The sequence below is a fragment of the Rhipicephalus microplus genome, chromosome 6 (assembly GCF_043290135.1).
Source record: "Rhipicephalus microplus isolate Deutch F79 chromosome 6, USDA_Rmic, whole genome shotgun sequence".
In the NCBI taxonomy this organism is placed as follows: Eukaryota; Metazoa; Arthropoda; class Arachnida; order Ixodida; family Ixodidae; genus Rhipicephalus; species Rhipicephalus microplus.
In genome coordinates this window covers 87,002,273-87,234,412 of record NC_134705.1, presented here as the reverse complement: position 1 = coordinate 87,234,412, position 232,140 = coordinate 87,002,273, and the positions used below count along the sequence as shown (strand labels likewise).

Sequence of the window (232,140 nt, the reverse complement as noted above, 5' to 3'; positions counted from 1 at the left end):
AGATTACACCGGTTTCAACAGACCACGTCGACGCGTACGCTTGCCCCTATCGTCATGTGGCCAGTACCAGTGTCCGTTCGAGATAGCCTCTGCGGTGTAGGATTTCTTTTGTTTTGTCAACAGGAAAGGTGTTATCGCCGTCTAGGCAGCCACGCGCACTCAAAGAAGCCTCGAAGACAAGCGAATAGTGCGATGCCCGCCCGCTACGTTATCGGAGATCGACGGACGCTCGCTGCGCAGAAAGACCACGCAAAACAACAATCCTTTACGCGTCCCTTGCGTTTCACCTCTGTCGCTGTCACCAAAGTCACGTAACCTGCATCAGCGCATAGAGAGGCACTGCATGCACAAGACGTCGTAATGTAGGTCATAAAAATGGGTTTTCACGGGGGATTCGTATATATTACTTACCGTCAAAGGCATGGCCAGGGGGTGGCACACCGCGCCAGTGCCCCCTCCTCTCCGACTTTTTTTTTCACCATGATAGAGAGCAATAACTTACCACTTTAAGAGGATACCCTCACCAAAACTAATGCGGTGCCGCTCCACCAGAAACTTTTCTGGCTACGCGCCTGGCTGCTTGTCGTTACAGAATTATCTAAGAACAGCTCCACGAAAACTACGTGCACCACTTTTGTTTGTTTTCTTTTTTTTCGTTCGTGTTTATGTGCTCGTCCACCGGCGTCAAGTGAAAACGTGTGTGTTAGGGGAGGGGGCATCATTATTTTTGACATCAGCCTGACTATACGCCAACTGCAGGACAAAGGTCTATCCCCGTTCCGCCAGTCAACTCGGTCCTGTGCTTGCTGCTTCCACTTTATACCTGTAAACCTCTTAATCTGATCTGCCCACCTAACTTTCAGTCTTCTCTTCACCCGCTTGTCTTCTCTTGTAATTCAGTCTGTAATGCATAATGACCAGCGGTTATCTTACCTTCGCGCTACGTGACCTGCCCATGACCATTTCTTCTTCTTGATTTTGACTATGATGTCCGTAACACCCGTTCGTTCCCTGATACACTCTGCTCTGTTCTTGAATTGAGAATTATTGCCGAATGTGCTTCACCCCGTTCTTATTCTTGTAGTTACTTCGGTCTCGTGGGTCGGCTCCGCGGTTACTGCCTGCCCTAAGTTGACGTACTCTTTTACAACCTCATGTGTCTTGCTAGCCATCTCGAAGCACTGTTCTGTTCCAAAGTTGTATAAATTAGTTTCGTTTTCTGCAGATTAGTTTTAAGACCTACATTTCTGCTCTCATTGTCTAACTCAGTAATCATGAATTACGATTCGTCCCCAGAGTTGCTCAGCAATGCAATGTTATCGGCGAAGCGCAGGTTACTAAGGTACTCTCTATCAGCTCTTATCCCTATCTCTTCCCATTCTAGGCTCCTGAAAACCTCCTGTAAGCACGCGGTAAATAGCACTGGGAATATCGCATCCCCTTGTTTTACACCGTTCTTTATTGGTGTACTGTCGCTTTCTTTATGGAGCACTATGGTGACAGTTGATCTGCTGTATATTTATTCTAGGATGTTTTTATATGCTTGGTCGATGCCCTGATTCCGCGGGGTCTGCATGACTACTGATATCTCTACTTAATCAAATGCCATCTCGTAATCTGGTTTGGTATATCTGAGTATTTCGTTACCACCTGATTGATAGTATGAGTGTGGTCGATTGTTGAATAGCCTATATGAAATCCTGCATAATCACTTGGTTGATTCAATTCTAATGTTTTTTTTTTTAATCTGTTAGCAATAACCTTTGTAAATAGCTTGTATACGATCGAGAGCAAGGTGATTGGCCTGTACTTGTTCAAGTTCTTGTCATCCCCTTTCTTATGAATTAAGATGATGTTAGCATTCTTCCAAGATTCTGCTACCCTTCCCGTCAGAAGACAATTCGTACTCAGGGCGGCCAGTTTCTCTAACACAGTCATCCGTCTTTCAGCAGATCTGATGTTACCTGATCCGCTCCAGCACCTTTGCCTCTTTGCATTCCCTCCAAGGTTTTACTGATCTCTTAGGTCATTACTGATGGGATGTCACAAGCGCCACTGCTAGTTCTTACATTATGCTCCTGGTTGTCCAGGCTACTGTACATATCTCTGTAAAACTTATCCGCTAATTAAGCTATTCTATCCATATTAGTAGTTACTTTGCCTTCCCTGTCACTTAGTGCATGCATCTGCTTTTGGCCCATCGCAAGTTTCCTCTTCATCACTTCGACGCTTCCTCCATTCTTTAAAGCATGTTCAATTTTCTCCGTGTTATACCTTTTTAAATCAGATACCGTTCGCTTATTAATCAACTTGGAAAGCTCTGCGAGAGCTATTTTGTCTATTGTGTTTGAGACTTTCATGTTTGACGTTTCTTAATGAGGTTCTTCGTCTCCTGGGACAGCTATCTTTCTATTGTCTTGCCTAAATACCGTACTTCCAACTTCCACTACACACTCCGTAACGATACCCGTCAGATTATCATTCATTGCGTCAACGCTAAGGTCGGTTTCCTCGACAAGAACCAAGTACCTGTTTTGAAGCGAGACTCTGAATTCCTGTACTTTCTCTCTCAGTGCTAGCTCATTGATTGTATTCTCGCGTATCAGTTTCTCTCGTTCCTCCTTCAAGTCTAAGTGAATTCGAGACCTTACAATTTTATAGTCAGTGCAACGTACCTTGTCAAGCCCTTGCACACCCTGCACGATGCCTGGGTGTGCACTCAGTATAAAGTCAATTTTGTTCTTATCGCCATTAGGGCTCATCCATGTCCCTTTATGGTTCCCTCGTTTTCGCTAGAAGGTGTTCAAGGTCCGTAAATTATTGCGTTGTGTAATTTATACTAATAACGCCTCCCACCCCAACCGCCAACCCCGGCATTTCTAGCGCCAATGCTGGGAGGGGGAGTAGTGAATATTAAAAATGAAAAGTGGGCCCCGCAAGGCCGCAACTGTCTGTATCAGAGCGCGACACCTCCGCAGTAGCTCACAAGGGGAGGGATAAGGAGAAATTAATGGAGATAGAGCGAGAGAAGTAAAGTTTGAGAGGAAAGTAAGACATTGGGAGACACTTAGACAAGTCCATGAACGGGGCCCCGATCATCGAGCGGTCGTCGAAGAGAGGACATCACGGGCGAGACAACCATCAGCCCCGAAACCCGCCGAGCGTCTCCTGTGAACGTGCGTATGCGAACGTACGTCTAATGCACCGGTGTCAAGTGTGAACGTGTGTCTATCCTGTCTTTAAAAAAATGGTGCCGTGAGACCACGTGCGTCACTTTCTATGGGTGATAGCGGTAGAGAGCCCCGACATCGCTGCTTCGTAACACAACTGGACTTAAGAACTCGTAGCCTTAGTCTGGTATTGAACGGCTCGCCGGTGAACGTGACTTCCAGCAGTGTCTGAACCACAGGACACTGCATACGAGTCACGTGAGAGATGATGTGTCTATGTGACTGGTGTTTTGTGTGAGTTGATTGCTAGCTATAGTGAAGGGGACCGCCGGTGAAATGCGAGCCACGATAGCAACCAGCGCAGCATGCATCGAGACGATACAGGAAGCGATAACCGACGCCAATGTAAGGGTATAGAAATGGCCCTCTTCTGTAATTCTACAGTCTCCTCCGGAGAAAAAACCCATGCCGAGGAACGCAACTCCTGGGATGCAAGGCAGCGAACAACACGTCCGGTAACACAAGACCACCAGACGTCCTGCAGCCGGCGCCAACACGTCTCTCAAGTTTCCAGGGGAAATGCATCCGTGCTGAAGGACTGTCGCTATGCGCGGTTACATATGTCATTCGCCTGAATATAAAGGACTGTGCGCTGTAGTTATTAGTTCATCAATTGCTATTTGGTCATCCAGCCAATATCTATGCTCCTTATTATTTCTACATATCTGCATTTTCGTGCATACTGTACCGATTCGCAATAATTGTGGAATATATATGTCATACCTACGCTATTGTAACGCTATTGTAGGCGAGGGGTGACTTCTCAATGCGTTCGGGAGGAAAAATACTTATTTTGATATTCGAATGCAACGCGAGGGTCGTTTCTATAGGCACAAGAATCTGGTGGGAAAACTCGCGTTACATATTCGAGTAAATACAATACCTAGACTCTCCTTTGCTTTGAATAGTACTTTTTAATCGTGTTATATGTCGTTTTGCTTAACCATATAATAAACCTTTTGTTCCTTGTTCAAAAAAGGCCCTTGACTCCTTTATGCCGGTGAATGGCGCAAGCCGTACACCTGAGTTTTGCACACGTCTTCTGCCTCTGACAATATTCGTGGCAACTTGGACATAAATGAGCAAATAATCTCTTTTACGGTGAATCTGTATGTTTGTCGCTGGTGCTAGGGTTCCGTCTATTTTTGGGGTCCGTGCGGTAATAGCCACAGCCAGTGGCGCAGCCAGGGGGTGGCACACCGCCCACCCCCCCAGAAATTTCTTTTAGCCCTGGTTGTTATACATTAATATTGTTTTCTGCAGATTAATTTTAGGGCCTACCATTTTGCTCTCCTTGTCCAATTCCGTAATGATGAGTTGCAATTCGTCCCCTGCGTTACTAAGCAATGCCATGACATCAGCGAAGCGCAGGTTATTAAGGTCCTCTCAATTAACTCTTATTCCTAACTCTTCCTATTCGGGGTCTCTGAAAACGTCCTGTAAGCACGTGGTAAATAGCATTGGCGAGACAGTATACCCCCGCCATACACCCTTCTTGGTTGGTATTCTGTTGCTTTCTTTATGGAACACTATGTGGTAGTTGATCCGCAGTAGATTTCTTCCAGGATGTTTATATATACTTCATCGACGCCCTGATTCCACAGTGTCTGCATGACGACTGATATCTCTACTGAATCAAACGCCTTCTCGTAATCTATGAAGGCTTTATATAGTGGTTGGTTATATTCTGAGCATTTCTCTCTTACCTGATTGCTAATGTGAATGTGGTCGATTGTTGAGTAGCCTGTTCGAAATCCTGCTTGTTCCTTTGGTTGATTGAATTCTACAGAAAATTGACCTGCAGAAAACGAAAATATTGTACAACAACCTTGGAACAGAACAGCACTTCTGAATAGGTAATGGTGCACTTGTAAAAGAATATGTCTACTTAGGACAGGGAACAACCACGGAGCCGAACCACAAGGTGGAAGTAACTAGAAAAATAAGAATGGCATGGAACACATTTGGCAAGCACGCTCAAAGCATGGCTGGTTGATTACCACTATCCCTCAAGAGGAAGGTATATAACAGCTTCATCCTGCCGGTATAGCTATGGAGCAGAAACATGGAGACTTACAAAGAAGGTTCAGCTTAAATTGAGGACTACGCAGCGAGCGATGGAAAGGAAAATGATAGGTGTAACACTGAGAGACAACAAGAGAGCAGAGCGGTCAGGGAACAAACCGTGGTTAAGGATATCATAGTATAAATCAAGAAGAGGAAACGGACATGGGCCGGGCGTGCAGCGCGTAGGCAGGATAACCGCTGGTCATTAAGGGTAACTGACTGGATTCCCAGAGAAGACAAGCGGGTTAGGGGGAGACAGAAAGTTAGGTGGGCAGATGACATTAAGAAATTTGTGGGTATGAAGTGGCAGCAGCAAGCACAGGACCGAGTTGACTGGCGGAACATGGGAGAGGCCCTTGTCCTGCAGAGGACGTAGTCAGGATGATGATGATGATGATGATGATGATGATGATGATGATGATGATGATGGTGATGATGATGATGATGATGATGATGATGATGATGATGATGATGATGATGATGATGATGATGATGATGATGATGATGATGATGATGATGATGATGATGATGATGATGATTGCCATGGCATATACAGCAAAAAGTGACAGTCGAGCACATCTGCCCGCCCGGCCTTCTTCAATTCAAAGTAGTGCCCCCCCCCACCCCCAAAAAAATTTCTGCCTACGCCCCCGCTAACAAAAGGCGACCTTAATTTGACCCATTAGCATCGATAGTTTGTGCAAATTCAGGCACCCGCCCCAGTTGCTCGCCCCGCCGAGGTGGTCTAGCGGCTAAGGTACTCGGCTGCTGACCCGAAGGTCGCGGGATCGAATCCCGGCCGCGGCGGCTGCATTTCCGATGGAGGCGGAAACGGTGTAGGCCCACGTGCACAGATTTGGGTGCACGTTAAAGAACCCCAGGTGGTCGAAATTTCCGGAGCCCTCCACTACGCCGTCTCTCATAATCATATGGTGGTTTGGGTCCTTTAACCCCACATATCACCCCAGTTGCTCGACGCCATTTTTCCTCGAAGAGTGCCCGCGTCCCTCTCGCTTGCCAAACGAGCACACTCCGATGAGACCCCGCTAACGGACTACGCAAACTCCTTCGACTCGGCACGCAACAAACTTCGCTGGGAGTTAACGCAAGAGCATACTGACGCTCGGGTGGCCGCCAAACGCTATCTATCTATCTATCTATCTATCTATCTATCTATCTATCTATCTATCTATCTATCCATTTATCTATCTATCATCTATCTATCAAGCCGCCTACGACTTCTAGCTCTCCTGGCCATTTCGATGATTGTATCAATACCAAAATCGGTATGGTAAAACATTACTGTATGACAAGCATAAGGGGCTAGTGATAACACGTCAATCATGACATGTATGTTATTAATGTTATCTCATGCTTTACGTTTCTTGGTCTTGCTGCTGTTGCGGTGGTTTCGTTCAGATGACATATTACAAAACTGGTATGGTATGACGTGAGTACATGGCGAACATAAGTGACAGGCCCTAACGTGGAAATCATGACATGCATGTCATGTAAGTCATGCTACACGTCACGCTCATTGTGCGCTCGCGGTCGTTTCGCTAGCTACACATGCATGTACCGGATTTGGTATTACGTGAAGTGAATGGATGACGAAGGTATATGACTGGTGAAATCATGATAATCTCGGTATGTGTGTCATGTATAGGAACATGACTACATGTCACGCTTATGATGCGCTCACGGCCGTTTCACTAGCTTCAAATATAAAAAACTGGTATTACGTGACGTGAACGGACGACGAGGTAAATGGCACGTCCAAACATGATGATCATGACATGCGTGCCATGTAAAACATGATTGCATGCTGCGCTTTTATCGCATTCATGGTTGTTTCGCTAGCTTCACATATACCAAATTTGGTGTCAAGTCACGCCAATAGATGACGAAGGTATGTGGTGACTGGGGCAAACATGATAACAATGACATGCATGTCATGTAAGAACATGACAACATACATACATGACAACGTGATGCGCTCGCAGCCGTTTCGTTAGCTTCAGTCACCAATTATTATGCGCTGTCAGAAATGTGTCAAATTCGCGTAGCAGAATTCCAAGGTCCTCAGTATAACATTCCAAGTAACAAAATGAGTGGTATAACTGTCAGCTCAAGCGCACGAATAAACAGAAAGGAAGAGAGAACGAGCGCTTTCTCGCAACTAAACTGTTTATTAGAAAGGGAAGAATATATAAACAGGCAATCAAAAAACAACACATGCGTGTGCAGGCAAAAAGTACACCCGTGGCACATCGAGAACACAGGGTAAAAGAAGAAAGATTATCTCGGAACATGATCTAGAAAAGCAAACTCTTTATCGTGCAGCAAAACCGAAGGCTGGCTGACACATTGTTCCCCTCTTTTTCTTATGTGAAAAGCTTCTGTCAACTCACGAGTTAATTGATTGTTAGATCGAAAAACCACTTCAGTATACTGAAAAAGAAGATAACAACCACTATCTCTGCAATGAGTCGCGAGATGCGATGCACCCAAAGATTTCAAAGAAGAATCGTGCTCTCTGAGACGAACATTGACGCACCTTCCCGACTGACTGATGTACACTTTACCACAGCTAAAAGGAGTCATGTAAACAACGCCCATTGCGCAGTCTACGAACTTTTTGCTGTGTTTCATGCGACATTGCCGAAACTCTCTGCGCATGCGTGAACAAATAGACTGCAGTTTGCTTTTGACTGAGAAAAGCACATCGACTTTATATCTGTTAGCGAGTTGCTGAAGTTCATGCGATGTCTTATGAGGGTAAGGAATCACTGCTATCCTCCTACCTTTTCTACTCTCATCACGAAGCCCTGAGTGGTTCCCTTCAAATTTAAGTTTCTTAATCCTGTTACACACGGACGTGATGACATCATTAGGATACCCTGCTTGTACTAGTTTCCTTACTTGACTATCAAAGCTCATTTTCATTCGGTGTTGACAGGACTTTTTCAGAGCAAAACCCAAACTCATAGTAACGATACTTTTCTTCACTAGCTTAGAGTGGCTCGACCTGTAATTGAGTATAGACTTTACGGATCTAGGACAATAATACCAGCAAACATGCTGGGGTTCGAAGACCAAGTTAAAATCTAGAAATTGCAGTTGCTTTAGACGCGGCAATTCAAAAGAAAAGTTCAGTTTCTTGCCTGTTTGTTTAAAAACTTTGAAAATATTCACATCTCGCGTTAAACCCGAGGACGTAGTGAACACAAGAAAATCATCGACGTATCTGAATACGCGATCCGGGAGTCCTGACAAATGATTTTGAAGTGCTACATCAATCTTTCCGAGAAAAATTTCGCTTAAAATCGGAGCTACTAAAGTGCCTATGCATATCCCTGATCTGTGGACATGAATATTATCACGCCAAGCTACAAAGGTTAACTCCGGGTAGAAGCTAAGTAATTCTAGAAAACTAGACACAGAAGTTCTACACTTCAGGGTAAAAGACAATTCATCATTATCCTGCGCGATGGAGCTTTGAACGCTTGCCATCAGCTCATCTTGAGATATCGAATAGTACAAGTCCTCAATGTCTATACTGAAAGCGCTACATTTGCTAGAGCTATCGGTGCTCATAAACTGTACCACCTCTTCGGAATCACTGACACGAAAAGGATCCGGGATAGCAAGAGTTTCTAAATTGCTTTGCAGGTATCTCGAAACAATGTTTTGCCACGTGTCTCTGTCGAACACAATCGCTCTGAAAGGCATTTATGGCTTGTGTGTTTTGACCGAAAAAAAATATATCAAGTTCAGATCACTTAGCAGATTTGACCGAACCGCTCAAATATCATGTCAGAAAGCAAAAAACAAGCATTTTTCTTTACTTTTTACCTCTTGCAATTTGCAGGTACAAAGTTCTTGTCGAGTGCTTTCACGGCCCTCTTCGAAAAGGTGCCCTCATCCATAACAACAAAAAAACCTTCCTTGTCAACTCCAAGAAGTTATAGTTTGTTATCTGCCAAAAATTTACAAATTGGGCGAACTCTGTCCCTACCCTTTGCGTTCGTCTCAGTCTTTGCAATGGCATCCACACACTCCAAAATGCACCTGGGTCGCTCCTCTTCCACCACTTGCCTGGAAATGGACCGTGCTAACACTAACTTGTCCACCCGCTTGAGTGACGGCTCGAAACGAAACTTGGGATCAAGACCAAGAACATCAAGGTGTTTGTTAAGAAGTGCTGTGGCGCTGAGGTTCAACACTTTTCCAGCTTGCGCATGCGACTTCTTTCTCTTTGGAAGTAGTGGACGAACTTGTAGCCAGAGACACTCGAACGTGTCATTGCCAGTGCGGCACCAGTCCCTGTAGAACGGCTGCCAGCTAGTACCATGCATCAAGCTGCACGACACCTTCAACCAGTCCTTGTAGCTCCTTACTTGCCAGTGCGATTCGGACCGCAGAATTCGGCACATTCTTCTTGAATGCCTCACGGAGGGTTTTTTCTAAATTTTTTATGCTAAATTTCAAGCCAGTTGATCGAACACGCGGTGCGTGACGTGCCATTAAAGTTGGCGTCTCCATTTGTACACACCGTCACTGAGAGTGATATATACCGAATTCGGTACTACGGGACGTGCCACTAGCATGCGAATATGCGTCACAGGTGATTGACAGTTTATATGTATACCCAGGAACGGCGGGAACAGACATTCGTTGTTTAAATGCGGGAGCGTTGGGACAAATTGATATCGGCAGTGTTGAGCAATGAACACCGGATATTCCCAGCAGGAATCGAACCCAAGCATTCTGCGGGTAATCAAGTATTCTACCACAGAGCCAGCCCCACGTCTCGGTACTGCTTTGGAAAAATATAGTATTCAGGTGCGATGTTGATGAAATGTCGATTGTGCTACATTAACGCACAGCCAGGTTAGTCCTGCTTTTTATGGACCGGTCAAATCATTTTCTGCTTCAGGAAAATCATTTTCTTTCATCAAAAAGGATTACCATCACCGCTGCTCTGTCGAAGCTGCTGTGAGCACATGATCGCGACTAATCTCCCTAAAGTTTTTAGTTTTGCTGTACTGGAAGCCACAAGAAAGGTTTACGCTATAATCTCTGATAAATCTGATCAGCCTTGCTTTTGGCAACTGGGAGCAATGGAGGCAGATTGCAAAGCGGTGGCGAATAAAGCAGTGCACTCGAGCTCAGTGGGAAGCTAAAATAGGTAGTAAAAACGGAAGCGAGAAAGCACGACTTACGAGGAAACACTTTTATTAATCACATACGTTTCCATACATAATACATAATACATACATACATACATACATACATACATACATACATACATACATACATACATACATACATACATACATACATACATACATACATACATACATACATACATACATACATACATACATACATACATACATACATACATACATACATACATAATTCACATACGTTCATACGGTAGGCCAGCCTTCGTCAGTGTGGTCACACTGACGAAGGCTGGCCCACCAGCCGAAACGTATGTGATTAATAAAAGTGTTTCCTCGTAAGTCGTGCTTTCTCGCTTCCGATATATATATATATATATATATATATATATATATATATATATATATATATATATATATATATATATATATATATATATATATATATATATATATATATATATATATATATATATATATATATATATATATATATATATATATATATATATATATATATATATATATATATATATATATATATATATATATATATATAATGAAGTCTTGGTAGTCTTGGTTGCGACAGCGTTTAATTGAGGAAAGACCTCGCGTACACAGACGATGACGATGATGATGACCCAGAGTGGCAATGAGGACAAAGAGACAAGCGGTTGTTGGTAATTGTGATCATGCAGGGATGAGGACGATGTAAGTAAAAAATGCCCACACTAATTCCCCCCACTTGGAAGCGGACACCCTGGCCGCCGTAAGTCAAAGTGACGGGGAACGTCGCGTGAAAGGTTTCATGCGACAAACGTGGACAATCTCTGTGCTGCGGTAGCGGCGGTCTGTTGGGGCGACGAGTGGTGTTACACGATAATTGACCGGCGAAGCCTGTTCTAAAACAATGTATGGCCCGATGAAGCGTGGTTGGAATTTGTCACAGAGACCAGGAGTGCGAATAGGTGTCAAAAGCAGCACCTCGTCACCAGGTTGGAAAGACACAACGCGGTGGGATTCGTCATAGATGATCTTCCGCTCGTGCTGTCTCGCTTCAGTATTGATGCGAGCCTGATGGCGAGACTGGGCCAGGTGGGAAATGTATTCTTCGCTAGAAGACTGCCATGAATGCCCATGGCTGCTAAAGAAGGAGACGTCGAGAAAGGTAGTCGGGGTGCGTCCGTACACGAGGTAAAGCGGTGAGTAGCAAGTTGTTCTCTGAACGGCGGTGTTGAAAGCGAATGTCAAGAATGGTAAAAGAGTATCCCAGTTTTTGTGGTCGGGTTGGACGTAAACGGCTATCATGTCCACAAGGGTTCCGTGAAATCTTTCTGTGAGACCATTTGTCTGAGGGTGGTAGCTTGAAGCTGCCTTGTGAGTAGTTCCAGAAGCGCGCAGTACTTCATTTACCATTTGTGACAAGAACACTTTGCCGCGATCACTAAGCAGTACGCGAGGAGCCCCATGACGCAGGATTATGGTGTGAAGAATAAAGTCTGCAGCTTCCACAGCTGAGCCTGTAATAACAGAGGAAGTCTTAGCGTAGCGTGTCAGGTGGTCAACGGCGGTCACTATCCATCGTTTGCCAGCAGATGTGACGGGGAGAGGCCCGTAAAGGTCAACACCCACAACCTCGAAAGGCATTGAAGGGCACGGAAGTGGCTGTAGAGGTCCAGCAGGTGCAGACATAGGGAGTTTACGACGCTGGCATGGGTAGCAGGAACCGACGTACCGAGCTACACTAGAAGAAAGGCCAGGCCAGTAATAATGACATCGAATGCGGTCAAGAGTTTCTTTAAAACCAAGATGACCAGCAGTCAAGTCGTCGTGGAAGGCTTCGAGCACCTGAAGTCGAAGAGAACGTGGCAGTACAGGAACCCAGCGCTGACCATCAGGGTGGTAGACGTGGCGGTAGAGAACCCCATTGTCCAGCTTAAAGTGCAGGAGTTGACGAAGTCGCGCGTTTGGTGGATGAGAAACTCCCGAAAGGTGGTCCATCATGCGTCTGCAGTATGAATCGGACCGCTGGCGGGAGATAAATGTCGGCTCGTCGTCCGAAAAGGGTTGCGTTATTGATGCGAGCGTATGAACTTTGGTAGATGTGGCGGTTGAGTTCTCACCAACGCTCATATGGGTAGTTGGAAGTGGGCAACGAGATAAAGCATCGGCGTCTTATGTCAAAGTCGTACTCCTGCAAGCGTAGTATCTACCGACCCAAGCGTCCGGGCAAGTTCTTCAGTGTAGAAATCCAGCATAAGGCATGGTGGTCCGTAACGATTGTGAAGTGACGGCCGTGGAGATAGGGACGGAACTTCTGGACCGACCAAACTACAGCCAAACACTCTTGCTCAGTTATAGTGTAGTTCTTTTCAGCAGGGGTGAGTACGCGACTGGCATATGCAACAACTTTCTCTAGGGAAGACTTGCCGCGTTGTAGAAGAACGGCTCCTATACCAAGACCGCTAGCGTCGGTATGAAGGATAGTCGGTGCGGCTTCGTCAAAGTGGCAGAGCAGAGGTTCAGGCGTGAGTGCCCGCTTCAACAGCTCGAATGCCGTTTGACATTCTTGAGACCACAGAAAGAGGACGTTCGAAGCGAGTAGTTGGTTTAACGGAGCAGCAATAGAAGCGAAGTTCTGGATAAACCGGCGAAAATAGGAGGCGAGGCCAAGGAAATTGCGAAGCTCTTTTGGTTTTTCGGGCCGCGGAAAGTGAAGGACTGCAGAAATCTTGTCAGGGTCGGGCCGGATGCCATCTTTGCTAACGACATGTCCTAAGACCTTGATAGATTTGCTAGCGAAAGAGCATTTCTTAGTGTTTATTTGAAGCCCGGCGCCGGCAAAGCAGGTCAGAACTTGATCCAGTCATTCTAGGTGCTCAGGAAACGTTGACGAAAAGATAATAATGTCGTCCAGGTAGCAAAGGCAACTTTTCCATTTCAGGCCACGCAGCACGGTATCTATCATGCACTCAAAAGTCGCGGGTGCGTTGCAGAGCCCGAAAGGCATCACGTTGAATTCATATAGCCCGTCGGGTGTTGCAAACGCCGTTTTCTCCTTATCGTCTTCATGCATGGGGATCTGCCAGTACGCAGAACGCAAGTCGATGCTTGAAAAAATTCCGCGCCTTGTAGGGAATCAAGGGCGCCGTCAATGCGTGGCATAGGGTACACGTCCTTGCATGTGATCTTATTGAGCGCCCGGTAGTCCACGCAAAAACACACAGAGCCATCCTTTTTGTGGACCAAAACAATAGGAGACAACCAAGGGCTAGATGAAGGACGGATGACTTCCCGTTTAAGCATGTCCGCAACGTTTTCTTCTATAATTTTTCTTTCAGCTAGGGACACGCGGTAGGGTCGGCGGTGTACGATAGATGTCCCAACAGTTTGAATTCGATGTGCTGTAGTATTAGTGCGGCCCAGCTTAGACGAGCAAAAATCGAAAGAATTTGCATGTTTCTGTAACAATGCGAGCAGCTGCTGCCTCTGTGAATATGTCAATTCGCTGCTGAGAGCGGTGGTAAAGGCGGAGGAAGAAACATGCTCACCGAGGGAAGGTTCTTTGGATGCGATGGCCTGAAGTGGCGTGACAAATACAGGCTTGAAGTCGGCAACACGGGCCATAGTAGTGCCCTGTGGCAGTAAGATCTTCTCCGGTGTAGAGTTGACAGCGGTGACAAGTGCAGAGTCATTGCAAAAACGAACGACACCGGACGGAAGAACTATACCTTTACGAACGCAAAGTGGTGACGTTGAGACCAATACATCACCGTGATAGATGTCATTGGACGTAATGCTGACAATTTGCTCTTGTAGTGGAGGCAGTTCGATGTCTTTCGCAGCGACCAGACGAAGTGGCTTGTGATTGTCGTCGTCAAGCATGTAGTCGGTGTCAGCGAGGTGAACGACACGTTGTCCACAACAAATCGCCGCGGAAGCGGATGATAGAAAATCCCACCCTAAAATTAGTTGGTGAGAGCAGCGGGACAGGACAGCAAACTGGACATGATGGCGGATGCCGTCGATGAACACACGCACAGTACAAAACGTGGAAGGGCGAATGACGTTCCCCTGGGCAGCAACTAACGTGGGGCCATCGTAAGGCGTCATTACTTTCCTTAAATGTTCACACAAATCAGCACGTATCACAGACAATGTCGCACCTGTGTCCACCAAAGCATCGACTCGCACTCCTTCCCCTTCCACAGAAAGCGTGTTACACGGGCCTGATGGAGGAATTTCAGTTCTAATTCCGAATGCAGTTTTTCCTCCACAAACTGCATCACCTAGTTTCCCGAATGAATATCAGATGAGAATGAGGCGGGCCGAAGTGGAGAAGTGGAACGGCGGAAGGGTGAAGGCGAGCGGCGTCTCGTGTTTCGGCTGTTTCGTGGTGCAGTCGATGCTGGAGGAAATGGAGACCGGTGCGAGGGAGACGAATTACGCCGACCTTTATAAGACGCCCCAGTGTACGAATCCCGTTCGCGCACGTCGTTCCGACGCTCATCTTGCTGGCGCTTTCGGCAGAAACGAGATATGTGGCCGTGATAGCCACAGTAATAGCATGCAGGGCGAGACGAGCGCCACTGTGGGGAATAGAAGGCATTCGGGGCACCTGAAGATAGTGTGGTCAGGTGGGCCGGAGGGTCAGGGAGCACGGAATGGTAGTTTACCGGGGTAGTGGCAGCAACTGATGCGTAGGATGGACGCAGCAATGTCGCGTGGGCGTCGCTGGGAGGCACGGCAGCAACTTCAGGGTAGAACTGTCGCTCCTACTTCTAAATTCACAGATAAACCCAAAAAAGTGGATGGAGGGAGTGCCGCTGTAATAGCTCAGTGGTTAGAGCATCGAACGCGTAATTCGAAGGTCGTAGGTTCAATTCCTGCTTACAGTTGGTAATTTTTTCATCCACTTTTCTTTCTTCTTATTTTTTCATCCACTTTTCTTTCTTCTTATTTACATTCCATTAATGTTAATAACTTCCCCTGTACATTCCTTGGCATTACTGTCTGCTATATCTCATTATTATATATATATATATATATATATATATATATATATATATATATATATATATATATATATATATATATATATATATATATATATGGTGGTAGTGATTAGAATGAAGAGGAAAAAGGCACCTAATTTCTGTCTGCCTTCAGGCGACACGGCGCAGTGCCTTATAGGGGTGGGGGGAAGGAGGGATAAAAAGAATAGAAGGAAAGTAGAAGCAGAAGAAGACAGCCAACGAGAGGAAAAAGAAGGAGATAGGAAAGTGGGGATCCGGTCGAAGCAGTCCAAGGGCGGGGTGCCACAATGCGAGAGCTACACGGCGTCAGGAGACCGCGGAGGGCGAACCAGTCGGCGGGAGCTACGCTGAAGTCGGAGATCGCGAGGGCACAACCGTCCAGCTTGAAATCCTGCGAGCGAATCTATATATATATATATATATATATTTACAAGTGCGGTAGGTTAACTCCCCCCCTCTCACTCGCGAAAGAGTTGGTACGCCACTGGTGCTACGCTCATATTACTAAGGGAACATGTTAACAGCTTCTGACGGTTTGCGGTTGCCAGCTCATAGTAACCAGTGTCACTGGCAGCCAATGGCAAAGGCAGCTTTATTGTTCGACCATGGTGTCAAATGCCCTTTAACAACAATATCTCGCTTAATCGTTGTTCTTATTGGCGCCAATTGATAAAGTACCTTAAAATACGATTTATTAGTGGTCGAAAACGACTAAGGACATTTTTCTGCAAGGAGCTAGGTGACAATTAACATATGACATATTTATCCAGATCGTTCCTGTAAGACTTGGTTGTGAGGGGGGGGGGGGAGAGGTCAAGGCACTCCCCTACGCAATTCACACTTCTGATAAATATATGTTATGTATGAATGATACCTTTTTTGAAAACGTGTGAGTAGACGTAAGTATAATCGCGAATCCAGGTAAGGCTAATAGTTACGCTAAAGACGAGCAAAGATGAGAATGTGGGGTGTGCCATCTATAGTTCAAATATCTTACAGAAAAGTTTTCTCTTTCACTTTCTTTAGGACCCCGGAGGCAATCAAACAAGTATGTCTCTCCGCAGAAAGAGGCATCAGCATATGCTATGAGCTACAGTATCCAAACTGGTATAACTAGCGAAGACCAATGTTTGAAATTGCGGTTTCTTTGTGGCAACCACCTGGCGGTGGTGCTTGTCCGTAAGTGCTGTTACTGGCGTTATTGTGTATTTATCTGCTCACAAATAATTTGAGTGTCGTTAAAAACAATTTTTTTTGTTTTGGAGTGTCCGAAATAAATGTCACAAAAAACAACTAACGACGAGTGTTTTTTTTTTTTTTTTTAACTCCACGTAACGGTTTGTAACGACTGCTACTTGTAAAGCAGTCTGCTAACCATGAACAAAAAGCGGAAGTGTCGTTTGGGAAGTAGTGAGTCAAACTTGGCTTTACGTTTTGCGGTTTCGGTTGCAAGTGGGGTGTAAGCTGTCGGCTTTCGCGTAGGATGACCGTCAGCCTGGCTGTGTTCCTGTCGTAGTTTCCCCCGGCATTCTAGTGGACCGACAGCGGCGTTGAGAATGACTTCCCCCATCTATAATCCGGTAAGCTTGATCCTAACATGCCGACATTTACGATGCTTCCTACTTGTGGAATGTCGCACGCGCGATTGCTTGAGTGGGCATTGGGAACGGCTTCTACACGCACCGGCATTATGCGGAGCTCTTCAAAAACCCTGAGTGCAGTGTCTCACCTTGCTCATTGGACAAAGCGTCGAGCGAAACAATCTGCGTGTCACGTCACAACAAACTTCGTCGTCAAGGAACATTGCCAATGTGTATCAAGCGCAATGTGATCCGTACAGCATCTGTTCTACGAAGTGTACTCAGGCACCGCAGTAGTCTTGCGCGCTTATCAGTGTAGAAACTACTTGGTCATCTTTTATAGTTCATTAGTCACTAAGCGTGCGTTGACCCTGTTCTTGTGATGAACTCTAACATGTCGAATAACCAAGGTGCTAAGCATCTTCTTGGGGCAATTGCGAATCCGAAAGTGATGTAATGTGATGAAACGAATTTTCGGGCGTGTTCCTGTTGTGTAGTAACCTCTGCGTTTGTGTGGTACTGCGATAATCACGTGCGTGCTTGTTTTTTGTGTTTTTTTTAGTTCTCGGTTGCAGTGTTTGTTTACCTTGAGGTTCTTGCTAAACTCAGCTTCAGAATACCAAAGAAAGAAAAAGACGTGACATACTGAATTAGAATGACCAGTGCATATATGTTTTGTATCTGTCAGTCGCATCTAATGAAAAGTGACACTATGAACACGTTTTTTAGCTTTCAGTACATGATCACAAACGTTAGTTGGACAGCTGCAGGACAAGTCTTCGTTTGATTACTTATAAGCCACCAGCAACACCTCGCGTTCAGAAATTGTTTACTTTTCAATCGTTGTTATATGTGCAGTGCATGGTAATCATTGCTCGCTCGCGTCTGGTCTAGAGGTGTAGCTGTCATTTGCTAGAATGACTACTAATCCACGACATATGTGACTTGCATGCTTACAGCCCCTTCCGTACGTTGGACCCATTCCAGGCGGTGTGCTCTCTGTCGGCACACTCATTCGCATCCAAGGCACTCCGCACCACTCTGCGAGATGGTATACACATCATTCTGTTCTTCTGTGGTTAACATTTGTGACTGCCGTGTTTACCCAGTTCGCTGAAGACATTGTGCTCACAAGTTTCCAAATAGCTTCCAGGGCCACGCTTCTTCTAAATGAACCGTGCCTGTAGAACTAATTTGGTTGAAGTATAACATATCTTTGCTTAAACAATGTGCGAAGTACTGATGTGGTTGTAGCATGGGGGAAAAAAAATTAAACATAACAATACACATGAAACTTTATGCATTTTATCAGTTTTCACACCTTTGTCCAGTCTGTATCGACATAGTATGTTGTTGCCACCAGCGCTGTAAGCAATATCTCTTGTCAAGGTGAACTACACAGTCTCTCACATGACGTGTTGTCAAAATGTCTTGGTATAGCGTGGCTATATGCGACAATCCTTGTCTGTCAACAACTTCTTATTACCCTCCAGTAAATTTATTTTGACAGTTGATAAGATTATGATTGCACTTGTTTTTGCTGTTCCATAAGAGATCTCATCTCTCAGCTTGTCCAAATTATTTACGATGATCAGTGTAAAATATCTAATGCAATGATTTTAAGACGAAATGTTTCTGGTCGGTATCAGCTTGCAATGAAACCATGCCTACCTTATGCATTGTGAAAACTTGCAATGAACTGCCACTTCAATCATTCAGTCTCAGGTGTTCTTCATTAAAAACAACTATGCCATCCTACTGCAGAAACAACACCCTCAAGCCATTCATGCCACTGCTGTACTGTAAAAGATGTTGAGCCATTATAGGCATACTCCTGCCACCACTAGAGCACATTACATGGCTTGCATCTTTTTTCCTATTAGTCGTCGCTTATTGCTTTCCTTTCAAGATTGCCATGTCCCACTTAGCGAGCACACCATTTGTGATTCGAAAGCAAATAAAGGCATGCTGGGTAGATGAAGATTGTTGTATGGCAGAGATAGGCTAGCTTCCAAAGTGAAGCTTATTGCATTTTCATTTAAAACAAAAAACATACAGATAAATATACAGGAGTTCTGATGGCAGCATGGTGTAGCGTGACCTCCTGTTAAAGATTATCGACAAAAATGAGTATGCTGGTTAGCAAGAAATAATATAACAGAAAATAATTATTACCAAGAAAAGTAGGTAGGTAAGCAAAAGCATCAAGTTAACAGAAAAAGACTGAAGCCTTAATAGAGTGGCGTTTTAATAGAGTGATACACAGCTTACCTAAATAAGGCACTGTAAACTTACTAATCTAATACGTGTGAAAAACTGCTTTTCAAGTGTGCCGATTCACAAAAAGTGATATAAGGTGGTCGCACATTTCAAATAGATGAGGCAAAAACAAGTGTTTTGACATCGATAACTACGTTGCACAAAAGGTAGTGAAAAATTTCCACTTGACTCGTACCTGGTGGGGTTAGTGTTACAGAGATGATCGGGTGAGAACAGTCTTGTCAGATGGATCGGAAACTTAAATAGCCGAATGTCAAGATTGTGTTTCTCGAAGCCACACTCACTTCTTTATGAAGCAGTTGCACCTTTTAGCACAACTGTTCCTGGAGTGTCTTGATTTGTATTCATGCTGTTACCCACGTCTTCTAGCATGCACAAACCAGTCCAAGATAACACTTTAGTGCACTGGCAGAGCACTTTAGCCTTGCGCACCAAATTCCTCGCAGTTTCGCCATCAACCTCCAATGCGGACCGAACGTGCATCCGCGCGACGACATCGCGCTTCACCTGAGTCCCGTCTTCTCGCCACCGCCGCGCATTGTGCGCAACTCGATCCAGGCCCAGCAGTGGGGGCCCGAGGAGTCGCATGGTGACCCGTTTCCGCTCATCGCGGGCCAGAGCTTCGAGATCTTGATTCTCGTTGAGCATGAGTACAAGGTAATTCAAGAACAGTGAACAGTTCTTAACTGCACTTAAAAGTGCACCAGAAACACTGCGTGATGATTCTTTTTTTTTTTTTTTTTCGCCTACTGATGTATGAAACTACACCTGTCTGCTCATTATATCTTGTCCATCTCTTGTTTTGTTATTGCTTTTTTAGCCATACTTTAAGTGCCGGTGTTTGTATGTTTTACTTCACGATGTAGCTAGGGCGAGATCAGGAATATCCTGATCTTGCCCTAGCTACTCGTCCGAGCGTCTTTCTTCAATCATGACTATATATATATATATATTGTGGGCATTTACTATGCCAATCCTCTTCATCTGTACATTATCATCATTATCATGTGTTGCTCATGCATCCTCATAGTAATAAGGGCTGCAGCGCGAGCACGAATGTGCTAGAAGAAACAGACAAAGTCGAGGTACGGAAGGCTAAAGAGGACAACACGAGCGCTGTCTCGTGTTGTCCTCTTTTGCCTTCCGTACCTCGACTTTGTCTGTTTCTTCTAGCACATTCGTGCTCGCGCTGCAGCCCTTATTACTATGAATTCAAACCAACTAGCCCAAATCGCCATTCTTCTTCATGCATCCTCATCGTTGTCACGTAGCATCATCATCTTGGTTCGTTCATCTCAGCTGTCGGCTGCCGGTTCCTTGGGCCTAATAAAGGTCTTCCAAACCAAGACTTCATACGTGGTGGAGCGTGCTGTTAGATCCCCCGTCATCCTCTCGACCACTCTACCCCCTGGAGCTGCGTTAAGGTCGTCGCTTGGGCCAGGTGTCCGGAAATATGTCGCACCATGAAGAGGTTGGTGCTACAGCCGTTCTCACTCCGCCATCGCGTGCCGCGCCTTTTCACGTCATTAACAGCCTCCAGCGTGAGCCCCATCCCTTTGCTGGTATGCGCGGGGAAGATTTGGAAGAATGGCTGGACGATTTCGAACGTGTCGGCGCTGCTAACCGGTGGGATAACACCTACAAACTCGCTTACGTGTCATTCTACCTCACGGGTGTCGCGAAGACGTGGTTCCTCAACCACTTCATCGACATCCCCGACTGGTCAGCCTTCAAAGATCAGCTTCGCCATGTCTTTGGCACACCGGCTGTTCATTCAGCTCTCGCCAAGAAACCTCTCGCGACTCGGAAACAGCACATCGGGGAGTCGTATACATCCTACATCGAGGATGTCCTTTCACTTTGCTGCCGGGTTGACACCCCAATGACAGATTCAGACAAGGTACGCCACCTTCTTAAGGGGATTGTACCCGTCGCATTCAATGCCCTTGCAATCCAGAATCCAGCTACCGTTGCTGACGTTGCGACAACCTGTCAGCGCCTCGAAAAACTTGAGTCTATGCGACTACAACCGGACAATGACGCGGCTTGTATTACGGCAGATCCATACCTACGAGACGCAATAAGGGTGATTAAACGCGAAAAATAAGAATCAATGGGATTCACACTACCTTCAGTGTATCCCATTTAGTCTTCTTCAACGTTATTGCGGGTTGTCATCAGGGAGGAGCTCACGTCCATGACCCACATGGCCCACCTGCAGCCCACTGTCGCTCGTACTCTCCCATCGTTCTCGCATGCCATCGCCGCACCATCAGGCACCGTCAGCTCGACGTCGCCGCCACGAACGTACGCGTTGGTTACTGCCGCACCTCCCAGAAGCTTTCCATCACCACCGCCTGAGCCATCATCTGTCCCTCTCACTGCTCTCTCTCCCGGTGCATCTAACACAAGCTACTACCCTCCTTATCGATCGACTCGCCCTACGTGCTATTATTGCGGCTATCGTGGTCACATTTCACGCTTTTGCCGCAAGCGCCAGCAAGATGAGCGCCGAGGGTACGACATACGCGAACGAGACTATACCGCAGGAGCCTCGTACCAGGGCCGTCGTTATTCGTCACCGCCGCGTCGGTCTCCATCTCCGCCAGCATCAGGTGAACTGCGCAGTAGTCATCAATCAACCCGACGTCGTTCACCATCGCCCCACCGTCACTCCTCTTCAGCCTGCTTCCCTCGCTTCTGATCGGCGTCCAAAAAACTAAGCGATGCAGCTTTTGCAGGCCAAACTGCATTCCAACACAGTACTCCAATTCCTCCAGCGCGCCCTTACAATATGATTGCAGTCACAGTTGAGGGAGTGGACGTTAATGCTTTGGTGGACACTGGGGCTGGGTTTTCTATTATTCGTGCTGATTTGTGTACCCGTCTTCGAAAAGTCACGACGCCTTATGATGGACCAACACTAATTACAGCCCAGGGAACAATGATTTGCCCTTCCGCTCTCTGTACTGCCCTTGTGCTAATCGACGACATTCTTCATCATATACAATATACAGACATCGAGTTACCCCCAAACGAACATCAATTAGTCACAGTTTTGTCCAACGACGTCGACTCTGGTGACATTTTGGTCACTCCATCGCCCCGTTGCCTTAATAAAGGCATAGCTTTCGCATCAGGTGTGGCTCGCTTCAACAATGGATCAGCTGTCCTCGCTGCTACGAACACCACACCAGATAAAATTTTACTGCCGCGGGGCACTACTGTCGCCTGCGTTGCCGATCTGGAGCCTGTGTGCGTCGTGCCTCTTACCCCTGTCTCCTCTAAAGGCCATCCTGGAGATCATGCTGCTTCCTCGGCCTTTTACAGCAGCCATCAACAAGGACTTGACAGACTCGCAGAAGCAGCAGCTGCTTGATTTGTTGCAAAAGCATGCAAACTCTTTTGACGTTCATTCATCCAGCCTGGGTCAGACAACTGCCAAAGCACATCGTATTCAGACCGACGGAACATCCATTGTGCATCGTCGTCCGTACCGCGTCTCCCTAGCCAAATGAAAAATCATTGAGGAAAACGTAGAGGGTATGCTGCAACGGGAGATAATCCGACCCTCAACCAGTCCTTGGTCATCTCCAGTGGTTCTGGTGCGTAAAAAATACGGTTCCGTACGATTTTGCGTCGATTACCAAGCACTCAATAAAATCACTAGGAAGGACGTATACCCCATGCCACGTATCGACGACGCCCTCAATTCCTTACAAGGTGCTGAATTCTTTTCAAGCCTCGACTTGCGTTCCGGCTATTGGCAAATCCCCATGCACGAAGATGACAAACAAAAAACTGCGTTTTCAAGCCCGGACGGCCTATACGAATTCAATGTTATGCCGTTTGGTCTATGCAATGCGGCCGCAACTTTTGAGCGCTTGACTGACACCGTGCTGCGTGGCCTGAAATGGAAGACTTGCCTATGTTACCTCGATGACATTGTTGTCTTTTCGTCGACGTTTCCTCAACATCTGCAACGCTTGGACGAGGTCCTGACTTGCCTTGCGGGCGCTGGTCTTCAAATTAACACCAAGAAGTGCCATTTCGCCAGCAGATCTATCAAGGTGTTGTGAGCAAAGACGGAATTCGTCCAGACCCTGAGAAAACGGCAGCGGTGCTTCGCTTCTCTCGCCCTGACAAGCCGAAAGATTTGCGAAGTTTCCTTGGTCTCGCCTCTTACTTTCGGCGATTCATACAAAACTTTGCCTTCATAGCCGCACCATTCCATAAGCTACTTGCTTCTGGTACGCCCTTTCAGTGGTCTCTGGAATGCGAATTGGCTTTCGACAGGTTGAAGAGTGCCCTCACGACCGATCCTGTACTTTCTCATTTTCACGATGGTGCACCGACCTTCCTCCATACAGATGCTAGCGGCCACGGTTTAGGAGCCGTGCTCCTCCAGCGCGACAACTCTTCGCGAGAGCGAGTCGTTGCGCACGCCAGCCGCGTCCTCTCTGCAACCGAGAGGAACTACACGATCACCGAGAAGGAGTGCCTCGCCATCGTTTGGTCAGTGCAGAAATTTCGTCCCTATCTTCACGGCCGCCATTTCACCATTGTGACCGACCATCATGCTTTATGTTGGCTTTCGACATTCAAGAACTTGTCGGGATGCCTCGGCCGCTGGATTCTACGCCTACAAGAGTATGATTTTGACATCGTATACAAGTGTGGCAGAAAGCATAGCGACGCCGATGCTCTTTCTCGCTGCCCACTACCAGCGGCTCCCCTCAGCATTTCCGCAATTACTTTGCACAACACACCCTCGGAGTCCACGTCTACGGCGGTTTCCTCTCTCGCCTCTATGGACCAGCTGCCTTCGGACGACCTACACGATTTTTCTTCTCGACAGCTGGCTGACCCATACTGTCGACGCATTATAGGCTACCTCACTGGCAGTTCCCGTCCACCTAATGCGAGGCTCCGTCGCCAACTCTCGCAGTTTAAGCTGGACAACTCGGTGCTGTACCGCAAAATTTACCATCCTGACGGTCAGCGCTGGGTTCCCGTTCTACCCCGATTGCTTCGGTCCGAAGTCCTCAGAGCACTTCATGACCATCCGACGGCTGGTCACCTTGGTTACCACAAAACCTACGATCGCCTTTGAAGTCGGTTTTATTGGCCAGGTATTACCACTAGTGCAGCTCGGTACGTTAGGTCCTGCACTACCTGCCAATGTAGAAAACTACCCACATCTGCTCCAACCGGTACACTACAGCCTCTTCCGTGCCCAGCCACACCATTCGAAGTTGTAGGCATCGATCTTTATGGCCCCCTTCTAGTCAGTGCTGCTGGAAACTGATGGATAGTAACAGCCATTGACCATTTGATGCGCTACGCCGAGACAGCATCCATCACTACCGGTTCAGCTTCTGAAATTGCCGATTTCATCCTCCGAGCCATTATACTGTGTCATGGTGCTCCACGTGTATTGCTCAGTGACCGTGGAAGGGCCTTCCTTTCACAACTAGTGAACGAACTTCTTCGCGCCTCTGGCACAACTCACAAGTCTGCCTCTAGTTATCATCCCCAAACTAATGGCCTCACTGAGCGATTCCACCGCACTCTTGCTGACATGATCGCCGTCTACATTCAACCAGACCACAAGAACTGGGATGTAGTTCTACCATTCGTCACTTTCGCCTACAATACGGCTATTCAGCGGACAACCGGCTACTCACCATCTTATCTAGTTTATGGACGCTCCCCTACTTCTTTCCTGGACGTCTCTTTCTTTACCTGCCGTGCGGATTCATCTCCATCTTCTTCAGAGGAATACGTTTTACTGTTCGCAGAGAGCCGCCAACGTGCTCCTATAAACACTGAAGCCCGACAGCAAGACAGAAAGCTGGTTTATGATGAATCGCATCGTGCTGTATCCTTTCAACCTGGAGACGAAGTGCTCCTTTTGACGCCTATTCGCACACCTGGTTTGTGCGACAAATTTCAGCCACGGTTTATCGGGCCGTACACGGTTCTCAAAGAAACTTCACCAGTGAATTATCACGTGACGCCACTTGTAGCCCCAGCAGATCGCCGTTATCGAACTACTGAGGTCGTCCATGTCTCCCGTATGAAGCCCTTCATGCGACGTTCTTTGTCCCCTTGACTTGCCGCGGCCAGGCTGGCCACTTTCACGTGGGGGGAGTTAGTGTGGGCATTTAGTATACCAATCCTCTTCATCTGTACATTATCATCATTATCATGTGTTGCTCATGCATCCTCATCGTTGTCACGTAGCATCATCATCTTGATTCGTTCATCTCAGCTGTCGGCTGCCGGTTCGTCGGGCCTAATAAAGGTCTTCCAATCCAAGACTTCACAATATATATATATATATATTCGCAGTTCGCAGTTTGCAGGTTTGGTTCCGGCTCACGGCAAGTATATTCCCACCCAATTTTCTTTCTTCACATTCACATGTCAGGCGTCCCACTGATTGTTAACCACAACTCATAGACACACAGCACACCTTTGCATTGCACAGCGCAAAGCACTTCGCCCAACAAGCGCATTTCAGCGTCGTCACAATCCACCACACACCCTCAAACCTTGGAATGGCAACCACACTCAGCGCACAACACACACTTGGTCACAGCATGGGACTGTCCACAGCCGCAGAGTCGTGGTCACCATTGCCTGGTTCCCCCTTAACAGGACGTGTTCCATGGCGCTGAATGAAGGTCGCTGTCCTCAGAGGCTGGTTATTCCTGGGCCAGTAGCTGCGTGACTTTAGTGGGGGTGTGGCAGCTTGGGCTAGTTGGTATGGCATGACGATAGTTATAGCGCGAGTACAAAACGACGACACAGAGTTTCTTTCTTGTCTCTGTGTCGTCGTTTTGTTCTCGCGCTATGACTATCGTTTAGTAGGGGAGGGCGCACACAAACAGGACACACACTGCGAGCGCTCGGCCCTCCTAAGATTCGCCAGGTGCAAGTTACGGCAAAACTCCTTTCACAGTTCATTGCCGAACAGAAGACTACACTGAGACAGTGACCAGCCGAACTGGAAAGACACACACGCGCACAAGACTAATCCCTCGTAGCATGCTCAGAAACTCGAAGTACTGTTCTGTGTTTATCCCACTAGTTTGCTAAGTGGCACCTGCGCTTAGGGCGTCGCCGTTTCCGTAGTCTCGACTTCAGCTTAGTCACTAGCACACAGAGACTTCCGAAGCTAAGACCCAATTCTCTTAACAGAAAGTTGGACTTGTTTTAAAAGAGGTAATAATACTGCTTCGGCAAACTTTGAGACACTCTCACCTCGGTCTCTAGCACCCCAAGCGGTCCCTCAAACTTTACCTTTGCGATAGGCAGGCAAACGCTGTTCTCTTGTGCCACCTGTTTTATGAATGCAAACTTGCCCATCGAAATTTCTGTTTCTATGTAATCGGGGTGGATAATGTCGATTGTTGCAGCGGTGTCCCGAAGTACTCTGCAATCCTTTCCGTTTACCCTTAAGTCACGTACATAAGGCTTTAAGAAATGCATATTCTCGTTGCGACCGCCAGAAAATGAAAATACTAGCTTCAGCTTCCGGCAGCCAGCCGCGATGTGTTCTGGCTCTTGGCACTGGAAACACAGCAGTGGCTTTTTCAACTCAAAACACTTTTCTTTGCCCGAATTTGCCTTTGTTTCACTCTCAGGGGCATCCTTTACAGCACTACCGCCTTTACGTACCATAGAATCTTTGAACGGCTGTTTGCTAAAAGGACAAATGCATGCTCTCAGACTGGCAACGGTGGTGTACTCATCGGCCAACTCAGCTGTGCATTCAATGTTGCTCTTGCCTGGTCTATCTTGGATCCATAAACGCATTTCCTCATCTAAACACCCATAAAATTGCTCAAGGAATATCAAATCCACCACCTTGTCTTGATTCTCGTAGGCACCTTCTTCTTTTAGCCACTCCATCAAGTCAGCCATCATGCTGAATGCAAACTCCTGAAATGTTTCGTCCGCTTTCTTTTGAGCGTCCTTAAGGTGGCAGCGAAACGCCTCTGCTGAAAGCCGGAATTTCTTTAGGAGCGCAGCCTTCACTTTGTCATAATCCTCCACGTTTGTTGCTGGCAAACGCGCAAGCGTGTCCGCTTCTTCGCAAGGCAAAATCATTAGCAGTTTTTGCAGCCATGTTACACGATTGTAGCACATCCTCAGACAAGTCCTTTCAAAATTTACAAGAAACAATGACTGCATGAATTTCTGTATTTCCTGTTCTCTGACCTATCGCGAGTTTTGCCTCGGCAATATGCCGCTCAAGCCTTAATTTTTCAAGCTCCTTCTCTTGTCTTTGCACTTCTTCTTTACGCCTGACACTCTCTCTTTCCTCCTCTTATCGTGCCCATTGCATCTTTTCCTGAATTACCTCCCAGCACTCGGAAAGCTCCTCCTCATTCACGCCGGACTTCTTAACTGCCTTTATCAAGTGTGGCTTCCTATGTATCGTTGCCACCTCGATCCCCAGCCCCTCGCTTAAAAGCACTAAATCTGGTTTTCTTAATTTGTTCAACTCCTTGGTCCTCCCCTGTGCGGACTTCCGTTCAAAATGCCGTCAAGGTACCGCTAAAATACCCGAGCTTTCATGAAACAGCAACCAATCTATGCCCCTTCGGATAAACCTCAGCATATATCCAAAGCACCTGGCAGATCTCTACAGAAGGTGAGCGCTCACCAGCTTCAGCGCCATGAAGGAACACGAACTGAATCTCGCCGCTGCCAACCAGTTGATGTGACCGAGAAGCGGGGCTACAGGCAGTCACCAAGGCGCTGGGGAAGGAAGAACCCTTGCGAGGCTTCTTGTCGACACAAACACATAATTTATTTACAGGGGTGAAGAACACTAGGCGTGTAGAAGCGCCTTTACATCAGACGCGACCAGCCGTAACAAAGGCCAGAGAGAGAGAGCTCCGACTGCACACGTGACACACTTTTTATACCTCTCGTCCGTGCATGCGCATCTTCTCATACGCGGGCTGTGTGTCTCAGCAACGCCGATGCACATTTCCTGCAGCGCACACAGACACCTTTTGCGTTCCTGCAGGACGCGGACAGAGTTTGACCGTTACGCCGATAAGCGTCCCTTGGAATCCATCTCCTTGCTGTGCCAGTCATAACAATATATAGTTTCATAAGAATATTCCTGGCTAACTGGTTTAAATATATGACAGCAGGTCACAGTGAAAAACATGAACAATATTTATTCTGAGCTTTCGGCCAAAGGCCGGCCTTTATCAAAGATGCGATTGGTACATTAAGTTCGAGTTTAAGTACAGATTCCTGCCGTGCATATACAGGTACACATATCATCGTGACTCGTTGGAACGGGACGAGGGGAGGGACCAGAAGTACAACAGTGAGACAGTTAAGGGCGAGAAGGACTCACGTGCGTGAATATTTGTTGAAACATAAGAGCCTGGGCCAGTACAAGAAAACAAAGAATCAATAAATGACAAACAATGGAAAGTATGAACGAGACGTGGTTACATGTGCACTTGAAATAAAACAAAAAAGAAAGGGAAAAGCACAACACAGGAATTAACAAGTGTCAATGGTTGAGGACGCGATAATTATGCTGCTAAAAGGGGAATATTCATTTGCAAAAGTGAATGGATATTCCTTTTTGCTATGCTATGGCAAAGAGCCATGTGATAGATATGCTATGGCAAAAAGCCACGTGACAATTTTCTGGCAAATGTAGACAGTGAGCTCTTTTTAGATTTTAGTAACCACCGTTTGCTGTTTAAAAGCAATTTTAACCCAGTTTGAGTTTAATTACAATATTTGGTTTTTTTCATCATGATTGTAGAGAATGTAGATTTGTGAAAGCAGATAAAAAAAAAAACTATGCGATTTTGGAATACACTTGTGCTTTTCGACTCGCATGTCCCAATAATGCTGTGTGGTAGTTTGGTATGGTATGTTGAGACTGTGCAATGGATCTTTGTAAGCTAGTGGTACTTAATACAGACTTTCTGAGTTGCTTCTGTCACCCCTGGTGACATTGCAGTTTTAAGTCAAATTGATATCATTTCTCTAGGAAGCAAGACATAACCTTAAAATTACATAATTCAGTGCATTGAGGGCACAAAAACGGTGAGGAGGGCAAGCAGTAACTATAGGGTTTGCTTATAATAATTAATTTGTTTATAAAGCACACCATGGGCACATAAGCGGTAAGGCAAACAAAACTACGGTATTTACTCACATAATCCTCGCACTTTTTTGGCAAAAAACCACTGCATAGTTGGGGGGGGGGGGGGGTGCGAGGATGATGCGAAAAACTTCCGGCAGAATTGTACTGAGCGAAAAAGAAAACGAAGTGGCCGCAAATCGGGATTATCAAGTCAGCAACTAACTGCAAGCTTTCAGAAGTACTAATTAAGACTTACCTCAATAATAAAAGCACAGGTTCGGCGCGAGATTTATTTGAGACACAAAAGGCGCAAGCAAATAGTCGAAAGTTAGAATACCGTACGCAAAGCTTGTGGGCGTTGCGGGCGTAGGAATAGCGTTCGTCACTAAACAGGAGCCTGCAAAAGGTTAGCGTTCGACGGCAGTATTGAGATGATGGCCATTTAAGTGAATCGTCCGCACTTGTCTTCTGACGAAATAAAGTTTACCATCCATCCCAGTCTTAAGCACATGAACGGCCCAATGCATCTTGGTGGCTTTCAGCTGCCGTCACTAGTAGTGAACACAAAACTCTTAGACTTCGAAGAGCCTACCGGCCACCATGTTGCCATTTTTTAGTGCATGATCAATCACTTTCAAATTGAAAGCAGCCGTGTAGCTTCTGTAACACCCCATAACATAACATTACACAACCTACAAAACACGCCGCAACGCGCACTTGCCACTTTGGCTCGGCTTGGGTTGGATTGAATCTCAGTGCAATAATAGTACACTTTATGATTAGGAGAGGGTGCCACATGGTGTGCACTATCATAGAGTCTCCTGAATATAAACTAGAGGGAGCTCTGGCACTAGTGGCTATGGGAGCTGCAACGCACGGCGCTTCAGCAAATGGGAATGATGGGTAGTACACAGATTTGTCTAATCTTCATACTTCTGGCGTGCTTCTGGCTCTGTGAGTGTTTGTGTGACTTGGAGCTGTTTTCTCATGACACGAAAATCAGCAAATGTTCAGTGGTTGCGCTTCACCACCTTATTCTTCTAGGCTTACCATGTCAAATCGGGTGACAAAATTGAAAAGAATCATTCTTTCTTTCAAAATGACAAAAGGGAGAAGGTTTGGGCCTGTTGGTTATTCATAGTTCTTCATAACACAGAGCGCACAAAACACGGGACAGAAGAGCTCTTTCTGTCTCTTGTTTTGTGCGCTCTGTTTTATGAAGAACTTTCAAAACGAAACCGAAACCAGCAATAAACAAAGCCGTAAGTGCGATTCGCTACCCGCAAGTATGAGGACCAGGCAAATCTGTGTACTACCCATCATTCCCTTAATCGCTGAATGATCACAGCACCAGAGTCCATTCTAGTTAATTTTTTGGAAACTCTATGCGCGCTATCATGATCAGTGAGTGGAACGAGCAGACGACATTATTTCAGCAATTTTCGGCAGTGCGATAATTACTCGCGGTAAAAAAAATCATATTTTGTTGGCTGATGTGGGAGGTGCAAGAATTATGGGAGTGCGAGGATTACGCGAGTAGATACGGTAACCGTAATGTTACTTAGCAAATACGACACCTGTTTTTGGTGCTGAGTTACGACTTCACTAGCTTCTCACATCGCCTTTTTTTTTTTTAATTGCAGATGTTAGAAACTATTGGTAACATTTCGATGCCCTAGCTCAAAATTCTTCTGCCTACCCAGCGTACGTTGATATAATTGGAGTATTTTTGCATTTTACGAGCATTTGAAAATTGGTACATAATATTATGAAAATAATATCTTGAAATCAATCATTATTCACTCGTGTATAAAATATGCCAGTGAAGCAGGTCACATGCAGAGGAAACGGAAAAGTGAAAGAAATGGCACTGCCCAAGGCATTCTGGATTCTCACGTGGCTGAACTGTTGCTATGCAGATCGCCATTAACGGCAAGCACTACACCGAGTTCCGGCACCGCATTCCGATTCAGCGGGTCACCCACTTGACCATGGACGGTGATACGACAATCAGCTTGGTTCAGTTTGAAGGAGTGCCATCGGTAAGAAGTTCCGATGTCATAAATTAAAAACTATCTTGTAGAAAATCGCTGCTGAAGCAATGATATGCTGTTAATACAAAACCACCTGTAGCTGCATAAAAATACTCCTGCGGTTGGCTGACTCGTGCCTCTTTGTTATGTCGGAACACTTTTGCATTGGATTGTGGCGATGTAGCGATTTGCCTCCATAACCACTAAAGAAAACGTTTCGAGTAGCGCGAGATGTGCCGCACATTGTTATGCTTGATCAGAGTGGCTATGCCTACCCGCCGCTCTCGCAAACAAATGTCGAGTATGGTTCATACTGTCTCCCACAACCTTTTTTTTTTTCCTCACTTCTGGTCTGTTCAGTTGTGTCTTTTGTTGAGCTTATTTTTCTACATATGCATTTGACAATCTCAAAATGAGGCTTTGGTATTTGCACTAAGGACATTTCATTAGCATAATTAACCGTCTTAACAGATGTCGTTGGCAAGTGCGATGGAGTCGTCGTTAACTCCTGGTGGTTTGACGAGTATGTGAGTGCCGGTAAAATGGGATCTTATCGTTGCTAGATGTTTAAATAAGTTTACCAAAACATTTTTTGGGGTTCTGAAGAATGGCGCTTTTGCACAACTGTGCTCGAGCGTTCGATTTCCAGCCATAAGGGCCGCATTTCGATGGAGGTGAATTGTGTCCCTGTCGTTATTTGTGCTGTGTGTTTTACTAAGCTCTACTCTCGGCTAGTTAAACTTCTCCCCTTTTTCTTTTATTAGGGAAGAACACCATGTAACCACTGCACACATGCGTGGCCCATTGAAAATGTTTTGCACATTTTTTTAACTATCTTTAGTAATGAGCTTGTTTTTTATTCACTTTGTTCAGGGCTAAGAAATAAAGACTTATAGCTGAAATTACCTTGGGACACTTTTGTTACACCTTGCTAACATTGTTAGTTTTCCCATTTGCAGCACAGAATCAACTGTGATTTCAAAAGAATGCTGTAAGCATTGGTGTTATCTACCTTAATAATAACATTGTCCTTTCTTTTACCTCCTCAGGCTCCAATGGTAAGGATTGTGTTTTGACGTATCAAGTAGTGCCTGCAGTGTCGAAATTTGTGCGTGGAGAAAAAGCTTACCTGTACATTAAACATGTCGAGCTTTAACTTTGCAAACTGTAACCATTATTCCTCCAGAAGGGATGATGAAAACTTCGTGTTTATATTTACCCTTAATCATATATGAAATTCATGAGAAACAAGAAAAGGTTAGAGTACATAGAGACTAAGTACTATAATGAATTAACAGACTAATTCATTGTTTTACTATTACATACTACTGAGACTTCGATTTTGCAAATGATACAGCACTTAGGTGTAGACCTGTAAATGCAAAACAGTTGCCTACCACACTCGTGGTGGCGTAGCCTTTTGATGTCTCTTGTGCCCTTTGATGGCACAGTGGCCAAGTTGTCAATTGTTTGAAAGCTAACAAAATGGCTGTGGGTCTTCATTTCATGATGTCGATGTCACTGCTGGAGAAAGAATTAGAGGCAGCGCTTTTAGATTGAGCTTTCCCTGTTTAGATGTACTTTTAGAATAAATATTTTGTGTATGTGTGTGTGTAATTAGCCGCTTGGGGCCTACTGCTCTGAATTACAAGGATACACTGAGATTAGTGATGTGGCCATGTCATGGATCCTTTAAGAGACAATGACACTTTGTTAAAATCGCAAGCCGCAGTCATTATGGGGTTTGCTGCTGGCTCGAAGTCAAAATTTTATTTCCTCCAGACGACAGCCACATTTCATTATCAATCAATGAGATTTTCTGTGGCTACATAAATAATTTACGAATGTAACTCTTGTTGTCTATAGTACTGGCTCTGGTTTTACGTTTAATATTATGCGGTGATCATTTTCAATCAATCTATTAATTAATCGGTCAATTAACCTGCTCATCAATTGAAATACTAGTACAAGATGCTAGTACCAACAAGATAAAGGTCTATTTCTGACTTGATGAGACGCCTGAGTTGTCCTGATAACTGAAGTCTTCACTAATGCTCAGTAATGCCTCCGACTGGCACCAACCATATGACCAAGTTGGTCGCATGCTGACTGGTCACAAATAGTCGCAAAGCGACTGATTTGGCTCGGTAGCTCGCTGCTCAATTTTTCAGCCATGCAACTGCAGTTACAAACTTCTGATTCAATCAGATCTGCAGGAACAGCACGCCAGCATGTTTTTCCGGCCAGTGGCGATGCGAGAACCCCGTGAATTCTGTGTTTGGCGATGGGTACAGGTCACGCACAGGCCTGAATATTGGTTGCTTCGATTCTTTTTTTTGTTGTTGCCTGTAGCAAACAGTTGCCTGATCGGTCCTAGTCTCAGATGGGAATGAGCCATAGGCCCGTATTCACAAACCGACCTCAACCTTTCCTCGAGTTTTCCTTATCGGTTTTAAACTTTTATTGCACATGATAAATGAATCAGACCAGTATTCATAAACCAGTCTTGTCTTTATCTTTCGCCCTGTTACCATTTTCGTGCCTTTATAACATGTAGAGAGCACAGGAAGCTGAGGAAAATGTGAGGTAAGGCCGAGGTTGGTTTGTGAATACGGGCCACAGTCTGGTGCGTTATCCCTCGCGCGATCTCATCACCTGGAAACGACAAACTGCTTCCCGTGACAGATGCCACTGGGACCGGACATGCACATGCCAATGCCAGTGGCCCCTCCCTCTGGTAGGGTGTCACCGTATGGCGACGCAAGGTTTGGCGCACCGTACCCTCCGCAGGCAGGTTACCCTCCTCCACCGGCTGGTGGTTACTACCCACCTCCGGCTGGTGTTCAGCCCGCATATCCTGGAGCTGGTTACCCCGCAGCAGGTTACCCTGGACACGCCTCCGGAGTGCAGTATTACGTGAGTGCAGTCTTACAGCTTCGCTGTGAATGCCGCTATATAACATAACGGTGACATTTATCCCATTTTGATTTATATGATGGCATTGGTTATATTTGACACATGGTAACTTATTAGGAACTCAATGCACTGTTTTCTTATATAGTATGGTAGGCAGTGTTCTTGACTATGAACTGCGAGAGAGAGATTTCTTTTAAATTAATAATAGCTTTTGCGAAAACTATTTTCAGCCTTCGGCATTCTTTTTAGTCCTGCTATGTTTTAGCTCAATTGCGAAGTATAACCACGTGCACAAGAACCATGAAAATCTTTTTAAAGAAGGCCAGATATCAAAATCACTATGTATTGAGTTTTATAATCCTCTGTACAACTTGCCCGCAACAATAAATTCCCGAATGCTGTTATTTTAGGCTGTTCATTTTATTTGCGATTTATTGTGATATTATTGTGTCAAAGTTGCTTCGACACCAGAGGAAAGTAATTGCATAAAATTGCATTTGACTTGTTTCTTGATGGGAATGAATGTTGTGAGTGAGATATGCAGTGTTTCCTGTTAATATATTCAAATTTCAAATTGCAAAGCTGACAGCAAATTATTGTTTTATTTATTTATCTATTTTGGCCAAAATTTGTCATTTATTTGACGAATAGAAAATTGTTTTTGTAAAGCTAACTAAATTTGTAAAACTAAATCGTTGTTCTGGGTCTGAAACCTGCCCTTAGAGTCAATTTCATCGATATCGCACAAAGATGACCGGGACTTCATGCTCATACTTATCTGGACAAACGCAGCAAGAATATCCACCAACTACAGCCCCCTTTGTAGTACTACTACATAAAGTGCTCTTCCATACTACTTGAGCTCTGCCAATGTTACACGGCATACTATCTGCTCTGACACTTTGTGGGCATGCTTATGAATGCTTTCAAGTCGAGCGCATCTACAAATTCATGGAGAAGCACCACCACCACAACATCCCATCACTTTTTTTTATATTTGTCAATGTTGATCAGCTCTTCTTACATTTTCATCATCTTGTATCGTTTTCTGTGTGCTGTCTATGTGTGGCCCGTTTCCTGTGTGTTTCCTTTTTTTACTGTTGCTGCCATGCTTGCTTGAACATCAGCGAAGGACCGATACAGGGTGACCATTACCGTAGTTATTGTAAGGTTGTTAAGACAAAGCCAGGTCATTTTTCCCTTAAAAAAATACAACTTAGCAATTAGTGCTTCATTACTCCCGACACCTATGTTGACTGGTTGCCAACGTTCTTTACTAAAAGAAATACTCGAGTCTTCCGATATTCAAGCAAGGGTGGTGTGCCTGGCTTGTGTTGCGTTTTCCCATTTCCTGTGTGTGCTCAATCGGCCCTGTAGCCACATCCTACGGACCAGAAGCACAACTCCGGCTTGGGCGGCCTGGGAGCCGGATTAGCAGCAGGTGCTGCTGCTCTTGCAGGCTCATCGCTTCTCAAGCACGGGATGGTAGATACATTCTTGACACTTTTCCTCATATTGCATGTCAACACCTCCTTAGTGATGCTGTCCATGTGTTATTGTTATATGTAGCCAGTGATAGTACTCGTTTGCAACTTAAAGATAATGTCAGACCCACCCACAACCACCCCTTCACCTCCCAAGAGGAATTTGCGTAAATGCTCGATTCGATTGCGCATACCCGTTTTTAAGATGTCAAGTGGTTCTAGAGGGTTTCAAGTAGTTGACTTTACCGTACAGGCATGCATTTGTGGCACTGGTTTTAGGTCGAAAACTTGAACATCTCGGCGAGTTTCTTCGAGGATTCCGACTTTGCTGCTCAGCCAAACTCAAGGTCTTAGTAAAAATGATGGACCTTCAACTCCTAACATGCATATTGCTTATATTAACTTAAGTGAAGGTACTAGGGTTTCAAGTGAAAACCAGCTACCACAGTCGTCTCACAGGCGTAGGGCAGGGGGGCTGCAGATCTTTAGGTATAGTCCAGGGCTTAGGAGGAGCTCTTAATTAACCGACTTGATCATCTGTCAGTTCCGTAGGATTCTGCAGTGTTTGTGAGGTTGCTTGAACAGCACCAAACAAGGTAAGAGTGAGGGCAAAAAAATAACAAAAATAACTTGTGCAGCATGCCCCTTTTTCCCCCCGCCTCATTTTACATTTCCTAGCTCATGACGATCAAAACAAGTCCAAATTCTAACCTCGTCGAGGAGCTCCTCCAACGAAAGCTCAAAATTAGGCTGAATCGGCTGCTGTGCTCTTGTCTCTTCACTGACTGCATTTCAGGGCTGCCAGCTCGAGGAAACTTTTCATATTAAAGTCATTTTGAGCAGTATGTGCGACGAGAGAAACTTTGGTAGTCTTATGAAAATTTTGGGCTCAGTCTGCGGCTTTTATTTTATACGACAATTATAGTATTGTTGCTTTTTCTGAGTACCATTAGATCTTGTGAGCTTTGACTGAATTTCGCTTGTGCCCCACAGCCATTTCGCATTTTGTTGGATCATCATGTGACATCACTGGAGCACTTTAACATCTTTACTAAAGCACATGTTTTATGATTTCGCATCAAAGCAGATTTAGCGCGCTTTGCCAGTGATAAGTTCATTCGTGGAGGATAGACTTACTTCAATTTCGGAGCCTCATCGATGAACTTGGTGCTGTTAAATATATGTGAGGTGTAATCTGTATCAGTTTAAATATATAAGTTATGAAAGGAAAGAATGAATAAACACGTTAATTGCATGCCTATCTGTGCCAAAGAGAGACATTACGGCATGAATAGAGAAATTTCGGGTGTCTTATCGCGAAACTTCCAACTTTCGGGGTTGGGAGGCCTGCAATAAGTGGTTGCTACGTGTGTCAGCTTTGCACTGTTTGCTGTTTCCTCTGTAGACTGTCTTTTTGTGCTGTGAATTTTTTTTTGCTGCTTGTATAGATATTGCACCATCCACACAGCATGAAACACGGGCATGCTGGGAATACTGTGTCTTTTTTTTTTTTACACACCATGTTTCTCATATCCCCGATGCTTAAAGATCACATATCTTTGCTCAGTGAACAGCTGACTGTTATGGATTCATTACATTCTTGGGTGTAAATGAAAAGGCTGTGTGGATAAAGTAGCATGTTTGTAGTAAATATGTCTGTGCAGATTTTGTTGTCTATGCTGACTGTGATCTTGGTTTTTGCTGCTTCAACAGGCCAAACACCCATACCTAGTTAATGCAAATTTAGTGAAAGTGGGGTAGGTTCTTGTGCCGTACTTTACTTAAAGAGCATATTTAAAAAAAAAAAAAAGAAATTAGTGGAGGTGTGCAAGACCGCAAGTCATCAGTTTTAGAGGGTTGCATACAGGAGCAGCAATCATTTTGCTTTTCAGGCGAGTGCTCCTAATTGGGTCGATCATAACGTTGCACAATGCAATAACACATGTTGACCTGGACAGCATCGTGCAATCTAAGTGAACAAAAGTATGGATAAAGTCATTGTTTCCTTTTGTGCATTTCTGTCAGTGCTGACCAGAGCCAAATAAGTGTTGTTTTTTTTTGTGCATTTCTGTCAGTGCTGTAACTTATGCAGAGGCATAGCACTTGTAGCATTGATGACAATGTTGCGAAGCCATCGGGTATGGCAAGCTGAAACACTACTTGCTAGTGTTCTATTATGTAGTTTTTCTGACTTTCCAGTAACTTCCAAATTCTGCATACCTTTTCACTGCAGTTTATTCCTTAATTCTACCACATCACCATCCCTTTTCGAATTGTAAAGCTAGATTTTCTGCTATGCATTTTACCCCTCCAATGGCGGCTCGTCGCTCACTACAAACTTTGTGTTCAAGCGCAGCTTGCTGGCGCTACGAGCTGGAGAATGTAGATTCGGCTGACATAAATGAGCACAATACAAAAGTCCCAACGCATGCAATTAGGACCTCGTCTCTTGTTGACGCAAGACAGCGACCCCCGTTAGTTGGGTGAATATGCAGCACAGGGAAGCGCACTTGCAGGTTACAAATAGGGTCTATACGTTGTCATGAATGCTCGTGTCTAACGGAAAAGAAGGAAACGCTCCTCAACTTGCCTGGCATGCATTTATTTCTTTCCACAGGATGCGCTCTCTTCTTTCACAAAAGACATGGTCGAAGTAAGGATTTTGCGTGGAAATATTTCTTGCATTTCGTTTACACTTGACAGGGTTTGCATGCCGTAGCATTTCTCGGTGCTAAGTGGACTGTGTAAGCATGTCCAGTTAAACGTATCTGTGTTTTGCAGCAACGTGTCGGCGATTTTGTGACCCTTTGTCACATCTTACGCTTGAGCGATTGTTGGTACACAATGCCTGCTCAATAAAGCAAAAAATAAAAATTAAATCGTTCTTCAGGAGGAGCATTCCAAATTTAAAGGGGCTCTGAAACATCATTGTAAGTAACAAAGTGGTCTCATTGTTGGGCTGGATTAAGCCGCAATTCTCCTGCTGCGAAATTTTCTAGGCTTTCAAGTGCAAACAACAGAAAAGGAAGTCCGGCTGGTTGTACTCGGTTCATAACATATCGAGGGCAGAGTGCAGTATAAAGTGCAGAGTGCAGGACGAAAGATGAAGAAGCACGCATAAAGAGTCAGTGCTGCCCGTGTGTGCTTCTCCGACTTTCGTCCTGTATTCTGCACTGCGCATTTCCATACATTATAGATGTTTCAAGTGTAAACATAGTTATAGATGATTACCGTAAAATCCCAGTGGCTTTTTCTCTCTTCTTTCATCCTTGAAAGCACACTTTATGGAAGGGGATGGCAAGGGGACAAGTCACTCTCCAAGAATTCACATCATGTTCCTTAACAAGGCACTGTAGTACAGTAGTTAGGGTTGCCACCTGTGTGGTTTTAGACAGGCTCGGCCGTCTTCTTAAATACCTGGCAGGTTGCCAGTCCGCACCTAAGACTGGCCGCCATACGCGAGTTGATTTGTAAAAATATCACAACTATATTTATATTCTGGGATGTTTTGTACGTGCCATTTGAATATCTACAACTGCAAGTATTCATCGTCAATCAGCAAAACTCTTATGCTATCAGTCAACCTTTGTTAAAGAACCCTTCAAGTGTAGCGATCATATTAACAATACTTTGGCACGTATATGTATTCATAAACACCCGATGTTATGGTTACATATGTACTGTGCATATTTTAACATTCACTTGCGCCTATACTGTAACTGACATGGTGGATTCAAACACAAAGAGCTTTTTACGGATGGAGCATGTGCGGTTCCTTTGCAGTGCAGCAAATTTAGAGCCATAAACAAAGCCTCCCTTAGCTAGGTATTTTTATGCCAGCACTTGGTTCGTCCTGTGTCGTGTTTTTGTGGACATGTATAGAAACGTCCACTGTTAAAGGGACTGTGCTTTTGGAAGAGAGTGAAATACAAATGTGCGGCATTGGCAAGTGTTCTCTTTAACAGTGGACCCGACTGTCCACGGGCCGGGCATGTAGCTTGTTGACAGGGTTACTGCTGGTCATTTAGCGTAACTGGCTGGATTCCAAGAGAATGCATAGAAGTGAGAAGGAGACAGAAAATTAGGTAGGCAGATGATATTAAGAAGTCAGCAGGTATATCATGGCAGCAGAAAGCACAAGATCGGGTGGACTGGTGGAACACGGGAGAAGCCTTTGAACTGCAGTGGACAAAGTCAGACTGATATCAGATGATCACATTAAGTTTGTTTCACTCAAGAAAGCAATGTTACATTATGTGGCACTTCATTCCAATGACTCTTGTGGCATCTATAGTTAAACACATGGAGGAATACAAAGAAAGAAAGGAGCTTGACGTCGCACTGCCTGCGCTTGCAAGCCAACCCGTTTCATAGCCAGCAAATCTTTTACATCAAGATCACGCAAACGACGAGACTTTAGAGTATGGCGCCCGGTAGCTTTTACGCGAAATGGTCTTGTTCGGCGCAGACCGGCCGTCTCACGCAGGAGGTTAAAAAAACGGACCACCACTGTCAGTACTAAACTCTACCGCACGCTGTGAGGTTTCGGTCACGTGTTGGGACGACATGGTGGACTTCTCTTGTGTGACAAAATGCTCATTATTTTGTTATTTTTTTCCTCCATGGTTCAACATTAACCTAATTTTCTGTACCCTCCCCTCGGAGGGCCGGTTATCTTTTTTTTATTCTTGGGAAAAGGTGGCAGCCCAAACGATAGTTCAAACCATTTCTGCCACAATTTCTAATTTATGGAAGCACCGAGCTCTTTAGAAACACTCGTTGTAGCTCATCCAGCAGGATTTCATTTTGTCGTGTGCTAGGAAGTGTGTCATCCACGGGGATCAGCCAGAGCATGTCATGACAGCCGCAGTACCTGCACTGTGCAGCTGAAGCACTGATGCACAACCGAGCCTTCACTAACTGCATCACAGTGCTGATGTGGAATTTCAAACTTTTACAATTTAATTTAGTCTTGTCGAATTATGTGAGGGCCTGGGCATGGACTAATATCAAACTTGTGCCACCTTCAGGAACGGGTTGTAGCTGAATTCATGTCATGGATACTGAATTGTTATAGAGTAGCTCAATACGATAGAGTAGCTCAATACGAAGTGGTGTCTGTTGCAATGTCCTGTTCACAGGGCATGTGGAATAGCACCAGAGTGCTGGCAAGCATACTCACAATTTTTAAAACAAATGTGTGCATGCTCAACATTCTCTTCAATTTGACAGCACCTTGCCTAATAATATGTTCTAAAAGTGTTTCAGGGCATCTTTCAGTCTGCTGTAAAAGATATCAAGTGAGTTGTAGTTTTCTCTGTGGGAGCCTTGTACGGTATGAAGTCTATGAAACCTATTTACAGCGTATATTTCATAGATCTGTGAGAATGTAGCTTGCCCGTCGTTGGGAATCTAGTGTCATATTTAAGAAGTGGGCTTCTTTTGCATTATATAACTGGGCGGACATCTAAGCTGGAAGTGCGTGCACCATTTCATTTTAAAACAGGCAAGTAAATTGCGGATTGCAGGTGTTGGAAGCTGATACAGTTTCGATTTATTTTTATGGCTTTGACCATCACACGTACCCATAGCCTCAGATTAGTGTTTTTCTAGTGTTCCTTTCATAGGATCGGCATGGACGATGGTTTTTGGTTATCTGTGTTTTGTGTGACCATTGTGTTGTTGTGCCAGGGTCACAAGGCAGGATTGGTGCCAGCTGTGGCGGGAGCTGCCCTCTCTTCGGGCCTGCATCACAAGGTGGATTACGTGCGCATTTGCAGATTGCACTGCACCGGTGGCGACTTGAATGCTGCCCCGATCTACGACTGACATTACTAACATCGCACGATGACCAGTCGCCACGAAGCATGACTTGTTCTAACATTATCTGTCCTTGATGACCAGTCGGCACTGAGCATGACTTGTTCTAACCTGATCTATCTGTTGCCTCTACCATTGCTGGCATGCCCTTCTCATTCTGTGTCTCTTGCGTGAAGCTGCACATTTTCATCAACTCGTCTGTCTTCATTCTTCTGTGCAACACTTATAGGCCATTTGTTACAAAGCTTTAGAGCGTACAAAAGAATGTAGTGGATCACTAGTGCAAAGCACACATTCAAACATACAAAATATTACATTTGAAACAAGAGGAGCAGCTTGTAAAAACAGCTGCCTTTAAAAGAAATGTCACTATTGCTGTTTCTAGAAATGAAGTGTGAAGCAAGTGCGACATGGAACATGTGGCCCCTTAGCGTGACCTCAGATATCTCGGAGGTGGCATGTCCGGACCAGGGTCATAGCAACAACCGTTAGGTGCACGCACCAGATGGTTACCTACTGCTTGGAGGTGGCTAACATGAAAATTATGCAAGTTCTTGTCCTGTGTCTTTACTGACAATGCATAAGTTGTATATGACTACTCACTCATTATGAGGTTAGTTGAAGTGAAGCCTAGTTGCACTTGGTCTTTGAATCTGACTCTATTGTTTTTAGGCTCACTAACAGCTGTTGACATGAGCCATATCGGTCATTAGTTGCATGAATTGTCTGTTGTGAGCACTAATTCCGCAGTGTCCTTGTTATGGGCAAACTTATAGGCCACTGTCTTGTATAGGTAATACATTTTTATGTGTGTAAATTAGTGTTAGGCAAATGTAGTGCTTTGAAAAAATCTATTTCATAATGTACATTGTTAAGTGTGTTTTGTATTTGTTGGTCTTGTATTGTTTGAGAACATTGGTGCATGGTATTAATGAGAAACACCGTCGTGCATTAACATAATAGGAGGAATCACTGTGGTGCTCTGTTGCACGTCAGTGCTTATTATGCCATGCGTCACTATCATTCGGACAATTAATTTCAAAAATGCTCGTGGTCAGTTCAAGTGCCAACAAAGCTTTTGCACTGTGCTGCTTCTACTAGCCTGGGTCTGCTGACATGCAGTTTTCATGTTTTTTCCCCCCAAATTTTAACATTGCGCAGCAATCCCAGTACATTTACAAAGTCAGAGAGGTGCAAACAGTTATTTCAGTGCAAATTTGCTCTAATTTCTGGTCACTTTAAGTGCAGTTGAACCCCTTTATAAGGATACTGATGTAAGACACAAGTGGGTATAAGAGATACCAGTGGGCCTACATAGAAATTGGGTTTGATAAGAAAATGTAAACGTAACCTACTTATAACAGGCACCTCATATAGAAGACAGGAATTGCTCCCTGGTGTGTGTCTCTTATTATGGGGTTCAACTGTATAATTAAAAAAAGTTAGTGAGTCACACACTCGACTGTTTTTCAGCAATACTGTGTAGAAAGCGCAGGCTTCTGCGTTTTCTACGTATCCACATTTCTCGTTCTTTTGCGTACGCAGTCTCACGGACACAAGCCCAAGTCCAGCATGCCACTTCCCATCGGTGCCGGCACCCTTGGAACAGGACTGGCCGTCGGTGCTACGGCGCTTGCCGGTGCAGCTTTGGCGAAGAAGGCATGTATCATGAGAACTTAATGTAATCTGCGGTACTAATTCATGCAACGAAGTGTTGACCTCACTAAGAGTGCATTCCTGGCTTGTATGGTTGTCTTTCTATTAATGAGACCTGTTCATAATTGTCATTGATCACTGCTAAAAGCTAATGACTTCACTGCTGACATCGAAGCCACTTGTTCTATTGCTGCTTGTAGCTGCTATTGTGCATTTATTTTTTATAATCAATACAGTGTGTGGGCTTAAATTTTGTCAATTAGGGAGATTGCTGGAAAAAAAGTGTCAAAATTTATTTGGCTTTGTACTTTTTGTTAATTATGGATTGATTTTTATTCAAAACCTCATGGCTATTACTGATAATTAAGCTTGTGAGAATATTTGAGCACTTCAAATATTTGAATAAATGTTGTAGTATTGAATTTTACTTCGATTCAAATTTAAGTTTTTCAAAATTTCAAAGTATTTGAAATAAAGAAATAGGTCAAATATAACACAATTGTGAAGGTGGTTCTAGTGCAGTGGAGGGGTGCTCTGCCATAGAGACGTCTACATTAGGGAAATGTAAATTGCTGTGAAGCCCCACTTCAAGGTTAAATAAACATAATACTTTCACATATATTCATCATTTTATAAGTTTATAAGCTTATTATATTGGCTTATGTGCTCTGAGTAAATGTTAAAATGTAATATACTTCCTAGGTTATCGCTTGCGATCTACCGAAAGTCAAATTGTGATACTATTCAAAGTTGGTTGCACAGTCTTTGAGCCAAAAAGAATGACATTGGTGCATGTTTTGTTCCAACTGAAAAAAAAAAAGTACTGTTCAGGTTAGTTGGATCGTGACAAATGTGCTAAGTTTTTTTTAATATCTGATATATACTATTCAAATTCGCTTCAAAATAGTTAGACTAAATCACTATTCGCTTCGAACCTAAAATTTACTGTTCACACATGCCTACCAGTAATGGCATGTCTCTTGACGAACCACCCTGTATTGGAAAACATTGGGTAGTATTTTTGTAGAAGATCCCTGTGCATCTAGTTTGCATGCACATAATCTGTCAGTGACGATATTTCACTGTGCATAGCGCTGCTGTTAAAGGGACACTCAAGTCGAATAACAATTTACGTCAGAGTGAAAGCTCAAAGTATGACATCTAAAATGACAATATTATCAACAACAGTGCCCTACTTACCGAGAAATTAACGTAAAAGCCCAAGAACACATGCGCCGCAGTAGAACATTCTCAGAATCATCATGATGGCATCAAACGGACCGCCTACAATTAAACACAAGTAATTGATCTAGATGCACTAAATAAAGAACCTTCCGTGCATCGAGAGACGCAATAGAATGCTGCTTGTTCGTTCGGTTTGATTCATGCAAAAAAGAACTGCCAAACGTTACTATGGGGAATTGCACGAGTAGTCCAAAAATTCAATTTTCGCGTAGTTACACTGGACAGATGGTGCCATCTAGCGGGGCTCAGTTGAACAAAAAAATGTCTGTTGTCTCGGAGCCAATGGCGGGAAATTGATGAATGGCCAGTGTTGGTGCTGTGACTCTCACTGCTTTCGATTTGCAGCTAGTAGCACAGTAAAGCCGGGCAACGTTGAGCACAGCAACAGTGATGCGGGCCGGTCTGGTTGGTCCGCTTCTTGAGGCGGGTAATTTGAAGTGCGATAACCTAATGCGGATTACTAAAACGTGATTTTATTTCAAAATAGGCCCTTCCTTGGCACAAAAGTAACACTACAATCTTTCGGGACTGCTATTACAACAATAAACGTAGACCTAATAGTTACCTTTAGTGTCCCTTTAAACAAGTTTTTTTTTTCTTTTTCTGGTGATCGGATTGTAGCTCAAGCCCAAGAAGATGTTCAAGCATAAGCACAAGCATGGCTGGAAAGGGTGGAGCAGCAGCAGTAGTTCAAGCTCAAGCGAAGAAGAATGAGCAGCACCTTCGGCATTTCTCAAGAAGCAGCAACGGGCATCGTCAAGGCGGGTTTCGCAGTACTTCCACAATGTCCTCCACGTGTATGGCTGCGGACTGTGTTGTTTTGCAACGTCTTGCAATTTGAAAAAAACTTCTGCAATTGGAGTTTTTCATTTCATTCACTCCATCATACTTGAAGAGTGCATTCTAGGATATTAATTGGCAACGCTGTGGTTCTGAGGAACCGCCGACTCAAAAGAAACGTCCAGTTACAAGACACCGGAGGCCGCTATTGTAGCACTGTACCAGCATACTACTGAACATCTCGCAGGGTTTACATGCCAAGCTGCCTTAGCTTGTCTGCAGGCTTGCACAGTGAGGATATGTACAAGCTTAGTGTTCCAGAGTCCATCTGACACGATTAATGGCAAGTCGTCTCTTGTACAGTGTACTCTTTTCTTCAGGCATGGCCGCTGCAAACTCACACCGTGTCTAACAAGAATGTAGATTCTGTTTAGTGTAGAAGTGCTGTGCCTAACCACCTGTCTTCTTGAATGTGCCTCTACAACTTCCATAAATGCTTCTTCAATATCTGTGAAATGATTGCTCGCTTAAAACAAGGGCCCTGCAGTTTGTTGTTGCCTTTAATAAGAAGCTGAAAGCATGAAATAAGAGCGGCTTTAGATTTTTTAGGAAGCGTAATTATGATCATGTTTGAGTACCTTTGCAGCACTGGCATCCAGTTGTGTTGATCAAAATGATGCCTTGTGGAAAACGGGGTTTGAGGACTATAAACTGCTATTCAACGACATTGCTATCACAATGCTTGCCATTGCTCACTCTGGCAGTATTGATTGCAACAGTGTCAACATTGCACTGGTGCAAGCTGGCAAACTTTGCAGTTATTTTCACTAGTGTGCCATTGTTGCTAATCGATCTGCATGATGCCAAAGATGGTGTTCTTTTAAGTTTTCTTCCTAAGTGCCGCACCGATGCTTAAAAAAGTTGCTTTTGTTGCTCATATGTTAACACTTTGTTGCCATGTTGCAGCCAAAAGGTCATGCAGTCTTGACATATTGTTCCTAATCATTCTTCTGTGCAGTAACAGCCGTGATAGCATAGTGGCTATTGCGTTGTGCTTTAAAGCCCAACGTCACATGATTAAATCACCACAACTGCATCCAACTGCATCCACAACTGTGCGTGTTACTACTTCCATGCTCTAATGTTACCTTTTATGTCACGACCTATTGCCAAGCCTTCTGAATGTCAATGTCATGTGATTTAATTCTAAATTTGGAGTGCTCACTCCACTTTGCAAATGAGGGAACCGGAGCGATTTATTTTGAAGTGTACGGTAAGGTGTTCTGAAATGCTTTTTAATGCCCATTATGTATACAGTCAATCGATGTGTTCATGTTTGATGGAGGTACGTCACCTTTTCAACGTTTACTTGTCAATCTAGCAAGTGGCGCTGTACAGTGAGCACATTTCGATGTGTAGCTGGCATAGAGTTTCTCTAGAAATTTGCAGTAACCTCAGTGCGTCTTCTCTTTTTTACATGAAGTAGCAAAGCGGGCAGATTGAGTGTTTTCAGCAATGATAAAGACATTTAGCATGTCCATAATTGTGTTGAACTTCAAGAAACATCGGTTTACTGAAAACATAATCGTCTGGTTCGATGGTGCACCCTTTAACCAGAGCGGATGCTGCATGATTATTACAATTTACAATAACTAACATGCCGTGCTGCCATTCATGCTGGTAATATCATGGTATTCTGTGATAGGTTATAGATTTATAAAAACCTTGTAGTGCAAAGCTGCAGTGTCCCAAATAGCCTTGACTGAAACTATATTTGCATGTAACCTCTTAAAGGGCCTATACACCACCTCCAATATTTTTTTCAGACATTCTGCACGCGTGAATCGTGTGCAGAATGCCGTCGCGATCAACAATTCTACACTTGGCAGCTCTTCAAGTCGCCAGCAAGCCACAAATTCTGAGAAACAATCTCTCCTTCTTTCCGGGCCTTTCGGGCCTCTGCGCGACGTGCCGTACGAATATCTCTGAAGCGCCGTTCAAATATCCATGCTAGCCACAAATGTGCTGTGATTGGTCGAGCAAGAGCCTACGACTTCCGGTTAGCCTGCAAGCAGCTGTCCACGCTGCTTCTTGTTCGTCGTACGTACGAGTCCATAGTGGTGGTCACCCTTTGAAGGCATGGATGCAATGCACCGTCCATACTGGCACAATTCATATAAGCACGGGCCGGCACGGCAGGCGCGGTTCGCCAACAAGCGCCGAGTTGAAGGAGTCTGGGCAATCGGAAGTAGATAATGTTTCAAGCAGCGCGTCAGCGATAAGATATGCTACGCGACATTGGGAAAGGCACTCGGCGAGAGGGCAAAGCTGCTTTGGGAGAGGATACCATGGGGGTAGCGCAGGAGAGAGTGAAAGAAGGAATCGTGGTGCTTTCGATAATTAAACAAGTCTAACTCTGCTATTACGGCTCTTTTTCATAAAATTCTCGCGGCTCTGTGTTTGTCGTAGACTCGCGCACAATTTCTTCACCACAACTGAATTTCGACCTCCGGATGATTTACGGGTCCTTTAAACCTTCTTGCAGTCATCGTTGTTTTTGTTCAAAAACATCTTTTTGCTGGAAGACACCCGATATGACTACATCTTCAATTATCAGTAATTGCAATTTTTTTAGCACTTGTAAGGTCTCCGCATTTAATTCTGAGCACTGTCATCTGTAAGTGAATATTGCTTTCCCTAATACGAGTCTGAGGAAATTTTAAAGTTCGTCATTCTTAAAATGTGTGTTAAGTTTCAAAATTTACACTTTAGGGCCATATGCCGTCTTCCACAGTTGCTTTTACATTTGAAAAATCATTGTACAATCATTTACTAGCTACAAGAAAACCCAAATGGTAATTTTCGAGGTGTATGTTTTGTAACATGCGGTCTTGAATTCTGGTACCTTTGTTTGCACTTAGTATTTCTCTATTGAAATATATATTTCAAAGAAAGTTTATTTAGCTTTGACCCCATATATATTGCTGTTTCCCATTTTTTTTTTCTTTTATTCTGGCTGATCATTGCTGTTAACACAAGCCACATGCACAAAATCGAAATACATATCTCACTTGGTGCAACAAAGGTGGGACGAGTGTTACCTACTTACTGGCTTCACTTTTTAACATAATGAATGTGTGGAAGATGTGATTGCAATAATAAAGGTATTTGCTTTTGTTTTCTTGTGTTATCTGTACAATGCCTCGAGGTTCTACTCTAGTACAGACTTTGCCACTCTGCAGCCAGTCGCGGCCTCACAGGTTTGGTTGTCATTTGTTCTCTCATGAGGTGATAGCACAGAACTACGAGTCCGCAGAGGTGACATAGGGTGAAGTACCAGGCAATAAGAAGTGACCTCTGCCACTCCTTCAGCTAAGATACAACTTTGAACTTACTTCGGCAGAAATACACGCTTTCATACACACATCATCTCGTCGTACGAAAGTTATGTGGGCTTCTGATAGATAACAGCGAGCTATGTACATGCACCTTTTACCACTGGCAATGAGCTTGATATAAACATTCTTGAACAAAACATGCACTTTTTTTTTGGACAAGCCATACATGCTTTTCCGTGCCCAATGGCTTGATCAGTGGAGGGGCCCCATCATTCAGATCCCATCAAAATGCACACCATCGCTTTCATTTTAGACCAACAAGCTCAACTCGCTGCCCCAGATGAGTTCTGGTGACGCATGCGCCGTTAAAACATCGTACGGCTTCGTTGTCGCAACAGTGAACTTTGCGGACTGCCGTCGTAAACGTCTTGCTGCACAACTTCCGTGCAGGATACGCTGGTGATATTCACTGGAGACTTCAAAGTTAATGTCATTCGACGTGAAAACCAGTGGCTTATCGAGTTTCTCTATGCTGAATTGGACTTCGCCTTCTGTCGGATGTCGCAGTCAACTATTCACAGCACCTGTTTAGATATTGCGGTAACTGCATTTTTGTCAAGTCTAGCCCAATGGACCGTGTTTACTACATTTCGTACGGTTTCTCAACCTCCTAACCTTACTTTGTATAACAACCCGATGTGTAGCTATCACATTCGTTGCTTCTGCCCTGAGCCGAAACTGTGAGTTTTTTCCAATAGCCATGGTGGGGTCTTCCGCGAAGCAAGCATAAGAACATGGTATAGTAAAGTAGCAGTTCTGGGACCGTAAAGGGTACTTGAAGCTAATGCATGGCACCTTTTGGAGTAATTGCTGCAATAGGACACACGAAAGGTTCCAACAAAGAATGTGCCGTACCAGCCGAACGTTGCCGAGTATGCCAATTCCTTCGGCACCAGGTCAGGTGATGCTTCAGAAACCCCATTTTCATATACAGATGTGCGCAATATGGTAGGTCGATCTATAGTGACAACAAAAAGTAATTAAGTCAACAAGCAAGTAGAAGGAACCGAGGCAATCAAACTCACATACGGCATGCAGCAAGAATAGAGTAAAGTGGAACCTTGAACAGAGACACGCACCTTTGCTGGGGTATTGGCCAACAACCGGTTAGCCATAATGACCTCATGGGTGTGTTTTCTTTGTAGACTTGGTGTGCGTCCAAATTCGCGGTGAAATTTGCATTTTAGGTTCTAGTCATCAAATATATCACAGCTTTTAGGTGAAGTTCTTCGTGTTTCTGGTACTACACACAAGGCGGCGTCTAGCTACCATCCTGAAACTAACTGTCTGACCGAGAGATTTCATCGAACCCTTGCCGACATGATCGCCCTTGTACATTCAACCGGATCACAGAAACTGGGATAAACTTCTACCGTTCCTCATTTTCGCCTACAACACTGCTGTTCAGCGCACAACCGGCTACTCACCGTTTTATCTTGTTTACGGACGTTCACCTACTTTCTTTATCGACGTTTCTTTCTTCACCAGCAATGTCCCTCCATCACCGTCTTTTTGCGAAGAATATGTTTCTCGCCTTTCTCAGTGCTGCCAGCGTGCTCATATGAACACTGAAGCTATGCAAAAAGCAAGGAAAGTCGTCTATTACACCTCTCATCGTGTGGTATCATTCCGACCGGGTGACGAGGTGCTGCTATTGACACCAATTCGCACACCTGGTCTGTGCGACAAGTTCTAGCCTCAATTCATCGGCCCATATGTAGTTTTAGAGCAGACTTTACCTGTTAACTATCGTGTGATGCCTCTTGCCGTGCCAACTGATTGCCGTTACCGCAGCACCGAAATTGCACACGTTTCCCGCATAAAGCTTTTCACACGACGTTTCTCGTCATCTTGACTACCCGCCCGCAGCGGCCAGGCTGGCCGCTTCCACGTGACGGGAATTAGTGTAGGCACCTATTATACGCTTCATCCTCATCTGGACAGCAGTCAATCATCATCACTTGTTCTGGCTGACAATCATCATCGTCTTTGAACGTGGGCTCCATCTTTGGGTCCGTTGCGCTTGTTCGTTCCCGAGTTCACGGCCAATAAACCTCGTTAAAACCAAGTCGTTATAATATGTAGGTTATTTTATTTTGGAAAAAATTACTGCTCAATTATACGTTTACCTGCAGGCACGATAAAACAATGGCTAAGCATTTACTTAAGAGGACCGATAGCCAAATCTCCTTTTGCTGCATGCTGAAGGACTAAAAAGCCTCACCAAATTATTGCCAAAGGTTAGAACACTGTCTCCAATATCAAAAGATGTTGCGCGACTGAGGAGGACACATTCGCCGTTACTACACGTGCACATTCGAGGGAATCCTAAAACAGTGCACCACCTGTATTTTGATGAATAACTAACTTGTCGCGTTGCTAGCATGCATTCTCTATCGAACACTTTAACAGTCACACTACTGCCAGAGAAAAAAAAATGAAAGTGATCTTTGTAGAAATAATAAATCCCTCCTCTGCATTAAAAAAAAACAAATATTTTCTCTGAGAAAAAGCTTTCAAAAGGCAAAACATCAAAGGAAAGCAAAAATGACTTTATAACCACCATTAACCGCTATCACTGTATTGCCGTTTTGAAGAGTTCGTGAAATCTGGTGAAATTTTGTTTGAGAGTTGGTGTCGGGGCCTTCTTTGAATTTTTCAACACTGCTTTGTAGTCGCAGTGATCGTTTTGATGCGACCAGGTCTGTCTTGGGTTACATGAAAAAGCACAGAAAACACATTAGTAACCTCAGTTTTGATCCCTCGCCATGATCGCTTCTAACCTTACATGTGCCCAATCACAGGCCCGTGCCATGCGTCGTCATTTCGGCCAGCAATAGTTCTGGCGAGCACCACTACGTGCTCATGCAGTCAGCAGCAATGCATTGATTTCATTGCATGGTTAATATACTAAATCGTTTGATATCGAGGCATACTAAAATTATCTCCAGCCATCACAATATGCAAAACGCACGTAAAATTGGGTGTTCTGTCTTTTTGCGCTAGTAAATCCATCTCTCGTCCTCATAGTTTCCAAGCATCCCTAACCTCTATTACTCTAAATCTCCATGATATTTTATAAGACCACTTAATTCTTGGCCAATCCCCCACAGCGGATACGAGCCACAAGAGAAGAGTTGAGCCGTTCCTCCAGGAACCAACAAAACCATTCTTGTATTCGTATTGCTGCATTTATATTTTGGTTTTTATATTCAAGACTCTGGCACATACCTACTAAGTGGGATTGGCGAAGACTGCGTGTTGCAACTTTTCGACGGCAACTTCGAGAACGCCTAATAAAAATATTAGACAAAAAATATTAGGAAGAGGCAACAAATGGACTTGACAGCTAACATGTCGGCAAAACGAACAGATCGGGCAGTTGTATCCGCCTGACCAGACAAATATAGAATGACTACATTAGATCTTTAATTAAACACAGTTATAGCGCTGTTTCTCCGTTCCTTGCACGGTTTGCCCGCCAGTGCGACGGTGTCGATCTTGGCGAAGACGACCCGCAAGGTTCACAAACCACTGCACGTGGGTAAACACACACTTCGTCTTGACACACACGTGACACTTCTACGAGTTCTCGGTCTCCTGGAAGAGGCACTCGGGACACGAGTAGAATATCGTCTGGCCTTCGTCGGCCGACCTCGTCTGCAGCGTGGCGTACGTCATCCCTTCGTGGCCGCACCTGGAACACTTGCGGTCCACCAGCGGTCCGGCGGGCTTGGCCGTCGACGTTGGCGCCGCCTTCTTGAGGGCCGCCTTGCGGTCGTTGAACACCACGCGCGAGAAGGTCTCCAGGCCGTGGAAGTTGCGCACGTCGATCCTGGCGCCGCACAGCTTGCACTCCACGTAGTCCTCGTGGCTGGGCAGAGGCAGCACGGAGCCGCAGCGCTGGCAGAAGTCCGGGTCCGAGGCGAACAGCTCCGTCGGTGACTCCGTCATCGTGGTCTGCGGAATTTTAGGAAACTCTTTGGTCTGTGGGGCTTAGCTGAACCGGCTGAACAACGCACGGCGTGTACGACTACAATGGCACGACTTGTTTAGCGATGTAAGTTGCCATGTTGATTCTCTACGTCATCCAAAACGTCAATAAAACGACGTACAAGGCGACTTTTTTTTTAAATAACGCAAACAGCGCTAACAGTATTTATTAGTAGTTCAATTTTTTTGCACGTGAAGTGCAAATAAATGTTACCAAACAAGTAAATAAGTTTACGTCACGCTGACGTCATGTTTTAGATTTATTGTTGAGGAAGCATATTTCTCAAATTTTGTCACTGGATGTAATGCTTTGCACCATGTTCTGCTAATGACATTTTAAGAGTTGAGCTGCTGTGCTGGTTTTAAGCTTGAGAACGCAGCTCGGAAAAGTTTCAATAGTGACTCATCGCTGTAGTGAAGATAGCGTCATAATGACGACACCAATGCGCACGTTACGTCACACAAAAAGCGTTTCAAAAAATAACGTAATACGTGTCACACACAACAAATAATATATTGCAGTCAAAATTTATTGGACATAAAATTGCGCACTTTGCAATCCCAAGTTGTTTTTGATTCGCGTATCAAAATTTGCTTCGTGGGCCAATCAGAGCGCTATTCGGCATTCGTTTGTGACGCATCATGACCGAAGACACAGCCGATCATGAAAACTCCAACGAATCAACGGTAAAACGGGCTTCTACCTCCTCGCGTTTATTTTTAACGCGTTCATAAAGCTCCAAGGGTTCTGAAAACGTGCTACACTTGTCTGAAAATTGCGCCACCGATTTAGCGCGAGCTTATTTAGCTCTGGGTTTGGCTGAGCAAAAGTCGGCCATTTTGGTTTTGCCAGCGCCGCGTAGGGGCGCTAGCGATTTTGTTGACATTTGCATCTCCCGCACGTGCACTGTGCTTACTCGGCGAGCCGCTTTGGCCGCTTGTTTTGCTTTCGCGCCCCATGACAAGCGTCTAATGTCGATATACCTCTAGCATATTCGATAGTAGAAGAGTTCCCTTACTGATTGCGCATTCGTTTTGCTTGCCCTTCAGCCCCAAGTCACTGAGGGATGTCGGATGCCAGTTCGTATGCGCAACAGTAATGACTGGCGTAAGTATGAATGACGTTTTCAACCTGTGACTATTAGAGGACGCTTTTTGACTGATCTGCAACAGTTCGTTGAAACACGAAGCCCGTCGTTTACATCTTGTCTGAATAAAGTACTTCATCAACGTCCAAAACGAACCGGTACTTTCTGGTGTCTCATGTGGACTTGACACCTTACGGGGTTTTTTATGGCACTAGTTGCCGTTTTGAAATGCCGCATGTGGCAGTATAAAGTAAGCAGTTGTTGTTTTCGTGAAGGTTGAGATAAAAGGCGGCGCTGCAACGCAGCACGTGTCGTCTGCTAGATTTCATGCGGATGTAGCAGACGACGCTGCGTGTGCCGTGAATACCGGGCGCTCGTCGGAAGCTTTTGCGGCGATCACTTTAATCCCACCGTAATAAGCATGATAACACTGCATGAGCCGCTCAAAGTCGTCCGGCGGGTCATTTGGACCAGCCTCGTGTCCAGATTGCAGCCGTGGCAGCTTAACGACTTAAGGTGTAGCTCTGCTGAGCAAAGGGGCGTGGGTTCGGCACACGGTGGCCTCGTTCAGATTGGAGCAGATTGCGAAAACATTCATGTGCATAGATATAGCGACAGTTTATCCAGCATATAGCATAATACGGTTTTGGTTCGTAAGACCGCCAATGTATTCTTTATTGTAGGCCCGTGTGCTCAGATCTCGGTGCATGTTAAAGAACACCAGGTGGTCAAAATTTGCGAAGCCCTCCACTACGGCGTGTCTCATAATCATATGAAGTTGCTAGGACGTTAAGCGTCACATATCTATCTATCTAATGTATTCTGTCGTTTGAAATGGTTAGAGCTGTGCAGCACGTAGGTTTAAAGCCAAAGAAATAACTACAGTGAAATTTATGTTGTGTCACATGCCAAAAACATGATTGTGAGGAATGCCGTAATAGGGAGCCCCTTAACACTTTTGTTCATTGAACTTTCTCCTGTTTGAAAATTTCTCTTTTTTTTATATTGAATGTTTTGCTTTTTGAAAAACATGTTTGGATTGACTATAAAAATTGAGTGGTATATCAAGTCAAATTAGCCTAACAAGCTTTACTGCCCCATGGCCTGATAGTGTTTCATGTTTTGTGAAATTGTGTCTTTGTCGAGAAATTGGTGAATATAACACGTGAAGTCATCAAAGTAAACTGCAGTGTTTTTGTAGTTAGCTTTTGAGGACCTGCACGATGACCAAAGGCTTGTTCTCTTCAATAATGCACAAGCTACACACGTGTTGCCTTCACTGAACAACATCTCCTAAACACATATAAAGCTAAAATTCCCAAGCTAGTGCTGCCATCTGTAAAGTGACATACGAACTAGTTCAGAAACAAGCGAGTCTCATTCGAAATGCATATGAGGAGATATTATCCCTAGGGAGTGAACCAGACTCATCCCGAACGGGTTGGGCACAGTTTGACAAATGTGAGCTCTTCTCATCCATGGTTAAGGGCTTAATGTGCACATAAACCTAAATACAGGGTCTGTCTCAATACTTACCTTTTTGTAGTGGGCTGCCTGACGATGCTTCAGGCAAAGATATTAGTGGAGAATGTAAGCTTCAAAATCAGCCTGGTCTCAGTTGCCTGCGGACATCGTTTTGGCATGTCGTGCACCATGTTGTGGTATCTACTGCACCCTCATTAAAGAAAAAGTGGGGGGGGGGGGGGGGGAGCAGTTTATGAAGCAGCATTATGCAATAAAGTTTGGTGTGAAACTGGGTATAAATGAGTGGCAGAGGTGCTCGAAATGCTTCAGAAAGCCCACAATGGTGATGAGACAAAACCAAGCCAAACTTTCACATGGCGCAAGAGGTTCTAAGATTGTTGGGAGTCCGTCACTGCTCAGGGCAGCTGTTGATATCGCAGGCTGCTTGGTGTAAAAAGTGCATCAGTTTTTTGACAAGGAACAACGATAAAGTGTCCGCATGATTGCAGAGGAGTGTAGATTACCCGAAACACTCATTAATCTTTTCTGGAGAATCCTCAAATGAGGAAAGTCTGTACGAAAGTGGTGCCAAAGGTCCTCATGGGTGAAATGACACCCTTGTTGAGGTGTCAGAAATTTCACGGATGCAATGAAAATGGACCTAGAATTTTCGGACAGAGTGATGACAGGGGACGAGGCTTGGATTTTGAGTCTGATTTAAAATAATTGATATTCGTGTTAAATTTAATGTTAAATAAAATAGTTTGCAATGGCCAAGTTGCCACGCTCGTTCTGTAATTGTATTGTTCAAATTTTAATGTTCCATATTTTACAGTGTGGTGAGCTGTAACAGTCTTTTGTTTTCCTTTCTCTCTATGATGGACATCATCTAGTATAATGTTCACTATGTTCCTGCATACATCGATGTAACATTTGTTTTTTGTTCCCACTCTTTTATGCATTTAATCTGTCTTTCAAATTACTGTGCACTTAAAGGGGCTATCATGTTGTCGCCAAACAATTTGTAGTTTTCAGCAAAAACTAAAAGGAGAGAGTCTATATGCCTCTACAGGTATGAAATATGAGTTGTAAAAGAACATTTCAGTGCAAAACAGGCCCTAGAAGTTTCTAGCTCTAAATTCTGCCCACCGCTGGGGATTGCCATTTTGCCAAGGCAGCTGTGACGTCATGTGCATATTCTACCTCAGTTTTACTCGCTGCAAGTTGTTTACTTTCAGTGCCAAGCAGAAGAAATCTCAAATATCTTGATTTCGCGTGCAACTGACAATGGAACAATATTGTTTGCCGAACGCAGATGCTCACATGGCCGGCTGTTTGTTATTTTTTTTATATTATTACCCACAGCACCAATTGGCATTACAGTGGGGGAGCGTTTACAAAAAAGTAGAATACAAAAAAAGATTGTCAGCCAAACAAATACTCAAAGTCACCTTAATCACAATCCGCAACACCAATATCTATATCAATGAAAAATACAACACACTCATTCTAACAGAGAATAAAACAAATCATTTGACATGGTAGAGGCAATGCTAGAACGCAGTAGGTTCCATGTCATGACTTCCGAGTGCACCAGTGTTGCCTGCCTCTCAGGCCGCTTGCGTATTTGTAAATATATTCAATAATGAATTGTGGGCTCAACTAAATGCGCCTAAATATTGTCAGCTTATTTGTGGGTGATGAAAGATTTACCCACATTACACAAATTATGATCGAAAATTGGGTGTCATGGTTCCTTTGAGCATTTTCTTGCATTACCCCCCCCCCCCCTATTACAATACCTCCCCTTTTACTGCAATGAGTCTATGGACCTGTAAGTTAGTAAAATATGCAAAATTGTCAGAGCAGCGAGTGGCATTCCAGAAAGTCCTGAAAAAAGAAAGAACGAACAAATTGCAAATAAAAATAATGCTTATTGTGTCTTTTAACAGAAAATCTGCGGCTCATAGTGAATTTCTGCCACAGGTACAGTCAACAAGGAGTTTTCTTTCGAGGGCTCAAAACAGTGCCAAATCCACACCATGGTTTTATTGTTACAACCTTTCACCATTCACTCTCACTAGACGTATTTCACGTCACTCATGATTTTCATACTTCTATGTTTTTACCCACATTAGCTCAAGGAATTTTAAGGCCCTTATACAGCCAGCTATCATAATCATTGTTTGCATCTCTTGTCCCCTGACTTGATGCTCCTTGGCCATCAAATAGACCTTGTTCCATAAAACACCACACATCTTCATCATTGCATTCAAAAAGAAATTCGAGGCAATTGAACCTTGGACCATGACAACGCACCAAGCCACACTGAGCCCATTGTCGCATAGTAGCTGGCCAAAATGGATGTGACAGCACTTAAAGCTCCTATCTGGCACCAGTGGACGTCTTCTTGCTCCTAAACATCAGAAGAACTTTGAAAGAAACACGGCATGGGACTCTGTTAATGGAAAAAGCAGCAGCAATGTAAAAAAAACCTCGTTCCCATTGATGACTCAATGTGCCTTCAGTGATGGGATGAAGCATGAAGTGATTGCATGATGCTGAATCGAAGCAGGGGGAAAATACCCAGAAAAGTTATAAAGTTACAAGCTGATATTGAATCAATGCATTATATAAAAAAAAAAACGTACCGAGAACTTTTAGGAAACATACAGAGAGCTTTCGGGACAGACCCTGTACACAGGTGTTCTTGCGTTTCACCCCTATAACCAATTTTATTCATCTAGTTTGTTCAATCAAAACTAGGTGGCATCACTGTACTGTGGCCTTCCCTGTTTCATGGCCTTTGACAGTGCTGCTTATTATGTCTCCATCATTGCTGCGTCCTCTGTGCACACGCGTTGGGCAAGTAAAAGCAAGCAGACAGCAGTACCAAAATAAAGTCAACTTGATGGCACTTGTGGAAGTGGTTTGCTTCCACCTTGAATTTATCGGGTTGTCGTGCACTTTGTGACCCATAAGTTTGAAACCTGTGCTTTTATTTGCCTTATATTTGTGTTCTGAAGCTTTGAAAGCACTGTATTTATTGGCAATTGGCAGTGTTTCCAAGAATATTTCTCGAATTCTTGGAGAGAAGGCTTGGCAGGCATGGCATAGCTAAATAAACCCTGATGATCCCATTAGTAAAGACACTTTGTCCTGGTGCTTTGTGCTCAGTTTGAGATAATATAAAGTGATAGCCAATTCTGTTTATCAGCAAGGGTCAGTTCGGATCGTAGGAGGTGGTTGCATCTGCATCGTTGCTGCTATGTTGGCTTCTAACTCCAGCTACCTATGCCGGACATATGCCAGAAATGCAAAGTATAATAAACATATTGCATATTTCTGCTGTGTAGTACCCACCAAAGAAACACAAATGTCTCAACATCATCTATTTTCGGGCAATTACATGCACAACTATGTCTTGCTGTGCAAGGTTGTGACTTGCTTACATTCCGCTGCAACCAGCCTGTGTGATACAGCCATGGTCAGCTTCTATGGCAACGGCCACTTTTCTGGCCCAAAGCGTTGGCCTGGGGAAGGCCATTTATGATCAGATTATCTCAAACGTGGCTGCACCCAGGTGCCGCTGCAGAAAATCGTATACAGAAATTCAGCAATGAAGCCCAGGAAACTAGCCCATGTTCTTCAGCTTAGCAGCGTAACACACATACCTGCTAGATAAGCATGGCGGGTAAATTCAGGGAAAAAGCACAACAGTGGTCATCATTGAAAAAAATTGTGCTTCATGGTTGCTCCCTACCAGGGAATTGATGCTGACCAGCCACGTTATCACTGACCTATGCTCGTTCTTTCTACTTCCAGCACTTGCGGAGATCCTCAGCATCAAGGAGCTACCCGACAATCAGTGCCTGTACTACGTTCACTTTATTGATTGTGAGTACAGCCACACGTTTGCTTCATCATTTGAACTAGACGATGCTTCTAATTTCTTCCTTCTCTTCAGAATGCCTCAACAGTAAGGGTGGAGGAGAGGTCGCAGATTTTTTTGTTAGAGATAGGAGTGCGGAAAACAGTAATAGCGCAGCAAAGATGGTACATTGAATTTGGCTGAAATGCAGAGCACGGAAAAATGCAATGTAAACCTTTTGGGGCATTCACATTTCAATGGTTATCCCAGACAAAGTAAGCCAAGCTCAAACTAACGATCGACCGCGGTTTGTATATGTCCATTATTTGGCCTGTTGTGCTAATGCGTATCATGTTCAACAATGACTTTAGTTTTGTTAACCATGGTTAAGGTTGTTTGTTTGACACGATTATTAGTTTGGAGTGGCTCACGGCTGTTGCTCTTGTCCCCAGACAACAAGCGCCTGGACGAGTGGGTGACAGTCGAGCGCTTGGACCTGAAGAAGTTGCAGTTACCACGAAAGGAGAATAAGACTCCCTTGAAAGACGTTAAGAATGGATCTCGACCATGCTCACCCGACTTGCTGGCACCAGCATCTGTCGTGAGTGCTTTTTTTTTCTTCTTTTTATAGTGAAGATGTTGATCGAAAACCTTCTCGATTTGAGGTGGGCGTTCACTGACAGACCCCATAACCTTCTTTGTGGAAATGGTGACATCATGTGCATCGTGTGAGTTCACTGGAACGCCATAAGATGCCAAAACTTGCGACGTCATCCTGACATCACACGATGGCTTCATTAAGTGACATAATCAATTGAGATCATGGATTGGTTGAAGGTGATCCCAGATGCTGTGCGTTATATGTAAGAGTAATGTGTCTTTGTACGTGTTCTGTCGTGTCAATCAAGTGTACTACGTGCTGCTCTAACGCAGTCGTGCGGGACAAGTGTGGGTCTAGCACTCACAGTGGTAACAGCAGTGAAGAAGCACGCTTATGAAGAATGCCGACGACAGCACGAACAGGAGTTTCTTCCTCAGCTATCCTGGTCATCCACGTTGACAAGTGCAATGGCTTCAATCTTTTGTCGCTTCATCGATTCTCTCTGAAGGGGGGTTCACGTAAACAGCAATTCATTATTTGCCATTTGTGGACCACTGCAGCGAACGACGTTTGTTTGCTGTACAGAAGAATTGGCCCAAGGCCCGCTTCTGTCAGTGGCAGTCGCCTCACGACGAGACCAGTCAGCCATGCAAGTAATGGTCTAGTTTTGCTGGCAGCTGCCAAGTGTTGCCGGGCTGAGCGCATTTTTCATCTCTAGTGCTTCAACGCTGTAGTTAAAGCTGCTCCAATGCTAACTGCTGACATTCACAAACCATCGTGTTTTGTTACGATCATGGTGTAAGAAAAATAGCTTAGGTGTTGGCACTCTCTGCCCTCTGCAACAGTTAGCGCATTCAGATGTTTGGCTTTAGTGCATGCACTGGCCACAGTTTCGTGCGGGGTGCAGCGACTGGGCACGAAGAGGCAGACACAAGTTTTTTTTATCTTCGTATTTTTTTCTTAAACTGTCGTGCACGCTAGTACCTAGAGCTAGCAATTCATGCTGCATTTTTCACGACTAAAAACACTACAACTGCCCCCACGGTGTAAGAAAAATATCTTTTTTACACAGTGGTTCTTACCCTGTATTCTCATCTACGCAATACCCTTATGGTTACCACATACACAGCATGTATTCTATAGCAAACACGCTGGCAGCATTTGCTTGGGTGGTACCGTGACATTGGGGCCTAGAGGGACAGAAAGTGCCCAACACAATCTGGACCCGCTGTGGGGCGAAGTGTCAACACCTCAATTATTTTTCTTACACCATGGTTGCAATATATGGTGCTCGATCCTTTCCTCGCAATAATTTCACGCACAAAAACGTGCCAGCATGTCTAGGTGACGTGCAGGCTCACATTTCAAGGGTCACAGTGGGTAAAGCCCTGTCATGACGTCCTTGCGGTCAGCATGACGCTGTTTTCGGATGTTCAGTTATGTGTGTTAGCAAGAGCTCACATGCGGACTTTGCTGCTCTTTGAGGGCGATGTCTCCATAAAAAACTTGAGCAGAGGTACGACAGTTCACAATATGTCACTTCCGAATCCTCCACCAGCAGTAATCACTAGTACAGTGGTTAGTGTTCATGCTGTTGAAAAGTGCTTGACTTGCTTCTTTCTTTTATAACATACAGGAACGACCTACTCCAGCTGTAAGTATATACATGCAAGAGCATGTCACCAATAAGTGAAGCCAAAAAATTACAAATTACATTTATGTGACAATTTACAATTGTCATGCTCCCATTGCGAAAAACAAAAACTAATTGCAGTGGAAATTCACCAACATTACGTTTGTATCGCATGCTCCGTAGCGTGTGTTGTCGGTGCCCTGAAGGTGGGAATTGCTAGTGTGTGAAGAATTTGGCATGTCCTAAATGCCATCTAGCCTCCCACATTTCTTTTCCCATAGGATCGTCCAGGTCCCATCGTAAGTAAATGCCGACGTTTTTGAATTTCACATTTGCAGCATGTATGTGATAAATCTTCTCACTTAATGCTGAGTTTTTGATATTCAAAAAAGGGCAATGGCCACCGTCACATGTATGCTATTTTGGAAACAGAGTTAGTTTGGGACAATGAAAAAAAAAAAAAAAGCATAGAAGAAAGCTTGTTCAACCTACTAGCTTGCTAAAAAAGGAGATAAATAAATAAATACCATATATCTCTTCCTTGTCATTTCTGTATTCATTTCGTATGAGTTATAGATTTTACTGTGACTCAGTGGCACGGTGGTAGAATAGGAGAGGCAGCCGATGCGCTGCGTGTTGCTTGAAATCGCTAGAGTTGCCACCACTTTGTGCAAGGGGGCAGCAAGAGTACTGTGCGCCGATTTCTTCATTTCAGCGTGTTTGTAAGCACGTAGCTGGTGGGCGCTGCAAGCATGCAAACCGCATTTTTACATCTCTGGCTCTCGAGAAAGAGCTTTGCGGTGTATTTCTCAACAGCGGAGAGGTCATGAATGACACTGAATTGTTAGTGAAATTTTAAGGGCTCATTTTTTCTTGTTAGACACTTCATTAATGAGAGCTAACAGACAGTAATGCCAGGTAAAGTATAGGGGACATTATTAGAAGTAACTGTAATGTAAATGAGAAGTAAGAAAAGTGGACAAAGAGATAACTTGCCACCGGCAGGATCTGAACCTGCGACCTTCGAATAATGCGTCCGATGCTGTACCACTGAGCTATGTACTATGGAATGCCAAACAGGCAAAAGTGCTCCACACCCGCCGCAATGGTAACAGCTGGCGCTGACTGACGTTCTCGGTTAAATGAAAATGTGTACCCTATAAAGTAAAGGGAGAATGACGGCCACCGTAGTTCAGTGGTAGAGCATTAGACGTGCTATTTGAAGGTCACATGTTCGAATCTTGCTTGTGGCAAGTTATCTTTTCGTCCACTTTTTTTTCTTGTCCATTTACATTACAGTTACTTTTGATAACATCCCCTATACTTTCCCTGGCATTACAGTCTGTTAGTTCTCATCAATGCAGCATAACTGTCACTTGAAATGGGCAGATAGGGACTGGTTCTATAAAGTATAAGGGACTATCGTATCATTACCTAGTGAATCATCTGTTTTGTTTTATTACAAAATAATAAGGAAGTCATGATTAGCATGCACGACTATAACTGTACAGAAACAATATTTACTGTTTTCTTAGTAAGTGCTGGCACGACGCACACACACATTAAACGAATGTGCACGCGCTTTTGTGTATTCTCGTTACAGTTATTACTGACGAAAAGTTATGGGTCAAGAAATGATTTGTTTGTGCATGTTACTAAAATATTAGCTCACTAGAAGGACAGGCTTAAACAAAAACAGTTTATTGGCGCTTTGTTGCAACACCAGGATATTCCTTGTTGATCGGCTTCACTGTGCGTGAACGGTCTGCAGTGTGAGGTTCTCTCTTTCTTTTTTTTACTGCGTACAAATGTTGATAGGAATTCTAATGCTTCGAAAGGGCAAATAAAATATGCACGTGCGTCTCTCCGTGATCGGCACTATATTTCATTTTTGTCAAGATTACCCGCGTTGATTAAAATCTTTAAGCTTTATAGAGCCTGGTGTGCTTAATTTTGTGGGTAAATATTGTAGACAACCTTTACAAGATATTGAAAATTCAAACTGCATTTTAAAGCCAGGAAAATGCCTGTGGTATTCAGCCTTTACAGCTCGGCAAAAGTTTAACAGGCGTGTCTTTTGATTCCCAAACTTATTGCCAACCTAGCTACAGTCGCGAGCAACTCGAGAATTTCGGCAACACCCTGATTCGGCCACCACTCCTATCCTGCCACAGTGCTCAGTGGTTTCCTTTTGGTGTTATCGTTTTATTGGGATTGTCCCAAGAACAACTCGGCTATTCAGCATTTGTATGAAGGGCAAGTTCGCAGACAGTTGAAAGCAGTCGTGCAATGTACAGATGGTTTTCAAGTCAGCTGTTCCCCAGTGTCATTCGACAAATATCAGATTTCTGTAGAACTATGTGGCTTAACTTGACCAAACCAGAATGCAGTGGCAGGCAAAGTTCGAGTGGGGGAAGCGTTAAAAAGAAAAGAAAAGGTGATGCTTGCTCACATTGCAGAGCCGTGACGCTGTTTTGAAGTTGTGCATTTCAGATAATTTTGTTTTTTTCTATACTTTTTTTTATCCTCATAGACACGTTCGGCTCGCGTAAGTAGAATGGTATGGTCTTTTTTAATTATTGTATGCATTCACAATCTGACTATCATATTAGATCAGCAGCTACGACATTGCTCTGTTAAACGTGGTGGTAGCACCGGCCACGGTAATGTAACGGTTACGATGCTCAGCTGCTGACTCGAAAGTTGTATATTAGGTCCCGGCTGCGGCAGTCGCAGTTCAATGGAGCTGTAACGCTCAAGGCCTGTGCAGTGCGTGTTAAAAAACACCAAATTGTCAAAAGTTTTTGAGCCCTCAACTAAGCCCCATAATCGTATCGGTGTTGGCATGCAAAACTACACATTAACATGGTCCCAGGATTTTGGCGCGGACAAAATGTAAAAAGACCCGTGCACTTAAATTTTTCACGTGAATTTTATAACAACCCCAGGTGTCCACAATTAGCCCAGGCCCACCTCCGTGGCATGCCTCACAATTGTATTTCAGGTCTTGCTTGGTTCGTAAAATTTTAAAACTGAATTTTTTACATGGTGTGATATGCGCCGTAGGCCTTGACCAAATGTGTGCACACATTGGCGCTTGTGAGTCGTGACAAAGCACGCACCCTTGCGAGGGAAGTTACTATGGATAACATATGCAAAATTTTGTCAATGAGCATTCCGAAGTAAAAGGCCGCGTTGTAGGGTGTGTTTACTTATAAGGCAATGCTTATTCGCAAGCAGGAGCTCTACAATATTGTGGCACATCTTTTCCATTTTGTTCCATAGTGTAAATTCCAGTTGTGCCACGCAGGTTGACGTGTGGCCCCAAAAATCGCCAGCGGAGGCCAAGGTTCCAGTCAAGGAGGTAAGACCATCGTGGTTTGCCGTAGGTGGACATGATGGCACGTACACTGGCACTTCTATAGTACGTCATTTGAGACGTGCAATTTTTGTCTCCTAAAGAGAATTTGTTGCTGGGCTGGCTGGCTCATAATGACCAACTGCTGAGTGAAAATTTAGTAGAAATAGAAGAGCTGTCCTGTGCAGTGTGCTCTGATGTTTCCAATATTGAATTCATGCTGTGCAGTTGAGCTTTTGTCCTGTAGCTTGGCCATCTTTGACCCCTTACGGGCTGGACATGGTCTCAGCTTGTTTGTACGTATCTAGTAAAGATGGCCGAGGACGAGCTCAGCTTGTTCACCATTGCTTATATTTAACGACAGTGCAGTGGTAGAGCAGCCTTCGTCTATATCGCATAGCTTGCTGTTGCGCTAGTTGGCAAGTTTTTTTGATGAAGTACTTAAGTGAAAATTAGCACTCTGTCATCTAAGTTCAAGTCCATGTACAAATATATACCGCATTTACTTGTGTATGTAATGAACGCACTCGCATGGTAAAAGCAGTCCCAACTTCGGTCGTCAAAATCTGGATTTTTTTTTTTCTTCCGCGTAATAAACCCACCCCCTACATTCATCCACTGCAGTCCAGCTAACCAACACCTGGCGTCTTCTTGCCCGTTATATCTCTTTCACTTTTCATTATTATGCTAACCGACCTCGGCTCGCTTCCTCTCCCCCCCCCCCCCCCCACCTTTACGCGCTGCATTGCTCTATCTATCTGTGCACAGCACGTCCCCTGCCCTGCCTTTTTTTTATTAAGTGTGCGCCACAGCGGAGTTCACAAATGGTGCCCAGTGTAGAGGCATTGCAGCTGATAAGCACGCAGCAAGCGACGGTCATAAAACTACTCGTGCCAAACGACGGTCGTTTTCTGAAAATACGAAACATTTAGACATAACCACATGCTCGCAATTTTGTAGCGACGACCACAGGATTTGCTGTCGCGAAAGGCCATTCGTTGCCATTTCATCGCAGGTTTCTGGAAAACCAGAAAAAATCGCTTGTCGCCCAGAAAAGATTGTGACGATTTCCGCAACGTGGTAACACCCCCGATTCTTGGTTGGGTTGCAATTTTCATGCTTTTTATTCGTGCATACTTCATGGAATGCAAGATATAGGCTACCTTTTCTACAGTAACTTCTCATGTGGACTGCAAGAGACTGCGGCCGTATTTTGTCGTTAATCTTTTTTTTTGACAGTGTGTTTTGATGATTCGCCGGTAGCTTGCTGAAATGTCAATGGCGTCGTCATGATCGTCATGCGAGATTACCACGAAGTCATCAAAGTGCGTCGTAGCACACTTAGTGCACGCCAGAATTAGCATGAACCACAGCAGTAATTAGGTAATCAAAATATAGAATCTGGCAACATTCAAGGAGGTGTCCACAGAGCACAATGGAAGGCGCCACTTTGATTTCAAAATTTTCTTGTTTTCTCATTTGCAAACGCTCTGTTCTCGTTGGGAAGGCTCAACTGCTTATTACAGAAGTCTAATTCTTCAATCTAGCTCAACTTAACAGTTCCCTTTTGTGTCCCTTTAAAGCATACGTATGACGCAATTGATATGAGCATACTATTAGGCGGCGGCACATTCCTGAGCTTTATCCTGCTAGACCTCTTCTTTTTGTTCACCCAACCAATCCTTAGTTCCCACTCCCTCCCTTTCCTATGCCTGGGTGTTGCTTGATGCTTACTTTGCCACATCCCCGTTCTGTTCTGTTTTCATTATTGGTCCTTTTCTGTGTCTCTGGTAAAGGCCCTCCCACCGGCCAGTGCCGCAGAAACGTGGGCGGAGAAATCGCCCGGTGAGCCGGCCGCCCCGCCCGCGGCTGTCAGAGATACGAAGGAGGTACGGCGGCCACTGTTACGACCTGTCGCTTTTTGTTGAGGTTCTTCACAGGCCTCCGCTGTTGCATTTGTTTTTGTGGTTTTGCATTCTCTTTGCTGAATATGACTTCTCATCTTCTTTTGTGAATATGACTTCATAAGCAAATTATGCGACTGCTAACTGCTCAGTGTCATCAAAAACCTCATGCCTTGTCGCCCAACTTCAAGAGTGAACAGAAGTCAAAATCAGTAGCTGGTTTGCAAACTACAGTGGGAAGATAACACAGCACGGCTTTTTAATTCCAACTGTTTAAACGTTAGCAATTATTTTTTTTTACATACAAAGTAATGTGAACAAAGGTTACGCTGTTGGTTTTTGGGAATCACATGGAAAATATTGATCTGCACCAGTTGCTAAATAATATAAATATTGAAATATGTTCTATTAGTCTTCTTTATATGCTGTGTATTTTATTTTGCATTCTGTTTTGCATTTGTGTCTAATTTGGAGGCTTTTTAGCTGTGGCTCGTGGCTGTGTGTTGCATTGTTCTTATTTTTCTTTGTAAGTTAAGTAACTTCAATTACCACATCAAGTTGTATCCTACCAGTGCTTTATTGCACCGGCTGACATTTGTCCATATTGATTGCTCATGTTTTGGCTAATGACGACTCAATGATGGTTGAGATTGTCTTAGTCTCAGCTCAACGATTGAATTTTCTACCCCTTTTTTTAGAGGAGCATTGGAATATGAGTAGTCCAGAGAGGCACATAAGAATAAGCTCTATGCTTTGGCCTTTTGATGCTGCGTACTTGCTGGCTTGCCATCGTTTCGCATCCTGGCACTCCTACCCTTCTGCTGCCTGCCTATTCGTATCACCTGTTTTACCGCCTGCCTCGCTTTTTTTCCTGTTCACAGAACTCTGAGGTTTGGAGCAAAAAAGCCAGGACGTCCGAAGTGAGCAAGGCTGTTAAGGAGGTGAGCACGGAGGGTCCTGTTCATATACTGCTGCGGTGATGGCCGTGTGCCAACGCAACCTGAGACGCTTTTCACAGAGAGGTATAGTGGTGGACTATAGCAACAATTATGTGCGAAATTGGAAAGACATGGTTTACAGTTCAAAGGCACGCTACGGATTGCATGGGTGGCCACTTCACTTGAGCAGATTTCTCCAGTGTACTGTACAAGTACACATAGGCTTGTTTGCTTGCTTGCTGAAAGCCCTTGTCCGTGATTTATTGTTCTCAGCAATGTGCATAGCGTGCACAGGGTTTGCAATAAGGTAGGGGGGGAGGGCGGCAAGTTTCAGTCAGCGCTCTGCCTCTCGCACCCTCCCTGAATCCAGAGACAGTGGAATGTAGATTAAAGAATAGGTGCAGGAGCGAATTTTTCTGTCCTTGGTTGTCATTACCATTGGAGATTTGTACTGCCTTAACCGTGGCCATAACACAGTTGAATCTCGATAATTCAAACTCGAAGGGGCCCGAAAATATATTCGAATTAAAAGAAATTCGAATTAATGAAAGGTAAATAAGTGGAGGGATCTTCATGCAGTTGCACATGTGCATTGAGCTAACACATGAGGAGGAAGTTTAGGAAAGCTTACATTCATTCACAAATCACAGGACATTCGTTATTAATTGAAGCAATCGGTGATGCGCGTCTGCACACATTTGCCTTGCAGCGAGTCAATCAATTTCGCACGCAGCTTGCAAAGCATTTCTACTTTGCGGCTTCAGCATTCTCCTGGCAAGACAAGTTGCGCGCGGAAATGTCCAGCACCGACACTTTCTAAAGACGACGACAACAACGACGACAACAACGACTGCTGCGTAGCGGAGCGTCTCCATGCGGAGAGAAGCAGATCGGTATTTGAGAGATAACCAATCCTCCACAGCAGCTTTCTTTTTTTTTTTTTTTTTTTGCTCTCTTCGCTTGTGTCGTTTTGAAAGAAGGGTTACGTGGCAGGGAAGGAAAAGGGGGAAGCGTGTAACAGGCACATAATAGACCCCCTCCCCCCCCCCTCAAGGCGCAGGGCCGTGCTCCCGCAAGGGGCAAGGGCTGCAGAAGATAGCGCCTTTTTCCTTTCCTTCAACCACACATTCATTCAACCCAGGGACAGCTTTCTTTTTTTTCCTCTCTCTCTTCGCATTCCGCGTTGGAAAGAGGAGGATCTTTACGTGGCAGGGACGGAAAAGGGAGAATCCTGACATGGGCGCGTCGCAGATCGGCATTTGAGAGAGAGCAAGCATTCCACCGCAGCCTTTTCTTTCCTTTTCCTTTCCTTCGCGGGCAGCATTGAGGTGTCGCAAGTGCCGCTGTGGGATTGGGCAGGGTGCTGAGAGCATTTTCGGAGCGCGGTATGTTCGAATTAACCGTCGGAAGTGCTTGGTCGTTTGAATTACCGGGCGTTTTCGCCCATCAGAATACACTTAGCTGTGACGGTACCTCATCGTGAGTTCGAATTAACCAGAAGTTCGAATTAAGCGTATTCGAAATAATGAGATTCGACTGTAGCAACGAGAAAAGACTAACAGATTAAAGGTAATGGGGCTTGGCACGTCCTGAGACGATTAGTGGAGTATGTCAACTGGCCCCCTCCTACCGTGCTCATGCCCATGGTAGTGCATCGATTTAGGCTGCACTTTGCGGCTGGGAAGGATGTCATAGATTTGATTCCCAGTTGTGAAAGCGGCTCTACAGTAGTGATGCCAGAATTTTTTAATGGGTGAATGGGACAGCTCCTTCCATGGTGCAGCCTCTATAACACTGTGAGGGGTTCAAAATGCAGGAACATCTCAGGTGCAGCCCACTTGGGGTACAAATAAAACCCCGGATGGTTACGACTAACCATGCCTTTCACAACTACAACATCTACGAGTGCTGTATTCTGTGAATAGTTCAGAAAATGCTAAAATTGCTGAGGCCTCGATACAGATTTAATGATGTGTCTACTACTTCGGAAGTTTTATGCCACTTGGTTTGCTGCGAGAAAATTTATTTAGGGCCGAAGCTTCACAGGGTCGAACCATGTTTACCATCGTCCCTGAATGACAGTGATGATGATGAAGAACAAGCGCGTTCCAGACCACACATTTTCTTTCTGCCATCACGGCACAGCTCATGCAAGGTACCCACTACATGTCATGACAATGCCTCTGATAATGATGAAGAGGATTATGGAGAACGACAGGCTTGTGCAATATATGACGTCTCGATATGCTCTACGATGGATTTCGTATGACTGGAAACAACCACCAAGGCGCACAAACCTTGTTCTTGCCAACTTCAGACTAGATCCAATACTTCAAAGCAGTAATAATGAAAGAAAAACTAAATTCATAACACAACATACTATTTATGACCAATAAATATTGATATATTACTTTACACTGCTTTGTTACTCATTTACATGGATTACGTTTATCAGAAAAAGTTGAAGGGCTAACACTCTAAGGGTGCTATCACACCCTGTAAAGTTCTTTATGCCTCGTGGTGCACACGTGTCTCGCAGTTAGACCACATATAGGTTTTACGCTAGAAGTGCTACGATGGCGAGGCTTGGTGGGCACCCTGGAGAAAGATTCGAGAGTCTCTTTGGTGTGTGGTGGCTGGTGCAAAACAGTCGTCTCTCGTGATGGGTTTATGGGGGCGGCACCGCGAGTCGTCTCCCGTGGGCCCCTTGTGGTGAGTCGAACATCGGCGACGCCACCTTTGCGTTGCCTTGTGTTTGTTGTTATTTTGTTTGAGTGTCGTATAGAGAATATTCTATAAGGTTGTTTCTTAGCATGTCACCGGTGACAGTTCTGATTCTTTTCACTTTTTTCCCTTAAAGACTCCACATGGGAGCATTACAAAAGGGGTGGGGTACAAGAAGAATTCATGACACTTGACCAATCAGGATAAGAAATGAGCACATACAGCTTCAATGAATGATTCTGGATTGGTGATGGCAACGATGGCGTAGGGAAGGCTGTTCCAATCTACAATGGTGCGTAGGAAAAGGAAGACGAGAACGTGAGAGTGTAGGTATGGGGCCGAGCAACATTTCTGGAATTGCTTGTACGAGGTGACATACATACAAGATGGTGGTGAGAAATAAGGTGTCTGATTTAGTGAACTGTGGTACATTTTTAGTAGTAAAGATAGGTTGGCAATGCGACGGCGACTGGAAAGGGTGGACAGGCCTGTTTCCGTCTTCAGTGAGGAAACACTTACATTGTATGAATATGATGAGTGAATGAACCTGATGGCGCGGTTCTGCGCCATCTCTAGAGCATCTGTGAGGGAGCTTTGGTGAGGGTTCCAGATGACAGATGTAAATTCAAGTTTTGGGCGAATTAGGGACTTGTAGGCAATGAGTTTAACATCAGAAGGAGCGTTTTGTAGTTGACCTCTTACAACGCCTAAAGTTTTCTTACTGGATGAAGTGATGTTGGGTGCATAGTAAAACCAGTTAAGATCTTTACTGATAGTGACACCAAGATATTTGTAATAACTAACAGTTTCAATCCGAGTGTTAGAAATTTCATACTCATAGAGGAGAGGGCTACGTGACCGGGTAAAAGACATAACTTTACATTTACTGGGGTTAAGAACCGTGAGCCAGCAATCGCACCAGTTTAGGGTATTAGTTACACTGCTCTGCAGCACAACCTGGTCGGTGGTATTAGTTACTGTTTGATATAGGACGCAGTCGAACATGCGAATAGAACAAGAAACTTCCAATGGCAGATCATTTATATACTATATAATAAATAATAGAGGACCGAGTACGGAGCCCTGGGTGATGCCGGAGGTTATGGAAACAGGGCTAAAAGACGTGTCATTTATGCGCACACGCTGAGACCGGTTACTAACGAATGCGTTGATCCATTGTATGACATCAGGGTGCAAGCCTAGACAAGACAGCTTTAATAGCAGCTGTCGATAACGTACCTTGTCGAATGAATGCCTTAGCATAATCGAGAAATATTGCATCTACATGGGTGTTAGTATCTAAGTTTGAGTGCAGGTCGTGAAGAAAAAAAGTGAGCTGAGTTTCACAAGAAGACCCATGCTAAAACCATGATGAAACCAGAGATAGAAGGAACTGTTGAAATCGAGGAAGTCCGTGATATTTGTGTATACGATATGCTCCATGATTTTGCATGGTATACTGGTTATGGAGATGGGTCAATAGTTTAATGGTGAAACTCTGTTACCAGACTTGTAAACAGGAATGACCTCGCCGACTATCCATTCAGTTGGTAAAGTGCCTGAACACAAAGACTGTGTGAAAAAGAGGGTGTGCACTGCGGCAGAAACATTTTTAGTGTTTTTTAACAGTTTAGAGGTGATGTCCTGCGGAAGACGAAACCTTTATTTTATCAATCAGTGATGCGATGCCTTCGGCTGAAAAGTTTTTTATAGCCGACATTGTTGACATGGTAGAGGTAGAACATTCGGGCAGTTGGGCATGTGATTCACTTGTGAAAACGTATGAAAAGGCGGCATTGAATGCGTTAGCAGACTCAGAATCTGAAAGAATATCACCCTGATCATTGTAAATGTGGATAGGGGGGTCGGGCTGATAGTTAATGGTCTTCCAGAATTTAGATAGTCTGCCAATGGCTTGCCAGAGGGTTATTGGTTATCATGCGGGGAAGGCCGGAGCTAAAAGGGGAATGTTTGCATTGACGAGCAGCCGTAAGATATTCGCGTTCAGCTTGATAGTATTTTATTTGTCTCATGAGACTGCATCCCGTTTACACTTTGCAGAACGAAAGACCATTTTTCTTTATTCTCAAGTGTTTTCAAAGTTCTTGTGAACCATGGTTTATGGCAGTTTGAAAGAATAGAGACGACAGGGATATGCTTATCGGCCAAACCATTCATCTTGCCCTGAAATAATGACCAGTTTTGTGCACAGAGTGATTTTCAACTACTGATCTGTGACTGGAAAAATTGATGCAGTTCGTTGTTTATGGCTGAGTAGTTATCTTTATCATAGAGGTGAATTCGTTTCACGGGTGAATGGCAAAGGGGTGGTTTAAGTGAAAATGTAGCTTCAATTACTTTATAATCACTTCATTTTTTAAGGAAACTAATTAATGACAAGTATTTAGGGTGTTTTGTTAGGATGAGATTAAGAGTGCTAGCACAGTCTTGCGCTACACGAGTTGGTTCGTTTATCAATCGGGTCAGGTTATGGTTAAGGCAGAAGTCCATAAACTGACCAGCCTCTGAGTTATCGGCTGGTGATATCTTTGTTTGCAAAAGTAGTTGAATGAATGTACAAAGTGTATGGGTTGCCCGACCGTGTGGCTGCATTCGTGTGTCCTGAGAGCGGGGTTCCAAGACCCGGCAATTTTTTAAAGCCTGTTCTTTTTCTCTTGTACCTGGCCTTGCAGCACCGCCATGTCTCTTCTATCCAAAACTGTGCACACCAAAAGCACGTCCTGCATCCCTCGATAAAACAAAGAATTGGAATAGAAACATCATGCATGCGTTAGAAAATGAAATACCTAATTGCAAATAAAATTCATTTAATTGAGGCTGCCCTCAAATTTCTGTCTTTTTTTTTTTCTTTTTTCTAAATGCTATGCGTTTTGTTCGTGCAGAATGGGGCCCCACCAAAGAAAGCAGCAGGACGGAAGAGGAAATGCCTTCCCACTGAAAACGAGGTGAGTCTCTGCCGTACTGTGATGGGACACGGCAACAGATCCTAAAATACTCCTCGATGGCCGTTGAAGGGTGTATTTGTCTGCAAGTACAGCTGTCATTGATTGAGTTGTCAGTAATCTCTGCCAGTTGAAATAACATTGCACACGCGTGCACATTTCCCACTCCCTATTGCTCTGATTTCCTGCAGCTCTCACTTGCACTGCATGCATACCTTCTCACAACCAGTCGCCTATATAATCTTGTGAATCATTATTCATTGTTTTTTCAGTGCTCTATCACCTTGTTTGGCGATTACAGACTGCCCAGATACTGTATGAAAAGCTGCATACTATTGCACTGCCTGTATCATTGTGTGGGCATCTGGCATATTTGGGCACTCCTGAGCAATCTGATATGACAAACTATAAAGATGTGCTACTTGGCCTGTTCCGACTCTCCTTTTTGCAATTAAAACCTATGCTGATGTACAAGCTACTATGCCTTTGCTTTACTTTTTAATTATAACTGTGCAGTCAAATCTTGCTACAACTAAATTGGTTGGATGATGTTGGTTAAAGAGTGTCTTGGACTGAAATTTCATACACAGTCGAAACCCTTAATAAGAGACATGCACCAGGGAGCAGTTCTCGTCTTTCATATGAAGTGTCTCTTATTAGCAAGGTACCACGTATGCATTTTCTTAACCCCTGTTTTGCTGTAAGCACACTGGCCTCTCCTATACTCATTTGTCTGTTACATCAGTGTCTCTCATAAATGGGCGCGACTGTATACAGTCGCCTCATTAAGCGGAACCCAGAGGGCCCGCGAAACACGTTCTGTTTAACAGGAGTCCCATTCACCGAGTGATGAACAGGGGTGCAGAATTCAAGCACATGAAACCTGTCATATTAGGGGTGGTTGTTCCATTTCAATTCGGTAGTTTGTTATAGTTCTGGTTAGTACAGTCGAACCTGTTTTTAATGAACTTGAAAGTGCTGCAATAAGTGGTCGTCATATTTGTAGTTTGTTGTATATGGACTCGCCCGTAAAAACATGCACATGACTGACCAAACCTTGACAAGCTTGTTTTTTAGCTTGTCACTGGTGACATTTTTTATTCGGCTGGCCATATCTACTTCGTATGCGCCATATTTTTACCGCTATTGTGTCGGAAGTGTTTCTTTATAGAAGAAGCTTTGAAAAATGTTCGCTGTATGTGGACTCAGCTTCAAAGGGTAGCATAGCAAAATTGTAAGTGCATCAAAATATGGTCGTTATAATGGATAGATCGTTATATCTGGGAAGTGTACCACAAATGTGCAACACAAAGGCAGCATTAGCAGCCGATCGAAGGAATTCACATCCACACAGTATTTGTCAATGGGAATTGTATGCAAGTGACTAGGAAACAGAGCCACCATCGTAACAGAAGTCAGTCATGCTTATTCGCATTGCTGTAGCTTTTATCCTTGCAGCCACCACCGTTTGTGACAGTGGATGGCTTCAGCTTGCCTTCATTTCCAAAACTGAACATTACCGTATTTACTCGATTCTACCGCGCCCTCGATTGTAACGCACACCCGATTTTCACCGCGAAAAAAAAAAAAAAAACGTAAGACACCGATATCAACGTGCACCCATTTTTCTCGCTGGCCTGCACGATCACACCACTCGAAAAAACGACTCCTTTCGGGAGCGTCTTCCATTTAAATATGAGGTATGGGCGAAGCTTGTGCCCATCTGACGTGTAACAGAGCATTGCCGTCACTGTAGTTTTACCGTGGACCGATGTCAGCACGCGAACTTGCTTCGCCCTTTTCTTCTCGATGGTTGTGGTGCCAGGCATGTCGAAGTAAAGAGGCGTCTGATCGGCATTCCCGATTTGCCCAAGCAGGTAGCCGTTGTTGCGCCGCAAGTTTAGGACGAACCTCTGAAAACTGTGAAGCTTTTCATTGTACTCCTCCGCAAAACTTTTCGCATATGCATGTTCCTCTTCGGAGGGAAAAGCCTTTCCTCTTCATAAAGTTAGTTAGCCAGCACCTGTTCGCTTTAAACTGGCTCCGCATTAGACCTTTTTCTAAGACTAATTGCATAGCCCGCACTTGAAGCAGTTCTGTCGTCACGGGCCGCTGTGCCGCTCGCTGCTCAAGCACATACTCGCGGAGCAGCTCTTTAATTTGCGGAAACCGACCCTGCTGTGGTCCACTGAAGCCTTTGCGTGAAGCTTTGCTGTCGACAATCTGCTTTTGTTTCCGCCGGTCCCGCACACACGTTTCGGGAACTCCAAACGACCGCGATGCAGCCCGATTTCCGCCCGTTTCTGCACACGCGATGACTTTTCTTTTAAAAGCGGCATCGTTGTGCACTCGAGTTTTTGGAGTCGGCCTTCCACGCCGTCGATGCTAATGCACTACTAGATGACGAACTCCTCAGCACACGTACGAAGTGCCGCACATGGGAAACACATAGGCAGAAATGGCCGACGCGCCATGTCGATAATGCCAACGCACGTAGGGGGCGGCCATTTTGATTTGCCGATGGCAATAGATTGACCGTAATTTTTTTGTTCGTACTCGATTCTAACGCACATGCGATTTATGAACTCGCTTAACCGGAAAAAAGGTGCGCGTTAGATTCGAGTAATTATGGTACTTTCTTGGCGACTATTCTCATGTGAGAACACATCATTCAGTTGTCTAAATGAGGGCTAGTGAAAGTCTTGGGTTATCTTTGTCATCATGAGGCCACACGCTTCCCTGTTGTGCAAATCATATTTATCGCAACTGTACATTAATTAAAAAGGGAGGGGTGGGGGGAGCGACAAAGGCTCTTGCATCATTTTGGGGATGCTGTTGGAGTTCCCCAAGGCCACAAAGTCTGGAATAGCCCGCCTTAAAACAGAGATACAGGTGTTATCTGTAGCTGTACTGTGGTAGATGTCACCGAGCCTTTCTAGAATTGTCATCCTGGGGTGCAATGCAGGATGGCCCGAGCTTCTCGGGCACCCCGAGCTTGCTCCGAGCTTACTTCCAGTGGCCTTGGCATGAAGACAGTGAGGAGTGCGTGACAGCAGTGTTGATGAAAATGGCTACACGAATGCGCATGGCATTGTAAACGCATGTGGAACATTTTTGGCAGTTGTCAAAGAAACACCACGTGTGAGCACATCAGCGCCGGCACTCTCTCAACAATTTTAGCAGTGCAGCGACGTCAGCGCAATTGTCGTGCTGTATTTTTGCCAACTCAACACGCACCTCGCACAGGCGTGTTCGTGGGCGTATTTTTTCTTTCGCGCAGGTTGTTTCGCTCCACTTGCAGCATGGAAATTTCCACTTTCGAAGGCAGCAAGGATGCACTCACAGCACTATCCTGCTCCCCCTTTCGCTTATATCAAATATTGCGGATAAATGTAAGGAAAGGGGGTCACCAGGGGCACTCGCATCTTGTCAGCAATGTGGCTGTGATTGGATATGTCGTGAGCGCGGGAAAATTGAGAAAATTGAAGCTGGTAGATCAACTGTGCGCTCGCTGGTGTTGCGGCGTGAGCACTGCTCCTCGGGAAGAGCGAAAGTGGTGGGCGGACTCGATATTCGCCACAGGCATCTGTCAATCAAACTGATGGACGCCTGAACTGGGATACAAACTGGATTCTGAGAAGGTCGGAGTTCAACTCGTGACTGCGATGGCGCCGGTGTGACTCTCAGGCATTTGATGCGGTGAACATTACGAAGCAGCTTCTTTGCATGTAAAACATGCGACGCACTTTTTATCACCCTCTGTCTGTGCACGCACTTCTGAAACGCCGTCTGCGTGTCACAGTGTTCGTGTGCGACGCCGACCATGTGTCACTGGCACGCCTTGCAATGCACTTGGGAGTGTTTCCCACTTGGGAGTTTTTTGTAGTGCACTTGGGAGTGTTTACGCACTCTTGTGGGACGCAGACAGCATTCTCGTTGACGAGCACTGCTTGAGAGAGCTCAGCTGATGAAAGTCTCTTGCACAGCCATTCCCCAGTTATGACATGGCACACTTCTGCACTCAGCGGAACGACAAACGTATAAAAGAAGATGCCTCTGGTTTGAAAACACCACCCAACTTAGTAGACTGTCCTTGACGCGATGACTGGTTCCATCGTAAGCAATGAAACGCTGCGCGCTGAGGGGTGGATTTGACTTTTTCAAACTGTTGGTTCGTTCATAAGGGGGTGTCACCAGAGCTCGGGAAGATCCCGAATTTCACGAACTCGGGTGGAACTCGGGTGAAACTCGGCCTATCCTGCATAGCACCCCTGATGTATTAGAATTTTTGGGCAATATTAAGAAAGCACCCCTTCCTTATTGAGTTGTTTTCACGAAAAGTTAGTTGGAATGGAAATACTTCTAGAAAAGTAATTTGTTCTGAGGAGGCTTTTTCTATGATTTCCTTTGTAGCCTATGAGAATATTGCCATCGTCTTTCTTGAGCAAGCACGCCATGCCAACTACGATGCAAGTACTACTGGCCAAAGTTACCTGCTGCTGTTAACCATCGCGTGCGAACTTGCACCGACTGCCAAAGACGCAAAGCGCCTCCCAGCAAGCCAGCCGGTCTTTTACATCCAGTCGAAGCACCAGAAAAGCCATTCACCCAGATTGGAATAGATTTTCTGGGTCCCTTTCCAACTTCCACAGCAGGGAACAGATGGATTATTGTGGTCACTGATTACCTGTCCCGTTATGCGGAGACTAATGCTATGCAGCGTGGCACACCAGCAGAAGTCGCTCAGTTCTTCATCGAAAACATCGTCCTTTGGCATGGCGCTCCGACTACAGTGATCACAGACAGAGGACCTGCCTTCACCGCGGAGCTTTTGGAGTCGGTTCTCAGACTCAGCGGTACAGCTCACCGGAGAACAACTGCATACCATCCGCAGACAAACGGACTGAAGGAGCGCTTCAATAGGGCCTGCACAGACATGATCAGCATGTACGTTGACACGGAACATAAAAACTGGGATCAGATATTGCCGTACGTGACCTTTGCTTATAACACCGCTCGACAAGAAACCACTGAAATGACACCGTTCAGTCTGATCTATGGTTGCGAAGTCACGACAACATTGGATGCGATGTTGCCGCATGAGTGTCACGACATCCATGTAGATGCCGAGGAAGCCAGACAGCTCGTGAGCGTGCGCATCTGTCATCAGCAGCATCAAGATGCACAACGCTACGACACCCGACACAAGTTTATTATCTATACACCAGGCGACAAAGTGTGGGTCTGGATTCCGATACGTCGACGTGGACTGTCTGAGAAACTACTAAGACGGTACTTTGGTCCATACAGCGTCACGCGACGCTTGAACAACGTGAATTACAAAGTTGTTCCCGACACTGATTGTAGTTCTAAGCACCAAAAGCATTTGCCCGAAGTCGTGCACGTCATGCGTATGAAACCGTATTTGTCGAGTTAATTAGCTCCCGGTTACCGTTTTCGTACGACCACTTCATACGCCTGGTAGAGCACCTAAGTTGCACATCGGGACGATGCTTCTTTCGGAGGGAGGCAAATGTCACGTGCTTGCTCAAGAAAGACGATGGCAGTCGTGCATGTGCCACGAAGGACTACGAAATGGACGAAAAAGAACTCGCTCGCGCGTTCTAATTAAAAAAGATCGACCTGCTTTTGGTGTTTCAATCTCTGTGGCAAGACTTCTGTTTTGACGTCGTGACAATATTTTGTGGCTGAAATTTCGTTGTAGTTTTGTTTGACTGTGTGCCATGCATACATAGTGTGCCTGGAAGGGTGGCAGTTGCTTGACCCATGCACCTCTGTGCCCAGCAGCACGTGCACCACATTCTCATTCTTGCTGCGGTGGTGGTTGGAGGTAGATGCACCGTGTCTTGCTTGTTCTCACAATGTTGGGAAAGTAGCCTGCTTGTAGGCAGTCAAGTATGTGCTGGACTGGACATGGTTGGTTTATGCTTCGAAGGCTCTGCCTTCGGCGGTAGCCACGCAGGACTCCCAGGATTCGTCCACGCCCTGTCCGCGCTCCACGGGCAGCATGGTGGCCCACCACGATGACATCGTGACGCGCATGAAGAACATCGAGATGATCGAGCTGGGACGGAACCGGATCAGGCCCTGGTACTTCTCGCCATATCCTCAGGTAGGTGGGCTTGCGTCATCCATGTCGAGAGAATGGTACCATTGCTCTGAAACACAGTGCTGCAGTACAGTAGAGTTGAAAGAAAGCTTAGGCAAGTCGGTTATTCATCATTCGTAGTGAAATTTCAGCACGTGTGCAAAAGACGAGGACGCAGTTTAGGGTACAAATGAGTGCACAACCCTGTACAGTTCAAAATCTCTTCCCACCTTCTATCTATCCTAATGCTTAACCACCATAAAATCCTGAGCAAGTGCCTTTTCCCTTTTCGAGAGGTTTGAAATATGCAACAATAACGGAGCAAGTCTCTCTTTTTTCCTTTATTCTTTTTTTGTGTGACCGAGCTGTTCTCTTTTAAAGCATACTGCTTCTTAGGAACCCAAGTTATGAGAGATTGGTACTTTTACAGTGTGCCACCTCAGGGCTGCATTCTGAGCTGTCACTAATAGTCAGTTCCTTGTCATAACACAGGAACCCCTCCAGTTTCTTAAAAGCAGGCGTAGGTGTAGAAGCAAGTGTTTAAGAAAAGTTATTTGGAACATTTGTGAGTGAAATCTCTGCTTGAAATTGACTTACTCAAAAGTGATCAACATACCATAACCCTTATTCAAATTATGTTTAAAACATCCAGTTTTGTTGCAGTGCAACAAAACTATGATTCTATATTACTGTGATATGCCGATTTACTCTGTAAACTCCCTCAGTTTGTAAAAGAGTATTATTGCTCCCATTAAGGCAGATGAAATATTTTGTATTTTAGAAACTACACATTATACAAGAAAAATAATTGCATATTTGCAATCAGCACACGTATATACATAAACTCGCCTAGTTTTATCAATTCAATTAAGAAATGAACGTTTTAAGTGCATTAGCACAGCCATGATCACGCCAACATTCATGTACTGGTGTTTTGGTGTGGAATTGATAGAAGTGCTGTGGACATTCATTTTCTCTTTTAGTAAAGAATTAGTTATTGAAATTGGGGACTGTTGCATTGTCAATGCCAGTGTTAACCTGGGATTTCGCTCAGAAATGTCTGACATACGGTAGCTTTTGTTCAAATGGGTTTTGAACATCCGTTTCTGTTTTACTGCTTACATTTCTGACTCCAGATTTATTGTGAATTCTCTCAGTCTAGAAAAAATATTGCTCTCCGAATGGCACAGGCGACATTTTATACTATTTAAAAATCTGCATATTGTGCTAGTAAAATATTTGCATATTTCAAGTCAGCACGCAAGTATACAAAATCTTGGTAACTGTCATCAAAGTCAGTCAAGTTGCATTTATTTTTTTAAAATTCAGCTGTACTCCCCCCTTAGACATGCTTCTTAAGCATTCCTGTGATTGGGTTTTTTTTTTTTTTTTTTTGGAAAAGCCGTCATCACTGAAGTGCACTGCTCACTACTTAAGAACTTGACATCGGAATCCAATGTGATTTGTTTTTCTTTTTTCTTTATCGCTTATTTCAGGAACTAGTCAACTCGTGCATTTACCTCTGTGAGTTCTGTCTGAAGTACACAAAGTCCCGAACCTGCCTCAAGCGACATCTGGTCAGTAAAATTGCCACATTTTTTGTCTTTTTCTGGTGCAAACAAATAGTGTGGATTATGCAGACTGGAAAAAAACTTGGATTGAGATGACCCACCTACTCCATGCATAGGCTGCACCTTGTCAATATGGAAAGGGGGGTTGAGGGTGATCCTTACATTAACGAAGTTGCTAACCTATTTCATTAAGGTAGAAAAAAGAGCCACACAGTCCGCTTGTTTTCATGGCTCGTGTGGCTGTTACAAATTAGAAAGTAATTGAAGACACGCACAGGTGCGTGCACAGACAGACTGTTAACTAAATTATACTTAGAAAACAAGTAGGAAGAAACCAGGTTGCAATGAACAACATAGGAAGGCCTCCAGAACTTGCTCACTTTCAGACATAAAAATGTATGCACTATGCATCGTCCGTGTTCATCACACAACACCGTACATACAAAATAAGGCAAAGGGTCTGAAAGTCTCGTTTTCTGTATTATGCGCAACTAATAAAAACAACAGGCACATATTGGGGACGTGTTTTGTGGCTTCTTGGCTGTAACAGAATGATTCTCGCTTACAATAGAAGGAATGATTGGGGACAAAAAAAATTATGTGCATATGTATTTTCTTCTTCTCCCCTTCCCCCCCCCCCCCCCCCACTCAGGCCAAATGCACACTCAAGCATCCACCGGGGAATGAAATATACCGTAAGGGAAACTACTCCTTCTTCGAAATAGATGGCCGGAAGAACAAGGTATGTGTCCATTTTCCAATTTTTTATTGTTTCGCTTGACTTTGCCAAGGTATCGCTGTCAGAGCCGTTGTTTTGTGTCAGTTTGTGCAAGATTGAAAATCCACGCAAGGCAGCACCAATGAGCAGCATATAGTTGCTGGACAGTTTTCTGTTATCGCAGAGCTGTGATGGTGCACGTAATTTGCCATACAGTGTAGAGATGTCTGTGAGAGATGTTCTGTAATGAGCATTGTCTCCTTTCCATCTTCCCTTTTTGTTTTTCTGCATGGCACATTTCCAGTGGCAGCATCGAACACTCCGCATTGGATGATGAACCGAATTTGTGTGCTGTGGTCGGTGACATTCCAAGAAATGCTTGTATGTGTAACTTAAGCTTGAAGTGCTGCTTACTCAAGCAAAAAGGGCGTGTGCTTTTTCACTTGAAATTTTTGTCGTATTCACACCACAAAGCTGTTTTGGACTTTGCAGATAGTAGTTTTCCATGGCATGGTTTACATGCCATGCTTGTTTGCTTGCAATCTGCTCTCCTGGAAGTCGCGGGATGGAATAATGGCCACAGCGGTCGCATTTTGGTGGAGCTGAAATGCTAGAGGCGCATACACTTCCAGTCTAAGTGCATGTTAATGAGGCCCCAGGTGTCCAAATTTCTTGAGCCCTCCATGCCTACTGCATGTATCGTACTGATATCAAACTTCTGAATTGGGAAATCCCCAACAGTTGTTATTATTGTATCTGTTTACAATGCCCAGACATTGTGATGGGGTTATTTTTCTGGAAGAGGGAAAAGGTATTGCGAACGAATTAGCACGGTGTGTAAATTGACCGGCAGCAATCATGTCTGCAAGGTGCTACACGACTACGTGATGTGAAAAATGGTTGAAATTGTATATGGAGGGGCGTATGCATTCGAAGCTCGTTGCGCCTGGAGTTGATCCCTGTATCTGTGCTGTGTTTGTTGCAGATGTATGCACAGAACCTCTGCCTGCTGGCCAAGTGCTTCCTCGATCACAAGACTCTGTACTACGACACGGACCCATTCCTCTTTTACGTCATGACAGAGGTCGACAGCCGGGGTTACCATCTTGTCGGCTACTTCTCCAAGGTGTGTTCCTCTGGCTTGCTTGCTGCTTCTTTTCTTTGAGAAGGAGGGGGGGGGGGGGGGGCAGAATTTGTTGACTACTGCATTGAGGCCTCTCTGACAGATGTACAGCAGAATCTAGTTAATGTATCTCTTGGGATGCTGGGAAAACGTGTTTCATTTAACTGGCATTGTTCACTTGGAAAGACGTTTGGTAGCGCAGCGCACAAATACAAAACCAACAAGGTTAGTGACAGTTTTTCTATGTAAGTGTAAACTACAATTAAGCAATTTTCATTAGGCCCAGCTACTGTAGAACACCTGTGTTTTTTGTAAGCATTGCACCTTTTTGCTATATACTTTTTAATCATTCATAACGTTAGAGCTCGTATCAGTGCCTTCGCGTTCTAGCCCTTGTAGATGTACAAAAATTTTTTAGTATGATTTGGTTCTTGCACCTTGGTCTGTTGTGCCTTGCTGCACAGTGACTTTTTGAAAAGCACTAAATAACCAGGAAAAAACAAAAGAAGATTGACAGGACAGGAGAATGAATGTTAGTTTGAAGTCGGTGTCTGTTTGGTGCACCATGGTTTTCTTTGGTCCTAGTTATCTTGTGCTCTTCAGTTAGTCACGATTGAGCTTTACCAACTGGCCTGATTCTCCAAACTTGTCAGTCTACTACTGTGTCTCCACTGCATTCTTGAGAAGTAAAAAAAATTGTGACAAGGCCTGTGCAAATGCCTTATTTTTTTCTTTAAAGGGCCAGTAAACAGGCTCTGACTTTTTTTTTACACCGCCCGTACAAGCTCAACAATTCATAGAGACCGCAGTGATCACGTTTTCTGAATATTAGAACGCTGCACGCCACGCAGAGCCTCTATTTCAAAAAACAATACCCGCGCATCTTTCCTATGCCTGACCAACCCCCTTGCAAGCGCAGTGGCGTCAACTCAGCGATCGGCGACGTGACGTAGCATGCAGCTCGGCGAAGCAGCTCGCCGTTTGGTCTAAATCAGGTGTGAAAAAAGATCAGTGAAGTCAACATCAGTTCCTGTTCTCACCCACAGCGATGAAACTGCCCCTTGTATTTTGGCACAGCCATGAAAGAACCAGCCTCGAAGTTGTCGCGTGCACATGTACACTCCTCGCTCAACTACAGCGTCTATGCGCGCGCACGAACGTACTTCGCCCTTGACATGAGCAACACAGGTAAAAAGCGTTGCTCTGTCGTCGGCTGCAAATTGAGTGACTGGGCAGCAGAGAAGCATCAGCACCGGGTGCCTCACATAGGGCCCTGCGCGCTGCATGGCTGAAGCAAATAGGCAATCCAGCGACGTACGTTGGGGACCTGATCGTTTGTGGTCGACACTTCGCACCTGACGCTTAAACGGTTGGCCCGCGGCTGGTGCTGCAAACGGTAAACAAACAACCACGCTTCGTCGCAAGCGAAAGTGCGTTGTGACTGATCGAGTTCGCCGATGATATCAATCGCTGACGTGGTGTCACGTTGTGGAAGTGGGCGTAGTCACCACGATCGATGAGCTACGCCTTTCCCTTCATGGAAGGGAGAAGGGGGAGCGAGGCCGCGCGAAAATTTGAAATCAGCTTAGACCGATGTTCTGACCCCTGTAACTTCCTTAATATAGCACATATTCGCAAAATTCTTGCGGCAGCATGTTCGGAAAGAAAAACTGCACATATATCTCTTTTTAAAACTTTTTGGACCTCAGGGCTGTTTACTGGCCCTTTAATAAAGCAGCAACAACTTTGAATAGTAGAAGAACTTGACTTTCAGTTAAACGCAAGCGAGAGCCTGTAAAGTATGTTACTTCTTAAAATTTTCTATACTTGGGGCATGTATGTCGGCATAACAAGCTTTTAAACTTAAAAAATGAACCGATGTGAGGATAATACCCTCACTTAACGTTGAAGTGGGGCTTCACGGCAGTGCAGATTTCTCCTGGATAGGTGTTTTCGCAGCTTAGTACCGCTTCACTGCAGTGATACCACCCTTACGGGAGTCTCACACGGATTAGTATGTAAATGAAAATTTTCAATACTTTAAATTCGATTGGAAGCGAATTGGAATACTGTATTATTTGTTCAAATATCTGAAGCATTTTAATATTCGCATAGGCCTAGTTTCTCCCACTTCCTTCTCTTGCTCCTTGTAATCTCCTGAATTTCAAGATAACTATATGTTGGCAGGTATGATGTTCAAAGTGTTGATGCTATAGGGCCAACATCTGATCAAAGTAGTACCAACATTGCACGTTCGTCGCAGCTTATAGCTCCTCAGTTGTACGATGTGCCGTGCAGTCAAATACTATGTTGCGAAATTCTGTCCCACTGTTGTGCAGGAGAAGGAGTCAACGGAGGACTACAACGTAGCCTGTATCCTGACACTACCGCCCTACCAGAGGAAAGGCTTTGGCAAATTGCTCATCGAGTTCAGTGAGTCCCCCATCTTTGCAGTCTATTCCCATCGGCTGTACAGTCGATCGCGGATATATCGAACTCGAAAGCGAACGCGAAATAGTTTGATATATCAGTATTCTAAATATAAAATATACATATTTAAGGTCTAAATTAAAGAATTTCGGGCCTCAGAAATCATTACAAGAGCTAACATATCGATTCGCTCAAAAACAAGGTGGGAACTGCAGGTTACCCAACTTTATTTAGTCCGTAAACTTGCCTTGCTTCTTGCACGCCGTCTAGTTCCATTCACCCTTAATATCATTGAAACTTTTCAAGTAAGCGAAGTTAGCTCCTTTGGCCACAACGTTCATTGACGCAGAACGTTGATGCAAGCTTTGTAGCGCGGCAAAAACTTGGTTAGCGGCGGAAGCGAAGGCATTGGCACATTCATAACTGCATGGCTACACTCCGCGGCACCGGCAACGGCAGCCAAAACCTCAGCACTGATGCAGTCAGAAACGTCGTCATCTGTACGGATAAAGTCGCTGCTGTCCGAGATGGTGCCCGGAAACGCTGATAAGTCACAGAATTCACTGAGGCATCGTACGCCGTTGAGACATGCAAAACGTAGCCTCTGAGACATGCATTCTGAAATCAAAAACACTTAAAAAATACGTCACAAGATCGCACATCTCGAAGGCCATGCTTTTCAGGCTCGCATGCGATTGTGCGCTAACAAACAAGGAAGAGAACGCAAACCAAATGCTAACATTGCACTGAGATCACCGAGTCGCTTCGCATTATTTTTTAGTGCCCTCGGCAATCGGTGTTTTGGAAAACACTATGCCCACGCGGTAAGACCTGCAGATCGCGCATCAAACGTACCGATGTACACGCAAGTGCCGTGCAATGAACCAAATCAGCGCGATGAAATGACACAATTTTTGTCTCGCCTGCGCGCGAAAGAGGATCAGCATTTGTTAGAACGTGGCCTAAAATTGATTTATACTTGCTAGGAAAAATGCACTTTCTGGGCTGCGGCGCGGCGTTCGACATAGCGAATGTGCCGCTGTGCGGAAGTTCGATATATGGGTTCACCAGTCTCATACTTTTGCATGGGAAATTCAATGGAATTTTTCAACTGTTCAATATAGCCAATAATTCAATATATCTGAGTTTTATATATCCAGGATCGACTGTATTATTGCATTCTTCGAAGCATATACTAGGAAGACGCGATTTTACCACAGAGATGGCAGTTACGAAGCATTTACATAAGTTATCCATGTACTGGTACATGCGAATTATGGATTGACTGAACGTTGCTTCAGCATATCGGGGTGCAATCTTGATTGAACAGTATGCAGTGTTATGAAATAAGGAGAGGCGCAGCAAATAGTTTATAAACCAAGGGGAAGTGCCCCGAAATAATGCGTCACATTTCAGTCGTCTGCTGGGGGATTGTTTAATGAATTCAGGAATGTTTTTAACACATATGAAAGTGTAGAATTATTACAACTGAATGTCAATAGTTGGGGGAATTGTTTTTCAAAGCTCGAAATTGGTAAGCGTGATGGCTTCACCGATTTACCTGTTTTAAGGTCTTGATAAGCTGCTAGAAGACGTTCGGGGAGGGGGGGGGGGGGGAATGAAAGTGGCCACATTAACACTATGTCAGCGCGGGATGGAATTTAACCCGACTCAAACCAGTTTCATTCACTTCTCCGACCTGATTTGTTTTGTTTCGATCTAATCCAAGTCACCTGGAGACCGTTTTATGCCCATTCTGTATGACAAAAGGGTGTCTTCATTCATTCTTAGCCTTGCAGATGACAGAATGATTGACAGCACTAGCTCTTATGGTTGCTGTCCTCATGTCTGACCATCGGACGTATACCGTAATTACTCGAATCTAACGCGAGCCTTTTTTCCGGTTAAGCGAGTTCATAAATCGCATGTGCGTTAGAATCGAGTGCGAACAAAAAAATTACGGTCAATCTATTGCCATCGGCAAATCCAAAATGGCCGCCCCCTACGTGCGTCGGCATGGCGCGTCGGCCATTTCTGCCTATGTGTTTCCCATGTGCGGCACTTCGTACGTGTGCTGAGGAGTTCGTCATCTAGTAGTGCATTAGCATCGACGGCGTGGAAGGGCCGACTCCAAAAACTTGAGGGCACCACCCACGATGCCACTTTTAAAAGAAAAGTCATCGCGTGTGCAGAAACGGACGGAAATCGGGCCGCATCGCGGTCGTTCGGAGTTCCCGAAACGTGCGTGCGGGACCGGCGGAAACAAAAGCAGAAGATTGTCGACAGCAAAGCTTCACGCAAAGGCTTCAGTGGACCACAGCAGGGTCGGTTTCCGCAAATTAAAGAGCTGCTCGGCGAGTATGTGCTTGAGCAGCGAGCGGCACAGCAGCCTGTGACGACAGAACTGCTCCAAGTGCGGGCTATGCAATTAGTCTTAGAAAACGGTCTAATGCGGAGCCAGTTTAAAGCGAGCAGGTGCTGGCTAACTAACTTTATGAAGAGGAAAGGCTTTTCCCTCCGAAGGGGAACATGCATATGCGAAAAGTTTTGTGGAGGAGTACGATGAAAAGCTTCAGTTTTCAGAGGTTCGTCCTAAACTTGCGGCGCAACAACGGCTACCTGCTTGGGCAAATCGGGAATGCCGATCAGACGCCTCTTTACTTCGACATGCCTGGCACCACAACCGTCGAGAAGAAGGGGGCGAAGCAAGTTCGCGTGTTGACATCGGTCCACGGTAAAACTACAGTGATGGCAATGCTCTGTTACACGTCAGATGGGCACAAGCTTCGCCCGTACCTGATATTTAAATGGAAGACGCTCCCGAAAGGAGTCGTTTTTTCGAGTGGTGTGATCGTGCGGGCCAGCGAGAAAAATGGGTGCGCGTTGCAATCAATGTCTTAACGGGTTTTTTTTTTTTTTTTTTTTTTTTTTCCGCGGTGGATCTAGGGTGCGCGTTACAATCGAGGGCGCGGTAGAATCAAGTAAATACGGTACGTGCGAGCCTTGACCAGTCTTGTGTGGCATGTTAGAACGTTCTGTCATAGAATGTTAATAAAATTGCACCGGTGGTCTGGTGCAGCGAACAGTTACAGTGTTTTGCTTGCAGTAGGTGAGCATCACGCATCCTTAACAAGCTTTAGGCTTTATTCCGGTAAATGTTTCAGTTACTGCCATCGCTGCTTTACTGGCTGTTGAGTGATTTTGAAAAGCACTGCTGCACAAGGTATGTGAACTTGTTGAAAAAAAGCTTTGAACAATTTAAAGCATATATTTATTCTATGCTATCTCTGTGTTGACATCCCCCGTATCCCAAAAGTGCTTTCATGAGACGTGTAAAGGAGAGGTGCGTAAAAACGTGCTATCGGAGTAGGAGTCTGTCGTTGCGCTACTAGCGAGTGGTCGCAATCAGTGGGCTTTGCTGGCATGTCTCATGCAGGCTACGAGCTGTCAAAGTTTGAGGGCAAGACAGGCTCCCCCGAAAAGCCACTCTCGGACCTGGGGCTGCTTTCGTACCGCTCCTACTGGTCCGAGACCATCCTCGAGATCATGATCAACATGGCTCCCAACGAGGCAGGCGAGAAGCCGCAGATCACAATTCAGTGAGTCGCCTGCTCGCATTCTGCTGCCATCGTTTGACGGCCACTGTGGATCACCTCTTGGCATGCATTGTAGTCATCCATATTGACAGGTTTGAGTGATACCTGCCAATGTGCCACACGATGGTCGCCTGTGTGTCAGTACGGCTGCATGGAAACTTGCTGTGGCAATGAAGGGCTTAGTATGAATGCAAAACATCGTTTGCATAATAGTCGTCATGAAAGCAGTGCCATATTCTAAAGCAGCATTGGCTTAAGCTCAATAAGAAAACATTGTTTTGCCTACAAAAGCAAACTGAAGACAGTTGTAACAAAATAATATTATGAATGATCAGAAAATACCTTGTGGCCTTGGAAACTGGACCAGACTTCACTGAAAGGATACTAGAGGAGCCAGCACGGGCCATTTCTGTTACTGTGGTTGTACTCTACAGTGGCCTTTCTCATTGTCTTTTCGTAGACTTATTGTCAAGTGTGATGCCTAGCTAAGTGTTGGTGCTAGATGTGGTGTAGAGATATGTTAATGAGAAGTGTGCATCATTGTGTGCATGTGTGTTTACATGCTTGTTTGCTGGCTAACTCACCCGACTTGATGGCAAATGTGAGCAATTGGAGATGCAATGCTTTTTCTGGTTCCAGCTCAACTCAGTGACACATTTTAATCACTTTCGCTCTCTTTCCCCCTCGTCTGTGTGCAGTGAAATGAGTGAGCTGACAAGTATCAAGAAGGAAGATGTGATATCGACGCTGCAGTACCTGAACCTCATCAACTACTACAAGGGCCAGTACATCATCACCCTGACGAGAGAAGTGATCGACGCGTACGAGCGGGCGGCCCTCAAGCGGCCCCTGCGAATCGACCCCAAGTGCCTGCACTGGACGCCCAAGGACTGGTCCAAACGCGGCAAGTGACCGCCGCCAACATCGGCCGTACGCCCCACTCCTCAGGAGGTGAGCGTGTTTGTTGAGCCTTTTGCGAGGATGAACACTCGGTTATGGCATGCAGCTGAAGTGCCTACTGTATGTATTATGTTGTTTGTTCATGGCTCGTGGCAATGGATGGTGTCAATGAAACAGTAATGATTTACAGTTAAACCTGCTTATAACAAACCTCTATATAACGAATTTCTCAATATAACGAAGTTTTTCAATTCCCGCTGTTGCTCCATAGAAGCAGATGTATTTGCTACCCCTATGTAGTGAAGTAACAGTGGGAGACAATTTTGATATGATGAATTTTTCCCACAGAGAATGTAGGAATTTCACTCCGCATTTTGGTACGAGCATGCATCTTCCGCGGCTGTCCCGCCGCTGCCAAAGCTCGAAGCGGCGGCGGTGCGCACGGCTCACTAGGCTAGAGCGAGAACTCGTTATTGCGCGGGGGTGAGCACAAAGCAGGCAGACGGGTCTGCACTCCACGAGCCGGCATTGCCGCCGTTTTCGCTGCCGCGGTCGCATGCGCGGGTGTGCCGCTCCCCCTCCAAACAAAAAAAAATTGGCCCCGTATCTGCATGTTTCACTGCAAATGTGATTGAAAGACGATAGTCTTCTTGCATCTAGAGAGAGTGAACAAAACGTTTAATTGATGTTCTATGCGAGAAAATCGGTGAATGGTATATTGGAGGTGCCGCGTTAGAGTGCCTCGATGTGTGCAGTGGAGGTGAACGAGTGCATCGAGGCACTTCACACGTGAGACATTAGCGCTATCTAGCAGATATCTTAGAAAACGAAGTGCGCGGCATGTGTGGCCATCTCAGAGGCGATAAGGTTTGAAATGCAAGGCGATGGGTAGGTGCCACCACCGTGTCGTCTTAGCAAAGCGTTGGAAACACTTGCCGGCCTGTTCAAAGCTCCTGTTCGTGCCTCGTTTGTTTAAACAGCACGTTAAGTGTCAAGTGGTAAACATTGTTAGTTCGCTCTTGTCCTGCGTATGTTATTGTCGTGCGTTATTTGTGCGTGAGCAGGGCTGCACGTTTCGATCTGCTTGCTGTTCTTAGCGTTACATTCCATGTTGTTATTTTGCATTGATTGCTTCGTCCTTGTGGCGAAACTGACTTTTCTTAATTTCAGACAACCGTGTCGTCGCCACCGACGGAATGACAAATTAGGCGCTGATGGAAACTCTCCGAGACCACAGTGACGACGAATCTTAAGAGGTCGACTAGTCATGCGCTTCCATATTGCGCCGCACCGGGAGTTCGCAGGCTGGTAGCTTTCGCGATTAGCCGATTAGTTCTGGCAACACGACGGTATGTTGAATGCAATACAATGAATGCGATAGTAAAAAAGTGTAACGTTATAAGAAGTAAGGCTGACAGCCAATTCTTTTGGATCCGATATTGTGGAACTCCTACAAAACGCTGATGTGAGCGAATGCGGCTGCTCCAGGGAGAAGTGCTTTTTTCACACAGTCCTTTCACGTTGAAACAGCTCTTATACTCGCAGAGATAGCAAGCGTGCCAGCGATCGCGTCTGCTCTTCCGAGTTCATCATTACTACTCAAGCGTTCCCACCCTCTTTCCTCCCCACGTTGTTTCATGCTCATTCAAGACAAGTAGTTTACTTAGTGTTTGAGCATTCGACGGCAGTTCTAACACACGGAAGATATTATCTCCTGCACTTTCCAGGCGATAAGAAGGATTCGACTCATTTGATCTCTGCTTCAGCAACGCTCGCACGCTTTTACTCGCTCGTGAAAGTTACGATGCGCGGGTGCATGTTATCAATTTGAACTTGTTACGGAATATGGCGGCGATGGTGGAAAGCCGCCGAAAATGTTCAGCAATAATAACGCAGTTTTTTACTGTAATATGAGTGTTTTGGTTTAGCTCTGGCTTCAGTCCCCCATTTGTTAAAATTTTTTGTTTTTTTTTAATTTTTGTACCGAACCTGCATATAATGAAATCCTCTTTATAACAAATTTTTTCGAAAATTTATGAATTTCATTTTATCCAGGTTTAACTGTATTTCATTTTCATGTAAGTGCTGTATTACTAGAGCACACTTCAACAGGGCAAGCATTCTCGAAAATGACGTGTGCTGATGATCCCGAATATATCGAAACCAATTATGAACTAGTTTTATACTGTATATACTTGAGTGTAACGCAAGCTTTTTTTCCAGACTTTCGCAGACTGAAGTTGACCATCACATTACAATCGTATACTTAAATTCATTTTTTCTGGAAAGTGGAATCATGCACACAATTTTTATTATTATTTTTTCCTTTCTGGATGCAGTGAAAAGTCGGCTCTTACTTCATAATTGTGTCCTCGCAGTCGAGAAAGTGCGGTATGTCGATAATACAAACTACAAAGTATGTGTAATTAAGGCTCTTATTAATGCATTGCTGATCTCAAAACTCTCCGAAAATTGTAACAAGCACCAATGTGTCAATTTGCTAACAATAAGCTAAAAGGTGACAGCTTCTTTTACTACTGTTAAACCTGAATATAGTGAAATTGACTAATTCCAGAAAAAGTTATAAAGAGGATTGTGTTATGTGCAGGTTCGGTACAGCAATTCAAAAAATAAACACTCAAGTTAAACAAAAGGGGCTCTGAAGGCAGAGCGCACCCAAACCACTTATTTAGTGGTAAAATACTGAGTTATTAGGGGCTTTTAGCTGGTATGTGTACTTCTTTACGTTAACATGTTACCGGATACCGGTTTGCCTTGACCGTATTGCTAGAACAGATGTTTTTCAACAATCTAGCTGCTCATATGTAAACGTTTATGTTTATACGGAAACCTATATTTTTACGTTTTCTCAAATCTTAAGTGGTGATGCTAACTGCATTTGAACTATGTTTAACTTAAATAGGATTGATTCATCACTGCGGCAAAATCATGAGACGTTGTTTTTATCGTGTGCAGTATCCTCGTATGCGCAAAAAAGTAAAAAATACGAGGTTACTGCAACAATGGTGTTGACATCTTGCGACACTTCGTGGAACCACAGTCATGAGTACGTTGGCTTACATGTAATATTTTTGACGTGAAAAATAAAAAGGCGACTCGTAATAACGCTGCTGACAGGCTTGTAATCTGTTTGCCATCTTTTCTAATTTTCGGTGTGCTTGCTTTTTTTTTTCTTTGCAGTGACAGTGCATTTGTCCATCGTCTTGCACCAGAGCGTTTTCCGCATGCCGTTGATGCCAAAGCCAAAGCCTTTCTGTTGACCCATTTCCTTTACCACCTGGAGGCAAAAAAGAATGGCCACGTGTTTGCACCTGCTGTCAGTGCATCGATCATCTCTCCGACTTCTGGCGACACAAGCTCTGTCATTTGTATGCATGTGTACTTGCGTGTATCTCATCTTTCCATTGTTATTTCCGACGTACCCAGGACACTTCGTGTTGCCACCAAATACCCTGGGTGCCATCTTGAAAAGCTCGGCTTGTGTAAGGGGTTCACCTTAGTACTCGCATGAAGCCGACGGCATCTTTACCAGTGTTTGTGTGACCAAGTTGTGTTGAGTTGATGTTGGTTCACGAATTGTACAGTAAACACACAAGCTGGCAGTTGGCTTATGGCTGTTCCAGCATGTGCACATTTGCACAAACAAGGAAGGCCTTGGCAGGCTGCACGTGACTGCTCTGTCATTACTGATGTAGTTTGTGTTAATTTTTGGTTGACTGCTGGATCACCTAACAATCTTGGGGGTTATAATTAGCAGCCAAGCATGGTCGATAATTGGCCAGTGCCTTAACTGTCATCTCAGCATTTTTTTTTCTTTCGTTTAGACCAGCATCAACTGTCAGTATACTCTGTTTCAGAAGTTCCGTGCAAAACTGTGGAAGCTACAGTCCTTCTCAAGCAATCGGGAGGGCGAGCACATCTAAGTGTATCCTTACGAGTCCTGTTGTCTGCTAGCAACGTGCGCTGCAGCGAAAGCGGCAAGAGCGTCTCGGGACACTGTGCAACTGCGCAGTGAGATGAGCTGTAATTGTGAAAGCGGTTAAATATTCTCCTCAGCACCATAAAAGTGCGCGTCTTCGAGATACTTGCACGTATACATTTGAGAGATAGGGTTCAGTGGCTCATGTCTCGGTGGAAAGCGCCGCACTAGCCAAATTGAATATGAAAGCACCACACTTCGTCAGATTTCGTATACACATGCCTATAGGCATATGCGAGATGCTGCTCGCGTTCGATACGAAATGATGCTCTATTCCTGGTGCCTCGCCGTGCTTATCGTGCTTCGCTACCCACTTGTACAGCGCACGCTCGCTGACATTGGTGAATGCAACCATTCTCTTAATGAGAGAGCTCATGCTTGCATTCCTGCCGCCCTCCTTGCGCAGTGTACCGAACACATTTAGAGCCAACTGCTTCGCTCTCTTGTCATAAAAGCTGATCTGGGAGCGATATTGCACAGGTAAACCAGGTGCTGCCATCTTGACAGTAGTGAACACATCTGCCACCACGGACTAATCACAACACAAGACTGGGTCCTCCGCGGCGCTGTGGACGCTCGGGCTGTGCGGACTACTCATGAAAGTTTAGACAGTGTTGTACCATTCCTTCGTACTTTTATAAGTAAAAACATAACACATACAAGCCACAACGGCGTTATTTTTTTTTCGTCGTTTGCATGTTATGACACGTACAAGCAAGAACTCTTTCTTCAGTATCATGGAGCCACAAAAATTGTTTTCTACAGAAAATGCGACAATATTGTCATACAAATCACAGCTACAACATGCAAAGAAGCCTTCAAGTAAAAATTTTCCAACGAGACCGCTTGCAAAAGTCACGAGGACAAACAACGGGCTACGTATACGGGGCACTATATCCCGCTTTGCAACAACCTGCGTTCAAGGGTCGTGTAGCTTTGGCTCTGCTGCACGGCACTTCTGGAACAGAGTATAGGTACGAGGATCTCACTGAATCAGGCAATCGATTCACTTCATCTCTGTAGAATTGATTGGCATTCGGAGGCACAGGAGCTCTTGAGTTGTCCACTCACAAAATCTGGTGCCAATGCATGCTCTTGTTTCTAGTACCCCACCGATGACTTGTCTGTTTTCTCTTGGGGATGGGGTTGGGGGGGGGGGGGGGGGGGGTGAGTGTTTGCTCTGGAAATGGTGCCTTCGGTTTTCATTGAGAGTTGTTTTGTTTTGCAAGCCCAGCTCCGCCACTTCACTCAGCTAGTCTGAGAGTTGCTGTTCATCGTCTAGGCCGCATTGTCTTTCATCATCATTAGAATGCTATTTAATATCACTCAAAAATCCTCACCACCATTATGCGAAAAGCGGCAAAGATGAAACTTTGCTGATCCCCTTTTTGCTCCTTGGTTCTTGTTGAGTGCCACTTGGTGCGTGGCTATTTATATGCGATGGTTGTTACTTCAAACCTCTTATCAAGAACGATGGGTGACCTAATGGATCTGATTACTCCAGACCCGAGTGAGGTTGAAATGTAGAATCATTTGAGGTCAATATGTGTGTGTGTTTTCAGTCTAGAGAATAAGATTAACATTAGTTTCTGACATTTTGTGTGCATGTACGTGTTTTAAAGGGTAAAAGCTGATCGTGTTGTCAATGGTGTCCCCTTTCCCGTTGAAGTGTGATACAGTTTTTTCATCAATGCGTGCGACTAATATGTGCTTGCTATGCTGCCATCTTTGTTCGCAGTGTTTAACGCCCTGTGTTTCCGAGTCATTAGGTGGTGATGCAGCTGTGTCTAGAAGTCGAACACCTTTCTGCCACGGTACCTGGTGTAAAAAAAAATGATAAGAAACAGCTCCAAGCTTGTTTTCAGTGTGTGGTAGTATTGTGGTGTGTGTACAGTGTATGTGTCATCCTTTCTTCAGAGTCAAGATCACTAAGGGAGAAAAAGCCAAAAAATATTCACCACACATTATTTTATTGTATAATACCTTCCATTTATGTACATACGTTACACTCTGCATTGCCTTCCTGTCTTGGTCGGTACTTATTGCAAAATGTTGTATATATGTTGCTTCTTTCCACTTTTTTTTTTTTTTCTATTGCGGCGCAGCGCGACCCTTAGGTTAATAAATTTCTGTAAATACAAGCGTGGCTGCCTGTCTGACTTCTTAAAACGCGTGTTGTTTTTTGTGGCCTGTCCCAATGTGTTGTTTCCAAAATAGCTTGACGTCACTGGACTTTTAAAGGGTGTACTTGTGTCTCATCAGGTGTTCATAGTGACGCACCTTTTTAGTAAAGAAAGCTAGCTACAACGTGCACAAAACTAACGCTTCAGCGACAAAGCAGTGAAGAGCGCGCTAATTTCAGGGGCAACGTCACTATATCGACGCACAGATGTCACTACGGGTGTTTTCTAAAACCAACGGGCACTGTGAAACGTAAACGGGCTGTACTGCAGCTCGTTGCAAGAAAAATAAAGTTCGGCAACAAATAAAATTCTATAAACTTAACGACTCTGGCTTGACTACGATTGTCTCTTCATGGCTCGCTCTAAGCCGGAAGCAAACTGGAATTGACCGGAAGTTTACGTCGCCATTTTGGGAAATCTGCTTTTCCTTTCTTTTTTTTCAATCAAACTTTTATGATTCCTCAATGGCGAACGGGTAACCACCCGATATCGCGTCTAAAGTCAAGCCCCTTTTATGATCGGCTGCGATTCTGACTCGTTAAACGAGTATCTCTGCCTGATGGAGCCCACTTCGACGTACGCTGACCTGGGAAGGAACGCGGCACCCGTCAAGTTTGATCCACCGCGCCGGAAGCGTCGAGACTTGGTTGACTCACAGCAGCAGGTGTGTTGTGCGGTGTGTGCGTGTCTGCGAAGCAGCGGGGTGCAACCAATCGCTCGCGCTGTGGTTTCGCATCGGTGGATAACCGGCGTCCCATTGTTCTCGCGATAAGGAAACTATCGTCAGGATCGAGGCTTGTTCCGCCCCGGGTTCGTTTTCCTCTTTCCGTGCGTCGTTCGCATCGTCAGCGGCTTCATCGCTCGTTCATGATTGCGGGATTGTAGGAGCCATGGAGGCTGTAGACGAGCACCGTTTAATTGAGGTAAATAGATCGAAACGTGGCTCAAAACGTGTGCTGTGAAAGTCCGAGGCGTGGTATTTACACAGCGTAGTATCTTTTAAAATCACGCTCCGGGGTCGGGGGGCCCGCGAAAGATTTAGAAGTAAACACAGCCGGGAGGTGCGTGCTTTTTGGATGGCGTTTAGTCAGAATGACAACTGGCTTTCACGCATTCTAGCCGTTTCAGTTTGCACTTTGCTTGGTCTAGGCTGTGTCCGTTAGTTAAAGCTTTCGCCTCCGCCGTGTAACCCAGTGATGTCCTTTAATTTCTGCCTATGTGAGAGAAACCGTCAGATATGGGGTGTCTGTATCGCATCGCATCCACTCGTGATCCCTTGGCGGCCAGCTTGAAACCTCGCCCTCGAAAGATGGCTCATATTAACGTCTCGGAAGATGCGCGACATGCCTTTTGACTTGATCGGTGCCGTAGTGCACGGCGTATCGATGCCAGCGGAGTTATTCGCGCATGGAATGATACTGTCGCTTCAATTTCTAGCACGTATTAGGTTAGGTTCTAGTGTGAATGATGTGAAGATCGACGGAAATGTGACCGTACATTTGTATTTTTTTCCCCTGATTTATGTTCTATCGCTGTTGCTCGACAGGTTAGGTGTCACGCTGCTAAACCCGCTAGTGCTGCTTTGATTCCTGGCCATAGCGAAGACATACTTGATAAGTGCAAAACTCCAAAAATTGCGTGTGTGTTCACGTTTAGATGCAGGCTAAACCCCCAGCAAGTCAACCACATCATGGTTTTGGCCTGTCAAACCTTGGATATTGCCACCTGCATGTAAAGGGTTGGGAGCAAGAGTGGCTCTCACCCTGAAAAAGAAAAGATCGCGTGCGTCGACTTCGCTTGAGGTCCAGCCGCGACAGATGCGCTTTTCAAGAGCTGGCTACATCTTGGCTAATTAAAAGCCTCTTGCACATCTGAAGTCTCGTGACAAACTGGTAGAGCTGCTGGGTAGCCCTCACGGGTGTTGCAGGCCCCTCCAGGGAGTCGCCTAACGTGTCCAATCCCAGTTAACACCCCAGTGCATCAGACCAGCCACCGAATCAGGGGATTGCCTCCGGAAGTCAATGACACGAACCCCACCACTTCAACAGGTATGACGAGTGCTTTGGTTCAAACAGCTTCAACCGACACAGGAACTGCGATTCCAAACCGATATATGTTGGAGAACCCCCGGGTCCTGACGACGTTCCAGGGCACGGAGCATAAAGACGTCAAAAATTGTTTGGCCGATTTCGAGCGCGTAGCCGCCTTAAATCAATGGGATGACGCGGCCAAACTGGGAAGTGTATACTTCTACTTGGAGCATGGAGCGCGTACATAGTACCAGAATCGCGAGGAGCACCTGACGTCGTGGCACGAGTTCCGTCGTAGGCTTCTGGAGACCAACACAAGCGCCGATCGTCAAGAACGAGCAATTCAGGTCCGAGTGCCATTGCAAAATGAAACAGTTACCACTTACGTGGAAGACATGACACGTCTCTTCTGACCAGCTGACTCACGAATGGCGGAGGATGAGACGTTGCGCCATCTGATGCGTGGTGTTAAAGATGAGCTCTTTGCCGGCCTCGTGTGGAGCCCTCCTATGACCGTCGCGCAGTTCTTGACGGAGGCTAAGACCATGGAGAATATGCTGCAGCAACATTTCAGCATGTATGACCAACAAATAAATGGCATGTGCACTGCAAACATTCTCGCCACAACTGGAACGAACGACATGCTACGAGAACTTATTAGTTCCGTGGTCACGAAGAGCTGCAGAAAGCCGGCGGGACACCTCATCTCTCATCTGGCTCACTTGCAGCGGTTATCAGATAGGGGCTGCACCAGGCACTACGGGCCCCCTCGCCTCCTGAAAACTCCGTGCCAGCCCTCACTGAATACCACTGTGAGACGACCACCTATATGGAAGCCTTAAAGCTGCCTGCGACCGTTTGCGCTCCTCCCACCGTGTCACTCCAGTCGCCGCAGCCAACACAGTACTACGACGATAGGTATGCGTCGCCAACATTTGTCCGGCCCGCCCAGCCAGCCATTATTAAAAGCAGCCAGTTCACTACGTAGATGATAGGCGCACGTCTCCTCGGAAGTCAGATATTTGGCGTACACCCGACCGCCGGCCTCTGTGCTTTCACTGCAGTGAAGCAGATCACTTGTACCGCCAGTGCCCATACCGCGCCGCCTTGGGCTTCGCGGCTTCTCTGCGTACTCACCGCGAATCCCGGTACGGCCAGTGACCCTGTGACATCGGAAACTACCTCGCCCAGCGCCCTACACTACCGTCCGCTGGGTGCCAGTCGCGTTCACCGTCACCGAAGTTATTTTCATCGCTGCCCCAGCGGTATTCTACTGCAAGATCTCGCAAGTCCCCGCTGGGAAAACTAACTGGAGCAAGTTCTGGGGGCGGAGTCGCTGAAAATCGAAGTGCTGGAGACCTTTGACCGACTTAGATACGTAATGATACTGCAGAATACGACTGGCTTTCACTTCATATATCAGTGACGATTGATGGTTACGTGGATGACGTGTTAGTGGACACTGGCGCTGACTACTCAATATTAAATGGGAAACTGGCCTCGCAGCTAAAAAAAAGTAATCACGCCGTGGCAAAACTCGTAGATTAGGACGGCTGGCGGCCATGTTGTTACTACGCTGAGCGCCTGTGCTACTATAGTTCAGGTCCAAGGATATACGTTTGGCGCTAGCTGCCTTGTCCTACGCGCTTGCTCCCGTGACGTTATTCTTGGAGTTGACTTTCTTCAGGAGTATGGTGCTATTATTGACCTGCAAGAGCGTCGTGTCATGTTTTCAGCCGACCGAGCAATTGATGTACAGGATGACGAACAGCATTTTGACGTACTTCGAGTTTCTGCAGACAGCGTCACGCTTCCTCCTCGAGCAAGCATCATGGTCGACGTCACATGCTGCAATTTTGGCGATAGCATAGCAGTGGCAAAAACGAACTTTGACCACCTTCTGAGACAAGACATTTGTGTAGCCAGAAGTGTCATACAGCTTCGTGGGGGCCGATTGCAGTTGCTTGTTGCCAACTTTAGCAACGAGCACCGACACCTCTTTCGCAGCACTTCGATCGCTTTTGCCAACAAAATAGAAGAAACTGGCAACTGTTTCGCGGGGTTGTCAAAGGCCACCTACGCCACAGACACGGCATTCGCTAATATTGACATAAATCCTGGGCTGTCGACCAGTAGCCAGGCTGTACTGCGCATGCTCTTGTTTGTTTTAACCAGACTGCACTGCGCATGCTCTTGTTTGGATTCCCGTCCTGCTTCGCAAGTTTCTCTAAGGTGCGCCAGACGTCCATCACACAGCACAGAATAGTCACGTACGACGACGCACGCCCGATCAACCAGCATCCTTACAGCGTGTCGATAAAAGAACGCAAAGCGATACAAACGCAAGTCCGAAAGATGCTGGAAGATGGTGTCATCGAACCATCCAACTGCCCATGGTCATCTCCAGTGGTCTTGGTCAAAAAGAAAGACGGGACACTACGCTTTTGCGTCGACTACCGGAAGCTTAACAACGTGACCAAGAAAGACGTGTCCCCCTGCCGCATATCAACGACTCGTAAGATAGACTTCGTCATGCCCAGTATTTCTCTTCTCTGGATCTAAAAAGAGGGTATTGGCAAATTGAGGTAGATGAGCGAGACCATGAGAAAACAGCCTTCGTGACTCCAGACAGCCTCTACCAATTTCGAGTGTTTCCTTTTGGCTTGTGTTCAGCGCCGGCTAGCTTTACAGTGAATGATGGACACTGTCCTCACGGGGCTGAAGTGGCAGACTTGTCTTGTCTACCTTGACGATGTGGTGGTCTTTTCTGCCTTGTTTGAGCAGCATCTTCACCGATTGCACAGTGTGCCGAAGGCTATTTGAACGGCGAACCTCACACTGAAGCCACAGAAGTGCCACTTCTGTTATGAGGAACTCAAATTTCTTGGACATGTAGTTAGCGCCGAAGGAGTCTGTCCTAATCCAGACAAACTTGCCACTGTTGCTGAATTTCCAGCTCCTGTCTATAAGAAGGCCCTCCGGCCCTTTCTTGGTTTGTGTGCCTACTACCGCAGGTTCATTGACGACTTTTCACGGATAGTGGAACCCCTGACTCGCCTCACAAGGGACGACACACCATTTGTGTTGGAAAACGAGCAACGTTTGCTGGACTGCGATAGCGCATGCAATCAGCGCCCGTTCTCGTTCATTTCGACCATGATGCTGACACGAAGTTGCACACTGACGCCAGCAACGTTGGTCTTGGTGCAGTGCTCGTTCAGCGTCAAGGTGGCATCGAAAGAGTCATAACTTACACCAGCCACTCCCTATCCTATGCCCAGGCGAATTATTCCACTACGAAGAAAGAGTGTCTTGCAGTAGTGTTGGCAATCTGCAAGTTTCGCCCGTACCTTTCTGGTCGTCCCTTCAAGATAGGGACAGACCACCATATGCCCTCTGTTTGCTGGCAAACATGCGAGACCCTTCGGGACGACTAGCATGGTGGAGCTTGCAGCTGCAGGAATTTGACGTCACGATCATTTATAAGTCCAGCCGTAAGCATGAAGACGCTGACACACTGTCGCGCGCACCGCTTCGTCTCGTCAGTCAGGAAGCAGAGGATGACTAAGGCTTCCTGGGAGCCATTAGCTCGTCGCACCTGAGCATACGACAGCATGATGACGAAGAAATTCTACCAATTATTGATCACTTGGAAGGCCACGACACAACCATACCACATCATCTCTCCCGCTCGTTGACCTCGTTTTGCCTGCGAGACTGCGTGCTATACAAGAAAAACGTTCGCTCGAACGACCGTGCCTACCTCCTGGTGGTTCCTCGGGACATGCGAGACGATGTCCTTTTCGCTTGCCATGACGAACTCACGTCTAGCCACCTAGGCTACTCACGTACACTTGCCAGGGTGAGCGAGAAGTACTATTGGCCTGGACTTTCGACATGCGTCAAACAGTACGCCAAAGGCTGTTGGGAATGCCAGCGCCAAAAGCAACCACCTGTTAAGCCGGCTGGCTTACTTAAGCCAGTTGAAGCACCCTGTACACCGTTCATACAAGTTAGCATGGACATCCTCGGCTAATTTCGCCTGCCTTCTGATGACAACAAATAGGTGATCGTAGCGACTGATTGTTTAACACGCTACGCTGAGACACAGGCGATTCCACGAGCCACGTCTTTTGAGGTAGCGCAATTTTTCAAGCGTCACGGTGCACCTTCTAGCATCATAAGAGACAGAGGCAGAGCATTCACGGCACAGCTTATTGAAAAAGCTTTTGAATTAAGCAACACTAGGCACCAAAAGACTACCGCGTACCATCCGCAAACGAATGGGCTTACTGAGCAGCTGAATAAGATGCTTGCAGACATGATCGCAATGTGCATCAACGTACAGCTCAAAAAATGGGACTGGATCTTGCCTTACGTGACCTTTGCGTATAACACCGCCGTGCAAGAGACCACGCGATTCACGCCACTTCGGCTTCTCTACGGCTGCGAAGGGCAGACCACGCTAGACTCTGTGCTACCATGTCAAGACAACGATGAGTTGGCAATTGACGCCGAGGAATTCGCAGAGCGTGCTGAGGAAGCACAACTGCACATCAGCCAGCAGCAGCAAGCAGATGCACAACGCTATAATACCCGCCACAGGGACGTGGTCTACAACCCCGGAGACCAAGTTTGGGTGTGGACGCCCATTCGCCCCTGAGGCCTCAGTGAAAACCTATTTAGCCGTTGTTTCGGCCCATACAAAGTGCTACGCCGCGTCAGTGACATTAACTACGAAGTGGTCCCGGTCTCAAGACCTCAGGCACGGACCAGCTCACGACCGAGCCCAGACATTGTTCATAATCTGCGCATGAAACCGTTCATTGCTCGTTAGTAACTTTTTTATTTATGATTCATTGGTTTTTGTGTTCTTCATTCATTTTCGCAAACTTTTTGCTCGCTCATTGACTTTTGTCTTATTGTCACGATCTTTATTTTCTACTCTCCGTTTATCTAGGATTTCTGTTTCTTTTTTTTTCTTTTTTTCACGCATGTATGTTATAGCATTGGGGCAATGCTATGTCTTTTCTTTTTCTCTCTTTTATCTTTCTTTTTTGTTTTTTGGAAGGGAGGATAATGCCACCTGCACGTAATGGGTTGGGAGCAAGAGCGGCTCTCACCTTGAAAAAGTAAAGAAGATCGCGTGTGTATTCTTTGCTCGAGATCCAGCCGCGACAGATGCGCATTTCAAGAGCCGGCTACATCTTGGCTATTGAGAAGCCCCTCGCACATCTGAAGTCTCGTGACAATATTATCTTCATAAATGTGTGGCAACTTGCAGAAGCGCTTCAATATATGCATTTTTAACTGATTCTTATCCAACAATTTAGGACTGCTTTCATTTAAACTGATTTTATTTCGTGTCATAGTAGCGAAATCGAAACTTGAACACGAAAGCGAATAGATGGCTCTCTTTTATGTCACCGAAACCGCCGTGTTGAGCACCAGGTTGCGGGAATGCCTTGTTTGTGATGTCACAATAATGTTGTCAAAACATCAAATGTAGGTTATTTCGCTATTCAAAGACGTGTTGCTGCCACGGCATTATCAAACTGAAGTAGGTTAACCGCAGTTTCTCAACAAAGCTGTCATTGTGCAGTGTGAGTGCATTTAGAAGCTACGTACATGACGTCTCATGCAAGGGATCTAATTTCATGGCCAAATGTGTTGACACATATCCCAGTGGCTTTGAGCACTTGCGCAGACCAGACACAGTAGTAAAAGTTTTTATGCTGCATGTTAATTCACCCACCGTACCTATAATTAGCGAAGACAATGGCGTCGGCAGGAAGTTGCGAAAGGTGCACTTCAGCCTTCAAGCCACACCACCCCTTGCCCCGAGCCGAATTGCACTCGCTTATTCAGCAATATTCACCACAAAAGCCCGAAAAAAAAGGAGCAACTTTCAGAAAAAGCTCGAAAAAAGCAAACATTTACATTATATTTTGTATCCATGAGAACATTTTTATTCATAATAATTAATGCAAGCACGAAGAAGAGTTAAAAAAATCATTTTAATAATTTTGTAGTGTGAAAGTATATGCACAACTGTGAATGAAATCACATATTTACTTTAAAAGATTGTCTCCCGGGTAGTCTCCATTCCGTTAAATGCACGTGTGCCAGTGCATGGTTAAAATTACTTGTTATTTCCTCAACCTATGTTTGATTTCAACTCTTGACTCCTGAGAATCATTGACGAGCATGATGATCATTAAAATAACTTATTTGCTGGAAAAATGCAGATGTGCCAAAAAAAAAGCAACAAGCATTTGAAAAATTCTTCAGGCAGTCAGACATAAAAAGAAGTCCAGATCACCTTATTGTAAATGAAAGTAGCAACTCTCGTCCGAACACACTTCTTGCAATCTGTGCAGCCGACGGGCGATGAAGAAGTGGAAGTGGCATTCTCCGGGGGGCCAGTCGGCCGCGAGGGTCGGGACTCGGGTGGGGCCGCGGTGGCGAGTGGCCGTGGCCGGGCCCCGTCTTGGGGTGGCGAGGGCGGTGAAGAAGAGGAGGAGGAGGAGCTCAAGTATGGTGCCAAGCACGTCATCAAGCTGTTTGTGCCTGTGTCGCTGTGCATGCTCGTTGTGGTGGCCACCATCAGCTCCATCAACTTCTACCGGCACACCAACACCTACCTGTAAGTGCTTTATTTGACTTTTCACTGAGTCTTCTTCTTTTCTTTCTTTAAGTCGTTGTTGTAGTGACCTGAAGCTAATAGTGCAACATTTTTATTTCGATAGCCAATGGACATTGCCTCTTTAAGACGTGGGGAACCTTGTTGGTGTGCGTAAACTTGAAACGAAGATTATTGGACGGTGTCACATTCATTTCTAGGCACTTTTGTTTTTTACTTTCCAAAAAAATCAGTTTTGTCTTTCCTTAGCTGAAAATTATTACCAAGTATTTTATACAAAGTATTACCCTGCCACAATAGTCTCATATTGTCTTAAACCCCCCCCCCCCCCCCCCAACAAAAAAAAAAAACTTTTCAATTTTGCTTGCTTACGTATGCACACACTTGTATGTACATAAAATATGGTCGGACCCTCCCCTCCAAAAAAAAAGAAAGTTTTAAAAATGACTGAATGATGTAGAGTGTAGCGAAGCTGGGTCGGCATGCTGCTGTTCTGCCACTTCGGCCTCCCGCTTTTGTATTCCGGGATCTTGTCGGCACAGCCATGCAGCTTCACAGCACGCTTCTGCCTCGCGCACTTGCACATTGGGGTTCAGTCTTCGAGCGCAAGCCACTCTGCAGCCTTGTTTATCCACCAACATTCTGAACGCACGCGCGCGCGCGCCAGAACAACTTTTATTTTAATACACAGCGCCCCCTAGCGTATGGCACACACGCGATCGCCAACGTTTTCGTGTGACGGCGTTCCTGTTTTCTCACGTACTTGCACATCAAGGTTCCGTCTTCAAGCGCGAGCCGCCGCCACCTTGTGCGTATCATACTTTCTATCGGCAAACTATGAATCATCCACTCGCCGTGTCCGCCCGTTGTCTGTCTGTCTGTCAGTTTGATGGACGAACGCAAGGACAGACGGACGGATGCACGAGAAGGAGGACGCATCAACGGACGCACGGACTTATGGACGAATGCAGGGACAGACGGATACACGAATGGACGGACACACGGATGGACAGGGACGGAGGGATGGATGCACGGATGGACAGAAGTAAGAACTAACGAACGGCTGGAAGCATGGACAGAATGACGGACGCTGCGCCCCACTCATCATCATTCACTTCATGGATATGCTGTGATTTTTATTATTTATCATACCACAAGTAACATTCTCTAGTATTGTACCATCTGCATTTTTCAGCTTGTAGGCATTTCGTTATACGTATGTACAAGTACTGCCCTCTACGGCCGGTTCAAGAACTAACGAGAGGTGGCTACATACGATTATGACGGGACGCTCAGCCCACCCCTTAAGGAACTTCGCTTTTAAAATTAAAAATTCTGGCTATGCTCTTGCCAGGCAGGCATAGCGAGGAAACTCTTCACTCTCAATTTGTTACTACAGCTGCTCACACAAAGCAATGCCTTTTCCAATGCTGTACTTTTCACACTTGCTCATTGGTCAGAGCAATGGTGTGCCCATTAATTCGGTCGAAGATGGAAAAACTATGGAATTGGAAAACAACAGAAAGTATAGGAAAGCTATAGAAAACAGTAATCTGAAAAAGGGGCATCACTCCATGACAGCATTCCAGAAAGCGCATGCTGCGCATCAAATACTTTTTGAATAGCTTGTGGCTATGTCATCGTAAAGGACCCCTGACAGCGAAAGTCTCTTTTGCGAGTTTTTTACAGTAATTCATAGCTTTGCATCTGGTAAGGCCGAAATTATATCAGAAATGCTTTAATGCATTGTGTAGTTAATGTTAGCAGCATTAGTTCAGAATGATTTTGCATCAGTTTGAAACGCCTACCTAAATACCATAAGAAACTAGCGCCCCACAGCGGAACAGCGCCTTAGACTTTTTTCAAATAGGGGGACCCGCTTTCGGTAAAGGATGAAACGATGTAGGTTCTTTGAGCGTGTTCCCCTCAGGAAAAAGAAAAGCATTCCTGCATAAGCAGCCAAAACCAACTTGAGAGCAGCCCAACAACATAGCGGGAGTGGTGACGAACAATAACTCTGCTGGGTGGCAGTTGGGGTATTGTGCGCGCCCCACAACTGTTTACCCTGCAGCGTCACAAGTGGTGTCCCAGTCTACGTGAAACCACAAAAAATGTCAATTGCACCTGAATACTTAAAAGGGTATGCACTCTTACTTTAAAACAAAAATTAAGTATCTTCTAGGCTACGCTTGCCACTAATAATTGGGCAGAGGTGGCTCCGCATGCAGGACTATCAAACAACTCAAGCACCGCGAGTTTCCAAATTTGGTGTCGGGGGTCCTTTAATCACACAGGGTGAGTGTACATGTTTACAGTGTTTGATGAGTGATCTTGTTAGCGAAACACTTTATTTTGTGCCTTTCAATATCTCATGCTTACCTGAAACACTGATGTGTGCACATATATATTAGAGTGCAAACACATGACAAATTCACACACCCAGGCATTTTTTTAAATGTTGTACCAACTAGCGCAACAAGTTCTTTCATGCATGTATACTATAGATCGACTTGCAAAACACTATTGACTTGTGTGGTCATTGTTGTCGTAACTGCAAGCAGAAACCGAAACGGTCTCCCACAGCATTTCCTTGAAGGGAAAATGAGTGTTGCAAAATAGGACATAGACAGTGTTCCCAATGGTCCTCCCATTCAGGCTTGCTATTAACCGTGTTATTTTATTATGTTGGTGTGTTTTATCGGTGTCATTCCGTGCACTGCTTATCGTGATTAAGACAGATCAGTTTCAAATTTCTCAATAGTGGTAGGCTCCTTCCTGAAGCTTTCTTAAGGGAGCCAAACACAATCACGATATTGGATCCGTATTGAGCTCGATCGTCATCAAAAGTGATTGGGTGACACAGCTGCTAGAGTACTACTGTACTCTGCTGTCTCATTGCTTTCTGGTTAGGAGAGTTGAACTTGTTCTCTTGCCCCTTGTATTGCGTTTTCCACTTTCTTCAATTGCGAACAATTGATGTTTGGTGGCCTTGTGCTTTGTCCCACACGTGCATGACTGTCCTTTCCAGGGTGTACACGCCATTCACCGACCAGACGGTGGACACCGGCACCAAGGTGTGGCAGTCCTTCGCCAATGCCTTCATCCTCATGGGTGTCATTGTGGTCATGACCATTCTGCTCATTGTCCTGTACAAGTTCCGCTGCTACAAGGTTTGTCCTGCATGCAACTACAGAGCCTTACGTGGAGGCACAGCAGTGCTCGGCCTATAGCTTTAGTTTCAGTCTGTGTTCGTGTGTACTGTTTTTTTTCCGTGCCTAATTTTTATCTTCATTTCCTCTCTGTTTTCCCTCCTCGAAGGAGTAGGCAGCCATTGTGCCCCTTTATATGGTAATTGTTTCTATTTCCTTGTGTCATTGTGCATCCAAATGAAGTAATAATAACAATTATGAAATGCGGGGAGCTCTTCCGTATTGATGACAGTGGTGCCATCGTGAAAGATGGGACAGATAGTGAATGTTACCTTGCCATATGTGCCAAGGCTGCAGTGTTGCTGTTGCTGTTGGGCAAGCCAGCAAAAGTGGCTACTTCAAAGAGTGCTCAGTGTTGAATGCTGAATTATCTACCTGGACAACAGTTACAGCTAGTGCAGCTCGATTGAATCATTGAAGCAAGAAGCACGCATGTTTTACACTCGTGGTGTTTCTTACTGTGGAAACATTGGGCTGGCTAGTGCTTGCAGTCATCAAGTGACTTATGTTGTTATGACTTTTGGCCGTTTGCATGCCGCTTTAATGATGATACGGTGTAATCACGATGGTACGAATATGAAGGGAGCACGCAAGGTATTCAGATCATCCCGATTTTGCTTCAACCAAAAACAATTTAAGCTGATCATGAAGATGAATAAGAAGATTATTGGGATTAACTACTTCTTGTTGGAGAAAGTTCATTATGTTCTTTTGGACTTTCCTTCACCGTCTCTCAAAAAGTGCCGCGGTTTCCTCGCTCATGCGGCCGGTGTTCCCACAGACAAGCCGCGTTGCGTCGCTTGTGTGCAGCGGTCAATCGTACGTTCTTATCATCTACTGTGGCTGGGCAAACTATTCATATAACACCAAATCATGGCAAAATTGATATACAGTAGTTCATTCGAAACAACCTTAAAATTCGTATCGTCGCAAAATTCACATCAACCATAATCATATCATCGAGATTCTACTGTATTAAACTCAAACCTCAATGTAAGGAACTCAGATATAACGAATTATTGGTTATAATGAAGTAAATGAAGAATAGTGCTGTCATGAATAGAGTGCAAAAGATAACCGTTTATAACCAGTTTTCAGATATAACAAAGTTATTCTTGTGGCAAGTGTGACTTTGTTTTGATGAGGTTTTAGTGTATATGGCTTTTTAATGGCGCAAGGGCCAGGTGCAGCTAAAGACTGCCGGGACAGAGTGGGACGCTTTTGTTCACAAGCTGATGTTTTCCACAAGTACGTGTTTCAATTCCAGGAATACAGAAAAAATCAAATTTGCCTTCATCAGCCCTAAAACAATTGAGCTTGAACCATCTGCACGAAATGTACAACAACCACGTGCACATATACACCGATGGTTCAACCACAGCGTCTGGTTGTGGTGGTGCGATGGTGATTCCAGCTAGAGGAATCACTCTGCGAATCAAACTGTCACATGTCACTACGTCCACAGCGGCAGAACTTGCGGCTTTGCGTGGCGCCATAGAGTACATCAAATCCCAAAGACCGAGTAAATGGGCTGTGTTTTCCGACTCAAAACCAGCCCTACAGAGCACGCAGTCAGTCCTTCGACGAGGTTGCCATGAACAATTAACTTACGAAGTTGTCAAGCTCGATCACCACGTCACAGAAACAGGCCACGAGGTCAAGTTTCAGTGGCTTCCTGGCCATTGTGGGATCAGTGCCAATGATTCCGCAGACAACGCGGCTCGCACATCGCACCAAGAAGAACACACCCTTCGGATTCCTTTGTCAAGGACTGACGCTGCAAAGCAACTTCGTCACCTGGCACGTAGTCTGAGTCTGCAGGAGTGGAACACCCCAAGCATAAGACATACGAGACTATACCAAATAAACCCTCGACTGGAACTTCGTTGACGTGAAGCTTCACTTCTTTGTCGCCTTTGGTTGGGGGTTGCCTTCACAAAAGCATATAGAACCCTCATCGGATTGACCGACAATGCAGAATGCGACGTCTGCTGCACCAAAGAAGACATCGACCATCTGATATGCTATTGCCCTCGATTTGCCTCTGAAAGACAGAAGCTTTCGGACGCATTGCGACAATTGGACGATCGGCCACTGTCTGTGCAGATGCTACTGGAACACCGTCTTCGCCTTTTGTCGGCTCAAAAAGCAGTCAAAGCTGTCTTGTGCTTTTTGAGGACTACAGGCCTTTGTGACCACCTTTAACTTTTGTGTAGTGCCACCGCTGCATACGCGCCAGCCGATTGACTGACAATCCTCCTTTTTTTTTCTTTTTTTTCTCTCTCTCTTTTCTTTTTCCTCTCTCTCTCTCATCTTTATTCCCCCTTTCTATTCCCCCAGCGTAGGGTAGCAAACCGGGCATGTGCCTGGTTAACCTCCCTGCCTTCCCTCTTGTTGTTCACCCCCCCCCCCCCCCCTGACGTTTTCTGATATTCGCACTGTTCATAAAACTATACACCTTACTTTTTACATTACAAGTTAACTTTTTGTGTATCTCTATCAATCCTATGCCTCTCATACAAAACTGCTGTGCAGTTTACCAACTTACATGTTCCAAAATGTGCGGTATGCCTCTTGGCAGTCCAGTAAGAGCTTGCTATATTCGGAAAGTTTGGACATGTTATTCAGTTCCAGCCTGCATATAAATTCTTTAATGGTATCCAACTCTCAATTATTTAGTGTTAATTGGCCACAACACGGTTAGTTAAGGCAGTCCTGTGAACGCAGTGGGTGCAAATCTTCGCGAATGTGTGGGGCAAAAGAAGGAAAATTACTGTTGCAGACGTTTGAAACGAGGCGGTGCCGTCTACACCGCCATGGTCATCACTGCAAACCACATGGTAACAACCTGAAAACAGAGTGCTTCGTGCTTATATTTAAGTTTAGCACTACGTGCAACGCCTCGTTTATTGGCAGGTATTCGCACTAGTCTTATAGTGAATTTTAGATTCGAACTAACCTGTACAATATCTTTTAAAAGTGAAATAAGGCCCCCTTAAAAAGGCCCCCCCCCCCCCCCTTTTTTTTTTCAAAGGAAGTCGAAATAACTTGGAGTAGTAGCAGGATTTGACTTCGGTATAATGCGAGTGATAACCTGTAAAATACATAACATTTTAAAATTTATTATGCTTAGAGTCATTAAGTCAATATAATGAGCTTTTAAGCTTAAAAATGATTAATCAATTTGAGGGTACTATTTTCATTTAAATGAGTCCTGCAAACTTCTTCAAGTAGCCATAGGGTGGATTCACTAAAGAAGCTTGTTTTCTCATGAATCCACCGCTGCGAAAATATTTAGAATCCATCGAGTACGAGCGGAGTCACAAAGATTTGTCACATGCATTTTCTTTTCTCGTCCCAACGAAAGCGCTAAAAGCTAAGCAGGGCAAGTGGCACAAGGAAAGAGAATATGTCACGCATGCCTTGTGACCGTGAGCACTTTTTCTCTCTTTTTTTTTTTCTTCGAATACGCGGCTTTTGGCTGCAATCGGGCTCTTACGCGTGGGCAAGTGGCGGCCTCCCGCCCTAGTAACGACTGAGCGAGCCGTGCTCAAATGAGCCAATGGCCGATGCAAATGGTTGTGACGAGCAATTTTTGAGGTTGTGGCAGCATTTTCCCAAAGAGGAGAGCAATCTCTAGCTGACTGAGAATTTATTATGAATCGCAGGCTGGTGTGCTGCACTATAATGTTTGGCTCACGTTTTCTCGATAGCCTCGACCACCAACCAGCAGCGGTTTCTGACCATGCTCAAAAAATGTTGCAGCGCCCCTTTAAATCTGAAAGGGAGCTTTGCTGCAGAGAACCTAAACTGATAACTCATATGTACTATTGGTCAATGGCCCTGTAGTCAGATCAGGACTGGTGAAAATTTTATCTCACAAACTAATGTAGCGTTTAGTGCTTTTGTGATGAATTTTCTTTGGAAAGGTGTTTTCACTGTTTATCACGCCTATAGTCCAGTGAAACCACCTTTACAGGGGCGATACGTGCAGACTAATAAACATTTATTCGTTCATTGCAAATGCTTTGAAATTTTCTATAATTTAAACTCGAAGTCATTTCAAATACTCTGCTATTCGTTCTAATATTCGAAGCATTAAAATATTTGCACAAGCCTAGGGGTACAATATACAATTTCGTTGCTGGTGACCAAGGCTTCAGCGGCTATGGCAAATTTCTTTCGTTTACCGTTCAACAAGAGTATGCTCTCATGTGCTTGGTGGTTTTGGCGGCAGTAGTAATCGAAGAGGGGTGCAGAGCACTTATTCAGCTAGTTTTAGGACATGCGGATCTTACATCGTGGTTGCATTGTGGAAGAAGCCGCAGGATGGCAAGAATTGCTGCTTTTATGCTGCGCTTGCGGAAAGTAAGCGCAGCACTTATGTATTTATCAAAAAGCTGAAAGTTAGTTTACGTTCAAAGCATGCCCTTGACATTTTTGATAATTTGATTACTTCACACAATTTTTGTTGTTGTGGAAGTCATAATTAACTAGCTTTTGCTGTAATACAGTTTAATGGTTATATTACAGGGCAGGTCTACTTTTGTGAGTTATAGACATTATGTAAAAAAGGAAGGCAATGGTTCGGTAGCTCTGTTTTTCGTTTCAGACACTATCTAATAAAGCCAACTAACAGTGAAGCTAAGGATAGCAGAGGTGACATTCTTTGTAATCTTCAACTGTTGCAGTCAATGAAAACAAGCTAAAGTGGTAACTCGAAGATTGTGGGTGTGAGCTCCAACAGGGCCGAAGGATATTTTTTTAGTTTTATATACATTTGTGAAATAATTACTGGGCTGCAGTTTAAACCTACAAATAATGGCCCCTCTGCTTTACTTGGCTTCATTGCTCACTGTATTCATTCAATATTATCTATGTTATCGAATGCATAATGTGTGCAAGTTGGGGCGAATTTAATTGGATTGCACTTTATTAAACAAAATATGGTAAAAAAAAGCATGTTAGAAACTTATGGATTCTTAGCAGAATGCTTGTATGGATTTATGCAATTGCAACATACAGGCAGGGATGGAGTTATTTGCAGTCGTTTACCAACATGTTATATACAGTCATCTACTGACATGTTTGCTTAGCGTACAGAACAGACTGAAAACTTTTAACTTGTAATCAACAGTCTAACAGTTTTGGGTTTGCATACTAAACACAAATAAAACATCGAATATTTTTATAGTCAAACACTTTTATTAGAGGCACTATGTAAGAGGCAAATGGGTATCAAAGAAAGAACGCTAGTTTTTCTGCATTGAAATATGGACTTATAAGAAAATGTATACATTGTACACATCTTATATAAAAGACAAGAATTGTTTCTTGGTGCATGTATATTTTAAAGGTGGTCAATAGTCATTATCAGTTAGTATGCAAAACGTAAAGTAGTCCAATATCGTGTCATGATATAATACAAAACATACAAATCACTAAACAAAGTTCCTTATAGTGACATTTAGGCATCAAAAGGAACTTTTTTTTTTCTGGCAGGCTATTCCCCAGTGTCGTGCCAACCATGTAAAGACATCATCAGACTCCAGCTTTTTACACACGGTGTATAGTTGGTGACTTAAGCAACACTGCATATCATTTTGACCCATCTGCCCTTCATGGTTTTATCATCTGTGTAAACTTTGAAACATGTACTACATGACTATGCTTTTTCCGGTGCAGGTAATTCATGGATGGCTCATTCTTTCCTCACTCCTCCTGGTCTTTCTCTTCGCTTACATATTTCTGGGGTGAGTGACCAAACTTGAAACAACTTGAGTGTTTGAACTAGCTTTCACTTATTGTTCTTCGGTTTCATTGTCACTGTCTTGCATTAAAGATTCCTGTAGTGCTGGGCACACAGTCGACTGCAGAACCATATAGGCAATTGTCTCTGGAAATTTTCTGGTGCACCTGCTGCCATTGAGATCAGTTGTACACCTAAGAAGCATCGTCAACTTGATCTGCAGCCTATCTAGTTTCTTGCCCTGCTTGAATCTTTTGTTTATTTCCTTCTTTAACGTGACTGGCCTTTAAGCAACAATGGCTGTGGGCTTCTAACTTGAAAGCAGTGTCAATATAAACAATTTTTTGCATCCCCTTTGGCTGGTACAGGTTTGAGCGCTACTGCTATCTAGGCCCAAGCCTTTTTTCAGGTCCGTTGCCAAGAATTTTTTTCAAAAGTAGCCTACTTGCCGAAGACCTTCAATTAAAAAAATTTGTTTTTAATTGCTGAAGTTGAGTGATCTGTAAACCCGCTGGGTGTTGAAAGGGTTAACAAAGGAAAAATAGGCAGCCACCTGTTTGTAGCACGACGCTACAAGGAAATCCGCACGGATTGCTCTGGATGATTTTTTTTTGGCACTATAAATCATTTCTTTCTGAGAAATCTGCATGGATTTCTTTGTAGCGTTATGCTACAAACAGGTGGTCATCTATTTTTCCTGTTATTTTGATTTTTATTACTATTTTTGGTTGAACACCCCCACCCCCTTCATTAGAACTTCGTGTTGTTGAGGGGTTTTCTTAAGGTAACCCCCCCTTTCCCTGGCTACAGGCCTGCCTCTCGCACCTAGGCCACAGCTCCCTGTGCATAGGCTATTGCTTTTGTGGTTATAGAAAGGTAACTTACTACTGATAGTGAAACTCATTTCCGCTCTTCAGTGTCTCTCCCTTTATCGTTTCTCTCAAATACGACAATGTGTGCAGAGAGGTGCTGCGGGCTTACAATGTGCCTATGGACTACCCGACGGTGGTTTTTGCCATGTGGAACTTTGGCGTGGTCGGCATGATCTCCATCCACTGGAAGGGACCCCTGCTCTTGCAGCAGGCCTACCTCATCCTCGTCTCGGCGCTCATGGCGCTCGTCTTCATCAAGTACCTCCCCGACTGGACCGCCTGGGTCGTCCTCGGGGTCATCTCCGTGTGGGGTGAGCTGGCGACAGTGCTACGTCTGCTCTTCGCATTGATGCCGAAAAGGGCCTTGCAACACGTTTCTAAGCTTCAGTGGAATAGTCTCACGAGTAGCGCATGACGCTTCACAAATCACATGCTGCAAGAATTTTTAGAATTCGTCGAGTACAGGCAGAGCTACAGAACTTCATCACACCCATGAAGCATTTTCTCCTTTTGCACCAGCAGGCATGCTTAAAGTTGCACAGGGAAGTGGGGTGGGGGGGGGGGGGGGGGGGAAGGGGGTATCTTTGTTGACGAGCGTCATGACCTTGAGTAGTTTCTTTTTATTTATTTCTTGAACGCACAGCTTACTTTCAGAGCAACTGCGAGCGAGCTTCCGGGCAGGTGGTGACATCTCGCAGTGGTTACAGTTACTACCAAGCTCGTGATACTCAAATCAGCCAACCGCCATGCACTGGGGTATATAGTGCAGTAATTTAGGTATGTGGCGTCATTTGTAGAGAGAAGAGGGGAGAGTGATCTTTGGCTTACTTTGAGAAGTAATTGCAAATTCCAGGCAGGGTGCTGTGCTGGCAGGGTGCTGTGCTATTAGATCGAAAGCCTTCGATCTCGTCCCTCACCAACGACTAATCAACAAACATTCTTCACTTTCCCTCGATCCCCTGACCTTATCATGGATTAAGTGCTTCCTAACCCACCGTTCGCAATTCACTGTTATCGGTGGTGCCCATTCTGATACTACTCCAGTAATCTTCGGCGTCCCTTAGGGCTCGGTTCTCGGCCCGCTCCTCTTTTTAATCTACGTAAATGACCTTCCTTCCGGCATTTCATCAACGATTCGGCTTTTTGCTGACGATTGCGTCATCTACCGTCGTATATCAACTCCCGAAGATCAGCTAATACTACAGCAAGATTTACACATCATTGATAACTGGTGCGCCCAGTGGATGATAAGGCCGAATACTTCCAAATGTAAGTTCATGCCTGTCTCACGAAAACACACTAACGTCATCCACCCGTATTCATTAAACTCAACAGTGTTATCCCAAGTGGATTCTTACCGATACCTGGGCGTTGTAATTACAAGCAGACTAACCTGGACCGAGCATATTACCAAACTAGCTGCCGATGCCTCAAAAACCCTTGGCTATCTTAGGAGATCATTGTCATTATCACCTGCAAGCCTTCGCAAATTGGCCTTTGAAACTTTTGTTCGTACTAAAATGGAATACGCATCTGCAATTTGGAGCCCTCATCAGATATAGCTAATTAACATTCTTGAATCCGTCCAAAATCGCGCCGCCAGATTCATCTCCGCAAATTACGACAAACGAGCAAGCATCAGTCAAATCAAACCATCCCTCGGTCTCCCTGTTTTGTCAGCTCGACGCAAAATTTCACGTCTCTGTCTCTTTCACAAACTTTACTACAGCTTTCCTCACCTACATGGCTCACTTTTACTTCCGCCTGTCCGAACATCTCGTCGCCTATTTAATTCCCTGAGTATCCAACGTCTGTTTGGTTCTACTAACGCTTTTAATAAATCATTTCTTTCTACGGCTATCGATGAGTGGAACGGTTTGACGGATGCTATTGTCAGCGAAAAAGTTGCTTTTAAATTTAGAGATTTATTACTAGCTACCCTTGACTCTTAATCGCTGTTTGTCTTTCTTTGTTGTTTGTTCTCTGCCGCCTGTATATTTTGGACCGCGAATTGACTGTTGAATATTTCGTTTGACATGCTTTGTTTTCTTTTTGTTTTTTGTTGCTACCTGTATGTTTTAGTAATTCAAAAACTGTAACCATGAACTGCATTTTCATTGAAATTTGTACTTGGATTGTTCCCCCCCTTATGTAATGCCCCGAGAGAAGCCCTTAAGGGTAAAATAAATGATGATGATGATTATGTTTGGCTTGCGTGTTCTCAGTAGCCAATTGAAATCATTTTCTCATCGTGCTCAGAAAAGTGTCACAGGTACCCTTGACGTGATGACCCTGCAAACTGTAGTGTTGACGTTGGAGTTTGACAGCGCAACGTATCTCCTGTGGTAAAGTAGGATTTCATTAAGCGTAACCCAAAGGAGATAGGAAAGTGTGTTCCATTTTAAAGGAGTTCCATTTATCGAGAAAATTTGAGCATAGTGGGGCAGCAGTCAAACGCAAAACTAATTGTATTTGAGCCAGTTGGGCTGTTCAAGTATTTTTTTGTTTAGCTTAGTCTGTCATGCTAGCCTGTTTTTGGAAATCAAAGGACTTGACCTCTGCATAAAGCTCTAAATCAGCTAAGCCGCTAAATTATCGCAGCTAGCACTAAGTCACACAAGGCTGGGTCACAGCAGAGCTGGTGGAGAACTATAGCGTGTGCTGGCTAAGCTGGGCTTTTACTCCCTTGCCTCTAGAGCTCTTTACCATTCCTTGCTGTTCTGTACTGCGCATGGCTATGCTTGCCCTCTTTTTCATTTACTCAATGTTTATTTCTATTTCTTTCTCTCCCTCTCTCTATTAGTATTTTCTTGCTCTTTTAAACCCCTTTCTTTCTTTCTCGTTTCCTCTTTCTGTCGTTTTCTCTCTTTCTCTTTTCTGACTCTCTCTTCCCTTTCTTTCTTTCTATGCTTTACTCTTTCTACTCTTTCATTCTTACCCTCACCCCAGTCCCCTTCTCCATCACCTGTACTATGCCATGCTTCGCTAGCACGCCTTGATAGCCGAGTGGGTAGTACGCTTGCCTTCAGATTGTGAGTACACGGTGTCAAATCTCTGCCGTGCCAAGAAGTCCTCTGCTACGAATTTCCATCTTTCTCTTTCTATCTCTTTCTCTCTGCGCTTGCTGTCTCACACATCAGGGTCATCACATCCCAAGTCGGACAAATGGGCGCCCATGCTCTGGGAACAAACCATAAGAAGAGAGCATGTGCCAGTTCATGATTGTGATAATTTTCTATCGACAACACACCATGAATTTCAGCCACGCAGCCCTTCCGCAAAAAGAACTTTGACCATGAGCAAGGTATCAGAGGAGTGGTCCTAGCTATGAAACACCGCTAATGCACTAGTGTGATCTCTGACGTGTACCGGGTTCAGCGACCATCTGCAATATCAGCAGTGGACTTGCTCTTGTTAGCTCAAACTTTTCCTCGCCTTACTTTTTCCCCGGTGCACATCAGCCAACTGGCTTCAGTTGGGGTTAACCTGCCAGCCTTTCTTTGGGAGCAGGCTAAAAGAGGCACGAAGGCAAGGGCATTTCCTCTCAGCTGGGCATCGCGCACCATTGGAAGGAATTGTATTCTTGTGAAAATAAATGCAATTATTGTAATAACTCTGACAAACAGTGTAATGCCAAGAAATGAAGACGTGTTACAAATGATTTGCTTTGTTTGGGCCCTTATCAACATTGTAGGCCAAGCATTGCCGCGTCGTATGAAATAATACCATCATACTGGCAGTGGCGCGACGTCCTTTACAAAACTCAACAGCAGCAGCATCATGGTTCCTCCTAGGCGTTATATTAGGAATATCTGCGCCTTGTTTAACCACATCAGCCTACTGACGTGGATTGCCTTTCTGACTCTGTGTGTCTGACTCTGTGAATCTACAGCAGACTCTCGGAGAAGGGAAATCTCTTGAATTGAGCTGCCTCTAACATGACTGTTTTATTACTTCAATTCTCCAACGCTGTTCTCCTCTCAGTAAATGGAACTCCTGTTCAACAGGACGTAATACTTTTCTAGTCCCTTGAGGCTCTATTTAATGAGAGTCATTTGTACAGTACTTGCCTGCCTTTGCCTTGGTTTGTGACTGGTGAACTGTAGGATAAACTGTGACCTCCTCTCCCTGCAGACTTGATTGCTGTGCTGTGCCCCAAGGGGCCCCTGCGGATCCTCGTTGAGACGGCTCAGGAGCGCAACGAGCCCATCTTCCCCGCACTCATCTACTCCTGTGAGTGGCTGTCAGTAAAAGCAGTCACTGTTTTTTGTACTAGTACTATGTACACTATTGTGTAAACCACTTGTTTTGCTAGTTGTATGAACTCAAACCTCGATATAATGAACCCGGATATAATGAATTATCGGTTATAACAAAATAAAAACTAGTTTTACAATAGATGTAGTGTTAGAAATGTACCTTTGTAACGAACCTATTTTCATGCAAGATGCGAGTTTGTTATTATGAGGTCTGAGTGTAGTGGCTAACGAAGAGCAAGGTATGTTGATTTTTAGATAAATTGAATATCTCTCATAATAATTCCAAAATTTGTCTTCATTTCACTTCATTTTACAATGTACTGTCCCCTACGATCGCTTTGAAGGAGACACTAACATGTTTGACCAGTCGTTTGACACGCTGCTCCCCCAAGCCCTGTCAAAGGCGCAATTTTTCTTTGCTCAACGAGGACATAACCGAACATTGGCCGACCCTTAAGCTTCACCTTTAGGATTTGAACGCGATAGCAATATCCTCTCCCTAGTGCGTACTTCAAACACTTTGTGCACGAAATCTTTTTGAACTAGCTATGCACCCACTACTCAAAGGAATAGGCACAGTAACAAGTGGGTGTTTTGTTGTGGGTGACCGGCTTTAAACCATGTAGTCGGTGTGATAATCACATGTTCTGATGCCCTACGGCAATGTACACCTGTACCATGCATTATTACTGTAATACAGTGGAACCTCATTATACGACTTTCAGGGGACCACCAAAACCGTTGTGTGATCCGGGCGTCGTATAATTGAGAAACTAAGAATATAGCAATGACACTCAGCCTTGCCCCAGAAAAATGGGTATAGACCACCTGAATAAGCCCACGGCACGACCTTGTGCCTCTGATAGAAAGGTAAATTAAATTATTCTTGCCGGTGACAGTTAATGGTAGCGTAACTTAGTTGAAAGAGGTGTGAGCGAATTTCTCTTCTGAAGTTTAAAAAGAATTGAATCCAATGCACATCTTTAAATAGAGTCCAAAAATTGCCTGCGCGTGAAAACGAAAACGAAACCGCCTTGCCAATAGCCTCCCGTCAGAAGAGTCACACACAGAGTCATCACTATCATATAATGGCGACCGACCACGAGTGTGCGTAGAATGCCTTCTTGTGCGACAGAGCTATGCACGTTGTAATTTGTAGACTTGTAAAGTGCAACTAGGGATGTCCCGCTGGTAGTATGAACGCCGACGTCAAAAAGTAAACTTGCACTGCGAAAACAGCTGTGTCGTGCCCTCATGCGTCCGCAAGCCTGTGACTGCGAGTGTGACCAAGGCAGGAGATCACCCTATGTCGACCAGAAAATGTTTCCATGGACCGAAAACGTGAAAACAAACTTTTCGGCCGGCTGGAGCTACATTGTGTGGATAGAGCTTGACCCCAGATACGCACACACGCGATTGCGGCGTTGTGTAGAAGTGCATGAACTTACAGGAGAACAATTTTTCCATTCTACGAAGACATCTGTCTCGCTCTCTACTTTTCTAATCGTCAACCTAGGACAACGCAAGTTTATATTTTGCACTCCTGAATATTTGGTCCACACTTGATTCGAGTAAAGGCGTTCTTCTTCTTTGGACCAAATCTGAATGTCGTCAAACATGCGAGGTCGGCGTAAAACTGCATTGTATAACCAAGGTTTTTAATACATTAATCTTATGGGGATTTTGCCGGGACCTAACCGATTCATCGCGGAACCGGGGGACATATAATCGAAGTTCCGCTAAATTTCATGTATTGTGAAGCATGGATATGGGACGCACGTGTTTGTCAAGCATGAGTGTTACTTTCACTGCATTTCCAAGCAGAGGAAGTTATTTTCACTGTATTCACAAGCAAACTGGGGCTGTGTGGTAGAACACACGCATGTCACGCAAACGACCGATTCTCACTCAGACCCAGAATTTTTATTATCTTGTTTTGCATCTTGATTTTTCGGTCACACAGAAGATGATGATTTTCCACTCGCTCACAATCAACGACGCTGATGCCATAATTTCTGTGAAACGAGCTCTTTAATGCTATCACGTTAAAAACTAATTTGCCCCGTGTTTCTCGCCTGGGAGTTGATTCTGTTTATGCAAGAGTGGAGCGTAGATGACTTCGGAATACAGTCGAACCCTGTACAACGAAACTGACGAGGCATAGAAAAAATTTCGTTGAAGCGAAAATTTCGTTGTAGTGAAATAAAAATAAAATTGCTGATCTGAGCTAGCAAAACAAAGGAACGTTTATTTTCAAAATTCAAGAAATGTCCGCTGCTTCCTATTCTTTCCCAGCAATGTCGTGACGTGATTGTCACCTATGCGTAGCGACACTATGGTGAAAATCACGCTGAAACAATGCCTAGAACCACCTTCGTTAACAAACCAAACAGTTGCGTTAACACGTTAACACCAGCAGCTGTCCTCCGTCAAAAGTACTTGACAACGCCGAGATGGAGGCAAGGTATCGTGGAGCGGCGACTTTTGCATTATTCTGTGCCATTCTTATCAACCACCACACGTGGTTAGCTGATTTTGTTGATAATGTGAACAAACAGATGCTCTAATTAGTTACCACACTGGCCAAGTGTGAACATAATGATAAGCAAGATTGACCTTGATGATAAGCATCGGAATCGGAAAAGGCATCATTTTGCAATTCCACCCAGCAGCTGCGTGACGGAAACCATGAATTGAGCGACTGAGCTTTAGCTTCAGACCGTCTGCAACTCAAAGCAAGCCAGTGGCAAAAGCAGGGCAGCCTCACTACCGTCGCTATCGAGCAATGGTGGCACCCATGCTTGCTGAACAGCGGCGGTTTCTGGTGGTTCCAACCCGTGTTTTAGACTTCGTTGACACATTTTCAGGCTCTGAAAATGCATCAAAATGTTAAAGATTGGGACTATTGCATAAAGATAAATGTCTGAGCCTGGAATTGCATGGTAAAATTTCGTTGAAGCGGGACGATCGAAGAAAAAGCGTCATTGTGGTGACAATATTTATGCATCGACTCCTATAGACTGCTGACGGGGAATCGAGAATTCTTCGTTGTAGTGGAAATTTCGATGAAGCAGCGTTTGCTGTTGCGGAGTTTGACTGTAATTATATATTGAATTAAGATTCATTACTATGGTACATAAATTTACATATTTTTTCATTATTTTTGTTGTAGTCGTATGTCAAGTGTCTCGAAATAACGTACTGGTTTGATGCAGTTAGGGGCAGTTTTTCCTAGGTTATGTTTGTAAGGACTAATTGTAAGAAAGGACGTGCCAAATGTTTGTTCCTGATGAGCAACAGCGAAGCTAAGTCAGTGTTGATCCCGAGAGCCTGTGCTAACATTTAATAGCACACCTTATACCTATATGATACAGAAGTGGGCGACACCGTCTTTCGGCTTTCTTCTTTTGACACAGCGGCCATGGCATGGTGTGTGGTGACAATGGCTGACCGGGACCCCTTCTACACCAACCAGAACCAGCTGGGTGCGCAAAGTGACACCTCATCAGGTAGGCTGCACTCCTCCTGCTAAAATGTTTTCGTGGCCATTGTAGTTACAATTCTAAAGCAAGAAAAAGACCCATCTTCCGTTACAAGTTACAGGCCGATTGCATTGACAAGTTGTCTATGTAAACTTTTCGAAAAGATGATATGTCGGCTGTTACATTTTCTAGATACAATGTACTGGACCCATCTCAGTGCAGATTTCGCGATGGTAGATCCACTACTGACCATTTGTTACGAATCAGAACACAGATCCGTGATGCTTTTGTCCATAATTCTTTTTTTCACTGTTTCTCGATATGGAAAAAGCTTAGGATACCACCTGGCACTTCGGCATACTGCAAGACCTTTCACAACTACCTAGGTGTCCGAGGTAACATGCTGACCATAATCGAAAGTTATTTGCGCAACTGCACTTTTCGTGTCCCTGTGGGGAATGTCTTGTCACCAACTTTTGTCCAGGAGGCCGGAGTGCCGCAAGGGTGTTTGTTGAGCTGCACACTTTTTATTATACAAAATGAATATCCTCCATTCCTGCATTCCACGCAATATGTTCTATTGCACATACGTCGATGATGTGCAGATAAGTTACGAATCATGCAACCTCGCGATGTGCAAGCGGCAACTTCAACTTGGTTTGAATAAGGTTACCAAATGGGCAGATGAGAATGGATTCATCCTTAACCCACAAAAAAGCACGTCTGTTTTATTTATTAGGAAGAGAGGTCTTCAACCCAATTCGATCATTGACTTCCACGGGCGGCAATTAGCTGTGAAAAGTGAACACAAATTTCTAGGCTAAGTTCTAGACAAGAAATTAACATTTGTCCCTGACCTGAAAAACCTCGAGAACAAGTGCCTGAAAGCTACAGTCAAATCTCGATAATCTGAACTCTAAGGGGCCCGAAAATTTGTTCGAAGTAAAAGAAGTTCGAATCAACGAAATCCAAATAAACGGAGGGCTCTACATGCAGTGGCGCATGTGCGTTGAGCTAATACACAAGGGGGAAGTTTAGGAAAACTTACATTTATTCACAAATCACAGGACATCCGTTATTAATTGATGTAATCGGTGATGCACGTCTGCACACGTTTGCCTTGCAGCGAGCCGATCAATTTCCCATGCAGCTTGCAAAGCATTTCTACTTCACGGCTTCAGCATTCTTCTGTCAATAGAAGTTGCGCGCGGAAATGTACAGCATCGACACTTTCTAAAGACGACGATGACGACTGCACAGCAGAGCCTCTCCTCTACGTAGCCGCAGCGTGGCAAGCACGTGACGAGGAAGGGGCGTCTTCACGTGGAGAGAAGCAGATCGGCAATTGAGAGAAAACCAACACTCCATGGCAGCCTTCCTTTTTTTTTTTTTTTTGCTCTCTTCGTGCGTGTTGTTGACAGGAGAAGGGTTACGTGGCAGGGACGGGAAAGGGGGAAACGTGGCACCGGCGGGCGCGTAATAGACACCCCCCCCCCCCCCCCTCAAGGCACAGAGTCATGCTCCCGCAAGGGGCAACAGCTGCAGATAATGCCTTCTCCGTTTCCTTTAACCACACATTCATTCAACCCTGCGACAGCTTTTTTTTTTTTTTCCTCTCTCTCTTTGCACATGGCGTTTGAAGGAGGAAGGTCATTACGTGGCAGGGACGGAAAAGGAAGAAACGTGACACAGGCGCATCACAGATCGGCATTTGAGAGAGAGCAAGCATTCCACCGCAACCTTTTCTTTCCTTTTCATTTCCTTCGCGGGCAGCGTTGAGGTGTCGCAAGTGGCGCTGCGGGACTGGGCGGGGGGCAGAGAGCACTTTCGGAGCGCGGCATGTTCGAATTAACTGTCGGAAGTGCTTGGGGGTTCGAATTACCGGTCGTTTTCGCCTATTGGAATACACATAGCTTTGACGGGACCTCATCGTGAGTTCGAATTAACTGGAAGTTTGAATTAAGCGTGTTCGAAATAATGAGGTTCGACTGTGTAAATATACTCAAGGTTTTGTCGCGGACATCGCGGGGCAGTTATAGAAAATTCCTTATGAATCTTTATAAAAGCCTCATACGCAGGCGCTTAGATTACGGAGCGATTGTCTATCAGTCTGCCACACCAAGCTCTCTTAAAAATGCTTGACCCAGTCCATCAATTAGGCATTCGCCTTTCTGCGAGTGCTTTTCGCACTAGTTTCGTAGAAAGCCTGTACATCGAGTTGAATGAGTGGTCGTTGCAACTCCAGAGGACTTGCATGTCTTTTGTGTATTACCTCAAAGAAAACGCCGAGAATAAGCAGCCCTCATATTCTGTAATCAATGACTTGTCCAGTTTGACACTGCATGATAACTGCCCTTCGTTTCGACAGGCCTACTCGGTTCGAGTGAAAGGCCTCGTTGAGGAAACAAGAGTGCCACCTCTTGATCATTGTCTGATGGATCCTGCCGCGCAACTGCCACCGTGGCAATGGCAGCTCATAGAATGTGACATATCCTTCAAAGAAGTTACGAAACACACACCTGTGGCGCATATTTGCATGTACTTCCTAGAGCTTCAATACAAATACAATTGTCCTGACTTCTTCACAGATGCCTCCAAGTCTCACACTTATGTGTCGTATGCAGCAGTCGGCCCATCTTTTTCAAAGGCCGGACCGCTGCATTTTGGTACGACCATCTTCACTGCTGAAGCCTACGCGATACTTGGGGCCGTCAAACACATCAAACAACCAAAACTACAAAAGCCAGTAATTTACACAAATTCCCTAAGCGTCGTGAAGGCTCTGAAAACTCTTAAAAAACGCAAAAACCCTGTTTTTGTCTCGCTTTATTCTCTACTATGCACAGTGTACAAGTCTAAACAGTATGTAATAGTGTGCTGGGTACCAGGACACTGCGAAATCTAAGGTAACGTGATGGCAGATCAGCTAGCCGCATTTGTCCATGACAGTGCTGTTAATACGTCCCTGCTCTGGCATAAAACCATATCTTAAACGAAAGCTCAGAGCTTATTGGCAAAGCACATGGGATAGCCGCATAGAAAATGAATTACACGTCATCAAGCCGTTCCTTAGTCATTGGCCACTGGTACAGTAAAAGCTTGTTTATCTGGACATCGTTAACTCAGAAATTCGGTTAACTCGGACTCGCGGCACGGTCCCGGCAAAACTATGAGGTCAGATGCTCATTAATTCGGAGGGATTTAGCTGCGCACCTGTTATTTCGAACAACTCCGAAGAGGGCTATCGGGACTCCAGAGTCGTGCGATCTCGGCGGCTTGGAGGCTCAAGCACCGCTTGCCGTAACCGACGGCAGAACCGGAGTTTTGGAGAAACCGGAACCGAGCGAACTGCAGCAGAATATGACGATGATGATAGTGAATGAGGGGGCAGTGGCTAGGTGGCGCTAGTCACTACCCGGCGGAAGCGCTTGGGCCACCGGCACCATAGAGTTTCCCAATGTACACTAGAAGGAACTCTGGCGCTAGTGTCTACGGGAGCTGCAACGCATGGCGCTTCAGTGAGCATGGGAATGATGGGTAGTACACACATTTGTCTAATCTTCGTACTTCTGGCCTGCTTCTAGCTACGTGTGTATACGTGTGGCTTGGAGCTGTTTTTCCACGAAACAAAAAATCAGCAAATGTTGCGCTGTAGTGCTTCACCACATTCTATTTTTAAAGCTTACCTTTTCAAATCAAGTCACGAAATTCAAAAGGGTTTTCTTTTCTTTAAAACGAAACCATAACCAGCAATAAACGAAGCCGCAAGTACAATTTGCTGCCCGCAAGTACGAAGACTAGGCAAATGTGTGTACTACCCGTCATTCCCATGGTCGCTGAACGATCGCAGTGCCAGAGTCCCCTTCAGTTAATTTTAGGAAACTCTATGACCGGGACAGCTGCTCGCTACGCCCATGCTACGCCTACTGGTGTACTATCCTGTCTTGGTTCTTTGTGTTGTGACTTCGCGTGTTGCGGCTGTGTTTGTGTGCATTGTCGCCGCCGACGCGCTTCATGGCGACCGTCACAGGAGTTAAGCGGCCACAGCAGCCAGCAAATGATCTTGAAAGAAAGGTTATGATATTGAAAGACGTGATGAGCCAACGCGACGTCGCCGTACCGTGCAGGAGGCCGCCGAAGCCCTCGCTGTCCTCGAGGGGTTCTGAGTTTGTTCTCACGACAGTGAACGCGTGCACCACCACCTGATGGGATTAAATAAGATCGATCTGTCAGAAATTTCGACAGCGAGGCAGGCAAAAATAACGCACTTTTTAAAAACTAAAGGTTTGTCTGTGCCGTGTACGTTTTTCTTTTGTTTTCATGGTCCCTTCGATGATTCGGAATTTGGTAAACTCGGACATTTTCTCCGGTCTTGTGAGATCCGAGTTAACGAGCTTTTACTGTATCAAAATCACGCCACACAGAAGTTACTTACAAGGCTACGAACAATACACACAGCACACACTCATACCTTTTGTGCAGTGCAATCCACCTTTGTGTGATAGATGTGGTGAATCACTCACCGTCAACCACATCCTCATCCAATGTAGTGAATTAGACTCAATTAGAAAAAAGCTTTTTTGTTACCTTACGGTGAACACATTCCACTTCATCCTGCGATACTCATTGTCAAAGAACCACTTTTTAAATATCAGTCATAATTTGGGTTTTTAAATGAAATCCAAAGTTCAGCATCATATACAAGGGAAATCCGTAGAATAACCTCTCCGCAGAAGTTGTTGGTGCTGTAGCTACTCTGAGAAGCTCCTGCCTCTCACGCTTTGGTTTCAAAGGGGTTGCGGAGGCATACGGGCTATTTTATAATCGCTCACTTGTAGATACCATGGTCACTTGCAATTTATTCCACACCTATGCATCAAATCGCGTATCACTGTCATAATTTTATACTTTGTACACACATTTTACGCTTTTATACAGCACGTGATTTTAGGCCTTTATACAGCCATATTACACCGTGCCATCGCAATCATTGGTCATTGCTTACATCGCATCAAAGACATGGCGCTCTTTGGCCACCCATGGCCCTTGCACCGCAAAACTCCACTAATCATCATCTTTCCTATCGTTCGGCAGCGTCAACTGACAGCCCCGGCCAGCGTGCAGAAGGCGGAGATGCCGATCCCTCTGTGGAGGTCGAGCAGCCACGGATGCGTGGAGAGAGGACGCGGCGGCGCTCTCAGCGTGGCAGCACTGTCGCCAACAGTGGCACGCTGGCAGGTGCCACCGACAACGCTAGCGACCTCCCCCACCAGGAAGAAGAAGAGAGTGAGTCGGCAATTTCTGGTGCTGGTAGTGAGTCCCAAAACACGGTGCCCTTTCACTTATCTTGCTACTACTCAAACCTCTATATAACGAACCCAAACATAATAAAATATTGGTTATAATGAAGTGAATGAAGAATACCGTATAGTGCGGAATATAGGTAGAGATTTTTTTCAAAAAAATGTCACTAAAAAGTCACCCCTCGACCTATATACCGGCCCTAGGCATAAACCAAGTGATCGTCTGGCAACAGGGAGTGTCGCATGCTTTTTGGGCATCAGCATCGACATTGCCTCTTTGGGCTGACGCGTTCTCTGCCGACGCCATTTTTCTATTCTTGTTCATTCAGTGTTTGTAGCGAGTGGCGACCTTACTCTGCGACCAGCCATGAATAGCGGGACACGGCGCCAGTTCACCGCCACGTTTAAAAAAAAAGTTATTGAATTCGCGCAAGCGAGTGGCAACATAGCGGCACAGCGGCAGTTTGGAGTGTTCGAGAAAAGCGTCAGGTACCTGCGCAACCAAAAACCCAAACTGTCGGTGTGTAACGCGAGCAAGACGTCGTGTCGCAATCGCCGAGCTGTGCACCTGGAACTCGAGGGCAAAGTGGTGGATTTCGTCCGCGAGTACCGTGCCAGATCCCTGCCAGTGAACGCGGAGCTCATTCGCTCAAGAGCTGTTGAGTTGAGCCGGTCTGTCAAAGAAGGACTTCAAGGGTTCCATTTATTGGATCCGTCACTTCAAGTGACACAAGAGATTTGCCCTTCGACGGCGCACGTCGATATGCCAGAAGCTGCCAGAGATGTACGAGGACAAATTGATAGAGTTTCAACTTTATGTGAACAGCCTCCGGCGGCAGCATGGCTCCATGCGAGGTCAGATTGGCAACACCAACGAAACGCCGGTGTGGTTGGACATGCCATCGTCGATGACTGTTAGTGAACGCGGGCCAAGATAGGTGAAGCTTTTGTCGACTAGAAGCGAGCATTCGCGTTTCACCGTTATGCTTTCCTGCACGGCTGATGGCAGAAAGTTGCACCCCTTCATAATCTTCAAGTGGAAGACGATGCTGAAGGAGGCCTTCCCACAGGATGTCGTCATCTGCGTCAACGAGAAGGGGTATATAGACGAGGCCCTAATGCGCGAGTGGATCCGCACAGTGTGGAACCAGCGGCCTGGAGCCCTCTTGCAGCACCGAAACATGCTCGTGTTGGATGCATTTCGCGGGCATTTGACGGCATCAGTGAAGGTGAACCTTTGCGACGGAAAGACGGATCCTGTCGTCATTTCGAGAGGGATGAGGTCAACTCTGCAACCGCTGGACGTCGTTCCTAATAAGCATTTCAATGATCGTGTGCGTGCATTGTACACCGAATGGATGGCTGGCGACAACCCGCTGACCCCGACAGGCCGGCTGCACAGGCCACCTCTCACGACAGTTTCCGGTTGGGTCTCTGAGGCATGGAGGTCTCTGTCTGAAGAGGTGGTGGTGCGCGCATTCAAGAAGTGCTGCATCAGCAACGCTCTCGACGGCACTGAGGACGACATGCTATGGGAGGCGGCTAGTGATAAGCAGTCGTTGTCGGAGGAGAGCTCCGACAGCTCGGAGGACTGAATAAAGTCACTGAATCCGTGAACAATTCTGCGTTTTTCTTTTTTACTTTTTGTTGCTAGTCAAGGTAAGGGGGTTGACCTATATTGCGCCTCGACTTATATTTCACATTATATGGTAGTCTTGCAATTGCTGTAGCATTAGGAATATACCTTTATAACAAATTTTCGGATATAACAACGTTATTTTCATCTATGATGCAACTTTGTTATAGTGAACTTTGTTATAGTGAAGTTGCCATGATCAACACTTGCATCAACTGTTGTAGAGGCTCAGTCATTACAATGATCTGATGCCAGACTTACTGGTTCAAGTAATTAGCCAGCATGAGGCCAGCTCGTAGTCATGTACAGTATGGTAAATGCCCGTCAACAAATTTCAGATGATGGAAATTGTTCTAAAGCTTACCACTGCACACTTTCCTATTAACCATTAGGGCATTCTCACGATTTTACGAGTGCCGCTTATTTTCAATTGCCAAAGCATATTACCGTAAAAGCCCGTATATAGCTCAGACCCTCATATAGTCCCGGTTGTAATTTGCGGATAGCAGACACAAGAAAAATGTTTTCACTCAATTATAGCTCGAGTAAAATGAAAAAATGCTATTTTTGACACACTTCATTAATCGTCGTTGTCGGACGCACTATCTTCTGAAGCTCTCTTGTCAGAAATGGTCTCCCACAGCACATCATCCTCAGTGCCATCAAGCACATTCAAGGGGGAGCACGTTTTGAACGCGCGGCAAACGAGCACCTCGAAAATGCAGACCCAAGCCTCGACTATCTACGAGCACAGCATTGGTGGCGAGGCTCGTTTCAGCCGTCAGGCAGGGGTCACTTCTGGGTCTCCGGACCTCATGCACTCTGCATACAGGCGCTTGGCATGATCTTTAAATGGCTTATTAAGGCACATATCAAACAGCTGCAGCTGTGATATCATCCGAGCTCGGTGCAAGAGTCGTGCAGCAGTCGCTTTACGGAGTCGGTCAGGTGACACCAATACCCGTCTAGCACAAGCATCAAAGGGAGCCCCAGCAGTGCTCCGGGCCGTCAAAACCACGCGGACTTTATCCACTCAAGCACTAGCGATTCGTTCATCCACCCCTTGTCCTGGCAGCGGATGGCGACATTTTTTGGGGAACTTGTTCCCCTTCAGCAGCATCTTTCGTTTGAACACCACATAGGGTGGTAGATTGTGACCGTCTGCAGTGCAGGGCAACATTACAGTCACCCGCGTTTTTTTTTGTTTTCAGTCGATCGCACGATAACTTTCCTGGAGCCTTTCTGATGCAACGTCAGGGCCGAGGGCATATTCAGGTAGACTGGCATTTGATCTCCGTTGCCGATTTGGCCCACCTGAAACAGGACAGCCTTTTGCAATGCAATTACATACTTTCGAAACCTCACAAGGACCTCTTCATAGCTCTTTGGTAGATTTTGCGAGATCAACGAACGCCAACGTAGAAAGAACCCAGCACGGTGCATCAAGAATGAAACCCAATTCTTGCTCGCTTTGAAATCCTCCGGCTGCATGCCTTTGTTCTGGGCGATCTCCCTTGCCTTCGCTTGTAGCAGCTGGATGTTAACAGCGAGATGTGCCACTCGCCGCTCCCACACAAAGTCTAAGAGTTCTCATTCCACGTCAAGAAGCGCTTCATTTTTTTGGTTCACGGAAACTTTTTTGCCGACTGCTGCAAGCAAAGAGGGGGTCCTTCTGCTTCCACCAACCGTGAATACTCTGCTCGTTGACTCTGAACTGCTGCTCCGCGACACAGTTGTCAATGGTTTCGGCAGCAGCAATAACTTTCCTTTTAAAAGCAGCCTAGTGCAGCCTGCGCAGTGCTGACATGGCGTAAAATCACAGGAGCAAAATCTTGGCCGTCGTTATGGGCGTCAAGTTGAGGCAAAGGCCATTCAGCACTGTTGCATGCGTGAGTCTGTAAGACTAGCGCCTGCTAACGCTACCTAACACCTAGGGCAGAAGCATGCAAACACCTGATGATGAGGATAGCACCGCGATATGCCGAAATTAAAACTGAATTTTGGGCGAAAATTCTGGGGACCCACATATAGTATGGGGCCGAAATTTTGTACCCTAAAGTCTAGCGAAATATCCCGGGCTATACGCGGGTTTTTACACTATGTTCTATCTCAACTAGATCTCTTATATTTGGTGAGCTAGTCAGCTTAATCATTACTTTAGACAGACTCGCCCCGTTATCTGGCCTCTTCATTCAAGGGTGTTTCCAGTTTGGTTTGTTGACTGTTTGTGGTTATCCATAAAAGTAGAGGGAAGGGACAGGAATCGCCCCCACTGAAGCGCTGAAATAGATATGCTCATCTGGGATGTAGTCCTATGGTAGGGAATGCCAGGTCGGCAAAAACTGTTAATACTGCATTGTCCCCCGCTTTGGCATGCCTTCTAATCACGTAACAGTTCTGGCATAATATCAAACTGTAGAAATTGATTTTCATGCTCTCCACCGCCTTCTTTTAACAGGAGGAGTCAAACTCGGCCTGGGCGACTTCATCTTTTACAGCGTCTTGGTGGGGAAGGCATCCTCTTACGGTGACTGGAACACAACTGTCGCCTGCTTTGTGGCCATCCTCATTGTGAGTGGCGTGCGCAGTGTGGTACTGTAGTGCCCATTTGGTTATTCGCTTGCTGATAATTCGTACATGGTTAGTTAATGGGCACTTAGACCGCTGCACCGTATCTCTGTAATCTCTGTAAACAGAACCTCAAGGAGTGGGGAAGCGTGTTCCCATTGACGAAGGATCCGTTCATCGAAAATGACGGCGTCGCTCTACACCATTAACCACACTCTAAAAACAGTTGCACCCATCAGGCCTTACCTTTGTCACTCTCTAAACGTCACCTATAATAAATATAGCTGCAATCGCGTCTTGACACAATGCTTGTTGATATCATCTGTGTAACAAGTGTGTCCTTCCTTGCGTCAATGCTGTGAGTGCTATGCACCTGGTGCTTTCACATCACAAACATTGTGTATGCATGCATATGTTGGCAAAGTCACTCAAGAGTTCACTAGATCGTGCTCAGATCTAGCCATGAGTCTAAGTCTGAACGAGTCTGAATGCGACGGGGGGCTTTGGTTCTTTGAGTGAGTTGAAGTTAGTCCGATTGAATAAAATATGGATGAGTTCAGGTGAGCCCTTAGCTCAAAATATGCTTGTTGAGCAAGTCTGAGCAAGCTCCTCCTTTTAATGCCGACCAATGCTCCTATCTACTCGGCTTTAGCATTGCAAACACCTTTACATCACGTCACGTTTTATACAAGTCTATGCATACATGTTTCGACGCAGTAGCACTCACGCACCAGCTCTGTATTTACTGATCAGTGGTTTGGGTTAAGGAGGAGGATGCCTTGATCCCCCCTTACAAACTGTTTCGCTAGAAGCTTTCGATAAAAATATATTGTGTGACTTGCATATTTAATGAAAATGTTCTTAGTAGATGAAAACCACCGACAAATTGTATTTGAAAGTACAAAATTAAAAGGCATATCACAGAGTACAGATTTTCTTAGATATTGGCTTTGAAGAACATTGTCATCGTAAATTTTATGCTAATACAGTCGAACTCCGCTACAACGAACGCCGCTTCAACGATATTTCCGCTATAACAAAAAATTCACGATTCCCCGTCAGCAGTCCATAGGAGTCAATGCATAAATATTCGCCACAACGAACACTTTTCCTCTGATCGTCCCACTTCACCGAAATTTTACGGTGTGATTCCAGGCTCAGATACTTATTGCTATGCAGTAAACCCAAACTTTAACATTTTGAAATACATTTTCAGAACCTGAAAATGCATCAACGAAGTCTGAAACACCCGTTGGCACCACCAGAAACCGCCGCTGTTGAGCAAGCACTGGGCGCCGCCATTGCTCGATAGTGATGGCAATGAAACTGCCCTGCTTTTGTTTTTCCGCTGGCTTGCTTTTGAGTCGCAAACGATTCGAAGTTTAAGCTCAGTCGCTCAGTTCATGGTTTTCTTTTCACAGCTGCTGGGTGCAACTTCGGCACGATGCCTTTTCCGATGCTTATCATTATGTTCGCGCCTGGCCAGTGTGGTACCTAATCGGAGGGGCTGTTCGTCCGCATTATCAACAAAATCAGCTAGCCGCGAGCATGGATGATAAGAATGGCATAGAATAATGCAAAAGTTGCCACTCCATGATATCCTGCCTCCAACCCAGCGTTGTCGGGTACTTTTGACGGCGGACAGCTGCTGGTGTTAACGTGTTAATGCAACTGTTTGGTTCTTTCAGGAAAGCGGTTTTAGGCATTGTTTCAGCGTGCTTTTCACCGTGGCCTCGCTATGCATGGTAGAGAATCACGTCATGACGCTGCTGGGAAAGAAGAGGAAGCAGCAGACATTTTTTGAATTTGAGAATAAACGTTCCTTTGTTTTGCTAACTCAGATCATCGATATTTTTTTCTGTTTTACTACAACGAAATTTTTTACACGCCCCGTCAGTTTCGTTCGTTGTAGCGGGGTTCGACTGTAGACTCGCATGTCGATTTGCTCAGGCCCACTCAAACTCGGGTCAAGCTGTGAGTTTGACTGAGTAATACGTTGCTGAGTTTTAGTCCTAGTGAGTCCTGTTGAGGAAAGTTTTGTAATTCCTAATCCAAGTGAGCACTCGGAGCAAAATGTATATCTCGAGTAAGTCTGAGTGATCTCCAATTTATTTTTTTACCTATGCATGCATGTCATACAACAATTATTGCATGATGTAGCAATCTTGACACAAAACTAGTGAGTGGAGAGTCTTTAGTAAAGGAAAGAAGAACAGTAAAATCTCTCGCACAACTATCATTGTTGTCTGACAGAAGTCGTCATATGAAGCTCTGAAGTAACTCCAGTTGCAGCTGTGTGAAGCAGTGACTTCAGTGCTTCCATGACTAGTAAGCAGCGTTCGGGGTATTGAATCATTCTACACAACTTGCACCCTCGCAGGGTCTGTGCCTAACCCTCCTCCTGCTGGCCATATTCAAGAAGGCACTTCCGGCTCTGCCGATCTCGATCACGTTTGGCCTCATCTTCTACTTCGCCACGTCGTCGCTCGTCCAGCCGTTCGCCGACAGCCTAGCGAGCGAACAAGTCTTCATATGAACGTGTCTCTGCCACGAAAGCGACGTTGCACAAGGAAGTTGCGGCAATGGCGAATCACCTTCGCACTGCGAATGACCTTCCGTTTGAAAGTGTGTTGTTTTTGCGTCGTATGAAAACACTATCAAGTCATGTGCTGTGCAACATCATCGGTAGTCTTATATTTATAGAACGCCGCACAATTTTTCGGACGGTCGAGTTGACAGCTTGCTGTGATGCGGTGTGCCGCACGAGAGGCCACCGTGCTCCGGGAAGGTATACAGACTGGACTGTCAACTGTACCTTTGTTGTTTCTGGACTTCCAGTGTACTTTTTTTTATTCGTTCCATGTTCTCCCATTGCCTCCCTTCTAAAATGATGCTTTTAATGAAGTGACACTTATTTATACAATTCTACACAGTTCACTTTTTTCTACTTGTTTGATTAGCCTGCACTTCTTACAGCAAAGCTTTCTTGTTCTCCCAAATTCAAAGCGCTTTTTCATTGGTACGTGGCCTCAAACACTGTATCTGAAAGAACGGTCATTTCTTACAATTGTAAATGGTGCAGCAAAGTGCCACTAGTTCACCAGTGCAAATATGTGTGCAAAGCGGTGCTACTGCTTCGAGTATGTGAGCGGTGCTCAAACTGGTGGCTTGAGAATGATGCAGCGAATGAGTGCTGTAGTTTACAAGCTCAAAAAAGGACTAACACAATGTGGCGCTCCCATTTTGAGTGTGAAAACTAGAACAAGCGCCGTCAGGTGCACATTGCTGACGTCAACTTCAGCATTGAAGTGCAGTGTTTGCCTAAACTGGTGTCCCTGAAGTGCAGGCATATGGAACGGAATATTTAATGCATCACCAGCTCGATGCAGCGAATGTTACTTATTATGTCTCGTCACCAAAGACGCCCAGAAATAAATTGTCTATTTCATTGGTCATGTTTCACGAAGTTTTCTTCTTTCATTCCCTGTCCACATAAAGTTTTTTTATCCTTTTGCTTTTGTTGACATGTACAGTCGTTTTAAATTTTGTACCAAAATTGCCAGTGACGACTATACTTGTCATCAACCAAAATTGTTCCCACATGGAACCAATGGTGACTACACTCGTCATAGTAGCTAAGTAAGTAGGTGGTCCTAATCCCTTTTGGCACAGGGCAGGCGCACCCAGCGCCACAGGACAAAATGTTGTGTGCTCACCCATACACACATCACTAGGCAGGCGCTCGCAGCGCCACCAGCCAAAACTTCGTGCTCCACACGCACTTCACACGAGCACACACACACGTTTTCAACTTCACTGTTCAGAAAGAAAAAAAAAAGAAAAAAAAAGTTGTGTTTCTTGACACCAGATGGCCACACTTGTCCATTTTGTGTCATTTGTGTGTATGCTTTCTTGCATTGCCGTGCAGTGAAGTTATCTTTTTTTTTTTGCACAGTTAGTGAAATAAGAGCCTTATTGAATTGATACAAAAGTGTGGTTCTATTTAAAAAAATGATCTCTGCAAATTAAGCAGTGAGTGAGTCAAAAAACTTTATTTGGTCCACAATAGACTCAAGGAAACTCAATGTCACCTGATAGGGCCACACTCTGGGCTGTAGTGCGAGAGCAGTCAGGTGCAAATCATGGAAATATTTTTTTCGGTAAATGTGGTACAACCTTTTTTTTTAATGCGATAGCACTCTCGGCTAGATTTTGCTGCCGGCGTCGGCGTCACTCACCGTATATGTTGCCATCACATTCATTGCTTCGCCTTTGCAGCAAAGCTGTGACTTTTTTCGGTAATGAAAGATGTGATAATAGTTCACTGGAGGGAAGTGTTGTGCTCTTGTTTATAAGAGCTGCAATGCATGACATTTGAGTCAGCATGGGGATGATGGGTAGTTTGCCAAAGTTTCTTTCACCAGAAGTTCAGCAAACCAACTTCACCAACTGATCCCTTTTTGGCTCACCAATTAGAATAGGCTTGAGGTTTGCGACGAGTTGTTTCTTAGAAAACAGGAGGCAAAATAACAATAAGGAAAGGCACAAGCATGAGGACTAGGCAAATCCACGTACTACTGATGATTCCTATGGTGGCCAAATGACCACAGTGCCACACTAGCCTCTAGTAAATACTGCAAGAAACATAATTCCTGTACAGGCCTACAAATGAATGAATTGTGCTGCACTGCACCGCAACCTAGTTAAATAACCAATTCACCTTAATAAATACAATAAGTCGGCTTCCTGGCAGAGCTCAGTTGCATGATGGTGTAGCATAACAGAAAAACGGTCGTTTAGTTTGTGTGTGGCCTGTGTGTTTAAAATAGAGTGACGAAAGAGCTTGTGCTGTTTACGGTCAATTGATATTCTGTAACGTAAGGTTAATTGACTGGCATTGGTCGGGGGCCACATTTGGGACGCCGGATCAATTCGGACAAACCCGGTATCATTTATCTCGCATCGAGACCTTGGCTTCTCTACTTCACTGTCTATCTTATGTTTGCTCGTTCGCGAACCACAACTTCTGTGCAGTTGAGTTTATACATGCCGAGTGTAGGACGTGTGATTGATTCTGCTCAAATATGGTTCAGGAAATCGGTACGTGCGCGTGACTTTTTTTTTTCTTTTGCTCGGAGGTTTTAATTGTAAGGCAAGACACGCACATGCCAGCGGTAGTTTGGATTCCCTTCAAAGCCTGAAGGTGTACAATGTACCGTTTTGAAGATTTAAGACAAGTTCACGCGACAAAAGTAAAGCACAGTATATAAAGGAGTAGAGATAAAAGGGTGGCGGAAGTAAGAAAGATCCCAGAGATACAGCAGGATAGAAATAGAAATGAATAAACTGGGAAGTGAGAGAGAGGAAGCAAAGAGAAGCAAAGTATACCACCCGGCTCCACACTTACTTCAGACTTGACACCGGTATATTGTGCGAAGCTAGCTTAATTAGCTTTTTTCCCCGATATAGCGAACTAGGTATGCACCGAGTTATTTTTCCCGCAGTAGACCGTAGCGACACGTGTGCTTTTCGGTAACCGCTGGTACGGTGCGCTTTCACCGACTTTCGGTATTAGAGGCACCCATTTAATGAAAAGAGGAAAGGAAAGACTGAATTGATTGGTGAATTTTCGCTTCGGCCGCAGCGCAACAGATGGCGACAGCTACTTGCAGCCGGCTTTGATCACGTGACCGCGCTTTCTCGGGAAGAGTCCGCGATTGGCCGGGAGCGATGTTGTTTAGGTTTTGCACCTTTTTGTTTGTAAACGGTCGCCGCCGCTAGGTCAGCTGCTAGCTTCCTTTCAACCGCTACTTTCGCTTCTCGGTGTTTTCTGCAGGCGTGCGCGTTCTCTTGTGCGTGCGTCTGGTCGTGTGTGATCGTCTCGTAAAAATGCGGACATCGGCCCGGGAATAAGGCGCCGCCACCGCGATTCGGGCCCGCCTTGCAAGCCCGAAGCGACGGCCGCCCGTGGGGCACTGTGTGCTAGCTTCACTGCACCACCGCGCGATTACGGCGGCCGTAGCAAAAATGCCTCGCGGGAGCATCGCCGGTGTTCATCCTCGGCGGCGACGATCGGCGCCGAATCTCCCGTGGCTTCTGCAGGCCTGCGTGCGTCGTCGCCTACGGTGCGAGCCCGACGATCAGCAGCAGCAGCGGCGGCTCCGAGCCTGAAGAGCGCGATGGGGAGCGAACGTTAGGCCTAAGGAGGTCCTCGCGCGAGCGCTCGATCCGATGCAAGGCGGCTCACCAAGCCTCACCCGCGACCAACGAAATAACGGGGCGGCGTGGTGTTGCCCGCTTCCCGCGTGAGTGCGAAGACGGTGATAAGTGACTCGGCCAGCGTCGTAAGCTCCGCCGGGAAGTGCCAACGCAGGTGCGGCATTCCCTCCCCTTCCCGCCGGCGTGTGCTGCTGCGTTGGTACGTGACGAGAGCGGTTCCTTCTGGGAGAAGAAGAGCGGGCGGGCGGGTCATATCGTGGTTTTTAAACTTGATAGCTCGCGGTGTGGTACGACGACCCTGAGTGTGTGTGTACTGGATCGGCGGCCGCAGGCGTCGCGCTGGTGGCTGGCGCGCGGCCCGCGAGCTTGCTGCTCGTCCCGCTGGAATGGTGGCACCACGGCGCCGAGGCTAGAGCACGGTGGCCGCAGCGTGGCACCGCGCCTGGCCATGGCGTACCGTCGCAAGACGGACACCGGAGGAGGCGGCGGAGGCAGCCAAGCCAGCGGCTCGGCGGCATCGTCGGCCGCCGCCACGGGCAACGAGGAGAACCCGAACCAGATCGTCTGCCGTAAGGTGAGCTTCGCCGCTGAGCTCCCGTGCATTGCGCGATTCGATCGACGACGGTTCGATGATCGCGCTCCCCTCTTCCTGCTTCGTCGATATATATTGCGACGTGAATCGAAGTCGGGTCAAGATATTGCTAGCGTGCACGCTTTATCATGCCGTGCCGTTCGTCGCTGAAGCTTACCGCAAGCGCCTATTCATAACTCCCGAGCGCTGTCCTCCAGAGTTCATGTCGTTCGGTAGCGTAGCAAGATATATAGATATATATATGTATTTTCCAGGTGGGGAAGAGTTCATTCATACTTTATGTAGTCTGAAATGTGAAATTGAAAGTTTTGGGGGGAGGGGGGTTATACTTTCGGAGGGGGGCAGCGTGCCCCGGTTATGTCAATTACGTGCTTATAAATGATCTAAGGTTCTCGAAAAAAAAAGCAATTACGAATTGCAAGTCCCAATACCCAGCCTATTAAAGCTGCTAAATATGTTTCTCCTGAGAGCCCCGCCATGGTGGTCTAGTGGCTAAGGTACCCGGCTGCTGACCCGCAGGTCGCGGGATCAAATCCCGGCTGTGGCGACTGCACCTCCGATGGAGGTGGAAATGTCGTAGGCCCGTGTACTCAGATTTGGGTGCACGTTAAAGAACCCCAGGTGGTCGAAATTTCCGGAGCCCTCCACGACGGCGTCCCTCATAATCAAATCGCAGTTATTTCTAGACGGAAAACCCCGGGTATTATTACTACCGTTTTATTAGTTCTCTTTGTACGATTCTTTTTTAACAACACACGTTATCACTTGCTGCTCAGTACGGTGCGCTGATGGATTCGTTGTGTCCTCTTTATTATTATCGATATCATTATAATTAATTTCTTGTTGTAAAGTAGTGGCTGAGAATGCTCGTGGCACCACGTACGTCAAGTGATTATTCTTATTAGTGGGTAGCCGTAGCAGTTACCTGCAGTAACGCGGCGCGGTGCTTTCCGCCATTCCTGCTGTCGGTGTATTTCCACGCGTGCATTCTTTCGAACACAAAAGCCCGCTGCGCTCAATAACACTGGCTGCGTTGCAACGCTTTAAACTCCTCAGGTTCGTGCACGAAAATATACATAGTGGATATATTGTTCCAAAGAATCTGTCATTTGTGCGCAGGCCCTCATGTGGGAAAGAAAACAATTAAGCCATTGTTTTGTCGTTTCCGCGCACACATCACGCGTTTCAAACGCGCTATATCCGAGGTTATTTCTTACGTCGTTATTTCACGATGTAGTCATCTTTAACGTATTACTTATTATGCGTGTGCTGTATAATATGTGGTTCGGGGGTTACATTGTAGTGAAAATGTTTTACTAAACTACGATGTATTGTTAGCAGCGTTGTCTAATATGCGCAATAGGGATTTAGAACGCGGGACAATTCGTACTATCCGGGAAAACGTTCTATGCAAGTTCACCAGAACATCGTGCAGTCTCGCTTGATATCGCGAACGTTGGCGCCGGGAAACGTAAGCTAACGGACATGTATCAATGTGCGTGTGTGTGTGTGCCGCAGTATGTACCGCAACTGATGTGATTTAGGAGCTTTTCAACTTCACTCGATCATTTAATATTCGATTCTCTTTTGTGTACTTGCGGGTATTCCGCTTAATTCGGTTTATATCGAGCATTAAAAATTACCACTCAGCTGCCAATCACAGGCTTTTTCTTTCATTGTACTTGTGCAATATATATTTTTTTAAATTACACCGTAGTTGGAACCCTCCGCGGTGGCTCAGAATTGGGCACGGTGTCGCCCTGCGAAACTTGAAGGCGTGCATGGGTTCCATTGCCGCGGCCACAGCGTCTGAATTTCGATGAGAACTATGTCCTCCGCTACGCCTTGTTTACTAATGATATCGTGGTGTCGGCTCTTTAATCACAGGAATTATTGCTACATACCCGTCACCTAAGCGCCTAGCTTACCGAAACAAAGTGGCGTGGTCTACGTCTTGTGTACGTTGTACCGGTATGGGCAATCGGCAGCGGGGCAGCTATAGAGTTACTGTATATGTGTCAGTTGAAGCGCATACAGTAGTGTAACTTTGGAAGTATATAGAGGGGCGCCCAGTAAACTGTATATGCTACCACAGTAAGTGTGTATGCTACCTACAATAACTGTATGTTATACCTATGTAGCAGTTACAGCTCAATTCTGTATGTGCTATAGCTTTAGGAATAGACTATACTGGTAAGTAGCAAGACTGTATATGCTACCTAAAGCATGTACAGTTAGAGCTCCCTTAAGCACATGCTACCTTTGGGTAGCATATACAGTTAACGAGCTGAAAAGAGCCATATATAGAGTAACTCGAGGCTTCCTGTGCTGGATGCTCCGCTGCAGATGCCTTCCTTACTCCCTGTAGAACGTTCCATGGACGCCCCCTTTGTATGTGGTTCAGGAACTATAATAATTCCTCGCGGAGACATAGATCGATGTTGCGTGAGGGATCATCATTTGGTAACCTCTCCTCCGCGTCTTGGGCTGAAAAAAAAAAAAACGAAAGAAAGAGGAGACAACCGATGCGGAAACGTTGGCTCACTTACGCACGTCACCGGTGTATTGATAACATTTTGCTCGATCGCTTTCTACTGCGCACGTACTTTGACGTATATGACTGCTACCGTATTATGGCGGGCTTCGGCGAACATTAATTATGCTAATGAGGAATAGTCGAACGCGCTATCGCTGACTGGCCGCTTTGTGCTCATGCTTCTGTGGCCCTCTCTGCAGGAATTGAATTTCTAGCAAACCTAGGTGCCGGTCAGCCAGCACAGCTTAGTTTAGGCTATAAGTGAGCTCGTGAATTTTTGAGAAGTCCTCCATTCACGAAGCAAAGGGCAGCAAACGAAGCTTGAATTGTGACTGCGCCAGAGCTATTACATTCAATTTATTCATTTATTTTATCGCATTGTGCAATGCTACCTGCTAACTGATTCCTTCCAGGCCCGTGTGTTTAAATTTAGGTGGGCTGTGTGGGCGAATTGGTTTGTCACACTTGCCTCCCCGCCCCCTCCGCCCCACCAGTAAAGCTGAAGGTGTTGAGGGTCGTGAGGTTGTTTACAGGACAACCGGTGGGGGAGGGGGGGGGGCAGTCAGGTGCATTGGTGATCAGGTCGCACTGCGCACCATGATGTAGTAGCGAACTAAGATAAACGCAAGGAGGAGAGGTTCAGGATGGGAAAAGGGAAGCTATTTCTGCGGCCCTAGTAAAAATAAAAGCTAACACGATACAGGAATATAAACAAATGAGGTTACAACTATCAACTCAATCTTGCACGCTGTTGATTGGTGGCAAGGGGGGAGGGGTAGTTACTCGTGATGAAACGGCAGTATGTGTGTCAGGTGGGCGCGCGTGTGCACAAAACTAAAGGGATACGTAAGAACGAACCGTAAGTAAGGCTAGAATAGTAAACAAAAGTTCCTTAGAACCCCCAGACAACCGGGTACTCTTTCTTTTTTCTTGTTTTTCTTTACTTGCACTCCTCGTTGTATACTTACGTAAGCCGCTTTTATGTGTATGCAAATCAGTATGTCGTATAGCTCACTCGCGATCGAGTTTGCAGCGATCGCTATACGCAGTTCCTTATATGGATCTCGACAAGGCAATCAAATCAGAAAACGTTCGATATAATGAAATAAAAAAAGGGGGGGGGGGGGAGGTCCCGTAACCGCGAACTTGTGGGTTGTCTGGTTTTTGTTCACACGCGATTATTTGGGATATATCTCTTCACGAATTTAATTTTCTCCAAACGCACATTCACTGAACTGGTATGAGCAGCCGGTAACTATTCAGGTGAAGCCGCCGATCGGCACCCGTTCATTCGTGGCAAAGCCGCGGTTAGCCACTTTACACGTGCAGTCTATGGCAAGGTGGGTTCAACTGGTCGCTGACGCGTTCGTCGTTTTAATGTCGTGAAGTTTTTTGCAGCTTTTCAGGTCGACGCCTCGGTTCTAGTTGTATTCACGAAGAGAGCTATTGGCGACTATCACAAAGCAAATAACCAAATAAATAAATGGGATAAGCTCTTTCGCACCGACGGCACCATTTATTTCTAGTTACATGTGTTTTGAACCTTAGATATCGTACTGCAATTACAGTACGATACAGAGGCCCCGCCGCGGTGGTCTAGTGGCTAAGGTACTCGGCTGCTGACCCGCAAGTCGCGGGATCTAATCCCGGCTGCGGCGGCTGCATTTCCGATGGAGGCGGAAATGTTGTAGGCCCGTGTACTCAGATTTGGGTGCACGTTAAAGAACCCCAGGTGGTCAAAATTTCCGGAGCCCTCCACTACGGCGTCTCTCATAATCAAATGGTGGTTTTGGGACGTTAAACCCCACAAATCAATCAGTACGATACCGAGGAACTCTATAACATACATCCAATGGCTTTCCGAAGCTCGTATATATAACGCGTTTCTAGACAATCACTGTTTTCGGCACTTTCTGCTGTCATTTCAACCGAGATATTAATAAGCATCCGTGTACTGCTTACGAAATAATACATGTTGCGAGACCGAATCCCCTCTTCTTCTTTTTTTCATTTTGACCTATTGTAAAGAAAGGAAGGGGTCCGCGCTGCCACACCCCGCCCCATCATGGTGGCTTCATGTGTTTATACAATAGAACCTCCTTATAAGTCAGATTATGAGAAAAAAAAAAAGTCAAGGAGTATTCGGTTGCCCGAAATTCCTTTTCGAAACTGTTTGACCTCGCCCTATTGCGAAAACTTTCTTCAGTAATACAGAAAGACGGGCTAGTTGGTTTTGTTGCATACTGAAGCTTTAGCGCGCTCGCACGAGGACAAATACGATAGAGACACAGGGACCAGCGCAGTCTCTGTGTCTCTATCGTATTTGTCCTCGTGCGTGTGCGCTAAAGCTTTATAGTAAGAGACTTTCTTTCTTTATTCCTTTTTTTTCGGTAGTAGTAGTGGTAGTGGTAGTAAACATGATTAAAAAAAAACAGAGGTTGCCAGGGAGACCAGCCTCTAGTGGGTCAGCCTCCCTGCAGTACTAGGTGGAGTCCCTAGTCAGGGATCACTAATTGGTCGTGGCCGCTGTCCTGGCACGCTGGACCATGGCTTGTTGGGCCGCAAGGTCCTGGCAACCGAGCAGGGCCGCCTCCCAGTCCTCTCTTGTTGAATTCGGGGCTAAAGAAGGATTGAGCTGGCATGCCCATACCATGTGGTAGGTGTCAGCCACCTCCGCACAGTACTGGCAGAGGCCGGAAAAGGAAGAGTCCAAGTTTTAAGCACTGGCGGGCACAGTAAAGTATTGGTAAATAGCCGGAGAAGAATTCTCTCGTCCGCCTACCTAAGTCCTTTGCAGGGCCGAGGAAAACGGTGGTGGGAGTCCCGGTAATAGGTAATTATCTCTCTATAAGTTAGGAGAGGAGCGTTTTCTTCTGGAACACAGAGGTTATCGCTGGGCGAGGCAGTGGCCCGGGGAATGAGTGCGCGGGCGGCAGCGTGCACCGCCTCATTGCCTGCGAGGCCCTGATGGCCAGGAGTCCAGACTATTGAACGCTTCGTTCACGAGGTTCCCGCCAGAATAACACGTGGCATGTTCCCGCAAAATGACCGAACAATAACCGCGTGTTTCCGCCAAACCCACATCGTCTGCCGCAGTGCAGCGGCTACTTGCTATTCAAAGGTCGCGGGTTCGATTCCGGTCGCGGCGGTCTCATTTCGATGGAGGCGAAATGCTAAAGGCCCCGTGTGCGCTGTGCGATGTCGGCCCACGAACGCCGTATAGTCTGAGTTTCATGTGGCATGACGATAGTACAAAACGACAACACAGAGACAAGAAGGACACGAAAGACACTTCTTGTCTCTGTGTCGTCGTTTTGTTCTCGCGCTACAACTATCGTCATGCCATACCAACTAGCCCAAGCTGGTAGTTTTGGGACGTAAACTTGAGATAATATTATTATTAAACTCGTATATATAAGCGGGGCATGACACGTGGGGAAGCTTTCTTCTCGCTAAGGTGGGGGGCCTGTACGTGTTGGTAAGGTATCTCGGAAAGCAAATCAAGGCGCTAGAAAAAAAAAAAGAAACACAACCTTTTGCTTCGGTAGCACTATAGCGCCGCTGCTTGCTGCATGCAGCCTTGCACCACAGGTGCAAGCTGCGTACGCCCGCCCCCCCCCCGCGCCTTGTTTTTCTAAAGGTAAGGGCACCCTCGCCACAACGCCAGTGAAAGCGCGCTGACGTTAAGTTTACGAAGCGGTCGTTTTTTACTTTGACTGTGCCCGCATCTTTCAAAATGTTTGATCATGTATCTGTACGTATTGTTCTTTTGCTGTGAAGACATATAGAGCTTTCTGTGCAGCACTATAAAATGTATCCAAAAGATGTGTTACCATCTATGCCCACTATCAGTAGTGACATTTGCAAAATGATAGAAACAGAATTTCGTATGCTCGTACGTCATTTTCTTAATTGTCACCATCACGTCGTTAAACTGCGGTCGTTAGTCGGAAATGATCTCGGCTGTCGCAATAGGTCAGAAACACTGCATTAGCGATTCCCACTTTTTTTTTCAATGAAGCCTATAAATGCATTAACTAGTTTGAGACGTGCATGTATTCTTGCGTGTACTGTACTATGACGAAGGCGAAACGTAGGCAGACACATATTTCCCAAAAATTTGTTGTCAGTGTTCGGCCCACTGAAATTGTTGTGGGCGTCAAGTTGAGCTATACGGCTATAGCACAGTTACACGTTTGTCTAATGCCCGTTAGGCTTATTTTCGATTTGCAAAGTTCATACAGCTGTTGCTTCAAACAGAGCGTTCACAACAGGATATATAGTCTCCTAAGAGCGAAGCTCTTTTTTGTCGAGCCTTTCATGTGCGGGATCCGTGGCAACGCTTGTGGGAATCGCAAGCGGGTATGCGCGACAGACATTGGGTAAGTCCCACTATATATACTCATAACTGACCGCTAAAAATGAATAAATCAAATGTTAGCCCAACAAACGAGGGTGTGTCACCGAATTCGGATAAATCTCGCTACACACAATTCTGAAAAAAAAAATGAGGCAACAGTTATGGCCTAACAAATGCCATGCGCGTTACCTAAGTCACACCACTGTCACGTGATACCTTGTGGTTTTAAAAGGTGGTGGCTGTACTACCACCTCAATTCTTAACAAAGAGTGCTTAATAAAAGTGCAGTGATACAACGTATTGAAGCACCTGAAGTGGAGGCTTGTTTGTGAACCTGTTTTCAAGAGTGGCATGGGCGCAGTAAAACTATATAGGAGCATCACAAAGAGTTTTTAATGAAGACAGCACTGATACAACATATATGAGAGACTCGCAAAACAGTAAAAAAAAAATACGTTCGCTTGGCGAAAGGAAGGCCACCAACTTCGCCGTTTCATCAGTGTCTGCGAAGCGGAGTTGTTTGACTTCTTTTTTTAATCTGCTTTCACTTGTCTATCCGGTGAGCGCTCGTTCCGTTTTGAGTCATTGTGCTGTTCGCGCCGAGTCGCTCGCAAATGTGGCCTTCGTACAAAGACCTATGTAAGCCGAAAGGTCGTTCCGGTTGTTCTGCATTGATATACCATGTCGTTTCACGGCGTAACACTTGTCTCGTTGTATATGTCTAGTGTCGACGCACGCGCGCACAATTGCGTAGATGCGTGGAGGAACCGTGCTCGAAGTAGTTGGCTACCGTTTTCCTTTCAAACGAAGCTTGTTGCTTAGAAAAAAAAAATGGCCCCGTATCTGCATGTTCCACCGCAAATGTCGTCGCAAAACGATAGTCTTGCGTCTGGAGAGAGTGAACAAAACGTTTATTTGATGTTCTGCGCAAGAAAATCGGGGAATGGTATTGTGAAGGCGCTGCGTTACAGTGCCTCGACCGTGCAGTGGAGGCGAACGAACGCATCAAGTCACGTCACACGTGAGACATGAGCGCCATCTGGCAGTTATCTTGGAAAACGAAGCGCGCCGCGTGCGCGCCTGTCTCGGAGGCGATAAGGTGTAGAACGCAAGGCGACGGGCAGGTGCCACCAGCATGTCGTCTTAACAAAGCGTTGGAAACACTCGCCTTTCTGTACAAGCGTTACATGGTCAGCGCAGCGTGATAAACGCTACGGTCCTTAGAATATACTGCTGGCCCTCAGACAGCAAGCGGTTATGAGAACAATCTACATGCACATCAGCAGTACGTGCGTTAAGAGTAGTCGGAACTCCCCAGGTGATCGAAATTTCCGGAGCCCTCCACTACGGCGTCTCTCGTGATCATATGGTGGTTTGGGGACGTTAAACTCCACATACCAACCAACCAACCAGAAGTCGGAACTTTCAACCAGTCTTTAGCATATCTTATGTTTCCGTAAAATAGCTAAATCTAAACATACTGTGCACTAAGGTGTTCCCTCTAACACTGGAACCGTCTGTACACGACTTCGTATAAGTGCCATGAGCTTGTTATGAATCGCAGATATTGCTTGCGGTGGCGGCCGCAGCTTATACGCAAAGAACCCGGTGGCGCCGAGTTTTGAGAAATGCGGCCCTGAGAGGGGCGCTGGTCACACGCGTACTCGTGTGCACGGTTTACCAAACAATGAGGGCTCTGTCGATCTGGGCTTGTTGGCGATCGGTCGCTTCTCGCATGTATGGTGGTCTGACCTTTTGTGGACGTCGCGCGTCATTTCTCGTTGGCGCACTTCGTCGTTGACAGCAGATAATCGCACCACCGTCTTCACTGCCTGCAAAGTGAAGGGGGAGCGTTATGAGATAGATAGATAGATAGATAGATAGATAGATAGATAGATAGATAGATAGATAGATAGATAGATAGATAGATAGATAGATAGATAGATAGATAGATAGATAGATAGATAGATAGATAGATAGATAGATAGATAGATAGATAGATAGATAGATAGATAGATAGATAGATAGATAGATAGATACAGACACGCCTGTTTTTATTTATTTGTTTTTAATTTGTTTTTGTCCCGTGCAACCGCAACGGTGAAGCGGACCCTTGATATTCTGACCTGCCCCATTGCCCCCTCACCGCCAACTCAAGCAACTTAGATTAATATTAAATGTATAGGTTTTACGTCCCAAAACGACGATATGATTGCGACAGTGGGCTCTTAAAATTTTCGACCGCCTTCGAGTTATTGTCCGTGCCCTAAACATGGCCTGTGGACCACCGCCTCGATCAAAATCTGACCTCCGCGGCCGGAATATGACCCTGTGACGTTCGGGTCGTGGATAGGGCGCCGCACCATCGTGGCGGGTCAAACCAGCTTAGATCACGGTGGTGTTGTTTTCGCAGTCAAAAGATGCATCGATGTCACCCGTCTACCCTGGCACTTTTGCAGTCACTGGCATTTTCGTAATCCGTGGAAAGCGCCCTTCATTGGACAGCTCTTTCTCTCCCTCTCACACAAATGCGCACGCACATGTAATCCGTGCCCAAATGGCGGTCGCTATCAGCTCAGTGCAGGGCTTAGCGACGATTTCAGACTGAACTTTCGAGTGAAAAAATGTGCGATGTGCGGTTGATATTCTCAAATATAGCATGTAAACCGCATCGACGTAACTGAATGATCGTGGGTTCATTGACCCATGCAAGCGCGTAACAACAATAATCTGCTCGGGGTGCCGATTTGTTTGTGCGCAAAGCGTGGAAAGTGATCCCCGAATAATGAACATTTTAAGTCGCGACAGACTCGTTCTAGGTTTCCTTCTCTCTTCTTTTTTTAAACTGCTGTAGTGATAGAAGAGTCAGCCCAGATAGAGAAAAAAAAAAGGGGGGGGGGGGGGGGGAGAATAACTTTGACTAGTCGATTTGGATTCGGCGTTGTGTGCGCAGCTATTGGAATTGTGGTCGCACGGAAAGTGCGGTGGTCGTGGAAGTTGGCTTAGTAAACAATCAAAACCCTGCTTCTATACTGAAGAGTGAAGACCGATTCTCCGACTGCTACTGCAGTTTATTATTTTTTCTTCTTCTTCGTTATCAAATGGAAATGTTGTTGCTCGCCACTGCCAAGTGTTTGGGCTTAAAAATAACTTTCCACTGGTCCCTGCCCGCGGCACGTTGTCTTTTCGTCCACTTTTCTTTATTCACATTTACATTACAAATATACTTCTAATAACGCCCCTGATACTTTCCCTGGTGTTGTTGTCTGTAAGTTCTCATCAATATTATAACAACATGGGGTTTTACGTGCCAAACGCCGGATATTATTGTGACGTGCACTGACATTGCACAGTACATACACGGGCCTTTATTTCGCCTCCACCGAATTGCGACCGCCGTAGCCGGGACCGAACCCAGGACTTAGGGCCAGCGGTCGAGTACACTATAGGCATCGCACCACCGAGGCCATAGATAAGTACACCCGAGGGGATTCTGGCGCTACTCTCTACGGGAGCTGCAACGCAGGGTGCAAGCATGGGAATGGTGGGTATTGCACGGATTTGTCTAACACTCGTTCTTTTGGCTCCGTTCGACTTCGCGCGGCCTGAACTCGCCTTGCCGCAAGACGAACTTAATCAGTTACGCTCCACCACCTTGATACTTTTTTTTACGCTCGCCAATTCAAATCGGCTCACGAAGGTCACAACGGTCCGCTCTTTTATTCGAAACAAAACCGAAACACAACAACAAACGAAGCCAGTGCGTGCGAAGCCCGCAAGCACGAAGACTCCGTGTACTACCCATCATTCCCATGGTGGATGAACAATCGCCATAGAGTTTCCTAAAATTAACAAGAGGGCACTCCGGCGCTGCGACCGTTTAGCGACCATGGGATTGATGGTAGTACACACATTTGCCTAGTCTTCGTACTTGCCGGCGGCGAATCGTACTTGCGGCTTCGTTAATTGCCGTGTTTCGGTTTTGTTTTGAAAGGAAGATTCAACCCTTTTTAACTTCGTGAGCCGATTTGGAAAGTAAGACTAAAAAAATAAAATGGTGAAGCGCAACCGCTGAAGATTTGCTAATACTTGTTTCGTAAAAAAACAGCTCCAAGCCACACGAACACACACGGAACTAAAAGCAGGCCAGAAGTACGAATATTAGAAAATTTGTGGACTACGCATCATTCCCATGCTCGTTGAAGCGCCGTGCGTTGCAGCTCCCGTAGACACAAGCGCCAGAGTTCCCTCTAGTGTATATTAGGAAACTCTATCATCGAGGCGGACGGGCTTTCAAAAGGAAAACAGTTAGTAGTATAGATTACGGTTTAATATAAGAAAACTGGTACAAGTGGTACGTGCCTGCCTCTAAGATCGGAGGCACCTTTGACCCACGTACGATGCCCTGCGGTGACGCTATCGCGTGTCGTCATAATGATGTCACATGGCGACGCCATCATCTGGGGATGACTTTCTTTTGCATCACTAGTGTTGACGCCGCCGATGCGGAACGCCGGTGGATTTCAGCGTTTGGTGGTGAGGCATCTAAAGGCTTTCCGCCTTCTGTAGTTGTACGAAGCAAGCCGGCGCACCATTTCTGCGGATGTGATTCCTAGCGTATTTTTAACTGCAAATCGACGCTGATAGTTTACACCGATGCAGTGTGTGGTACGTACGTGACACGTACCACACGTACCACGTACGTACGTGACACATTTTTCCCAGTCAAAAATTACTTGCTCAACCTGTAGCCCCACCTGTAGCCATGGAAGCGAGTGTGGCACACTCTGACGGACACTCCCACGTTTAAATTCACATATAAACCCAATAAAGTGGCTGGGGGGACGGCCGTCGTGGTAGCTCAGTGGTAGAGCATCGAACGCGTTATTCGAAGGTCGCAGGTACGGTTCCTGCTCACGGCAAGCTATCTTTTCACCCACTTTTCTTTCTTCATATTTACATTAGAATTCGGTCTAATAACTTCCTCTATACTTTCCTTGCATTATTGTCTGTTAGATCTCATTAATATTGTGTAAAACACAGAAAAACGAGCCCTTAGCTATACACTTCTTTCCTTATATATATATATATATATATATATATATATATATATATATATATATATATATATATATATATATATATATATATATATATATATATATATATATAATCAATTAGACTTATTAGACTTAAAGTTTAGCAAATTCTGTTTTTCTGTACCTTTCATCAGACTTCTGTGGTGTGTGCTGAACAGCTTCGCTGGTCATCCACATTCACAGAGTCAAATGGCATCAGACTTTTCCTTTACTCCTTTGTTTTGTTTTTGTTTTTTTGTCCTGCATGGCCGCCGGTGCGCAAGGGCTGCACGTGTGCAGACCCTGCTATCGCTAATGTTCGTTTCAGTGTCTGATAACAGGCCTAAGTCTAAACGCAACGCGCACCTTTATCAGCCAACGCTCTTTTATGCTTCTGCTTGCAAAATTGATTCGTGTCTTAACGTACTGTACTGTAAGCTTCGCCGCTACACTTGGAGACCGTACAGCGAGAGCACGCTCTACAGGCAGACGGTGGTTCGTATTTGTGCACTTGCGCGTAGGACACACGTACAGGCAATTGCACTGCGGATTGGATGAAGATGATATACATCATAATCAGCTTCGTCATTGTTATCATTCGTATTATCATCAGTCTACTGCAGGGTGTTGTCGAACTGACGTTGCCAATCAAGCAGCTCTAGTGCTTGCTGATGCCGCTTTGTACCGCGAACTGCTCAATCTCATCTGCCCATCTAATTTTCTATCTCCCGCTGACGCGTTTGCCTTCCCTTGGAATCCAGTCAGTTTCCCTTAATTACCAGCGGTTATCCTGCCCACGTGCCCCGTTCTTGTTTATTCATTCTTCCTGATTTCAACTATGATGTTCTTAAAGCGATACTGAACAAAATATTAAGGTAAAGTCTCCACCCACAATTTTCTTTTCGCGTGTTTTCTCGTTTACGATTCGTCATCTCTCGGTAAGAGCGGGTTTTTCTGTATTGTGGAATCGTACTATACTAATACGCGACAATTCGTTTTTCCTTCTATAGTGTCCTTTCAAAAGGCCTTAAGGAGAAACACTATATGTAAATAGTTCGTTAAGTTGTTGGTTCTTTGGAGCTTTCGACGGCATGCAGGCTGCGGCGGCTGCATTTTCGATGGAGGCGGAAATGATGTATGCCCGTGTGCTGAGATTTGGGTGCACGTCAAAGAACCCCAGATGGTCGAAATTTCCGGAGCCCTCCACTATGGCACTGGGACGTTAAACCTCACATATCAATCAATCGATGGCATGCAAGTCTCACACTGGCCGCTAGAGGAGGATGAGGCTCGGTTGTTGTGGTATACTTTGAGGAAGGAGGAAGGCGTCTGCGCTTCTTCATTCGTCGAAATGCATCCAGAAATTTTGTCCCGTTATTCAGAAAAAGTATCCTGTAGTATACCGCACTGTATAAGCAAAAGAGGCTCATTCGCGGTAAAAAAAATGAGGGGGGGGGGGGCGGAGGAACTCGCTAAACTAACCTGTCAACCGCAGCGACAAAACAGGAGATACGGGGGACATTGGGGAAGGGGTGCTGTGCGATGTCGTGGCGTTCACCGTGCGGGCGATAGGGGGAGCCATGAGCGATGATCCGAGGTAACGGCGGTTGATCGCGATAAAAGTGTGTTCCCGCGCACGCCAACATGGACGCGGGCCGCGCGTCTCTGATATCTTTGTCTCTTCCTTGGTTTCATCGCATCGGGCCTGTCCAAGAAGAAGCCGAGGCAGTACGGGCTACAAAAGATACACCGCCCCACGCCGCGCGTATAGGAGTTGACATCGTTTTTCTTTCCTCGTCTCGCGTTATGCGGTGCTGATGTTTTTGTGTGTCTTTTGTTTCATTGTTCTGTGACGTGTCTAGCTGTTTCTTTTTTCTCTTCGCTTAAATTTATTTGTGTTATGGTTTCTCGTCGTCTTATCCGTTCCGCTTCGTGTCAGTATACTGCGAGCGCAGCTTATTTACGAATTTTGTGTTGTCTGCGTCGCTCGTTTTGACTTTTTTTTTACATTTCTGGCTTCAGTTGTCCGGCTTTCCGTGGCTTTCTCCTTATACACACTCTGATTCAGCGCGTCGGTTGCTGGGAACCTTTTTTTTTTTTCCCTCGGCAACTGTTTGTCAGTTGTGTATACCTCAGCAACTACCGAAAAGAACGTAAAAAGCGTTAGTTTAAAGATAATGAAATAGAAAACGAACTACGACCGCTGCTGTAAGAAATCTCTTTTCCTGTCTTCGATGAGCGACAACTTCCACCGAATCGATAATGGGGGGGGGGGGGGGGGGGGGGCGAACGGACGCCAAGTTCAATACGCATCCGCTCTAGCTCGCTATCGATAGATGATATACGCTGAGGTGTGATGTCATCAAAGTCGTCACATTGCAGCACTGCCTTGCTTCCACGGTGCATGAAAAAGCTGCACGCTTACCTAGAAGTTCTATTCTGGAAACTATCAAATTCCGCCACTTGTCAACGCTGATTTGTCCAGAGGTGTGATGCGGCCCCTCTGATTGGCCGAGAATGCTGTCAATACGAAAATCTGGACTAGACAGTTTTAGTGTCGGGGTCCCTGAGTAGCTCGAGTGCGCACGCTCTTGCGTTCCTTTGTACTCAGAATCGCACCCATGGGGAATACAAAGGAACGCGAGGGCTTTACGTACGCAAGCTAAATCGGGGCCTCGTTTATAAAACTCCTGAGTGTGTTGCAACTTGACGGTGTTCTGATTATCTTGACAGCTCACTGGGAGCTGGGTTGGAGCAACAAATATGGCGTACTTTCGTATGCATACTTTTAGACTCGCACCTCAAGTGACATCTTCCGTCACGTGTCCCAGCCTCGACCGATTAAAGTGGCGTTTGTGTGTGTGTGTGTGTGTGTGTGTGTGTGTGTGTGTGTGTGTGTGTGTGTGTGTGTGTGTGTGTGTGTGTGTGTGTGTGTGTGTGTGTGTGTGTGTGTGCGTGCGTGCGTGCGCCGCAAGCGTCGGATACTTCAGGAGAGGGAAGCACGTCAAGGGTGCCATGTTTTTACAGTCCGCTAGCTAAATATTCGTCTGTCACATTTGTACTCTCCTGTTTCCGTCTTTACAGCTTGCAGACGACACTCGCGATCCCGATACCATCGGATCGTTCAGCCGACCGGTGTGGCTGTCAGAACGAAAAAAGAAAGAAATAAAACAGTGAAACTAAAGGAGAAGCGATAATTTTATTATTCTTTAAAATGACGCATAAGAAAGCTGCTCGACGGAGGAAGATATACAGAACTCTTTTTCTTGATGGGACGCGTGGGCAAGAGGAAGAAGCTCGAAGGATAGCCGCAAGAGGGCGAGGTCAGCAAACACAAACAAATTGAAGCACGATGCCTCCTTCGGCTGCTCTTTGAGAAACGCAACAAGCTCGGGAAAAAAAGAACGGTGGCCTGCCTCCGTCCACTCTTGTTGTTCTTTTACTGCAGTGTTCCTCCCGAACGGCAAACGACTCGTTGAAAGCCGCGCGAGCGTCCGACTCTTGTGTGGTGTGCCATTTTCCGTAGAGTGCATGCATCCTCCTCGCGGTACCGACTCGTGGTGGCTCCTTTCGTGTTTCCCGGCGGCTCTGCACGAGCAAGCATGCGAAAAGGATTTGCGAATTCGTCCTCTTCATTTCTTTCTTGTTCGTTGATGGCGCGTGTTCTCTCATCCACGAAGAAGTAGAAGAGAGTTGGGGGTGCGCTGGGCCTGCCTGCCTGCCCCGAGTTTTGCGGCGCTCAACGTAAACAAGCCGAGCGGCAAATATGAAGAGTTCGGCGTAACGGTGCTACTCCGTGGGCTTCCGAAAAAGAACATGACGAAGAGAAGGAAAAGCCTCGTGTGGCGCAGCAGCTGCCGCTTTCGGCTCTCCTCTTCTTCGTGGTCGTCACCATTCCTTTCCGCGTCCTTCGCTACGTTGCATGGGTGCCGTTCTGTTCTTTTTTTTTCCCTGAGCGAGAACCAAAACCACCATTACGACCTACTTCTTCTTCGTCGTCGTGTTTTTGTTGTGTTGTCGCCTGTTCTTGTTCCTCGTAGCAGACGACTCTAGCGAACAGAAGGGTGGTGAAGGCTAGCACCGTTCTTCTGCTCCTTCACTTTTATTTCTGGTCGTCTGTTCTCGTTTCTAACAGACGACTCTAAAGCGAACAGAAGCCGGGATGGTAAAGCTAGGCGACGCTCGCAATGGCAACAAGACACGAAATAAAAAGAAAAAAATAAGAGTGGCGCGGTCTTCTGTCTGTTGCGTTTTGTCGTCTGCTTCGAAGGAGAGAAAAGAACGTCTGTTCTCGTTCGGTCGCACATTTTCTCGTGCGTTGTTGCCTTTCCGCGCTAGTGGTCTGTACTTTTTTTTTTATTCGCGCGCAGTTTCTGGCCACTTCTCGCTTGCTTGTCACAAGTTACTCACGTCTGTCTTCGTATTTTTTTTTTTCGAGAAAGAAGAGGCCGAGTAAGTGTGACATATAGAGCCACGGCTGGGGCTTTTAGCTTCGGCTCTGGTAGTGTGTCTCTACTGGAGGATGCCGTCTATAGTTCGCCCCTCGTTTTCGGCAACGCGTTAGTATGTGTAAATACATAAAAAGTGCCGCTTCCCATTTTGCAACGTTTTTTTTAATTTGCTTGCCGTTTTAGTACTGTATTCTGGTTGTGGCATAGCTTTGGAATTTCGATTGAAAGGAAGGCTGGATTGTGTAGGCGTTTCTCCTGTGCAGTCTTACAGTCTGACAACTTTTCGGGATATTTTGTGCCTTCTCAGCGAGATACGCTTTGCACAGCTTCATTTGATGCAGGCCTGGGGCTGCTGCGTTATGGTCGTAAACCGTTTTTTTTTATTATTTTTGTTTCGCGATATACATTTTCGTTGGTAGTATTAGATAAATGCGGCATATCAGTATCAGTTACAGGTCTTCGTTGTTGTTGTTTTTTTCACTGTCTTTGTAGCTATACCTTTAACTGCCAGCATCTGGTTCGTTTTAGTGTATTCGTACGCACATGTACATCTAGCATTTTCGCTGCTCGAACCACCGACTTCAGCGACACTATCCGTAACCATCTGTTCTTTTGCGGGATATGTCATCTCCGGCCGACATCTCGAAGTACAGACAACCCATGCTTGTGGACAAAAGCACACAAGCAGAACGCACACGTCATTTCGATGTCGTCTGGTACGAGTTCGTCCTATACTGATGTCATCTACTGCATGACTTCAAATGAATTTCTACATCGTGGCCTCCTTTGTCTTGCGCACTTACGTATTTTGACGCGAATGCGTGCATGCGCGGCTGTTTGATACATGTCGACTGCAGTATTAAAGTGAAGGATATGGTGAGCCGTCAGCGTTTTTCGGAGCGTGACTGCAGCTGTCCCATTGGGAAGTTTCCATTGGCACATATAAGGTCCGACCACTGTGGCTTATCGAGGAACATAAATGTAACCCATGTTCTCCAACGTAGCCCAAAGCACGATCTTGTAAGAATGTACATCGACGCGATAGTGTTAAAGAGCTCGTTTCGCAGAAGTTCCGGTGTTGGCGTCGTTGGCTGCGAGTAAAATATTATCTTGTGACTAAAAAAGTAAGAAAATGCAAACGAAATAATAAAAAAAAATGTTCGGTTAGAATCAGAATCGAGTTCAGTTAGCGTGGCAAGCAGGTGTTGTGCCTAAGAGTCACGATATTTATTCAAACTGCTTTCTGGAAAAAAAAAAACTGTATGAATCGCATGCGCAGAATTTCGCCACGTGTCGATACATTTGAATTGGAGCAATGATGGAGTGAGTGCTTTATTGGCTGACCCATTACAAAGCGCTCTGACACATCGTCAGCTGCAGTAGCATGAGCTACTGCCGCTGTAACTGCAGTTACTGCAGCTACGCGTAAAGTGGGCCCTTCGCTGCTTCGCGAAATGAAGAATTATGACGTAGTTTGGCACGTAACGATTGCAACTACAGTAGGCATACTATAGGATACACTGAAACGGCTTTTGTTACGCGCACAGTTGCTCGTTTTCTTACGGCACGGCTGATGCATGCACCGAGAACCGAAGCGAGGCTTAGCAACTGCAGGGGAGGCGGTGGTGCACGCGTGGCCTGATTGCGCTATCGCGTTCTGCATCTTCCACGCCGGGATGAACAACTCGGAGGCAGAGGACACGCTTTGGCATTGCCGAGATCCACTCCTAATTTTTCAAGAAATTTGTAAACACCATCAATCGGAACGGCCGAGGTTCCGCCTCCCGCATCCAACTTTAAACAGAGCTCATACGTTTCTCCCCTGAAGTGCTATATGGACGGTGTACAGCGAGGCTGTCCTCGCTGTGATTACCCGCGTCGCACTTTGCTACACATGCTGTGGCAATGTTCCCACCTGGGCGAGAGCTCCGGGTCTCCCTCAGCGGAGGAGGACTGGCGATCTCTTCTCACAAGCAACGAGAAGGAAGACCAGCTACGGGCTATCCAGAGAGCCCATGACGTGGCCGAGGAGATGCATCTCCCCGTCCCGTCGTGGGTCCATCCCGCTCCTATGGGGGAGTCAGCGTCGTCTCCCGATCAAATAAAGTTCTTTTCCGGTCCGCCTGTTCTGCACTTGCAGGGGAAACGCAAGCGTCCTCCAAGTTTTTGACTAATTTACAGGAGGCTCTTTTTTGGTCCCGTATAGGGCTACGGTGGACCCACACGCACAAAAACTCTTGGGTTGGCGCATAATTCTACGTTTCACGGCCTTATCATTTCACGCCGTGTTATAAAAAAAAAGAAGAAAAAAAAACAGAAAGAGAAAACATTGTGTCAGTGCACAAGCCTTTGAGAGAGTGGAGCTGCGTAATCTTCCTTGTTTTTTGTCTATTATACATTTTTTTAATTTTCTTTTTTTGTTCGCCATCACGGATGAGTGATTACGGGACTCGGCTGCTCACTCGAAGGTCGCGGATTCGATTCTGGCCGCTTCTCCAGGCCACTTGGATGGAGGCCAAGATGATAGAGGCCAGCGTACTGTGCGATCTCGGTGCACCTTACATAGTCTAAATTTCCGGAATTCTTCACTGCAGTGCCCATCATAATCATATCGCATCTTTGGGATGTGAAACCCCACATATTCTTTTTTTTCTTTCTTTCTATTTCTGTATATGTTTCTTGTGTCTATCTTGGATCTGTTTATTTGTTTCTCCCCCTGTGTGTGTCTTTATCCATCTTTCTACACAGTGACCTGTGTTTGAAAGTACCCAATAAAGGTTTATCCAGTCCCATACAATCTAACTTTCTACCTTCATTGCTCTTTCCACTCTTTTTTTTCTCTCTCTCTCTTTCGTTTCCTGCCTTGCTCTTTGTTTTTTTCTCTCTTTATCTCTTTTTGTGCTTTCATCTGGCTTTCTTTATATCTTTATTACCCTGTTTTCCTCTCTCCTTTTGTATCGGTTGCTCGGGGTCAAACTTTTATTCCGCAAATTAATCGATACAGGAGGTAAGTGAGTCGTGAGGTTCATCCAGGTATGCGTGTGGCACAGAGGCCCAGGCGGGCTTTCAATGCGCAGACAGGGATTAAGGCACGCTGAACGCCGTCAAGCGCCTCCCTTGGGTTGCAAGTTAAGAAGGGTGGCACTCATACGGGCCACGTGGCTTCATGGAGGCGGTACTCTTAGGGGCCACGCGGCTTCAAGGAGACTGAAAGGTGTTAATGTGAAAGCAGGTGCGCTTCTTGACAACGCTCAACCTGTGAAAGCGTTCGCCGGCGGAGAACAGTGCGAGTACCCGCGCAGAGCTGTAAGGCCAGTGCCGCGATTGTGGAGTCACTTAGCAAACCTTCAATGCCACATATTTATCCCTTTTTGATATTATGATAACTGTTAACGTCACAAAACCACGATGTGGTTATGACGGACGCCGTGGTGGAGGGCTGTGGACATTCCAATTACCTTCGATCAACTTGCATGCACTCAAAGCAATAGGTACACGGGCCTCAAACATTTTCACCTACATCAAAAATGCGGCTGCCGTGGCCGGGATCCAATCCCGCGACCTTACACGAGTACCATAACCACTATAAACTGTCGTGGCGGGTGTGGACCCTTTTACATCGAAGCAATGTATGGACAGCAGGCGCTAAGCCATCATCACGGGCGTTGTAAAATGACGTCGCTTTCCGTTTTTTTTTCCATATCACTACATTTTAGTTAGTGTCCGCATACTTCACTGCAGCCATTGTAGGGGGATAAAAATTACGTATGCTGTGGCCGCTGTGAAAGGGGATTGAACCCAATACATTGAGCTTAGTCGCGTTACACTCAGCGTTCTAGGCCATCACGGCGGGTTTTGGCAATGAGTAAGGTGCAGCTTCTGTTTACATTGAGCACCACGACGGGAAATGTGCCACCACCAGCTGAATAAAAAAATATGGCCGCCCGCACATTCTCACGGGGCGAACTCAAGTAAATACGTTGCGGAGGGGGGCATCGCGTGAATGTTGCGTAATTGGGTGTGGTTTGGCAGTGCTTAATTGTTATTTCGTCCTCATCATTCTTGATTATTTATTGAAGAAGAAACGTTGCCTCCAACGTAAAACAAAAGCCAAGTCAAGACGCCCTTGACTGAATTCCGAACGCGCGATCCAGTCCCTACATGTCCGGGGTGGCCAGTGAACGGTTGTGCAGCGCGAGCAGTAGTTTTTGAAATGCGAATGCATTTCTTAGGCGAGCCATCTAAGGAATCCGGTGTTGTCCGCGTTGGTGTCCGCGCGCTGGCTGGTGTTATCTCTCCGCTCTCACTCTCTCCCATAGAAACAACAGCTGCTGGTGCGCACGCTTATCGTCGCCCCTAGAAACCGGAGCATGTAGTGCGAGATAATGTAGGAAAGGGTGCAGTGCGTCGCCGCTCCTTCTCTCGCCGTTCGCTCTCTCTCCTCCCTGCAACCCACTCCCCCTTCCGCTCTCGCCTCACTCTCGACCGTTCGCTGGCTGGGCGCCTCTCGAGGCGATGGCAGAAGTCGGTGAAGGCGAATGTCTGACGGCAATGGTGCGACCAGGAATTGCTCTGCATATAAAACAGCCGTGGTACTCGTGCTATCATATCTTAAAAAGACACTAAAGAGCAAAACGTTTATTTTTTGCGCATTAGTAAAGTAGTAGTACGTACTAGTACGTACCTCGTAATACGTACCTCGTAGTACGTAACCGCCAGTGGCACATACCCGGAATAGTGGTCCTAACGATTTTGACCTCCAAAGTGGTTCCGGTGAGAGATTTCTTCTGTGCGTTGTTGAACAATAAAAGATAGTGCTCAATGCACATGTTAATCACTGCTAAGGGGGAATGAGAGACAGGAGCATTCGGCCTTTAGGTAACGCGCACGCTGCGATCCCCGTTAGCAGCTATTGGCATGTACATTGAGCACGATCTGACAAGAAAGGTTCGCTACGTACGTTATACTCGCTGGGTGTAACCTCCTTGGTTTTAGAAAGGTTTAGCGAGCGTTGGGCCGCATAGCCATGAATACAGTGAACTAGTATATACCATGAACTCGAGGTGGTTAAAGGTGGGAAGTAAACCCGAAGCGCAAGCCTTAAGAAAGTGTGCGTGTGCCACCTCCCGTTTAGTCCTTGAAATGTCCGCTGGATGGCGGTGCTTTTATATGGGGAATATATGATGAAAAGATGCGAAATGGTGGTACTTGGAGTGCTGAATAGATGGACGAACGGACACACAGACAGATGCATGGATGGACGCATGAACGGACGCAGGCGCGGATGCATAGACGAACGCACGAACAGACGCACGCACGGACGGGTGGATGGACGCATGGACGGTTACACAGACGTACGCAGGAACGGACGGAAGCAAGAACGAATGGACGGACGAATGCTTCGCCCCACTCCCCATCATTCACTCCGTGGATATGCTGCCATTTTTTTTTGCAACAGATGACGCTGAAAGCTAATGAATGAATGAAACCATGTTTATTCCACTTTGTTCGCGCCGAAGGCGCTGCGGTGGACAGTCAGGGCACTATAGCAGGGGGGGGGGGGTAGAGCTGCCTCCGTTTTATTACCGGACGTCATGGAGGCAGCTAAGTGGGGGCCGCTTGAATGGCTTGAATCTTGTGGCTGTCGCGGAGCCGGTCGCCAACCGGTGGCGCGGCCGGGTCCTGGAGGAACATGATGAGTGCTCGCCAGAACTCGATGGCGCGATCAGGGGGCGAAGGCTCCGGGCAGGCCCATGTCCGGAGAGAAGAAGGCCAGGGTCCCCGTTTTATGGTGGCCAGGGCACGGAGCCTAGGCGGGTTGTACACAGGGCACTCCCAGCACAAGTGGTTGAGATCAGCCCGGCAGTTGCACGTGGAGCAGAGACCTGTCACGGGTGGTGGCGTGTCACCCCTGTGGAAACGGTTCAGCAAGAAAGGGGTAAGGAGTGTTCCTGCCTGAATTCTCCGAAGCAGGACAGACTCTCTCCGTGTGAATACCTTCGAAGGAAGCAATGGTATCGAGAGTGGATTACCCACTGCTGTGAGGTAGGCGGCGCGACGTTGTTTGGTAATGTGCTTATCTGCTATCGGATCTGCTAGCTCGGGTGGGGTAGCCAGAAAAGTGGAAGGAGTATCGGAAGCTCTGGCTAGCGCGGTGAGGAGATGAGCGCGCGCTAATCTGTGAGCCTTCTCGTTTCCGGGGATACCGCAATGCCCGGGGACCCAGTGGATGGTAACGTCATGACCACATTCGCGGAGCAGGCGCGTCTGGTGTCGGATCTTCTGGAGTACAGGATCTGTGTAAAGAACATTAGCGCATGCCCGATGGGCAGCCTGGGAGTCAGTGTACACACGATGGTGAACAGGGTCAGTTTGAGGTGACATTTCGAGGGCCCACTCCAAATAATCTAAGATGCCCACTAGCTCTGCTCGAGTGCTATACATCGCATCTGCTGAAGCATGATAACGTCGGCTGAAAGCTAACGTATTTTCTTGTGCAGTGGCGGGTTCAGTTCCTGCTTACTTACCGTAAGCAGGAACTGAACCCGCGACCTTCGAATAACGCGTTCGATGCTCTACCACTGAGCTACCACGGCGGCTATCCTCCCAGCCACTTTATTGGGTGTATATGCGAATTTAAACGTGGGAGTGTCAGTCAGCGCCCTCAGTAGCCATGGCGGCGGGCGTGGCACACTCTTTATAAGCCTGTGTGGCGTCGCGTAGCACGTGAACTTATTACGAGCTGGCAGCTGACCAATAGTCCCTCGGTCGCAGGTTCGGTTCCTGCCCACGGCAAGTTATCTTTTCACCCACTTTCCTTTCTTCACATTTACATTACAATTCGGTCTAATAACTTTTTCTATACTTTCCTTGGCATTATTGTCTGTTAAATCTCATTATATATATATATATATATATATATATATATATATATATATATATATATATATATATATATATATATATATATATATATATATATATATATATATATATATATATTGTTGAGACGTTTATTGGCGGACGGTTCTCGACGATGCTTGACAGTGACAGTCAATGCGGGTACCGACTCTCTGCACGAGCTGCTCTTCTTCTTGCTAAAAAGGGCAACCCACTAGAAGGCGCTGGAGAGGACGACCCACTGTTCGAAGGCTTCACCACAACTACCCCGGGTACGAAGAGGGAGCCGCCTGGCGACCTAGCAGCTGGTTACTATGAGCGGGTCGTGGTAGGCTTTGAGGCGCTCCACGTTGACAATGTCGCGCCCTCGACGGCGCATGTCCGAAGATGGTTCGATGGGTTCGATCAAGTAATTTACAGGGGAAGTGCGTTCGACGACACGGTAGGGGCCTTCGTATTTGGGCAATAGTTTTGAAGATAGGCCAGTTGAAGTGGTAGGGATCGAGAGCCAGACGAGCGCTCCAGGGAGGAACATGGGCGCAGTGGTGCTGGTGTCAGCGCGAATGCCTTTTTGCCGCTCTTGATCATGCGCTGTAAAGGTCCTTGCGAGCTCTCGACACTCTTCAGCAAGCTTGGCTGTAGCAGAAATAGGCGCCCACTCTGACGGATCTGGCTTGTACGGAAGTATAGTGTCGATGGTGTGTGACGGGTGCCTTCCATATAATAAAAAGAAGGGTGAAAAGCCAGTAGTGCTCTGAGGGGCGGTGTTATATGCGTAGGTGACGAAGGGTAGAATGGAATCCCAATTTGTGTGATCGGCGGCGACGTACTTGGAGAGCATGTCGCCGAGCGTACGGTTGAAGCGTTCAGTAAGGCCATTCGTCTGCGGGTGGTAAGCAGCAGTTTTGCGGTGAACAACGTTGCACTCTTTGAGAATGGCTTCGACGACTTCAGACAGGAAGACGCGGCCTCGATCACTGAGCAGTTCCTGAGGTGGACCGTGTCGCAGCATGAATCGTTGGAGCAGGAAGGAGGCCACATCGCTCGCTGTAGCCGCGGGGAGAGCGGCAGTTTCGGCGTATCGCGTGAGGTGGTCCACAGCAACAATGGCCCAGCGGTTACCGGCCGACGTTAGTGGAAGTTGCCCATACAAATCAATGCCAACGCGCCCAAATGGCCTGGCAGGGCAAGGTAGAGGTTGCAGACCTACCGGCGACAGGTGCGTTGAAGTTTTGCGGCGCTGACATTCTATGCAGGAGCGAACGAATTTCTGCACATAGCGGTACATGCCGCGCCAAAAGTACCGTTGGCGAATGCGCTGGTAAGTCTTCGATACGCCGGAGTGCGCACATTGCGGATCAGTATGAAAGAGTTCGCATATGTCAGAGCGCAGACTGCGGGGTATGACTAGTAGCCACTGGCGGCCGTCACCGCTGTAATTGCGTCGGTGGAGAAGGTCGTCGCGAACGGCGAAATGGTGGGCTTGACGACGCAACGCACGAGTGGATGGAGTGGATGGATCAGTCAGCAAGTCTATCAGTGAGGCAATCCATTGATCCTTGCGCTGTTCAGTAGCAACGGCATGAATGCTAATGGAAGAAACGGCAAGGTGAGACGCTCGCTGAGTCGTGGGCATTGTCGTCAGGCAAGGGAGAGCGCGACAGGGCGTCGGCGTCAGCATGTTGCCTTCCGTTGCGGTACAGCACGCGGATGTCGTAGTCTTGCAGGCGAAGTGCCCACCGGGCGAGACGGCCTGAGGGATCTTTCAATGACGACAACCAGCATAGTGCGTGATGGTCGGTGACTACATCAAATGGGCGACCATATAAATAAGGTCGGAACTTGGTAAGGGCCCACACGATTGCCAGACATTCTTTCTCAGTGACGGTGTAATTAGTCTCGGCTTTTGTAAGCGTACAGCTTGCATACGCCACGACATATTCCGGGAACCCTGGTTTGCGCTGCGCAAGGACAGCGCCGAGACCGACACCACTGGCGTCCGTGTGTACCTCTGTAGGGGCAGTAGGGTCGTAGTGGCGGAGTATGGGAGGCGACGTCAGTAAACGACGAAGCGTTGTGAATGCGTCGTCACACTGTGATGACCACGAATGGAGAGGCCCGTTACTACCGAGGAGTTTTGTCAGCGGCGATGCGATAGACGCGAAGTTTCGGATGAAGCGCCGAAAGTAAGAACACAGTCCTAAGAAACTGCGCAGTTCCTTGATGGATGTCGGCTTGGGGAACTCGGTCACGGCCCGAAGCTTGGCTGGATCGGGGAGAATTCCGTCCTTGGACACGACGTAGCCGAGTATTGTCAACTGCCGAGCTGCAAATCGGCACTTCTTCAGGTTCAGTTGCAGACTGGCGTCACTCAGACGCGTTAAAACATGCCGCAGGCGTTGAAGATGCGTTGAGAAGTCCGGAGCGAAAACGACGACGTCATCGAGGTAGCACAGGCACGTGTGCCATTTCAGGTCACGCAGGACGGTATCCATCATGCGCTCAAAGGTGGCAGGCGCATTGCACAGCCCAAACGGCATGACGTTGAATTCGTACAAGCCGTCGGGAGTGACGAAAGCGGTCTTCGGTCGAGCGTCTTCAGCCATAGGTACTTGCCAGTACCCTGAGCGCAAATCTAGAGATGAAAAAAATTCGGCTCCTTGCAGGCTGTCAATCGCGTCATCCACACGCGGTAGTGGGTACACGTCCTTACGAGTGATCTTGTTGAGACGTCGGTAGTCCACACAGAACCGCACAGAACCGTCCTTCTTCGCGACGAGAACGACAGGAGATGCCCAGGGGCTGTTAGAGGGTCGAATAACATCGCGGCGTAGCATGTCGTCCACTTGCTCGTTGATTACACGGCGTTCTGTGGGAGATACGCGATATGGACGTTGCCGTAGTGGTGCTTGTGCGCCTGTGTCAATGCGATGCGTAACAGTCGATGTGCGGCCGAGAGAAGGTTGAGAGACATCGAAAGAAGAGCGGAATTCTTCCAACAGGGCCAGAAGCTGGGAGCGCTGGACCGACGTAAGGTTGTCGGCAATGGAAGGACCAAATACATCAGCGGATGATGAAACAGATGTAGAAACAGCACTAAGCGTATTGGAACTTCGGCAGTGCGTGTCATCAGGTTGATCCATGACTTGTGCGTCTTCGATGGGTTCCACGCTGCCGAGACATTCCCCTCGCACCAACGTAACACTGTACGGGGATGAGTTCAGAACAAAAATAGTGGTGCTGCCGCGAGTTACTTGCACGGTCGCGAAAGGAACCAGCAAACCTTTTCTGGTGAAAACACGATGAAATGGTGAGAGGAGTGCAGCGGTGTCTGAAAGACTGGCACAGTACACCGACACCGCCGCGGACGAGTTTGCAGGCACTTGCGTGTCGTCCCTGACGAGTAATTTGCTTGCAGTAGATGGACTGTCGGCCGGCGTCAAAGAAGAGAATGGTGTTAGCTCTATTTCTGCTGGTGCGCAATGAATGACGGCGTCGTGGCGGGAGAGAAAATCCCATCCTAGGATGACGTCGTGAGAGCATGAAGGAATTATGATGAATTCAACGGCATACATCACGTCCTGAATCATGAGGCGGGCTGTACACATCGCTGTAGGGTGAATGCTTTGGGCGCTGGCTGTACGGAGGGAGAGCCCGGAAAGTGGCGTGGTCACTTTGCGCAGTATTCGGCTAAGCTTTGCGTCCATCACGGATACGGCGGCTCCAGTATCTACAAGGGCAGATGCACGAACACCATCCACAAGCACGTCTATCACGTTCGAAGGTCTTTCCTGAGGGCTTCCGCAGTTCGACAGCGTCGCAGCCCTTGCCTCGTGGACTGCGACGACTAGTTTTCCTGGTCACCCTCTAGTGGACGTGGCCGGATCGGCGACAGTGAGCGACGTCGTGGAGAATGTGAGCGGCGGGTAGATGGAGCGGGGCGGGACGACGGTGACGTAGGTGGCGGTTGGTCATAGAAGCGGCTCGATTGGCTGGGAAAATTGGAGGCGACTTGCGGTCGCTGCACACGATTGCAGTAGCGTGCTACGTGCCCGACGCAACCACAAGCAAAGCAGATGGGGCGATTGTCCGCAGTGCGCCATCGGTTCGTGGGTCCCATCCATGTCGAAGAACGCGATGGGCGAGCCGGCTGCTGATATAACTGCATAGTGGGCGGCGCACGGGGCACGTGGATGACGTCGGTATATGTAGGCGGCACAGTTTCTCCGAAGGCCTGGGGTCTGGCGATGGTTTCGGTGTAACCAAGAGGGCCAGTCACAGGAATCGGTGGGGGTGGCCTGGCGACAACTTGGGCGTAACTGAGTGGTGTAGATACTGGAGGCGGCTGGTGATATTCTGGAACGACCTCCGCGATTTCCTGCTGAATGGCTCGGCGGAGGGGAGGCAGAAGTGTGCTTGACGACTGTTCAGCACGGTGCGGGGAAGCAAAGGCCAGTAAAGAGACCTGGCGGGCAACTTCTTCACGCACGAATGTCTTGATTTCAGCAAGCAGGGCGGTGTGGTCCGGAAGTGTTGACAAGGCCGAGAGATCAGCGTCACGTGAGGGTGGTCGACGGGTCATCGAGCGCTGCCGTCGCAGCTCCTCGTAACTTTGGCAAAGTGTAATGATCTCTGCTACAGTGCGAGGGTTCTTGGCCAGGAGCATGGTGAAGGCATCGTCGGCGATGCCTTTTAGAATATGGGTAATTCTGTCGGCCTCTGACATGCTCGCGTCCACTTTTTTGCACAAGTCAAGGATGTCCTCTATGTAGCTTGTGAAGGACTCACCGGTCTGCTGTGCTCGTTCACGTAACCGCTGTTCGGCTTGGAGCTTACGAACGGCAGGACGGCCGAACACGTCGACGACGGCGGTTTTAAAAGCGGACCAAGTGGGGAAATCGGATGCGTGGTTGTTGTACCACATGCCGGCCACACCCGCGAGGTAGAAAACCAGGTTGCCGAGTTTACCTGCCTCGTCCCAATGATTGGGGACGCTGACGCGTTCGTACATAGCAAGCCAGTCCTCGACGTCGGTGCCATCCGCGCCGGTGAAGACAGGAGGGTCCCGGATGCGGGGAACACCGGAACATGGCGTCGGCGCAGGAGGAAGCGTTTGCTGTGCGGCGTCTTGGTGCATGGTAGAAGGCACGGTGCGGGATCGTAGCTCCAGGGGCATCAAATGCTAACCGAAGGTGTTAGAAGGGCACAGCACTCTCCACCAAATTGTTGAGACGTTTATTGGCGGACGGTTCTCGACGATGCTTGACAGTGACAGTCAATGCGGGTACCGACTCTCTGCACGAGCTGCTCTTCTTCTTGCTAAAAAGGGCAACCCACTAGAAGGCGCTGGAGAGGACGACCCACTGTTCGAAGGCTTCACCACAATATATATATATATATATATATATATATATATATATATATATATATATATATATATATATATATATATATATATATTGAAATCGCAGTGTTGTACGTCGAGAAAGGTTCAGACGCAGCTTGGCAATGCTTTATCAGGCAGGTCTGGCTAATGGCGAGCGGCGTGCGCGAGCTACTACTGCAGCCACCGATCATCATCGTCTTCTTCATTACCAGCAGAGCGTCCGTTATACAGATTTATTACAATATATATATATATATATATATATATATATATATATATATATATATATATATATATATATATATATATATATATCGCCGCTTGTACTTATTAAGTCGTGTAAGGTTGAGTCACAGCTAATCATTCACAGCAGAGCTGGTGGGAACCTAGCTGGTAATGGCTTCGTTAGGCGTTTACTTTTTTTTAGCTGTTTTATTTTTTCCTTTCTCTCTCTCTCTCTCTCTCTTTTGTCTTTCTTCCTCTGTATTAGCCCGCTTTTCTTTATTTACATGTGATGGTTTACCTTCTACCCTCTTCCTCATCACCCTCATTTTCCTTTCCCACCACTTGGTGTATTCTGCTGTACAAGACGATGCTATGCTATAGTGTCCTTGGATATCCGAGTCGTTGCGACGCTCGCCTTCCTCTTCTTTCTCTCTGTACTTGTTAATAACAACATCTGGCGTTTAACGTCCCAAAACCGCTATACGATTATGAGAGATGCCTCAGTGGAGGGCTTTGGAAATTTTTGCCACCTGGAGTTTTTTAACGCGCACCTACTCGAAGTACATGGGCCTCGAAGCTTTTTTGCCTCCACCGAAGGTGCAGCCGGGATTAGATCTCGCGACCTTCGTGTTAGCAGTCGTGCGCTATAAGCTCTAGAACACCGCGGCGGGGCACTCTGTACTTCTTTCGCCAGGCAAGGTAATTGCATTCCATGCCGGACAAAGAGACGTGCGTGTTCTAGGAGTAAAGCACTACAGGACGATGATGACGAGCGCATGCTAGCCGGTTTACGATGATGATAATTTTCCGTCTAGGACACGCTTCTACCATAACAGCTCTGCTGTTAGACTTCGAAATTTGGGACTTTACCCGGACGATAGTTATAACGCGAGAACAAAACTACGACACAGAGACAAGAAGGACACGAAGAAGATGTGTCGTCGTTTTGTTCTCGCGCTATAACTATCGTCATGCCATACCAACTAGCCCAATCTGCCACACGTCAAACTTACCCTGACGTCCACGCGCTCAAGTGTCGGTGCCAAATTCAAACGTGAGACTGTGGCACCCATTTAGTATTTTGATCACTGACCATGTGATGGCGACATTTGTAGTTGTGAATATACCTGTCCAAACTCACTTTCATGTTTTACTTTAGTGTACCTGTAGTCCTGTTTGCGTGTTACGCACTCTCACATCTCTTTCCTCTGCGAAGCGCCCCCATGCAGCCTACACTCCCGCCCAGCGCGCATTGATGTATGGTGCGTGCATTGTACCCTGTATGAGCGGCACATGTGTGTTGGAGCCTTAACACCTAAAGAAACAAACGAATAATTGGCTGGGATGCAGGCGTTATCGTATTCCTGCCGCTGTTTATAACAACGGGACTCGGGGCATCGTCAGGAGCAGCAGACGGCATCCTGAAAAACCGCGCGAAAAAGAAAGAAGCTCAGCCTTCTGCTTCCGTTGTGAGTGCTTGGAAAAGAATAAATAAACAGGGGAGCTGTTTGATTTTAAACCTTTTTTTATTCTTGTAATTTAATTCACCTGACGCCTCTTGGCTTCCGGTTTCCGTTTTTGAGTTCCTCTCCCCTTCCCTCATCGTTTTTCGTCGTCTGCCGGAAGGCGATAACCGTGTTCCGGTTCAGCGCTGTCGTCTGCTGCAAACCGTCGGTTGTTGTCTGCTGCAGCCGCGTCGAGCGCCCCAGGGCGTCGGTCATGTCAGCGGTTGGTTGTTGCACTTCGCTTTCTCGCGCAATTTTGTGTTTTTATTTTTCCTTTTTCCTATTCAGCCTTTCGTTCTTTGTTCGCCATCGTTTTTTTTTTTTTTAATGTTGCCAGAAACTTCTTCGTGCGCTCCGAAACATTTTGTTATTTCGCCCGACTTTCTCGGGTCACGCACGCGTGGACGCCACCAGCTAATTATAACGACAAGTTTCATTCCTACATTTGATTTATTTGTGAATGCGAAAGCGTCGAGTGGCTTATCGGGTGAAAAAAACTGGCGTGTCCACCAGCCAAAGGACACCTAAATTCCAATTGGCTGCAGCCCTACTTAATGTGCGTTTCTCGTTGCGCGACTGCGGAGCGCATCGCCATGACGTCACGTCACTCTTCCTTGCAATCCCGTGTTCCCGGTTCGTCGATGATTTCGAGATTGTAATAGCAGGAAGCGTTCGGTCATAACTAATGACCGATTACGTCATTTATCACTCAACTACACACCGAAACGGAAAGTGGGTTTTTATGTTTTTACAGTAGACTTTTAAGCTAAAAGTACCCCTCATAATGATTCAAGCTAGACCGACGCCCGCAAGTACGCGAATGGGCCTCGACCTTCGATCATGTTGCGGCCGAAGCGACGCAACCCCCCCCCCCCCCACCTCGGGGACTGCTCACTCCCCACGGGTCTGTCGCGTGACGATCGGAAGATGGCCGGCGATGCCCCGCAGCGGTGGTCTAGTGGCTAAGGTGCTCGGCTGCTGACCCGCAGGTGGCGGGATCGAATCCCGGCTGCGGCAGCTGCATTTCCGATAAAGGCGGAAATGTTGTAGACCCGTGTGCTCAGATTTGGGTGCACGTTAAAGAACGCCAGGTGGTCGAAATTTCCGGAGCCCTCCACTACGGCGTCTCTCATAACCATATGGTGGTTTGGGGACGTTAAACCCCACATATCAATCAAGATGGCCGCCGATCGTTTCCTCTCTGCTTGAGCCGCGATCGTCGGCTGCCCTCGCAGGCTTTCATTCGCACATAGAACATACGACGAACAGAGTATATGTGACCGATTTCAACTTTTAGAGAACATCACGGCGACGCCTACGCCAACGGCGAAATGCGTTGGTAGTGTCTATATATATATAAATTCATATTGCAATAAAATAGAATAACTTCACAAGGAAATTGTTACACATATGTGTAACAGTTTCTTTGTGAAGTTATTATAGTTGCTTACATATGTAAGCAACTTAGAGCCTAAGATCCACGCTAGGTAATTAAGTGCCTTGCTTAGTGCACTCAACCAGTTCTCCTAAATGGCAGAACTGTGCCTATGCTTAATGATGTCATGCTACTTTGAAGCAAAATATTTATCTCGCCACTTCAGTTGCTACTGCTAGGCCTCTGGAAACTGTGCATGAAAGTAGCATGGTGTCATACAGCATATTGCACCGGCCTGCTGTTTGGGAGGTACTGTGTGCAGTACATATATCCCTGTCACCACCACTGGGTTTACTTACTGTACACACGTGCTGGCCATGGTGGTTACCTTTGTCTCTTGTGTTAACAGGTGTCGATGTCATGCGGTATTGGCACTTCAGGCTACTTCCGCTTTTGCTTGGTCATACGTTCAATCTGACAATAATGCTTTCAAATATTCAGAACTCATCTTGGATTTTATTATTTTTATTATTATTAGTGTTCTTGTTGTTAGGGTTATAATAATAGCACAAGAACATTCACTGCCCTTTCAAACATTGTACTAATTTTTCTTCCTAAACTTAAATATATGCCTCTGTTACCTGTTATGGCATTTCTAAATCCGGAAATGACACCATTGAGGGCGTTCAAAAAAAAAAACTCCAAAACAAATATAATTATCTCTATGCTGGAGATGACTAGATTCTGTTGTAGCACTATTTGGTTATTGTCACGGTCACTGAAACTTGTGTCAACGAAATCGTGCCAGTCTGCTATTTCATTTGTAATGGCATTACCTGCCCTGAACTGTTCACCTGTATATATTTTATTAACTTAGATCATAAATGCTTCATACTCCTTGCGTTATAATAATATATTTTGCCCTGTCAATGTGACTAGATATTTATGTCTTTATTGGTATTTTATAAAGTTTGCGCATTGTTTATTACTTCTTTCTTTCTTTTTTGCATGCGTCCCGCTGTGGATTTAGGTTCACGTTAAAGAACCCAAGGAGGTTTAAACTTCCGGAGCCCTTCATTACGGTGTTTTTGTAATCATATTGTGGTTTTCGGGCATTAAACCCCACATATTGATATTATATTGCTCTTTTTTGCATGCAGCAAGAGTAAAACATCTGAGTTTTTCTTGGGAATGTTAAAGATATGATTGCTTGATTTAATTATACTCTTATAATAGCTTGCAAATGAGTTCTGCAGAAACCTGAAAGGTGGCGGAAAAGTTAAGAGAGGGAAAGAAGACAACCACCTTTTTGTAGCACAAAGCCGCAAGAAAACCTGTAAGAATTTTTTTAAAAGAAAAGCCTCTTAGTTGCCGAAAAAATTGTTCTAGACCGGGGTTCGAACTTGGGACCAACGTCTTACTGGGGCTGTTGCTCTGCCAATGGAGCTAACCAAGAAGGTAGCAATTCACAGTGCGAGGGCGAATTCATTGACAAATCGAAGCACATGGACACATGTATTGTAACCTTGTGGGTTTCCGAAAAACTCATTTGCAATACTTGTTCCATGTGCTTCGTTGTCAATGGATTCGCCCTCGCACTGTCAATTGCTACCTTTTTAGTTAGCTCCAATGGCAGAGCGACAGCCCCTCTAAGGCACTGATCCCGAGTTCGAACCTCGCACCATGGCGAAGTTTTTGTCAACTAAGAAGCTTTTCTTTCCGAGAAATCCGTAGGGATATTAAGGCTTTGTTCTACAAATGGGTGGTTGTCTTATTTCCCTCTCCTATTATAGCTTTCTGCTAGGCATTATATTCTACATCCACGTGCTGCCAATTCCCGTATTGAGAGGCGCATTAGTACAACTTCATCTCCACTTCTTCAGGCTTCCACACTGACCGTATGACATCATGAACAATGCCTGTCTGATTTCACTTGTAGAATTCAGTCACGTGGTCGTGACGTGGGTAAAGGCTGTAGGCAGTGTGTCAAAGATAAAACTTTATTTGGTCGAACATGTATGCACTCAGTAAACACTGATCACGGCAAAAAAAAAAAAAAAAAGCATCGACCATGGAAAAAGCTGATCATTGTTGGGATCCGCTGTCTTTTATAGATGACAGATAAAACTTTCCAGACCTATCACTGGTGGTTGTGCAAGCTCTGTAATAAGCTTGAATGTTCGCATTACGCACATAATCTTAACAAAATTATCTACTACAAACGCAAAGTTTATTTTATCGAGCACTGAGGTGTGGTCTGCGCCGAGCATTATTGACAGTAGTATTTGTGGGCAGAAGCTCAATACAGCAAAATTGAAACAATAAATGCATGTGGTAATATTCCTTATGTGGAATATTTTAGGATAACCATAAGCTGCGTGTTTTTAGGGAGGCAAACCCAAGCTGGCCATATACATGCTGTATGTTGTTGTGGGACAAAAAGGCTTCTCAGGGCGTGTGAACCATTTGTGGGATGTGGCTGCTGATAATGAAGCATATGGCCCAGACATCTATATAGTTCAGTGGCCCAATGTTGTAGCCACTGAGAAAACACAGCAGGCTAGCAATTCATCATGTATGTCTGAGGTTTCTGAATATGCATTCAAAGGGTATTTTAACATTCTATCACTTTGAATTCGACCCATTGTTATGCTCAGCAGTGAAGTGAAATGATTTCGACAAGTGTATGGGTTGGATTCTTGTGGAAGTTTCTTCATCGATTCTAAAGAGATTCTATAGAAAGTCATATACTGTTAAATGTGTCTGCGTTTGAAGTATACTACATGTGTGGTTGTATGGGGAAGAAGTAGCCTAAAGATCGTCAATATGTGTTCTTTAAGGTAGCCCCGATATGACATACATTTTTGTTGATCTGTCATACAACCCAGATGTGGAATCTGCTTCATTGAATTTTGCAAGTCTAACGTGACCTGCCTTCATGTGCAGCTTATGTTCAATGCAAATATGTACCAACCTCTGAGGAGTCATTTTTTACAATGCCTTCATTTATACTTGCATAATATATTTTTTTTAGAAATGGATGTATCGATGCTGTATGTACAAAATTTTAAACTTAATCCCTCCCCAGAATTCCTCACGTAAGCTGTCCAAGAGAATGCATTCTATCGTTCGATGATGATGCAGTCTGCTTTTCTATTTTTTTTCTTCGGCACACGCCAACAGATGGAGCAGATCGTGGAGCGCATGCAGAACGAACAGACTGGCGTGCCCGTGCGGACGGTCAAGAGCTTCATGTCAAAGATACCCAGCGTGTTCACTGGTGAGTTGCCCGTCTTGTACAGTTATTAGAACTATGAATAATAATTGAAAGAAAAAAAAATGTCTAGACCATTCCAATCAGTGGAGGTGGTTGACCAAAGGATCCGATGTATCTCTTGAGAGGTAAACACATCAGATCTCTAATGAAGAAAAACAAGCCTTTGAATTTCCACTTACTTTCTTTGGAAGTTATTTAAGGCATAGAGCTCTAGTATAAGCTCTGGCCTTTCCTAGGATGCTGTTTTTGGGGCGGCATCAGCATTGTGTCTTCTTTCTAGTGCTTTGTCATGATTTGAGCTGTCCCTTATCGAGCGCATGATGACTCGTGTGTTTGGCATGAAATTTTCGCTAAAGCAGAATTTTCATGATGCGAGCAATTCCCAATGTCAACTTTGCATGCTGTTCAGTAGGTGGCTTTTATTTCATCGCCAGTACACCCGTACAACAGCAGAAAGTGACAGGTTTGCTGCAGCAGCACCCAATGGCGAAATGGAAGATGTATTTTGGTTGTAACAGCGTCATGCACTCGGCAAAAGCAACCTTGAATAGCGCAAACCAGTGGTTCACAGCCATGGATATGTCGGGGGACCCCTTGTGGGCTAGTGGAAGTAATGGGGGACCCCTTGCCGTGGAGGGAGGGAGGGAGAAGGGGGTACGTAGGTAAATTAACACAACTGGAGCCTGAAATAGGCGTCTTTTATTCCTATCAAAAACATCAAACAAACGTGTCACGTCACTTCATTATGGACAGTTTATCAATACATGGCACAGTTATGCTTAAATAAAAATGCAGGTGAGGGCTTTGCAAATCATAGAAATGGCTTCGCAGACCCCTAGCATCCGCGGACCCCCATTTGAGTACCACTAGTGTAAACGGAACACAACACACACACATCACTGGCTGATAGCCTATCGGCTTGGCTAACCCAATGTTCTCTAGCCATCATGCTTATCTCGATGCAAAACATGATTGCCAATTAACGATTGTTCATGCGCAGTGTAATCGGCAAAGCCTTACAACTATTTAATATCATAAAAGCATTGACTAAAGGATACTGTAGTTCTGTGACAAATATCTCAAGATGTACCACACGATGTGCTAATGTGCAAAGTACACATACACATAAATGCTGTCTTGTACACGGTTTTGTTTTTTTTAGAGATATTCAAATTCCCTGTCAGCTTTGAACACATAGTCATGTGCTCCAGAAATCTATTGCGTAGCTGGTCACTGTTTTGTTGATCTCAAAGCTTCTGACCGGTATGAGACATCACCATACTTATGAGTTTACATTTTCACAAAATCATGCAACATTTTAAAAGTATACAGCATGGTTCACTAGGGAACATTCAAATGAGCACCTTTCATATTGCCGACCCCCCCCCCCCCATCAGTGCAAGCAGATATGGAAACATTTTTTGTGTGCAACTCTAGTCTGCTAAAGGAGCCAGAACTGTCAGTGACTAGTACTACTATGCAAATCTAAGCAAGCTAGACATGCCATACGCACAAGTATTTCCTTTAACAGTGGACCCACTTGTATGTGCATTATGAAGTGTTGTCGTAGTTTAATTTATTAGGCTCGTTTTGAAGTAGTAAGCACATAAGCAGTTGGGGAGGGGGTCACTGTCAGCCTAGATGTGCAACAGGATGGGAAAGGCGTACAAAAGAGTTTTGCCTTCAGGACAAGTGAGACCACTTATAGATGCTGTTTCACAAATCTCTTAATTAAGTAATGCATACGTTTTTTGTGCGGCAGGAGCTGACCTGATTGCATGGATGATGAAGAACCTTGACGTCGATGATCAGAGTGAGTTGAAAGGTCTGCCGCTTCCGTCACACATATTTCCAACTCTCTGAAACATTCTGTCTAAATTTACTTCGCAGTTCAGTGGGCAAGATTTCTAATCAGTTTCACATCCACTTTGCTGATACTAAAGATTCTTGTCCTAGAACCAAGTTTGATACCATGCACAGGAGGTTTTAATATTGAATGGGGCATGGCGATGCATGGAAAAAATGTGGGTCATGGCGATGCCACATTGCTGCATGTAATGTCATTTATTGTGCGCACAATATAAGATCACACAAAGGCAATAGAAAATGAAGCAGAAAACAGTATGCAGCCGATTGCCACTTTGAGTCTTCATTTGAAGTATAGTTAATATGAGATAAACAGAGAATGAAAAATGGATGAGAAAACAGCTCACTGTTGGTGTGAATTGAACGTATGATCTCTGCATTACATGTACAGATTCCATTTGTGGCATCAGGAGAGCTTCATATTTAGGATTTAGTTAGGTCCCCTTGGTTTTGACAACAAAAAAGTATGTGGGTGGGGTTAATAATGCTGTATGACATATGATAGATGGTATTCTAGAATAACAGCTGTTGTGGAAGAAAGGTAAATACAGTAAGTGAATACAAGCAATCAATGTGGCGTGACAAAATTGGGAAACTTTCAGGCACAAGATGAAAGCCGCCACTGCGAGACAAGTGGTAATTGCAGAATCATTATAGGAAAGTCCTGACTCTGAAGCAGTTATGTGGATAATGACGATGCACAAAATATTGTGTAGTTCCAGCTGTGTGCTATGAGATAGCCAACAGTAAAGTGATTGCATGGCGTCGTTTGCTGCCTTTGGTCACAGCGGAAGCTCTACACCTGGCGCACTTGATGGCCTCGCACGGCTACTTCTTCCCCATCGATGACCATGTGCTCACCGTCAAGGCAGACGGCACCTTTTATCGCTTCCAGGTGTGTGTGTGTGTACACCTGTTACTTCTCATGCCTCATTACTAGTTAGTTTGTTAGTTAGTTAGAATAGCACAGAGCCGAGATAGTTGTCATACTCCTTATGATCTACGCTTTGATCACTTTCGATTGCCTTTTTTCAGAACAGCATATGTTAAGCAAACATTATCATATCAAATACCTTATGTACTCCATGAAAATAGCTATGTCCGTGAACTTTTCAACGAACATAACACTAAAAACAGTGTGAGAAAAAAAAGTTAAGATGTACTTTTTTACTTGTAAGGAGTCTTACTTGTATTATTTATTATAAATATTTCTTTTTATATCATTCGTCCTTTTGCATATTTGATGAAAGTTGCTCGATTTCTTTCTTTTCAAATGTATTTCTTTATGGTACTTAGTAATTCTGTCAGAAGTTTCTCCTTGTTGCATTTTTTTATATATATATATATATATATATATATATATATATATATATATATATATATATATATATATATATATATATATATATATATATATATATATTTTTATATTGCTACTGCTAATTGGTGATGGCTGTAATGTGTTATTTTAAAACGTATCTGTCAACATCTGCTATACTTTCTGAATCTGAATTTTGTGTCCCCTCATTCAAAAGCAGAATGAAGTTTGTATCCTTTGTTCCACTTCACCTGAGCAAATGTATGGGTGGAGGGACCTTAGTCAGGCAGAGGTAATCTGCCTTTGCTCCCTTCAACCTAAGCAATCTTTGTTTTCGTCTGAAGAAACAGTGAATGAGTGAAGTATTTATTCTAAAAAACAGGGTGTGCAAACACGGACACAAGAAAGAAGTCAAGATGCCACAAACGCCGGCGTTTGTGGTGTATTTACCTTTTAGTTGGTTAGTTGGTTAGTTGGTTTGTTAGTTGGAATAACACAGAGCCTAGCTAGTTGTTAAGTATTCATTCTAAAAGACAGGGCATGCAAATGCTGACACAAGAAGGAGGTCAAGACGCCAGCATTTGTGATGTTGAAAACTAAGCAACTAAATAGTTAGTTGCTAGTTAGTTAAAGTTTCCTGCAGTGCCTGCACTTGGGGGAAACAATGTAGTATGCAGTAGCATACCCTCAGAAATGCAGTCAGTAGCCATGTCAGGCTAGCTTTTTCATAGAGTTTCCCAGAAATACATTAGAGGGAACTTTGATGCCGCCAGCGTGTATGGGAGCTGCAACGCATGGCGCTTTAGCGAGCGTAGGAAGGATGGGTAGATGGTGCACAGACTTATGTATTTTTCGTTCTTTTGTGTTCATTTGGCTTCGCCTGGCTCAGAGCTGCTTTGTCACGAAATGAAAATCAGCAAATGTTCAGCAGTTGCACTTCACCACCCTTAACTTTTAGGCTCTTCATTTCAAATCGGGTAACGAAGTTCACAACTCTTCGTTCTTTTATTTGAAACAAAACCAAAACACAACAAACAAAGCCACTAGTATGTTTGTAACCTGCAAGCATAAAAATTAGGCAAATCCGTGTACTACCCATCATTTTCACGGTTTCTGAACGATCGCAGCACCAGAGTCCTCTCTCGTTTAATTTTAGGAAACTCTGTGGGTTTTTCAACATAAAAATGAAATTCAGAAGTAAATAAGTAGCAGGTCTTTCTTACTGATTTAGTACTCGTTGCAGGTTGTCGACACAGTGCAAAAGACTCTCTGGTCACAACGCTGGCATGGCTGTGTTTCATGTTTTTTCATGCTGTGTCACATTTTTTTAGACTGCTGCAGTGAATCTCTCTTTAGTCTTTTTGGTGCTTGTTTCACGTGGGGCGTCTTTGATAATGATTAAGCCTGGTTGGGTTCAAGTTGCTTGAGTGCAGTAGGCTTCATTTCACAAGGTTTGTAAGATCAGTGTAATCGCTAGGAAGGTACTCTGTTTGCATTGCACTCAGTCACAGCTTAGTGTGGACTGTGGGATGGTCATTAAATGAGTGAGAGGTTCACAAAAAAAGGAAGACTTGAAGTTATTAACAGTGGTAACTTCACCTTTAGTTTTTGTTCAGCGACTTCTTCCCATTATGGCAAAATTATCTGTTGCCCCAACATGTTTATGCAATAACTTCAGCCATTCGAACTGTTAATCGTTATCTGACGACTTACTTAACAATACTACTTAAGTTGCCTTAGCCAGTGAATGGTCTCTTTTATGCTTGCAGACGCCTTACTTCTGGCCCTCAAATTGCTGGGAGCCTGAAAATACTGACTACGGTAAGCCACTGTTTCCTGGTGACCGCAGTTGCTCTAGGAGAATGCTAAATGCTAGTTTGCTGATGGATCTTTACTTTTATTACTCTGTCATGAAAGGGCTAACAGGCTGTGCCTCATGAAACAGCTAACAGACTGTGCCTGTACTGTTATTGGTTTGTTGATACACAACTCGGATAATCATTGGACACACTGCAAAGTGTATTCAAAGATTCTAATCTAATCAATGGTAATTGCAATGCAAATCTTATGTCAAACTAAATTCATTGATTATGTTTCGTAAATTGCTCACAGCTCGGGGTTCCCATGGGAATATATGTGACGCAGAAGAGCAGAATCAAATGCAAAAAATATTATTTCAGCACTATCTTGATGTTTTTGCAGCAGCTACTGCATGGATGGAAGACATGTCGCATGTTGATTCGGTAGTCTCATTTTGAAAGGAAGTGTGTGGAATTTGAACACTCTCACAAAGACTGAGTCTGGCCAGTTTCTGCGGACATTGTTTGAAAAACACTTAGCTGTGAAATTTAGAATATACTATTGCTGTATTCATCCTTGATTCCCAATGTTTCAAACCTTGTTGCGTAGTCACGTTACCTTCGAATATTATTGTTTTTCCTAATTAATATTAAGTTGTGTTTGTTAATGGAGTTTTCAGCTATTGGCGGCTCGATTTACTAATGGTAGTGGGCTAACCGTCAAGTCTTGCCAGTGTGTCTCACCTTTGATAAAGACTCGGCACTAAGTGCTGTGCCACTGGTCTCCGCTGTGTATGTCTAACTTGTTCTCTGTCGGTCTCTTCCACCTCGTCCGGTGAACATGATTGGCCGCTGGGCAGCCGTGTACCTGTGCAAGCGAACAATGCAGAACAAGGCCCGCCTGGAGCTAGCCGACTACGAGGCTGAGAACCTGGCCCGGCTTCAGAAGATGTTCTCGCGCAAGTGGGAGTTCATCTTCATGCAGGCTGAGGCCCAGGCAAAGTGAGTGGCCATCACTGGAACATACTTGGCACTTGTAAGACTAATGGGATGCTATTTGATGCTTCTTCAAGCTCATCACACCCTTATACCCAAATGCTCTTCAGACCAATTATGACTTTAAAAAAAAAATAGATATACGAGCCTGAAAAACACTTTTTGTTTGAATTTTATTATTAGATGCTAAAGACGACAGCAACTCAACGTGCGTGGACAAAGTGCATAGACTCTCCCCCCCCTTAAGACCCTCACAAAAGGATCTTAAGGTTATTGTGAATCAAAAGGTAGCCATCCCCTCAAATTTCTTGGGAAAAGGAAAACATCTTATATTGGCCAAAATGCATAGGCCATCGAAAATGTAAAAGGATCTTATAGTGTGCTCATGGAATCTTTTACCAAGTCACTGTATTATGCAATTGGCATTTTGCGGGTGTCTATCTGTTGTCTATTATGATACACTGATGTAGAACAAACTGGCGTGAATTTTCATTAGTGCTGACAGCAATATAGTTATGGTGACCCGGGTACTCACTGTAGCGGATGATCACTGCGGGTTCACGCTTAGTGAGCCACAGGGCTTCGACTCTGTCACTTACTCGTGTGTAGCGCACCACTCCGCGCGCGCTCAACTAATAAGGCGTTCAGCGCGACAAACAGACAGTGTTTAAATACAAAAATACACAACATTTTATTGCCTTTGGCGGCACCCCGAACAACAGTACAACGTCCGCTCCCGGGACGCGGGGAGCAAAGGCACCCGAACGCGGACATTCACAATAAGGGGAAACCGCGAGCACGTCGCAGCTGGCAATGGCGAGCTTTGACACGCCGGTTGGGAAAAGGTCCCTCCCTGCTATGCTGCGCACTCTCACGATGGCCACTGGGCCTGGTCGCGAGTGTTAGGGCAAACCTCGCATGCGTAGACCTACGGCAAGTGCGGCTCGGTGTAGTACGACCACTTCGAGCACTAGGCACCGCTGTGGGCTTAGCGTATGCTAGTGAAGCTAGCACTCAAGTGAACACGCCTGCCGAAGTGCCCAAGGCCACCCCAGGCAGGCTACAGTCCGGCGATTACCAAAGGGGACGCGGACGAAGGAAAACACGTGCTTACCCGGCGCCGACCACAAAGAAGAGAGCCAGCTCCCTCGGCGCGCACATAATACGTGCGATGCCAGCACATGGTGCCATCTATCGCCACATGCCGTTACCAGAGCAGAAAAGCAAAAGGTTGTGGCCGTGTGGAGGAATGCTCGCGGAATGGTCGCGGGCGCGCCTCAGATCCCCACATAGTTCTTCTACAATTTCTTCTATTAGAACTCTCCCTGTTTGTAAACAGTGTGACGTCACTGCGGGCACCCCGCCCCCTACACCCTCTCTCAGAGCAGGTGCTGGTTCGCAAGAAAGTTCCTCCCGCGGCACCTTTATGCATAGCAGAGTGGCGTGTCTGCATTTTTTCGACAGAAATTTCTATATTGCTTTGTACTAAAGTCACAGCTTTTAAATGAAGGGGGTGGCGGAAGGGTCACTGCTCATAGTGTGGGAATTTGCTCGTCGTAGTTGGATGGATGGAGAAACTTTGTTTAGAGTACTGAGAGATGCGACTAGCACGCAGTGGGCTTTACCCACATAGATGGCAGCCATAAAAAAAATCTGATCTTTTTCGAAAGCGAACGTTTTGAATGTACACGATTACTGGCACTTGGAAGAATATTTGCATGGCACGGATCTAAGCTTACTCGATTTCTATCGTGGCATGTGCAATGCAGTTTTAAATGAGGTACAGCATTGGCGGCAGTATGGTTTTGAGTTGCTGTGCGCGATGTCATGGATAAGATTCTCGCTCATTGCCCAAAAGTCTCATAGAAGATAAATGAAAAAAAAAAAAACAACACTTCTTGCCATGGGTTAGGCTGAGGTTAACATGTCCTCGTGAAAATCAAAGTGAAGTTCTGCCGCTGCGTTTCTCAAGAACCCAGTGAAAATTTGTGATCTGAAACCCGACATCTTAATAATATATAATATTATCTGGCACAGTTACCTTGCTGCATTTGACACCAATAACGTGTTTTCGTACCTATATTGCTCCTTTAGGCCTGATACACAAACTTCTAACGTGCATTGTCACTTCATAAGGATCGAGCCGTAAAAGTACTAAGTAGATAAGAAACCAAAATCTCTGCTGTTTTTATAAACACGTATCAGGTATCAGATATTAAGAGTTATAGCCGATACTACAACATGCTTATAACTCATGCGTAGTCGTATATATCACGAGGAGATCATGCACTTTTATTTTTCTGCATGCCGCGCATACCCACTCACAGATGATCGCGTCGAATGTATTTTTACCTTAAATACAATGTCAGATGGTAAAGCTCCATGGACAGTCGGTTACTGAAACCGGCCCACAACGAATACCAGTGTTTTCGCAAACAGGATGCGTCGCATTATTCACACTGCACACACCACGCACAATATTCCCAGTTTCACCATCCGTAAAAATGAACCGAAATTGTCAATGCATTTCAACGCACACTACACGCCACAGTCAACACTGCACATTTTCGAAGAAGTGCCGCTGTTCCTCGCACAGGCTGCCACGTGTGTTCACTTTTTGTAGATAAACAGCCAGCCAGCGTGGCGAATATTTCATCACACACATTATCACACACCTAGTGTTCTCTGACACATGCCACAGCTAATGTTGCCACTGTGAGATGAAGATAAAGCTTTTAAAAAGGAAAAAAAAAAATTGCCCTGAGCACCGAGCGACTACACCCCACTCAGCCACCGGCGGGAGTGTTTTGCCAACCACCGCCTTGCACATGCACCGTTGACGTCACGCTGTGACGTACCCTGGTAGAGGTCTATTGTGCCTGCTGGTATTATCTCCACCTGTACAGCCGCGGCATTCATCCTTGTATGCATGATGGGATGATTATATTGCATAATTGCTTGTGCAACCAAATGAAAACATCAAATCACTTTAGTGTGCCCCATAAAACAGGCAAAGCTTGGCATTTGCTAAAGGAGTTTTAAACATTTCTTTCAAATCAGTGAAAGACGATGAAAAACAACGTAGGCTGATGTGTTTTTTATAGCGGAGCTGGTCTGGTCGAGCTTTGCCACCTCTCGTAGGTAAATAATTATCATCGTCACAAACCGACACGCTTTTAAATCACCGCCCTAGAATTTTGTACAGAAGATTAACAAAGGGAGCTGAAAGGTAGTAGGATTTACCCAGTTTCTGTAGCACATGCATGATATAGGAAGTTTACTGCAGAGATGTTAGGGTCTAGGTTTGCTGTGTGTTACAGATAGAAAATTATCAATGTCATTATCATTATCGTCACCATTATTATCATTATCAACATCAGAGGTTCGTATACAGTCTCTTGACTATTTAACCGTCTTTTGTATACTTAATGCCTGTAATTTTACCCAACTTTTAATACTAAAATTCTGATTCTGATAACAAACCAATATGAGCTTACTGACTGCCCAAGAGTTCTGTGCAGCTCGTTGACTAAAGAAGCTGTGTGCCCGCCAACTCTGCTACGACCCCGTCTTGCGCAACTTGGTGCCATCTGCGCAAATTTTCAAAAATCTTTTTGCACTGTTTAACTTATGCAAATCAGCCATCGCTACACCTTATTGCATCGCTGTAGCCTCGTCGGCTGTGTGTTTTTCACCTCTCTTTCGTTCAGGGTCGACAAGAAAAGGGACAAGTTAGAAAGAAAAGTTCTCGATAGCCAAGAAAGGGCTTTCTGGGATGTACATAGGCCAGTGGTGAGTAGGCGCAGCATCTGCTTTCCTCTGCTACCTTTCTTCAAGCAAGCACTTTGCTTTGTGGTTCCTCTGGGCAATGCATTGTATCGTGATAGTTTTTTCGTTCTTTTTCAATGCATGTCATGAAGTGCCCAAAGCATTGTCGTAACGTATGCAGTTATTTCTGTGGCAACACCTTATAAGAGCGCAGAACTCAAAGTGACAACTGGAATTTGCAATGGTTTTAATTTGTTTGTAATTTGTACCATAAAATAGACGTCTACCAAGGCATTTACATATTTAAATAAAAAAAAAGGGACAGTTCTCACGCTGGAAATGTTTGGAAATAGTGGTACGTGGAACTATGAAAGTTAAAATTTCAAAACTATAACGAGAATTGCTGGGGAAATGTTTTGTTAAACATATATGTAAGAAACGTAGGTATAATAGATTATTGATTATAATAAAGCAAATTAAGTGTGGCCATCAATAGAGTCATAAATGTGCATTTATAATGAATTTTGGGATATGGCAGTTATCTTCATGTCGAATGTCGCCTTGTTTTTTCTGATGTTTGACAGTATTTAGGTGTGTTTGTGCAATTTGAACAAATTGTAACACACATGCACAGAAAAGACGGACAAACCACATTTCTCCTCTGTCGGTCACCATTTTTAGTGCTAGTTACGTTAATGGTGTCCATTAAACAGTAATGTAATTACTGTGTTTTCTACAATGAATCATGTCATTGTAAAACAAAAGGATCTGAAATAGAAAGCATGAAGAACACTGTACTTGAATTCAACTCATTGGCATATCAGTGCATACGGTATAGTAACAAACAAGAAAATTTCTTTGACTGCGTTGAAAGGAAAACACACAAGGAATTTTTCTGTCTAATTACATTTTTTTAGGAAGATGACAATTGTCTTTGTTCATGAATTCAATGTCGAGATTTGACCTTGTCCCTAAAGCTAGTTTGAAAAGAGTAATGAACTAATACTTGTTAATTAATGTTTCTTCATAAACTTGAGGGTAGCCTTTGCACAGAAATATTTGAAATCAAGCGCAATTTTTCGGATTTATAACAGATGACTTCGTATATGTCGTGTATTGTGAAGCCCTAAAGTTTTTAGGCTTTCTGACCACATATGTAGTAAATGATAAACGTCACAAAACTTTTGCATATGTGGCATCGTTATGAGGCATGGTGTAATGTTATAATGCTTTCACAGAGCGGTGCGCGAATACTTTATATGATGTGGCGTTTATGGCATTTGTGACGGTCTTAAGTGGTTTTATGGCTTGATGGTATTTGTGACGTGCCGTAACAAAGTTTTTGCAATAGCAAAGTTCGTCCCTTGTATTGGCTGCTGAGTTTACTCGGTGCCTTTTTTGCAGCCGGGCTGTGTAAATACTACGGAAATCGACATTAAGAAGGCCTGCCGCATGAACAAACCAATCAAAAGCGCAAAGGTGAGTGGCCATTCAAACTTTATTCCCATGTTTTTTTGTTCGTCCATCCTCGTTGCAATCTGTGTAATGTTACTGTTCTTTAATAACCGAAGCTGCATAAATTAAGACATTTACAACACGCCATTATGCCTGGCAGAGAACTAAGATACACAAGGTTGCATTTGACTGGTTTTCACGACCTGGTACTTGATTAAATATCTACTGGAGGATGTCGTTGAAGTTGAGTGTGAAAATTTGAACAAGAGTACATCGATTGAAGTGAAAATATATATGATCCAGGTTTATCATAACAAAAGTACAAAAGTTCTGTGAGTTAGCATTTGTTGCAGTATTTATCAAAACAGTGGAGGGCCTTTGAACAACCAAGGTGTTGACACTTGTTGACATATAAATCACGATCGCCGTCGACCATCTGTAGCTGTACCTACAGATAAGGTCGTCAGATGTTTCTTTCTTTTTTCGTGGCCATGTAGCTTTTTTTTTAGTGTAATTCGGTCGTTTCTTACCGAGGTGCTGAACAAAGTACATTTTCAAATGACCGTACTTTCTTGCGTATAATCCATGCGAAACATACAAAAAATTCAGAGCTAAAGCCATGGTACAAGGTAAGCGTGAACTTTAAAGTTCAAGTTAGCTTCGCAGCTCTGTTTTACTCTAATACAAGGAGGTCAATTTCATGGCATCGTGCAGTCTTTTTCTTTTTCCTTCTTATTCATGATGTGGCGATAGCAGTTATGTGGACAGTCTCGATGTGCTTTTGTCGTCACAGTCATATCCTGAATAAAGTCCACATTGACCAGATTCCCCAGCATCATGGTACGTTCTACCTGTGTGTGCAATGTGTACAAGTGGGGGAAATTAATGCAGCTGGAACACAGATCAAATAAGCCAGCCTATATCCATCAATTGTAGGTGCATGCAATAAAATCCCCTCGCCTGTTAGACTGGCTGTTGAATGCTCAAGCAGAGAGGAAACGCTCTACACGTCTTTAATGAGCATAAAAAGTTAGAAGGGTTGCTCGAGGAGCAACTGTAAACTTTGATTATGCGGATGCAGTCACCATCGCTAACAGGCGCACTCACTCACTATCTCGGCAACCATCAGTGGGCGGCTCGTATGCCCTTCTACATTCTGCGCTCTCAACACGAAGACTGTACGAAAAGCGTCCCTGAAGTGGCCATACTCTCTTACACTAGCGTTTTGTAGAGTTTCGCGGCATCGGATCCAAAAGAGTTAGCTGCCAGCCTTACTCTGTATAGTAACATCAAATTTGTTGCTATCACGTTCGTTGCTTCACCCATGCCGTGAAATTGTGAATTCTTTTTTTTTATGATTTGCGGTTGGGATTTTGGTTGTATGAAGCACAAGTTACACAAAAGAAATAACAGTACACATTGCTTTAATTGACGCACATTGCAGCTGTTTTCGACTGTGCAACGAGCCTCGTTCCACTAAAATGTTTCTCATTTTTAAACAGTTTCACAAACACCATCTTGTTTGTTTTCAACTCTCAACTGTAGCACTTGCAGTGCGCAGTACCTGGCGGACGCATCAGTCCCAGCGTGTCGGAAGGGGAGATTAACACACCACTAGATGTTCTCAAGAAGGAGGCAAGTATCATTCTTGCGTTCTAGTGTGAGTGTTACCACAGGTGCATTTTCTCTGTTCTCTTGATGATTGCTTTCAACAAACTCTTATCACATTTTCAACTCTTCTGTAAGTTTGGGAACTTCATTATTTTGTCTGTCTCTGTGAGTGTAAGATGAGTATTTCACTTTGTTTAGATAGAACACACATTACGGACACTTTAGTAAATTCAACAGTTGACACGGGTGATCCAGAATTTGGCAGATCTACGATGACATCAGCGTAGACAATGAAGAAATTGAAGCAGTGTTACATGTCTTAACGATTGTAGACTGCGCTCGCAACTAGTCAGCATCAGTAGTCAGGCATGTTCTTTGCGCTCGTTCCTTCTGCTGATGTTTTTACCAGTGTGCTATCACAAGCAGTACATCCAGGAAATTAGTTTCGTGTAATTCTACCAAATCAGAAAGGAGGGGGGAGGGCGCAATAACCTTTTTGTGCATTGCCCTGGTGCCATTATGCATTCTCTTGAATAAGCATATTTTGGCATAGTTGAATTTACGGTGTGTTGAGCATTTATGTAAGGCTATCCTTGTATGTTGCAGTGTAACCATCGAACACAATGTGCAGGGATGACCTTTAACTTGCCGACAGGGTGTTCAAGAAACTATTTTAGGTATTTTGGGTAGTTCTGAAGTGAAGCAGGAAGCTTAGGCAGCGCCCCCTAACTGTCAGTATACACGTATTGCTTTCCAACTGCTCAATCTCGCTCACCGCATCTTGTATGGGAAGAGTTATTGGCACTTTCTGTTATCCTTGTTCTCTTTGCAGGTCATGTATTTATAGGGGGGGTGGGGGAATAACATCACGATGAGACTATGACAAGAGGCAGAACACGCATGCACTATATTAAAGTACACTTTACCTTGGCAAGAAAAATTTTAAAACAAATTTTTAAACAAATCTTAAAACAAAAAACCCTAGCATCTACTGTTGCCATAATGTCCCGTGTGTTGGTTTTAGTTCGGTTCTATATCCTGCTTTTATCAATTGGCACATCAGTGTCTGAGCTCTCTTTTTCTTCTCATGCGTCTCTGTCCAGGTGGAGACGCTCAAGGCGCGGCTCGACGGTGGCAATGTCAAGATCACCGCAGCTCTTGAAACGTGAGTGCCTTGCTGGCCCACCGTGCAATTTATTGGGAAGACTGTCTGTCAGCAGCAGTTGTCATTGCCACTACTTTCATTTGTCTGAAATAGTAAAATACCATAGCATCTCATTAAAGGGAATCCGAAGGGACCAGGAAAATAGGTTCCTTTTAACGGGACTTTTGTTTACTAAGAGGTGAACATGGGCGCAGAATACAAGTGCAAAACCAATCACATTAGATCCAGTTGTTCCATTTAAGCAGCAGTTTCGTTTAACAGATTTCTGTTTACTGAGAGTTTACTGTAGTAGCTTGACATTGACCAGCTGGCACAACTGTCGCATTGTATTTGCATCTTTTTGTGTGTGTGGCCTGATATTGCATCATTTTGCACTGTAATTTTCTGCAAACATCTCATGTCATTCATTTAAATGTGATAGCGTTAAACAGCTCGTTTCACAGGAATTTTAATGCTGGTGTCGGTGTTGGCATCAGTGTGTCGGCGTCGATAGTAAATGAGAAATGATCATCTTGTTTGTGACCGAAAAATTAAGAAAGGTGCTAGTAAAATAATTAGAAACTTCGGTCCGAGTGAGAATCGAACCCTGAAGGCGTCTGCATGGCAAGCTGGCGTTCTATCATAAATTCACGTTTATTGCTCAAAACTGATTCGGAAAAAAACGCAATATGAATGTCATGTAAGGGAAGGAGTCTCTTTAATCCACATAATATTGCATGGTGGAAGAGTAGAATCGTGCCAGGGGTCAAAGCATGCGAAGTGCGCGACGAGTGGGTGTTTTAAAATCCCACTCTTGACGAAGCGTTCAAACATATATTCACGTGTTGCCTTACGGATGCATAGTGGGTCCTCTCTGATATGCATAAGGAAGATTTATGGTGTAATGAGCACTTAACAACTGTATTTACAGTAGGCATCTTAGGATAGCTTGAAGTGGCCAATGTTACACATGCACAGTCGTTTATTTTCTTACGACACAGTTCAGGCGTACAATGAAAACATATAGTGAATATATATATATATATATATATATATATATATATATATATATATATCCTGATGAAGGGAGGTCCCCTCCCGAAACTGTTGGGAAATAAATATATTTATCCTTGTTGACAACGCTCCCGTTGTGCCATATCCCATACCTTCACGAAGACTAACTGGCCCATTGAATTATTACTCCCACTATATATTTATATATATATATATATATACACACATATATATATATATATGTATATATATTGTAAGCACAATATTGACAACGTCTGACCTTCATCTTCTTCATCTGTATATAATCAGCGTCACGAAAAACGTCGTCTTCGTTCAAAGGGTTGATCAGGCGATTCGGCCTAATAAACGCCGTCGAGACTCCAACGCTGCTACTGTCTCACAGAGTGGTGGAGGTGTGGGTATATACATATATATATATATATATATACATATACATATATATGTATGGACGGTGTCTCTACACTTCTTTCCCATATATATATATATATATATATATGGGATATGGCACAACGGGAGCGTTGTCAACAAGGATAAATATATTTATTTCCCAACAGTTTCGGGAGGGGACCTCCCTTCATCAGGGGATGAGTTATACTGACATGAGCTTCCAAACATCCTTGCTGCCGCGTCCCTCTCGCCTTGAAAGACGTTTGAGAAAGTGAGAGGGAACTGGAAGAAGGAAAAAAAAAGGAGAAAAAAGAAGAAAAAAAAAGAAAAGAAAGAAGATCGATATATATATATATATATATATATATATATATATAGTCATGACCAAGAAAGACGCTGGCGCTTCGGCGCGTGGGCAGCCAAGGGAAGGTAGAGGAAGATGAAGACAGAATAAGAACAGCTGGCCCAGGATCGGGTGTTGTCTCTTGCTCTCTGTCTCGCTCATCACAATGGCGCAGCCGACAAAGAAGTCTTACGTCCCGTGTTCGTCATCCAGGACAGCCGTGATAAGCGCCGCTTGAGGACGGCGTCAAGGCCTCTTCGGCAGAGGTTCACCTGCCGCCACTGCCACCACCGTTCGGGGACGGTGTCAAGGCCTCCTCGGCAGCTGCAGTACAAGTTACCGGTACCATTTCACAAGAGACGCCGTCCACGCATCTTTGGCTATGGATTCTGCCGTCATGCGGGCTTCTCCATCCAGGAATGCCGTTCATGCTTCTTTGGCGATGGAGTCAATATCCTGGCCGCCGCTTCAGCTGCCTATCAGACCATCAGGGGACGGTGTCCATGCCTCCTCTGTGCTACCAAGGCATCACCCAATGGACACTATGCTACCACTTCGCGGCCGTAATACGCACGGGCTCCTGTTCTTTGAGAATGCTGTTCAAGCTTCCCACGGCCCGCATTCCCTGTCCGGTACTCTTCCAACACATGAGCCGCCAAGAAACGCTGTTCATGCTTCCTTGGACGTGCGTGTCACCACCGTGAGTACTACTAGAACCACGTACTTCACGGACGCGAACCAAAGTGGTTCAGAAGCCTCGTGCGACAGTGCCGTGGAGCTGTGGCGTATCATCGCACTGCTCCGCGCCGAGACTAACAAACTGACAGCGTTGATCGCCGAGCGAGCTCCTACAATGTTGCCAGCATTGTGTGACATTAACGCAGTGTTCGATGTAGCTGCCTCATACGACCTTGAGGCAAGCACACCGGAGCAACACAGGGAGCTTCGATCTTCTCTGATCGAGCTCTCACACCAGCTCGACTGCTTCGCGTCGGTGATATCTGCATTGCCACCTGCCAACTCACAATCACCAGCCATCTGCGAACTACCGGAATTCCACGGGGTCCGGAACGACACCGACAGCTGGGTGGCAACCGTCAACACGATAGCAATGCACGAGGCCTGGACGGAATCTCAGAAAAGAACCGTGGCTGTAGAGTGTCTTCGGGAAGGTGCAGCAGCGTGGCTCCGGTATGAATTCTGGAAGCAGCAGTCATGGGCGGAGTGGAGCTCCAAGCTCATACATAGCTACTTTCGTTCGTAATCGTTACCACCTCTCCACCACCACCCCGTCCAACCGGCCGGTATTGAGGAGCAAGCTCCAGAGGCTTCAGCCTCTGGAGCTTGCTCTGGAGCCTCTGGAGCCTTGAGGCTGCAGCGCAAAGCTGCAGCCTCAAGGTTGCAGCTTTGCGCTGCAGCTTACCACACGAGAAGTTCCCGAAGCAAGTTCATTGTGACCAGAGGCCGCTACCCGAAGCAAGTTCACTGCGGCCAGAGGCCGCTACCAAAGTCGGACCTCTTGAAGGGCGTTGCTCCAATGAAACAGCCGCAGAGAATCATCTCGACTCTGCCGCATTGCCCTTCACCGCTGCAACCCCATTCGCACCCCGAGCTGAAGTGGAGCAACACCTCGAAGGTTCCTCGGAGCCCTCCAGCCGCGCGGCAGAAAGCTTCCCCGCCTGTCCTACGAATGACGTCAGACGCAGGTGCGACACACAAGATTCCTCGCCTGTCCTACGAATGACGTCAGACACAGGTGCGACACGCCACTGCTGCTCTCAGCACCCGCGCCGGTACGCGATGCCATCATGTCAGTGGAAGAGGCTGATACCAGTCCTCATACAGCTCAGTTAGAGAAGCCAGCCCCAATATCACCTTTACCGAGGCAAGTGGAGACACCAGCATCGCCTATGCTTGAACCGCCTACAGTGATGGCGCCGGTAAGGCCCAAGGTAACCACTGCTAGTGTCACTGACCAAGATCATGAGGAGAAAGTTGGCGCTCAAGATGCAGACAGCAGCCAGTCTCGACCTCCCGATAGACTTGTGGAAGACTCTGGCACCCAGTTTCAGCGTGGCCAAGGCGGACCTCCGAGATGCAGCCACTATATTGACCGCCAGGTCTACCTTTGGCAGATACCGGGAACAAATCGCGGCCGACAGCGTCGGCCGCAACGGGGCAGCCAGTTCCGGCCGCCTGAGTCTACAGCACTTTTTCAAAAGTCATCGTGGCGTGGAAAAGAGCGACCAGCTCGAGGCAGCCAGTGCCGTTCACCAGAAACTTTGCCGCCAGCTCCGCGCGCGCGCAGTCATGGCCGAGTGTCATGACGAAGAAAGACGCTGGTGCTTCGGCGCGTGGGCAGCTAAGAAAAAGTAGAGGAAGATGAAGACAGAATAAGAACAGCTGGCCCAGGATCGGGTGTTGTCTCTTGTTCTCTGTCTCGCTCATCACTGTATATATATATATATATATATATATATATATATATATATATATATATATATATATATATATTAGACACACACACACACACACACTATATGAAACAGATTAGCAGTTGAGATGGCAATGCACATAGGGCCAGATTACACTGTTGCGTGCTACTCTTGAAGGTGAAGCTCAGGCGTCCTCCGAGTTTTTTCTGTCAAGGTTACGTGCGTTCTAACCAGTGTGTTTCCTGAAAGTTTGCTTTAGAGCATGTAGTGTTGGCAGAGAGGAACTTGTTCCGTCTCAACTATAACTTTATTGTGATAGCAATTATAAGAACACTCTTGGCTAGATTTTGCCACCGGCATTGACGTCGGTATTGCCGTCACTCATCGCATATGTATACGTATCTATAATATGAAAATTCAAAAACAAAAAATAACCCAGGAAATGACTGGCGTGCGAAATCGAACGTGGGACCTCTGAATTGTGAGTGCAATGCGTTAGCCACTTTGCCAAGAAGGACCACATCCTTCAACACTGAAACAACAAGCTATTTATATCTACCACTTACCACTGGTGACAAGCAACTTGGGGGGATCTATTGTGTTTTCAGCATTACCAGCAAGATGGCGCAATGAGCGCGCGCAGCAACATTGTCACATTGTGGCACTCTCATCTTCCACGCATACTTTGCCCAGCGGAGAGGGGACTGGGTGGACAATCACGCGTGTGCTTATCTCGCGGTGAGGACAATCGTACGTATTGGCTGGCTTTGGGTTTTCACTGGAACGATTCTGTTGTAGTTATTCGGTGCACAAAGGTCACTGCAATCATTGCAGTCTCCATTTGCGAAAAGGGCGAGTTTTTCAGACACAGCGAAGTAACAACTGGGACGCTTATTCGCGTTCATCTGTACCTATGAATACATTTCGTGCGTTCTTTGTGAGTTATAAACAGGGGGAACGTTTGGACCTGCTTGTCATTCGGCGCGTGACCTTCCCATTTATTGCTATCGCGTTTATTGCTTCGCCTTTGCGGCAAAATTGTGACCTTTCTTGATCTCTTGCGTGATGAAGTGCCCAATAGAAAAGCGACAGGAGGCACAATTTATATTTCTGTAAAGTTTTTCTTCACGTTTTGCATCTGCTGTGTGTGCCGTCTTTGTAGTTAGAGAAATTTACAAACTACTAGCCAAGGTGTTCGAGTAACGTATGCCAAACGAGCCACTGACCTGCGAATATTAACGCTGCCGTTTCCTCGCTTTACAGGTACAAATCGTATTACGAAAAGCACGCAGAGTACGATGGCTTCTGCATGCCGCTTGAGCCTTCCAATCCTTGGATCTCGGATAGCACTGAGTTCTGGGAAGTGGAAAAGCAAACGTGAGTATCCGCGCACTTTTCTCTTCTTTGGCGTTGTACTGACAGAGCTTCGCAGCGTGAGCACTTTCTTATTTGGTGCTCCCTTCATGCCATGCCAATTAAAGGCATGCAGAGTTAATTTAAGCAGAGCACACTTTTTACAAGACTTGAACTCATATGTATGTACATACCACAGTAAATCCCTCAGAACTATAACTGTTGGGACAGTACTCCTTCGAGAACTGCCGATGGCATAGCTGAGTCATTGAAATTAGAGTTACTGTTCATGCTGGCAAAGGCTGTACATGTGTTTTTGTTCACTGCCTATTTCACCCCTATTTGTCAAAGGAGGTTGTGCTGTTCAAAAAGCAAGTACTTAAAGGAGTACTGACACAAGTTTCAAAGATTTTTTGGTTGTTGCTCTATATAAAAACGCAGGTGTTTAGAACGCCAAAAAGCATGCCGTAGAACTTGCAAATGAATTGAATATATTTTTGATACCGGCACCGTATAAAGGTAATTTCGGTTTTAGTATTGAGAGGGTGGCTTCGCAATGACGTGTGAACACATCTGTCATCACAGGAAGACTGCAACTCGCAACGTACTAGCAGCAGCTGTCAGTTGGCTGTCAGTAGCACGTAGTTCCAATAGACGACAATGAATGGTCATCCAGAGATCCCGACAGTAACTTCTGGGATTTAGGGTGCATGCAAGGACTCGGATTTCGCAAACCCAGTGGACTGTGTTGACTTGTGATGGTGCTGATTGCAGAGGGGCTGGCTTGCAGATGCTGGGAAACAAAAACTTCAAAATAAATCTAAAATGTTTCATACGTGTTGTCTGGCTCCGGTGTGGGAAGAGCTTGAATGATGCACACCGTGGAAATTGAAAATGTTCGTTTCGGGGTGCCTTGAAATCGTGTCAGTACTCTTTTAAATGGTACAAGCAGCCACTATGAGGCATACCTAAACAACATTGGCAATGACAATGCAGCATATTGCCACAGTTTGGCACTTTCTTCAAACACCACTAACCATATTACTGCTTGAGAAATCAGTGCCTTATCTTGACTTTTCTATTGTGGAAAGTTGCATGATAAATACTTTTGCTCATTTTAATCCTTGGTTGCTGGTCGGCATATGGTTCAAGCAATGGGATGGGGGAGAAAGTGGCCTTGCTGATAGGTGAAAGTTTGTAATAAAACATTCCTCTATAGTTCCTGACAAAGCACGTTAGTCATATCCGGCATATAAGCCACCATAGCTCAGCGGTAGAGCGCCGAACACGTTATTCTAAGGTGGCAGGTCGAATCCTGTCAGTGCCAAGTTATTCTTTCATCCACTTTTCTCACATTACATTACAATTAATTCTGATAACATCTGCTGTACTTCACTTGGTATAATTTTCAGTTAGTTTCATTAATGTTGTAAGCCATAGAGGTTACATACCAGGCAGAAAAACAGTGTTCACTTTCTCGCCGTCATGGCTACGTGGCACAGACTGACACTTCCATGTTTAAATGCACATATATAGGCATACATCGTAAAGTGAGTGGAAAGATGATTGCCTCTGTTGGTCAATTGGTAGGGCATGGGATGCATTATTTGAAGATTGAAGATTCGCTCTTTGCCGGCAACAAGTTGTCTTTTTATTCATTATAATTTCTTCACATTTACATTACAATCTAGTAATAACACTCCCTATACTTTCCTTGACTTTGGTATGTTAGTTCTAAATAATTTCGTGCTTAACAAAAAAAACAAGTCCTGAAAATGTTTTTTTTTTTTCTGCACTTATGCCATAGTCATCTGCAACACCAGAAGAATGCAACGTGAAGTTTTTTTGTTCTTGTTTTTTTTATACTTGGTGTGTGTGCAGCATGATGCAATTTTACCTAACTTTACTCCCATTCGGGACACGCTAAGTAAGACTCCAGCTTAGATGATCTCCGTGTTTCAGACGTTATGTGGCCAGTGGAACTGAGAGCTTCTTTCCGTGTTTTTGTAAGTGACGGCACATCTTCGATACACCCTGAAATTTCTAAGGAGCGACTGGTGTTGTCCTCGCTTGCCATTTTTCCAGTAGCAAGGATAACTGGGCTAGTTGGTATCGATTCATTTTAAAACTAGATAAAGCACCCGTGGTTTTAGCATTTCTTTCTTGTGTCTGTGTGCGTACCTTCCAGTCTAAAAATTACCATTTTTAGTTTCGCATATAAAAAAAACTGACTAATGTTGTCCAAGGTTGGATAAATGATGATAAGCTCTGACTGCTGTTGGCTAATGATAGGCCATAACAGAACAGCAAGATTATCTTAAGTCAATCCAAGCCCAATGATTTTCTAGGATATACTATGTGAAAAACTATCAAAGTTGGCCCCAGCTTCGACTGTCTTTTCTTTTTTTGCTTTTTCAACAAAATTAATCTTTCTAAGGATGTGATAACACTCACCAAATCTCCTTAGTTGCATTGAATGCAAAAGCATGGTGCACACCCAGTTGCGACAGTTGTGTTGACAACTCCACTTTCTCAACATCCACTTCACTTGACATCTTACGACACGTTATCTCCGACAACATCACTCTGTGATGTGATGATGACTTTCTAGCGATCGGGTAGTAGTGTCACACACTAGATGTGCGCTACAATTTTTTTCTTGATGGGGAATGTAGTGCTTTGAACTGAAATTGCTGCTATTTGCAACACTTCTGCCGGTGTCGCCTGGTTGGTTAAGACTGCTTTTCCTTTCCAGGACCAATGTTCCACCGCGTCGGGTGCGTCGCTGGAAGAACTCCCTCCAGGAGCTGCTCCGCGACCCTGCGGGCCGAGAGCACTTCATTCAGTTTCTAGAGAAAGAGTTTAGCCTCGAGAATCTCAGGTGAGCCGCATCTCAGGATGCACCTGGCTGTGTCTTGCTGTGGTTACATTGGTAACTATTTTTGACAATACCTTTGGTACTAATTATGGATTTGGTGGCTCTGATTTTATAAAAACTGCTTCTATTTATTGATTGACTGATTTATTGATCAGCTGTTTAATCTACTGATCAATCGAGGCAGCTTTTTATGGAAACAGCTTCATGTAGCTGCCAGTGACATATACAAACCAATCAATCAAACAAGCTGTGGTTGTTGTAATAATTGATTGAATCAGTTGGTCAGTTCAGAGAGTGTCTATGGAAAACGAGCCTCCAACCTTCCTGCATAAATCAATGAAACCTTTCTTGCCAGGTTCTGGGAGGCTGTGCAAGAACTGAAGCAAATTCATCTCAAAGATGTTCCCGTCAAAGTACAAGAAATATGGAAGTGAGTTTCAGTTTTGCACACTTGTAGTTGCAATCGTGTGATTGTTGTCATCACGGTTTTTGATGTTTTGGTAACTTTGTGTCTTGGAATTTGTCCTTGAATTGAAATTATGCAAGCATTTGTGAGTTGTCATCGTTCAGCATGTGGCCAAGGGCATGCAAGGAAAACAGTTAAAATAAAACCAAGTGACAATGTTATTGTTATTGTTCAAGCACCACATGCCAGGAGCGAACATCAATCAAACTTCAAGTTAAAATTTTATGGGCAGCTTCACACATTAGTATACACAATAATTTAGCATAATAATTACTCTTACAAAATAAAGCCCCATTATCAAAATTTTATGAAAATGGAAAAATAGTAGACTTGTACGAATAATGAATTTTAGATCTGAAATGAATTGGAAGCGAATAGAGATTTTGGTGGAATAATTTCCAATCGAATTGGAATAGTCTACATGACATATATAGAAAAATCAGCATAGCATGATCTGACTAACCTGCACAATATTTCTTTAAAATTAAAATAAGGCATCAATGCAAATGCCATTTTTTTCTATTGTTCAAAGAAAATTGAAACAACTTTCAGTTATCGCAGGATTTGACTTTCGATAGAATGCAAGTGATTACCTGTAAAACATGTTACATTTAAAATTTACTACACTTAGAGCATATGAACTGGCGTAACAAGCTTCTAAACTAAAAAAAAAATTATGAATCGATGTAAGGGTAATACGTATGTAAAGGAACCCTGCAACGCTTCTCCAAGTATCCATGGATTGGATTCACTAAAGGAGCGGAGCTTATTGCATCACGAATTGACTGCCACAAAAATTTTTAGAATCTGTCTGGTATAAACTGAATTACAAAGTATTGCCGCAAGCTGCGATTGCATTTTCCTTTCTTTCATCCCAACGAAAATGCCCGAAGCTAAGCAGGAAGGGATGGCACGGAGGATGGCGCATGCCTCATGACCTTAAGCACGTTTTTACTTTTTTTTTTTTTCATTTGAATGTGTGGCTTTTCAGTGCAATTGACCCGTCCATGTGTGCCAATTCAAACGATAACTGCATTAAGGTTGATCCAGATTTCATAACATTTGAAGGCATATTTGCCATGCTTCTTAATATCAAATCTAAAATATCATGTGGCCCAGACAACATCCCTAATGTATTTCTTAGTCGCTACGCCGAGTCACTCGCACGTTTCCTGGTTGAAATTTTTCGCTCGTCCTTGTCGCAAGGCATTGTCCCGAAAGACTGGCTCATCGCCCGGGTGGTCCCAGTGTTTAAAAAGGGAGATAATGCCATCGTAACAAACTATAGGCCCATATCACTAACTGTGTCGTGTTGTTAACTCATGGAGCACATTATTTCGAACTACATTTTGAACTTCTTAGATGAGCGTAATATTCTGTCACCATTTCAGCATGGGTTTCGTAAGGGCCTTTCTACCACTACTCAGCTTATTACTTCTATTCATTCGTTCTCTGCTGTAATTGACAAATCAGGCCAAACCGACGTAGTTTTCATAGATTTCAGTAAAGCCTTCGACAGAATTTCCCATTCAAAGTTAATTTTCAAGCTTAATTTACTGGGTCTTCCATCTACAATCGTAAATTGGATAAAATCTTACCTGCATTCCCGCATTCAATTTGTAGATATAAATGGCTCTCATTCAGACTTCCTTCCTGTAAACTCCGGCGTCCCCCAGGGAAGTGTTCTGGGACCATTACTTTTCCTGATTTATATTAACGATGTAGTATCATGTGTTAAAGAAGGCGTTGAAATACGATTATTTGCAGATGACTGTTTGTTATTCAGCACAATTAATTCTTCTAATGATCAGCAAATTCTAAACGATAGCCTTGACGCAATAAATAATTGGTGCGACCTTTGGGACATGAAACTAAATACTGAGAAAACCGTATTTATGCGTATTACTAACAAAAAGCAATCATATGAACATCAGTACACAATCAATGGTCTTCCTATCTCGCGAACTGATAGCTTTAAATATCTTGGCGTTACAATTACTAGTAATCTAACATGGTCCTCCCACATTCTTAAAGTATGCGCCTCAGCATGACGAAAACTAGGCTTACTAAGACATAAACTGAAAAATTCGCCTGCGAGCATAAAGCTTCTTGCGTATAACACAATAGTACGACCATGCCTTGAATACGCATGCATAGTCTGGGATCCACGTACTACAAAAGACATTGACAATCTCGAAAAAATCCAAAGATTAGCCGTCCGCTTCATTTACAACCGATACCGCCGTTATAACTCCCCGACAGAACTAATGCAGATGAATAAAATCCCTACTTTGGAATTTCGACGCAAAATGAATAGGCTAAAATTTCTTTTCCAATTATCACACGGGAATATCAGACCCGAAACATCGGCCTTCCTGACTCCGTTATCATCGCGTCCCACCAGGAATTACCATTCTGCAAAGTTCTCGCCTATCACAGCGCGCACTAACAATTTTAAGTATTCTTTTTTTCCCCGCACTATAACCGACTGGAATAACCTCCCGCATGAAATTCTTTCATCTGACAATGTGCTGAAATCTATTGATCAAATGTTTGACTTGTAAAATTTTGTATTAATACTTTACAGTGTTTTCAAAATATTTTGTATTGTCCTGTTTATTGTTTTTACCTCGCTAAAGATTGTATAGTTGTTCTAACGGCTCTGCAACACCCCCACTCCTGCTTGGGCCCATTTGTGGCCTGCAGTATTGTATAAATAAATAAATAAATAAATAAATAAATAAATAAATAAATAAATTGCCTACGCAACCTGGCCAAGTCATGGCCCCAGTAACAACCAACGCGCGAGGCTGAAATCAGCCAATCGCTGATACGATGACTGTGATGAGTGATTTTTCAGCTTCTAGCGCGATTTCTGCCGCGTTCTGCGCAATATTATTCGGCTCATGTGCTCTCGGGAGGCTCAACCACCGATCGGCAGCGTTTTCCGACCATACCCAGAAAGTGTTTCAGTGTCCCTTAAACTTTGAAGAGAGGCTTCGCGGCAGTGTGCGTTTCTCTTGAATAGGTGCTTTCACGACTTAGCACCCCTACACTGCAGTGAAACAACTTTTGCAGAAGATTACATGCGGATTATTTTTTGTTTATTTATTTACAAATACTGCAGGCCCTACTCGGGCCCAAGCAGGAGTGGGAATATCTATAAAAACAATACCAACAATAAAGCTTACAACTTTCGACAAGTTAAGTAGTAAACCACAATCAACAATTTGTTCATTGTGAATACTTCAAAATTTTCAATAATTTAAATTCTAGTCGAAGGGAATTGGGATATGCTACTATTTGTTCGAATATTCGAAGCATTCTAATATTCGCACAAGCCTACAAAATAGTGTTTTAAATAGAATCTGGATTTTCACGCTCCGATAGCTCAATAAAGGTTTCTTGCCTATGATCCAGCCCATGTAGTAGGCCTGTATGATTGAACTCAGCCAAGTATGGTATGGTATGGAAAAACTTTATTTAGGTTTGTCGGGGCGTGAACTAGCACATAGCGGGCTGCTCCCACGTCGAGATAGGCCTAACCTGTCTGCCACATCGTGGGCCAGTGGACTGCCCATAGCTGCGTCCTTAAACCCGTACTGCATAGCATGGCATCTCACTTTGACGATGTAACTCAGTCAAGTGCGTACGCTTAATTCTACAACACAATAACATCACCACTACAACACCAGAACAGACGCAAACTTTTTTCGTCATTTGTGGCTTTGCTGAACTATGGTTCAAAAGCCAGAAGCACCAAATGCATCAGTACATCAGTTTCGTAGGTAGTTGTCATTGGCGCGAAGTTCGGTCTTCATTGTTATTACGCCGGTGAGGCTCACGGACAGTGCAAATAAACCGTGACAAGCACTCTATTGTTTTTGCAGTGAGTACCTGGCCCCTGACGCCAATTGTCCCATCAACATCGACTCGAGAAGCTACGAGATCACCAAGGTCAACATGCAGAATCCCGACCGGTGGACGTTCGACGAAGCTGCCGTGAGTGATTTGGCCTTGTTTCAGATGCCGGTTCCTTCAATGCACGCACTGCGCTGATCGGCTCATTTGCCAAAATTTTGTCTCTGGTGTCCAGCTAGAATCAATTCAGCAAGCACCATCTTACCATGACACCATAAGATATTTCATTAAGGTCGTCTCAGACAAAAGGAAGACGATTCCTTGAAAACTTATTTTTTGATTACGGACTTAAGTTGTAGTCATATGTTATGAAAGCAGTGAAGAAAATGTATAAGAAATTATATATTGGGTGGTGAAATGTTAATATTGTCGCAGTGCGCTGTGAGATCGCTCTCATTTCGTCTTGGAAACGATTTGTTGGGAAACTAGCTTATGCCTACATCTACACAATCACAACTGGTGAAGTGAATAATTACCACGTTCACTGCGGCATGGGTCACCAGTGAGTTACGGGCTGTGCTCCTCCTATGCGGCTGCTATGTTACAAATACGCATCTGCTTTCTGATGCGATAACTTCAGCAAACATGAACGCAGAGGTTCAATTCTTATTGCAAGAGGTTATAAACGATCAGAAGAAATTTTTTCTAGTGTTAAATGCCATGACCCACCGGTGGGTCACGGCACACCTTGAAAGTACGCTGAGTGGCTCACTGGTAGGTCACTCCACAAACAGAACGAGACCTCAAAGAAGCTTGCTGCAGTGAACGGGTTAAGGCTGTGGCACTACGTACAGGGCCACCAGCCATGGGCATGATTATGTTTGTGTCACTGGCATGAAGTTCACGCTGTAAACTAGCACCTGGTCATCTGGCCCCGCTGCGATGGTCTAGTAGCGTAGGCACTCGGCTGCTGACATGCAGGTCGTGGGATCGAATCCCGGCTGCGGCGGCTGCATTTTCGATGGAGGCGTAAATGCTGTAGTCCCGTGCGCTCAGATTTGGGTGCACATTAAAGAACCCTAGGTGGTTGAAATTTCTAGAGTCCTCTACTACGGCACCTCTCATAATCATATGTTGGTTTTGGCACGTTAAACCCCACAAATTATATTATAACATGTTCGTCTGGACAATAAGCACAATCGTGAGAAATTATGCAAGACGGAAGAAGAGATGGGAAGCTGGAAGCAATGTCAGTTGGTTGAATAAAAAAGGCTGTCAGATGACAAGCTTCGACAAGGTAGCCTGTCTTTCCAGGACAAAGGCAAGTCATGTGCTTGAAGCATCATTTCAGATAAGAAGTGGTCAAACAAGCCTTGTTCCACCACTTCTCTTCTATGCTGATCTATGTATTACTAGTGCATTGCAGCAGTATGCAAGTACTACGGTTGAACCCCTTTATAAGAGATGCTGGCATAGACAAATGGGTATAAAAGACCAGCGAGCCTGCATTTAAAAAGAGGTTGATAAGAAAATGAGAGTGTGGTACCCTGCTTATAAGAGACCCTTTTTATAATTCTAGTCTTTTGATAAAAGACTAGAATTACTGCCCAGTGCATGTCTTCTATAAATTTGCTCAACTGTCACTAAAGTCATTGAACAACATCGAGAAACCTTACCTGCAAGCTTCTAGTATCCTCCTCTGAAGAAAATTTCTTTTACACACCTGATGAGTGTGCTTCCAGCTTTAGAATAGAGTAATCGGTATGTCCTTGTTTACTAACGTAATTTTCCACGTACTTTCCGGCCCCCTAGCTTTAAGTGCTCACACATGTCACAGCTAGGGTAAAGGTAGGAACCTTGCTCTGTGACAGAAGCGTAAGCTATTTGTGAGACCCTTACTGTCGTGTAGCCGGCACGGCGACACGTGAAAGTAACCATTGGGCTGAAAGTAACCATTGGGTGAAAGTAATCTATTGGGCTGTGCCCACGTGGGTTCGGGTCCCACCCTCGTCGCCAGAATGTCGTGTAGCCGGCACGGCGACACGTGAAAGTAACCACGCTACACCACAGTACGATCCATGACAATAACCCAGTTTAATCAGCGAGTATCGTTTATATACACACGAGTGCAGTGACGCCATCTATTGCGAGTCCAATGACTCGGAAGGCCATCTGGTGTAAACGCACAACACTACACTTACGTTATCCACTTTTTTGTTGCTACTGTTCATTGACAAAGATTGAGGTCCTCACGGGAACAAATGACGTGTGGGAACTGGTTGTAGTAGTCTCTGTCACGTGATGTCCTGCCATTTCGACAGCTGCACTTCTGTGGTTAACCTTTGTCGCTCTTGTTCTTTCCTGCTCTCTGACGTCATTTCTCCTGGTGGCCAACGTTGCATCCAGTGGCACGTCTACTTCGTGATGAGGAATGACAGCTATAGGCGGTACACCAATTCTGCCATGTACATGGATTACGCTAACGGCACTAAGAAGAAGGTAAGCGAGGCCATGCCGACGCAGAAACATCGCATTCTTCTCGCGAGAGCTCTCATGAGCGTTAACTGTCATTAGCCTGCTGTCGGGTACACATAAACATGATCGCCTCAAGTTAACTGCTAAAGTCCCTAAAACATGATTGTCATTTTATCTAATGCTAATTGCTAAAACCATCCAGTAGTATCTAATTGCAGCACTGTAATGACATTACTCCAATCTTTTCTTGTGCAGTTATGATAACCACTCTCTTTTTCCTATATTTTTGGAAGTCTGTGCGTAAATAACAATAGTGCAGTTGCTTAGTGTTCAGTTGCTGATTGTGCATTTTAATTGTTTCTCAATACGTTAAAGGCTAAGTTCTGTTTCGCACCTGCGTGCGTACACTTTGTTGTGTGGATTACACTAGCACTCGCATTGAAAACACCGTGGTGTGTTGTGAGTTGTGGTGACTGTGCTTCACTCTATCTGCACCCCTTCAGTTTTTGTGTGCGAGTACTCTCTACTTGAGCTCTTGTACATATAGATCTTTCACATAGGTACAGAACCACCTTTACAGCTTTAAGTGCAGCTCTTGGGTATTCGTATAGGGGCATTGCAGATGGAACATCGCTGCAGTCTTTATTACACCCCATCTTGATGCATAGTTATTCTTTGTGGCAAGACCAATGCTTCACACGTAAATTAACATTATTCAAGCCTAACATATGTCTAGTGCAATTATCTTCAAAACAAGTCTTGCATTTAGCTTGTCAGTATAAACACAATACATTCTGTGCTATGCTGGGCCACCAGAGACATTAGCTTGAGTAGCCGGGCTAGCACAGCCATCTTGTGGTGCATGCTTCAATCAGAGAGGTTGTAGAGATATTGTATAGCGGGAATCTTCCATACTCTGTTCAACTTCATTTGTAATTTGATTAGCAGAATCATAATTAATAATATTTAGTCGTTCACTTTTATTTCATAAGAGTACCGACATTATGCAAGACCCATTCAATCTTTTGTGTAATCTAGCAAAGGGTCCAGGTTGTCCTCACCAGTGCCGATGTCCACTCTTCTGTTCATGTTGAGTTGTAGAGTATTCATGAATTAACTATAACCTCAGTTTAAGAACATTGTATAGTTCTGATATTGTCTCTGAATTTCCTCTGGCATTTTGACTGAATGCTTCTTGACCTGGGACGTGTACTGCGTATCTATCATCAGTTTAAATGCGTAGGCGGTTTTTAAAGCATCAGCCAAGTTTTTGTTGGTAGCTCTTACGCATTCCAATAATTAGTTCTGCATATCACAATCACTTAATGGTCCATAAAGGCCCTCACCTAATGTCTGAATATTGCTAGCACCCTTAATTGCCAGCACGATGCCAATAGTTTAGACCAGCAATGAAGTAGATTACTTTTGGTTACAGCTGTAATACTTCTGGGTTTGCCTGGTTAACCAATGTTGCTACTCTTGCTAAAGCCTCCGGTAACCCGATAATCCGCAAACTTGTGCAAGTTTGTGGACAAACTAAAACTCTCCAATAACCTAGCATTGTGGGTGATGTTGCTCGTCAGGGCTGTCTCGTGCATTAAGACTGTGTTACTGTTTTCAGGAGTCAGCCTGCATCAGCCTGCCTAAAGCAAAAGCCTGCCTTCGTAGAACAGATTTGCTGTGTGTGTTAGTTCCCGTGAACCTTTCTTTTTTTTGCCCCTTCTCATAGATTTTGTGTATGAAGCGCTCGTAGCACCCGCACTCAATGTGGCAGTAGATGTTAGATTGATAGATCGCTATGACAACTCCGTGTATGGACAAACCCGTTTCGTTTTCTTTCCTGTCCTGATGCGGTGCCTTCCGTGCTTCTGTGCTTACATGTGAATGTCGTCCGAGTGGTCTTACTTCCCACATTTTGTCATGCTACTTTAGTAGCTTCCTTTTTTTTAATTAAGCTTTTTTTCAAGACTACAAGTTATCAACTTTGACCCTTTCACCAGAATGAGCTAGCAAACTTCGTAAAGCTCAGTGGATATCGAAGTCACCAAGCTGTTTGAATAGCAGTATATCTTTCTAATGACTTTTTTGCCTAAACTGATGGCTGTAGAGATGGATGATGATGGATGTAGAGAAACTGATGGCTGTAGAGACAGTAGGCAGTTGAATGCTCTCCCCATTGGCTACCGTAGTGATCTACCCGATAAACAATTGTATCGGGCCAGTTGGTATGAATCCATCTTGGTAGGAAGCACAGCAACTATTACACAGAACACACAACACAAGCACTTGTAATGTGTGTTCTGTGTAATAGTTGCTGCACTTCCTACCAAGATGGATCTACCCGGGTCAGGCTGCAGACATTTGCATTCCGTGATTCGTTATGAACAGTAATTTTGTTTCTGCAACACTATGAACTTTCCTGCTTCAGTAGTTCCCAGAGCACTAGTTTAGAACATAGTCTCCTGCTAGCGGTGTTCTTGTTTTAAGCAGGACTTCTCCATTGTGCATTCCTCTTAGCCTGCTGCCCCAAGATGCTAAGGTGCTAGCTGAAGGGTTTAGATTAGGTGCATAGCAGATGCCTCATATTTGCAGACTACGTATAACAGACTATGTGAAGCAATGTGCATCAGACGACGCACATTGGCGTGAAAGAAACGCGGGGGAAAACCTGTCCTGAAGTGTGGTGAGAGGGGTGCAGGGCAGAGCTGCCCCCTTATTCTTTCTCACCTTCTCCCACATCCTTTCAACCCGACCTCAACGGTGTAGTGTTCAGCTTGCAGCCACCGCTAAACTGTGCCCTCCTCGCAGACCTCCGTGAAGGGGCTCCGCTCTGTGATATCGTTCACGGCCAAGAAGGACCCGGGTCCATCCTCCTCCTAGCTTGCCCGCCGCCATGGCTGCCTTGCGCATGCGTGCGTGCCTCTCTCTCTCTCTCATTTATCTGTTTCTCTCTATTCTTTATTTTTTAGCGGCATAGGTCTTAGTCCCTGAGAAAGTACACCTCTGATGCAAGATTTGCCACAGTCATATCAAAAAGTCTTTCCCAGCTGACTTGTAGTTGTCTCTGTAGGTCAGATCTGATTTTCATCTGGAATTATGCGTGAAATGCCTGTCAGAGGGTAAAGTAGCACTCCTTTTTTGCATTTGGTTTCTACTTTACTTCTGGTCTTTCAGTGGCATCTAGTTTTTACATATATATGCCTTTATCAGGGAAAATACATCTGTATACACCTAACGCTCAAGGTTTCTTCAAGTTCACTTCACTTGTTCAGCCACTCCCAGAAACTAGGCAATCAGATTAGAGTTTTTAAACTTTTTTTCACATCCAAGTTTTATGTTTATTTTGCAAACTATAGCGTGCCTCTTATGTGTACGAACCCAACATAATGTCTGTCAAGCATATATAATATTGTTCCTTTTTTCAGGTAAAAAAAAAGTGATTTTTTCTTAAATTTTCATTGTTGGCTTTTTACCTATATTCTGATATTATGCACTCTAGTGCAAGGTTTTAAGAACAGCAGATAAAGGTACAACCATATTGGGCATTAATGTCACTGTTAGCTTTTCAAACATCTACACCTTTAAGCAAGCCAGTCCTGATGTTACTGGGGTGAACTCTGGACGCTGTGTTTGAGTTCTAACTTTGTGAAACATGGCATAGTTAGGAGGAGCACTTTAGAGGCTGAAATTCCTGTGCTCTGATGCTGAACATTAAGCAAGTGACTTTGAAACAAGACGAAATGAAAGAACGTGTGCAATGTGAAGAGTGCATAAGTGCATCTTGTATTGTGGATAGTTAGTCTTCACGGTATTCTGTAGTGGAGCTGACTATAGCTGATGTAGCTGTTGGAGTGACACAAGCTTGACATGGGTATGATCCAGGTGTGACACAGGTATGATAAGGGTGTGACACAAATGCGACAGGTTTGACTCAGATATGACACAAGCAGACGTCGGTATGATATTGTTTTGACACCGGTGTGGCATGGGTGTGATAACAGTATGACACAAGCGCGACAAGGATATGACATGGGCTTGACAAAGATATAACATTGGTAGACGTGGGTATGACACTAGTATGACACACGCAGTTCATATATGATTTTTTTTTTTTTCTAAATAAAGAGTTGTGTCGGTGCTATTTCTTTGCTGTATTGTCCTTCTTTTTCAGTGGCTGCTTTACATTTGTGACAATCGCTGAGTGCGTGTTTTTTTGCATGAGCTCTGTGGCGCTGCTGGATCTTTTGAAGGGCTGTTGTGCAAAGGCTGCTGTCTCAACCAGGGCTTTGTCTGTTGAATATGGCAACCAAATGGTCGTACTGACAGTCTTGTGGCTGGCACCACTAAACTTGCCTCGACTTATAATCAGGCCTACTGTAATTATAGTTTCTGGTCGTATACGTATCTTCCATGTACATGCGAGTACCCTGTAGGGAAACTGAAATTTATATAAAAATTTTATATATTTCATTCTGTTTTCTTTATACAAGCTTCGAAATTTAGGTGAAGACTTTAATGCAATTACTGAAACTACAATTGCTAACAATATTGTCACGAGGTTGTGATACACGCAGCACTTGAGAGGAAGCACGCAGGAGTCAGGGCGGTGTCAGGCGAACTGTTTATTGGGCGAACTTGTGCCCAGCAAAACAGGGCCAAACACAACTCACAGCAACAGCGGCGTGAACAGTCGTCGGCCGACGGAAAAAAAAAAGACCCCCAGTGGCGCACTGCGCCGGCTTTTTATACACACGTCGTAACGCGTTCCAAAGTGGCATACAAGATAAACGCGGCCTGCGTTGCGCTTAACAGAAAGTGATAGCGTCTTCCTTCGCAAACGAAAAGAACCGCACGTGTCAGTTTTTTATACACGCGTCGTAACGCGTTCCAGAGTGGCATACAAGATAAACGCGGCCTGCGTTGCGCTTAACAGAAAGTGATAGCGTCTTCCTTCGTAAACCAAAAGAACCGCACGTGTCACTACCCCCCTCTGAAAAAGCATCGTCCCGATGCTAAAGACAGAACATAAGAGAGAGTACATGCAATAAATTACATTAACAATGCGTCACAGCTAATCAGCGCGCGTAATAAGGTTTAAGTCGCACCACGTGTACGACTTCGGGTCGTGCACGGCGTCGTTGGGATGACGTTAAGCCATCGGGCACGACCTCATAGTCCAGTTCACCACGACGTCGGACTACCTTGTAGGGTCCAAAGTAGCGTCGCAGGAGCTTCTCAGACAATCCCCGTCGTCGTATCGGCGTCCAGACCCAGACAAGGTCACCTGGTTGGTATTCGGTGTGGTGTCGTCGAAGGTTGTAGTGGCGCCTGTCGACCGTCTGTTGGCTCTTGATACGCAGGCGGGCTAGCTGTCGAGCTTCTTCAGCGCGATCCAGGTAGCTGGCGACGTCGAGGTCTTCTTCGTCGGTGCCGACCGGTAGCATGGCGTCAAGCGTCGTTGTTGGGCTCCGTCCGTAGACGAGCTTGTACGGAGCAAACTGCGTCGTTTCCTGCACGGCCGTGTTGTACGCGAAGGTTACATACGGGAGTATGGCGTCCCACGTCTTGTGCTCGACATCCACGTACATGGCCAGCATGTCGGCGATGGTCTTATTTAGACGCTCGGTGAGGCCATTCGTCTGTGGGTGGTACGCGGTGGTTCGGCGGTGGCTTGTCTGACTGTACCTCAAGATCGCTTGCGTTAGGTCAGCCGTAAAGGCCGTACCTCTGTCGGTGATGAGGACCTCGGGGGCTCCGTGGCGGAGGACGATGTTCTCAATGAAGAACATGGCGACCTCGGCGGCAGTGCCCTTGGGCAAGGCCCTTGTTTCGGCATAGCGGGTGAGGTAGTCAGTCGCTACGACAATCCATTTGTTGCCAGAAGTTGACGTCGGGAACGGCCCCAGTAAGTCCATGCCGATTTGTTGGAATGGCCGTTGAGGTGGTTCGACGGGTTGCAGAAGTCCGGCTGGCCTAGTTGTCGGCGTCTTGCGTCGCTGACAGTCTCTGCATGTTTTTACGTAGTGGGCGACGTCGGCAGCGAGGCGAGGCCAATAGTACTTCTCTTGTATTCGTGACAGTGTGCGGGAAACACCAAGATGTCCGGCTGTCGGGTCGTCGTGTAATGCTTCCAGAACCTCTGGACGTAACGCTGAAGGTACCACGAGGAGGTGGTCGGCGCGGAGCGGCGAGAAGTTTTTCTTCAGGAGGACGTTGTTTCGCAGGAAAAACGAAGCCAGTCCTCGGCGGAATACTTTCGGGACGTCGGCGGTCTTGCCTTGCAGGTAGTCCATGAGGATCTTGAGCTCCGGGTCAGCTCGTTGGCGTTCCGCGTAGTCGTCGGTACTTATGGGTCCCAGGAAAGAGTCGTCGTCCTGGTCATCCTGGGGCGGCGGATCGACAGGGGCGCGAGACAAGCAGTCGGCGTCGGAGTGCTTTCGTCCGCTCTTGTAGACGACGGTGATGTCAAATTCTTGTAGTCTGAGACTCCACCGTGCGAGGCGCCCTGATGGATCCTTCAAGTTAGCTAGCCAACACAAGGCGTGGTGGTCACTCACGACTTTGAAAGGCCTGCCGTACAGGTAGGGGCGGAATTTTGATGTAGCCCAGATGATGGCAAGGCATTCCTTTTCTGTCGTGGAATAATTGGCTTCTGCCTTCGAAAGTGACCGGCTAGCGTAACTGATGACCCTTTCAAGTCCGTCGGTCCTCTGCACGATCACGGCGCCGAGCCCTGTGCTGCTTGCGTCCGTGTGAATTTCGGTGTCAGCTTCTTCGTCGAAGTGCGCCAATATTGGCGGCGTTTGCAGGCGTCGCTTTAATTCTTGAAATGCCTCGACTTGCGGCGTTTCCCATTTGAAGTCGACGTCGGCCTTCGTGAGGTACGTCAGTGGCTCGGCGATCCGCGAAAAGTTCTTCACGAAGCGCCTGTAATAAGCGCAGAGGCCAAGAAATCGGCGTACTGCTTTCTTGTCGGTGGGTGCAGGAAATTCGGCGATCGCAGCTGTTTTCTGTGGATCAGGGAGCACTCCCGACTTGCTGATAACGTGGCCAAGGAACAATAGTTCCTCGTAGGCGAAGCGGCACTTTTCTGGCTTCAGGGTAAGTCCCGAGGCTTTGATTACCCGAAGAACAACTTCAAGGCGCCGGAGGTGCTCGTCGAAGTTGGAAGAAAATACGACTACGTCGTCCAAGTAGACGAGGCAAGTCTGCCACTTCAAGCCTGCGAGTACTGTGTCCATAACCCGTTGGAACGTCGCAGGCGCCGAGCAAAGACCAAAGGGCATGACCTTAAACTCGAATAGGCCGTCTGGTGTTATGAAGGCAGTCTTCTCTCGGTCTCTCTCGTCTACTTCGATTTGCCAGTAGCCGGTTTTGAGATCCATCGACGAAAAATACTTGGCGTTGTAGAGTCTGTCCAGAGCATCGTCTATCCGTGGGAGGGGATACACGTCTTTCTTCGTGATGTTGTTCAGGCGACGATACGTAATCGACGCAAAAACGTAGGGTTCCGTCCTTCTTCTTCACCAACACCACGGGTGATGCCCACGGACTCGTAGACGGCTGAATGATGTCGTCACGCAGCATTTCGTCGACTTGTTGCTTGATGGCCTCGCGTTCCCGTGCAGAAACTCGGTAGGGGCTCTGACGGAGCGGACGGGCATATTCGTCGGTTATGACGCAATGTTGTCTTCGGCTCACTCGAACGACCGGGTCGGCGTCGTCCTCTTGGCGGCTTGGGCTTGGCTCACGGCTGGACGGGGGCGTACGGTACATGGACAGAGAAGCACCTCCACCAGATGTCACGAGGTTGTGATACACGCAGCACTTGAGAGGAAGCACGCAGGAGTCAGGGCGGTGTCAGGCGAACTGTTTATTGGGCGAACTTGTGCCCAGCAAAACAGGGCCAAACACAACTCACAGCAACAGCGGCGTGAACAGTCGTCGGCCGACGGAAAAAAAAAAGACCCCCAGTGGCGCACTGCGCCGGCTTTTTATACACGCGTCGTAACGGGTTCCAAAGTGGCATACAAGATAAACGCGGCCTGCGTTGCGCTTAACAGAAAGTGATAGCGTCTTCCTTCGTAAACCAAAAGAACCGCACGTGTCAATATGGTGTCTCTTTTCTGTGAGCCTTTGTGCAAGAAAAGTGAATTTCCGACTCTCCGCCTGGCATCAATGCTCTAAGTAAAGAACGCACTTGCTGAGAAGTTCTTCTTGCACTTTGCGAATTTCATCTCTCAAGTGCAGTTTTGCATCTACTGAGACCATACTCTGTATATTAAGTTCATTTCTCCTGCACTCTTCTTGGCTTTGCTTGTTTAGCTTCATATAGTTTGGGAAAATATTGTAGTTGCCTAATGAGAGATGGGGCGAACTTATCAGTAAACGAGAAAACACTAAAGCTTTGACAGAGGTAGGAAATGCGTCGAGCTTCAACATGGAAACGTGAAATGGGTGACATTACTTCGGAGTTTGCCAGTTGCTTAATTTTGATCTTCGAGACTAGCAAAATTGGCAATGGCATACCGAACCCTGTCCGTGTGACCATTACGTTGGCCTAAATGTAATGCGTTGTCTCGCTTTTGTGACTTAAGCATGGGCATGTTGCTCAGCGCCTGCTTGCACGTCGGCTGTCTCATCGAAACACTGTCTCATTTTACACTAGAACACCTCACATTTGACCATTTGCTGAGCATAATGCCATGCTCAGCCTTTCTTAACATCACATGTTCCCTCCCTCGGTGTTCTACTGTAAAGCCAAAGCGACTGCATGCCAGCTTAAATTGTGCCTTTGTGTCACAGTGGTGCAATCTCACCAATGCAGTTATGTGCTTTAGATTTGTGTCTGTTCATTAGTTTGTGCAATAGTTGTAACTATCTATTGACCGATACCTCCGCATACTTTCATCTTTGCGAGTCTTGTTGCATCATTTTAAAGGCTGTGCCCATATCAAAGTGTCGCATATATACTTCACATCAAATGCTATCACAACCTTCACAAATCTTCCTACGCACTTATGCTTAGTTGAAATTCTTTACTGTATATGTAGCTAAACACGTTTTAACGTAATCCCTAAATTGAAATCCTGTGAACGGAATGTCTTTGTTGATCTGTGATATCACAAGTTCGGTGATTTCACCTTGAAAGAATAAATGTAAATGTAGATTAGGTGGATTTAAGCCTGCTGACTGTACATCAAGAAGTATTTGTAGCCCAAGAAACAAAAAAAGACTGGAGGCTACAAACGGGCACTAACATGAGCGCTTGCATGCCAAGGACATATGAGCACTCGTATGTTGTATCATGTCTTCCTTTACGTTCGAGTTTTTTGCTCTACGAATTGTTGCTGACCTGAACGGAGTGCCACACAAGCGACATAAAAGACGTGCGTAACACTGCATACATTCTTTGCATTCGTTTGCAGATCTTTTTTCCCCTTTTTTAAAAGAACTTTTGTTTCCTTGTCTCGAGTTGGCTCACTAACAAAATTTGAGTGTGTTGGCAAGACATTAGAAATAATCTTTCAGCACACAGCGAGACAAGGATGGAGGTGAAGAAGACTGAAGACATACAAGCTCTAAGCACGTCCGCAGATTAGTTTTTATGTTTGTCTGTTGTCTTCTTAATCATCCACATTCGATAGTGCACCTAAAGGTCGCTCGCATCGAGTTGGCATTTTGGGATATGTCCCGACTTTGGAAAAACCACTGTTTCTCAACGATAGCATGAGCAATTAATTTTCCTTCCGATGATTTTGACTATGCTGTTCGCGTTTAGCATGGAGGTTGTCCCGGTTGTCCAGACTCCTGTAATATTTCAAGTTGTCCATTTATACCTACATGGTCATGCTTACTTAGTGCTTCACCCAATGGTTATGTTTGGAAAGTATGACATTGTAACGTGTGTAATCGTGGCGTTGGGAACGGCAAAACTTTAAATGGAAGCTCAGTTTTGAATTGGAAAAGCAGCAGAATAATTCTGCTGAATATATACTCTAGCTGGTTGCAAACGGATTACATACAGCGGAATTTCGTTAATCCTTTGCAGTTCAAAACCTTTGCCTACCTTCTTTCTATTCTGGTCTGAAACTAAGGAAAGCAAAGGTCAAGAAAAAAAAGGAAGAAGTTTACACTAGCCATGTAAAGCTTAATAAGATGCAGCGAAGCTGGTTAATTTTGGCGTTCTTATCATGGCCTTTTCGGCTGATGCTTGGTCTCTCCTTTGCTAGGAAAGATTAGAGTCGAACCAGAGCCTGTCTCAGGCCATGCAAGAATGTCCTAACTTTGGCCCTAGAAACTAACTTTTAGGTGCCACTAACCTGGGGGTGCCACAGCCAGGTTTGGCTGTGGCACCCTCATAAAAGCATAAAAAAGGGTATCTGTATTTTGCTTTTTTTTTAAATAAGCGGCATAGCTGTTAAGCTTTTGGTACTGCCAGGTGGTGCATACAGAAAGGAGAAATCTATATAAACTCTTCGCTTCCACAAGTGCCAGGTGGAGTGCATGGTGCACAGTCTCTTTGTCCTCTTGTTCATCTACTGCTTTGCTCCCGGAACATGTGTGACGATTTTACATGAGACGCAATAACTCTGTTGGGAAAAAAAACAAGCACACAAAGAGGTGAAGAAAGAGACAGAAACATAGAGAAAAAAAGAAATGGGAGGAAAGAAAGGCAATGAAGTGAGAAAAACATATAAAATAAAGAGAGATAAAGATAGAAGGCTCTATAATGAGTACAGAAAAAAAAAACAAAGAGACAACACAGGAAAACAAACGGAAAAAAAGAAAGCGAAAAACTGGCACCCACTCAAAGAAATGTACCTCCCAGTATCGCACGACACTAGCCACATGGCACGATTTTCAGCAGGAACATGTCACGTGACTAATGTTATGGGATGTTACAGCACGTGACCTAAAATCACGTAACAAGTCACGTGGCTTCAAATAAATCATGCAACATTTGCCATATGAGATGCTTCAGCCAAATTCACCAACACTATTCACGTAATTCAAAGTTACATGGACAGTAGTCATGTGGCGTGTTCCCTGCAAAGAAATCACGTGACATGTTCCTGCTAAAGTAGTCTAGCACTAATCACTTAAACTTTTATAAAGATCTAACCGATAGAAAATTGATTAACTGTTATTTAAGTGCACGAACAAACACAAAGGAACAGGGGACAGAGTGTTCCTTCATGTGCTTAAACGACAGTTATACCATGCATATTCAACTAGCCCAACTTTCGATTCTGTTGCAAGATTGATTAATTAACCCAAGCAGACAAGGAACTCTGTCAATAAGTGCAGTTTTAAGCACTAGTCACATGGCACAAAATCTCATATTACCGTATTTACTCGTATAATCCTCGCACTTTTTTTGCCGCAAAACTGATGCAAAGTTGGGAAGTGCGAGAATTACGCGGGGAAAACTTTCCACGAAAATGTACCGAGCGAAAAAGAAAACGAAGTGGCCGCAAATCGGGATTCTCACACCAGCAACTTACAGCAAGCTTTAAGAAGTACTAATTAGAACTTACCTCAACAATAAAAGCAGTGGTTCAACACAAGGCAAGATTTATTTAAGACACAAGAAGTGGAAGCAAATAGTCGAGAATTAAAATACCATACGCAAAGCTTGTGGGCGTTGCGGCCGTAGCGGTAGCGTTCGTCGCTCAAAGTTAAGCATAGGACGTTAGTATTGGGCTGATGGCTATTTAATAGAATCGTCCGCAGTTTCCTTCTGAAGAAATAGAGTTTACCATAATTCCCAGTTCTAGGCACACGGCAGGCCCAACGCGTCTTGGTGGCTTTCAGCTGCCACCACCAGTAGCGAACACAAAACTCGTAGACTCCGAAGGGCCTACCGGCGGCCCTATTGAGGTCGTTTAGTGCAAGATCTATCACTTCCAACTTGAAGCAGCCGTGTAGCTTCAGTATCACCCCATAACATGACAAGATTAACGACACAGCATACAAAACACGCCTCAACGCGCATTGGCCACTTCGGCTTGGCATGTATTGGATTGAATCTGCATGCAGTAATACGCTTGATGCTTAAGATATGGCGCCAGATGGCGTGCGCTATCATCATCAGTTGCTGGAACGAGTAGGCGACATTATTGCGGCAGTTATCGGGGGTGCGATAATTACTCGAGGAAAAAAAAGAAATCGTATTTTTTCTTGGGCGAAGTGGGGGGTGCGAGAATTATGCGAGTGCGAGGATTACTCGAGTAAATACGGTACTATTTATGCACAAAAAAATGTCATCATGAACTGGCAAGCACTCTTTTTGTCCTTTTTACAGTGCTCTAGAAGGAAGGTAATATACAGGCTCATTGGCGTCAAACACCATTGATGTCTCCTCAAGAGCAAGCGTTGCTCACACACGCTAAATTGTTCTTGACCAACGCTTTAGGTGCACTCAACTGTCGCGACACCTGATGCACAGCGGCGTTAGCACCATTCGTTTGTCGCAGCTCCCTTTCTTGCACTGCCACACAGCAGGTGTCGCAGCCGCCGAGCGCACCTGAAGCATTGGTTGAAATCAATGAAGCATGTGGAGCCAACTTTTGCCCACGCAAAAGCTGGATAAATTTTGCGACACTTAGTAAAACTGCAACAGCCAGAGCTACCTAGCTGGCCGTCAGCTCGCTGTCCCTTGAACATTGCGTCTCCAGTGGAAGCTATGCTTAATCCCTTTTAAATGTGAATGCATTTCTTAGTCGGGCTACGCCAGGCGTCCGTCGGGATCTGTCCACCACCCTCTTCCATAGCAACAGCTGCGGGCTCGCGCGTTCCTAGCAACTGGAGCTCCCACCATGTCACTCTTTGGCATCGGCAGATGTCAGCAACAGCTGTGGGCGCGCGCGCTTATTCTCAACCGTAGGCACTGGAGCCTCCACCTCCTTGACTTGAACGTGACATGCCACCGCCTTTGCGTTTGAAACGCTTTTGTAGCGTTTGGGCTGCTGGTGTTTGTGTAGGATTTGTGTTGATAAGACATCAACATCATGGTCATCGGGTACAATGACAGGTGCTGTGCTTCGCTGCTCCTTCTCTCGTCGTTCACTCTCTCTCCTCGTTGCGCCCCACTCTCCCGCATGATGGAGTAAAGCGCGCGCCTCACTCTCGACCGTTCGCTGGCTGGGCGCCTCTCAAAACAATGGCAGAAGTCTGTGAAGGTGAATGTCTGACGGCAATGGTACCCTCTCTTTGCGCGAGAAATGCATTCGCATTTCCTCACGATTCTCTTCAGGGAGGTGGGGGCATTTTTTTACGTGATGCTGTTCTTTAGTGCTGTTATTTTTTTCAAAATGCTTTTCTAGGCATTATGTAGTCGTGGGGTTTATGACATTGGTCAAATTCGTGCTTGTGAGAGTTGTCTACATCATGAATCTTGTGGCGCACAAAAAAAAGATAGATGTACAAGGAAAGTGTAACAGGATGAAGCTCATCATCTTGTCATCACTTGGTCCATGTCTTTTTTGTGCACCAGAAGTTTCGCCTTGTGTCACCACCAAAAAGCCCATTCTCACATCCTGTTGAGAGTCGTCTGTCGTATATATTTTAAAGGAATCATAAGGTTGACCTCATGTTTATCTCGTGAGTATAATTTGCCAGATTTGTTGTGTTTTTTTTTAAGACTGTACGTTAGGTTCATCACGTGCATTCTAGCTGCCATGCTTTAGGTGATATTTTTTAGTTTCACCTCGAGCTGTACTTGGGCTGCAGCCTGATTTATCACACTTATTCAAAATGCCAAGAGCTTGGTTGTTTGTAGCTGCCTTAGAAGTCATAAGCTGGCCTTGTGACATCCACCCCACGTTTCAAGAATAAGGTGTATATGATATTGATTCTGAAGGTCGAAAGTTGGTTTTAAACATTTGTTCTGTGCTTTAAGCTAGGCTTGAAAGCACCATAATTTGTCGCATTGGTAATCATAGCCAACATAAGTTGGCAACAATGGAAGACAAGCAAGGACATTGGATGACAAACAAGGTCTCTAAGTGCAAATATATAGATCGTTACGGATAACTTCTCATTTAGAGTTGCTATCCTCATACTTGGGGAATGAAACTGACACAATATACCTAATTTGAACAACTTCTCAGGACGCACGCATGGCACCTCGGTGTCAAATGACCCAGCAAATGTGGGTTGAAGTACCAACGACAATCTGTTAGTGTTATTGCAGAGTGAATGCTAGGGGCAGAAGCACTCTTCTTTATTTCCATGTCAAAAAATTTTTTTAGAAGAGTCCCAGTATGGAATGGTGAGCTGCACTTTTGTGGGGGCCATATGTTCTCTGAACTCACAACTAACACCTCTGCAGACAAAAGGTGAAAACCCAAGCGCAAGGCATTCATATCGTCTTTACACTCTTTTGCACACCTTCTGTGTATTCTATTGCACTTGCACTACGCTTGCACACATGTATGTTGTTCCTTTCACTGCATGGCACATTTGGTCACAGTTCAGCTGTTCCTTTATTATGTTTAGGCATCTTCTTGGCTGTGGCATCCAACAGCATAGATTATTCTGTGCATCGCACCGCTTTAGGGTGTTCTTGTGCGAACTGATAAATGCTCCTTTTCTGGTTTGTGCGGCACTTAGCTGAGTGAAATATTAGAAGGGAATGTGACTTAGCTCTCAGCATCGTAAATTTGTCTGCACAAATGTTTAGCCTGCACAGCAACTTCTTTCTCTGTTCTGGAGATGTCAGTGCACTGCTAAATTCAATTACATGCACTACTGTTGTGTTATCTTTGGCAAATATTTATGCGAATTCTATCATACATATGGCTTGCTTTATTTTTAAACTTCAGTGCACATTACACTCAAACCTCATTGTAACAAAGTTGCATCTTACATGAAAATGAGATTGTTACTGTATCTGAAAGTTCATTACAAAGGGACATTCCTAACACTATATCTATTGCAAGATAGTTTTTCATTTACTTCGTTACAACTAATATTTCGTTATATCTGATCCCATTATATCGAGGTTTCAGTGTAATGAAATCGTGTTCACATTAGCTCTTCCTAAGCAAATTAGAGAACTCAGGCAATTTAGTTTTCACAGGTTGATGAGTGGTGATAACTTCAGTATTGATTAAAATTGCCTTGCTTTGCATAAAAGAACATAGTTGCTTATGTAGTTTGCTATGAACGATATGTGATCGCTTTGGACCTAATGCCTTGCTGTATTTAACTGCACGAAAATTTATTTTCAGCTTGATTCAGCTGTGCTACTTAAATTAAGTGAATAGTAAGGACGTGTTGCTGAAAATTTACTGGTTGAGCTAAAGCACTAAAAATACTATTGTATGCGCGCATTATTTTGTGAGTGTGTGTTGGTGATGCACCCTTTTTTTAAACAGTGCAAGATAACACGTCCTGGCGTATTCTATTGGCTTGCACCTTGTCGTACGCCTGCTTTCTCACTAGCACTGATGAAGCTGCACAGTTATTGCACTTGCACTGCTGAAGTTGCACTTTTCTGCACCAGTCGTACGATGAGCGCACGTGTAGCTCGACACATGCACTGCCTCTATTTACTCGAGTAACGAGAGTACTGCACACACCAGCCTTTGGCTAGAAAATCACTGCAAAACTGTGTTGCTTGAAGTAAATTGCATGGTATGTGGCAGCGCCCATTAAAATTTGAGCGGTTGTGTTCTCAATCAAACGCTGCGAGAAAAACATATTTTCACTTTTGTGTGACGTGACATTGAATATTACATTGCAACATGATCCTTGCGTATACCATCAAAAAGCAACGCTTGTGGGAGCAGCGCCATTTCCATCATGCCTGGTTTAGCCGATCGATGCGTGTCCACTGGATAGTGATTGAATCAGAAGTAATCGATGGAGTGATTGATCAGAACTGGGTGGTCGCGAATGCGGCCTTGATCACGGTGCCGCCAAAATGCTTTCTTGTCTCCCTACCTTAGCCACAGTGGCTCTCTGGACACTCTCTTTGCTCGGGTCATTGTTTGGCACCAACACAATTCAGAAACAATACATCAAGCCACTGGATGCCGGCGCAGAAAACCTACAAGAGCTCCTTAAAAGTGGCTTAGCGAACTACCTGCTCAGTCACTGTAACCGTAAAATTTTGAGCAAGCCCGCTCCGTCCCTTTTTTAAGATGAAAGATAATCGTACAAGAATTGAAGGGATAGCTTTCACTTGGTCGTGGACCAAAATTAAAGATGGCAGCGGAAGAGTCTGTTAAGAAGAATGCACACCAGTGCTTTAATGAAATGCTTTAGTGAGCGTATGCATGCATTTACTTTCGCACTGAACCGGAGGGGATCCTCATGCGAAATTTTTTATGTTACGACGAGGGGGGAAAGAAGTTCTTCAAGTGTTCCAACAATTTGTGACAATGCGAAATGCAAGCCGGAGGCATGACGTTGTAAAGGTATTGAGAAATTGTGCCCCATATGTAAACTCACTCAGAGAATGGGTTACTGGGAACTGCTGCTGCAGCATTCACTAGCGAACGAGTTGAAAAAAAAAAAATGGTGGAAAGGGAGGACTTGGAGCACATTGCAAATGTCCCCAAAACAGGAATTAATGATAAAAACAAAATTACTAAAAATAAACATGCTTGTCAATTAAAATGTAAGAGTGTCCTTACATGACTATTCATGCTACATGATCTATGAGTATCTAGATCTTGGCAGTACTTTTTGCTGGGTGTGTTGGTACATGCTTGCTGAAGTGCAAAAAAATGCCTAACCACCTCGTGAGTACTCAATACAGAATGTAGTCTTTATTTCGTTCTGTTTCTATAAAGAGCTTGTTCAATGTTTTTTCTATACTATCTTTGGCTCCTTTTGCAAAGGCTACACGTCTTTTTGTATTTCAGTGTCATTATCTGCTGCTTCCCAAGATTTCGCAGTAACAGCAACATGCAAACAAGCTCTAATTTCGAGGTTCAATTCCGGACCATGGCAGACACATTTCAAGCTGGCATATGCACAGAAACGTCGCTTAGCCAAGTGATAGGTACCCAATAAGTATTCTGAAATCTGGGGTTTCGTGTGCAGAAACCAGGTTATGATTACAAGGAATGCCATAGCAGGGGACTCCGGATTACACTTTACCATTTGAGGTTCCTTGACGATCATTAAGTCATTTGGATGTCCTTGCATTTGGCTCCTTCGAAATGTGGCTGTCATCACTGGTGATCAAACCATCATTCTCGAGCTCAGCAGAGATGTATGAGCTATCAGAGATCTGTGAACCTTATTCAATGTATTAGCTGTCGCAGCAGTTTCACTAAACATTCGCGGAAGGCCAAAAATTGAGTCACACTACAGCTTTTGTGTTGTTTTGGGACATTAACCGAATTGGCTAATTGAGTAAGAGTCCATCAAGTTGCGACTGAGGTACCATTTCACTGCACCTTTAGTGTGCTCTTTTAACTGGGGCATGCACGAAGCAGTCTGTAAAGCATGTGACACCCCTATTGAAACTGCTTGTCTGTTTTCAATGCCCGAACTTACAGTCTCTTTTTTCAATGCCCACCCCTTTCTGTTCACCCTCTCTTTTCTCTCTCGCAGCAAAGTAGACTGTTCATACCCAAGCTGCCCAGTCTTAGTATAGGATCGTGAGAGGAAAAACGAGCCAGTGCCCCTTGTCTGCTTGCTCCGCGCCGTTCATGCTCCCGACAAAACAACCACCGCCAGCCAACAACAAAAAATGCCACAGGTTAGATTCCCCAACTGCCATAAGGCCAAGCCACCTACTAGTCTGCGTGACACCAACGCTCCACCGGCAATGGCTGCGACAGAGCGAACTATATTTCATTTTTTTTCTTTTTGTTCATCACGAACACCGCCTCGAGGAGGAGAGCGAATGGTGGGTTCTGCGACACAGTCCCATTCTTCGTAGTAGGAGGTGACCCGGACGGTGCCAGCGAAAGAAGGGACTCATCAAGCCACTAATGCCGTCGGACGGGAGAAAAAGGAGAAGGCTGTTGACCAGTCGTCTCGTGTGCCGTGCTTCCGGACGCACTGACCACAGAAGCAACAGTGACGCCCGCCGAGGGGGCGTCCGTAGTGCAAGATGTTGCTTTATCGTTTTGTGTTCCCTCCCCTACCCCCAGGGAAAGGTGAAGCCACAATTGTTCCTTGATTCTCCTCGCTGATGTCTATGTCCAGCCTTCTTTCTCTCTCTCGTGTAGTTTTCTACTGCTGCACTGCGCCACTCTCAGAGTTTCTCGGTCTGTCAAGGCAGACGACGACTCAGTGTTGCCAGATGAGACCCGCGAGCATTAAAACATAGTATATGTGATAGGTTCAATGGAAAGTCATACATTCGATGGTCACAATAATTCCTCATGAACAGCATCATGTAGGCATCTGGTGCAGCAGTCATCACTGTTGGATCGTTGTCCACATTAAAGGCATATATGCAGTCGTCTTGTGATGATTCAAACTCGCATAGCTAAAAGTTCTTTTGTGTTGAGAGAACCTCACAGTTCTGCTATTCCTCCTATTTTTCCGGCAGATAGTGGGACTTTGTTTTTCAATCTGGAAGCTGTAGCTTTCCAGCTCACAGCAGTGTAATGGAAAACAGCTCACAAAAAGTCATCGTCAGTGGGCAAGTAAAACGCACTTGTGTTTCATATTGAGGCTGTTGGTATGTCGTGACATACATCACTCAGGTGGCGCCACTAATATAGTTGTACGCTTCCAGCTCTGACAGAGAATGCATATTCACAAGAGGCTCCTTCTTTCTACGCTTTTTTCAGTTTTAGGACAAGCATATCTTTTTGTGCGTATACGTTCATATCGATGTTCAAAATGGAATACTCGATAAAATATCAGTACCCATAATTGTAATATTACAAAAATTTTGCCTTGAGGTCATTCTGGCTTTTAGTGACTCAAGAAAAGAAAGTTGTGATGGTTCTTACAAGTTTGAATTATCAATATTCGACTATGTCACTTTGATGTCCACTATCATTGAAAGCAAAAGTTACAATGGCACAACTTGGCGGTTTCGTGCTGTGATCTCCCACCCTCACGAACAGGTTGTTTTTGGGGATGGCATTCGTAAAGACAGTCAACCGCCACGATTGCGAAATTCCTGTAGTTCATGATGCACGAAGACCATCCGTAAAATGTCTGCCACACTGCATCATATAGTGTGCCACCCAGAACGTGTCGTTCGTTCAAACGGCATTTCGTGTGGCTCGCACTTCCCGCATGACGCGTCTCAGATGGAAGGGTAACGTGTAGGACGTATCGTGGTGGGAAGCGTTTGTTAATACGCTGCAACCTAAGTGCTGTACAGTTAGTAGAACCCAATCTACAGTTCTTGAAAGCTTCCAGATATCATAAGGCTTGTGTTGCACCAACAAGGATCGACTCAACTTAACTGTATTCACTTCTAAATCGATGGACAGCAGCTTAAAAGGAGAATCACTGCTACTCCTCCTTATTGTGGCTGTCCGTAAAAATGCATCTTAGCTGCTCTTTTCAATCAATATGAACACATAGAATTCAGTTAGATGAGAATACGTCGCACTGCACAGCGGCCTCTGGTATGCTGTCCTATGTTTAGTGGCTGACATGGACATGAGTTACCATGGGCTTTATTTGACCACTTAGGATGTCACGGGGACCCAAGCCAATCGAAGTACTTCTGCGCACTGGATGTTGTTGTTACAGTGTGAAACATTACCTCTTGGGAGATCTCTGAAGTAAAAGTTGTTTTGTACCGCCAGAGGACTGCGGAAAGGTGTACCGCAACAATGTACTCCACTTTTATGCACCTTTGTGCAATTTGTCCTGTGAACTGGCCTGAAAATTATAATGTTCTTTGCATACCAGTGAACCAATCAATATATGGCTACAGGTCGTTCACTATACTTGGCTTTGGCGGGGCTTTCAGTATAAACCAGCTGCATTCATTGTTGTCAATATTACAGCCTAAAAGAACAGTCGCGTAACAATGATCATTATGCGCAGCCCTTTTATCGCTTTAGCACCGCGTACCCTGTAATCTCAGGTCAGCAACCTCGTGCACATCATCATAATGAGACAGCATTCTTGGTATCGACCACAAAGTGACCACAAAGTTTTTGAGAAAGATCACAAGCATACAAGGTGAAAATTATTGTCGTGTGACAGATATACGCTCGAAGCTGGGCGACTGCTCTTGGAATGCGGTGAGAATGAAACATATTTGAAAGAGAATGCGTGCTGTGCTCCAGAAAGCCTGGAAGTCGTCAAACATTATTGCTGACAACCTGTACCAGCGTATTCCAGAGCGTGTCTCGAAGTTGAACTTGGAATATGTTGCAGTCCTCATTTATTGGTGGGCTGGGCCATCTGTGACTAGCAAGAGAACTGCAGCATGTTCAAAGAGAGGCACTTTGTGCTGAATAGAATAGTTTGTAGACCTGAACTACAGCCTACGACGTGCGCTATTTGGTGACATAACCGGTTAATTTCATCTACGCTTGTAGCGGCTCTCTTTTATTGAAATGTGTCTGTTATACACTGTATGCTCCGACTTTTTTTTTACTACTATATTTGATCGATTGGCCATTGTTAGATTGTGTAAAAGAAGTGCAGCTGTTGAGCCTATTTTTGTCCTGCTTTTCATCCATACTCAACTCGCAGAGAGGACTCTTTTTAAACTGACTGAAAAATTTGAGTGTATTGTCTCATTGCCTTTCTGCTGGCTTCAAACCATAATATTAATTTTGGAGTATTATTTGTGAAAATTATGATGTGAATATGATAATTCTGTAGTGGAGAGCTTCAAAAATTTTGATCATCTGAGGTTCCCTATGGTACACCTAAGTGTAAATGCACAAGCCTATAGCAATTTATCATAGCTAAATTATCGCCGCCGCTGCCTGGATTCGATTCCATGACCAGAAGTCGAGCACCATATCTGCTAGACTGCTGCGGCAGTTATCTTGGAATTGGCTATTTGTATTTTACTTTTAAAAGAGGTTGCTGGAATAGCCACCAAGGTAATGGCAAATTTTAGTGCATCTTTAATCTAGCTACAGTGAAGCAGCTCGTTAGACTCGTTTACTGATAGGACTTTCCCTTTCCTTTTGGCACACTGTGGTCATAACACGCACCTCTTCCACCCGTTGTGTTCGCCCTTCCTTGCGTGTCCTACAGGGAAAAAAAGCATACTTTGCATAGCTCCACTGCAAAACAGTCGCAAAGCGTTCTAACTCCTTCTACGCGCACAGTTTCGTCCTGTGGTGGTGTGGAACTCTTTGGCCATGACTGCGAGCATGGCGCAGCGACGCCGACACGCTTCACTGAGATGTAGCTCAGTGTCTGCGGCCCCTCGTGACATCCAAGTGATATAGCACACACTCGGGTATGATGCACCGAAGCATTTTTCGTTTCTTTCGTGACTCTTAACACTCTTCCAACATACAGTGCTTGACAACAGTTCAGGTGAGATGAATAATAATAATAATAAAAAAATCCGATGCAGAAGTACATTTTAGGACTAGCATAATCGTGTACATAGAATGACGCGTGCATATCAGTAGCTGACGCGACGCGGACGAACACCCGGAAACATAGAATCCACTCACTGCAGGCTGTTTTTTTTGCGTTTCTCAGCATCTGCTGCAAGCAGTGAGGCCGATTGCATCACACTGGCGCGGGAACGTGAAAGAAGGGAGAACGTTGAGGAATGATTCGAAAAAAAGGACATCGTCATAAGCAGGCAGTCTTATAGTTTTGTAATAATGCTGTCTTAGTTGCTGTTGTCTGTTTCGCTTGTCCAGTCTTACGACTACATGCACAGTCGACATGGTTTTCTTATGTCCATGCTTTTACCGTGTTGTAGTTCACATGTGAAGTGAGACTATACCTACTGGCCAACATAGTATACTGGTTACAAATCAACAGGTTATGTTGGCATTATAGCCAATATGAAATATTGGTTGGTGATCGTACTAGCTGAAATTTCGATGAATTGTTTAGGGATTTAAACACTTTGTTGATGTACTAAATGGCAGTATATTGACTGGTGGTCAATATAATTTAATGATGTTTTAAATGACCTAGTATGTTGGTTACCAATCGACAACGGAAACATGTACGTTTGTTATTCACATCATACCTTTGGCTTAAACACAGTACGTTTGCTGACGGTACTTAAAAGAATGGGCTAAAGCCAAATTTGTTCCACTTTGTCTGTTTCTGCACAGATTTTGTTTTCAACTGTTGTTCTATTCTGTTGTGTTCCGAAAAGATAGATTCTAGCCTAGTTGAGTTTTCTCGTTTTCACAATCATTCATTACAAGAGCTGGAACTTTCTCTTCCCTGTTCCGATACTCCGGCTTGTCTGTGATCTGTCTAGTCATTTACTTTAGCAGTAAAAAAAAAAACCTCCCAACAAGTTTATGCAACACCGCAGTTTGTTACTTTGTGTTGCTGTTGTTCTTGTTTGTAAGGCCTCATATATATACACGTTTTGTTTCAGGGTTGATAAGAGCAGAAACCAATTTTCCAACTGCTACGCCCGCTCTTTTTACGAGCCGGCGAGTACATTCTGTTCTCAATTAAAGCTCACGCAGTTGTCCCAACTACATAACAAGTCACAATCTGTACATGATAATTATCTGTTGCTTTGTGTTACAGTTCTTGTTGACAATTTTATGTTTTAGACATGTTGGAGTGGCGTAGGACCAAAAAAAAATTCAAGCTTTATACACTTTCGCGCACCTGTTGATTTATTTTCTATCTTAAAGGGACACTAAAAAGGGAAGCAGTCTCTCTCATATCAGTAAGCCGCTTTGCCACAATACCAAAACTACCGCTCTCAATGCACGAAGGCTCCTGGCAAACCTGAAACAGGTGATAGTAATGGAACTGGTGGCGGCGATGTTTTTCAGGTTCCTGCAACAAACTCAATACGGCAGCACCTGTTAGGGCCTGTGCACTTTAGAGATGATATATGTCATGATTTGAGGAAGCCACATACTTAACCCAGCATGCTTTGATACATTTTACTCAGCCGATGTGGCCAGATCAAGAGGAGAAAGACTGATACGACGTCGTTCGGATGTCGAGATAGTAAGATTTGGGTATGCGAAATGGAAAAAGTCAAATTTCGATCGTCACATCGTCTTCTCGTAATGGGCAGATTATGGTGAATCTAGTCATGGCAGATTTCTTGAGGAATTAAGTCTCGTTGTGAGCTGATTCACTGTTCTCATTTTAGTGTCCCTTTAACAAAAAACATTTATTAGATCCTCTTTTTTAGGGGACTCCAGAAATGTGCTCCACCGCTGTATCGTGCTTCGAGTGACGAAGGACAAAAAAAGGAACCGTCTTTTTGAGAACGATACTATGTAGAGGTACACAGTGGACAGGCCAAATGGCCAAAGTGTTTGTTTTATTGCTGCACTGCCCATAAATACCAATTCATGCTGACCTCTAATTTGAATAAACATTCCAATCAGTTTCAGTGTTTTGCATACGTATTCATCGCGCATTTTCTCAATGATACTTAGCCTTTCTTTTTTAACATTAGTCAATCGATTGTTGTTCTGTACTATAATGTTGATTTCAAACCGCTTCTGTTTTAGTTTTGTGTGGTCTTCTGTCTTGCGATTAGCTTATGTGTATACGCTTTCTACGAATTTCAAGAAAACAATGCAATACTTGACCTGCGTACCATTTGTACGTTACTTTGCAGAGTGGGTGCCCTGTAATTCCACTCACATCGCAGTTACGTTAACGACAAGAGTGTGTGTTTGTTACGCGCAGTGTTGAAAGTCGTCACTGGTGAATGCTTTAGACTGCCTTGAACGGGAATCGTTTTTGCAAGACGTAATATGAAAGAAGAATACGCTGGGATTGGTCAGTTTCGTTCGTTTCATTTCCTTCGCACACTTGCTTTCCAGGCTTGTCACCTTTATAGTTAACGTGCATATACATCAATGTACATACATTAAAAAAACATATATGCATACCTGAAGAAAAACCATAGTTTACCAGGCCTTAGCGGAAAAGGGAGAAGACATATACGTGTAATTAAGAGGACATGTTTGTAAACTGCCTTTTGACTGCGTATGTGTTCTTGATTTCCTATGAGAACAGACTAGTGTGTAACATACGTGTTAATTAAAACAAGTTTGTTAAATCTACCTGGCTGCCTGTTTCTTCTTCAGCACGAAGGGGATGCTCACGCATCATTACAGAGTCTTTAAAGGCAAAGGTAAGATTAATTTGAGCACAATAGAATAGTCTGGTTGCGTATCGACTACTCATCAGTAGGAAATACTGTTGCTTTACGTAAATGTGGCTTTTGAAGGCATTCCCACAACATTCAATAGTGATGTTCTAACACTTTTCTAACACTGCATGGGTGTTCATCCAGCATGGCAACCGTTGAGTGACATTTACCTCATGCAGCAAAATTGATGCAACTTGTTCGCATTGCTACTTGCAACTTCAACTTAACATTTCTTTTAAACATTGCGGTGACATTGCCAGACGTTGCCAAATTTTGCTGAATATTTGACAACACTTGCGAAATTGTGTCTATGTTGGATCAACAACTCGTGCTACCATGACTGTAGTGGAAAACGAATTCGAAGTTCGTCAAGATTTGGAAGCGCAATCCCTAGCAAAAATTCCAATACAAATCTGTACAGAAAATTTTTTGTAATAATTTTTTTTAGCTTTATGCAACTTTTTTTTTTCACCTGGTGAGCCTTCAGAGAGCTGAGTTGCAATGTTCGATGTCCCACTTGAATCAACGGTCATCATGTTTTTAACTAACTGGGCTTGCACTGTCAACCAGAAAGAGCCTCTCTTTACTTAAGAAGCTTTTGGAAAATGTTCAGTGTTTCATGCTATGAAAAGGCAAACTCCAGCTTTTCCAGTCAAGAAAAACTGGTCATAAGGTTACCAGCTACTATATCCCAAAAAGTGACTATAAAAGGAATCGATTGTCTATTTACTTGCCAACGTCAAAGAGCCCCAATATAATAAAATACTTTGACTTCTAGTTCATTTTTTCAAATTCCCGAATCCCTGTACCTTATTCACAGGAGTGCTTCTTGGCATAAAACTTGTGTACTTTGCATTCATCGTTCAAATGAAGGCAACATTTTCAGTCCTTGTTTCTCAATTTTTTTAACCCTGGCTTATTGTGAAAGGCCATCTACATTTTTCTCGTTGTTTAGTGAAAACTGTCAGTATTTTACAAATTCAAAGGAAAGTTAAAGTTGTTTCAGGACGTTTACTCTATTGGTCCACCGACCAATTTGAGAAAGCTTGATGCACCCTTGCACAGTTTCGTTTCAATTCAGTTAGCTTCAAGACAAATTTGCATCAGTAAGATGATGTAACTTAGAAGTGTGGCAGCTTGGGCTAGATGATGTCACAGTAGTTCAAATAAGGGAATATATGCGGAGTTTTCTGATAGTAGTTTTTTTTTTTTCAAAGCAAAATGAAAAAACTACAAAAAGCCACTCTCTACCAATTATATCAAGTTACAAAGATCTCTATTGAAAAGTGAAACTACAATCATGTATTTTTACTAATTTAGTATGGGGTTGTTCAAAGGGGCATTTAATAGATATTTTGTGCATCAGTAAATTATCCTGTTGGGACACCAAAACACTGTGCTTGCGGTTAGAAGGCTCATAGTAAGTGAGAAAATGTGGGCGGCCATAGAATAAAGAACCAATGGGGTGGTGACGGCACCTTAAAGTTTCCACATCATTTGCCATGGCGTCATAGATTTCGCTCCATAGATCTTTCCTTCCTCCGTGGAGTTATCCAACCATATTGTTACTGCATATGTGATTTGGGTGTGAGCCTCTGGGTAGCGGGGAACAGGCAGATTAGAGAAGAGGACATTCGGCTAGCGAGATAGGCCTCCGGTGCGTGACCTCTTCAAGCCTCCCAGTACGCCACAGTGTAGTAAACCCATTTATAAACGTAACAGAGTGGTGGAGGTGCCGGGTAAAGCACGTCGACGAACCACAGCTGTCTGAACTTCGCCGGAGCCTTCGTCTTTCCGGTCTGCCATCAACAACAACCGTCATGGCCGAGAGCGAAGGTCACGGCTTCTCAACCACGCAAAGGTCAGTGCCGGCTGCACCTCGGTATCGCTATATGGAACCCCACCCGTTCGCGGTAAGAGCAGGGGAAGATGTAGATGCGTGGCTGACACACTACAGAAGAGTGAGCCGGTACAACGGCTGGGATCCCACCGAACAACTGGGGACTGTCGCGCTGTTTCTCACGGAAACCGCCTTGATGTGGTACGAAAACCACAAAGAGTCATTAACAGTTAACGTGGGATCGTTTCGCCGAAGAACTCAAAAAGTGCTTCGGCGACTCTGATACGAAAAAAAAAAGCGCGGAGCGCACTTTGGCTCAAAGAGCCCAGACACCTGGAGAAACGTATACCACCTACATAGAGAAGGTTCTGATGCTCTGCGAAATCATAGACCCGCATATGTCTGAAGAGGACATGGTCGGACACCTTCTGAAAGGCATAGCAGAGGACGTCTACAATTTCTTGATAGGCAGGGAAGAACTCACTTCCGTCTCCGCCGTCCAACGTCACTGGCGTACCTTTGAGAAGCTCAAGAGCCGTCGTATTGCCCCGAAATTCGGTAGGCTGGCAAATGTAACAACGGTCGCCAGCGTCGACGTAAGCCCACCTGCCGACCTTACCGCTGCTATCAGGGCAATAGTGCGCGAAGAGCTACAGCGACAAGACACACTGGTCGACTACACTATTCATCATCCGCCTACCTGTTGATCCTATTACCCGGCGCCGTTCGCTCCTCTGCCACCATCGGTTTGTGTGACGGACTTTAGCGAAGCTGGAACTGCTTGGCCACGCCGAGACTCATTCGCGCCTGACCAGTGGTATGACCGACGCCTTCGTACCGGCCCCGCTCCACAGAGGCGGGCAGTTCCCGTTCAGCAAGCTGCTCCACTCCATTCGGGTAGGCGACCTTTCACAGCGGAGCGCTCTCAGCAGTGGTTCGGCGAAGGACCCCTAACCGTCTTCTACAACTGTGGCGTCGAAGGGCACATTGCCAGGTACTGCAACTACCGGCAGCCGCCGAGGTACGACCGCTCACCAAGATCCCACCTGTCCGCACGAGCACCAACATTCCCTGGAAGCACATCTCACGAAATAAGGCCAATGCGAAACCGTTCTCCGGCCTCTGACCGCAGTCTGACACCCCCGCCAGCCCCTCGTCCCAATCGGTCGGCGTCTCCTAGGTGCCGCTACCCTTCGCCGCCTCCGGAAAACTAGTGGATGGCACCACTAGTTGGGGAATGACCGTTGGCGAGACCGTTGGAGGTGAGGTCGCTGGACAGTCTTCGATTTCCACAGAAATTTCTCCTTCATTTTGCATGTTTAAAAATAAGGTTCGTGTGCTAATTGGTGGTGTCTCAACAATGGTCTTAGTGGACACAGGTGCAACCATATCAGTGATGAGTCTCGCATTCAAATCCCTTCTTGGACGAAAGGTTATGTTCCGTTGGGACCGTGTTGATACATTTCGTGGAGTGAACGAAGATGTCTTACAACCTGTTGGTGTTTGCACAGTGACTGTTAGTTTGGGTGGCCAAATTTTTTTGCTGATTTTGCTGTTCTCTTTCATTCAACGCATGATGTAATTCTAGGACTCGATTTCCTGAATCTTTTTGGTGCCACTGTCGATTGCTGCACAGGAGAGATCACAGTAGATTCAAATGTTCCAGTAGCATTTATGGAAAGCCCGCCCTGTATGGAAAGTTCCCTTTGCGTGTCCATGGACACAATTGTACCACCCTTGTCTGCCAAATGTGTTCCTGTCGTCAGTTCCCCTGCAACCGAGACGACATTTGATGCCACCGTAGAGCCCATTCACCTCAGCTGCATGAAGAAGAGTGTTCTAATACCCTATTGTACGCTGTCAGTTGTGCAAGGGCATACTGGTTTGTGGGTGATCAACGGCTCCAATGAACCTTCGGTACTGCCAGAGGGTCTACAACTTGCTAAGATCCGTCAACATCAGGTGTTCTCCCTTGCCATCCTTGCAGAGAGCAGTGATTCTCCGGGTTAGCCCAATTCCAATCATTTGCACGCCAGGGACACCTCCATAATTTGGCAATGATTGACCAGTCTCTTAGCAGCGTAATGACCTGGCGAGTATTCTGCGCAAGCATGCTGGTCTTTTCGATTTCGCACAGCTACAGGCTCCACTGTCAATCCCTGTTTTTTCGTGTAAAGCATCGCATAGATACGGCATACCATAGACCTCTCCGACAAAAGCCATACCGGGTATCGCCTTCGGAACGCGCAGTGATAAATGAACAGGTTGGCGAGATGCTAAAAAATAATGTGATTCAGGAATCATGCAGTGCGTGGGCCGCTCCCGTAATATTGGTCAAGAAGAAAGATAAAAAAATGGCGATTTTGCGTTGACAACCACCGTCTCAACGCCATCACAAAGAAGGACGTGTACACACTGCCACGTATTGATGATGCCATAGGCTGTCTTTCATCAGCCTCCTACTTTTTGTCTGTTGATTTGAGGTCAGGGTATTGACAAATTCCAATGCACGAGGAAGACAAAGAGAAAATGGCAGTTGCTACACCAGATGGACTTTTTGAATTCAATGTGATGTGCCATTCGGACTATGCAATGCGCCTGCAACTTTCGAGCGCTTCATGGACAACATTCTGCGTGCTGGTTTGAAGTGGGAAGTATACATGTGTTATCTGGACGATGTTGTCATTTTTGGGCGCACTTTCAGTGAGCACAACACACGCCTCGACCTCGTGCTAAACTGCCTAAGCAAAGCATGCTTAGTGCTCAACTCCAAGAAATGTCGTTTCGGAGAACGCCAAACACTCGTTCTTGGACACTTGGTGAACAAAAAAGGCATAAGGTCAGATCCCGCAAAAACGGCTGCAGTGGAGGCGTTCAAGCAACCTCGCTCAGCGAAAGAACTACGCAGCTTTTTGGGCCTCTGCTCATACTTCCATCGATTCATCCCTGGATTTGCGAATATCGCGCACCCACTCACGTGCCTGCTTCAGAAAGGCGCGCCATTTGACTGGACTTCGGAATGTGCGTCCGCCTTTTCTGAGTTGAAGTTCCTTTTGACATCCCACCCGATTCTTCGACACTTCGATCCTCTGGCTCCCACAGAACTTCACACGGACGCTAGTGCTGTCGGTGTTGGGGCCGTGCTGGTTCAACGCTTGGATACCAAAGAACATGAGGTTGCGTATGCAA

The 232,140-nt window shown here is 45.2% G+C and overlaps 5 protein-coding genes across 15 annotated transcripts; 4 read left to right on the top strand and 1 right to left on the bottom strand.

Moving 5' to 3' along the window:
- Positions 1–16,934: 16,934 nt before the first annotated feature.
- LOC119167502 (galectin-4) lies at positions 16,935–48,633 on the top strand. Of its 5 annotated transcripts, none has more exons than XM_037418991.2 (9): positions 16,935–17,102; positions 18,062–18,153; positions 19,829–20,039; positions 31,440–31,562; positions 34,239–34,469; positions 35,847–35,954; positions 41,645–41,710; positions 43,319–43,432; positions 45,296–48,633. In XM_037418991.2, exons 1-9 carry the CDS (start codon positions 17,079–17,081, stop codon positions 45,386–45,388), a joined length of 1,062 nt encoding a protein of 353 aa, XP_037274888.2. In that variant the 5' UTR covers positions 16,935–17,078; the 3' UTR covers positions 45,389–48,633. The 5 variants fall into 5 exon arrangements, with proteins under 5 accessions (XP_037274888.2, XP_075722280.1, XP_037274890.2 ...); XM_075866165.1 differs by lacking the exon at positions 41,645–41,710 and adding an exon at positions 38,571–38,606 and having other exon boundaries at positions 16,936–17,102; XM_037418993.2 differs by lacking the exon at positions 35,847–35,954 and having other exon boundaries at positions 16,936–17,102.
- Positions 48,634–52,259: 3,626 nt separating this feature from the next.
- Positions 52,260–52,947, bottom strand: Polr1H (RNA polymerase I subunit RpI12). The gene has a single exon (XM_037418995.2). The coding sequence runs from the start codon at positions 52,804–52,806 to the stop codon at positions 52,435–52,437; it is 372 nt and encodes a 123-aa protein (XP_037274892.1). The 5' UTR covers positions 52,807–52,947; the 3' UTR covers positions 52,260–52,434.
- Positions 52,948–53,442: 495 nt separating this feature from the next.
- Positions 53,443–93,172, top strand: Tip60 (Histone acetyltransferase Tip60). 3 transcript variants are annotated; one of them, XM_037418997.2, is made up of 16 exons: positions 53,443–53,532; positions 53,896–53,953; positions 59,223–59,294; positions 59,721–59,869; positions 64,813–64,866; positions 66,657–66,749; positions 67,646–67,705; positions 73,330–73,392; positions 79,373–79,522; positions 80,995–81,075; positions 81,722–81,811; positions 82,773–82,913; positions 85,250–85,343; positions 88,777–88,939; positions 89,635–89,887; positions 93,038–93,172. In XM_037418997.2, the coding sequence occupies exons 1-15, from the start codon at positions 53,488–53,490 to the stop codon at positions 89,846–89,848; spliced, it is 1,527 nt and encodes a 508-aa protein (XP_037274894.2). In that variant the 5' UTR covers positions 53,443–53,487; the 3' UTR covers positions 89,849–89,887; positions 93,038–93,172. The 3 variants fall into 3 exon arrangements, with proteins under 3 accessions (XP_037274894.2, XP_037274893.2, XP_037274895.2); XM_037418996.2 differs by having other exon boundaries at positions 53,444–53,532; positions 79,346–79,522; XM_037418998.2 differs by lacking the exon at positions 66,657–66,749 and having other exon boundaries at positions 53,444–53,532; positions 79,346–79,522.
- Positions 93,173–96,443: 3,271 nt separating this feature from the next.
- Positions 96,444–134,698, top strand: LOC119167506 (presenilin-1). Of its 2 annotated transcripts, none has more exons than XM_037418999.2 (10): positions 96,444–96,683; positions 104,430–104,695; positions 107,721–107,862; positions 113,587–113,654; positions 114,613–114,833; positions 118,657–118,755; positions 122,198–122,290; positions 127,358–127,549; positions 131,661–131,773; positions 134,151–134,698. In XM_037418999.2, the coding sequence occupies exons 1-10, from the start codon at positions 96,534–96,536 to the stop codon at positions 134,304–134,306; spliced, it is 1,500 nt and encodes a 499-aa protein (XP_037274896.2). In that variant the 5' UTR covers positions 96,444–96,533; the 3' UTR covers positions 134,307–134,698. The 2 variants fall into 2 exon arrangements, with proteins under 2 accessions (XP_037274896.2, XP_037274897.2); XM_037419000.2 differs by lacking the exon at positions 96,444–96,683 and adding an exon at positions 96,769–96,942.
- Positions 134,699–138,163: 3,465 nt separating this feature from the next.
- RSG7 (Regulator of G-protein signaling 7) lies at positions 138,164–220,719 on the top strand. Of its 4 annotated transcripts, none has more exons than XM_037419002.2 (17): positions 138,164–138,563; positions 173,581–173,677; positions 175,437–175,487; positions 176,329–176,435; positions 178,628–178,679; positions 179,518–179,659; positions 183,364–183,445; positions 184,826–184,900; positions 186,431–186,511; positions 187,591–187,652; positions 193,095–193,208; positions 195,940–196,065; positions 196,418–196,492; positions 200,419–200,530; positions 202,796–202,888; positions 205,673–205,776; positions 220,439–220,719. In XM_037419002.2, exons 1-16 carry the CDS (start codon positions 138,438–138,440, stop codon positions 205,742–205,744), a joined length of 1,467 nt encoding a protein of 488 aa, XP_037274899.1. In that variant the 5' UTR covers positions 138,164–138,437; the 3' UTR covers positions 205,745–205,776; positions 220,439–220,719. The 4 variants fall into 4 exon arrangements, with proteins under 4 accessions (XP_037274899.1, XP_037274898.1, XP_037274900.1 ...); XM_037419001.2 differs by having other exon boundaries at positions 186,422–186,511; XM_075866162.1 differs by lacking the exon at positions 138,164–138,563 and adding an exon at positions 169,176–169,245 and having other exon boundaries at positions 186,422–186,511.
- Positions 220,720–232,140: the final 11,421 nt, after the last annotated feature.

What these genes read in the sequence shown, in the direction of transcription:
- LOC119167502 (XM_037418991.2), top strand. Translation starts at nt 17,079, where the DNA reads ATGACTTCCCCCATCTATAATCCG. An exon ending in CTTCCCCCATCTATAATCCG is followed by an intron (nt 17,103 to 18,061) that starts GTAAGCTTGATC and finishes GCATGCTTACAG; the next exon opens with CCCCTTCCGTACGTTGGACC. An exon ending in CCTCCGGAGTGCAGTATTAC is followed by an intron (nt 34,470 to 35,846) that starts GTGAGTGCAGTC and finishes TCGGCCCTGTAG; the next exon opens with CCACATCCTACGGACCAGAA.
- LOC119167506 (XM_037418999.2), top strand. Translation starts at nt 96,534, where the DNA reads ATGATCGGCTGCGATTCTGACTCGTTAAACGAGTATCTCTGCCTGATG. An exon ending in TTCGCTTACATATTTCTGGG is followed by an intron (nt 113,655 to 114,612) that starts GTGAGTGACCAA and finishes CAATGTGTGCAG; the next exon opens with AGAGGTGCTGCGGGCTTACA. An exon ending in CCCCGCACTCATCTACTCCT is followed by an intron (nt 118,756 to 122,197) that starts GTGAGTGGCTGT and finishes CTTTTGACACAG; the next exon opens with CGGCCATGGCATGGTGTGTG.
- Tip60 (XM_037418996.2), top strand. Translation starts at nt 53,488, where the DNA reads ATGACCGAAGACACAGCCGATCATGAAAACTCCAACGAATCAACG. An exon ending in GCCTTCCCACTGAAAACGAG is followed by an intron (nt 73,393 to 79,345) that starts GTGAGTCTCTGC and finishes TATGCTTCGAAG; the next exon opens with GCTCTGCCTTCGGCGGTAGC. An exon ending in CAAATTGCTCATCGAGTTCA is followed by an intron (nt 85,344 to 88,776) that starts GTGAGTCCCCCA and finishes TGTCTCATGCAG; the next exon opens with GCTACGAGCTGTCAAAGTTT.
- Polr1H (XM_037418995.2), bottom strand. Translation starts at nt 52,806, where the DNA reads ATGACGGAGTCACCGACGGAGCTGTTCGCCTCGGACCCGGACTTCTGC.
- RSG7 (XM_037419001.2), top strand. Translation starts at nt 138,438, where the DNA reads ATGGCGTACCGTCGCAAGACGGACACCGGAGGAGGCGGCGGAGGCAGC. An exon ending in GCACCTTTTATCGCTTCCAG is followed by an intron (nt 176,436 to 178,627) that starts GTGTGTGTGTGT and finishes TTATGCTTGCAG; the next exon opens with ACGCCTTACTTCTGGCCCTC. An exon ending in CAGGCTGAGGCCCAGGCAAA is followed by an intron (nt 179,660 to 183,363) that starts GTGAGTGGCCAT and finishes TCTTTCGTTCAG; the next exon opens with GGTCGACAAGAAAAGGGACA.